The sequence below is a fragment of the Diadema antillarum genome, unplaced genomic scaffold (genome assembly GCF_040938485.1).
Source record: "Diadema antillarum isolate AM-2024a unplaced genomic scaffold, OU_Dant_1.0 scf00000114, whole genome shotgun sequence".
Classification (NCBI taxonomy): Eukaryota; Metazoa; Echinodermata; class Echinoidea; order Diadematoida; family Diadematidae; genus Diadema; species Diadema antillarum.
The window spans coordinates 1,410,848-1,684,616 of NW_027271003.1; the positions used below are offsets into that span (position 1 = coordinate 1,410,848).

Sequence of the window (273,769 nt, forward strand, 5' to 3'; positions counted from 1 at the left end):
TGTAACCAATGAGGATCTCGTATCTAGCACAAATCCCGCCCACTGCTCTGCGCGCTCGAGACTCCTGCTTCCCGTAATTATTGTGTACGCCGTATCTTTTTGTAAACAGATTTATAAATTCACTAAAGCGTATATAAAACTATACCAGCAGTAACTATAACCAGGGAGATGATATCCCTGTTATAACTGCGTTGTCTTTCAGAAAGTTTTATCAGCGAGATAATTACAAGATGTCGAAAAGTGTGGTTTAGAGTTAAAAGCAGGAAGTGAGACATATAAGTTATCATCTCATCCCTTTTTCTCACCTCCTCCTTACTTCTTTTTCATCATTTCCTTCGTCCTCTTCTTCCTTTATTTCCGACTCCATTACTATTTCAAATGAAGCATTTGCTTCGTATTGTTTGTCATTTCATTCTTCCTGATCACGTGACACGAAATTGATGGAAAGCACCCAGTGGGGTTATGTGTCGGTTTTCCATGTAACCGCAAGACGTCACAACGGCATTTCTCATGCGATAACCCCCCCCCCCACTCCCCCCCCCCCCCCCCCCCCCCCCCCCCCATCCTACTGTAATCATAAGAGGGGATGAGCACCCACCGAGATTCAAACATTATGCTGGAGCACGCTTGCCCCTAAGAACCACAAAAACCGCATGTTACGCCGGGCGTGCGTCCCATTCATTCAAGGCACCTCCCCTCTTGACCACAATCCAAAAGCGCTAGAGATATGTACTTCCGATGTTTGCTACTCCAGGGGCCATTCTCACCAGGTCCTGTTCTGTGCATGTGTGATGATGTGTCTCCATGACCCTTTTTGTGTCAGGGACTCGAATGCTGCTTACGATGGTTTTTCGTTACAAAAAGCACATCATCACCACCACATCTTTTAATTGTGTAAAGCAAGTGAAGTCGCCGATGGTAATTGAATAGATAATATAAAAACGGGGATGAATTACGAGGAAATAAGTATTTCATTGTTATTCAAAAGAAACGAACAGAGCATGAATGTTTTTTTATCTACATAAGCCGCACAGATTTAAGACGCTTTTTTTTCAAGTGGCATACAGCTGTCCTTTATTTTTTGAAGATCATAAAAGCATGTAACCATTGCAATTACCCTAGTTACTGCCTTGTATCATAATTATTAAAATGCATTTTTGTATTTGGAAGACCTTTTAACCATTCAAAAACACAACATGTCAAAGAAATTTTCCTCTCTTACTGCTCATCTAGTTTTCACCAGTCTGACCTGAACTGTGCCATTATACGAATTTTTCTAGTGACGTTAGTAAAAAAAAAAAACGACTGAAAACTAAAGGCCAAAGTTAACACAAATGAAAAAAGGAAAGAAATACAATATGAACTGATGAGTCATATTTATCTTGAACAAGCATAGCGAGATTTGATAAACGCTTCACGCTACTGTTGGAAAGGAATCTATAGTGTACAGTCCGTGTTGCTGGGCCCTCGGGACGACATAGAGTTTCAGAGCTTGTTACTAACTTTTTTTTTCCTCTGGTAGCCCGTTCAGATCACTAAAATCTTTAAATCTGAAATTTCGGTTGCCCGAAAAAGAAATCTACTGGCTTAAAAGGAGAATAAACATAACGATTCATCTTGAATCTTTGGTGCCTGATAGGGCCATCAAAAGATACCCTTCGATACTTTGGAAATTTGGTTGCCCAATATTAATTTTTAGTGGCCCCGGGCCACCAGGCCAACGCTATTGTCAAGCCCTGAGTTTGCTGCTAAGTCTTGCGTCTTTTGTAGGTTCGTTTGTTGTTTCATCGTCAATTTATTGATCATCTACGGCGTGTTGTCACTGCATCAATTTTCTGAACACAATGTATACATTCATTCATTCATTCATTCATTCATTCATTCACTCATTCATTCATTCATTCGCTCACTCACTCATTCATTCATTCATTCTTTCATTCATTCATTCATTCATTCATACATTCATTCTTTCTTTCATTCATTCATTCATTCATACATTCATTCTTTCTTTCATTAATTCATTCATTCATTCGCTTGGGTCATTTTAATACAATTATCCAAATCTACACGAAGGAAACTGTCTCCTTTATGATAGTAGAACGAGAAGACAACAAAGACAACATCTCGAACAAAATCAAATAGAAACTTGGCGTGTAGTTATAGCTAATATTGAAGTTTATGTAGGAGACTTAGGAAAAGCAATGTTCAAGTTATATTCTACTTACATGCGATCAAGTGTGACGTTTTGAGATAATCTTGAAACGCATACCCTTGTATTTACGAATCATCATGTTATATTCGCATGACATTTATTGCTGTTGAAAATTACCCCTAATATCCCTCTACAGAAAGTTCTTGTATCGTATTATTAACTTATAAAATAACACTTGTCAATGGTAATCGGGTATGTTTTATCATGAGATACTGACGCTGAATTAAAAAAAAAAATGTTAATAATAATAGAAGTTACTGCTGAAGTGGAAAAATTGACCTTAGCAAAAGAGGGCGCTATAGCAAAAGGAAAGCACTGTGACATGGAATACATTTTTGCACTGCACTCGTTATAAGCATTCGCAATTGCGAGGTCAACGTGGAACGCTTGGATTTTGCGTCAAGGACATTTTTATTAACATCGATTTCACTCTTTTAACAGCTGCTACTGATCCTAATTAAAACCAATACAACTTGTAGTACTATACTTCTACTAGTGTTATTGCTGCTGTTATCACTAATCCTAATACTATAATACTACAGCTATTACTTTCTACTACCACTACTACTATATTACACTACTACCTTCACTAATCCTAGATCTATACTACAACTACTAGTATTAATTTCACTCTTACTTTAATTTTTTTCTACTACTACTACTGATCCTTCAGTGACCGTACCGAAGAAAGGTGCAATGTCAGAATTGCTCTGTGATATTTCACAAAATGACCATACGAAGCAGCGCGCAATGTCAGAATTCCTTTGGGATGACATATAAATAATTGCTTTGTTAAATCATTTCACAAAATATCATGTAACAAAGCAATTGTGACATCACAAAGCAATTCTAACATCGCGCACTATGCTGCTTCAAGTTCTCACGGTCACTGTGAAATGTTATACAAATGATGCACAGGATAGAGTGCGTTAGTGGAGGCGTATAGTACACTCGAGGGTATTTACAATTGTGAAACATGCACGAGGCGAAGCCGAGTGCATGTTGCACTACATTGTAAATACCCGAGAGTGAGCTGTACGCCTCCACTAACGCACTCTATCCTGTGCATCATTTGTATAACCTCCACTAACGCCACGAAATAATCCTGTGCATCATTTGTTTTATAAAATGGGTCGAAAATTCGAAAACTAACAGCATTTTTCAGCGTTTTTCACGTACCTTTGTGTATAGGCGCCGGAAGTGGGGGGGGGGGGGGGGCAAAACGCATTTTTGCCCCCCCCCCCCCCAAAAAAAAAATAAGAATAAGAATAAATGAATAAACAAAGAAAACAAAATAAATATGTATATATATGAATAAAAGGGAAAAAATATGGCTACAAACGGCAGCTTTTTGACTGTAAAATGTCAAAATTTTCAAGCTCGCTCGCTTCGCTCGCTCGCATCCAGCAGTTGAGCCCGGTGCGCCTCCCCCTTAATTTCTAAAGCGAAAAACATAGCTACGACGGCAGTTGTTGGACTCTAGAATGTCAAAATTTTCAAGCTCGCTCGCATCGAATCGTTATGCCATTCTCCTAATGTTGCTGACAGTAATTGCCAGTAGTTGCGCCCGATGCTCCCATCCCTTAATTTCCAAAGCGAAAGATAAATATAGCTGCAAACGGGAGTTTTTGGACTGTAACATGTCAAAATTTTCAAGCTCGCTCGCTTCGCTCGCTCGCATTGAATCGTTATGCCACTCTCCTAACGTTGCTGCCAGTAATTGCCAGCAGTTGCGCCCGATGCCCCCCCCCCCCCTTAATTTCCAAAGCGAAAGATATAGCTACAAACGGGAGTTTTTGGGACTGCAAAATGTCAAAATTCTCAAGCTCGCTCGCTTTGCTCGCTCGCATTGAATCATTATGCCACTCTCCTAATGTTGCAGCCAGTAATTGCCAGCAGTTGCGCCCGATGCGCCGCCCCATTAATTTCCAAAGTGAAAGATATAGCTACAAACCCCAGTTTTGGGACTGTAGAATGTCAAAATTTTCAAGCTTGCTCGCTTCGCTCGCTCGCATTGAATCGTTATGCCATTCTCCTAATGTTGCTGCCAATAATTTCCAGCAGTTGCGCCCGATGCGCCCCCATTTATTTCCAAAGCGAAATGTATAGCTACAATTAAAACTCCAGTTTTGGAACTGTAGAATATCAAAATTATCAAGCTCGCTCGCTTCGCTCGCTCGCATTTTATTGCTATGCCATTCACCTTATGTTGCTGACAGTATATAATTTGTCGATCGTTTCACACCGTCATTCCATAATCTATGTAAGGAAAACTTACAATGTTCCTCAATGACTGCGTTGTTGAATGTATCACATTCCGTAATGTATTGTAGTCCCATTATTGCTCTCGCACACACGCACAAGCATACAGACCGTCAAAATTACTTTATGCCCCCCCCCCGTGTTTCGACCCACCGTACGCCACTTTATATATATATATATATATATATATATATATATATATATATATATAATAGATGTGTGTGCGTGTGTGTGTGTGTGTGTGTATGTGTATATTGTGTAACATATGCATGGTCTAATCTTGAGCCCCCTCCAATGTTTGCCCCCCCCCCCCCCCCCCAATCCAAAACTGCTTCCGGCGCGCCTGCCTTTGTGGGTCAAGACGTCCGAAGATGTTCGTCCCAAACATTTACGCACGTCGCACTCGGAAATCCCGCACATATAAATATGATGGGGGGTTGGGTTTCCGGACACTTAAGTTCCCGCATGAAAACTTACTTATTTTACATAGAATATGCACCCTTTACCTTAAAGACTTGATATAGACTCCTCATATAGGCCTACTAGACAACATACTCTGAAAACGGCGTGAGAATTAACCTGCTAAATCGTTGGATTTGCCCTTCAAAGTGACTCCATGTACGCGTCCGGTCCCACAACGCTTGGTCTACTGTACACTGTACGTATGATACGTACGCCACACATGTTATGCATGCACAAGGGGAGAAAGGCCGGCCGGCCGGCAGTCCGAACTAGCAGTTGTTTACAGGATTGACAGCGCGTATGCATGCAATTCAAAGGAGCCGCCGCGCGCACAGACGATCGGCAATAGGATTTAACACGCAGTGCAATGGGACTGAGTAACCAAAGCACACGTGACTCGTTTCAGCGCTTCCTATTGGCTACATTCTTGAACCCATTTTATAAAACAATCTAACAAATGCAGTTATGACATCATAATGCAATTATGACATACACCGGTGCTAAGTCGCACTCAATTATGACATCACAACCCAGTAATGACATTGCGCGCTGCCTCGAGCAGTCCTTGTGAAATGTATCGCTTTCAAGCATGCAATTATGACATCACAACGCGATTATGACATCGCGCGCTGCCTTGAACGGTCATTGTGAAATGTATTGATTTCAAATATGCAATTATGACATCACAACGCAATTATGACATTCGGTTGCGCGCTGCCTCTTGTGAAATGTATCGTTTTCAAAAATGCAATTATGACATCACAACACAACTATGACATCGTGTGCTACGTCGTATGTCACTCTTTCAAATTAATGTAACAATTGTTCTATTTCTATCGAAGCTATTGTGACGTCACAAAGCAATTCTGACATCGCGTGCTGCTTCGTACGATCACTTTGCAAAATGACACAAATAAAAACAAGTGTGACATCGAACCCTGCTTCGTACGGTCACTGCATGTAGGATCCCTCCACAACATCGCATCCACCACATGATTTCTCGCCTCACATGTCCCCTTCTTAATATTTTGATTCCAAATATAAAACAAAATAACTTTCAAGAATACTACTCACTTCGAATAGTACTATTTTGGAGTCACTTCTGCCCACAGTTTTAACCAGAAACCCTAAAGGCAAAGCATGTATACCAGTTTCATTACAACAACGTCTATTTTACCAATACAGCTTTACTTCTATTACTGTAACTATCGCTCGCAGAAGTGGTAATAATGATAATAACAACAGTAGTAGTAGTAGTAGTAGTAGTAGTAGTATAGTAGTAGTAGTAGTAGTAGTAGTAGTATAGTAGTAGTAGTAGTAGTAGTAGTAGTTGTTGTTGTTGTTGTTGTAGCAGCAGCAGTTAAATAAGCAGCAATAGCCACAGCAAACATGAAAAGTACATTATTGTTCTGTCTGCGTTTTCCGCATTCTTTTGCCCCCACCCCCCCCCCCCCCCCCCCCACCCCACCCCAGTTTCCAGGGTGAAAAATGCCACTGCAGTTGTCCAGCGCACCTGATTCAAAGTTTGCAGCACTACATCGGCAGATGGCGCTCTTTCCTGTACGGCCACGGAAGATCGCCTGCAGCTGCCACATGTCATGACTCTGAACGTCTGTTTGCGTCATGATCATGATGGTTCCGTCAGAATTGAAAAAAAAACACAAAAACTCACTGGTGCGTTAAATCGTACTTAGAAAGTTGAAAGTGAAAGAGGAAACTGTAAACCATTGCTGGCGAGAATCGTGCATTAAAATGTAAAAAAAAAACCAAAACCAAAACCTAAAGAACTAGATTATTATTTCATAATACTGATTCTGTATGCGCTACAAAAGTCCAACATCGTTTCTTTGCAACTTACCACGAACTGAATATTGCATCCTGTTGTACGATGCAGTATATTCACTCATGGAGATAAGGGGGGGGGGGGGACTACAGAAGGTGTTTTGATTTCTAAGACTGACGATGCAATTAAAAAAAAAAAGCATTATACATTCTTGAATCTTCATCGAAAGGAAAACCAGTCTGCTGAAATAAGCTTTTTTTCACACTTTTGTGTACATTTGTCAGTCTTTTAGCTTGATGCACTTGTTCAATAGTTTAATATCTAATATCACTTTATAATGAGTATACCTTTCTTTTACAAATTTAAACTGACATGAATGAACAAAAAAAAAAATCTCTGCGAACATTCTGTGCTTAAAAACAAAACAAAACAAAAACTATCACTATCCGACTAAGCAGAGGATGATGTTATAGGAAAACCCACCATCCTGCCACGTGTATTCACAAATGAAATTGTGCACCGATTTGTGATATCATGAACGTGAAAACATGTTTCGGACAAATCTGAACATACGACTAACATCGTAATAGAAGGAAACCTTTGAGCGCCGGTAAGGCCTCGCTTTAGCGCTGAAGATTTTTTTTTCCCCCTTGTCAGAAAACGTGGGGCCGGCCATGGTAAAAACAAAAAAGTATACATACCCCGAGTACTCTCGATTAGTTAGAGAATCATGTGTTTGGGTAAGGTTATTCTACTTGTTTGGGTAAGTTTATTATACTATTTCTTCTGGAGGAGCTAGATTATCTTTAAAACAGATATCCAAATAAAAAATTATTTTGTGATACATGTGTAGTGGTAAACACGTTCATATCTTAATTAATGGCACAGTTAAAATTATGAGGCAGACTTTGGAACAATTTTGATACAAAGCGAATAGGCCTACGAATTTCTCTTTCACGAATATAGCATGTTTTTGAGAGCTTTAAATTTACTGCGATTTGTAATATTGAGATATTCCAGAGCAAATGAGAACTGTTAAAGTACATAACACTGTGAGAAATATAGGTCTGAGATTGTACTATAGAGCAGTTCTTTTTGTCTTTCATCACTTCAATTAAAATTTGGATACGCCTACACCTGTTTTGGTACGTTATAACGATCGCTTCTTAAATGATGTTTCTTTTTTTACTTTCCTTGTAATGTTTATGATGTTCGATAAAGATGAATAAGATGTGAACATATGGGTCATTATCTATATCTTTGTGTTCCGGTTTAATATTCCTTCAGCTTTTTCGCAAGTTAATTTTATGGTTGACTGAACATTGGTGGGCGTGACCAGTGCATTTTGAGGGCGTTTGATGGGCTCTCCGTCCGAATGCGTTGGTTTGTGAGCGCAGCACTCATTTCCACGTGGAAATACGAACGTCACACACGATTTTACTAAACTATGGAGCTCCATGCTCACTCTTGCCTTTACCAGTACGTACTTCACGTAGTGTTATACGTACTATTGTATTTGTGCACCTGCGATGATGGTGACTTCCTGTGACAAACTGTCTTGCGGTGCAGCGGACGCCCCATCCCCTGTATAGCACAGAATATGTACATGTGGGACTACGTGCGTGCGTAAGACAACGAAGTACGGTGATTTGTCCATAAATCGTACACTACATATACAGTGTACTTGCGTGTACTGTAGTCTCTTGCGTGTCACCACAATCGACCCGGAATCGCGAATGTGCCGTACCGTATGTACATTCAACGCGGTACGTGGATTCCCTACCTACTACCTATTAAATACAGCACGTATCCTGTGTGTATACCACACTGGAGATTGAGAAATAATATGTTGGATATGTTCGGCTTGTAAGGGATCATTTGGAAGCTTCACAGTTCGAGTGACCAAAGTGGTCAATCAGATACCACAATGAACTCCAAAAGTCCAATATTGCCTCTTCATCAGAACCAGAGGTATGCCAATGGCGTACCTTTGGGATACAATCGCACTGGATTGCGAGCGTCGGAACGATACGTAGTTTACCTACTTTTCCTTGTGTTTATGAGCGTATGTTACAGTGCGGTGTTCCTTGTGCCAGAACTGCGAGGCCGTGTAAACTCGTTTGTGGACTCGCCTGAGCAGCTTTTCAAGCCGGGAGGCGATGAAACTTTCCCTGGCCATCACCATAGAGGTGGGGAAAATGGTGGCAATGATGTGCATGTAGAGCAAGACAGGAGGAGAATAGACTCCAAATCGCCCAGGATAGGGCACTGGAAGAAGCGAGACTAGCCTTACAACAGGGAAACAATGAGCCAAATGCTGGTAAAGACGATGATGGTGTCAATCCGGATGGACATCACGAAGACAGTGATAAGTTAAAAGATGAAATTAAACAAGATAAGATTAAATTTATCGAAGATCAGAAGAAACAAATGGAGGATGACCTACAAGCAGCAAGAAAGAGTGGCAAGGAAGCGATAGCAGCAAAAGGTTTTATTGATCGGACAGACGGCGAACCCACAGATAGCGATGTCAAAAGCAAAAGAGATCATATACGTGAGGTACAGTATGAAGATCTGGTGGTATCTAGTGGTACACATCCCAACTGTGTAAATAAAGCAGTGAAAAGTGCAAGAAATGTTTATGTATTTACTGTACAGTAGTTGAGGTACTAGAGTCTAGTGCTGGTAGCACCCCTCTCCTAGAGTAAAACACCCTGTTTGCGGTAGGCTTTGTACAGGGTACCTATTTAATATTTGCGGCAGGGGCTGTTTCATCCATCAATGAAAAGGCCCAATCAGGTGTCACTTCCTAATAAACACTTGCGAGTAACTCCAGACACTTGTGTTCTAAAGTGGGACTACAGTGTAAGCACACATGATTTTCATTTGCTGTTTTATTTTATTGATGAATGAAAGTGTCCCTGCCAGATAGGCACCCTGCCGCAAACTGGGTTATTTACATGCAGGTAGAACACTAGATCTATATATTCAATTTAAAGGGATGGTACAGTATTGGTGGAGATGAGAATTGTGCTTTGAACTTTTTGCGAGATACCAAGAAAACACTTATGAAATAGTACAGAGCATCAAAGTTTATTTGATGAAAATCAGGTTTGGAATGACTGAAACATCCAAAGACATTAAAGTAAAGCGATCGTAATAAAAGGTGGGTCTCACATTTTAATATTAGAATTGCTCTGTTTTGGATATCTCGACCATTTCAAAACCAATTTTCAACAAATAAATGCTGAATTCCTCATGGAATTACATGCTCTTTCATATTTCTTAAGAGGTTTCTCATTATCTTACCAAAAAATGTTAGAAACCTGAAATTAAGTCTCAACCAAAACTATACAATCCCTTTAATACCACAGACAGTTACTGACAGGAGTACAATTGTACATGTAGTTCTAGATAGAAAAATCTGTCTGTTCGGAAGAGTTAGTTGTTAGAATTGACAGTTCAACAATTGACAAAATTGCGTTCCAATCTTTGAAAGTTCTTGAAATGAACGAGTACTTGTAGTGCTCAGTTTTTGTTTGTTGCGATTAGGATAACGCTTGATGAAGTCGACCTCCAAAGAACTCTTTGGACTGGATGCAGGGCTTTTCGAACTGGGATGGATACAAGAGGTGACCCACAAGCGCCTCACTGAATGTGGTGATGCGTCCTACTCTGCGTCGGTGTTGCAGCAGTTCCCAGCCCAGCTCATGCATCATATCAGTGATGCTACTGTGCCTAGAATAATCCCCTTTGACAAATCGCACTGCTCTGTTTTGCACCTGATGGCTGTAGATTCCAATCTGTCCAGCAAAGTCTGAGTGTGAGTGTGGGGGGTCACAAACTGTTCAGCAGTACATACAATGTATTGATTACTGAAATACAGTTCGTGTACATCCTTAGTATGTACATTGTACCTTGCAGGATATGTTTATAAATGCATACTGTACAATAGATGTAGTACATGTAGGTGCTAGTGACATTTTTTTTTCTTTTTTTTTCTGAGTTTTTGAGATCATGACAGATTTATTGTACACAGTTTGCATTAAAGATGATTACAAGACAAAGACATGAGCTCATTGCGGGCCCATGGACAATCAAGTACTACTACTGAAATGTAGACACCAGGAATAAAGACCTTTAAGACTTGGTAGCATGAGAATACTGTTGAGTGGGAAGGCTATCCAGGCTGGGATACTTCTAGAATCTCTGTAATGAATAATGATCACTGATTTGTATGTTTGAATGTGGTATTTTCTTTGTATCTATTATGGTTATGATATTATTCCGTTTATTTTAATGTATAATCTTTGTATACTGTGTAATTCGACTTTTAGTCGCCCACTCAGATTTTTTTGAATAAAGACCTTTAATCAATCAATCAATCAATCAATTAATCAATCAATCAATCAATTAATCAATCAATCTCTATGTACAGTTTTGTATGTACACCGTTTACAGTGTACATGTACAGGTGAAGTATTTGGGCTGGAATGAACAACCGTAGTGTTACCCATGGGCATACGCTTCAATGCACATACAATTGTACGTTTTATGTAGAAGTTGTGAGGGTAGTAATAGCTGACTGGCACTATTTGTGGTTTTCAAATGTACAATGTATCTTAAGACATTTTGTACCCTGATGGGCAGTGAATGAAGGCCGATTCAATTGGACCACCCATGTCTCCTGTCTTGACCAGGCCTTTAAGGTCTTTTAGCTGGAGACATCCCCAGCTTCTTCTTTAGGTAAAGCATACACAGCTTGTCTCCAAGCCGAGAGTGTTTTCATTCCTGAGTGAGAATAAAGTGCAGTAGATGTACAGTAGTAGAATGCAGAAGTTACTTGAAGTTTATTCGGAGGCCTTATCCACTTATTTTCACAAAACCAATAATATTGGTTTCTTCCTGTGCTTCTAACCTCTTCAGTACTCGACAGGATCCAACACTATGAATGTACTTTGTACACTGTAGTGTTGAGGGGACTCATGAGTGTCCTGCACAGTGAAGGCAGGCTGTGCTTTCAACAACACTTGAAATTTACAGACAGATGAGGTCATAATACATATGATGTCAAGATCCTGCCATACTGGTGTTTAGATGCTTGCGTTACAACTGTATGTTTGTTGAAGAAGGGAACAAAACCAAAACCTGGCAGATTTGGTCTCCAAGTCAAAAAAGAAAAAAAAAAAGAAAAAAAAAAGAATGTCTGGGTATTTACAGTATTTGTAATTGAATAGGATGGACTTGAAGTGGCTTGTTTTTACAATAGTTGTACTATGGATGCATTGTTTGGATGTCAGTAAGCAAGTACATTGTACAAGACCAACCACTCAACAATAATACTTGTATAAAGTCCACTCCAAAAGAAGTAAGACATGTACAGCTGTAGGCAATGAGGGTAAAGTGCCTACTGTACTCTAAAGGGCAAACAGCTGCAGCCACGGTACTCGAATCAGAGTCTGAGGTCCTGTCCATTGAACTGGCTGGACTTGTCGTTTCTATGCAGCATTATAGGCAATTTTGTTGCTGTTGTGGTTCAGGGTAGAAGACAGTGGTCTCTCTATCATGAGGTACACTTGCACATGTACATTGTACCTGGTTCAAGTCCACTGACTACAGCATAAAAGTGCCAGGACAGGCAAGCCACTCTGCCCTCAAAAATGTACATTGATAGTGGCGGTGATCACAAACTGTTAAACTCATTGCTTATTAAATCAGTGATGATAATTTGTCAGTACACTCAGTGGTGAGAATTCAAAAGATTAGTGTGTACATGACTTGTGGTGACCCCACTTTTGACACCTGTGAAAGTGAGCTGACCGGAGTATTTGATTCAAGTCCAAGTGAGCGTTCAAATTAAAGTTTTTGGAGGGGGAAGTCCTGTGGCATGGGACTTTCTCATGACTTGGGGGCCTAATGTGAACGCGGGGCATACACTGCAGCATCATAGGCAGTATTAAAGAGAAAAGGAAAAAAGACCGTAGGCCTCCAATTGAAGATGATCTTATTGTTATGGTTTTAAATATTGCATGTGCTTGCTCATGGAAGAACCTCTGTACCTGTATTAGCTTGTACAATACAGCCATAGAATATTTATTATTTTGAAAAACAAGACAAAGATCTGAGAGGATTGGAAAAGGACAGAGACATGATAGGAGGGGTGTTCCAGAGTTACTCAAGCCACGTTAGAAATTACCATCTCCTCCATGTAATCTAAGCTCTCCGTCGTCACTAAACCTGATCAGGTCATGTTTATTCTGGAAAGAGAGTATGCTTTACTCATCAGACTTGGCTCTGATTCATGAAATTTTATCGCTCAGCGTTGCAGGTCGAAACTGTTGTTTTTGTTTTCTCTGTTCTTACTGTACCTCTTCTGCTCCTTGCACGGTCTGTGACACTTGCACCAACACATACACACAGCTGTAGTCTGTAAAAAAATGATATATTTTAATCTGGTAATGGTGCTACTGTTGGCTCACCTCTTAAACTCTACTATTTGTGGCACTTAATTTTGCGGGTTGCACGAAGAGGCGCTGCGTGGCAAGTGGTGAATTCTGTCGAGATGTGTGAGAGTGTGATTTGAGAATACAAATACGACTTGAGAGAGGGCAAAGCAGTCCAAACATATTAAGGAAGCTGAAATGCTTTTTTTTTTTGTTGTTGTTGCTAGCAGTCTTATAGGCCCTAGTCCCTTGCAGTAACTGTAAGCATATAGTTTGAGTGAAATCCATGTAGTATCATTTCAAGCACAGTGTTTCTTACTTGATCAAACCAGTTACAAATTGTTGAGATTTCGAAGGGAGATGCTGCTATTTAAAAGAAGTGACATCCACAGCAATGTCACCAGCTGTCAAAACCCACTACACTTTGTTGGTACATTGCCCAAACAATCAGAAGAGCTGAACATTACACGTTGTATGTTCTATCATAAATTTGTCCTACGTAATCCTTGACATACATTGTTCCTAGAATGAGCATGTTATACACTTGTATTTCAAAAAGTAATGCTGTAATTATTGCTGGGCAGCCTTGTGCTGAGGTATTTGTACAAAAGCTACAATGTACATGTACGTAGCTCTGTATGACTCTCGGTAGCTTGATGAAATTTGGACTCCAGTGGTCTTTCACCAGAAAATTTTATCCCAACATGATGAATCACGTCAGCGGCAAGTTGGTACCATTTCATACAACTGTAAATCAAAGTGGTAAGATGTTGATAATTGTAGGTACAAAGTACATTGCCAAAAGGATTGTTGCTGGTACCTGTGTTTAATGACCACCTCCCCACAACATCCACAACAGATATTCCTGTGGGTACAATGTATGATATCCTGCATATATAACCTACAGTGTACTATGTACAAACTGTATGTACTGCATTCTGTAGATCTCAGACTCCACATGGCCTCTTGAGAAAAATTCCTAAGTGGTCAGTTTCTGACTTGCAAACAGTGGTTCAAGTGGGAGTTGTGCATAATTTACTATGAGTGAAGTGGCTTCATTACGATTTATTGCTGTCATGCTAAGCTATTAAGTATTGTAGTTCAGTAGCATCTTTCTGTAATATTCACTCACCCTTACAACTTTACATGTATACAACAATATGAGTACAATGTACAGTTGACTGTGTACATGTGTAATATCAAATACAATGTATGAATGCACCAAATGGTTTTATTCTCTCAAAGCTAACTCTTTGCACAAACAATTGTAAAGCATATTAGTACATTTGTACATTATGTATATTTGCCTTTGCAGAGATGTCAGCTGTTACCTTTTTGTTGTGTGAAGTACTGTTTTGTTTTTTGAAAAATCTATTTTTCCAAATGTTACTACACTGTATACGTGTACGTACGATGTACACGTATGTCTATTGCAGGAAAAGTACAAATACTGTTTTTTCACCAAAAATATGCTGTTTTAGCCTTCAGAATTCTGCAATCCCTGTCTTTGTCATAAATTGTGGCATGACGTATAAAGGCAAAAAGTAATGATTATCAAACCATTATTATTGTTTAAATTATTAGTGTATTCATATTCTCATTGATATTTTTTATCATTCTCATAATTTATAATTACAATCATTGTTATTGTAATATCGTCATTATCATTATTCTGTTGTTCTGTCCTTTCTCCTAGATGATGCTACATGCATGGAATGGTTATGTAACCTATGCCTGGGGAGCCAATGAGCTGAAGCCGATCGCCAGGACAGGCCACTCTGCCAGCATCTTCGGCCGCTCGGCCATGGGCGCCACCATCATTGACGGCATCGACACGCTGTTCATGATGGGGCTGAGAGACGAGTACCAGAAGGCACGGGACTGGGTAGCCCACAACTTCAAATTTGATGCTGTAAGTATTCCAAGGGGAAACCGATTTACAGCTATGAGAATGAAAGGGGGCCTCTGCATCTATTGAACCACACTACAACTGTATCCCATGTGAATGTGTTTTTTATATTCCCGATGGTCAAAAGAGCAGAAATAACTTACAGCTCTGGAAACAGCTAGGGCTTTGAAAAACTATTGATGTGTACTTTGCCAGCCTTGGCTAGCAAATTATATGAGTACAAGTATCTGTGCACTCTACGGTAGTGTCAGTAATTGTCTTTTTTTTTTTTTTTTTAAATCATCAAGGTCATTAGTAATAGAAGAAATAGTAAAATTATTGAAAAAGCTGTAAAACCAATAATAATCTGATATACTATGTTTTGTTATTATCATGATGATGATGATGATTATGATGATGATTATTATTATCATTTTTATTGTTATTATCATTATTATTATTATTATTATTATTATCATTACTATTATTATTATTGTTATCATTATTATTATTATTATTATTATTATCATCATCATCATCATCATCATCATCATCATCATCATCATTATATTGATTGTTATTATTGTTGTCATTGTCGACATCATTACTGGTTTTATTTCTATTGTTACATGGCATCTTCTCCTGCATCATCTCCTGAGTAGAATCTTCATTGTCTTTGCACTGTTCTCCCAGAGTGCCCAGCTATGATCACTCTTCCAGTATTACCAGGTACACTTGTACCAATTTGTGCACTCCAGATCAAGAAGAGCGTACTGGATAATGAATGGTCTTGTCCAAGGATGAATGCACCGCACAGGATTTGAACCCACAATTTTTGTCGTAACAATTGTCCAGGATTCCATTTATAGATGGAAATCATCACATCAAAGTCTTTTACACAAATCTCAGAATGACTGAAGTCGCTCATGAATACATCTGTACATCTATGAGAGACTTTCAAAGAGAAGTAAAATCCATTTCATGAAGTCTCTCATAAAGTGTGTCTCATGAGCAAAAAGTCTCTCATAAGACTTTCTTGAAACGGACCCCAGGGGGGTGTTTCATGAAGGAACTTGTCGGATAAAATATCTGACAAGTCAATTATATCCGACAAGTTTTGAGAAACTCTTTAGTCTGGGGGGTGTTTCATCAAGGAGTTCGTCGGAGGTTTTCACCGACAAATTTGAAAAGCTACTGAAATCCTTGCGCCTGATTGGCTGATTGCAAATTTGTCGGTGAAAACCTCCGACGAACTCGTTGATGAAACGCCCCCCCTCGTTGCCTGATTTCTCTAAACTTGTCGGATATTATTGACTTGTCGGACATTTTATCCGACAAGTTCCTTCGTGAAATGCCCCCCAGAACTCTATCCATGGATGATACCACAGTGCTCTCAAGTATACAGTCATTTGTAGCTGGTCAGAAGTTACCGTAATCTACACGTATTGCATAGATCTCTCCTTTTTGAGATATGAAACACTTGAGAAAGCACCTGATAACAGCATATCATATATTCATACTTCATATTAAATGTACGGTCTGTATAACCTTGATAAAGGGGTATCAGATGTGTACATGTACTTTACTACTTGCAAATTGAGTACCGTAGCCCTCCATTCTTTATAAGTCCAAGATTTGTATCTTTTTTTTCTTCTGTTTAACTTGGTGTAGAAAAGTGGTCAAGGAGATTTTTGAGAGCAAGTAGCGTGTTCAAGGTCTTCACTACGCAAATGAAGGCACTGCTTGGGCTATTCTTTGTAGGTTGCCACCATCCCCATGGGTGGGGGGGGGGGGGGGAGTTAGCAGGTTACTGGTGCAGAGACTCCAACCCCAAGCACCTTCTGATCTGGAGATTCTCCCGCCCGAAACCCCTAGCAAACGGGAGACTCCAAGTTGATGTGTGCGAAGCACGAAGTTCCTAGGGTTCTAGATGTTCTCTGGTGCTATCTAAGGCTTATTTTTTCAACATACGATAGCAATAAGTAAGAAATCCTTTCCACCGGGAGACACAGAGCCAGGGCGGGAGAAATCAAATCTCCAGCGGGAGAACGGGAGATTTTGCAAAAATGGGTTTTCGGCGGGAGTTCTCCCGTCGAAAACGGGAGAGTTGGAGTCTCTGCTGGTGAGCCCTCCCTGAGCTGCATGTGGCCATTGGGTGCCCAGAATGAGAGTGCCACCGTAGTACAGTATCTTTCATACCACTTTTACAGTAGCAGTGGCAGGGCAATTACTAGCTGTGTATCAAAAGTTGATCAGGCACTTGAGTGTCTGTCTGTCTTTCGACTTGTAATTTGGCATACGTACTGTATACGCCAAATATTTCGCAAATTTCGCGAGTGGGGTGTTATTCGCGAATTAAAGACACATGAAAATATTGACTGTGATCCCGATGTGAATGTTATGTACGCGTTTACATTTCTCCGTTCAGTACAGGACTCCACGATCGCGAATTTAACCACTCGCGAAATCGTTGGGAATTCCCGATTCGCGAAAATCTAGACTCGCGAAATATATGGCGTATACAGTATTCTGTTGGTTTCAGTTTGAAACACTGTGCACCCATACAATGAAGAGGTCAGAAACAAAATATTTGAATTCAAGTACATGTACATGTAGTAAATGTGCCACATTTCCTAATTGCCACTTTGCTTTCAACTTCATCCAAGCCGGGGTGGGGGGGGGGGGGGGGGGGCATGTCCGACAAATATATTTCTCCTTGTCTCCCTCCCCCCCCCCCCCCCCCCCCCCATTAAAAGGATTGAAAAATATCATATTTTAAGTGCAGTATACATGCAGTGAATGGATGATTTTGCTCTGAGCTTTAAGATACTGTGTACAAGAGATGTACTGTACATGTATGCTATAATGTAGAGACCAAAATGCGCATTTCTGCTGCAGAGTGATTTCTCAACCCTTGCTGGTCTTTGTGTAGAGTACACATCACCATACAAATTATAGAGAAAGCAAACACTGCCACTCCTCTTCTGGTTGAGTATAACCTTTGGCCTTGGATGAGACTAAAGGTCATTAATCGAAACACAAATCTTGCAGCACGTACTTTACATACTAAAAGGTACAAATACAATTTTACAGTGATCACCCATTTATTGGGATTTACCTTAAAGGGACTGTGTAGTTTTGGTTGAGATGGGGCTTCAGGTTTCCAACTTTTTTGGAGGAGATGATAAGAAATCTCTTCTGAAGTATGAAAGAACAGATAATTCAAAGATGAATTCAAAGTCTATTTCATGAGCATTGATTTTGAAATGGCTGAGATATCCAAAACAAAGCGATCCTGATTAAGAGTGGGACCAACCTTTTATTAGGATCACTTTATTTTACTTTGTTTTTGGATATTAAAATCAGCCACTTCAAAACCGATTTTCATAAAATAAACTTTGAATTCCTCTTTATAGAATTGTATGCTCTTTTAACTTTTCATAAAGTGATTTCTATGTAGTATCTTGCAAAGAGTTAAAGGGATCGTATAGTTTTGGTTGGGACCTACATGTACATGTAACTTCAGGTTTGTAACATTTTTTGTTGAGATAATGAGAAACCTTGTATGAAGTTTGAAAGAGCATGTAATTCCAAGAGGAATTCAACGTTTATTTGATGAAAGTTGGTTTTGAAATGGCTGAGATATCCAAAACATGCTCAATATCATGTGGGTGGATTGAGAAGAAGAAGAACAAGGGGGGGGGGGGGGGGGGGAGGGGGAAGAGAGGAGTACACGTACACATGCAGTGTATGTTGTCTACCAAGGAGGTCATTTTAATATACGATGAACATTGTACAACCTCCTACTGTGGCAACTCCTTCGTTTCAATAATACTTTTAACTTGCAGGGGGAGCTGAAAATAATGTGATTATAGTAGCCACTGTGTTTATTCAGAAGAGCTTTAATTTCTTGTACTCACCAGTCTCTTGCGCGGGGATATTTTTCTCCCAGTGTCTATAGCTAGAGGGGTAGTGATATAATACAATACACATGTCCCACTTCGTGGAATTTTGTCATGGTGTACAGATTGGTTTTACATACTTCACGTTCACGTTCTCATTGAACCGGTTTTGTATTAACTTCTCAACCACCTGTGGATAACTGGTCAAACTCAAATGTTGCTTTCTGTGTGCTGTACAATATGGCAAGATCATCAGCTGCATTGATCTGTGCTCGATGAAAGCATGCAAACAACAACAACAACAGCAAAACACAATTTAAAAAATCAATTTCTCATGTTTCTGCATGCTTTTTAGCAGAAAATTCATGTGAAAAGTAATTTACAGTGTACTTTATACAATATGTACACATTATATACAAATTATAGTCATCCATGCATATTAAAGTCTACCTCGCATTCATTTTATATTTAAGTCAAATAATTGGCAAAGTCAGAGGTCTTATCAAGTCCTTTTCTCTCTATATTCTGTTGATTCTAATCCCTCATAAGTCAAATTTTCTTGAAGTCAAAGCTATTTCTTCCATCCAAACTGATTCGACTCAGGCAAGGTTGACTGTATGGTTTGCACTGTGCAATGTTATCTGGATTCACATTTTGACCTGTAGTACTGTATGTTGTACAGGAGGCACACAAGCTCTTGAGTTCTGATTTCTTCATGCAACACGTACAATGTCCAATGTACAAAATAACAGCTAATGTTCAGGCGAGACATGCCCTAAAAACTTTATGAGAAATCCATTATTCTACTCACTCCAAATTTCAGCGGTCATTTTTGCTTTGATTTCAGTAATGTCATAAAAAAAAGATCTTCCCTTGAGCTCTATTCCCTTGAAGGGTCGACTTGAGGTGGAAGATTAAACTTTATCAAAGCTTTCTATACCTCAAGTACGAGTGCATATAAATACATGTACAGCTACAAACAATGTGTGTGTTGTTTTTGTACATGAACTCAACAAACTACAGTGGCAGATCCAGGGAAGGGGCACATGGGGCGTGCCCCTCTTATTTTTTGGTATTAACAGAAAAACAACAAAAATAAAAAGAAAAAAAAATCAAGTGAACCTCGGAAGTAGCACTAGAAATATTTTTAGCGCCCCCCTTTACAGAACAGAATCCCTCAGTCCACCCCTATTGCAGTGTAATACACCAGATTTCCATTGATTTTCTTGTTCAGTTTTATGTGATTCACTATTGGTTTCTACCAAATATTATGCATTGAAGCGTAAAGTGGAATTCAAGTATAAAAATGATACAATGTACTTGTACAACGAGTAAGGTGAGGTGCACTACATGTATATATATGTATGAGCTGTAGCACTGAATGCCTGCTTTGAGGAGAAATTGTTGTTTTCGTAGTGATGACCACCTTAATGAAATATTAAATACATTTTGATTGATGAATGCCATCAACCATCAAACCCCAGACAACACATTACTGTGGTTTGGGGCTGGATTTCTTCATCATGATTTTGTTTACTATCTCAAAGATACAATTTTTCTATGCAAATCCCTCTCTCACTTGAACCTTGTATTGGTCATCATACCAGATTGTTAATTTTGGTTGATTATCAAATACCTCTCCAATCACTAAATTCGTTTCTGATCTTTGAATTGGCATTACATTTTGAATTTGATTTAGTATTATTTTCTCTTTTAGATTAGCACATTTTTGTATTTTCCCACGTCTTGATTTGGATAATGGCTTTGAATGGCATCTGGAATGAGCAGTAGGGGTCTCATTGACCACAGCGGATGACCACAAAAGGGCAATAGTTGGCTGTGTGGTTTGTCCACCTGACTCAACAGTGCAAGGTCCCGTGGTCAATTCCCTGTGGGATGTTCACATGTACTGTAGGCAAATGCGAGGTGTCAGCCCTGAGTGCCTTATCTGGATGTGCAGAGTTGAGTCATGCAGTCTTATCGGAGGAGTAAAGAATTCCCTACAACTTATACTGGTTGAGAACGAGAGGCATGCAGTTGGTTTTATTTCACTGTGCATGTTGATTGTGTGCATACATTTTAAATTCCTTTTGTATGATTATTTGCCTTTGTACATGAGGAAATATGATTTCATTCATGCAAGCCTCCATTCTTAATTGCATGAAGTGGTCATTACTATGTATCAGATTAAATGTACCTAGATTAAAGACTATTTTGAACATCATTAGAATTGTGTGTCACATGCAGTAATTGTGAAATTTAGTCATGAACACCCTTGGCTATACCTTTGTGTGTACAACTGTATGAATTCAAAAACATGCCAATATTTCCATGTGCACACAATTTAAACAGGGTGCACTCAAACTTTCGCATCCAGCACATCAGCATTGGCATTACTGCAAGTGGTCAAAGCTGAGTATAAAACCTAAACTGGAAGCAATCTCGCCCTGACTCCACAGGCTGAAGAAGTCCAGCAGAGTAGGGCTTTAAAGGACAAGTTCACCTTCATAGACATGAGGGTTGAGTGAATGCAGCAATATTTTAGAACACATCAATGAGAGTTTGAGGAAAATCGGACAATCCGTTCAAAAGTTATGAATTTTTGAAGTTTCTGCTCAGTCACGGCTGGATGAGAAGACTACTATAGCTTGTGATGTCATATGAGTACAACTATATAAAGAAAGTATAAAGAAAATTCAAGATATTCTCACTTTTCTCACATAATAAAAGAACCCTCGACTTTTCTCTTTCAGAAGTCAGGGGGAATAATATTACCCCTAACATAAGTCAGTTACGAGTCGAGGAAATGTGCACTTTATTCAAAAAGTCAAGTTTTGTGAAATTCTCTTTTTATTTTCCTTATATCGTTGTACGCATGTGACATCATACACTGTAGTAGTCTTCTCCTCCAGCAGTGATTGTACAGATATTTAGAAAATTCATAACTTTTGAACGGATTGTCGGATTTTCCCCAAACTTTCACTGATGTGTTCTACTAACATTGTTGCCTTCACTCAATCCACATGTATATGAAGGTGAACTTGTCCTTTAAACAGTACTGAAAGTCTCACACATGTGCAATTAATTTCTCAGTTGAGTGTGTGTTTGTAAAGACACACACAAAAAAAGGGGAAAAAAGAAAAATTAATCATGGTAAGAGTAGTCTATCAAACAGTTTACAAGTTTACACAAATGAAAGTGGGTTCAATGTTTTGTTGTAAATCACTGCATAAATCATTGTAGTTAAATTCAATTGTGGAATCATCTATTGGCGGTTTCTTGCTCAACTCTGTTCAGGGCATTTGAACTATTGTACCTTAGTATATTTATTGTTTTATCAATAATATTTACTCTGAACACTCAGAGAGTACATACAAGTCTGTTTCACACCAGTACGATAATATACATGTAGCCTGTATAAATTTGAAAGTAAATTGTACAAACATCAAGATGAGAATTTTATTGCTCAAGGAATCCATCAAAAGGTTATCAACATGAAGCTACATGTTTTTTTATGTTTTCATGGATCTGCAAATGTTAGCAAGGGGCTTTAAGCTCCTGAGGATGACTAGCATATACTGCTGTAGTCCAGTTGAAGTCTGATCAGTTCAATTTAATAATTGAAAGGAAAACAAAAAATCCCAGATTGAGGGAACAGGCAAGTCCCTCATTGTTTACATTTTGGTTGTAATGCAATACGGAGTCAGCACTGCGCCCATCCCGAGTGTTGTAATGAAAAGGCATGAGTCGACAGACGAACGGCATGGAGTAAACACGTCAGGCGATTGACACGGCCATTAGAAAATTGCAAGGATCTGGCAATAACGGGATGGGAAGTCTGCTGAAATCCAGTTTAACAGCCACAGTATGTCTCACTGCTAGCAGAGTCTCAGTGCCCTTCTTGTACAGACTTTTGAGTATAAAGGAAAAGGGAAATCCGCCTTACTATTAGACACGCACAGGCATGCTGTACCTCACATGAAAGCAGTAAAATACGCAGAAATGGCAGATAGCGAAAATACAAGCAATGAAGTTGGACAAACGTTTGCTATGTGTGTGCCTAGGTGTATGTCCGTAAAATTTTATTGCGTGTCATTCTCAGGGCTTTGAAGAAACACAAATTGTAAATCAAATCTTGGACTGAAGACTGCAACAGTACAAAGTAATCTGGTTAGAACTTGTCATTTTATATGGTCTCCACAAAGCACTCACAAAATATTTTGATATCATATGATTACCGAGCTCTCTTCCCCTAGCCTGAAAGATATGTAAGAATGCACGCATTATCATATGTCAGAATGCAATTTGCTGTACAGGTGTACAATCAATTACGTACTTGTACATTGTAGACCTGTACAATGTAGTGGCCTAAGGAAGGAGTAGTGAAAAGTTGTCTATTATTTTATCAGTTTACTGTTTATATTTTTGGTAACAAGATTTTTGTATGATTATTTGCTGAATTCATTTACTGATTCTTATGTGGCAAAACTGAAACGGCTTGATAGAAGAATAAACTTAAAATTGTATACATTGTAGTTCCAGACAACAATATCTGGACCCCCCCCCCCCCCCCCCCCCCGATTTTGCAGAGTTTAATGAATACATGTATTTACCAGTTTTGTCCAACCTGTCTCCAATATAGGATGGTACATGTACAGTGTATGCAGTGAAATCTAAAGACCTGTGTCAGTTAATGATGACAACATAATTTCCTTTAATAATAAAACACTACAGAACTTTGATGGGTTGATAATGAAAGTAGTGGAAACTGAGGAATAAATGAGCAAAATATGAGTGGAATATGGGATAGGAAGCAGTTTGCAGTGATAGCATAGATATCCATGGTCCCCTAGATCTAAACTGAGTGGTCTTCAGCTGTTCTATAGCCCTGCATTCTGCTCATTTGTTTCACACAGGATGTGCCTGTAAATTAACACTTCCTTCATCAGAATGTGCCCTTCTTGTCGCTGCTTTCACTATTGTATACCAGGGACTCTTTATTCTTTAGATACTGTGCAAGACATAGAGAGAAAGAAAAATAAAGACAACAAAATAAGTTAATGGAGGAGACCTTCTGTGCAAAGCAAATTAGCCTATGTTTAATTGACTGTTCTTTATGCTTGATTTTGCTGTTTCACATTACAGACAAATCAATTTTTAACCTTTTAAGTGCATATACCGAAGAAACTACAAAATATAGAGCTTAGGAAAAGTGATACAGTGTACTGTACACCTACCCCTACATTTGTACTTCAGTACCAGAGTCAATTATAAGACCAGGGTCCCATTTCATAAAAGATGTTAGGATAGCAACTCTTGCTGGGATGGCAACTTCCCATAGCAACAGCTAATTAGGAAGCTGGATTCTTGTCGTTACCATGACAATTGCCATTCCAGCAAGAGTTGCTATCATATCAACTTTTTATGAAATGGAGCCCGATGTCTGTGATAATATCGGATAACATTAATCTTATCCAAAATCATGATACAGTATGCTGACAATGATTACAGTGTATATACCAAGGAACAGTACTTTTTGGTGTCACTTCTACATAGAATTCTGTGGTTGTTATATTTGCAAAGATGTGAAATTCCACAATGCCCACCCCTGGGCAAGTCCAAGATAACGCGCACGTTACGTATGGGACATTTAGAGACTTTTATGACCTGAAAAATAGTGTTAATGGCCTTTGATCATATTGAACTTCATCATGGTGATTGATATCTAGAAGAAGTATAATCATGTAAAAAATGGAGAAAAATGACCTTTACAATTATATTCTAGAAGAGAAAATAAGTGCCGTTACGTATGGGACCAGAAAAATTTTGTTTTTTTGAACATTTTTTTCAACCTCAGAACTCTCTGAAAGTATATCATTCTACAACTTGTAACTCACTGTGATGAAAGTCACAACACTCAAGATTATCACAGGTAAGTTTCATGTCATGAGGCAAAAAGCTCTAATTACAGGTTCTTAAATTAAAGACAGACATGACGTGTTACGTATGGGACAGTTACGTATGGGACAGTTTGTCCCCCATTCATTTAACGTTAGTGTGTGAAGAACCATGTTTATGGGTATTTTGCATATTTATTGAAGTAAAATCAGTTGAAACTACTCAAATACTGATCCAGATTGTCAAGGAAACAATATTCCCCAAATATTCATCATCACAATCATATTCAATCATATTTTTATATTTTTATGACCAACCTGGGTATGCATGCCCTTTGTCCCCCATTCGTTTAGTGTGTGGAGAACCATGTTTATGGGTATTTTGCAAAATAATTTTGCAAAATACCCATAAACAAATTTTTGCATAATTATTGAGGTGGAATCAGTTGAAATTACTCAAATACTGATCCAGATTGACAAGGGAACAATATTCCCCAGATATTTACCATCATAATCACATTCAATCATATTCTATATTTTTTATGACCAACCTGAGTATGTATGCCCTATTTTTATCAGGATAGTTACTACTGAAAAATTGAATAGTTTAAAGTGTTTACTTCCATTGATGAAGGGCAGTTTGCCATTTAGTTTCAATAAAAAACAACTTGACGCAAGAAATATTAAGTTTGATAAATAAGCAATACCTGCTGCGTGGAACCCCAGCAGTGATCGAGTAGACATATGATGTCTGTCTATCAGTCATGTCATTGATTCGAGTCACACCTCAGTATGTATACCCATGAATTTTGTTGTGGCTACTACTGAAAACTGAATAAGGACAATTTGTGTATCACTTGCAATAAAAAAAAATCATTTTACTTCTTTTTTCTATTATATATATCACAACCATTTCAAATTGGATCTCCATCACATAAACTTTGAATTCCTCTAGTCTTAGGATTTTATGCTCTAATAAGTAATTCATATAATTGGTTTCCAATCATCTCTTTAAATGTTGAAGACTGAATCCCCATTTCTACAAAAAACTATACCATCCCTTTAATGATGATTTTTCATTGTGTATTTTGCCATTTTCCCCTCCCCCTTTCTGAAAATTGTTCAGTCACGTTCATGTATTGTTTCAAGTGTCTATAACTCAAAAAGTAGCTACAATGTTGGGATGCTTTCTTCAGGATGATTGACCATTTGTATACTGAGAGACCTTCCCAGCTAGCTACATGCATTCACATGCAATATGTATGAGGATGTCCCATACGTAACGCATTTGTCCCATACGTAACATTATTTCAGTGCCAAATAAAAGAAAATTCTTTTACTTTTTTTTCTTTTTTCTCTGGTATTTAATTTCTCTAAACAATAAATTAGAAGTTTCCAAAAGGGCATTAAAATAACCTTAGCAATTTCAGAAAAAACCTAAAAAAATGACCTCATTTTGTTACGTATGGGACATCTCATGATAGGACACGAGCTAATTTGCATAATCATTTGCATAATCCCTAAATTTTCATACCAAGTTAAACTATGTGATGAACTTCTTATGTCCACATATTAATCAAATATTATTTGCTTTCCTTTGAATTAATATGAATTTTTATAAATGTCCCATACGTAACGCTGCGTTTCACATTTATGCAAATGAAGCCCTTGAAATTTGCATAAATTTACATGATATCATTTTTTCCTCCACGGAAATCAAAACTTCAACTCATAAGCTTCAAAATGATACCAAACATATCAATATTGAGCAAAGATGAAATTTAGCCTTCTGAGGGGACCTTATCTTGGACTTGCCCCCCTCAACACATTCATGTACAACTGTACTGTAGTTGTTTGAAATAAATGGATAAATGTGGGATGTGGCAAATTCTTGTGTAAAATTATCTGTAAAGTGAACTTTATCTGTAAAGTGAACACTGTGAGTTGATGATTTAGTGCGATACTGTACCTGCAACAGTAAGGGGAGTGTGCACTTGCTAACAGGAACTACCAAGATGTGATAACATCTGGTTTCAGAAAATAAAATGTGAACCATTTTATATGTTATTACTATTTCAGCATTCAACTATTTGGAAGTACAGTAGCATACATTGTACATTGTACTTTCAATTAACAGTGTAAATTGTGCAGATTTGAGCTCAGGTATAAAAGCAAGGATCTGATTCAGATGTTGTGTGTGTAGTGTGTTCATTAAAGGACAAGTTCACCTTTATAGACATGTGAATTGAGTGAATGCAGCAATATTAGTAGAACATATCAGTGAGTGTTTGAGGAAAATTGGACAACCCGTTCGAAAGTTATGAATTTTTGAAGTTTCTACTCAGTCTCTGCTGGATGAGAAGATTACTACAGCTTGTGATGTCACATGTGTACAACCATAGACAAAGAATACATAAAGAAAATTCGACTTATTTTCACTTTTCTCGCATATTAAAAGAACGCTTGACTTGCCTCTTTCAGAAGGCAGGAGGAATAATATTACTCTTATACATCAGTGACAGGTTGAGGAAATGTGCACTTTTTTCAAAAAATTAAATTTTGTGAAATTCTCTTTATATTTTATCGTTGTACGCATGTGACATCATACACTGTAGTAGTCTTCACATCCAGCAGTGACCGCACAGATAATTTAAAAATTCACAACTTTTGAACGGATTGTCCGATTTTCCCCAAACTTTCGCTAATGTGTTCTAATGATATTGCTTCATTCACGTAATCCACATGTATATGAAGGTGAACTTGTCCTTTAAGCTCCACAATTTACTCCCTTACTTTTTTCTTTTCTTTTTAACTCAAGATCGTTTTTGTGATTTGATCTCAGTAAACTGAAAATAATCTCTTGCCAGTTTACTCTCTGTGTTGTATAAATTTGCTAATACTAGATGACTTGCTACTGCACGCAAGCCTGTCACTGTATCGGTTGTCCATTGATACAGCTGTCACCCTCTCTTTCTCTTACACCATCTGTACCGATACTGAGCAGTTTCCTCCTCTTTTTTTTTTTATACCAAGGGAAAAACAGAGACACTATATCCTGTATGTGACCTGATATGAACTCTTAAGACCCCAATGGAATCAGTCTTACCCCTGTACCCAGTGGTTTGGTCTCATGCAAAACCAGCACCATACCTGTAAAAGTGGATATTTTTGCATGACTAATTTTTTTGTGTTCGGCTGGGCAAGAAGAGTTTCACATGTTTTTAATTTCTCGGAATCAAGACGGCAACTACTGGAACATACATGTACGGGCAGCAAAAACGTTTGCAGGCTTTTATTTTTTGCGCTAGTTTCTGGTTGTGCAAAATTTGCACTTTTATAGTACAGCTGTATCTCAAAGCAGACAAGGAGTATGGACAGTTTTTAGGGTCAAACGTTACACTGCAAGTGCTGATATTTTCACATACGGGCAGATAATTGGACATTTTCCCATGGTGTTAAAACTTCCCACTCTGTGGTCTTGCATTATCATGAATGATAATTGCACAGTAGAAGGAAAAAGTCACAAACGTTTAGAACATATAGGACTCCATTCATACTATGTTGGTCAGGATGTTCAGATTGACGACGTCCACGTTCTTGCACATGCCCATTACACCATTTAAAAATAGAAGAGACAAAAAAGAAGGGATGAAATGATAAAAATCGTGCATGCCACAAGCTGAGGTTTTTTGTTGTTGCAAGCTTGTTTGATGCATCATGCTTTGTATATTTGCATTATATCGCTGGTAACATTTAGTATTGTCTTCCTCAATAGATGAGATAGCTGGGAAGTCTAGACAGGATTCTCCTGTGTCATACAAAGTGTGTACATAAATAGGTGATTCACATTTTATACCACAGTAATTTCTTGGCACCATTATCGTTGGCAAAATACCAACAGTATGACATTGTAGAAACCATCATGGCAATTCGCTACTTATACTGTTCTCATTCACAAAATACCGTAGTGTATTGCTGGTACAGAGCCTAGAGTAAATGTGTCAGGTCACATCAGAAATGCACCGCTGTGTGATTTGTGGTATTTTATGACACAATTCACACTGGAATCTTAAAAGGTTTACCTTTTGGAGCTGTGATTTCAAAAAATGTTCAAGATATCACCTTTGATGCATATACAGTATGTAAAGGTCAGTTGTATCTCAGAACATCCTACCATTTGATACAATTTTCGCAATAAAAGCCTAAAATACAAGGAGATATCACTTTTTTCTCAATAAACCAATAACTGTAGATGGTTTAGACTGGAAACATTTCTATTATAACTACTGTTCACATTTTGTATATTTAACAATACTAGACATCGATTATACAGACCGGGTCAAATTTGTACAGTGGTTTTTTCTATCCCTAACTCACATTTTATAACTATTTTGAAGCACAAATGCTGGGTTTTCGTTTCATCTGCAAATGGTAAATTATGCCTTTAGTGTATTTCATACATGTTTGAATTACCAAAGCTCTAAATACCACAGTATTTTATGATCAATTTCGTGGTGTATTTTATGGTTAAAACTTACAAGTTATGTCTTCTTTCATTCAGTTTTTCAATAACCACAAGTTGTGGAATGTTTAATCACAAGTTGGGGATGTTCTCACAAAGTCATTCAGCTGCAGTTGTATTCTCATTCTTCTGTTTTTCCTAGTATTGGCAACTTCACTTTCAGTGTCCCGGCAAAGTATTGGCAACTTCACATTCAGTGCATTGTTAAATCCTGATTTGTATTCATATCTGAGATACATGTATCTTTTAATTCTTGTCTGGCTTGGACTTACCATTTGAAGGAGAACAAATTTTCAAATCAAAGATGAAATCCCTGAAGCCAAATAAAAATGATTGAAATGCATGCAGAATATATATCATTGCACTCTGTTATCACATCACAAAGACATCTATTTTCTCTTATGGTTTGTTGATGTTATTGTCACTTTGTAAGACATGATGCCGGGATGCCTCTTTTCTGAGTGGTGTATTCCGCTTCCAAGTGGCATGCAGCAGATACCGTCAAGTCGCCTGCCTCTGCATTCTGAAGTTGTCTTCTAAAGCTCCCCTGCATCCTAATGGCTGTAGGGTATTCTCTTATATACTTTGAAGGAGCATCCTGAGCTTGGCATGTATAATTCAGAGGAGTGGAACCAAGGAAGTCTGGAAACGAGACTATCAAATTACATTAGTCTATGGAAGAGATTTTGGATTGCCTGCATGTTGCCTACAAATGTGCAAGCTATGACATATCTGTCCCATTTCTATAATTCTACATTTCTTTTTTTGTCTCCTATAGAAAACTTTGGAGTACGACATATTTGTATGCAGGAGGGTCAGAGAATTTTGTCTTTAACGAAAGTGATATCCCTTTTCCTGATAACTGCAGGGGTAGAGAAGGGAGTAAAACAGGTTTTCATTTCCCCCTTTTTTTAATGTCAGTGGTATCTTCTTCTTTCTGTGGCACGCTGTAATGCACTGTTATGATGTCGAGCCTGAATCAATAGTCCGGGGGGCGTAGGCAGGAAGGAGCGCGAGACACGACACGGGCAAAACACATCATCTGCGCGCTTCAGTGCTCATCCAGCTACGAGTGCGAGGTCGAGTCGAAACTCCTCCTTGTCTCCATCTCAATTACATTAATGGAGATGTCCTCCCGTGTTCTGGGAGGAGAGAGACACCGGTCGGTATCTGACTCCGCCCGGACAAGCCGACACCTTTGCCCAACCCCGGCAACGGTGATATGAGGAGGACTTAAAACCATCTGCCCATCTCTCTCCACCTCCTTACAACCTCATCCTCTTTCGTCTTCCTCTTCCGCTTGTTCTTGCCGTCCATCTGGTACAGCAGTGTATCCCTGTAAACTTCACAATTGCATCATGCCTGACAGGAGTTTTTCTCTCTCCTTGCCTGATTCATCTGGATGCTCACAAAAATAACTTTTTTCCTTCCAACGTGTCCAGCCATGTGAGCGGGTGAAAGAAATTGCTTTCCAAAAGATTTGGCCAAAAAGGACACTATATTTTCCCTCTCTATCTCAGCTTCTCCTCCCTTTTTCCCACTCCATCCCCATAAAGGCGGGGGGGGGGGGGGGGGGGGGGTGGGTGGGAGGGGAGTCGAGTTGTATACTAGTACACTGTCTTCAATGCTTTTGACACTGTACAGATATGGCGCTACACATTGTAGCTCCATGATGCACAGTTGAATCTGAAGTCAAATATACTTTCCTTTCATTTTCATGTCATGATAATTACATGAGGTTTAGTGGATTTTTCCCTCTGCATGTCAAGATAATCACAACGGGTTTAGGGGTTTTCCTCTTTATCATTTTTTCTTTCTTTGACTCTAAACTTGTGCAGTGTTTATACCGGTACTATCATGTTGTATGCACGGACTTGCAGAATAAGAGCATAAATAGGCTGAGCGACTTCCAGAAATATCACCATGTTGAAATGGAATTAAAATTGAGTGAAAAGAGGAATGACTTCTGTCTAGTCTCTGTTGCTGATTGAATTCCATGCTTGGTTGCTATAAAGTGGATAGAAAGTATGGGGCTCTAAGTGGCCATAAAACTTTCTTTGAAAATGATGTCTACAATTTGTAAATTTATCTAAAAAGTGTGGGAAATGCTCATTCCCATACATTACGAGATAGTCAGGTGATAACACAATCTAAAAAATGCAGGCCTTGATGTTCGAAGCAAACTTGATAGCAGATGCAATGATGAATGATTACAAAAAAATTTGGAAGGGGAATTGGAATATTTTTTAGTGTTTCCACACTAGATATGGGATGGCATTTTGTCCAAAAAAAAAAAAGAAGAAGAAAAGAAAAAGAAGTTGTTCCCCATTGTCGTTATCTTCTGCTCCTTTGAACAACATTTAATCAGAATTGTTCTTCATTTGACGGATTATTGTACATTGTGTATCTCTACCATGGAGAACACTCTGTAATCCTTTTCTTATGTAGAGTATTGTGAATGTATTGTGGAGTATGCAGTGTGTATTGACGGTGATGTGTCCATCAGCAAAGGCTCTCGAAATGCACACAGACATATCATATGATTATACAATATTTAGCGACAGCGTCTGCATCGTGGGTGATTGTATAAAAGTAATTCAAGTGAATTGTGATTGTGATGTCACAATCGTAATTTTTGTTCTCCTTTTCCTCCTCTCCTCCTCCTCTTCCTTTTTCTCCCCAGTCCAGTGATGTGTCAGTCTTTGAAACCAACATCCGGTTTGTTGGGGGACTCCTCTCCATTTACGCCCTCACCCACGATGAGGTAAGCATGCACCACACACATCGGAAAAAAAAACCCCAAACAATTAAGGAATGAACGAGTCACATGAGACTGCCATTATTACTTTCTACGCAGACCTCCATAACGTTCATATTACGATATGCAAATTTACAAAGTCAGATGCTGCAGAGCTGTATAATTGATATTTACTGGCCACGTTAGAAATAATCAAATTTTTGTGGCAGTGTATTTGATGTCATAATATGCTTGTTATAATAGTTTTTATATTTGGCCAAATGTTATCCAAATATATATGGTAATATGATGTATTATGACATATGTGTGGTAATTACAATTTTGATGATATTTTATTTCATGTTTTAAAGTCATCATCAGCCATCTCATTAGAATAGGCTATAGTCATGGCTCTTTCCCATAAATTTATTAGTTGATGATGTATTTAATCTGCCTCGGCTTAGGCGAATATCAGCCAGTCGCTACCTTGAAGCGTATGAAAATCCCTGAAAATATTGCAAGCGTGGAAGGGTTAGGAAATGGCAGTTATGTAGGCGCCAATACGCACATGTTGGAAAAGTTGAGCCCCTATCAGCCCTCCCTCGTCTATCTGAGAGGCAATTTCTTGATTAGAAATGTTGGGATGCCACTCATTTTCCATCAAGGCAGGATTCCTTTTTTTTTTTCTAGAAGTCGATTGTGCCAACTTGCAATTAATTGAAGGAATGTTTATTTGCTGAAGAGTGTAGGGGTGCAGTGCTGATGAGAAAATGGATGGGTGTATCGGACAATTGACAGATTAAGCAAGTGGGCATTTTTTTCCCCTCTTCCTGTCAGCTATTTCAGATGCTAACATAACAGCAGCCAAGGGAATACCAGAAATGCATACCAATGATAATGATGATGGTGATGATAATGATAATAATGATGATGACAATAATAATAATAATAATGATAATAATAATGATAATAATAATAATAATAATAATAATAATAATAACAATTGTTATTATTGTAATTTTGATAATGATAATGATAATGATAATGATAATAATAATAATAATGATAATAATAATAATAATAATAATTGCCTTCCTTATTCAGGGTTTTCTTTTCAGTGGTGTCACTGTTTTATTAAGTGCTCTGCCATCATCATTAATCTAGCGTTGCAGAGCACGTACACTGTATTGTACTGCAGACAAAAAGAATTATGTCTTTCCTGCTATCATCTGTTAGGTTAATCAAGGTTTTTGCATCCTAAAGGTCATTATCATAATTATGTTTTCACCATAACGGGACAGGTTGGATACCAGTACAATAAAAGTTTTAATCAAATATTCCATTGAAGGGAACATTGGTTGCTATGGTGTGGAAAGGTTATCTACTGTATATATTAGTAACCAGCCCATGGCCTGCCTTCCCAAAGCCTATTTTCTCATGGCCAAGCTGATAGTGTACATGTATGGACAATATGAAATTAGTGCAATGCAATATAGCAATGATGTGCAGGTTTCATATACAAATGTACATCAGGGATTAAACGTGGAATAGATGCCCCATAACAATTGAGTAGGGTTTTTATGAGAAGTGATCGATACAAGTGATTTTGCTCTGATTTTCAGATTTCACTGAGTTCAAAGGAAGCTACAGGACTCTCTGATTAAGTTTCATTTGATAAAAATGCCCAAATATTAGCTGAATATGGGGAATGATTTGAGCAGTTTAGGCTAATTTAATGCAGTGCTGTTACCTTAGAAATGTTAGCAAATTATCTTATTTATCATCCATTGCCAATAGGAAGATTGCTCGTTTGTGTGACTGATGTCATTGTGGAAGTGTTTCCTTGGTGGTAAAATTGTTTGAACAAAGAGTGTTTGTCGCATGATATTGCTTGAGCGTTTGAAGGGTAATAATAGATCGCTAAAGTCTGTATGTCCATACACTGCCTGTTAGACAACGGAGATGGCCTCTGCTGTATACACGGATGCCACTTCAAGTTGTAGATTGTGAGTTCTTTTACTTCAGTCTGCAAAGCAAGACAAATTTTTGGACTGAACCTGCTCTGCCACGTAATAACAGAGCAAAGAAAAAGAAAGAGAGAGAGAGAGAGAGAGAAATTATAGAGATGCAGATAGATACTAGATAGATAGATGGATATGTAGAGTTTGTTCGCAAAAACCGACAAGTCCATTTTTGAAGATTTTGAAGTACGGTCTCTGTCATAAAGTACAAATAATGCCTTTTAAATGATATATTGGTCACTACATATAAAGACACATTTTTGAAGTTATGGTCAAAAGAAGCAAAAATTTTCTTATTATTCTCTTTATTTTTCTTGACCTTTGATCCAAAATATCTCCATTTGGCAAATATGGACTTTTTGAGAACAAAATAGATGTATATATGTCTAAAGATATATAGAGAGATAGATAGATACATGTAGATATACATACATGTACATAATAGTATAAAAAGAAAAATAGATATAGATATATCCAGAGAGAGGTAGAGATGTGTTATAGAGGGATAGAGGGATAGAAAGGAAGAGATAGAAGGAGAGATGGAAAGATTGCTAGAGAGCTTTTCATATCTGTGCTGATAACGTACAGCACACATTGTGACGTGAAGAATGACATGTGCTTGACAAGATCTACACTTAACATGCCAAAACTCATGTAAGTACAAGGAGATTTCTGCAAATTCTAAAGGTTGGAACACGAGGCTTTCTAATTTTAGCACAAGCAATAGACGGTGACTTCTACATGACGCAAAGCGAACCGTCTCACCGTTGAGGTCATCTTCCAGAAATAGCCTTGCTGCGAGATAAAAATGTGATGGTTTTATTGATAATTTTGCGGCACAGATCATCCTGATGCAATCTTTCCTTTCCGTCCGACTCTTGATTTGCTTTGTTCTCTACCTTGCCAGGTTTTTAAACAAAAGGCTGTGGGGATAGCCGACAAGCTCCTCCCCGCTTTCAACACACCAACAGGAATACCCTTTGGTCTGGTGAACATAAAAACGTGAGTAACTCACTGGGACTCGAAGAGAAGTAATACCCTCAATAATAATAATGATAATAATACATTCTGCTTATATAGCTCATGTTACACTGAAGTCTCTATGCGCTTTACAACAATTCCTATGATAACAATACAATGGGAAAATACATATGTAATACAATACAACTGACAACAACAACAAAAAAGAATCATCAAAATATTGATTAAATAAATACAATCAATGATAATCATAGATTTATGCCTAAGTGCAGCTAATATCCCCCCCCCAAAAAAAAAAGAAACACAGAAAAAAAGACAAAGACATCAAAACACATGAACACTTTAAAATCTACAAAATTCAAATATGATGGCACAGTTTTTTTCTCTTATATTTGCTCAGGACACTAAAAAGAATATTTGCACAAAATATGTGTCCATTTTGAGCTTTATTTAGTGATTTATACCAAATTGTCTGATTTCATGCATCATTATGCATAAATTAGCATAATTTAGCATAAATGATCATTTTTAAAAAGTTTAACTTCGTAGTACTTTAGATTATGTCATAGGCAATGTGTGTGCCAATTTTTGTTGCGATCGCACGGTCAACGGCCGGCTCTATGATCTACCTAAATAGCCCTGCCTAGTTAGGGTTATGGGTAATATTGTTCCCCCTGCCTTCTGAAAGAGAGAAGTCAAGTGTTCTTTTGTTATGCGAGAAAAGTGAAAATATGTTGATTTTCAAAATCTTTCTTTATATTGTTCTATACATGTGACATCACAAGCTATAATAGTCTTCTCATCCAGCCTTGAGTGAGCAGAAACTCCAAAAATTCATAACTTTTGAACGGATTGCCCGACTTTCCTCAAACTCTCACTGATGTGATCTACTAATATTGCTGCATTCACTCAACCCACATGTCTATGAAGGTGAACTTGTCCTTTAAAGGCAAGTGGGTCAGATGATGGTTATTGGACTTACCTGAAAACAAGAAGACTTATTCAACACGAGTATTGCGCAAAGTGCTTTGTTTGTGGCTCCGGGTGTAAGATGAGTGTAATCTTTCATAGAGTGAAAAACTAGCTACCCTTGTCAGACAAGCTTTATAAACTTCAACTTGCTCAAACAGCCAAAAAAAAAAAAACCCAAAACAATCAAACAACAAAACAAAACAAAAAACAAAGCAAAACAAAACAAAAAGAATGTTTGGCCTTGGGTAGCAGTCATCAGCACCCTTGATATGTTCTTTTTGTGTTTGATTTGATAGAAAAAAAGCATCACAAATGTATTACATGTTATCATTATTACATAAAACACTCAATGTGCATGTCCCCCCCCCCAAAAAAAAAAGAAAAAAAAAAGAGAGAAAGATTACCCTTACTCTGTATGGAAATCCTTTCTCATTCCCTTCAAGAAATGTCTGTAGTATCTCATATTCCTGAAAGAAGCTTGCCTTGATATCTTTTGAGCTCTTCTTCCCCGAGATGATTTCAAGGACACTGAGTTTCAATGAATCACCCTCGTAGGAGGGAGTATCATGAATTCCTCAGGGCAGCTTCTGGGGGGAAAATTGGGGGGATATTTTATGAATGAAAACTGACACGTCCCCGGCCACATGGCGTCGCTTTCGTTCACTGACACAGGCAGGCAGTAGAAATGTGAACGTGATTGCCATTATTTAAATGATATATTTAAAGACAAAATTGTATGAGCAGTCCCTTTTTTAATTTTCTCCTCTTTTATCCCACATTCTTGCTGTTAACAAGATGTATGAATTGCACAGAATTCAATGATGATTGAAATCTATTTTTTTCAAATGCTGGTAATAAAAATATTATTTTTTGTAAATATATATTCATATATAATTATATATTTGATATAATTCTTCATGTTGAATCTGGGCCCCATTTTGTGAGAAGTTGATATGATAGCAACTCTTGCCTGAATGGCAGTTTTCATGGTAATGACAAGAATCCAGCTTCCTGTTTGGCTGTTGCTATGGGAATTTGCCAGTGTTGCAAGGGTTGCTACTCTACGTGTAACATCTTTTGTGAAATGGGGCTCTGAAGTGACTTCAAAAAAAAAAACAGATTTAAATGTTCTCTGTTGTGTAACATAGCCCCAGATATATATCCTATTGCTCTTTGAACCACCACATTGTTATGCCTGTGATAGGATTAGGAGAAAAAAACAGCAGCAGCAGCAACAGCAACAACAACAACAACAACAACAACAACAACAACAACAACAACAACAACAACAACAACAACAACAACAACAACAACAACAACAACAACAACAACAACAACAACAACAACAACAACAACAACAACAACAACAACAACAACAACAACAATGACGACGCACCTTTTAGTTCTATTTGAATTTATTTTGAAATGAAACCTACATTATCAAGGCTAAGTGCTAGCATGTATGCTGTGATGCAAACCATCTTAAAGACCCGGTATCATTGGGAAACGTGGCTGGACCATTTGGAGCAATCTTCGTTCGCTGCCCATCGAAGTGAAAGCGTACCGGTACGCTTATTGGTAACCTTCAACTCCAGTAGAGGTCCTTTGCCTGTGTTCGTACTTACACAGAAATCAGTGATACAATTGTAAAGGTGTTCACGATTCGTTGCGGGGGATTCTGTAATACTGTATAAGCTGTTATTTTCGCATATAGATATTTTCGCAAATTACGAGGTCATGACCATTTTTCGTGAGATGTTGTTTTTGCGAATTGAGACACAAAGCTGTCGTAAGTGCACTATTACACCAGCGCATAGGCGACATTTTCGAATGTTGTTAAATTCGCGGTCCTGTACAGTGATTCATGAAGTTTGTGAAAATTAAACCCTCACGAAAATAAGAGCTTATACAGTATCCGAGCCAGGCCAACCTTCCCACTCCTCCGTACAATGTATTTCCACTCTACCGGGTCTGCGATGGTGCCCATCAGCTCTTTCATTTAGTGGCCATTAAGAAGGGCGTTGTAATGCACACCATGTAGATGGCCAGCTTCATTTGCAAACGCTTGTGTCCTACTCACCTAGTCTGGCTACCAGACTTTTTATCCTCTTATTAAAAACAAAAACAAAAACAGAAACACTCTTCCCCCCAAAAAAAAAGAAAAAAGAAAAAAGAAGAAGCAACGACAACAATAACAACAACAAACAAAACACCTTTGTATTTCCCTCTAGCTGAATCTCAAAACATCAAAGCGCATGGTCTTGTGATAGTACAATGTAAATGTACAGTGTATCATCTCCAAACTGACTCCACAGCAAATATTTCTTCCTCCTACACCCAAAATGAGCGCTGTAAAAGTGGATATATTTTCATGCGAGTGATTTTATTTCATAATAACAGACCATTCATTCATTTATTGATATGTTTACTTGCCTTACTGGGAATTGCAGTTGCCCCTGGCCAGCTGGCAAGTTGGTTTGTAGCAGCCTTAAGTAGCAGAGCAGGGCATGTTGCTTATTTCAGAGAAGGATTTGCATCACACATGGGAGTTTACAGAAGAGCATCTAATAATACCTACAGAACGGCCATCAATGAAATTAACTGTCCATCCCCACAGAGTGGGGAAATGGACTTGAATTGCAATCATAATGGTACACTTATTTCACACTCAATTTTTAGAGTCTTTGGATTATTAAATGTAAACCATGGCTTTGACTTCACCTTTCTGAATACAGGCCAATGTGCCCAGAACCTAGACTACAGATTTTAAAGGGGAGGGGGGGGGGGGGGGGGGGGGGGGGGCAAAGCGAAGCCTGGAAATCAGCACTCCAGAACACGTGTTTGTAAACAGAGCTCATTGTGCATTCAAACGTGGTAATATTATTGTTCATGAGGGAGTGCATAGCTAGATTCCACCAGGAGATATTTTCCTGGGTAGGTCTCCACGCCGATGCGCCGCAGTCATTTGCGGAGATTCGGTGCCTGACGAAGGCACACGACACGTTTTTAATGCGATACAGTGCACAAGACTGTCGCAGACATCCATCCTCCTTCTGTTGGTGTCATTATCATCATCATAATATTATTTGCAAATACCTGAGCCTGTTAGGGTAGTGTTCCAGGCATTGGCTTTCACGTCGAGGCTTCCTGTGTTGAGGAGGAGAGAAAAAACATCAACAACAGTACTGTAAACTGAATCTGTTGTGTACAGTGTTGAGTCATATCGGGTTTGTTTTCTTCTCTGTTAGTATGATATGGGCATTTTAAATTCCAACATTTCAATATTTAGTAAATAAATGAATGGGAATTTTAGCTGGCATTATTACTCCATATCTAAAATCAAGTTGGGTTTCAAAATGACCTATATTATTGTGGTACATACCAATTAAAATGTCCATGTTGTTTGTTGTTTTATCATTCCATCAATTGTATGATTTTTTTTTTTTACATTGCTTGCCTTTGAACTTATAACATCATAACATTATGTAACAATAATTTTAAGTCTGGTGGCAAAAAACAGCTACAATAAAATCAAATAAAATCATGTTTTTCTACAAATCCACGTGGCTACCACATGCCTTGATCTTTTTCTTGTACACTTGTCATGGCTATTATTCTTCTCTTTTATGTTTTGTCATCGCATGTTATTATGTAGTGCTGTTTTTTAAATTTATACCATCATTAATGAATGCTATCATCATCAAATCTTTTAATTTTCTTCCAGGGGGAGTGCAAGAAATTGGGGATGGGCCTCTGGTGGCTCTTCCATCCTCTCTGAGTTTGGCTCCCTCCACCTGGAATTTGGCTACCTCTCAGAAATCACTGGGGATCCCAAGTATCAGCAAAAGGCAAGTACTACCCTGGTAATGGAAGACAATAACTACATATACGTAGATGCAAATTCCACAGCACTTTAGTGTCTAAGATTTGTTATACTTGTATGGGACGAGTTTTGATAGCAAGTTTTCCTGATAAAGGGACAGACAATGTAGCCAAGAAAACTGCAGATTAGGTTGATTTGCCTAAAAAAAATGTAAGAGGATATTTGTCTTCAGTATGATCTACATTTTTCCTATTTCAGCCACCTCTCAAGAGGAATTTCACAATCTCAGAATCTTTTAGAACATTGAACCTCTTGCCTCTTATGAAGAACAGTAATCTTCTATAAAATTGACCCTCTGTATTTACTTGCCTAATCTCTTGCACACCTGATTGTATACAAAACTGTATTTAAAGCTGATATTTCCAGTAGCCTTGTGGTTGGCTTTTCTTACTGTGTGTGGTAGGTTTATGGATAATTTGTTACCTGTCCCGCAGAAGGGCCCTAGCATGAAATTTGACAAAATTTGCAATCATCATTTCAGCCTTCAAGCCTTTGGGCCCTTCTGCCACGCAAGTGACAAATTTTTTGTCATTTTATTGTTTAGGATCTGAAAGAATTTTAAACTCCCAAAAGAGAATGTTTTGTTCACTCCAGCCTTTTGATACTTGATAACAATTATAATAGTAACATAGGTGCACTTTGTAGGACTTAAAAGAATGAACATGATGTAATAGTGATTATAGAAGTGGTTATGGAACATCAATTATGGCTACAAGAAATATCAATTTGCTGGAAGAAATTTTCTACAAAGCACAACTACAGTACACTGTGTACTAGGATTTATCATCGATGTGTGTGGTTTTGTTTCAAGCCTATCCTTTAGTATCAAAGTGGTACTGTGAATAGGGTAACTATAAATTCACGCTATTCTGCCACTCATTGCTATAGGTCAGTTCGTCCACGCATCTAAAGTTTTGTTGATAGCATTATAACAGAGACTGCTTCTGATAAACAGATAGCCTGCCTAAAGCTTGCCCAGTGTAACGGCAAATATATTCATGAATTATTGAAGTGCATTCAATAAAGAACAGCCGTGGAATTAGATTGGATAGCTTGTTGATGGGTCCTTTGAGGGAAAATATCCATAAATTTGAACTCATTTGCAAACCAGCCTGTTTGTACCACTTATTTTCGAGGCATGTTAGGCCACAGACAGAAGCAGAAAGATTCTCTAATGTAGTGCACTTGCCACAAATGGATATCCTTGCCAAAACTCCTGTCAGATCCCTTTCAGCTCCACTCAATTTTGTTTATAAGAATACAAAGTCCATTTCTTATATAGTTCCTCCCTCTGTTCTCAGACAAGCAATTTTGGTATTGCTACCCATTCAGAAATGAACATCAGGAGTGATTTGAGCTGTGGTATCAAAGTGTTGATTAAAGAATAAAAACTTCTGAACCATCTAATCAGTTCACATCACTTAAAGTTGTTTGAAAGCCACAAAATGTCATGGAAAATAAACTGATACAAGGATCATCATAGTCAATCATGTGGTAGAATTGTACCACATTTCAAAGGATGATATTTGATGCTGTATTACAAGATAAACTGACACCCACCTTAATAATTGTCAGTATCTCTTATGTGTGAGAGGGTTTTTTTTTTCATCCAAAATATTGTTCTTTTGGTTTCAAGTTTTTTTGAAAATCCATGATATCTTCTGCAAATCCATGAAGTCTTACAATAATACCTTTTGTGTGTGAGACTATCTTATGTGTGATGCTAGAAGAATCTGAAAGTGTTTAATTTTTTACCTTCTTCTTTTTGATTTTCAGGTGGATAGGATTCGTGAAGTATTGAAGGATGTCAAGAGACCCGATGGCCTTTATCCCAATTACCTGAACCCAAAGACGGGCAAATGGGGGCAAAGTATGTACTTTAATAATTACTTCTATCTCTTTGAGTAGTTACTGTAGAAGCTGAATATTTCTTGGGGGTTATGCTTGTGCAAATTTTGCGAGTCACAAAAATTCATTGATTTAAAACAGCCCGCCAAAATATCGCCATACAGTTGCATGAGTGCTATTCAAGCAGCATGGGTAGGAAGCAGCTGCGCACAGATGCTTAGCGTGGTACTGTATTAAAACGTCAATATTTTTGCGTGATTAATTTTTCCTGCTGAGCGGCTCCAAAACGTACTAGTCTTGAATATGCGCTATGCAATTGTACACCCATTCAAGATGTGCAGAGAAAATTGTGAAGAGATTGGCACGGGGTTTAGAATTCCTTCTAGCCAGAATTAGCACGAAATAGGACAAATGAATGTACCTCAAAAATGTCTGCGTTCACTTGCACACCTATAGTCCATGGGCCAAGACCCGAAAAATGGGTTGTTGGTACCACCTGAGGTGGCAGAACCTTTTTGGTGTCAATGTGTTTGTCGGGCATAGATATGCTTATCAAGCTATGATAGCATTTCCAAATGAGTAGCTTAGTCATAATAAATGATTGTTAAACCAATTTGGTCTCATTTTTATATCCCTATACTTCTGAATCGAAACTAACCGCTATACAAAGATGAGCACTGTCTTCCGTATGTCCACATGTGTTCTGTTGTAAACGCGGTGCGCTTAGTCTTTGTTCAAGGCAGCGAAGGGAATATCCGAAGGGTTATGATGTCCACAGATGTCACGCGGTGCGCTTAGTCTTTATCTAGACCAATGTACCGTTATCATATCTAAAGTTCCTCATAAAAGGGATTATCTATACTGTTTTTACACTACCCTCTCAACAAATACATCAGTTTTAAACGAAAATCACTCTGTTCATGTACAATATTATGCATTATAATGTTTTGTAGTGTACCGGTACATTGTTTTTGCATTGTCTTTTATTGTTGAATGGAAATAAAGTGACATTGGCGTGGTGTTAGCGTTTTCACCGTAGCGTTTTCGCCGGAAAATGATGAATAATTGAAAAATACGGTAAAATTCACGAGGAATTGCTTTTGTTGTTGTTGTTGTTTTCAGATAAAAGGATATACACTGTATCATAAGCTTTGGATGCTCCCTTCGCCGTCTAGAATAAAGACTAAGCGCTGTGGACATCATAACCTTTGGATATTCCCTTCGCTGCCTTGAATAAAGACTAAGCCCACCGCATTTAGAACAGAACACCTGTGAACATACCATAGAGCTGCATTTTACAGCTCTATGGAACATACAGAAGACAGTGCTCTTCTTTGTATAGCGGTTAGTTTCGATTCAGAAGTACAGGGATATAACAACGAGACCAAATTGGTTAAAAATTCATTTATTATGACTAAGCTACTCATTTGGAAATGCTATCATAGCTTGATAAGCATATCTATGCCTGACAAACAAAATGACACCAAAAAGGTTTTGCCACCTCAGGTGGTACCAATATCTGTCCTGGCCCATGGACTACTACTGATATGCTGAGGCAGAGCATACATTTTATGCAAGCAGTGTGATATTTGCATTCTGGATTGCAAACTCAATCAGCTGTGAAATTTGTTTTGCAACTCTAGATGGCAAAACATGCCCACAAAATATTTGACATCTTCTGTACAATACTGGCCATGCCATGCTTTAGAAAAAAAAAACAAAAACAACAACAAGCTTAGTAAAATGTACGGCATATGTATATTAACTGCGAGTCAAGTATTTTTTTTTTTGTGTGTGTGTGAATAGGGACTTCCCGATAGTTTTACAAGTGGTCAAATTCACAACTGGAGCACAGTAATTTGCGGGGAAATGTATGGAGGTTGCATTCATGTTGGGATCAAAATTAGTATTTTCGTGTGTTGTTAAATTCATCAGTAGTATGCGACTTATGAATTTGGTGAAAACAAAAGCCCCACAAAATGTGTGATGTACACAGTATACCTTGATGTGGTAATTACTGTGAGCTATCCCCTAAAAATGGGAGAGAGCGTGATGCCCAGTGTCAGACACCTACAGGGCATCATGTACTTGTAGTCAACGGTCTGAAGTGACCAATGCCTACTTAAGTGCTTTGTTATTATGGCCAAGTAGCCTCGGGAGAAACCAATTACTTTATAATGCAGGTTTAGTTCTGAGTGGCGAAACAGGTATTCTACTCTCATTCATTCGACTATAAACCCCTCACTTGTTTTTGTCTTGAGCAGTTAATGACCAGCTTGAGAATCTAGATCTTACTAACAATATATCATTCTCTGCTAGTAATCTTAAGTTTCTGTATCATTCAATTTCAATTCTACTAGATAAGTGAAAAATAAAGAACCACCCGTACATTTCCTCTTTTTTTTTGTCTTCTGTTTTGTGTGGTCTATTTTAATAATATTTTTATCAATCCAGATTGAATAATACACTCTCATTCAATACTTGAGGTAGAGCTACAGCAAAACAAAAACAAAATTAGCAAAAAATGATAATGATAATGATAATGAATAACATTTGTATAGCGCTTAATACTGACCCCCAACACAGCAGCTCTGTTCATATTTCACCTCTGTCTGTACAAATGATAATTTATTCAAGAAATAGGATGTTGCAGCATACATTTGTAGTTCTAAGCAAACCTTTTGCAATATGTTTTTCACTATTCAAAATGGACATTGCAGTCATTTATTGTTTGCGAGTGACTCGATATTCATTGAATAGTAAATATTGTAACTGTCTGCATGTGTTTGTGTAGTGTGAAAATTTAGCTCATCAATCAAAGGTAACAAAGTCTGTATATCATTCCCGTTTTGATATATTTCAACTCTTTGCGGATATCCAGTGATATAGCTGTAGCTAATGAAAGCAGATTACTGTAAAAGTGGAAATTTGCGTGGTGTTGAAATTTTCGCGTATTTCGCGCAACCAGAAACTACCGCGAAAATAAAAGCACGCGAATATTTTTGCTAGCCATATGTTCCTGTGCGTGATGTCTTGATTCCGCGGAATTAAAAACACGCGAAACTCTTCTTACCTGGCCAAGCGCGAAAGATTAGTCATGCGAAAATATCCACTTTTACAGTATTATGAAGAGACTTCCTTTGTGTTCTCAAGAAAATATCATCTGCGTAGTCTACGTAATGAGAGCATAAGCCATTACCAGGCCGTGGGCACTCAGAGAGCTAATTCCCACAGTGTGAAGCCTCATCATTCGCTAAATTTCAATTCTCGTACATTCATGAATGAGCACTGTAAAGCTGCTGCATGTCAGAGTAGTGCCCAGGGGCAAGCATTAAATGATCTGTAAACTTGAAGTCATTTGCGTTAACAGAGCAGATAATCAGTTTTGGTATACTGCCATTGACAAACAGTGCAGAGACTATTGGGCCGAAGTACATTAAATTTGAGTTTATGTATGTGCACATGATATACCTTAAATATCTCAATGAAGAATTGTAATCCTTTTCTCTCAAATGCCTTGAGACCTAATGACAATACAACATAATATACCTGATTGTGACTTTATTATTGACAAAGAACAAATCAAAATCAACTGGCAATAATGTACACCCCCCCCCCCATATCTTCGAGGTTTGTATAGCCAGCACTTTATATACACTTGTATCTCTGCATATTTCAGTTAGGCATATGATTTGGTATGAACAGCCAAGCTTTGGCCGCAAAATCACTTTCGACATGACAGGAAAAAGAAAATTTTATGGAAACATACAGATACAGGAGATAGTGACATTATTGACAATATATGAGAGCATATTAGATGACAATTCCTTGGGATAAATCTAGGTATTAATGTCATATGTTGTAGAGATAGTTAACACTAGCTGGGTTTTGAGATATATTCAAGAATAGATAGGTTTACATGGTGCAGTGTATTATTAAGTTTGGGAAGGTTCATTCAGTTTCAATCTATCATGCAGTAACATTAGTGGGACCTCCTAGAAATACCAATAATGAACCTAGGCAGCATGTGACTCTTCAAAATTTAAATTGCACTGTAAAGTGTAATGTTAGATTATCATAAATTGGATTGGGGAGCTGTAATCTACAGTTTTCACAGTGGAAGGATTGGTAGATCGGTCCACAGACCAACAAGAAGACTGCCGCCAGAAAGGTAAACATTACCAAAATTTCGCAGGCATCGATCAATTTTCTACGCAGAATGAATGAAACATGGCTAGGGTATGTTTACGTAGATTTCAGTGGATCGGGCTGTGCTGTGTTCACATGCTAACACCAGCGGCTTATCATGTTGCACCCTGGGTTATGTTACTTGGTATTACTACTTGTTGGAGACACCAGTGCAGGAAAATAGGAATGTGGAAAGCTATAGTATTTTTAATGTTAATGAATATATTCCTCTTTTAAGCATCTTGCCCTTTTCATGCAATTTATGCAGCATATATAAATTTCCATTATACTTCCCCTCAATATTAACATGCCCTTTAATTCATAATATGTGCAACAGCTGCAGTTAATATGAAATCATACTGTGTACTCTTCGGCAAACATTGAAAGGTACAGCAAACACATATATATTTTTTTTCCCTACCACATGTCCACGAGATGAAGAGAAAGTAGCTATAGAACTGCTTCTCACATTGCCCCATTCTCAGTGCTATGATTCCGTTGACAATAAAAACCCACAGCAACACACACACACACACACACACACACACACACACACACACACACACACACACACACACACACACACACACACACAAACAGACACACACACAAACAGACACACACACATTAGGATTTTCGTTTCCCTCAGCAGTGGATCAAATTTTTAGGGCACAGTCATACAGGGTTGCAGTTTGTACAACATAATTTATGGTGTGTGAGAACATGTTTACTTAGATTATATATAACTTGCACACCAGGCTTCTACATATTAACACAACTGCATCATCTTACACTTTATACATTTGGCCATATATTGGGGGTGTGGTATGTACATACAATGGCGTAATTTCTGAAAGAATCATCAATTGTATAAATTGGACTGTGTTTTGTTACAAAGATCATTTGTCAATTACCATCCTTATTATGTACATTAGATACAGAGAGGCCATATGTCTATATTGATCATTTTACTGTGGGTGAATTTCTTGTGTGGGGATGTGGGTATACCAGCATTCATCGATGCTGTGTAAACTTACAATCTTTACAGTATAGTGTATAGGACTTTGTGTCACAAGATTATATAGCAGTCATTTTATTAGATGCCAGTGTATCACAACCAAGACCGTTCAAACCATGTTTGAGAGATACATATGAATGCATTCATTTGTGGCACTCATGTGTGTTAATATCTGCAAATATGCCCATATATACACAGCTCAGTTAATTATGGTAAGAGTGAACTTCTGTATGCCAAATTTACGTCAGGCGTATGGAATTGCCAGGGTGTAGACAAATTAAAAAGAAAAGCAGGTCCAAATGACGGCAGTGGGTCCCCCACGGATGCCCCCGGTGGGGCATGCATTTTACCACTCACCATCTGCCCGTGTCCGGGGCTTATTTGCATGCAGTGCAGCGCAGATTAGATTCCACGCTTGATTGAGTCTATTGTTGAGGTGGAGAGTACTTATCATATGCATGGGTGGTTGAAAAATTGATTATCATATGCTGAAAAATAAATATTTCTACAGAGTATCGGTGAGGTCCAGTGCTTTCAACCCTGTGCATTTGATTAGTAATGGTGTAACAGTACCGTAAACATGGTGCTGTAAACATATTTCACGGTGCAGAAATTTTCATGCTGTCTGCTGTCTGTGAAACCAGCGGAAAATTAGAAACACGTTGGTATTTTGCCGATTTCCCCACAGAAATACACTTGTATAAAATGAAAAAAGAATAGGAAAAACTTGTCTACCTAATCATTACTTACCCGAAGGAGCACAAATTTGATAACATTAATATTTCCTTCTTTTTTATACATATGATATTCTTAAATGACTGAAGATAGCATATATGGTTGTCTGCTTAAATCTCTGTTCATGATAATTATTTTAATAGCAAAACTGACTCCTTTCTGACTACACTGTACAATGCTAAATAAATCATGCCAGTGCAATACTCATTGGCCTCAGCATTGAAGGTGAGTGCTGCCGTATGTACAGTATGTAAAGTATACTTGTACCAAGTTTTGAAGCTCATGTAGGATTTCATGGTAAACTTCAGAGCTTTAATGGCTTAGTCATCACTCCATTTTGTTCTACTGCACCCTCAACTGGATACAGATACTGGCAACATGTACTGTATGTTCATGTCTTCATTAGATAGCAAGTAGAGCTTTATCTTTTGTGCTAAACCAGTGGTAGTTGCTTTGATAGTCTAAAAGAGGGTAGGTATCTTTGTTTCATAAACTGATTAAGATGTAGTTGAGTACTGTATGTCTCCAATTAAAGATTGTATTAAGGATTAAAAGATTAAAAAGCACTAAAGGATTTCTTTTTCTTTTTCTTTCAAGAAATTCAAACTTGACTTTTCTGGCGATTTGCGGATTTAAGGTCACCAAAACGCTCTGATGCTTCTTCCACTTGCATCTCATGTATCTGGTATTCTGAAGATTGAATATTGATGTGCAGTGTATAAAACATCACATAATATTAAATGGGTTAGTCAAATACCGGTTAGCGATTGGCTAAACACAGTCACGTGATGGAGGCACATTGGTTATGTTCGCCCATGGGCAGAACATTTTTGTAATGTTCTCCCATGGGAAAAGATTTTCACGTAACAAATGACAAACGATACCAAACGATTGAACGATCATATGTTGCACGCATTTGATAGGATAAATTTGCCTATTCCATACAATGTGAAAAAGTGATGACCGATTATTGTAATGCGTATGAAAGTGTGATTTGACTAACCCATATAATATAACAGATGATGACTCTTGTTGTCGGGAACATGCCGAATGTTCCCTCCCCCGCCAATCATCATCTATATAATGTTTGATTATCAAGAATATTATGATTGATGTTCAATTCAAATATTACTTGTAAGTGTGGCATGGCAGTGATTTGTAAAGATTACTACATTACAAAAGCATCTCAGCATCATCATTTTTGTAGACTGTATGGACTTGTTCTTACTTTTGTTTGTTATTGTTTTATAATGATTGCTACAATGATGGATTGGTATGGTAACCCACTTTAATAGTGCATGTGCACCCGTCATGGAGAGCCCATAGGACACGAAACAGAAAAGTTTACAGCTAGCGATGTTGCACGAAGGTGTGTGTTTGGTGTTCATGTGTCATTGGTGGTCTCATTCCTCTCCCCGCAGTGCATGTCTCCCTGGGAGCCCTGGGGGATAGCTTCTACGAGTATCTCCTCAAGTCGTACATCATGACTGGGGGCAAGGACGAGGAGGGGAAACAGATGTACTTTGCTGCCGTCGAGGTAAGAACGGCAACAACAACAAAATGCTCCTGCCAATAATTTACGCATCATATTTTTTGCAAGAATGATATTTGTGGGGATTGGGATTTGGAAAGCGGTCGAATCGGCAATCAAGAGTCATAATGGATGGCATGAAAGATACATATTACCCTTTTTAAGAAGCAAAGCTTGTGCTTTGTGGAGATGATATATGCGTACAATGAACATTAGCCTTGTGTTACGGAAAAAAAAATATTTTAGAGCATTACCCTTGTGTTAGGGAAAAACATTTTTTTGAGCATTGTTAACTTTGCAAATTATATCATTGAGATTATGAAATTCATGAAAATAAAACCAACACGGGATTTGTACTGCATACAGTACTTCTCTCTCTTCATACAATCACTCCACCATTGTAAATTTGCTTGTGAATAATACCTTAACAATGTAGGTGCATTATGCAGAATGTGTGTGTCTGTTCGTCTGTTTGTCTGTTTGTTTTTCCAGACCTCTTGCTTTCTTCACCACAGTGTCTTATTTCTGAATAATCTGCAATATTCCCCCAATCACATGATTCATATGCTGCAAGGCATAGTGCTTCTTGTGTTGAAAGAGGCATTATCCCAGTAACATTACTGTGTTGAAAGAGACATTATCCCAGTAACATTACTGTGTTGAAAGAGACATTATCCCAGTAACAATGGGCGCAGTAGCAGACATACCATAAAATTTCGAAGATGAAGTGCCAATTACAAGCAGGAAGTTTAGGTTTGACCTTTCTGTTGTGTGGGTGTGCTGATTTCATTTAGCGAGAGGGAAGCCAGCCGATTCAATTGTGATCCGTCTCACCACAGTCTTGTGCGAGAAGGCTTCAACACACACTACCTGTTTGTCCATTATCAATCATATGTACGAGTAGGAGGAAAATAAAAAGGACAAAAAGAGTTTACCGGGTAAGCGCCGTGCCGACACGAGTTCAGGTAGAAAGGAGTCTCCAGCCCGATGAGTCGGGGGAGACCTATCAGTTATTCATGAGGGTGCCGCATGCAAAAATCATGCCTCCCGCGAGGTAAACTGTGAATAACTAATTGATTGTGACTGGCCCCGTCCTCCTGCCTCGCAGGACCCATTTGGAAAAACCAACTCCGAAGCAATCAGCCTCTTCTTCCGCTCTCCAAACAAGATTGCAATCTTATCCACTACATGTCTTTTATTTCACTTGTTTGTTTTTGTGTCTCTACTTATTGCGCTGATATACAGCAAGCAGCAAATAGCTGTTTAGTTATTGATGTTTTGAGCCTCGTTCTGGGCCAGTTCAAGCTCTAATGTGAAAGGGATTCATCACGTTTGGAGTAGATCTTGAATAAATTTTACGGCACACATCAAACTGCACCAAATCTATCTCTAATGACAGATTACATCAGCATGGTGATCCATTTGATTCACACAGTAAATTCTGCCTATAATTACCAAGTTTGATACCTTTCTGAAGCCATTATCCCTCCCCAATCTCAATTTAATTTGAAAAATTTACAAATCTCATGTTCCTTTTTTTTTAAAAGGAGGTAATAAGCCACGATAAAGTTGTATTCACCTTGACATATGCTGACCTCTTGTATACAGTGTGCTCCTACAAACATGGCAGTTGTGTTTTTGTGGGCGATTGTTGTTGATTAATAGTCAAGCACAGCAAAAAACTAGAGTATCTTCATAAAGTTAAGAATCAAAGTGCAGGACAGTATAATATTTCTGATTCTCCATCTCATTGCTTCATTTATTGATTCACTGCGTTCAGATAGGACAAACACAGATGTCTACACATCAAAAGATGTGAGTGCTATAGTTATACCCCAGTGCAGTATTGTCCCTTAATAGCAAGTTTTCTGCTTTCTTTTTGACTATCTCTGATATAATGTCCGAGTGACTATGATAAGCTTCGGCAGATTAATTTTTCATTTTCTTCCCGGGGATGGGGGTGCTGTTTCAAAGGTTATGAAAAAGGATGAAATCAGTTCTACGTTGTCTGATTAACTGTCAGATCAGGCATTAGTGCCTTTCTATCACAGCGTTGTCTGCATAAAATATTTAAGGACTACCACTTGTCACTTTTGTTTTAAATGTTTCTATGATCAGTACTCTCTTATTTTACTGTCCATTGAACACTCCTTCTGGATGTCGGCAGAAAATCAGAGCACAATTATCTGCAGTGTTCAGGAGAAGCAGGCTATGACAGTAGTACAAGATATTTGCTATAAATGTCTTTGCAGCAGTCACGGTATTTGAAATGAGTTTAAGTCCCACCGGTCCCGGGACGGGGACGTGCCGACAGCGATCATGAGATCAAGAAGCATGCGATGGTCTGTCCAGTTTCAATATGCCCAGAGTAGAGGACCTCTCCCTTCCTCGCTCTTGTCCGTTGTTTGTCGTGGTCATACGCTGGTGTGTGCCAGGCAGACCCCTCATGAGTGGTCGTGTTTGTTGTTCAATTACACTGCTAAGACCCAGGGGAAATACGGATTAGGTTGGGTAAATAGAAGTAGTTGGTAGTCACCTCGCTGGAAATGGGTCGCAATGTCTGGAGGAATCTGCGTTTATGAGAATTCTCATTATTTGCCCCAATTTTTTTTCCCCCTTTCCCCTCCAGCTGAGAAATAGCTGTGAATTCTCAGTCCCAGTCCTTGTCAGTTTTCTGTTTCAGAATATTTATAGAGTGTATTGCATTGGCAGAGGAGAGAAACTCTATCATACACAGATTTAGTTTTGTTTTAGTAGAGGAATTCAGATTAAATTGTGCTTGCAGAGGTACAGTACATGGAAATTAGAAATTTCATTTCCAATAACATTTTTTAGCAGCAATTGAAACTCAATGGGCAATGATGCCTTTTTCTTTTTGTATGTCTGAAGTATAAAACCTGTTTTGTCTGGAAATTGCATAAAAATCTCCTCTAATATCCATTACGTGGAATCACATTCTTAGTGGTGTAGATAAAGCAACAAAATGGTGTTTTGCCTCCAGTGGAAGTGCATCATTTCCAACAATCTCATAGCACTTAGAGCATTTTTGTCCCCGCTCCCTCTCTCCCTTGTCTATCGTGCTACGCTCACGTTTCTATCAATATTTGATTGGTCGTGACTCAATGAACCTGACTCGGCGGAAGTCCTTGGGTCGCAAGGCGATCGTGAACTCTGGATGTCTGCTTCTTTTGAGTTCTGCTAGTTGTGTGGTTACTCAGGTGACAAGAAGCCATGGAAACGGGCCAAACCATGCGGATCGGGATGCTGTCATGCTTTGTGTCATCTGCAAGATTTTGTGAAAATATTTGGTGTTCCGTATCCTGGTTGTATGCAAAAGCCAAATATATCGGTGATAATCCCCACTGCTGTTAGAAACATGTAATAAAGTACATGCTATGACTCGTATGAGCAATATGGAAAAACCAGCATATATACAGTATATTTTATATATTAATGTACTGTATATTGTGTATGTATATCATAAAGTAAAGAATGTGACAAAGTTCTCTTACTTTTTTATACCTATTCATGCAAAATGGGGAATTTTATACCATTCATAGCCAGTAGCATACTGTTCTATTATTAGTCAATTGGCTCGTACAGAAGGACTTTACACAGACACGTGGACACATCATTGCTCACAGACAGGGTGTTTGTCACTGCCAACTCTCATCTTATAAATGTCTCTTTATAAAATGGATATATATCGCTTCTAAAGCCAGGATCAATGTGTATGTTTGTGTGTATAGCGTGTGCGCTTTGTCTGTGTATGTGTTTGTGCATGTGTATAGTGTGTGCGCTTTGTGTGTGTGTATTTGTGTGTTTGTGTGTGTGTATGTGAGAGAAAGAAAGAGAGAGAGGGAGAGAGAAAGTGGTGGTAGGTATCTTTCACGGTAATATAAACTTTAATCCAGGGTGGTGGTACATGTGGGTATCTTTCACGGTAATATAAACTTTGATCCAGGGTGGTGGTACATGTAGGTATCTTTCACGGTAATATAAACTTTGATCCAGGTTGTGAAGGGTTCCTGATGAGACACCTCTCGAGAAAGAGGAAGCAGTTTTCAGTTGGTGTAAATGGATCCTCGTGTTTGATCTGAAGTGATCATTACAGTCATAATGATAATGATTAATGGAGAAGGGTTTGTATTAAACACCTGGATAGCTCTCGACAGTGAGATATCATATGCCAAACTTCCTTTTTCTCTGTAGCAACAGTGCCCGCTATGTGAAAAAAAAAATGACTACTTTTATAGAAATTTTCACAGTACATTTATTTTTGCATATTTAGCTAGCATGAATTCTAGAGCTCAAGAAAATATTGTCATCATTTTGGGGATACATATAGTAAAACAAGATTTTTTTTGATGGAAAGAAAGTTTAAACCAAAAATCTCACAACTTACTTGTTTAGCGGTGGTGGCCTGCGATGGATGTCGGTCGCAGGCCACCACCGCTAAACAAGTAAGTTGTGAGATTTTTGGTTTAAACTTTCTTTCCATCATGAACTCACCACAACGGTTAAACTTACACAAAGATTTTTTTTATTTGTGGAGATTTTCAAGAATTTCATGAGGAGCCGAGATTTGTGAAAGTACAATAAATGCAAAAGTATTTGTCTACACATTCCATTGAATGCCAGTGGCAATTCACAAAGGTTTCATGCCACGAAAACGGCCGTCAGCTGAAATCTGTTAAAGTTTGATGCCACAAATATTTCTGGTTTTGTAGTATAACTCTGTGAAGAATTAACAGTCACATCTCATACACACCAACAGACAGACAAGCACATCACGAATGTGCAGAAAGTAAATATTTATATTGCAGTGTCAAGTTTTCAGAAGGATTTGAATACATGAACATAAAGAAAAACACATGTCTATTGGAGCAAATTTTAAGAGAAAGAACAACAACATGGAGCAAATACCTTTCTAATGATTTGAATGTTTCTGTTATTAGAATGTTAGCTACTAGGTATACAGTACCTTGTGTACAAATTAAAAGAATATAACAGTAATTAGAATGATTACCTATATTTGAATTACTTTGCAGGAGTTTCCAAAGATGATAGCCAAATTTGAACTTTGGCCGTTCTAATATTCTGGTATTCCATTGCATTCAAATATTTTGAAGTGATGTACATGTTGTAGCTTCAAAGGCAGTTCATAACCTTTCTGTACAGTCATTCATTTTTTTTCCCCCTTCTCTCTTTTGTTCTATTTTTTTTTTCAGCATCATATGACATTCACATATGGTCTAGATACGTGTGTGACTTGCATTATATAAATAGAAATGCAGTCCAGTTTCATGCTGAATAGTGACAAAGTTCCTCAAATTACGTCAATTTTACCTTTAATAGGGATGTACAATGTACATATTGATGACTGCACATATTGTAAAGTTCTTTGAAATTTTTATTTGCATTCCCTCAGCCTTGAATAAATATTGTAGCATTTGGTATTTTGTCTAGATTGATTGTACTGCGTGGATTCTGATGTGAGTGCCATTAGTATGACAATGAAACAAAACATTTTGTCCATTGCCAGATATGAGTCATCAATTTGATTGAGAATCAAGTGGATTTTTGATCGAGATTATGTCCACTTTCCGTCCGTACTTATGTGCGCTCCCCCACCCACAAACAGTGCTTTACTACCGAATGCTGTAATAAATTGCACTCAACTTAAGCTTGTTTAACATGCATTTAGTTTAGTGAATCACAATCTTTATTGATTTTACCAATAAATCTTAACTATAGGACAGGGCGCTGGGCTACTTCCATTGCCTCGAAGCTCCAATGTATTTTTGAAGTAAAGAAAATGTTGGAAACTTTAAAAGTATGGTACACGTGGCAGAATACTTAAAAGTGTTTTATATGTTCTTAGAAAGAAAAAAGTAAATTGTACATTTGACAATCAGTAATCACAGTAAAATAATTGCAGTTGAAATGGTAGTAGTACAATATCAATTTTTGCTATTTAAATTGCTTTGAAAGAATCTTATTCTAACTTTCAACCAATACCATGCTAGGTTTTAATGGTTTCATATGTCATTTCAAGAGAAATTTCTGCCAGACATGCCATGTATTTGAAATAGTCTTCAGAACAAATTGAAATTGTTTGTGGTTTCTACCCATTACTAGCAGACACAAATAATTACACATGGGACTAATTCATTTGTTGTCTGCTTTGATGAGTAATTCAACATTAATGTGATTTTCATATTTTGGTCTTTGAGATATTCTGTTCCTAAAGTCAAACAATACATGAAGGTACTGTACACACTTTGATATCATGTTGTGCCTTTCACATAACAAGGAGAGAAAAGCAATGCTCACTGTACTCATACTGTTTTTCTTATTCTGTACCTAAACTATACACAGGCTTTAAATTGGAAAATTTGTGTGGCGACCACAGCAATGTGAATTAATTTCAACATGTTTACAAAGGTTTCCTCCAACCTCAAAGTAGCTGCTTTGTCACTGAGGCCTCTTATCCAAGGAATCATCAACCTGCGAAAGACCCAACACTCCCATCCCCCCCCCCCCTCTCTTTAATGCATACTGCATCAGGGCCAGTCCGCAACGATACTTGTCACTTACATGCAAAGGTGGCTGGTGTCATGTTCAGTTTCGGGGGAAGCCGTGAAATACGTTGTTCTCCGCCCACTGGAAAGTATCGAAATGGCGTGCAAACTTGAGAATGCACGAAGGCATTGTCGCAAGGGGGTAGTGATGACCCATATTCTGCCCTGTGGCGCCTTGACTGCAGTCGATGGATGGCAGAGCTCTTAAAGGCTCACTCTACTCTATGTTTGAGTGGATATTAAAGAGACACTCTCTTCCATGTACAAGTTGCCTTTATGATAGTATGATATCATAAAAGAAAAGAAAAAAATCTGAACAAAACATAAAAGTTTCATCAATATTAGACCAAAAGATTGTAACAGAATATTCAATTTCTGCAAGTTTTCCCATTACATTGACATCAGAAATCAGAAATGATTTACTTAGACTGCTAAAAGAATTACTAGTATTTGTGATGATTATTTAGCACCTGCAATTCCCCTGTTCAATAGGACAAAGCAATCCCTGCTAAGTAATTGCAACTACAGTATAGAGTCATTTAATGGAAAGGATGCAATTTCTTCTTTATGAACTTGTTTTATATAAAAGAAAATAAACTGAAGAAAAATTACAAAAATTGGATAAGAAATAAGGAAGATGACATTGTGAAATTTCACATTTTTTAAGGAAAACTTTTCCTGACAAGTCCTTATGAATATTCAAATCAGCAAGTTGACAATGTCATGCATTCACAATTTCTTATACATGTCATATACAGAAATGACAAAAAATCTCATATTTCGGCTGTACAGAAATAAGATTTGTCTTAAAACCACCCAAAATAAAAAGAACAAATATGAACTCTGATATATTTTGCTATGGGAACTTGTTTTTATTTGTATTAGCTAAAAATGTTTTTATTTTTTTTTCGAATTTCATGCGTAACATTCATGAAAAATTGTGAGGTATGACATCATCAATTTGTTCATTTGAATATTCGTAAGGATCGTTCAAGAAATGTTTTCAATTTTTTTTTCTCAAAATTTCAAAATGTCATATCTTCCTTATTATCAGATTTTTTTTTGGTCATATATGTATCATTTTGTGGAGACTATTTTTCTCTTTCTTTTGAAGTTTATTTATTTTTTGGGTGGATTTCTTCTTTAATGGAGGTCTAGCAGCCTGTGCCTCTTCAGTGGGCATCAGGTGAGAAATTATTTGATGTTTGATGCAATTTAAAGGTTTATCAGACTTTTAGGCCGGAATTCACGAAGGTGGTACAAATGAAACCATGGTTTTTTAAACCATGGACAAAAACCATGGAGCGCCAAATGTCGCATGGAATATTTCGTTACAAAATCAGTCATTTCGTCGATGAAACGATTATTTCATAACAAAATGACAACATTTTGTAACTAAATGAACAGTTCGTTGACGAAGCGGTCATTTTGTCGACAAAATTACCAATTTCGTAACGACATATTCCGTGCGACATTTGGCGCTCCATGTTTTTTTTGTCGATGGTTTAAACCATGGTTTCATTTGTACCACCTTCGTGAATTCGGGCCTTGGTAGAGAGTCTTTTATTGAATTGCCTTTTAACAGTTTGGAGTGTGTGTGGGGTGCAGAGCGGAGTTTCACGCAGGGTAGAGTGAAAGATTCCAAAGCAAAGAACTTCAAGAGCTACACCCTGGTGCACCTGTCAGATTGCTTGCTTTGATGGGGGTATTAGTCTACAAAAGGGTTTAAAATACTTTTTTTTTTCATTTGGATAATACTTGAAGTGTTTACGATCCCTATCATGCATGCACAGTGCAGCAAGTTACAGTGCTGATGATAAAACTGCCCATTGTCCACAAATACCCTTTAAAGGTATCGTATAGTTTTGGTTGAGATCTAATTTCAGGTTTCTAACATTTTCTTGGTGAGATAATGAGAAACCTCTTATGAAATATGAAAGAGCATGTATTTCCATGAGGAATTTAACATTTATTTGATGAAAATTGATTTTGAAATGGCTGAGATATCCAAAACAGAGCAATTCTAATAAAGTATGGGACCCACCTTTTATTACGCTCGCTTTGTTCTACTTTGTTTTTGGATGTTTCAGTAATTCTAAACCCGATTTTCATCAAATAAACTTTGAATTCCTCTTAAAATGATATGTTTTGTACTATTTCATAAATGTTTTCTTGGAATCTCGCAAAAAAGTGAAAAGCCCAATTCTCATCTCCGCCAATACTGTACTATCCCTTTAATCTCATCACGACCACTGTTGTAAGTTACTACAAGCGTCTTTTACAGGTGTGCAAGTGTAGGTGCCAGTAGTAATGGGAAGGTTTAATCAAAAAGTTTGGGTGATCAGAAATATGACACCTCTGTACTCAGGAGTAGAAAAACATTTCCAGTTAACCCGTTCCATACTGACTTCTGAAATGCCCATAGGTATTGTATGCAGGCTACCAGCTTCCCTTGTGGAATAGGTTAAACCTGTATTGTGGTGCTGGAAGTCAACAGGAAAATATTTATTTATATAGATGTATTTTTTATTTTCTTTATTTTTTTGCTGTTATGCATCCACAATATATCATGTTCTAGGTATGAACATGATGTGTGTACTCCATACAAGGAAATACTTTACCAGTCCGACATGTTCAAATGTGAGTCAGTACCTCTCACTGTACCTGAATCTGGGCAAATTGTTAGAATCATCTCCCATCTGGTTCTGCTTGTTTTACAAGTTTGAATGATAGGAATATTGTTGCATAACAGTTCAGGGCACAGGCTATATTTAAGCCTGAGCATCTCATTATCAGAATGATAGTGAGGCTTTAACCCCTAAGCCTAATTCTCTATCTTGTCATGGCTGGATTGGCTTGGGCAGTGAGTGTGAAATACCAACTGGATCTCTCTCAGTGACAGAGCTTGTGACCAGGATTGGATGTCAATGCATTGTATTAACCCGCTGTGGATGAGTCCCGAGTATGCTTGGGCAGGAGTCTATGGGCAGTGCTTTTGTAGCAAAATCAGTCGGTCTCTAATGGGTTAAAAAAAAGGCCATCAATCTCAAGCCATAAAACCAGTAAATAAGTTAGATTCACACAATGTTTGTGATCTTCAAAATTCCGTGCAAACTTTGTAGTTTTAAACAAGGATGCACAGCCACACGAAATCTTGTCTTTAAGATGAAGCTTTCGAGGAGAGCCACAATTGATGATTAAACCACAGAACTGGATAAAATTTATACACGCAGCACTAGCATTTTAATAACACAATAATGTGCAACGATATAGTAGTATACAGCATGAAATGCAGGTTGACCTGGATAAGGGGGAAAAGATTTCATGGAGAGGTCATACTAACTTTTGTGTTTGCTGATTATCATGTCCACATGATGCTCATCTACATTGTACAAGTGGGAACCCCCCATGGCTCATGGAAAGAGCATAACCACCAAGAAAGCTTGTGATTCCTAACAACCATCAACCAATCTTCACAATTGCTAGTTTTTGAATGCTTCTACGTGGGGCTATATCTGCCAGGAGCCAATCATTGGTGTTGAACAATTTGAGCAAATCTTACAGATTAAGAGCGGCGTGTGAACATAACTTTCTTCATCCTGCTTCCACATGACTTCAGATTGTGCACAACTCATGGGAATCCACACCTGCTGATGAGTTGCCAAATATGGTTGGACAGGTGTATGGTGGAGACAAGATAACCAATATAAACAAAACAAACTGGTTATTGTCTGTCTCAAAGATGGACAGTCATGGATGTTACATGTGAAGATGTATTTGTTTGCTTTATTGCACTTTAATAGTAGGACACAAGACTTAATATGTTTGTTGTGCTTGCGGGGAACAACAAATAATTTAGTATTTGTGTCAGATGCCTGAACCTGATGCAAAGTTTGCGCGGCTGAATTTTGAGCATCATTCTTGTTTGTGTGTAATTGCCCATAGCTCATAATCCCCATTATGAATTGTGTACAGCTTTATGATGTGCAGCACACACACAGCCAGTGAATCATGCACATCAGAAGTTGAACGTTTTTGATGAGTGTACTTCGGTGCACATGCACATGTATTTGCTGATGGGCATTCTATTCTAGCAGCCTTCATTAGTTGTCTTATCTGATATTTATACATTTTATGGTTGAAATATTTAAAGGTAATGTGAAAACCAGAAAAGATGCAGAGCTTTACAAATTTCCTTATAACTTTTTAGGTCTTATTCTGGTATACATAACTTCTCCCACTCTGTTTCTCTATGATGCTATTGTATCTAAAGTCGACTGGAATTTTGTGTATCGTTGTGCTTTAACTCTGTAGACAATGGACACTCCTGGCGCCCTTTAGATTCTCAAAACTTAGTATGTCCTTTGCTGCTATTTAGTGGTCATGTACAGATGAAACTTTTGTTGAATTGGGAGGGATTGCTCAAAGGAAAATATCGTAGAGTCTCGACTCCGTCTCCAGCGGCATGGATGCCAGCCTAATAGCGTGATTGATGAATGGGAACAGACCTCAAAAGGCATGTCACTGTTGTTTGGTACTCCCCATCTCACAGCTGATCTCTCTCATTTGGATTTCCCCCTCAAGGACTCCAGACACATGTTTTGTAGAGTGTTACTTCAAATCCGCACAGACACATAAGTTGTAAGTCCAATTAGTTGGAGAGAAGAAAGAGAGAAAAACAAAACAAAAGAGAAAAAAGAGTAAAAAAACAAAACAAAAGAGAAGAAAGAGTGAAAGAAAACACCAAAACAAAGTAGAACAACAACATGATCAATGGAATCAAAGTAGTCCTCTCACCAGTATTTATACTTCTCACTCTACAGTAATTCTAGTTTGCAGGATTGTTCTTTGAGTTGTATTCGTGTGACTTCTAGTGATAGTAGAAGTAGAAATAGTGTTTTGTCAGCAGTAGCAGTAAAAGTTGTGCAGATACATGTAGACACAATAGAGGCCTTGGAAGTATTGATAGTAATAATACTTATGTGAAAATTTTCTGAGGTATAATCCCCAGTCCAAATGTGTTTGAGGTATTTTCTGGCTGTAGATACATTGTAAACAAAACAATGTTTTAATTATAGGTTGAAACACCAATTTGAAATTTGTTTGAGCTACAAACTACTTCCAGTGAAGGAGAAATACCATTTAGAAATATTTGTATAGCATGCATATTTTGACCTTTATTTCCTGGGTTAAATGGCAGAAAGCAACTGCACAGTTACATCTTCCAAATTATGATTAGATTATTTTCAGGTAAATGCAGAATCAAAAGAGAAGAGATCACATCACTTTCATGTATGCCTTTTGAAACACATTTTGGAATGTGGTTCTCTCTGTCAAGCTAGATACATTGTAGATACAGCCATGATTTGTAAGAGCTGAGGTAGCAAATTTAAGTCTGAAGGAGTAAACCTGTGACCCAATATGTAGGCCAATGATGCACCGTAATTGCCAAGTGATAGTCTTTGGACAGAAGAGTAAACATACTGTCAATGGAGAGAAACCTAACTCTCCCTTTAACTGTAGAAGCAAGTGAGACCACAAAACAGCACAAAATCGCAGTCGCGCCCCCCTTGTAAGAGAAATAGGCAAACTATTGATTTTGTGCTGAATTTCACTGCCGCGCAAATACTGCTTCTCACTGTACAGATACTCTTGGGTATTAAAGGTGAGGCCGGCTGGGGCAAGGGAGTAGAGTGTATCATGTTAATTGCTTCTCTGTCTCCAAGTTGACTATAATACAAAGATTAAATGCCATAAGGTAGAGATTGATTTTTTTTTGATGTTTTTTTGTCAGAGTCAGACATAAAGTATGAAAATTGTGATCTGTTTCAAACATTAACATGTTTTTAATGAATAGTCATACTGGTCACGACCACATGACAGACTAGATCATGTGCTATAATTTGTACTCATATGGTTTCATGCTCTCTCAGTGACTTGCATACGTACAAGTCTTCAATGAATTTCCTCATTTTGTTTGTAGTAAAAGCTATTAAGAGTACTGCATCCTTTCCGTTAGAATAATGCTAAGTTGTAACAATTTTAGAATAGCATTTTCTCCTTTGAAAGGGATGGAGTTATACTCCATTGATCAAGGATCAATATCAGTTTCTGTTTTTATAGAAATATGTTCTTTTATTTCACAATTGTAAAAATTGTTTTGTACCTTAGTGAGTACATTTCTATGAAATTACCAATCAGATGAACCTCATTCAGGAGTTTCTGTTTTTGTTTTTGTAAAAACCAAGAGTAAAGTTGCAAGGCGATGAAATCAATTCCAAACTTGAGCTGCATCTTGCTTTATATGTGGTTGCATTTCTTGTCATTGTTATATGAAATGATAGAAAACAGTAAATCCTTCATAACTTTATTTGAATGTGTGGCCTAAAAACTGTAGGTTATTCAAAATGACACTTCAAATCCAGTACCACCCCTGTGACTCAGCTCACTAAAGAATTCTTTCCTAATGTAAGATAAGAAATATGGACTGTTTGTTGTCATTTCTTATAGATTGTCTAGTTCATGATTATTTTTAGTACTATAATCAAATGCTTTCCTATAGTTATTATGTGAATATATGTTATAAAGTCTGCCCCGTTCCCCAGAAAAAAAATTAGTTTTAATAAACTTAAGCTATATGTTTATTGATGTGCTGGTAATAACGATAATAATCATATGAATTCATATTGCGCTAAATCACTCTATACGAATGCTCAATATATACTGAACTGGCACTCATTGTGTTCATTGAATACATATTACAAGTATGTCATCATGTAAATTGATGATGAATGTGCTGCATAAGATGTTCTGGTCACTTGACCTTTCAGTGTTTTCTTTTTGTGTGTTTGTCTGTTTTTATGCCTCCATCCAGAAGAGTGCTAGAAATGTTATATTTTCATGATTTTCATCCATTTGTCCTATTGGTATGTGACTAAAACCCATTCAGCTCAACCAGCCTTCCCGTGGTGGATTGAAAATGTTATTGACATCATACGTACGTCATAGAGACGTTCCTATTCCACATCTAAACCAGGATGTGCTTTGGATAGAGAGAAATTTGATACATTGATGCACACACGATTTGAAGTGATATTTCATGGAAATTTACGTGGTCGCCAACAAAATCATGCATGGTGTTAGAAAGTACAACAGTTGGTGATATAGAGCAAGCAATTTTGATTAGCTATTTTAATGAGTATGGAGATAATCTACCTGGAGATAATTTACAGCAAGAAGTCAGTGAAAGCAAACGTCTGTACATTTCTGCACTGGAATTGCACTTACACCTTGTGATACTTTTGCTTTGACTTACAACTGTAATATTAAGAAAGAAATAGCCTCTGCTGCTAGAATTTACAAAAGCCTGATATGGGGTGTTTTTCCTTCTTTGTTTGCTTTTGTTTTGATGAATGGTTGGGGCTTCTACACCAGACAGAGAGCCATGTGTGTAAAAGCTTTTATTGGCATTCTGAATCCTCACACCCTAAGCTACTTTCACAGTTGGTTGTTTCAGCAGTGAGGATTACTGCCCCCAACTCTTAACTGCTCTGCCTACAAATTGGTCACAGCTGAGTTGGGATGGGTAAGACCCTGGGGAGAAAAGAAGAGAGTGATATTTCGATCTTCCAGAGGTCATTTACACCTGGTTGCTTCACTGCGCCAACCAGCCGTTCATCTCGTCCGTCCGACTGGGGGCGGAGTCCGTGTCTCCCAAAGTTTTCCCCGACAGCAGCGCCCAAGCTCGTCGAAAGATGAGGCCAAGAATCAGAACTTATTGCTTGCCAAGCCTTGGCTGAAACTATTAGGCAGTGTTGGGGTTCTAGCTGAAGTGACAGGAGTGTTGCCTCTACATTGTACATATCATAAAAATATGCCTTATTTGCTCTGTCATTTTCATCTATAAAATGTGTTCTCCAGATGGCTTAGATAGCCTTAGATAATAGCCCACTTTGTGGAGTTATGTTGCGTGACAACTGTATACAAATATAGTGAATGGTCACAAGTTCAGTTGTGCAAAATTTCACACGAGGTGAAAGATGAGGCGCTCTGCTGTATTTGACAAGGTGAGGCAAAGTTGAATAGTGCTCGTCATCTTTCACTGAGTGTGAAATCTTGTTCCACTGCATGAGTTAAGACAATCTGCTATTTGTTTTACACAACACCTCCATATCATCGAGTATGGGCCATGCCGATTACTGAGTATACTTGTAATCTAGAAATGGCAATGTTTTTTTCATGAAAGGCAAATGATTACATTATGGCTTTTTTATATGAGGAAGCAGTTGTTTTTGGGTGTAAATAAGTGATTGGGCGCCCTTGCATGCTGCAAAATTATATTGTGACTTCACAGGACAGGAGCACAGAGGTGCAAAACTACTAGTTTGTATAATTGAACTCATCATGGATGTACATTGTACATGGTTGGTGACATCAAAGTGCAAAACAAGTTGACAAAAATGTTACGCTCCACAGCGACAGCATGCAGTGACACCTTTTTACCGCATGTAACGTGATGAGGAGTCGACCAATTGGCAGCTTGAATCTTTGCAAAAGTTATAGAAAGTAGGGTGGAGTGATTGTATTGTGCTACATTCAGTAGTTGTTGCTCTTAGAAACCCTCTACATGTATCTTTCCCTCCCTCTATCTTCTTCTCTCACTTTTTCATTCGATCTATCTGTTTCCTATTAAAGCCATCAATATTCATATTTATCTATCTATCCATCCATCAAGTTGAAGAACTTACGAATGACTATTAAAAAATAAAAGGATCCATTGGAGACCAATTGGCATTTCAAGCACACCCACCTATTCACATTTTAATGCCTAAAAAAAAGAAGATAGATAAAAGAGACAAGAAAACTGTAATCTATCACTGCTGGTAATAAAAGCATGGCTGTTCTTTTAACATGGAGAAAAATTCATCCAAAGCTGGGCTCCTTTATTGTAACATTATTATTCAACAATTCCAGGGAAATAAGAATAAAATGCAAGAAAGATATATACCTGATTTTCTGAATGGGTGAACTGGTAGATGGTGGTGACTAATATACTCCATAATTTTTCCGTAGGTAGAAGGCTAGAGAGGCTGGACCTCGAAGCTTGGCAGATATTTTTACTCAAATTTCAGAGTGTGGCTTGAAAGCATAATTTTAGGCTAACACAGAGTGAAAAAAAGAAAACCCAGCCAGTCAATGTTTTAAGGATCATTCATACTGACAGTGAAAACAGGGCTCATCATTAGAAAAACTGTGACATTTTTTGTTGTTGTGATAATTGCTAGGCAGTTGTATCATAATTCCACCCAAAATATTGCCAGAAAAATTGCACACGGGAGTGCAATTTTTCACAACTTTGCATAAACTTTTGCTGCAATAAATTATAATTAGAAGCCGCATAGCAGAAACTTTTTTTTTTTGGTCATGTGACTATCCATTCTATGTCTAGATTTCTCCCGGCTGCAATGAAGGAAACGTGCAGTAATAGTGATCCAGGCCTTTGTTTACACTTGTCATTGCAGTTGGCTTGTGTACATCACAACAATTAAAAAATAATAATAATAAATAAATTAGTAAAAATTTTCTCTTGTGATACAACTTTAAAATTTTTCTTTCCGGTGTGAATAGAATGGATAACCACTCTCAGTGTTAGTGTTGCCTAGGTTTGCAGTATTATTTATAAACTTTCCCTTTGACAGAAAGTTTATAATGTGGTTGCACCATCTATTGTCATAAGGAGGATAATAGTCCCAGTTATTCTCTTTTGCCTATCATCATACATTGATTGTTATTAGATTAGAGAAATCTGTATTTAGACACAGAGATGTTAAAAACCAAAATGTTAACACCACTCAAAATAGTAAATACCAGATAGGCTCTGACATGTGCAAGTGAGTGCATGCATTTTCTCATTAGCTGGTGGGGGGGGGGGGGGGGGGGAGCTGATGTAGTGTACTGCACACATTGGTCACAATTTCACAAATGATCAGGCAAAATTAATTATAGATGTTGGCATGTAGACCTCTCTGCAGTAGGTAGATGTTCATTCATTTTTCATGACCCATGATTATGATGAATGTACATACCCGAGCGATGTTTTATCCATATTCATTCGACTTTGTTAAGGCAATTTCCTCACGATGCTCACGGGATAATTGCACCCCTTCCAGCCAGCGCACCAGCGATTCCACAGGGTTTAGAATTCATCAAGTGTGGCAGGTTGTTTAGCAGGGAATTTTTTCTTTTTAAAGGGAAATTCCGTTTGATGTTTACATCAAATTCAACGAAAGGAATTAAATGACATGTTTAGACCATGGAGTATCACCTTATCTCAGGATTTTTTCTGTAAATTTTGATAACAGTTTGGAGTGGATTCTGAAAACATTTAGATAAAACTAAAAAGAAACTCCAACGTTCCATAGTTTAAAGTCAATCGTAACTTCAAAGTTTGGCTTAGATTCTTTGTTAAACACCCCCCTGGGCATCTAAAGGGTTAAACTCTCATCTCATGGTAGTTACTCACTGCAAGTCTCGCTCCCCAGTTTCTCTACCAGCCATCTTCATTACGGCCCCCATGAATATTAAATGGTATCGGCCAGTTGCTGTGGGAGTGTTCCAGCCCATTAGATGGTCTCGGGATCTAGGCAGGTGTCAAGACTGTCGACATGCAGTCAAACTCAAACTCAGAGAAATGGAGGGAGCAAGAGAGAGAGATAGACAAGGAGAGAGAGATAGTGAGAGAGGGAGAGGGGAGGGAGAAACAAGGAGAAGAGATGGCAAGACAGAGAATGTGTGTGTGGGTGTGTATGTGTGGGTGGAGAGGGTCTTTTTTTGATAGTGCTAGTAAGTGCAGAGAAAGGTTAAAATGCAATGAATCTCTGTGGTATATCGTATACCAAGAATGCATGATCACATCATAAATAGATATGCCAGAAAAAGAACATAGGTACAAAATAAACTATAATTGTGTATATCTTCGGAAACCCTAACCTTTAAAATGAATTAGCAGAGCAGAAAATAATTCATATGGTGAAACAAAAGTTTCAGAAACAAGCTGATTATGTTGGCATGGCAGATGGATACTAGACTAACTGGACACTACATCAATAAATTTGAATACATTACTTTATACCATATTCACTGTTAACAAGGTTGCAATGCCATATAAGACGCCTCTCGACCTGAAGAACTAAACAAAATAAAACAAAACAAAACAAAATAAAACAAAGACAAAACTCTGTGGGGTTTTGTTCTCATCAAAACTTCATCACTTTTCCTCATTATTTTTGATAAGAAACTTTATTATTTCTACATGTTTTTTTTTGTGTGTTTCCTACGAATAATTTGTGTTTATTTTATTTTTTTCTCCCAAATAATGCAAGGTATGTATCATCATTTTGAATGATATTTCAGTGTATAGGGCCCTAATGTGAAAAATGAGTGAGCATTTGTGCAAAATAAACCTCCCATGTCGGTAAGAGAGGTAATTCTCTGAGTTGGACAGACAATTTGTATGTACTTGCATATAGGCCTCACCCCAAATTTACTGCTTTAGGTTTGTAGTAAGGGCAGCCTTATCTCCACTAAATATGATACCTTGCATATCATATTTAGTACCAGTTTGCATGCATCAGTTGCCTAAGTGTTGAGCGAGCCTTCAGGAAGCATTCTTGTTGTTAGAAGTATAAATCTTGGATATAAAGGCATCATAGAATCTTCAATATATTAAACCAGTCACACTAATGAGTTCTTTAACAAATTAAAAAGAAAGAAAGAAGAATGAACAACCAAAGACCTGTCATACCAATGGATTTGCTCACCAAGTTGAAGGTCAAATTTCCCCAAATTGCCATCGTTCACAGCTTCACACATTTGTAGTGTGATGCCTATATTCCAGTGGCAGATGAATTGTGACTCACCTCTTTGCACAGCTGTATCAAGAGTATGAGGTGTAGATTAGGATTAGAAAGGGATGTGCGTTGAGATGAAAAGGTGATAGTAACTTTTGTAATACAATAGGGGGTTGATGAATGTACTGTATATGGCATATTGAGTTGCATTATTATTTAGTGTAGCATGGCTCTTGGGACATAATGGCATATATCTCTTGTTGCCTGCGAGGTACAGACTGTATGTTTTAAGGCCAGCAACCTTTAATATCCACTTTCAGCTGTTAGAATTTAGTCATTCTTAATCATGTGCTAGAAACGTGTTTCCCATATAGGAGTCAGGAACTGTATAGACTCTTTTAAGAGTTTTTCCTTCCGTTCATAAACTACAATTGACATTCTATTCAATATTTGTGGTACAAAGTCTGTGGCCCTGTCAATCAAACACAAGTGCAAGAGCGTTCATTTTGTCATTGCAAGTGGAAAATGTGTTTTAGAGTTCAAATAGCTGCATACTTCAAACATGCGCCCGGAATTGAGCAAAACTAGATCAGAAAACTCCTTCGGACTGGCAAAACATGAATTTAGAATAATTGGCACATAAGGTTGCCTCTAGGCCATACAAATATGTTTTGATTGACTTGAAATGTGCTTCTAAACATATCTACAAGTGCACCAACAAATTCTTTTGTCAGTCTGAAAAGGACCTTTAGTTGACCTCTTTCAAACAGTAGAGAATTTTGTTCGTATTCAAACTGTTATTTGCATTAGTACATCACAAGGGATTCGTATAATTACAACCATAAAGTTTGTCTATGGTTATTCTGGGAGTCATTTTGTCATTGTCTGAACTGGTTGATGGAATCCTGTGTTTTAGCCATAGAATTGCCATTGTTCACTGCAAGGTCATTGATTTACATATCACCACAGGCTGGGAGAAGGAAAAAATCCATAAATTGGAATACATATCAGGGAATGACTATGTGTACACTCACGCTGTACATTGCATATTTCATCTGTTGCTATGGCAATATTGCCTCGGAGAAGCCTTTGGACAAGCCTACAGGTACTCATGGATATTCAAGAGAGACGCACGTACTGGGATGATACGTATGTTACATCAGAAAAAAACTGTCCTTCATGAAAAACAGATTGGTAATTTCAATTGGAGTATTATAATTGATATACAGTAGATTTTAACCACAGACTCATTGACATTTATGCTGCAGACACTGTCATGTTTTTCCTTTTCCTATTATAACCCACCGCTGCAATGTAGGCATCATCATTACAAAACAATCAATTTTTTTCAAGGATATTCAAAGTTATTTGCAAGTGGTATGATTGCATTGACTGTTGGCATCATCGCTATTAAAATCTTTCTTTTTCAAGGAGATTCAGAGTTATTTGCAAGTGGTATGATTGCATTGGCTGTTGGCATCATCACTATTAAAATAATCTATCTTTTTCAAGGAGATTCAGAGTTATTTGCAAGTGGTATGATTGCATTGGCTGTATCCATCATCTTATCAAATGTGTGGGACTGTTGACTGGAGAGTTACTCTACTCTACTGTTTATGTGAAAAACAAGTGGCCAAGTAAGGCGCACCTGGTAAACTAGGGACGGCGAGCGACGCGGTGCGACGCTTCTGCAAATTTCTTTCAATTTCCGACGTCAAAGGACACCCAGCGACGGTTAGCGACGGCATACAACCAGTAGTTTAGACTGCGTGTCGGCGGGCGCCGCCGAGCGTCGCAAAGCGTCGGCTAACTCCCAAGTATACTTGTAAAAGACGAGCCCTCACAAATGGACCGTTGCATGTACGAAAAGGAGCTTACCTGGTGGCCGTCTCGCTGCGTCCGCAAAATAAGCTCCTTCCCTCTACCCTCCCGATGCGTCCCGATGCGTCTCGAGGCGTCCCTCGTTGAATGGCGACTATTGTTTCGTAATGAATAGAAAGCTTATACTACTAGTGCTAAGCGGAGAAGCCATCGGCAATCCAGGATTTAGGGCCACGCACTATTTTGACATGAAAATTACACTTACTGATACATGTACAAATGTATTTTAGGTTACAGAAATGAATTGTGACATGATTCAACTCCTCAGCAATGCAACTGCGAACCAAATTCGGCAATTAGTATTAAGGAAGAAATGCCATAAATATACTATTGCTTGATGCTTAAAAAAAATCGCGAGTTTACCGTTTAATTCGCGCTACTCGCGCGCTCGCTACTCATGATCCGAATCCCCGATACGCGTGCGTGTACGTAGTGCAGCGTCCGAGTATACTTGGGCACACAATCTGCGCCCTGGGCTTGAGATGAAATTTTATGAAGCATAGCTGTGACTTGTGAGAGCTAAAACATCAAATGCAAGTCCCCGCACCGTACGTAAATTTTCATTTAAACGCAAGGAAGTTCATTGCTAAAAGGAAGCGTGATTCCGTAGGCAAATATCGAACGCAACCTTCACTAATCAAATGGAATAGAAAGTGCTACATATTACTAGCGGACAAAGCGAAGCCATCGGCAATAGTAGGGTTTGGGGCCAAGCACTGTTTTGACCTGAAAATTACACTTCACTGATTTTCTAGGTTACAGAAATGAATTCTGACATGATTCAGCTCCTCGGTAGTGCAGTTTCGAACCAAATTCGGCATTAAGTATGAAGGTAGAATTGCTGCCCGATGCTTACAAAAATCGCGAATTTACCATTTCGCGCTACTCGTTCGCTACAACTCCCGATATCGATCCGAAAATCCCCGATACGCGTAAAGTATTACGGTATGTGTTATAGCGTGTGGTATAAGTGCACATAATCTAAGCACCGAGCTTGGGAAATTTCAGTAGTTGCGAGAGGTAAAGCATCAACAAATGCAAGTTCGCGCCCGAGAGCGAGCCGTACGCAAATTTGCATTTTATTGCAAGCAAGTTCATTGCTATTTATAAGCGGACGCACGATTTCGTAGGGAAAATATCGAAGGCAACCTTGACTAATCCAATGCCAATTTGCGTTTGTTTCTAATTCAACGCAAAGTTTCAGGCAAAACTGTATTACTTTATTTGCAGTTGCAAGTCAAATCTCTCACAGGGCCAGCGAGCCCTGTCAGTCCTAACAACTTTTTAGGCACGACGGACATCCACTCGTTGGTATCTATTCCAGAATGCGTTCGGAATACTTAGTACCTTTTATCTCAGTGGCATGCACTCGAGAATGCGCGCATTCTATACCCATTCCGGCCGTCGCCTGGCCTAGAAATAAGCCGGGCATTCCGGAATGAAACTGAGAATGCATCAACAATGAGGGTGACTTTGTCTAATCTCTCTATTGTCTGTTAAAACCTAACGGTAACACTACCAACAGGATTAATTTGCCAGGGTTCACAGCCTTTGTCTTCTAGAATGCATTCGATCAGCCCCACGCTTTCACCAATGAGGTGCATTTTGTATACAAATTGTACGTACGTACATGCCGCTACTAGCTCACCATTTTGCTTCCTTCGCGAGCTCTCAACAACGATCGAACATGTGGCTCTGGCTGGCCTGGTACATATTGCGAAGGTACCAAGGTAGTCTTTATCCAGGCATGCTAGATTTCGAATTTTCTATCAAAGGACATTTAATTCAGTTTTCGCCTAGAAGGGATAAATCAATCCTTTTGCATGGCTACATGACCATTTGTGATATCAGGGAGGTGAGGTCTGTTCGCTATATGCTTTTTTTTAGGCGAAAAGAAAGACAAAACAGTATCATATGACGTTTACAGGAGCTCAAAAGGGGCTTTTACTCAAAACTAGTGCTAGAGACATGTCCCTGGCTCACTCCCACTCCCAGGCCAGACTGTCTAATTGATATCTACACGTGGTTTACAACACGGGTGGGGTGTGAAGGAATGCATACGCGCATTCCTTTGCTGGCAGGCAACACTAACTTATTGATTGATCCACTCTGCTTTCATGGAAATTTCCACAAGCTTGGCCTGGCTGGGGCATAGGTATCATTCCCATTTATTCTGCCAGCACATGTTCCTTGTTTTGTTTTAGTTTTAGTTTAGTTTTGTTTTTGTTTTTGTATTGTACCGAATTTCTTCTTTGTCGGGTGGGCTGGGGAGAGGAAAGATCAAAGTGAGCTGAGAGGGAATGAGACAGGGAGAGGGGAATCAAAAGGAGGAATCGTCCGCTAAGCATGTTGTCTCCTACTAGTATACTTTTGCACAGTTCCATTATTATTGTCATCAAACGCCGATCATGTGAAATTAACCGGATTTTGATCAAATAGAATTGAACTGATATGAATAATAATATGAAAATCAGTGCTGTTGCTACAATACAAACGCATTCTACGTCACTACGAATGATTACAAGTTACTGATCTTATACTGCAGGACCTATAATGTATTACAAAGCGTTTTTAAAGCGAAATTACAGACCAGCGTGGCTAAGAGCTACCCTCACAACCATGAAGCACACGGGCAAATTACAGATAGGAAAATTATTCGACATGTATTCTAGCATGTTCCGGAGCTGCATGTTATTGCTATTTACTTTCGAACGTAAAAGCAAACATGTGACATTTATTTTATCATCGTACGGAGTTGAATATTATCGTTATTCATTTCTGAACGTTAAAGCAAACATTCGACATTTGTTTAAGCATCTTCCGGAGCCGAATGTTATTGCTATTTACTTTCGAACATAAAAGCAAACATCAAACATCTTAATATCATCGTACGGAGTTGAATATTATCGTTATTAATTTCCGAAAGTTAAAGGAAACATTCCACATTTATTTTAGCATCTTCCGGGGCCGAATGTTATTGCTATTTACTTTCGAACATAAAAGCAAACATCCGGCATTTATTTTACCATCGTAAGGAGTTGAATATCATTATTATTCATTTCCCAACGTCAAAGCAAACGTGCGATATTTATTTTAGCATCTTACACAGCCGAATGATATCCTTATTCATTTCCCAATGCAAAATCAAATACTCGACATTAATTTTAGCACCGTACGGAGCTGAATCTTACCGTTCTTCTTTTCCTAAAGTATAAGAAAACATCTGACATTTATTTTAGTATCATACAAAGTCGAATATTACCGTTATTCATTTCCGAACGTTAAAGGAAACATTCGACATTTATTTTAGCATCTCCCGGGGCCGAATGTTATTGCTATTTACTTTCGAACATAAAAGCAAACATCCGGCATCTACTTTAGCCGAATGTTATCTTCATTCATTTCCGAACGCAAAATCAAATATCTGACATAAATTTTAGCACCTTACGAAGCTAAATCTTACTGTATTCATTTCCAAAAGTATAAGCAAACACCCGACATTAATTTTAGTATCATACAAAGCCGGATATTATACCGTTATTCATTTCTCGAAAATAAAAACAAATATCCGACATTTATTTTAGCATACGGAGTCGATTGTTAGCGCTGTTCATTTCCAAAAGTATAAAGGCAAACATCCGACTTTTCTTGGTGGCCCGATCGGTCCACCAAAATCTTCATAAAAATATATGAAATTTTGGTGCCCGACGTGCGTTTTTTGATGGCCCCGGGCCACCGCTAGTGTCGAGACCTGACGGTATACCTGGTAGGTACCTCTTAGCAACGGGGTTGGCGTCTCAATCTGGCAAGAAAAAATACGAATGTATCGAACTGCGGTACGAAACGCAACTTTAGGCGACGAGTATTATGTCGTAAAAAAACAAACTAACCAACATACAGAAAAATCGAACAAAAACAAAATCTCTGTGTTAGAAATCCGTTTCCAGAGACACTTTTACTCATTTTTTTTTTTTTTTATTTCACACTGAAACTGAAATACAACGTGTATAATATGGCGCGACTTTTCTTTCTCACAACGCAACAGGGCGGCGTGTCGTTCTTTTGAAGGTCAAAGACAATCGTAGAGGTGCACGAGGCCGCTATCATTCTTCGTGAATGAATGGTTTCAGTAATGCGTCTGCATTCTCGGACGCATTCCGGACGCCTTGAATAGAGGATTTTATAATCCCCATTCTGGGAATACGACGGAATGCCTCTATTCAGAAGGCTGAGGGGAGTAACAATAGGGCATTCTCAGTGCAGGCAGAATGCGTGGACCGGGAATGAAGTAGAGAATGCCTGCATGCCGGACGCATTCTGGATTACCAGCGACTGGATGTCCGTCGCCACAGCATATAGGCCTACAATTCATCACATTTTATTTTGCTTTCTGCAGAATGTGCGTCATCATGCGTCCCGAGGCGTCCCTCTCTGAATGGCGACTGCTGTTTTTTAATGAATAGAAAACGCTAAACTGTACTGGCAAACAAAGAAGAGAAGATTAATCATTATCTTATAATGTCTTAATGAAGTGTAAAGTTACTCTAAATACTACGGATTTGGAAGTAAAACGTGATTCGTTTTCTTCTCTTAAATGCGTTCTTTGAGACCTTCAGCAAATTGTGATAGTCCCTTACGTGCTACTAAGTAGGTTATAGCTCGTTATTCCGAAGGTTCGTTATTCCCGAATTTCATTTTCGGACTAACGAATCTCCGGAATAACGCCACAAAATGTTCGGATTAACGAACCTCTATAAGGTATAGGGAATTTGCGTGTTTCGGATCAACGAACCTTCGGAATAACGAACCTTCAGAATAGCGAACCTTCTGAATTTTGAATTGATTTGATTTGATTTATTTCATTCTCATTTTCATTTTCATTTTTTTCTTTCATTCCACAAAACATAACACAAAGTAAATCTCAAATTCAATCATAAGCATATATACATTGCAAAATATAACGATCAATGGTAATCAACAAACTTACAAAGATATGCACACATACTGGAATTACAAAGTTATGTTTGAAGGATTAAAAAAATGAGAACTGGGGGGTCCACTAAAAAGCATTGCTTGTAGATTGTGGACCACTCTAAAAAATCTTCAAAAATACTTATTATAATTACAAGTATATACATGTACATAATACATAATACAGAAAAAAAAGACAAAATGAAACAAAGAACAGAGACACAACAACATGACATGACTAAACTGAGGGGGATACGATTGAAAGGAATATGGCAAAAAAAAAAACAAATTTAAGGGAAGAAGGAAAAGAAAGAGATAAAGAGAGTGCCTATACACGCTGGACAGAGACACGGAAAAGGGGATTGTGGAAGTATTTCGGACAGCTGGTGACTGCACGCAGCTGTGGAAAAGTTAAGGATATAAACTGCCGAATTTCTTTACTTTATAATGCCATTCTTTACTTTATAATGAATAACGAACTGCACCCACTAAGAACAGTTGTATTTAGTGGCAAGTATAGATACGAGGCCGATTGTAGTCATCATCATGAAGCATACTAACGTAGTATTTAATCTTCCAGCGCGCGTTGGTGCGTTGTTTGTAATTCTTGGTAAAACCACATTGTTTTCAAAGAGAGAACATTATCTTGCTGATATAGATCTGCTCTACATAGCTGTCACATTCATGACAGCAGTTTTAAATTCTGTATAAACCTATGTCATTAAACTTTTCGTCTAAATTTCGTCTTTATATACCCACTGATTAAATACGAAAAGATTTTAAAAAGTGGTGTTCATCAAAGAAGGGGGTCTGGACATTCACATGTTGGCATCAGTGACTGTTCATTCATCACGATTTATTTTTCTCTGTCCATTCACGAATCAACAGTATCATCATTCATCTAGTATTAAGACAAAAAGGTAATGTATATAGATAGGGAACATAACTGCATCACCAATAAAATGTTATTATCGATGTGTATCACAACATACCTTGGTACCTGCTCACACTCGTGTTCATTCATTTGTTTTTGTTTTCATAAAATTCATTCTTTCCTATCTTGGTGGTACCTTATAAGCAGCCGTTGAGTTTGCAATTCCCTCGTCGATTGAACGTCGACGGACTCTTCGATGATTTTCAGCGTCGATTATAACTTACCTGAACACCCACAGACACGCACGACAGCTTTCAAAGTCCCTTGACGGTATAAACTTGGAGAGGTGCTCACATGGACTGTTATCTCGGTGTCGTATAACATGCCGAAACACACAAATTCCCTATGCCTAGAGGTTCGTTAATCCGAAAATGAAAAAGGGTCTGTTAATCCGAACATTTTGTGGCGTTATTCCAAAGGTTCGTTATTTCGAAGGTTCGTTAATTCGAAAATTAAATAGGGTTCGCTATTCCAAAGGCTCCTTTATCCGAAAATGAAATAGGGTTCGTTATTCGGAAGGATCGTTAATCCGAAATTAAATACGGTTCGTTATTCCGGAGGTTCGTTCATCCGAAATGAAAGAGGGTCCAGAACGAACCTTTGGAATAACGAGCCTTATTTTATTTTCGGATTAACGAACCTTCGGAATAACGAGCCTTTTTTCATTTTTGGAATAACGAACCTTCGGACTATTTAAAGATCCTTCGGAATGACGAACCTTCGGAATAATGAACTGTAACCCTGCCTTACGGGGGACGGGGAATGCTTTCATCTTCTCAAGAGACCTCTTTGTGTGAGAGAATGCAAAACTTTCTAAGGATGTTTTCAATTATTGTTTACTAGAAAACATAGACATGTGTTGTTTTCAGGCTTTTTCATTTTTCAATTTATTGGATTTTAAACATCATTTTCCGAAGTACGTGAATCCATTTTCTTTTCCTCTGTCATGACTGAAATCAGAAAGTCTGCGATAACAATAATTATCGCTAAATGCCACGCTGTGTTTGGACGTGCCAGTGTGCGAAACACATGGTTTTACTTTCAAGTTCAAAGGAAGGCTCTATGTGCTTCTGGCTTCTTTGAGGTTTGTATACTGCAAGTTCGGATCCATGGATCGAATGCGCCGTAGTAGCTGTGCTTAATAACGGTAAACAGTTTACGTTCGATACGAAGAAATATTTTTGAATCCAGTGATTAGCAAATCCCTTTTTATATTTCAGTGAAGATTTGAAATGCCTGATTTAATACGCTATACAGACAACTGTTCGATATTTCTGCTATGGGCCAAAAAGAAAGGCTATAGAACCATGGTGTGTAGCGTAGAATCATGAGATCACGAGCTAGTTCTTCCATCGATTTAACTTCCAGGCTATTTACACGTTGTTTACAACCAGAATTCCAGTGCGCGCATTCTTTCGTCTGGCCAGCACCTGGGGTCTGGTGCATGCTTCTTTGGAAATTTCCCACAACGGGGGCCGGGGGGGGGGGGGGGGGGGGGGGTGGTGTCGACCGCATACAATCCGTTCGTGTTTTTCCCCTTATTTTTTCCCCTTTGCTGGTAATGAACATTTAGTTTTAACTTAACGAAGGTGAGGTGTATGTATTTTTTCCATCATTCATGGGAAGAGAAGAAGAGTGAAAGAGGGAGAAATGAAATCAGACGGAGGACACGTAGCTCAACAAGCTGTCTTTTACACCAGCATCAGTAATTATCATTACCATCACTCAGATCATTTGGCCCTTTTCGTATCAAAATTAAGGAACACGACCACCATCATCACTCGAGATAACACATAAGCAAACTAATCACAAAGTACCAACAACCTCTCAGACAACAACACAAACACTATACAAAATATCACACAGCACACCGAAGAGGCTGGGAGCGAACTTCCTTCGAAATACTACACTACAGCAAATTGGAGAAATCGCCGTTACGAAAATGCATGTGCAGTAACCAGAGAGACACCTGAAAGAATTTTTACATACCGGTACTTCGAAACAAAGGGAACGAATAAAGTGACATTAAACGAAAGAAATCGTACCAAACGAGGTATGAGAAACAGCGGAAATAAAACAATGAGTAAAGGCCCTCGCCGAAGTTTGCAGCACCGAACACCACGCGAAAATTATACAAAGTCAACACGTGGCAACTCGCTATGACGAGATCTTTGAGACAGACATATTTTGTTCTTTGTAATCTTTATCAGTAGGCAATAAACAATACAAAACAGAAAATGAATTCGTTGGGACCGGAGAAATTAGTTTGTTATATCGGGTATTATTTTGTTACATCAGGATCTCCAATGCCTACATCGAGTTTCCACGGTACACTGGAATCAAAGTTCGAACGCTTTTTCACATGCACAAAATACATGCAAGAACAATTATCGCAGGAGCAAATGTGTCATCATCCAGTTCATTCTCAAAATTGTTGTTTTTGTTTTTTCAGTCACAAATTATCTTAAATTGTTGTGAAAATTGTCCCGAAACGGGAGAGTGCCATAGAACTTCTTTAGAGTTCTGTGGAGAGTGCCCGTCACCTTCTTCTGAGGGAATTGCTAGTAAGCCCGACCAGACGCAGTGCAATTCTATGCAGCGACAGGGCTGGGTAGTTAGTGAATGAGTTGCCTCCTAATCCGTCTTTTGTTCGCACGAGGCGTGGCGTGGACATTCTGTTTTGAAATCGACAAGCCTTAATTGTCTTTGATCAAAGTTACTCTGTACAATGTACTTGAAAGTCTGTGGTGTAGGGGTCATTGAGACACCTTCCTTGCAAGACACAGTGCGATGCGTGAAAAAAAAAAAAGAAGCTTAGTGCTTGTTCATTAATTTTCTATGCCACCACGCCAATGTGCTGAATACGCATTGTATCACGATGTGCACCATCTTGTTGATGAACCCTATGAATTTGTTTAATCAAATCGTTGCTGACCGTAAAAGAGAGGAGGAGATTATAAGTCACGAACTGCCAGCCGCATGACAGAAATGTACCAAGCAAGCAAACAAGCAAGCACCAGTGAATGCCGTTTACAAACGCAAAAACTTGAACTGTTGATAGCAAAATCGACTGAAATCGTGTTTAGACTAAGTAAGAAGCTAAAGGGCCTACTCGTACATTAATATTGCAGAGATCAGTTACATGATTTCTAACAGAAAGAAAACTCGCCTTTTAAAATGCAAGGTAAATCTCGCTCCACATCACAATAAGGCAGCGAGTAAGTTCAGATTGTCTTTATTCACTTACTGTTGTCAAATCACTACCCTGATTCAATTTTGGCTAGTCCGCAAAAAAATTGACTAAACAAACATTACGACATATTAGTATGCCTTAGTAATAGTATCGTCCAGCTTGTGTACCAGCAGCACGATTATAAAGATTCTCGAGTACTACGTGTTTATGTACTGAGCTACTGTACGCGATGTATACATGTTTGCGGATTTACAGATCAGCAGTTGCGATCTTAACAAATTTAATTTGTGAGGGAGACAAAGTGAAGAAACTCGCATCTGAACCTTCACCCCTCTGAATAATATCTTTCTTTCAATGCAAACTTTTTTTGGGTATATTCAGTTATTGTTTACTATAAAACATAGTCATGTGTTATTTTTCAGGCTTTTTAATGTTATTTATTGGATTCTAAACATCTTAACTATTCGAGTTTCTTTTCCCCTGACTGATATCTGAAAGTCTGCCATAACGATGTTCGCTAAACAGTTTACGTTCCATACGAAGAAATCATGTCTTTTAAACGAGGAAAAAAAAAACAAAAACAAGACAAAAAACAAAAACGAACGAATGTTGACAGCCAAATAACTTCACAGTTCGTAGGTGAAGTTCCTTCAAACTTTCCAAAGTAATACGTAGTTGTGAGCGTGAAATTGCCAGGATTTTGCTGTCTAACCGGTTAGTGGCTGCATCACATACTCGTAGTGAATTTGTGAATATTTGTGAATATTTCTGTGAGTAATCAATCCCTTCCTATACAATTTTTTAGTTCAGTAAACATTTGAAATACTCAAGTAAGTACACGATAATAAACTGTTCGATATTTCTACTAACGGTCAAAAGAAAGGCTATAATTAGAATCATGATCTTTGCGATGACAACTCATGAGCTATAGTTCTTCGATCGATATTTCCAGGCTATTTACACGCGGTTTATTCCCCAGTGCGCGCATTCTTTCGTCTGGCACCTTGGGTCTGGCACCTGGTTTTGTGGAAATTTTCCACAAGAGGGGAGAGGGGTGGGGTGTCAAGTTTCTCGTAATGCCAGAGAGTGCATACACAATCTCTTTGCTTCAGTTACTGTTGTGTTTTTTTCCCTTTGCTGGTAATGAACGTCTAGATTTAACTTTACGAAGGTTGCTAGCACGTGGTTCTTTTTGTTGTGAGGTGTATGTATTTTTTTTTTTCATCATTCATGGGCCGGAAGGGAAAGAAGTATGTTCAGCAAGCTGTCTTTTACACTCGCATTAGTAATAACTTATCATCACCATCACTCAGATCACTCAGCCTTTTTCTATAAACATTCAGAAACATGACCAACATCATCATCAATCAAAGATTACTGTAGTATTCCTCCCGTCTATATTTCTTTTCTGAATTATCCTCCACTGCTCGCTTTAATGATTAACAAAAGATCGTAACTGTTCGTTACTTTGAAAGTTTGCAATTTCCGAAGTCTCGTTATTCGAAAAAAAAAAATAAAAGCAACAACAAAATTGTGTTGCTGTTTTGAAGATTCGTCAATTCAAAAACGAAGGAAGGTTTGGTTTTCTAAATGCTGCTAATCCGAAAACAAAACAAATTTTTGACCACGTTATTCGTTTTCAGATTAACGAACCGTATTTCCCATTTTCAGATTAACGAACCTTCGGAATGTCACAAAATGTTCGGATTAACAAACCCTAGTACACTTTCAGATTACTATAGTAACAAACATGGAATTTGCGTTTTTCGGATACTGAAGAACGAACCATCGGAATATAAGTACACCTAGTATCATCATACCTGACTCTTTTTGGAATAATAACCACCACGCAAAGAAATTAACAATGTCAAACTGAGAAACTGATTTCATGCCTCAAAATTTTCCCTGATGCCGTCTATATATTTCTTTTCTGAATTACCCTTCCCCCTCCACTGCTCGACTGAAAAACAAACAAACAAAACAAAACATAAAGTTACAGTTCGTTACTTAAAGTTCGTTACGAAGGCTAAGATTCGGAGGAACGAACCAATGGAATAAGTACATGACTCTATCCAGAATACAAACATCACGCAAAAAAAAAAAATTAACGATATCAAACTGAGAATTTCACTTACTTGTATTTCTTGCCTCAAGAATTTCACTCCCTTCTATATTCATTTTCTGAATTACCCCCCCCCCCATCCCCTAATCGACAGAAAAAAAAAAAAAAAAACATAAGTTACAGTCATTCCGAAGGCTCGTAAATCCCAAATTGACGAAGGGGGAAAAAAAAGTTTCGTTTTTTGAAGAATCGTCGACTCGAAAACGAAACGGGGGTCGATATTCTCAACGTTGTTAAACTCAAAAGATAAATGAATAAATAAACAAATAGGTAGATAGATAGATAGATAAATAAATAAATAAATACATTTTCGTGCCGGATTAAGAGTTTTCAGACTAAGGCACCTTCGGAATAATCCCACACACTGTTAGTTAGTTAAAAGTTGATGCCTATTCAGGTGGTCACAACTTACGTTTGAAATGAGAAAGTGCATGGGAGCATTTGCAGACATTTAAAACATCCGACATTAACGTTTTAGCACTATAAAGAGCCGAAAGTTACCGTTATTCATTTTCGATTGTAAGAGCAATCATGCAACATTTACTAGTATTTTAGCACCTTACGGAGACGAATGTTACCGTTAATCATTTTCAAATGTAAAAGCAAACTACCGACATTCATTTTAGCATCTTAGGGAGCTGAATGTTATCCTTATTCATTTCCGAACGTGAAAGCAAACATCCGCTATCTATTTTAGCATCTTACTGAGCCGATTGATACCGTTAATCATTTCCAAATGTAAAAGCAACAATCTCTTATTATTTTAGCATCGTACGGAGCAGAATATTACTGGTATTCATTTCCAAATTTAAAAGCAAACATCCGACATTTATTTCATTATCATACGGAGCCGAATGCTGCTGTCCACTTCCGAAAGTGAAATGAATCATCTGACAATATTATTTTAGCATCGTACGGAGCCGAATAGTAGGGCCTACTGTTGTTAATTTTCAACGTCAATGCAGATATCAGACATTTACTTTCCCATCAAACGCAGCTGAATGTTACTGTTATTCATTTCGAAATGTAAAAGCAAATATCCAACATTTATTTTAGCATCGTATGGAGCAGAATGTTACTTCTATTCACTTCCGAACGTAAAATCAATCATCTGACATTTATATCAGCATCTTCCGGAGCCGAATGTCATTAATATTTACTTTCGAAAGTAAAAGCAAACATCCGACATTCATTTGATCATAGTACGGAATTGAATATTATTGTTATTCATTTCCGAACGTCAAAGGGATCATTCGACATTTATTTTAGCATCTTCCGGAGCTGAATGTTATTGATATTTACTTTCGAACATTAAAGCAAACATCCGGCATTTATTTCACCATCACACGGAGATGAATATTATTGGTATTCATTTCCAAACGTCAAAGGGATCATTCAACATTTACTTTAGCATCTTACAGAGCTAAATGTTATCGCTAATTTACTTTCGAACGTTAAAGTAAACATCCGGCATTTATAGCATCTTCCGGAGCTGAATGTTATTGCTATTTACTTTCAAACATAAAAGCAAACATCAGACAGTTATTTTATCATCGTATACGGAGTTGAATATGATTGTTATTCATTTCCGAACGTCAAAGCAAACATCAAACATCAATTTTAATGAATCAATGTTACTGTTATTCATTTCGAAATTTAAAAAGCAGACATCCGACAATATTTTAGCATCGTATGGAGCAGAATATTACTGCTATTCGCTTCCGAACGTAAAAGCAATCATGTGATAGTTATTTTAGCATCTTCTGGAGCCGAATGTTGCTATTTACTTTCGAAAGTAAAAGCAAACATGCGGCGTTTATTTTATCATCGTACGGAGTTGAATATTATTGTTAATCATTTCCGAAAGTCAAAGCAAACATTCGACATTTATTTCAGCATCTTCCGGAGCCAAATGTTATCCTTATGCATTTCCGATCGCAAAATCAAATATCTGACATCAATTTTAGCACCGTATGGAGCTGAATCTTACCGTTATTCATTTCCAAAAGTATAAACAAACATCCGACGTTTTAGTATCATACGAATATTACCATTATTCATTTCCAAAATTAAAATGAAACATCTGACATTAATTTTAGCATCTTGCGGAGCCGATTGTTGCCGCTGTTCATTTCCAAAAGTAACGACAAACATCTGACTTTTTCCTACGGGAGAAATAGGACGACTTCGTAATACACTGTATTTAGTTCTTGAGTCACTTGACAGATAAAAAAAGATCTAACCTCATGCATGCAAAATTTTACATGTATGGAGCTGCCTAATTAAGGCATACATTCGCGTATGAGTGTAGACCTACATGTGTTTTCATAAACCCTCTTCGATCGCTACTTTCAAAGTGTTCCCCGTTCAGTGAGATCACACCCCATAATTACGTTTTCTTGTCACCATCTTATAGCCAAACGAAACGCAAATTAACTCATAACCAATGTTGAGACAAAGGAAAGCGTCGGGACACGTCGTTCATCGTCGGGCTATCACAAGCATCATTTGTAATCAGGAGAGGTGCGTCTGGACACGTCGCTCGCTATTCAATTTAAGCACTGGCCGTGACCATTCAGAAATCTCGCTATATCTCAAGCGCCATGTCCCGAATCGTCGGCACTATCAAAACGAACGCTTTGCGTGAGCGGAGGTCACGCAACATAGAAATAATCAACAGCTTCTTTTGAGGGTGTCGGCAAGTGTCAGCAAGCGTCGGCAAGCGTCGCGGTATCATCAAAATGATGGCGCGTAGTGCTTTGACCGACGCTTAGCGACGGAGTAAAAACATACTGCGACGCACTTCATTGTTCTCGCAATATGTCCCCGTCGCTGAGTGTCGCTCTCCGTCGCTCGCAGTCCCTACTTTACCAGGTGCGCCTAATGCCTTTGTCTTCTCAATTTCCTTTGCCCTGAGGCAAGCAGTAAAGACAATGCCCAATCAGTGGGCGACCATATGTCCTCTCACTATCTAGAATACTTCAAACACACAATCTCCAGTTTATATTCCATCATCTCTTCTTTCGAACTTGCACCTGCTGTACTTTTCCTTTTTATTATCACTAACAGGCAGTGTTGAATTCTGAAGAAAAATAAAACAAAAGACAACAAACATTATCGATAGTCTTGGATTCAGTCATGGGTGTAGAAGTGAATCTGCATACTACACATTACTTTACATTGTACGTGTATCTTGGGCTGTGTTTTAATCTAAACTTGAGAGAGAGAGAATCATCTCTTTCATGAAAATATCTGAAAGTTTAAAATTCAATCACTTTATAGCACTTAGTCCAAATTTCATGACAATTTCATTGTCTTTTTGTTGTTGTTGTTGCATGATTTCACTCTTTCCATTAAAGGTCTTTTTAATATATAGACAATCATTTTTTAATTGTCATTTTATGATACAATACTTCACATAATTCAGTCCAGTAAAGGATCCCCCGCCGGTAATTGGGTAGATGCTATTAAATCTATCGGCACAAGAATAAAGTTATCTTACGATCTCATTACTGGAATCTCAGAAATGTATGATGATGTTCACATGCATTGTAGTAACTGATTTTATCCCCTATGGAGACTGAAACCCACTGCCTTTGCAAATACAGTATTTTATGTCATGCCTTCTGAGTGGTTGAGACTATGAAATTCATTCTCTTTTGTTTTGATTCCTGGAACTACTGAGATACTCATGTATATAATGAAAAACTATTTTAGTGCAATGCGCTGCACTACAATGCACTGTAACCAGGATAATATTGTTTAAAAAAAAAGGCTGCTGTAAATATAGTAGAATCTCAACTAACCCAGTTAGTAATACCATCTGTTCTCTTTGTCTTTCTCTCCCTCTCTTTCTATTTTTTCTTTCTTCTCTCTCTATGTCTCTCTCTCTCTCTCTCTCTCTCTGCCTCGCTAAAACAGGAAAGAACACATAAAACCATAAATAGTCACAGGATATTGAAAGAATTTTCGATCAGTTCCATAAACATTTGCGCAAGTCCCATTTTCTCAAACACAGTATATTGGTGAGGGATCAAATGTGATATATCTTCTCTGCAAGTAAGAGAGTATACAATGTCAATATTTCCTCATAATGACCAGAACAGCCGTATAGTACCTATTTTTGACACAGCATATCCATCAAAAACAGGACAGAGAATGTGAAAAAATGACATGGAAAAGCTTTTTTTTCACAAATGGTGTGCAAAGCAATGAAAATAGAGACAATTTTTCATTTTTGTTTTAGGTTTAAAAAGGAATGCCACTCTATTTTGTGCTCCTGCCATCTGAACCTGTTGAGGATTTTGCTGTAACACACATGGACAACCCTGATCCAGTTGCTGAAAGGCATATATATTGATCATGAGAATGTTTCCGATGTGAAAAATCTCAGCTTTATGTTCCTGCCGCCAGATTCTCTGATATTGTGTAAGTGTGAAGTTGTGAAAAAACAGAAAACAGAACAAGATCGACAGTAAATGCTGAATGCTAGAAAATGAAAATCTGAGCAACCAGATGTACCATACTCAATTTAGTCCCATAAGACAGTATTACAATAAACAGTTGATGAGCAAGGTGGTATTTGGTCATCTAATTTATTATGCAAATTTATTGATATAGGCAGGGTAATACACACAATATTTGTACATATGTACACTGATGTGTTCTCATGCATTCATCATTCAGTCCAGCCAGCACATTTCAACAATATTCAATTTCTGAAATTGAACCACTACAAGAAGCATGAACAATGCCTTGTAAAAGGGGTCATGTAATATGTGTATCAACTCATCTTCGATAGGGGGATGTGTTCATATGACATAAAACCTATCATGTATCAATTGATGATGCACTGTTCATAATGCCATTTACAATAGTTTACTTCCATGTGTGTGTGTGTGTTTTATTGATTTTGCATTTATAAACCAGTTTGCATATGCTATGTTGACGTGGCGCTACCGGCTAGTACCGTTGGGTTTAAATAGACGGGTAGTGAGCCAACCTGAAAACCGGCAGCAAAGCTGGTGTGTCAACACCAAGGTTCATGGCGTACAGTGAGATAGTCCGCACTTAACAACAAATTTATGAGACAGACCTTGGTCTGTGCATACTATACAGGTTCAAGGTCTAGCCAACTTTATTCATTTTTTGTTCCCTCCCCACTACCCATTGGCTGCCTACTCATTTTTTTTCTCCCCAGTATTTTGTACTGTTTTTGTTTGTTTGTTTGTTTCCTGGAGAATGTTTGTCTGTTTGTTTGTTTGTTTTGGTTTTTGTTTTGTTTTGCCAAAAGTACTGCAGGTTTCCTGAAGAATACTTTTCTCCTGAATTGAAGTGAATTGGTACACATACACATGTATCTGTTGCAGGAAACTGGTTTTGCACCAAAACTACCCTTTTCAGCCCCCAAAATAAATGATTTTTTTATAAAGAGGTTGGCATCCCTGCTTATACTGATCTTCAGATATAAGGACAAGAAATGAGAGAAAAATGAGGAATTAAAGGAGCTAATCACAAGTGAGTTTTGCATATGTTTCCACAAACCACAATATAGGTCATGTATTTGAACTATTTTGGAATCTGATGTTAGTATATTGTGATACAAAAAGGTTAACGAGCATTAACACGCCCAACTGGACCCCATGTAAGACCAGCTTGTGCAGCTGAATATGGTCTGTTCAACCATACTTCTCAGATGGAAAAAAAAAACAAGCATAAAAACAAACAAACTTGCATATTGTCAAAAGCTTCATGTGAAAATGATAATCCCAATGTATCTCAGGTTCCATCTGTCATCTTACATCTATCGTCTGATTGTCTGTTCCACCTTTGTACATACATGTAGGTGTAGTCATGCAGATGATATAAAAACGAATTATTTTCTGTTTAATACAGTTCACATCCCCCTAAAAATGTCAAAATTATCAGACAGTTACCATTTTGATAATGATGGTGTATTCATCGTCATCAAATTATAGTTCTGCCTGAGAGGGCAGTGTATTTTCTTTCTAGAATGGAATTTTTGAGATGGGTTGTCATGAGGAAAATTGTGTGGTATGGGGTGGGTGATACATAATGCATGCGTTGCCATAGTAATACCATATGGAGCTGGCGCTGTTTTGAGCATCCGGTTGCGTTGATGACATGATAACTGTCAGTTGAGGACTTGTATGCCGCCAAGATATGATTTTCTCAAAATTGATACAGTAAGCGAAAAAGCTAATTTCTGGCAATTACGCCAAGAAGTTTCGGGATTGATTTGTAATCATTTGGCTTGTCAGAAAGTAGGGGACTAGGACTGCAAGCCGCTGAGGAAATGAAATTGCTCAGGAGAATATTGTTGCCTTTCGCCAAGGAAATGCCTTCCTCGCCAGGTTGTATCGTAATTGCCGACCGCAATGCGAGCTGGCAATGTAATTGCATCCTAATCGGTTTCCAACTTGGGGTAATGAGCCGAAAGGAATATTGCTAAATGTTATGGGGGAGGTAATTTGATGGCTTCCCACTGCCACATATATTGGTTTAGGCATGTGGGTTTGTAGATGACCGCTGAAAGTGGACATCGGACAAGGCAAGATGGAATAAGAGGAAGTGGGAGGAATTTAACTAAAAAAGAATACATGGACTAACAAATCTGTCTGATGACATTTATGGGTGAAATCAAACCAAAAAGAGGATGTTATACAATGTAGGTCTAGAAGGAAATTAGGTGTATAGACATGGGTACTGTACTGTTCTGTACCGACTAATAAAGTGCTGTATGTAGAGCTTCAGATAAACATTTGACTCAATGTACATTTGTACCTGTCTATGGACTTTATGTGTGTGTGTGTGTGTGTGTGTGTCTGCTATGACAAATGCACTATTTGCACACACACACACACACACACACACACACATGTGTACATTGTATGCATATTATATAGTGTCAGCTATAGCAACTGTAATGTACATTGTACTTCAGAACAAAATGGAAACAAGTCAGTACTACTGTATTCATTGAAAAAGTGAACATTCAGTATCACAATTGTTGATATGTCGTCTATAATTTCTTATTTTGTAGTTTATACAAGGTTTCAAAAGCTTTTGATACAATTGTACCTTTGTATCCTATGCAAAATCATATACCCCCCCACCCAAAAAAAAAAAAACCAACACACACACACAAAATGAACAAACAAGACATTTAAAACAAACAAAAAGATAAGAGCAAAGTCTTCCATGGCAACACAAAATCATTACGCCAAAAATTTGTTATAAGATATGAACTCTATGGAAGATGAGAACATACAGGATAAAATGCACCGGACAGGTTAACAGACCAGTTCGAATGATGTCATGTGATTGTTTTTCAGGATGCTTCTGTGGGTAAGAAGAGTTTCGCGTGTTTTTATTTCCGTGGAATCCAGACATCAACTACTGGAACATATGGCAAGCAAAAATATTTGCGTGCTTTTATTTTCACGCTGATTTCGGATTGCGCGAAATGTGCGAAAATTTCAACTCCGCGAAAATTTCGGAACTTTTACAGTAAGAGATTTTGAGGCTAGAATGTGTATTGGTAAAGATGCTTTCAATGTAGTTTTTTGTTTTTTTTTTGTTTACATGATTTTTTTAATGAAATGAAAATCTCTCAAGAAAGATTTGAAAGGAAAAGACAAAAAAGCACACACAGTCATACACACAAGGAAATGACAGAGTGCCCGATCCATTTGCTATTGATGAATTCACCACGTTGATATAATTCCGTGTAGCATTCAATCAGAGTGCAAAATTCCATCCCCGCTGGATGGGAAGATACGACCGGCGCAAGGCTAAGTGGCGGTTTATGAATAATTGAGGATAACGCAAGTGTCGAGTGGATAATCTGGCCTCAGCCGGCAATTGAAAAAAAGTGGGAATATGATGCTGTTTGCTGCAGTTTTGGACTCATAGCTTGTATACCATGTTTTACATGTTATGAATCTTCAGCGAAGTTTGCCATAATCTGTGTGGTGCTGCCTCCAAAGTAGCATGTGATATGTTGTTGGAATTATTTAGTAAATTTCTATGATGAAGGTATGCTATTACACACCCATGGCTCTCTTAATCCAGCAATATGATGAAATATTATGTGTGTCTGGTTCTGTACAGCATAATGCCGTCAGCCAGATAATTTACTCCCGCTGCAGAATGAATAAATTCCAACATGATAAAGATTACATGGGATGGAATGCATGGTTTGCCTTGAAGCTCAGTTTCATTGAAAGTTTTTTTTTTAATGCCTTTTTATTCATACTGTAGAAGCTGTAACAGGGCTCTATCAACACCATAGGCGTAGCTGTCACATAGGATATTCTATGGTGACACGACATTTGCTCCTGTGACGATTGCTTCTGTTAGGGTTAGGGTTGTGATAGGGTTTTAGGTTTAGTTTGATGTGAGGATTAGGATTAGGGTTAGGGTTGTGTTTATGAGTCGAAATCATGTTTAGCTTAAAGGATAAGTCCACCCTCATAGACATGTGGATTGAGTGAATGCAGCAATATTAGTAGAACACATCAGTGAGAGTTTGAAGAGAATCGGACCATCCGTTCAAAAGTTATGAATTTTTAAAGTATCTGCATAGTCACTGCTGGATGAGAAGACTACTAGAGTGTATGATGTCACATGCGTACAACGATATACTTATTTCTGTAAGGAAAATATAAAGAGAATTTCACAAAATTTCACTTTTTGAGAAAAGTGCACATTTCCTCGACTCGTCACTGACGCATGTTAAGGGTAATATTATTCCCCCTTGCCTTCTGAAAGAGGGAAGTCAAGTGTTCTTTTATTATGCGAGAAAAGTGAAAAAATTTCAACTGATTGACAAATTGCCCTGCATCGACGTAAATAAGCACTGAATTGATCAGTGTTTTAGTAGTAGCCATGATAAAAAATCATGGGCGTACATACTCGAGTGGGATTCGAACCCACGACCTCCTGGTCACCGGACAGGCATCATCTCCACTAGACCACCGAGCTTTCGCCCGACAGTGAGTGTTGGTTCTAATCCTTATAGCATGCAGCGGGTACTGCGTATATCTTGAATTTTCCTTATACTTTCTTTATATCGTTGTACACATGTGACATCACAAGCTGGAGTAGTCTTTTCATCCAGCAGTGACTAAGCAGAAAGTTAGAAAATTCATAACTTTTAAATGGATCGTCCAATTTTCCTCAAACTCTTGCTGATGTGTTCTATTATTAGTGCTGCATTCACTCAATCCACATGTCTATGAAGGTGAACCTGTCCTTAAACGTGCAAATATTTCATGGAAGCAATTGTCGCAGGAGCAAATGCCATGGAACCATACTCTATAACCAATGTGTGGTTGTGATGTTGGAGGACCATATTACTCTACAAGTCTGTTTACACACACAACACCCACAAAAACACCACCCCCACTCCCTCCCCCCCCCCAAAAAAAAAGAGAAAAAGAAATGGTTTTCAAAGGTCAAATTTTGAAACATGTATAAAACAATAATTTTATGTCTAGACTCACATATATACACGTGTGCAAATGAAAAATGTTGTAGTCTGCATTGTGATACAAAATCTATCCATCCTGGGGCTTTTGCTAATGTGCTTTTAAAACCCTCGAGAAAAATTGCCCTGTTCAGTGTATGTGGCATGGACACGACTACAAAAATCTTTATTTTTTCCCAGCCTGTGGTTAAAAAATACTCTATCAATCCTTAGATGAGGGTGCTCCTGGGTCACACTCCAGTTTAATAGTGATCTGTTACTTGGTCTACTCCCACTTCGTCTAATAGCTACACGTATTTAGTCTCAACCCACATGGTCTAATCCCATTTTGTCTACAACCAGTTCATCTAATGACCATTTAGTCCATTTGCCACTTAGCCTCATTACCTGTTGGACTACTTCCAGATGGGCTATGCCCATTTCGTCTAATACCCATAGTTTATTATACCAAATGGACAAAAAAAAAAAAAAATCCATGGAGTCAAAATTGCAATTAGACCATCTGGTCATTAGACAAAATGATAATTAGCCAAACTGGACATTTATAGGCCAAGTGAGGATTAGACCAAACGGGCATTAGACAAAATTGATAGTAGACCAAATGAGTTTAGCCATAGTGGTGTTAGATGAACTGGGAAGTAGACCATCTGATAGGAGACAGAGTGGCAATAAACCCTCCTGTCACTATTCAAAAGCATGCACAGTTCTGAGATTTCAAGTACCGTATGCTCGCCATCAAGTGATGAAAGGCTGTGAGTAGGATCGATTTTTGCGGCGCAGTGGCGGATCCAGGGAGGACCGCAACCGGCGCACGCCCCCCTTTATTTTTTGTTGAAACAAAAGAAATGAAAAGCAAACAATGGGGGAGGGGTGCTGCGCCCCCCCCCCCCCTTTAATTTTGTAAACGCGCCCCCTCTTTACGGAATTCCTGGATCCGCCCCTGCAACGCGACCTAAAAACAGATGATTTAGATGCTGAGATGGTGTATACTATCAGATTAACTGCCGAACCTTCAGCGGCAGAGCATAGCCTGCTCAGCCCTACCCAGCCTGGCCATTGCTGGTGATTGTTTGGCTGTCACGACATGGCCGAGAGAAAATCACCAGCCGCATGTGACCGGCTGCTTGAGACACTCAACTGATTTCTGCGCAGACGACAGAATCTATTCCATGGAGGTGTCATTTCAGTATCATGTGACCAGTTAATGATGGGGCTGGGCGGTGGATGGAATAAAAAAAGCTGTGTATTGAGCTGCGATACTACTTATCTCAGTCACACAGATGTTTGTACAAATCACTGAGATTTACATTGTACATACATACAGGGCTCGACACAAACTTTTTTTTTCTCTCTTTCTGGTGGCCCCCATGGGCCACTAAAATCTGTAGATCTGAAATTTTGGTGACCCAAAATAGAAATGTAGTGGCCCAAAATATATGAAAACATATCAATCCTTTTTTAATTGTAAGTGTCCAATGGGGCCACCAAAAAATAGGCACTTTGGCAATTTAGTGGCCCATTATCAATTTTTAGTGGCCCCAGGCCACCGGGCCATTAGTAATGTGAGCCCTACTGTATGAAGAAACAATGCTGTATTAACCATGCACACACTGTTGCATGAGACAAATTCTAGTATTAAAATTGCAGGAATAACAAACACAATGTAAACACACTCATACATGCAGAATGTCTTGCTGAACTGCTGCAACTTCAAATATTAGGTACATTGCATGATGCCCTGGTCAGATGCATTGTGAAGTGATGTGATGATACAGTTGAAAAGTCTTATCTTCTCCACTACTTTCTGACAATATCCTTTGTCTAAACACCAACTTTGAATTCAAATTGCCACATTGGTGCAGAATTCCCAGTGCCTGTGTCTGCAGCTGGGGTAATAATGACAGAGTGTGGATGAACACTCGTGAACATCCACGATGTGCTTGAACAATTCATCTCCTCCCCCCTCCCCCTCTCCCCCCCCCCCCCTCGCCCATGTTTCAGGTGCCTTTGTAGCATTCAAAATACAAATAATTGTGTTTCAAAGACAAAATGACAAATGAGGTTTGCTTGTGCGTTGACAGGGAATCACAGGTGGCAGAATTGTTTCCCAATTTGTGTAATTTTGACTCCAGCAATCTAACATTTGTCAAGGGTAGATTCATCTCAAATTTTAGGGGTCTTGTTGGAGTGATTCTCTCTCTTCCTCACTCTTCCACTATGTGTTATCTCTCCCTATGTTTTCTTCATCTCTCTTCCTCCCTCTCTGTATCTTTCTATGTCTGTCTGTCATCTATCTCTTTCTCTCTCACACATTGTGTGTGTGTGTGTGTGTGATATATAGATATATTATCTCCCTTTGTTTTCTCTCCATCTATATATATAGGTATCTCTCTGTCTCTCTCTATTTGTATGTATCTCCCTTTGTTTTATCTCCATATCTCTGTCTCTCTCGTTTGTGTCAGTGTGTGTCTCTGTCTCTCTCTCTTTATATATATATATATATAATATACATACACGTATATATATCTCCCTTTGTTTACTCGCTGTATCTCTCTGTCTCTCTATATATATCCCTCTATCTCCTTTGCTGTCAGTTCGTATCTTTCTGTTTTGTCATTTCTTTGTCTTTCCCGTCTGCCCCCCTCACTCTGACTCTCCCCTGACTTTCCTCTTTTCTCTCCATCTGTCTTTGTGTCTCTTCTTCTCTGACTTTCTCCCTCTCCCTCCTCCGTCCATGTCTTTCTGTCTGTCTGTCTGTCTGTCTGTTCATCTCTAAAATGTCTCTGCGTCAATTGATTTTGCAGGCCATGGAGGGCCGGATGAAGCAGAAGTCTGGTGGCAGCCTGACATACTTTGGTGACATCCGGGCCAACCGCATCGACAAGAAGATGGATCACTTATCGTGCTTCTCCGGCGGGATGTTTGCGCTGGGAAGCAAGTACAGCGACGGAGCAAAGAGGGAGCACTACATGGACCTCGGGAAAGAAATCACAAAAACATGCCATCAGTCTTACGACAATACAGGTAAATATGGACACAGCCAGGAGTGGTAACCCATCACATCTAGGGAGAAGAGTTTACTACAGAAGTCTTCATCTCATCATTAAATTGGCAACTCTGAATATCACTTCACATGTATTATATTGCACTATCAAAGATTACAAGGAACTGGTTACAGTGGTTACAAGAATTGCCAATTAGAGAGAGAAACAAGGAGTTTAGTCCTCTGCAAACTGTTACCAATTTAAGAAGCAATTGTTGATTTAGCATTTTAGAAACTATTGAAGATTTTGCGATCAAAATGGTCAACATTGGGCTCAAATGAGTAGAATGAATCTGCCATATGAAAGGGACATGAACAATGAATGATGTAAATGAAAGATTCCAACCACAGCAATTTGGTTTCTTGGAATAGAAAGCTTAAGAGATGTAGGGGGAAATATCTGTTATGAATCTGTCTAGAAGGTGTCTATATAGTCAAAAGATGTGAGAGCAGCAGCATCTACCATGGAGCAGGGTTTACATGGCAGTGGTGGTAATGGAGATGTCAGCATAGCGGAGATGATTGCGATTCTTGTCGGTAATTGCATCCTGAGCTGGATCTCTTTCTTTGATACACATACTGTAAATGTGGAAATTTTCATGGGGTTGAAATTTTCATGCATTTTGCGCAACCAGAAACTAGTGCGAAAATACAAGCATGAGAATATTTTTGCCTCCCATATGTTCCATTAGTTGATATCTTGATTCAGTGGAATTAAAAACACATAGAACTCATCTTACCTGGCCGGGTGTAAACAATACTCATGCGAAAATATCAATTTTTACAGGAGAAACGAACAAGACCAAGAGAAGATCTCTTGCTGTCATAGAAAGCATTTTGATATGTCCAGCTTTAGCCAGCTTCTGTTTCTCTTCAGAACTTCAACACATCAGTATAGTTTATGTGTATTAAGAAAACAATTTTTAGAGTATTTGTCACTGTCTAATGCTAAGCATTTTTGTACGTTGATGCCCCCACAGCAACCAAGCTAGGACCCGAGGCGTTCCGATTTGAAGGCCGGGCAGAGGCAGTGGCGATGAGGCAAAATGAGAAATATTATATACTGAGACCGGAGACAATAGAGTCCTACTTTGTGCTGTTCCGAGCCACGGGGGATCCCATCTACCGACAGTGGGGATGGGAGGCAGCTCAGGTAAAGCTTGTCCATCCTGGCTTCAAGAAGAAGACTTATATTTTCTTCTTCCTCCTCTTCTCTTCCCCTCCCTTCTCCTCCTCTTCCTCTTCTGCCTCACCTTCCATTCCTCGTCTTCTTCTTCCTTGTCCTCCTCTTCTTCTTCTCTTCTTTTTCTAGCTCTTCTTCCATCCCTTCCTCCTCTCCTTCCTTCTCCTCTTCCTCCTACTCTTCCTCCTCCTCTTCCTCCTCTTTTTCCTCCTCCTCTTTCTCCTTTTCTTCCTGTTTCTCTTCCTCCTACTCTTCCTCCTCCTCTTTTATTTCTCCTCATCTGCCTCTTTTCACCCTCATTCTCTTCCTCCTCAACTTCAATTCCTCCTCTTCTAGCTTCTTCCTCCTCCTCCTCTTCCTCCTCCTTTTCCTCTTTTTTCTTCTTCTCCTCCTCCTATCCTCCTCATCCTCTTCCTTTTCCTCTTCCTTGTCTTCATCCACCTCTTTCTCCTCCTCTTCCTCGTCCTCTTTCTCTTCTTCCTCCTCCTACTCTTCCTCCTCCTATTCTTACTCCTCCTCTTTTGCTCCTCATCTGCATCTTTCTCATCCTCCTCTTCCTCCTCCTCCTCCTCTTCTTCCTCCTCCTCTTCCTCTTTTTCCTCCTCTTCTCCTTCTCATCCTCATCCTCTTCTTCATCCTCTGTTTCCTGTCCTTCCTCATCTGCTTCTGCCATCTCTTTCTTTTCCTCATCTTCCTACCCCCCTCCCCCTCTTCCTCCTCCTCCTCCTCCTTCTTGTCCTTTTTATCCTCCCATCCTTCCCTTCCATTTTAACTTTGTCTGCTCCTTTTCTCTTTCCTCAATCTCTTTTTGCCTTCTTTTGATATTTTTTTCAGTCATTGGCAATAATGATAAAAGATAATCCTGATAAAAGTATATTGTCTCTGGATGCATAAATAATGGATTGTCTGCCATTTAGCATGCCAAACAACTTTGAGTAAAAATGCATGTTTAAATAATCAGTGATACATTTGATTGATTTTTTTAAAAGTAATATTGAGGCCTTCCATATATTGCACATCTCCCTAAGCACACCCATGTCATGTTTAGAGGGGAAAAATTGTTAATAATTTGCACCATAAAAGCATTTTCTGATGAATACTTCATGAAGAGTAGAGTGTGTATCAAAAATTGATGGCCTATTTTTTTTTTTTCAAATAGGACTTTACTGTACAGTCTTTCTCACTTTTTAAAGACCCAAATTATTTGTACCGGAATCATGAAGAAATATGAATGTTTTAGTAGGTTATGAGATAAGTGGGAAAAATTGTAGATATGAAGCCAAATATTTAGAGGGAGTTAATTGAACTGTAAAGTCGCTGTTTGAAATTTATGGTATGCAGTTGCTCAGTGCAAAAGATTATCAGAATTTGCTGACTGAGCTGTATAATGATGTTCAAATTGTAAGTGTTGAAAAGTTTTGAATGGTACGAAGTCACTATGTAGATATAATAATAATAGTAGATATTTTTAGAGCGCCTTTTCCGCTGGATACAAAGTGCTATGAGATGTCATCCCTGGTCGCCATAGGAGATAAATACATACAAATTACAGGCACTGACAGTACAAGTCCAGTGCATATAGTAAAAGGGGTGTGAAAATGATATCCATTATTTATATTTATCTTTATTATATCCGTAAAGATACAACAATACTAATAAATTATCACCACAAAAAAAAAAATCAGTTTAAAATTTCATTGTAAAAAGTTATAGTTTGTTCTAGCAATGCTGTCTAATAGAAAAGTAGGTATGGTAAATTTTGTCACTCCATTTTTCACTTGAAAGCATGAGCAAAGGTCATTTTCAATTGCAGCTGTATTGAAAGTAAATTGGAAGTTTCTTCTTATTTTTTAAACTGTGCCTTCTGAAACACTAACAATGAATATGTAAAGATAAAAAATAAGTACAATGTAGATACCGTGCTGAACCGCAAAGTTATTGTTTCTGAGAGTTCATGGTTTAAATATCTCACATTCGCTGAACTTTGAAGCACTCTTTGTGTAGCCTATTAAATGTCACGTGGTGTACTGAGTTACATATCTTGCAGATCTCCTTAAGTGGTGAAGGGTAATGTAAAGTTAATCACTTTGAGTAGTACAGTGTATATTGAATGTCTGCTGAATGTGGCGACAATATTGATTCAAGCTTTTCCCACACGTTAGATGTGATCTTGTTTGATGTGTTATACATAGATAACTGTCTTGTCTGATGAGTGATTTAGAAATTCATGCTGTCCTCGGAAGATGTGAAAGTTGGGTGCTAGTCATGCTGAAGGGGCTAGGACTGTGTGGAGAAAGGCAGAGATGTATCTCACAGTGTCCTAAAAGTATTGGGTGTTACTCGGTGCTGTCAATTTCTTTTCTTTCTTTCTCTTCTTTAGTGGGGGGGGGGGGGGTGGAGATTATCAGGTGAAATAGAGAATAGAGAATGTAATAGTATACATGAAGCTATAATCAAACACTGTGCTTACATTATTTTGCATTAAGACAAAAAGACTAGCTGTTCTTCCTGTCATTCATTGTGATGCATTCATAACAGTATTTCTAATGTGTGCTTTCATCTATTGATGAAACTTGTTTAAGATCTGGGGGGTGTTTCATCAATTTAGTCAGTGCTGACAAGTTGTCAGTCTCTGACAATTTTAGCAAAATCCTTGGTTCTGATTGGCTGAGATGCTCTGGTCACTGACTGTTACTATGGTTATTGTTGGAGACTGACAACTTGTCAGTGCTTACTAACTTGATGAAACACCCCCAAGAGCTGTAGATTGTTGGAAAGGCATGCTTATTCAAATGATGAGCCTATATGTTTTCACCCTTTCATCCTGTCTCCCCTTCAGGCTATTGAAAATCACTGCAGGGTTGCCAACGGTTACTCCGGAATCAAAGACGTGTATGCCAGCACCGTTACTCACGACGACGTACAACAAAGTTTCTTCCTCGCCGAAACGCTCAAATACCTCTACCTACTCTTTTCTGACGAAGAGTTTTTCTCATTAGACGACTGGGTTTTGAATACCGAAGCGCATCCGCTGCCAGTGACCAAGTCATAGCGTCATGTGATAATTTTAGTTCTCGTTAAAGGACACTCTTCTCTTCGGCAAAGTTCGGCGCACACACAATGAATCAAAATGGAGGTGGGAGAAGACTCCACAGCTTCAAAGCAGCGAAAAACGACAGCTGGGCTGCGAGAGAACCATCAAATTTCTTAAGTGTACAGACAGAAGAAAGATATTTTTGTCGTTTTGTTTTTTTTTGTGCGAGCCGAAGGGCGACGAGTGAGCAATACGTGAGAAAAATATCCGTGCCAATAGGTGGCGCGCCTCGCCGTGACAGCGAGTGACCTCGTTGCACTCTGGTTCAGAGTTAATGGAAATTTTGCGTCACCAGCCGCCACCAGGTGTTGATGGAGATGATCCAGCGTGCTGTGAAGCCTCAGACACGATATCTTATTCACTGAAATGCGTTACACGCAGAGTGTCATCACGATGAAGCTTAATGGTAGCTGCAAAAGGCGTCATTGATCCCTGCATTTCTGTGCATTGACCCGACAGATGTCAACATATCGAACACAAAGGCGTCAAGTCTTACAAGAATGCTTGTTTTTCTTCTTCTTCCTTTTTTTTTCAAATGCTAATGAATTGAAATATAATGAAAGGAGAGATGCAAACAGAGTGTTTTGAAATGATCGTCTCCACTTGCCTGCCATGTTCAAGTTCTTGTTATGACTAGGTCCAAAACCTGGTACTCTTTGTGCAATGCCATTGTCTACTGGGGGAGGTTTAAAGAAGCCGTTTTCTGTTCAGTGAGTAGCCGTAAGCTTTAGCTAGCACACCAGATTTCAAAATGTAAAAGAAAAGGTGACCTGCGGGAAAGAAAAAGGCGGCCAACTTGATTGTGAGACTGGCCAGTGACCAATTCACTGGCAGATCTCGGGGTGTGTGTAGTTCCCAGCCTTGCTGCTCAGACCACATTTTTGACCCTCAGACAGGCTTCAGACAACCTGTCCCCTTTTCTCTGCACATCTCAAAAAAGAAAGAAAAAAAAAAAAGAGTAAGGGTGTAGAAAGTCATGATGACTTTGGTGCGTGATGTTTCAAACTTTGGGAAGAGATGTATGATGTAGACAGCTTTTGATAGTTATCAGTTTGTAGAGCAGTAAAGACCTCAGATATTGTGAGAAAAAAAAAATTCTGGTGGATTTACAATTCTGCACTAGCATTTATGTGAGTAATTTAGACAGGCGAATTTGTGCATTGCACCAAAACTTTGACGGGACAACGGTGTCAGCCATAAAGCCAAAAAATGAAGTCTGCCGCTATTTTATGATAATGGTATTTTTTTTTTTTTTAATCACCATACGTCTGTACTGTCCAAATCATTCTGAAAGTAGTCCCATCCATGCATATATATGTTGGGAGTAGGGATGGAAGTATGGTGTAAAATTATACACATAGGAAAACACCAAGGCCTTGAGATTTGGGCATATTAATCTAATTGACAAACTTAAAGTTTGCAGTGTACGGGAGTGAATCATTTGTAATTGAAACTTTGTGATCTCCAGTAATGCCAATGTCTTTGTTATTTGACCTGTGTTGCATAGAAGACATTATACCCCTTAATAGTGTTCATGTTATGGCCAGTTTAGGTTTGCTACTTTAGCTTTACACAGAGTTTTGAATCCACCAACTCAGGTCATCAGTGTTGGATAGCAAACTCCATACATCCCGTCATTAGGTGCCAAAAAACCCATGGAGTGAAGGTACCATAAGCTATAATTGTTTTCCAAATCAGTCAATGTTTTATTTTATAAGCACTGTGGATATGCACTGCCTGTTAGGCTTTGTATGTGACATTGTTTTTTGTTTGTTTTGATAGCTACTTTCTTCCATACATGCCATTTGTGTTCAGTTCATTTTTAAAGGAGAATATCCATGAAGGAAGTGGTGTAAAAGCCAAAAAGAATACGTAGTCATTATAATGCTTGAGTTCTTCCATCACTGATGATGTGTCGAAAAGCAGTGTTTGTGAGGTATTCTTTGGGAAAATCAGTTGAAAAAGTTGTATTTAGTAAAGACCTAGAAGTAGCAATTCATGTACAGAAAACATTAAACTACTGGTCACATGACCACTATTGGTCACATGACCATAGCTGCTGTGTTGTGGTCTCCGAGGGAGGCCATGTCATGTGACCATCATCATGCCCTGGTCACATTTTTTTTTTCTCATTTCTAATCTAACTCCATTCTAGCTGGCTTCTATTCCTTTATATAATACTCAAACCTTTGTGGCAAAACACTTTTCCCATGCACTGGTAACCGCAGGCCATTTTTCATCCGTCCATATCAATGGATATCCGAGAGGGTTTATGTTACAGTTATCTGTTCAACTATAATACATACGCTGTACAAAACAAAGTCTTTTTTTTTATTTTGGTCATATTTTGCAGTATTTCAATTTTACTATCATTTTTCAGGAATATATCATGTTTGTGTTCTTGTGTATTATCAAAAGTATATTTCTTTGATGGAATAGGCATTTGTGATCAATTAGCACCATAAAGCTGACACTGTCTCTCTGTAGCTGCAAAAAGATTTCAACAGAAGTTGCTCACAATATGTAATCTAGCTCACAAAGTGGACCAAGCCAAGGTGTAAGAGAGATTTTACCCAAGAAAATGGGAGAAGCTCACAATCATTGAATGCTTGCCGTGTTGTCTTCAAACACCAAGATATCCAAATCACGACCCACTTTGCCCTGTCCATGGACATTCAGAGTCCATTCACGTCATCTTAACCGCCATTTATATACTTTGTACCCCCGGATTCTCCACCTAAATGACTAAATATGTAGCAAGCTGTACAACTCTCCCACCAGCCCCAGAGAGAGATTCTGAATGCTATTTTTGAGCAGTGCCCATTTAAGTACCAAAATTTAGCACAGTTGTGTGACAGTGATTATGCTCAGATGTCAGTGCTTTCATGCATCTTTAAAGTTTCCTATCCAGTATCTGTTTGACCTGGGCCCTGTTTCATAAAGCTGTTCGTAAAGTTACGAACAACTTACGAGCGACTGGTGATCAGTTCTGATGTGCTATACTTATCAGAATTTCCATAATTCAGCACAAGAACTGATTACCAGTCGCTCGTAAGTTGTTCGTAACTTTACGAACAGCTTTATGAAACACCCCCCAGCTGTGTGTCATGTGGAGTAGCTTATCATTAACAAAAAATAATTGAGAGAAGAAAAACTGCTGAATTTTACATTCTTAGTAGGATTATGGTACAGTAGTTGGTTTTGTGATACCAGAGACATTAGGAATCTCAAATATACTTGCAGAACTGCAGATGACCTAATGAGTAATACTAACATGTCATTTTACACATCCCACTTTGCCAATGGAAAGTGGATATCTTTGGATACTCTGAAGAAGTGTCTAGTATACTTATGTTGGGGGATGATGGTAAAAGTAATGAATTTAGGCTTCAGAAGCACTTTTAGATATCAAAGCTAGGGTGTGAGTGCACCTGAATATCCTAGAATTGTCATTTATATCATTCGTAATGAGTGCACTGGGGCCTTGTCCTGTGTATTGTTCTAATGTTTTGATATATCAACTGCGTCACTCGTACAGAGACCATCTGAAAGTGATTAATATTTTGCTCTGTTCCAAGATGTATTATGTAGTGTTTGTAACTAGTGATGATTGAGAATTTTCTTACAGACACATCCAGAAATTTTCTAAAAATTGGTATTGCTCTTTCAATATATAGGCCTTTGTTATTTGTTTTAGTTTACAACACTCATGTTTGATATAAACATGGTCAATATTTTCTTTTGTATCGTTTGCATAGTGCAGTTCATTCTTCTTTTTTTGCCTCTTTCTCTGTTTTATACTCCGGCTCGATTCTTCCAGTCAGGACTTTTCTGTTTGTCTTTTGTAAAACCAGCTTTACACAGAAAATCAAACGGAATTATATCAATGCAGGGGAGAAGAGAACATACAGTATAGTGTTTAAAAAAAAATTTTCTGCACTAAGCAGTTTGTTGTAATTTGTATGTTCATCTCTTTTACTATCCTTGTAAGCATTAAACTTCACTTTGTCTAAAGATGAGCCAGGTTTTGAAGGACATAAAAAACAGCAACTACAGGTTCAAACATACTTTGTATAAATATGGATTCACTGTGAAGGTTTTGCAATGTACTTTCATCTCAAGAACAAATACATCATCATATGTCATTTATACAGGAAGCATCAAGAGGAAAAAAAACTTTAAAGGGATGGTATAGTTTTGGTTGAGATGGGGCTTCAGGTTTCCCACTTTTTAGCTCACCTGAGCCAAAGGCTCAAGTGAGCTATTGCGATCGCCCTTCGTCCGGCGTCCGTCGTCCGTCGTCCGTCGTCTGTCGTCCGTCGTCCGTCGTCCGTCGTCCGTCGTCCGTCGTGCGTCGTGCGTAAACTTTTTACATTTTCATCTTCTTCTTGAAAACCCCAAGACCGATTTTCATCAAACTTGGCAGGTAGCATCCCTAGGGGGTTAGGAACTCAATTTGTTAAAATGGGCACCATGCCCCACCCAGGGGGCCCCCAGGGGGGCCCAAACCCCCCAAAATTAAGGAATCTGTAAAAATCTTCTTCTCTAGAACCAGAAGTGATAGAGCTAAGTTAATACTATGAGTTAGTACATTGATGACTGTAGTTTCAAGTTTGTTCATGGCAAAATTAGGGGTGCCCCCCTTGGGACCCAGGGGAGGGGGGTGGGGAGGGGTTCTAATGGGGCCTAAATTGTACATTTTCATCTTCTTCTTGAGAACCCCATTACCCATTTTCACCAAACTTGGCAGGTAGCATCCCTAGGGGGTTAGGAACTCAATTTGTTAAAATGGGCACCATGCCCCACCCAGGGGGCCCCCAGGGGGCCCAAACGCCCCAAACTTAAGGAATCTGTAAAAATCTTCTTCTCCAGAACCAGAAGTGATAGAGCTAAGTTAATACTATGAGTTTGTACATTGATAACTGTAGTTTCAAGTTTGTTCATGGCAGAATCAGGGGTGCCCCCCTTGGGACCCAGGGGAGGGGGGTGAGGAGGGGTCCTAATGGGGCCTAAATTGTACATTTTTATCTTCTTCTTGAGAACCCCATGACCCATTTTCACCAAACTTGGCAGGTAGCATCCCTAGGGAGTTAGGATTTCAATTTCTTAAAATGGGCACCATTCCCCACCCAGGGGGCCCCCAGGGGGGCCCCCAAACCCCCAAAATGAAGGAATCTTTAAAAATCTTCTCTAGAATCAGAAGTTATAGAGGTAAGATAATACTATGAGTGAGTACATTAATGACTGTATTTTCAAGTTTGTTCATAGGAGATCAAGGGGTGCCCCTATTGGGGGCAGGGGGGGGGGGGGGTTGGTTGGGAAGGTCCAAATGGGGACCTGAATTGTACATTTTCATCTTCTTCCTGAAAACCTCATGATGTATTTTCATCAAACTTGGCAGGTAGCATCCCTAGGGGGTCAGGATCTCAATTTATAAAAATGGGCACCATGCCCCACCCAGAGGGCCCCAGGGGGCCCCAATCCCCCCCCCAAATTAAGGAATCTTAAAAAATTTGGGCCCTTATTGTACAGTTTCATCTTCTACTTGAGAATGCCTGGTCAAATTTTGGTAGAGCTGTGAATAATTTAGATTAGTGACTGCGTGAAAGGTGAACTTGCGATACTCAGGTGAGCGCTAGACCCGCGGGTCTCTTGTTTTTTTGTGAGATAGTGAAAAACCTCTTATGAAATATGAAAGAGCAAACAGTTCTATTAAGAGGAATTCAAAGTTTAGATGATGGATATTGGTTTTGAAATGGCTGAGATATCCAAAAACAAAGAGGTCCCAATAAAAGGTGGGACTTACCTTTTATTAGGACCACTTTGTTTTACTTTGTTTTTGGATATCTCAGCCATTTATAAACTGAATTATCAAATAAACTTTCAATTTCTCGTAGAGTTGTATGCTTTTTGATATTTTATAAGTGGTTTTAAATTATCTCACAAAAAGTTGAAATCTAAATCCTCCATCTCGACCCAAAGCTATACGACCCCCTTAAGCAGATCTTTCAAGTCTCCTCAATTTTTCTGGAGGCTCCCTGAAAAGTTAACTAACTTCTCTACGTCCCAACAGAAGATTATAGAACCCTCTTTGATTTGTGAATAAGGTTCACTCGTGAGATATGAACATGTAACACTCAACCTTCTCCCTGAATTTTGCTCTTCGGAATCTCCATGATGTAGACATATAAATGTAGTTTTTCTTGTAATCAAATTTTTTTACACTTCTTAACCTGCATTCAAAGTTGCCCCAGAGAGAGAGAGAGAGAGAGAGAGAGAGAGAGAGAGAGAGAGGGGGGGTGAGGGGGGACTCTTTGAATTGTTGGTCACATTTCAATATACAACTTTGTTGTTTTTGTTCTTTTTTTTTGGGGGGGGGGGGGAGTTGTACATAGAATAAAACCTATTCTTTAAAATTCTCACAATTTGCTGATTGCCCACACAATGTAGGATGTAAACTGTGTTGCTAAACCCACATGCCCAGGTAATAATTTCTATTTTCAGCAACATGACTCAAAAAAAATTTAAGTTTTTATCTAACTGCTTCTAAACATTTGGTGATCACATTATTACTCTATTTTGTCAGATTGATGCTTAGTTTGTAATCCTGTCTCCTTTTGCCACTGCCAGCAACTGTACATTTTCAATTTGAGTAGAGTAAGGTTTTGTATCTTGTCAACTGCCCTTGCTACATTCCCGAGTATATTCTTGTTCCTATACTGTCTTTGATTGGGCAATTCTTATCCGCTACAGAATAGCTCAGGTGAAAATACACCTTGATGAGTATACTTTCAACTCAATAAAATGGCTAAGAATACACCTGTATGAAGAGATTGACCGAAGTGAAACCTTGGCTACATGCCAAGAAAAACAGTGTTTGAAGAATACTATTTAGAGTTCATGTGAAATGCATTGCAGTTTTAATTCTAGGTGTGTGACGCATGGGTGGTATGGAATCCTGTTTTAAAGCGTAACCGCAAGAGTTTACAATGACATCTTAAGAATGAAGAGGGGGGGGGGGGGGAGACATAGTGAATCAAATACTTATAGCATGATGACTTTGATGACATTGATGCTTAATGACCACAATAAATTCCACAAATCTATACCCGGCACTGTCCATTGATATGTATTACATGATGTGAAATTATGGATATCGTCATGAAGCGTTTTATCAGATTTTTTTCTGACAAACTGTTACGAGCTACTGAAATCCTTGCATCTGATTGGCTGTGAGCAAATTTGTCTGACAAGTTTGTCAGACAAAACGCTTCATGAAATGCCCCCCCCCCCCCCCCAGGTAACTATCGCTGGTTTTGTCATTGCAAGCTCTAAGCCCTTTTACATTAAAGACTTGTTACAACAGTAACTGTCATAACAGTATTTACAATGACAACCAACATTCATTCTGAAATACAATTGGCTGTTGCCATTGTTATGACTATTGTAGTGGTCTTATTACAGTCTCATAATGTTTATGTTTGCTTATGCATGATGGCCCTAGTTGGTTGCTGAAATTACTGCTGTCAAAACAATATAAATATATAGTCATATATGGTGAGAAATCTGAAACTCAATGCATGTATTAAAACATGTGTTGCATCATTGAGCAAGATAGCATGTCTCTATAAAGAGAATTTTGATGGCACGTACATGGTTGCAGAACCTGTAGTGGCATATTAAGATAATGTCCGAATATTACCATGTGTCTGTAATTTAAGTGCAACATGCATCACAGGATTTTTGGAAAGAGTAAACAGTTGAGTGTGGGGAGTAAGTTCTTACTTCAACCTAACGGCAACTTAAATATTTTAGTGTATGTGCAAGTTTTGTACTTGTACACCTTCAAAGACTTCATTTCACTATATGCAATTCATCATTGCAAATGTGAGGAAAATCTCATTTTTTTAATCTGCTTCTCTCTCTTTTTTTTCCACTGAGCAGGGACAGAGAACTTGTACACACTTGTATGTATGATGTCCCAGTTATAAGACAAGGGTGTCATATTTTGAAGTGTTTGCAGAATACCATCATACATGATTTACTTACATTCAGAGAGTCACAAGTCCCCTTTTCCATGCCAGATTGTCCTCTGTCTTTTAACTTTCTATCCTCGTTATATTCACACGTAACGACACTGGCAAAGTCTGGTGTTTAGTGTATTTGCCTTCTTGTGGACAGTGTTACACCAGGCAGTGTACACCTGGGCCCCGTTGCAAGAAAGTTGCAATCAATTGCAAATAATTGCTAATTTTGAAACAACCATTCTGATTGGCTCAGGGTCTGCCCTATTAAGAAGACATGCATGCAACAATGATTTTCATTGGCCAGTGGCAATCAGTTGCAAGTTGCGTTTAAACGCAAAGTTTCTAGCAACGGGGCCCTGGTGTATGTTTGTTGTGTTTTTGCACATCTGGGAATTATACCACATAAGGGAAACAAAAGTTTTCTGTCGTATACACCTGATTGTAACCACTGGAAATGCAAGAAGTAAAGGAAATGATCTAAAATGTATGTATTGAAAATCATGTGAAAGTGAATTGGTTATTATGTAGCTGCCACCTTTAGGACTGTGTACTTGTTCTTCACAAAGAGGAGCCTATCGAATTGCGATTATTAAATCTCTCGAGGTGTGTGACACCACTGGTAGTGGTGTAACTCGCAGACAAAATCACTGTCTGAGAATCTGAGAGATGGTCGTTATGACCTTATTGCTTGTGAAACTCATGTACGTGTGAAGTTGTCATTAGAGAAACGAAACGGTGTGGGTGCCATCCCGACGTGATGGCGCTGACATAAAGCTGGTTCTCAAATGACATTCTTTAACCCGTTGAGGACAGACTGATTTTGTTACAACATTCATTTCCCATATAGGCACCTGCCCGAGTATACTCCAGAGTCGTCCTCAACGGGTTAAGCGGAATATGAAGCCATGTGCTGTCTTCCACTGTAAATTGTTCTTTTGATTTTAAGATGAATTTAGCATTTCAGTGATTGCTGTTTTTGTTGTTCAAAAATGATAAACTTAGCCTGACTTTTTAGGAAATTTATACAAAATGTATTTATCTACAGAATGGAAATTGATGAATGATATATATTCTGTATATTACTTGCTCTCAAATAGTTTGTTTCCTTTAGATAAATCAAGTGGGAAAGTGAAATTGTTTTCCTACCTTCCTATGGGGGGGGGGGGAAGGTATTGATTTTATCTGTATGTGTTTGAGAAAGAGTCACATGCATAAGTCCAAGATTCTCTTTTATGTACTTTTTTTTTTACATAAGATGTTGGAGACTTCTTGATGTAGCTTGTTGTTTATGTTTTATAGTATGTAGTCTCTCATCTTAATGTAGGTGAATATCTAAATTGAGTTGAGCTTTTTATATGATCATGACATCTTAATTGCTGTACTTTCAAGATGTTCTCTCCCGGATTATGTCCAGTTTTTGTCTTCTGTTTTAATGTTGTTGATGTCCAAATGTCAGTCTTTGTGTTATGACGAGTTTCAAGTGATTGTGAGTTTATTCAATACATCGATAGCTATTGAGTCACAAGGGAAACCAGTCTTATAAATCCTTTCCACCAGTCTGTTTTTCTGTGTAGTTAGATTTAGCATGTATGTATGTATGTGGGGGTTTCTTGCTCTTTTCATTTTTTTTTTTTTTTTGCAGTTCAAGTAGATTCAGAGATTTGGACTATATCAGTTAATTTGATATATGATTGGACATGAAAATGTTGTTCAAGATATAAATTGAAAGAAGAATAAAGATATTTTGTGTGAGAGATGGTTGAAAAAAAATGAAAACAAAAGTATTTGTGGGCAACTATTGTGTCCTTATTGAGTCTCAGTGCGTTAATTTGTGATTTTTTTTTTCTCTCTCTCTTATTGTCTATTGCTGTACACTGTTATTACATCATTGTGTAAACACACGTATACAGAATGGTGTGGTTGTATGTGGAAAGAGATCTATTGTAAAGTTCATATTCGTGTATGGCATATGATTGTACAATATTTTAGAATTAAAAGAGGATACATCAATTCATTTTGATAAATTGCACCAAGTTTTGTTGTGTATTCATTGATTGTTGCTGAAAACTGCTATATATACATTACTCTGTGGTACGTAATGCAATAATTAGATATCAAAGCAGAATTATATCTGCTTATACAAGTCAGACAAACACAAATAAGCAGAGAAATTCACACTTTACTTCTCCCTTCCAAGGAGGACCTAGGTTGAGTGAGTGATTTTCACCAGCAAGGAACGATATCGTGCAAGAAATTTGTTGACTTTGGTTCTCTTTAAGTTTGGTAACCATTTTGTTTATTTGTTTGCTATAATATATGTATGTGTATATATATATGGGCCGTGACGCGAGAAAAGGGCCCTTAGGGCATTAAATACCGAAAATGAGGTTTCACCTCCACATTGTAGAAGAAACTCTGACGCATTTAGATATGCAAACCTTTTTCTGAAATTCCAATCTTAAATGACCCCATTACGACATTCAAAAAAGCATGTTTTGCCCAAATCCTGTCACTTTTTGATACGTCTATGCGTGTGCGCGTAGTTATAGCCAGTTGATCTTTTTTGCGCGTATTGCTTTTTCAAACTTCCGCGCAGTTTTCTGGCGTTTGCGCGCAGTGGTGCTAAGGGCCCTTTTCTCGCGTCATGGCCCATATATATATATATATATATATATATATATTTATTTATTTATATTTATTTATTAATTTATTTTTATTTATTTATTAATTTATTTTTATTTATTTATTTATTGTTTTGAGATGTAAACTATGTCACTGTTTTATTTTCCCTGTGTGTCCAGTGGTGCATCTCAACTGCTTGATTTCAAGTCTGGGAAGATGTCCAGTATATTTTCTTTTCTGAACTTTTATGAAATTTAGTGGTATAATAATATTATAGATAGATAAATAGAAAATGTGCATACCAACGATACTTGGATTTATTATATGAGTGGGTTAGAGGGAGGGAATGAGGAGTAGTTCGATTTTCCTTTTTTTGTAATAATAATCTTTCAAGAATAGATATATTATATACAAATCTTATCCTATTGGCGCAAGAAATGCCACGTACATGTATACTGGGGAGGTGTTATGGCCACATCATAAATGGTTATGCCCACAAAATCAATAGGTATTTCCACAACTTTGTTCTATTCTGGTCTTTCAGTTTTCTCTCAAGTTTTCAGCCGGACTCTTGTGTGATTGCACTCTCTTCACTATAACATGTACAAAAAACATATGTATATGCATATGAAGCGTTTGTTCGCAAAAACCGATAAGTCCATATTTGCCAAATGGAGATATTTGCGATTAAAGGTCAAGAAAAAATAAAGAATAATAAGAATTTTTTTGCTTCTTTTGACCATAACTTCAAAAATATACCTTTATATGTAGTGACCAATATATCATTTAAAAGGTATTATTTTGTGCTTTATGACAGAGACCGTACTTCAAAATCTTCAAAAATGGACTTATCGGTTTTTGCAAACAAACTCTTCATATACAGGGGCATAGTGTATTGTTATCTACATGCAATTATCAGAATTGTGCAAACATTCTGATATATATCATGTATTACAAAATATGGGATAGACACAATATCTGAAATATCACAGAAGCAAATATATCACAGTTATACAGATATAACATAAGGTTTTGAGTTTCCTGTTTATGTTCAATGGTGTCTGTCATGTGAGTGGTGCATATAAATAGCATGGATGAGAGAATAATATATTGATATAACTGATTGTAATATGATTTCCCATTCCCTGACTACCTTTGACAATTTTATGTGAAGTTATCTATGTATCTTGAATGAGGAAGATTGAGTTTTTAATACAGGCACCTGAGAAAGTGGTGGCAAAATAGTTCATCATTGTCTATTGTTTGTATCAACACACACACACATGCACACACATGTATAGATATAAATAAACAGATAAATAGATAAATAAATAAATAAACAAATAAATGAATGAATAAATAAATAAATAAATATGTATAAGAGTTTGTTCGCAAAAAACGATAAGTCCATATTTGCCAAATGGAGATATTTGCGATTAAAGGTCAAGAAAAATAAAAAGAATAATAAGAAAAATTTTTCTTCTTTTGACCATAACTTCAAAAATGTACCTTCATATGTAATGACCAATATATCATTTAAAAGGTATTGTTTTGTACTTTATGACAGAGACCGTAATTGAAAATCTTCAAAAATGGACTTATCGGTTTTTGCAAACAAACTCTTCATATATATATGAAGAGTTTGTTTGCAAAAACCGATAAGTCCATTTTTTTTAAAGACTTTGAAATACAGTCTCTGTCAGAAATTACAAAATAATACCTTTTAAATTATATATTGGTCACTACATATAAAGGTATATTTTGAAGTTATGGTCAAAAGAAGCAAAAATTTTCTTATTATTCTCTGTATTTTTCTTGACCTTTAATCGCAAATATCTCCATTTGACAAGTATGGACTTATCGGTTTTTGCAAACAAACTCTTCATTATTATTATTATATATATATATATATATATATATATATATATATATATATATATTATATATATATATATATATATAATATGTATATACACGTCAACCTTGCATATATAAGTCCACCTGGCATAAGTCAATTGCCAAAGTCGAAAGTCTTTTCAAGTCCTCTTTATATTCTATTGATTTTAATCCCTCATAAGTCAAATTTTCTCTATGTCAAATCTATTTCTTCAGTCCAAATAGATTTGACTTAGGCAAGGTTAAATGTATATCTATTCATATATGCCTCCAACTAAAAGGGTTGTTTTTTTAATACGTTTTCAGTTACTTCATTTCAATACACTTTGTCAAATTCAAAGTAAGTATTAATTGCAAAGCAACATAAAAACAACACTATAATCTCAAATGATGATCGATGATGATGATGACCATAATAATGTTATATGATTATTGTGAATAATTTCATTCGAGGGCTAAAGGCGATAAAGTCATTGTATACCCTGAACAAGTATAAAGCAAGATATTTCTCATGCATTTGACGGAAAAGGAGGAGGAGGAGGAGGAGGAGGAGGAGGAGGAGAAGATGAAGAAGAAGAAGAAGAAGAAAAAAAAAAGAAGCAGAAGAAGAAGAAGAAAAGAGATTTATCTCATAGCAGTTTGAGTCAGAACACGTATGCACATAAGCTGACACTTATAGGAAATTTGAAGGATCAGGGGAAAAAATGGTAGTACCTTTTACTACACTGTATGTCAGACTCTATGCATACACACATATTACTTGTAGGCCTTCGTGATGAATACTGTACAATGATAATCAGACGTATTTCATTCCCTCTCTCCCGCCGTCTCATTTTCTCCAATTTCTGGAAAAAATCTGCAAAAGTACAGTATTGTACGTTTACAGCTACCATATTGTCACTGTGTGTCGCAACAACATTACTCACCGCTTTCTCTCCCGTATGAAAACTACTCCACTATTAACAACGCGTGAAGCCACGGCGCTATGTTATCTTCCGCTCTTCGTACTTTCGCACTGACGAGTGCGCATGCGGTCGTGATACTTGTAAAACATGTACGATTGACGATTTCACGTACATTTTGTACTCATACACATAATCAACATAACCTACGGGAACGTCTTGTGTCATGTTGTTGACAGGATGTGAAAGCTATAATACGCCGCTGCTGCACGTCACCAGTAGAAGCTAGTGGTCACCGTCATTCATACAGTCTACTTCGCCTGACAACAACATAATTTGACCCATAATTTCTTACCAAAATTATTCAAAGAAGATTACTATGGACTGGAGGAAATCTTGGAAACGTTGCTGTCTATGACGTGCAAACGTGACGATGCTGCCTCTGGTAAAACTAAATTTAGGCCTACACTTGTTAAATTACTCTAGCACGTCACTGCACTGTAGCAGAAACGATGCTAACGTTAAAACGCCACTGCACTGGTTAGAATAGATGATAGATTAGTAACGTTAGAAATCTAACCGTTAGAAATTGAATTAGAATGTTAATGCTACAGTAAATTTACTGTACAATGTACTGTATACGCTATATAATTTTCGCGTACATGAATTTTCGCGAATTGCCGCTGTCACACATTTTCGCGAGTGGTTAAATTCGCGATTGGGGGACCAGAGAAAATATGAAGTGGCAAAGAGAGTGTGAATTTTCAACTTACTAGCAATTAAATTAGAATGATAGTTAATTAATACACTGCATGAAAAAAACCTACCACACTCTGTGAACTAGTAAGTTAGAATTTAACATTTTTGATGTGGTTAAGTCCATTCAAAACTCAATTTAAATCGCGCTAACGTTAGATTTCTGTGAGTGGTACGAGGGGTGGCCTACGAGTAAATTCAGAGGCAACCAGCTGGAGCATACGAAGCCCCGGCCCCTAAATGGGACATAAATTACTTCAGTTCGGGAAACCCACTCACAAGGGGGGCCCCTCCTTATAAGTAACCCGTCCCCCTTATAAGTAACCCCGTCCCCCTTATAAGTAACCCCCGGGGCACCCCTTATAAGGAGTCTCCACGCTTTTTTGCAATGCAACGCGAAAATGAAAGGACTGCGGCAATTCGCTTGATTATGTCCATAAAGCTTCACAAGTTTCCTAGTTACGAAATTTGAGCAAAATCGGTTCGAGGCATCATATCTAAAATCATGGATTTAAATGCGATGTCAAACGACCCATGCGAATGCTGAAATGCGAGCGATTACTGGCGTGAGTGTCGCCAGGCGCGGCGGCACGGCAATGGTTGAGTGCAGACGTGGCGACTGAGTACGAAAGTCTCCGTACTCAGTCGCCACTTATAAGGGGGACGGGTTACTTATAAGGAGGGGCCCCCCTTGTGAGTGGGTTTCCCGAACCGACTTGTAAAGACGTAGCGGCATGCAAACGCAAGAGCTACAATTGTAGTAGGGTTGGGGGTACCACCTATCGTCACCCTAAGGATCTGTAGCTTGTTTATTCTAGAAATATAACACAAATTTGCCTAATTCCTACCTCAAACGTTGATTATGAATCTCCGTTTTAAAATAGCGCAATTTTAGTGCGTGCATTCCGTTTTCTTCGCGCAGCTACTTAAAACGGGTACCTTGCGATTGACACCCCTTCCCCTCCATGGGTAATACACGTGAATTTCACAGCATAGGTAATAACACGTGAATTTCACAGCATATAGGTAATACACGTGAATTTCACAGCATATAGGTAATACACGTGAATTTCACAGCCATGCGTCGTTACTGAGCGGATGTGTAATTTTTAGCTTGGTTTGTTTAGTTTGATTTTCGTTTCTTCGTTTTTATTGTCTTTATAGCTAATGACACTTAATCCCGCGCGTACCTTTTCGTTCTATACGCAAACAGCCATGATACGCAGGGTGCCGATGGGAAGGTACCCTGCCGATAGGTGGTACCCCTACCATACTTAGTACATGATACAGTACATAATCAGTAATGAAGAAATGCCCCCCCCCCCCCCCCCCGAAAGAAGAAGAAGAAAAAAAAAAACAACCCAATTTTAGCTTGCCAATAATCTTCTGTACCGTAGTTTATGGGTAAACTCGGCCTAGTGGGTAAAGTCGGCCCCCAGCGCGCGCAGTACCTAATTGTACTGTGCGCGCTGGGGGCCGACTTTACCCGCTACTACGGCAGTAGGCCGAGTTTACCCAACTACTGTAGGATGTCATGGAACACATAGCACTGTAGAAATTAGATAAAACAGCTGCTTCTTTTGTTGTTGCAATAGATTTAATCTTACCAGTGTTTAACATTCATGAGTAATACCAATTTTCCCTCTCTCTCTTGTGTATGCCCCATCACAGGGTACTAGTATGCAGTTTCACAAGATGAAGACACTTTTATTCTCAGGAAGAGCTTTATGATAGCAGCACCAAGGACGTGTGTTGCTCAGCTGGTGACGGGTATGAACAATCCGTACCTGGTTGTGATACATTGCACCTCAAGTCGTGGAAACTAGGTTGTAGAAGCATAATGAAACGCACGGCTACTGGTCTAGCTGCCAGTCAACAGCAAGCCAGTTCCCGGGGCAGTCGCACCTCGGCAAGTAGGAATCAAAATGTAGGGCCATCTGGCAGTAGACCAACCCCTCTGCACATGCGTGGCACAGTGAACAGATCACTCTCTTCTTTGTCATCAGACTTGGCCGAGTCTCCTGCGCAGGAGAACTCTTCACCAGTATTCCAAGAACAATCATGGAATGTTCCACAGTATGAGTTGCAGAGAACTAGACCGACGGGCCCTTCGGTTCCCTCAGTGCCCAATCTACAAGTGCTGGGGCCCTCGTCCCAGGGGAGGTCGTACCACCAGCACCATAACCGTCACCACTTGTCTATGCAAATGCTCGGTGGCGGCCAGGCAGAATTCGAAGCCTCATGGTCTGGTGGACAGCCGCGAGTGCCTGTAACACATGCCCGACAGCAGCAACATGGGACCGGAGCAAATGGAACAAACGGGAGTCTGCGCATTCCTCACCTGGCGAATGTCCCTGTGACAAATCAACGCACCATGCTGCGGGCGAGAAGGATGGAGCAGGTACAGCAGGCCCCGCAGGAGGACCCAACCCCTGGGCTCACATCCCTTGAACGGATGATGGCCGCAGGACCCGCTGTACTGACATCTCTTCAGCTTGGGATTCCCGGTTCCCCACCAACGTCTGGCTATCCATCTCCGACAGCGTCTTATCTTTCCCCCTTGACGAGTGATCCCTTCCCGTATGGCACACCAGGAACCCCGCCTTCCTCCCTGTCCCCCTCCTCCCAGCCCTCTGCATCCACCACTCAGCAATCTCAGCCTCAGACATCCGTTGCATCGGCATCAACCTCGCGATATGCGTCCTCATCATCTCAGACCGTCCCGATGAGTAGTGGACTTCATTCTGCCAAGGTTCCCACCTCCGGTTCAACCCTCAAGCGAGCAGGTCCCTATCTGCTTGGACCGAGGCTTGGGACTTCTCCAGTTAGAAGCATTGTGCAGTGTTTGGCTCGCAAGGATGGAACTGATGACTTTTACTCCTTGAAGGTTTGTAGTTTGTGGACTAATACAGTTTAGTGTTCAATCCTTAAAAGCATACTTATGTGACTGTTTGTCTTCTTTTCATTCCAACATTCCCTGCATGAAAAAATTAAATCAAGAAAATGAAATCATATTAAAAGTTGCTGTTTGAATTCTTTGTTGGATGCACTCGGAACTGCATATTAACATGTGAACACAATGGACAGAACTTGGAATGAAGGGATTCCTAACATGCTCTACAAAAATCCTCATTTCTCTTTGACCACTGAAGCAAATCTGACGGGGTTTTATAAGATGTGGGTAATAAATCATAGTTCCATATCCTGAAATTGTATTTGGATTGATTCACTATTTTTAAAGTTATCATTGTGGAGGTCCCCGTTGTAATTTTTTTTTTTTTTGACATACGGTATAGTGTATGTCCAAAAATGAAGCTTTCACACACTGTATTTGCTTCCTCTTTTTAGCTCTCCACTTGGTGATTCAACAGTATGTTTTGATATGAAAGACAGAAAGACATTTCAATAGCAAGACAAAGACTTATGGTGGAGAAGTGTTTGTGACCCTGCTAACCCTCTTCACTTTTAGATATTGACCCTGTCTGAGAACGGGCGAGAAAACCAGGATGAGAGGCAAGGGAAGATGCTGCTCCACACAGAGTATTCACTTCTCTCACTGCTGAGGGACCAGGAAGGAGTTGTTCACCATCATGGACTATTTCAGGTGGGGTTTTCAGGAGACTCCTCGAAAAATGTGTTATAATGTCTCCCAGCTGACCATCATGGACTAGTTCAGGTGGGGTTTTTCAGGAGACTCCTCAAAAAATGTGTTATAATGTCTCCCAGCTGACCATCATGGACTATTTCAGGTGGGGTTTTCAGGAGACTCCTCGAAAAATGTGTTATAATGTCTTCCAGCTGACCATCATGGACTATTTCAGGTGGGGTTTTTCAGGAGACTCCTCAAAAAATGTGTTATAATGTCTCCCAGCTGATCATCATGGACTATTTCAGGTGGGGGTTTTCAGGAGACTCCTAAAAAATGTGTTTAAATGTCTCCCAGCTGCCCATCATTGACCATTTCAAGTGGGGTTTTTCATGAGAGTCCTCAAAAATGTATTGAAAAGACTCCCAGCTGCCCATCATGGTCTCTTTTGGGTGGGGGTTTTCAGGAGACTCCTGAAAAATGTGTTATGTATCTCCCAGCAGCCTTGCACAGTAGCACTGTCCAAGTCAAATTGATTTATCTCTCATCCTGCTCCCTGTAGATATGAAAATGAAATCATTATTGTCTGTTTTGCGCCTTATTGTTAAGATGTGCAAAGGTGCCTTGTCTCTCCTTGCCTTTTGTCAAGGCCCTCTCGCTGTATGATGGCTATAACGGGCGAGTGAAGCTGTATGAAAGAAATCCATGCAACAAACCTTGCAGTAGGTGATTGAAATTTGGTGATCCCATTGTTAACCATGGCCCATGTGCTTCTCACTACAAACTGTTGTAACCAGTAAATGACTGATTAGTTCTTGAACGTGTTCAAATACAGGACCGAGCATATGAGATCCGACCGGATGTTATGACTGGAAAAGTTCCGTCTTCTTCATCATCATCGTCGTCATCATCGGTAGCATCCACGTCATCATCCTCGTCCTCCTCCAAGGTGCCATATAAGAAGCGGCTGTGCCTTGTGCTGGACTGTCTGGTGGCGCACGACTTCAGTAACCGGACGGCGGACCTTGTCAACCTCCAGCACCATGTTATCCAGGAGAAGAAACTCAGCGAGAAGGAGGCCGTCTACGTCTTCCATGACGTGGTCAGCATCGTTGACAGCTTGCACAGTGTGAGTCAGACTTCACCCCCTCTTGCCAATCAAATACTTTATGCCATCTATTAAGCCAGTCTAATTTTTTATGAATCAGGACTACCCAACAATTTTACAAGATCTTGCTAAATTTGTGACTGTATGGGGTACATTAGTGAATGGATACTTATGCATGTGCGTGCCTTGCATTCATGTCGAGATCAGAGTTTACAATTTCGCGTGTTGTTAAAATTCACGAATAACACTCAAATCCAAAATTTTGCGAAAAATAACTACTTTGCAAAATATAATATGGCATATTCAGTAAAGGCGCTTTCTAACTGAAGCACTTGGATAGTGCAATTTCATTTTTTTTTAAAGTTTTTCAGCAGAACATAGAGAATTCACAAATTTCTCATGAAGTTTCAGTCAAAAGTGAGAAAAATAGTGTAATGAAATACAAACTGCAGGGTTATCTTTTTTGTGTACAAAACACAGGAGTAATATGAATTATTCCTATCACTTTTTATGTGTCACATTCTTGTGTATTGAATAGAGGAAGCTGGTGTAATAGCCGTTTCTATCGGTTCATTTGTGACATAGGTTTGTGAAAATACCGCAAAAGTGAATGCCTGCATGCTGTTTCATCTCTTGCACAAAGATGAGAAATGAATTGATTTTTAGATTTAAGTGTATTCTTGGAAAGCATGTAGTGCTTCTGACAACAGCTTCATTTCAATCACTGCTCTTGTTTGCTTATCTCTCCAGAAAAACATCGTCCACCGAGACTTGAAACTTGGCAACATGGTTCTGAATCGGCACACCCGCCAGATCACTCTGACAAACTTCTGCCTGGGCAAACATCTCGTCAGCGAACAGGACCTTCTCAAGGACCAGCGAGGGAGCCCCGCTTATATAAGCCCTGATGTCCTCAGTGGTAACTAATTGTTCACTCTTTTTGAAAAGAATGTCACTTTTCGTTGTATTTGTTGTTATAGCAATCATATCTCATCACTAGGTAGACATATCAGTCTGAATTAAAGTCATCATTTGATACACATACTTTATGATGACTTCAATATGCACTTAAAGGGAACGCAAACCCAAAGAGCAATGTGGATTGAGTGAAAGCAGCAACATTAGTAGAACACATCAGTGAGAGTTTGGAGAAAATTGGAAAATCGATGCAAAAGTTATGAATTTTTAAAGTTTTGGTGTTGGACTCGCTAGATGAGGAGACTACTAGAGGTTATGACGTACATGAGTGGACAACAATATAAAGAAAATATAAAGAAAATTCCACAAAAATTCATTATACCCCCGCCAAACGAAGTTTGAAGGGGGTATATAGGAATCAGCGGACGGACGGGCGGTCGGGCGGTCGGGCGGTCGGTCGGGCGGTCGGGCGGTCGGTCGGGCGGTCGGGCGGTCGGGCGGTCGGGCGGTCGGTCCGTTGCAAATCTTGCGTCGCGAACTACTTCCTCAGTTTTCAACCGATTCCCATAAAACTTGGCACAGATGTGTGCCTTGGGTTGTAGATGTGCAAGACGTATTTTTTGACAGTACCCAAAAGTACGTTGCCATGGTAACGGCATATTATGGGCAAAAATGGGTACAAATCTTGCGTCGCGAACTCCTCCCACAGTTTTTGATCAATTTTTATGAAATTAGGTACAGATGTTCATCTGAATATGTTAATGTGCAAGACACATATTTCCGCAGTGGCAAAAAGTGCGTTGCCATGGTAACGGCATGTTATTGGTAAAATATAGGGCAAAATGCTTCATGGCAAAACTGCTTCATCAGTGTTCTTCCAATTCTCATGGAATCCATATTGAATGTTTGTCTTAGGATATAGGTCAGCATGACACATTTCTTGACAGTGACAAAAAGTATGTTGCCATGGTAACAGCTCACATATTATGAGCCAAAATGATGGAAAATTTTGTGTTGCAAACTACTTCCTCAGTTTTTGCCCAATTTCCATGAAACTTGGTACAGATGTGTGCCTTTGGTTGTAGATGTGCAAGACGCATTTTTCGACAGTACCCGAAAGTACGTTGCCATGGTAACGGCATATTAATGGCAGAAGATCAAGGAAAGATCTTGCGGATTTAACTACTTCCTCAGTTTTTTGACCAAAGCTTATGAAATGTGGCACACACCTTGATCTTGGTGGGAAGATTTGGAAGACATATTCTTCGGACGTGTCGGAAGCTGCGTTGCCATGGTAACGGCATATAAATGGCAGAAGATCAAGGAAAGATCTTGCGGATTGAACTACTTCCTCTGTATTCGACTGAAGCTCATGAAATGTGGCACACACATTGGTCTTGGTGGGAAGATGTGCAAGACATATTTATTGGACATGTCGGAAGCTGCGTTGCCATGGTAACGGCATATTAATGGTGGAAGATCAAGGAAAGATCTTGTGGATTGAACTACTTCCTCAGTTTTTGACAAAAGCTTATGAAATGTGGCACACACAATAGTCTTGGTGGGAAGATGTGCAAGACATATTTTTCGGACATGTCGGAAGCTGCGTTGCCATGGTAACGGCATTTAAATGGCAGAAGATCAAGGAAAGATCATTCCTTGGGTAAGACTGTCGTCACGGGGCGGGGGTATTAATCACCTTAAGTGATATTTCTAGTTTTTCATGAAAATTACAAATTCCATCAACTTGATACTGACATATGTTAAGGGTAGCAATTATTTCCCCTGCTTTCTGATAGCGGTTAGTCAAGGGCTCTTTCATAATGCTAGAAAAGTGAATTTTTGTTGAATTTCCTTTATATTTTCTTTGTATTGTCGTCCACTCATACGTCATAACCTCTAGTAGTCACCTCATCCAGCGGTTCCAACACCAAAACCTTTAAAGATTCATAACTTTTGCATCGATTGTCCGATTTTCCTCAAACTTTCACTGATGTGTTCTACTAATGCTGCTGCTTTCACTCAATCCACATTGCTCTTTGGGTTTGCGTTCCCTTTAAAGGGAAACTCGAACTGGTGTTTCAGAGAAACAAGTTGGAAAAAAAAAACAGAATTAGTGACAGTTTCATTTTATTTGGGCAAAAATGAAGAAGGTTACAGAATTTGAGTTCCTCATATGTTGATGTACTATAACAGTGATATCTGTGACAGTCACATGTTATATATTGCCTTGGTAAATATAGTGATGATGTCTGTGTGTGTTTTTTTTATTGTCACTAAACTAGCAAATGATGCAACAGTACCCTAAAACACAAACAAATCAAAATTGTCATTGTCAATTCGCCACCACAATGCAATGACTGTGTAAAATGATGTGATTTCTTCATATTTGAATTTCTAAAACAAGAAGCAAAACACAAAAACACAGGATGAATATAGGAAACATAGGTGTGTGAACAAATGGCAGACTTGTCATAATGATTGTTACTGGTATTTATTCGTTTGTCATTTTTCACCCACAAACACACACAAAGATTTTATTGCATCAAAGAATGAGAATTATCATTTCCATTCATGAATGCAACTAATATCAGGTTCTGTGAAATTGTCAGTGTATGATTACCCTTCTGTTTAGTTCAACAATTTTGCTGAAACTGTAAGTCAGATTTGATGATGAGTTCGTGTAATATTGCTCTATTTACTCAACGTTACATTGAACACGGAGTGTATGAAGTCGTACTGATCAATGTCTATTTGTGTCTCCATGAAGGCAAACCATACATGGGCAAACCCAGTGACATGTGGGCCCTAGGGGTGGTACTCTTCACCATGCTGTACGGTCAGTTCCCTTTCTATGACAGCGCCCCCCAGGAGCTCTTCAGGAAGATCAAGGCCGCAGAGTTCACCCTACCCCAGTGAGTATTCCAAGGTGTTCTTTCTGTGTAAACTTGAACCATCTCATACAGTGTGTAAAATATCAACCATTGCCGGGGCGACAAGACCTCGTATTATATAATAAAGATACAAAATGTCAAATGTTCAGGAGAGCAAAAAAACATGGCAGCCAAAGCACTATATCAAATGGGATAGCCTTTCCTTTACGTGCTGAAAAGAGGCAGAAGCTAATACTGAGTGATACAGACTATATCATTATTGCTGATGTAATAGTTATCATTTTTATTTTAATAGTCAGGATTTTATCATTTATATTCTTTATCACCATTACTACAACCCCTACTACTTATTATTGGTACTATATTGTAGTACAGTTGAACCTCTCGTATCCGGACAAGTCGGGACCGGGGCTCATTCGGATAAGGGATTTGGCCGGATACGGGAGACTCAATGCTTTATACATGTACACTTATATGTACTGATGTAGCCCATTGTAGTACCACACGTAGTAATGTGTATACTGCAACCTTTTCATTGTTACTCTCAGTAACAGACCCCAAAATAGAGGTTCGTGTTTGCAAGAATGAAATCATTTTCTTTTATAAATTCTTGGGATGATTTACCTAAATAATTATTAAGAAATGTATCAAATATATGTAATTCATGTGTGTTTGTTTAGGAGTTCTCAAGGAGTTGGGAATCCCCCTTTCCTCCCGTAATTATTTAAAAAAAAAGTCATGGCGAGATTGCGTCCGTATAATAGAGAGATCCGGATAAAGGGAGGCCGGATAAGAGAGGTTCAACTGTAGTAGTTTTGTTGTTATTATTATTATTATTATTATCATTATTATTATTATTATTATTATTATTATTATTATTATTATTATTATTATCATCATCATCATAATTACTGTTACCATTGCTGTCATCATTATTATCAAGTAAAGAGAAGACAAAATATGGCTTTCTGTCTCGAGTGTACCATGATGTTCTACAAATATTATCAAGCCTCATACCCTATGTGTTATTTGCACCATAAAAGCGCAATGCTATGTGGCCATTAATCCGTTGAGGACGAATCCTGAGTATACTTGTGCAGGGGTCTATGGAAAATGTGTGTTGTAGCAAAATCAGTCCGTCCTCAATGTGTTAATGATCTGATGAACAGGTAACGCCCAAGCTGGCTTAATAGAGATGAAGTGTGAAGTCACCTCTTGTTTCGTTCCATGCAGGGATGGCCGCGTATCTGAGAACACAAATGGTCTGATCCGTAGTTTGCTGGTCCTGGACCCCTCAACCAGACTTACAGCTTCCCAGGTCCTGGAATCGGTCAAGACCACACTGGCAATGTGGTGAGTAGTGGTGAACAGGCCCATTTCAGACTTAAATATTAAGATGATTTTTGTGAGCGTGAGTGCTGTGAGCAATCTACATTCTGCAGGCATTGCTTTTCTGTGGGGCCCTCAAATTTTCAGAGGATATAATTTGCCAGGGTAACATGAAGAATCGTCTGAAGTTCGATTTTGATAGACATGAAATATCAATTATTTTAATTTTATATACTGTATTGTTAAAATAAAGTAAAATGAAAAAAAGTTGAGCTGTAAACATGCCTATCAGAGTATGCATTGAAAAGTACCATAAGATTGTGAATTTAATGGGTGTATGCCATGTTCTACACTGTAGCGTCATAAAATGCTCTTGTTTAATTCATGCCATACTATGTAATGTTATGCGATAAAATATTTTGTCATGTCTCGTTGAGGTTTAATTCTGTTGGATGTTACAGTATCATGATAGAAAATTCAGATGCACTAAGCACTTGTGCAATTGCACTTATGAACATAGAAATAGATTATGTCATATGAACGTGTAGTAACCGTTTGTATTTGGTGCGTTTAATTGATTTGCTGTATTGTGCTGTATACCCCTCTTGGTATTATTCATTGTTTTGTTAATGTACACTTGTACTCTGTCATGATGTTAACAGTTATGCTTGATGATATCATCTTATGTTGTGTTATAAAGTGTTAATCGTGTAATTATACTACAGATGTATTGTATAATTGATGGAAATGATGAAAAGTGTTGAAAGTATACTACCGGTATTTTGTACTTTGTTAATGAAATTGCAGAAAGTTGATGTATTTGAAAAAAAGAAATGGCATACAGAGAATGAATAAATCAAATCAAATCAAATCAAATCAAAGTGAGAGTAAGCCATGGAGCTAAAGGCTATATACTATCCTGCTGAAAACATGCCAAGCCTAGGACTGCACTCAGCATTTGTTTTCATGTTTATTGCCAGTGTGAAATAATTATTTTTGATCCCCTATCTTTAATGTATTTGATCTCCCTATCTCTTTGTCCGAATAACCAGGAGATCCCTGGCCCTGCAGGGGGAACAACTCCAAGTAGTACCGGACATTGACAATGGGGATTGTGAGCCTCCACCGGCAAAGAAGCACTGTGAGCTGGCGGGACCGTGTGGAAACCTGGAACTGGACCTGAAACTTCACAGGGACAAGCCTTCGTCGACGACAGCGAATTCATCCGTTGTCGCCAGTAGCAACAGGACGCCTCGTTTGCCCCTCTCTGCCCACCAGCATCCCCCCGTGAGGCGGCTGAACCAAGACGCGCAGCCTCTCTCCGCTTCAGAGATCATCAACCTGTGCAACATGCTGTCATGATGACGTCCACGTCACTGCCGGGGGTAGGAGTTTGGGTCTTGTGGTTTTGTACTTGTTGGGCGATCAGAAGGTTCTGGGTTCAAGCCAGCATGTAATGTGCAGTGTACAAACACTGGTGAGGGCATTAATAAGAATTACCCGCACACTGTGCATTTGGAACAGTCTAACACATCAGAGGTGATAGCTGAAAGTGTTTGAACTGTTTGAAAGGTGTCGTGTGTGGGCAATTACGCTTTTGCCATACAAAATGATGTATATTATTTGTTTTTAAAATAATGAAGCAAATGTCCTTGCTCAAAGAATTTCAACTGTAGGCTTTTAAAATTCCACAGCAGCCATTTTTGCATTTTTACAATTTAAGTGCTAATGACTGGTCATTAAACTTTGATAATTATAGGTTATAAAGCAAAATTACATTCCCGTGCAACCGCTGCAACCGTGCCTGCCTGTCCCGCATTGGACTCATCAGTCACTTTTGAGCCTGCAGCAGACGTGGACTTCCTTAGATCTTTGTTTTCGAAGCAAAGCCATACATACACATACATACAAAATGTACATACATACATACTTTGTTAATTACCGGTACTGGTTATAAGCAAAATTACATGATGGGCAAAATGAATGCCTGGTCATGTGTACACTCTCGGCCAATCAGTTGATTAGGATCTGCTTCATAATTATAAAAAGAAGTATGTCTTTGAAGTAGCTTTGCAGTTAATTCATGGTGATGCTCTTTACCCTGTAACAAGGAGGAGCTTGAAGCATGGTATTTATCTGTAGGAAATTAAAGTTGTGGTTGGTATAGAAACTCATTCACACATGGGAGATGTTGCACATTTGATGTACAGAGACTAGATTATGTCAGGATTGGTGGTGTAGTTCTGAATTACATTTTAATCTTCATTGAGTAACACATGCCATGGAGTAGTGGTGTAACGTCAGAGGAGCTGGAATGATCTCATTTCCAGTTATTATTTAGGAAACCTTTAAATTTTCCCAGTAATGTCCCCCAAAGTATCCAGATTAATGCTATATTTCTTGACTTTGACATACGTACAGGTGTAGATTAACTAATGTTCATTGAGATACATATTGTGATCTCAAGAAAAGAAATGAAAGAAAAAAATTCTCTATTGTCTTGTCATTATTGTTCCCCTCCCCTCCCCTTTTATCCCTCATACCTGCATAGGACAAAGGTTCCAGGCTTAAGTGAACCATTGATTACAATCTATATGCTGTTCTAGACAGTGAAGAAAAGCTTGCCGTATCTGAGACACAATTTTAACTGCATACAAATGCAATACCAAGAACTCATAGTTTCACAGGCTCTATACAGCACTGTCTGTTGGATGGAAGCTTGTTGGTCTAGAGGATAAGATGCTTGTCTGCTGATCACAAGGTTGTAGGTTCAAATCCTGGCCAAGTTTGTATACCCATGATTTGTATTGAGGCTATTACTAAACACTGATTAATTTGGTGCTTGTTTATGTCGATATAGGGTAATTTGTCTATCAGTTGCAATAGAAAATAACTTGATGCAAGAATTTAATTAATTTGATTAAAGGCTATATACTGTTAAAATAAGTTTGCCCTGAATGATTTTTTGATTGATAAAGGGATTAATTTACATGACCATATATAACAGGGCAATGGAAGCCATATATTTGCAGCATCAATATGGACATGACAAATCTGATTTTTTTGTTCCATTTGCGCCCTGTAACTTACATGAGCTGATCAACATGCAGAAATTAATTGAGAACACTTTGTTTGAGTAAATGGAAATCAATTTGACAAATTGATGAATTTTCATGTCCTAGAGCAATCATGTATGAACAGGTTTGTCTTAATGTCATGTTCTGATGCCTTCTTTCACATGATTTCATGTTAAATATTTCAATTTGCAATAATTCAATACTTAGCTAAATTATTCCACTCTTATTTGAGATGCTATATTTCACCGACTCAGCTCAGCAGTAATGCCTGAAGTATTTTCATGATAATTATGAGTATGCAAATTTAGAAAATACAGACACTATTAATTGTCATATTATTTTTGGGAGTGCAATAATTGTGAGAATCTGGACTTGGAATACAATTTTGCTGAAGCACAGTACAGTCAACTCCCATTATAGCAAAGTCCTCGGGACCGGAAGTTTTGTTTCATTATATCGAAATTTTGTGATAGCCAAGCAAAGAGACAATAAAAAAATGTAGAGCGGATAATGTTTGGGGATGAATTTTTACTTTGTTGTAACCGGAATTTCATTATAACTGTGTTCTTTATAATGAGAGTCCATTGTAGTTAAATAGCAATGAAGAACTGCAGGAATGGAATGAGAAACAAATTACCACTCCTCAGCATGAAAAAAAGGTACCAATTTCACACCATGGGGACAATACAGTGGTATATTGCATTTCTGAATACCAGGGGCAGGATGATGGCAGGTTTGATGGCTTTGCTTGCAAAGAGTTGTACAAAACAAGAACACTGTGAAATAATTGGTGTTTACAATAAAATTATTTTGAAGTCTTGAGATCTGCTTGAGGCTTGTTTTTCGAATACCTCAACAGGAAAGACACCCCCCCCCCCCAAAAAAAAAGGGGGGGGGGGGGAGGGAGGGAAACCAACAACATAAGAAAAAGTTGGTTCTCAAAAAGATGAACCTGGCATGCTTGTGATGAGCAGACCCCCTACCAAGCTGACCTGAACAGAAAGATTTCCTTATTTTAGACCATATGTCAGTCCATGCTTGGGATCAATCAAAGTCATGCTCATGAACACGATGCAAATCATTTTTAGGCAAAGTGTCATCCTAATTTTGATATTCCAAAATTCATTTCTGAAGTTTTATAGGGATCTGCCCTTCCTCAGGAGAGAACATCTCGGCACTTTTATGTAGATTCTGATTAAAATTATGTTGCTGCAGCACAAAAATTCTTTGATATCTGCTATCATGTATCTTGAGTGTTTAATTAGTAAACCATGACTGATTACCCTTTTTTATGGGGGTGGGGTGGGTGGGCTGGTTTACTTTTTTTAAAATAATGAATGAGTAGCACACATAACTATCATGGTATGCATGCTCTTATCAAAATTTAACCTACTGTGGGAAATGAAATGAATGATGATCGCTGACAAATTTGTGATGTGTGAATATATCAAATATCAGGGTTTTTATTTCTCAATTACTTTTAGTACTTAAATATCAAGCACTTTGAGAAAAAAATAAGAATAATAGTAATCTGCATGACAGTTCATATTCAATTTCAGCATATTTCCTCATTGTGTACAGTATGTGTACAGTAATTATTTATTTTACTATGAAGTGATTCTCCACAAACAATTTACAACCTTGTACCTCACATGTATGCTTCACTGTGTTAAAGGCATACAAGCATGCATATACAGTTAAACTTGCGTATAAAGTCGATATGCACATGACAGAGAAAAATCTGTCGGCTTACGTGGAAGTCAAGAAACTAACCCCCCAAAAAGAGAGAAAAGTGTGGGACTTTTCATTTTATAGACTTAGGCAATATGTCGACTTCTGTGATGCTGTCTAAAAGTTAAAGGGTGTGTACAGTTCTGGTCGAGGTAAGGATTTAGCTTTTAACGTTTTGCAAGATATTCAGAAACCACTCTATGAGAGGTCAAAGAGCATGCAGTTCTAAGGGGTATCAAAAGTTTATTCGATGAAAATTGGTTTTGAAATGGCTGAGATATCCAAAAACAAGGTGAAACAAAGAGATCCTAATAAAGTTGTGGCATGTCGCCTTTTATTAGTAGTACTTTTTTGGATATCTCAGCCATTTGAAAACCAATTTTCATCAAATAAACGTTGAATCCTTCTTAAAATTACATGCTCTTTCATATTTCATAAGAGGCTTTTCATTATCTCACTTAGGAATGTTCAAAACATGAATCCCCACCTCAACCAGTATTGTACAGTCCCTTTAAAGTGAGGTTTACTGTATATTAAAGCTACATTAAGCTGATGTGAGAACAACCAAAGAATAGTAACACAGGTGAGAAATGTGTAGACTGAAATGCCACCTGGGTAGACAAGTCACATCTGTTAAAATACTGCCAGAGTTTTGGGCATGTCAAACGTGTCATCTGTTTAGATGTTGTATTCCAGTTGTTGGCAGATAAGCAAAGTATCTTCTTATTTGAAATGTTATTACTTGTAGTGATCACAGGGTCACTTGATTTTGTATTAGTATGAGCACTTTTCTGAAAACATAGATTTTTATTGTTGATATGTTATGTTTTATATACATGTATGTAGTACAAGACCTGAAAATTATGTCACTGAAGAGAGTTGTTGTGCTCTGATAAATATTTGATGAGAATGAAATATTAATGTTTTTGAGGCACATGCTGAATTAAAAGAATTAAATGATATCAATATTATATCCACCTGATTAAGACTGCAAATGAATTTATGTTTACTCATAAAAAGTGCAAGAACAGGAAATCCACAATTTTATTTGTTTGATTTCAGAATGATCTCGCATGTGCACAAAGGTATAACTGAACACACATTCCCACGCAAGCATATTGACAATGTTGCACATACAAATTTTGTAATTGTGTAAACCTATAAGCTGGAAACTAAGAGCCAAGGTCATAGAGTAGGTGGTAATAGAGGAGAATGATTCTACATGTAGAAACATCAAGTTTTAACAATTTACCCCCACTTCCTTGTTGACAAATATTATGTTGTTGAACAAATCAAAATATGTCTCATGAATCTTGTGAAATGTTTAAAAGTTGTGCATTATTCATGTAATGAATTGAAATTATAGAGCTGTTTCAGCCTTTTGACAGTCACTGAATACTAGTAATTTTATGAGAGCGTTTTGCAGTAGCTAGATATACAAATGTTTGTAGTGCTATGGCATGCCTTAACTCATTAAAGGGGAAATTCAGTCCAAATATAAGTTAGTCTGATAAGAAAGAGTAAAATATTATGAGTCAAACTGTATAATTTTGATCGAAATCGGGTGAAAAATAAGAAAGTTATGACATTTTGAAGTTTCGCTAATTTTTCAGGAAACAGTTCTTGAACAGTCAATATGAATATGCAAATGGAAAGTGAGCATGCGATCCCCTCACACCTCCCCATATAGTTTGTATATAAAATTTTGAAATTTCCAGTTTTTATTCAAACGCAGTTATGCTCGAGGTTCAAATCCTGGTATATCTAATTGATTACTATTCTGAAGTTATTCAACCGGGAATAACATCATGTTTCAGACTTCAATGACAGAAATATAGAACTTTTGTCATTTTTTGTATACAATCAATGGGAAATTGTGAGGTTATAACATTGTAAGCTCACTCATTTGTTATTCTTATCGACTGTGCAAGGACTGTTTTGCAGAAATTAGCAAAATTTCAAAATGTTATAACTGCCTTATTTTTCATCCGATTTCAGTCAAACTTTTTACCATTGAACTCGTAAGATTTTACTCTTTTTTTATCAGACTAACTTATATTTGGACTGGATTTCCCCTTTAAATGAAGTCAGAGAAGACAATGAAATGTTAAAAATAAATAGAATTACTATCCAGTATTGATATTTTCATGTGCTCTGTACATCAGGGTCCCATTTCATAAAAGATGTCACGATAGCAACTCTTGCTGGAATGACAACTTCCAATAGCAACAGCCAATCAGGAACCTGGATTCTTGTTATTACTATGGCAATTGCCATTCTAGCAAGAGTTGCCATCATATCAACTTTTTACGAAATGGGGACCAGAAGCTTTCTAAATTCTATCAAGGATTTTATTGTACATGCAAGGTAGATTTGCAGGAGCTGTCGAAGCACCAATGTCGTAAAAGTTTTTATCCAGGCTTAAAATCATGTCATGTAGATGTTGTAGATTGGTTTTAGAGACAAGATAATTAAATTTGAAGAATCGATATTATTGATACCTATTCGGAATTTCGACCCAGCTGCCTGAACAAAGGCCGGGTTAGTAATGGTGTGAGCAAGGTGTTAGGAGCTCTGTTTCAGATGTTTGAATATAATATCCTGTTCAGTCAATGTATTCATGTGCCTTTATAGACATGTTTTATATGAAAGAGAGAAAGACGAGTCAATTAAATAGTCATATTATGAATTCAGTAAAACCTGTTTCTCTTGGGAGTGATATTACTTGGACCAGTTCTGAAAATGCAGCGCACAGTGGAAATTCACTGTGAAGAGATCTGGGGTCATGCCACAAGCCTGACATAAGCCATATAGCTCATGAGCTCGACACTGGGAAATACAGAAAAGGCCCGTGAGTCTGACAGTAGGCAAACAAGGCCCCACCAGTCTGACACTTGGCAAAAAAAAAAAAGGCCCATGAGTCCAACACAAGGCAAACAAGGCACACAAGTCTGGCAATAGGCAAAAAGGGTCACAAGACTAACACTGCATATATCAAGCCCCCTGATTTAATGAGTGTCAGGCTCTTGGGTCTTGTTTGCCTATCTCGGACTCGTGGGCCTTATTTGCCCAGTGTTAGTTCATCTGTGTGATTCGTGGACTGTATGACTTGTGGACTGTATGAGTTGTGGCTTGCATGACGCGTGGGTGTCGGACTCATGACGGGCACCCATAGATCTGACCCGGAATATGAAATACTGAACACCATGGGGGCAAACGCATTATGTTTAGTCCCACTTGAATGAAGTCCTGGTGGATTGCCCTCAGCCGCTGATAATTCTGAAAAAAATGTTTGTAATAAACGTATCTCGCACGCCCAAAGGACAAAGAGTCGGCTTCATCAGTGACATTACGTAGAGAAGTTCGAAGAAAGAGAGATATACATTGTAGATACAGCATTTAATGTTTAATATGTCACTGATGATCTAGCGACCTATTCTGATTCGCAGACGGATATTATCTAGAACGAGTTAAGTTAATTCGAGTGAAATGAGAAAGAGAAATTTATGACCATGTACAGTGTAAATGAATTCATCCTTTTTACCTCAATTCCCCCCCCCCCCCGCAGATTTTTTGTTCAAGTCGGTACAAGTCCTGTACACGACAATGATGCAAATGAGCAATAAGTAGAAAGAATTAGGAAACTGACATTACGAGGCAAAAAAAAAAGTGTGTGTGTGTAGGGGGGGGGGGGGGGGTGAATCAATATCATTTCAGACGTTAGCACTCACACACAGGGAAAGTAAAAAGGCGCCCACGGTTGTATATGTTCCATCTACGTGTAAAAGAAAGCTTGTAAACGGAAATAAGGAAGCAGTACTCACAAATTGAGCACAAAATTTGTAATTATAAGTACTATTTCACTCAAGTTGAATTTTGGTTGGTAGTAAAGTAAAATCAAACAAAAGTTATTGAGGAAATGTTTGAGTTATATGTATACATAAACCGATTATAAATCTTTTACATATTAGGTGCAGAACACATACAATCTTTCCGTCATTGAAACAGTGCCTCTAAATCTCATTATACATATCTTGGCGGGGAGGGGGGGGGGGGGGGATAAAATGGTGATATTGAGATTCGTCAAATGTGGCCAAAATCAAAAAGACATTTACAAAATACATGTAGTTAAGATGGAAATAGGAACATTAATCTCCCAAGATTTGTTGCCGGTTTGAACCGAAACAATAAACAGCAAGAGGGTCAGATGAAAACAGGCCCACGAGATCATGGAACACTTTTAGGAAGTAACAAATAAATAGATTATAGGAAAAGTCTTAGTCACCAAATTTGGTTGAAATTGGGTAGAGGGCGTAGGAGTGGCAAATGAAGATAATATTATTATCTTACTATATCATAGTAAGGGGCACAATGTGCACCCCCCCCCCTCCCTTGGGCGTTATAGGGTGAAGACTCGACGGGTCAAGAGTATAGGCCTACTGGTAGCCGTGATAGTCACTGGCAACAGAAAATAAAAATATTTCCTGGTATGAACCCGAGTGTGTAAAGGCCCCGTCACATCCTCGGGCAAAGTCTGGTTTTCAGACGCTTCCTACAACGAATGATGAGCGTACTAGTATTCGAGCGTTCGCCCCCCAAAATGATGTACACTGGGCATACGCTATTTTATACGTCCTTGTGTGACGGGGCCTTAAATCTTTGACAAACATCTTTTCATTTTGCATGATTGCACCTAAAATCCGCCCCTCAATGGATAAGCTCCAGTGATTTTGACATATCTATACATTCAAAGTGAAAAGCCATAAACAGGCATCACGCCTCCAATGACTGTTGAAATAAAGTATAAGTATTCTTTCTTTCTTTTGAAACAAAAGTCCATTGAATTGCCCCTCTTCCCCTCCCACATCGTCCAGACAGCCTAAACCCGCATTAAAAAGCTCCCGAGTTCCCGCTTGGTACTTAGTAATTTTGTATTACGGTAGAACCCTAGGCCTACAAGATACATGATTGTATCATATTTCGATCATTCCGTATTCGCAGTCGATGAATAGGTAGCCTCGTGTCGGCGGCGCTGGCGCTGTTGGAGCTCGTAGAGTCGATATCGAGAGTCTCGAGACAGATATAATATGTCGAGCCAGATATACCGAGGTCAATAGGCAGCGTTAGATTTCCTACGACGCGAACGCTAAGACGACGCCGATTAGACTTCCCCCCCCCCAAAAAAAAAAGTTCTGCACATGCGCGAGACAGCTGTTTCCATTGTAACCCGGCAGGAGGGGTCGTCTTGGCGTTCGCGTCGCGCTACGACATGTTGTACGACGCGCCTAATAGGCAAATGGGTGTTGTTCTGCGCATGCGCGAGACACCTGTTTCCAATGGGGTTCATGATTGGTATGAGTAGCCTTAAGTCGGGAGGAAGCGCGACATGGCACTAGCGTCGCAGATCCAAAGCTGCCTATCCCAAGACGACAAACAAAACAAATCATGGCGTGCCATTGCTTGTGTTTCACCACTCATCAAGTCCTGATGTGCGTATTATATTTGTGTGTCTGATACTGTGTCTGTGTGTATGGTTCTGTATCACAATCCAAGTACTAGATCACGGGAGGTTAAAAGATTTCTTTCAATCTCCCTAAATTTAGATCGAGATACATTTATTTCCAACCGCGAATTGGAAGTTCTCTGAGTTCGGTTTCTTCTTTCAGGGAGTTTGCGACCCAATAAAACATTAACTGTCACATTTTAGCAGTAACAATATCACCTAATTTCATAACAAAAAGAAATGTTTACGAAAAATTGAAGCAAAACAGTTGAGTAAAATGTATTGCCAAACACTGCACCGGACAATCGGTACATGATTGTGATGTATTAAAGGGACATTCCAGACGATTTTCATAATTTCACATCATGTGGTATATAAATAGACAACCCCATGTACACGTTTGTGGAAGTTATTGTGTTTCTTGCGCAGAGAAACAATAATTTGAAAAACCTTAAACAAATTACACTGATCAAGGATGATGACATAGGAGGTTCACATATTTCAGAAATGTAGCAGTGTAATTCCATTACAATACCGCTTGCTTGGTTGCGAGTTCACCTGTGTATAATTATATGCATGCCTTCTTCTTTTGTTCTGCTTCCTTGAGCCCCAACTCATGCATTCTTATGGTGACTCTACCATGTCATCATCCTTGTTCATTGCAAGTTGCTCTAAATTTTGAAAATATTCTTACTCTTCATCCCAATTATCACAAATTCTGAAACTCTGTCCTCAGTATAACTAATTAATTGTTCAAATGTAAAAATCTGAAAATCATCCGGAGGTCTCCTTTAATGACGCCAATTGACAGACATTTGACTGTCACGTATCTAGTTCATGACACATTTTTTTAATCCAGCAAACACAATAAACAAGCCCCCAAAACACACGCAAAAACAAGTTGTGTGTGTGTGTGTGTGTGTGTGTGTGTGTGTGTGTGTGTGTGTGTGTGTGTGTGTTTGTGTGTGTTTGTGTTTATGCTGATCGAATAACTATGTGAGCTAACATGGGAAGTGCAAGATTTCCATTGTACGGTAGAATGATTTACTCTACGTGATGCTATGTTATCAATCAAAACATATTGTGCGCACTTGGATCTTCTTTTGTAAACGTGAGTACCACGACATAAGAATTTAATTCAATCTCTGTTAACCCCTACTAAACAAAATAATAATGACACAAAGGAAATCAAGAACTACAGAGTGGAGTGGGGGTATAATGCCAAGTACATGTATTTTCGGGCGCTGTGTTCCCGCCAGAGAGTATGATTATTTTGCCTTGGTGTTTCCGCCTCTCCCTCTCCCGCGTCCCCCCCCCCCCAAACACGCACACTTGTTACAAGAAATCGCCGCAACTGCTAACTGCAGATATGTCCAACAAAACCAATAAACATGTGGGTGTGATGGGTGGGTATACAATTAACTTGCTTGGTGAATAAGGTCAGAAAAAAAGACTACATTGTAAGTTGATCTGGTAAATCAAGTTTTGGCCAACTTCCATATTCGTATGGACATACTGTGTCAATTCTGGGACAGGGACAGGTGTGGCGTTACACTCAAGCAGGCGCCAGATTCTCCCGAAGTTGAGCCAAGATGGACGTGTACGCTAAAAGAAATGTTCAAATTCGCCTCTGATCGTATGATTATCGTGTGGTTATTCTTGAGGGCATCTTAAAATCCGTCGAATAACCACCGATTGCGTTCTGAGGCTACTAACTTAAGAACATAATTATATCACGATTAATTAGCTGCGCTCAAGATCGACATCGTCGCAATGGCGAAGTCCGTCAGGTGGGCGTTTGACACCTCGCCGGTGAAATCGGCGTCGATGGTGAGGGCTGCTTCCGAACGAACTTTCGCTCGGGAGAAGCGCGCTTACTCTCGCTGGGCGGAGAGCTTCGACGTCGACAGCCCGCCGGACAGCGATCTGTCCGATGGCAGCGATGATCTGGAAGGAGATGGTGCACCAAGTCTGGCAAGATCGCTCAAGAAGGGAAAGAAGACCAAGTCACGAAAATCGATCGTTCAGGTACGCAGTGAATATGATATGACCTTGAAATAATTTTGATCTCATGGGCAACAACACCTTGTATGATGTAGAAGTACATGCAGAAACAATGAAGAATGCATTGTGATTAACATTAAGGCGCATGATGAGAACAACAAGGAGCTAATGGTCCTTAGTTTCTATCCCGTTGCACCCTACCCTGGACCACACCCTGGTGCAGGGTTTCGATATGGCGCCAAAGCACGCGCGTTGCGCGATTTCGCGGACACGTAACCTTGGGTGTATTTCGTGGCAGGCATGAGACCATTAGCTCCTCTGTTCAGATTCATTGCTAAATAGATAGATAGATAGATAGATAGATAGGTAGATAGATAGATGAATGGATATATAGACGTATATTGATAGATACAAGATAGACGGATAGGCAGATTGACGGAGTGTGTGAAAGAGAGAGAGAGAGAGAGAGAGAGAGAGAGAGAGAGATACAATGTACCACATTACGAGGGATGGAGCATGAACCCTCATCTGCTTCGGGTTTTTTTTAATGCTCAGACCATCTCTACTTATTCACAAAGAAGAAAACATAGAACGTCTAGGGTTTTTGAATCCTTGTCACCCAGTACTGATTACAGGCGAAAATGACAACCGTTTCATTGCTATGTATACCTTCATATTGGACCCCACCCGTTCAGAGCGCGAGTGGAACATTGCACATGCAAATCAGCCACTCCCGTGTGCGTATGACAAGTTTATTATCACGGGTGAACCGCCTTGACCATCTGTATGACTACGGATAATGTCTGGGGTGATCGTTGGTCTCTCTAAGGCTTGACAGGTGTGTTCTAAAAAGTTGCCCAGGAGTAGAAATTTTCGTCACCGACTTGCATAATATCATGTGAAATGAGTGCCGCGACGTAAGGGAAGCGCTTTAGCACACCGCTGACAAAAACAAAACAAAACAAAACAAAAGCAAAAACGGATGTATGTCTTAAAACATAATGTGGTGAAACAGTAAGTAATGACCTCTCGAGTAGTTCTGTGTACCCTGCAACATCTTTCTTCATCTATAAGCCAGTTCGTAATTAGCTCATGTACACATTGGTACAAATGACCTATCTTTTTTTTCTCAGTTGGTTAGGTACTTCACTCGTTTTCAAAGCGGCATAATGCATAAGCTTGCCCGACGTAACAATTTATGGAATTCATGTTCAAACAAAGAATGTACTCGGGTTTAGATCAGGGGGGCATTTCATCAACGAGTTCGTCGGAGTTTTCACCGACAAATTTGCTATCAGCCAATCAGACGCAAGGATTTCATTAGCTTTTAACAGTTGTCAGTGTAAATCCTTGCGTCTGATTGGCTGATAGCAACTTTGTCGGTGAAAACCTCCGACGAACTCGATGAAACGCCCCCCAGGTGATTAAAATACTCCATCAGTTGGCAATTTAGCAGCAGGCAATGATTTCATTGTTTTGTGTAGAACGCAATAACAGCCTATTTCTTTTTATATTGCGAAATACCAGTCTTGCTGGCAGGTGGAGGTTCTGGCAAGCACCATTTAGATAAGGATCACATGAATAATCATCGCATCACAGATGCTTATCTCAGTGAATTTACAAACCAAAATGCCTGTTGGTACAATTGACCTTTTTCTGCTCATGCGAAAAGTGGAATTACGAACTGGTCTATTGCTCTATCTCTATCAATAACGTTATTTATGTATCAATATTGTAAATATTTCTCAATAAAAATAGTTTCCTAAATTCTAGAAACAAGGACGTGACATTTTGACCTTTGAAGTGTTATGGTAAAAGTTATGTTTATGTGCTTACTATGATGAAACTGTGCAAAGAATAGGCATACTAATAATACCAAGGAGACCCTTTGTAATTGTCATTAAAGGAAGATTTGCGCTCCTTTCAGCCTTTTTGTAAATTACCATCTGAACCGTTCGTCAACCTCTTTCGGAAAATGTTTTATTTTCACTACTTGTTTCGTCAGAATAAGAAATATCGATTTTGTTAAAAACTGGTAGTTTAATACATTTTTCAAAAGATAACGTTTTGCTTTCATGGGTCCCATAACAGTTCAGGGGTTGTCGTACAAAAAGAATTTGCAGAATGAATCCATTAAAATCATGCTTTGTCTATTACTAGTATATGATTGATTGTACATTAATTTATCTTTATAAGATGAAAATTTTAACTCACTCTATACACGTGAAAAGGTCATGAAATTGCTTTTTTTTTTTTGGAAGAAAGAAGTAGTCTATCATAAATACAGCTCTATATGTACCATCTGTCTTTCAAACTTTTTCTGTATTACCAACTATAGCTCCGACTATTCATCTTTCTCAATTTGTCTCGGGCCCCATAATCTGCACTACACAGTGTGAAACGAACCAATCAATGAGGGTCAAAATATATGATGTAGTGTGCATGGCTTCACCTCTAGTCCATGGGCCAGGCCAGATATTGGTACCATCTGAGGTGGCAAAACCTTTTTGGTGTCATTTTGTTTGTCGGGCATAGATATGCTTATCAAGCTATGATAGCATTTCCAAATGAGTAGCTTAGTCATAATAAATGAATTTTTAACCAATTTGGTCTCGTTGTTATATCCCTATACTTCTGAATCGAAACTAACCGCTATACAAAGAAGAGCACTGTCTTCTGTATGTTCCATAGAGCTGTAAAATGCAGCTCTATGGTATGTTCACAGGTGTTCTGTTGTAAACGTGGTGCGCTTAGTCTTTATTCAAGGCAGCGAAGGGAATATCCAAAGGTAATGATGTCCACAGCGCTTAGTCTTTCTTCTAGACGGCGAAGGGAATATCCAAAGCGTATAATGATACAGTGTATATCCTTTTATCTAAAAACAACAACAACAACAACAACAAAAAGCAATTCCTCGTGAATTTTACCGTATTTTTCAATTATTTATCATTTTCCGGCGAAAACGCTACGATGAAAACGCTAATACCACGCCAATGTCGCTTTATTTCCATCCAACTATATAACATAATGCAAAAACAATGTACCGGTACACTACGATACATTATAATGAATGATATTGTAAATGAACAGAGTGATTTTTGTTTAAAACTGATGTATTTGTTGATAGGGTAGTATAAAAACAGTATAGATAATCCCTTTTATGAGGAACTTTAGATATGATAACGGTACATTGGTCTAGATAAAGACTAAGCGCACCGCGTGACAGCTGTGGACATCATAACCCTTTGGATATTACATTCGCTGCCTTGAATAAAGACTAAGCGCACCGCGTTTACAACAGAACACCTGTGGACATACGGAAGATGCTATCATAGCTTGATAAGCAAATCTATGCCCGACAAACAAAATGACACCAAAAAGGTTGTGCCACCTCAGGTGGTACCAACAACCCATTTTTCGGGTCTTGGCCCATGGACTACTCGTACAATTGCAATGAAGTCTAAAGCCCCCTTAAGCATTTTACAACCTGTTGTTAAGGCCACAGAAAGAAAAGCTATTTTCCTCGGCAGTCATGAGAATGCTCTTTTGTAGGAAAACGGTCACACAAACATGATTTCAATTATTCCTGAAGAGAGGGCAGAGGTGAAGACTCAAATGCGCCTGTGCAGACAAAGAGAGATACCTGTACTTGCACATTATTATTATCTGCAGTGCAGACGCCATGAATACCTGAATATCAAGCATTGTGCATATACGCGTTTGTCAGCAAATTCCGAGACTTAACAATGGCGGGGATTTCCACCAGATATATCACCCTAGAGATCAAAGTATAAAAAACAACAACAACAACACACGATTAAGTCGTTGCCAGGACACAGTCTGCTAAGTTTTCATAATTAGTTGTCCGCCCCCGACTGTTCATTTTACCGTCAGCAAATTCAGAGGCTGAACAATGGCGGGGATTTCCACGAGAAGTGAGATGAAATTGCATCTGGAAGTCGCGGAGGCGTCGCCGCCACATCTTTGAAACATCTCCACTCGGTCGCCAATGATTCTCCTGTAAGTCGCGAATGATTTGTCGCAAGGTCGCCGAGACGTCTCGGAGACCTCGCGAACAAACTGATCTCCACTATTTGGTTGCGGCCTGGTCGCGACTAAGAAGACGTCACGGAGACGTCTCCGAGACCAGCACACCGGAGACCTGAAAGGTTGTCCGATAAAGCGAATACATGCTCGATTATCTCCCGAATCGTCGGAAACCAGGCTATCATCTCTGGGAGAAAATGTCTCAGCGACCACTCTGCAACCGGGTGAGACTCGAGTAGTCACCGGGTGGCCATCTTTTAGTCTCAAATTAAGGCAGTGAGATACCCACCGTAAGGGCCAATCTTGAGGAGGTCTCGCCGCGAATGATCCGTCACTGTGACTAGCGTGACTCGAAGGACCACCCCATCCCCACCCCTTCCCCACCCCCTCTCCCACCCACTCCCCCCCCCCCCAAAAAAAAGAAGAAGCTTGTGCTCTCACCGCGGAGGGGACTCCAGGGTGACTTCCGGAAGTCGATGATACGTCCCTGAGACCTTGCGGGTAAAAAATTAGTCTCCGCGATTAAGTCCCGACTATGGAGAGTCACCAAGACGTCGCGGAGACGTCTCCGAGACACAGAACTCTCTGTGTAGAGTTCTGTGCTCCGAGACCATCTGGACATTGAAAAAGTCTGAAAAATCAAACAATCGAACATAGAGTGATAATCCATTCATCTGGAAGTCGCCGCAGCCACGTCTCTGCGATGTCTCCAGTAGGTTGCCAATGATTTTCCAGTAAGTTGCCAATGATTCTTCGCAAGGTCACCGACATGTCTTGGAGACCTCATGGACAACATTAGTCTCGACGAGTTGGTCGCGACTAAGGAGACGTTGCGGAGACGTAAGGAAGACGTCTCCGAAAAAAAAAAGAAGAAGAAGAATCGCACATGTTTGATTCTCTCGTGACACCCTGGACAAGTCTTTCATAGCAATGACAACAGCCAATCTGATGATTGTAAACTGAACTAGATTTCTATATGTTCGTTTGTTTGTTTGTTTGTTCATTTTCCATCTGAGAAGATGGCTGGGTAGCCCATATTCAGCTACGTTAAGCTAGTCTTCCATGGGGTTCAGTTGGATGCGAGGTGCGGGACCACTTCACCGGGTTAAACACCCTGCTCTTTGCGATGAATGAATGAAGCGGGATCTTTTACGTGCATGAGTTGATACTCTCTCATACACGGTATCTCCATTTTATGTCCTGTCCGAGGGATAGAGTGTTTTGCCTCTTGCTAGAGGGGACGGTATGCTTACACACAACATTGCTCAGTCCAGACTCGGGTTCGAACCCGGGCCGCGTGATCGTGAGGCAGACGCGCTACCGACTGAGCCAACTCACCGTTATGATAGAAAAACAAAAACAAAGCATACAATGCACACAGCAAGACACCTTGACCATTCCAAACCTAGATTTACCATTGTAGACTCAATCCCGATCTTTTTTTGTCATAGCAATGACTAGACAAGAGGTGTGTATTCGTTGTGTCCTCGCGGAGGTTTTCAAAAGTGGGGGGGGGGGGGAGCTTTCGGGTTTCACGAGCTAACAAGCAAAACATAAAGGGGAGGACTTCAGTGCAACTTCTGGTGCCGCTTTCAGCTGACAAGCAAAAAAAAAAGGGGGGAAGGTTCTCAAGGGAATCATTCCATTGAGAACAGCGAGAACATGCTTGCCGAAACGTCGGGATTGGGTAGGCTCTTTTCAGGGCCACTCACATAGGCCTACCCTAGAAAGAATACGTGGTGCACCACCCAACAGATTACTAGTAGGCCCCTACGGCTAGCCAAACAATCACTTTCATCATGTTGATTCATACGGTCGTCTGCACGGCCGATCGAAGAGCGGTTAGAATGCAAAGTTTTACTAACTGATATCACAGTTCATACTTCAAAGACCAATGCAATTGATCGCCTTCTGCACAGGTCGCTCGCGCCGGACAACTTGCTGACCTTAAGGCCCTGCTCGATGGACTCGACGACGATGAAATCGAGAGCGAGATCAATGAACACGACGGGAAGAATTACAGCGCCCTCCATTACGCCGCTGACAAGGATGACGTGGAGATGGTTAGGCTTCTGGTCCACCGAGGAGCAGGTAATCCCACTCTCCTCTACCCGAACATCTATATTAGCTCCCAAGTTCCCATGTAAATGTTACGCTATACAGAGCAATAGAAAACTGAGAAAAGAAAAGGGATGAGTATTTCCCCAAATTGGAAGTTTTTCTTTTTCGTCACCATCTTTTTTTTTTTAAATTTCAGTGTTGACGACGAGCGCTTGTGGAATAGCGTACCGCATGTATCTCAAGCTTTCTTTTGGCTTTGCTTTCTTTGGAGATAAGAGAAGACTAGCTTGTGAGGATATAACAAATGGCTTATTAGGGCTACCTAACATAGTCACTTGAAAACGTGTCTAATCACGAACCCTATGTAAGGTAACAACGAGTCAAATTGACTTGAAAGCCCACGGTACATTATAAAAATGTATAACATGCATTAACTGTCTGGTAAATCAGAGTTAAGTTTTCGATTTCGCATATTAAATGATATCACCTTGCCGCTGCATTTATTCACTCGTTTGCCCCATTTGCCATTTTTACTTTCATAAATAGGGAGAGCATCTGATAGCTTCTTAGCAAAATTTCGCAATCATCCAAGAAAAAAAAAGAAGAAAGAAATCCTACAAATATACAATATGTAAAATATGCATACTCACAAAAAAAAAAGTTGGCAGTGATGATAGCCAGTGGGTATATTACTGGAACAGTGTACGTTGTATATATATTATACATTGTTATTAATTTTTATTAAATTATATATTTGTAATGAGAATTCTTGCTTATATTTTCATGACTTGTGAATACAAGTTTGATACAATTTGATATAATCTGACATTGTGACTGAAACTGTTTCTGAATAATTCAGTTAGGGGTGATGGTGGGTTGAACATTCTACTGTAACTGATTCATGAACCTCGAATTCGCAAATCTCAGGACGCCCTCTACTCGTATAGTGAACCACCTGACCACTCTCTTTGTCAGTGATAACAACCGCTCGGTGCCTTTGACAAGACTAGGCAACATGCCTCCCAGCATTGAACAATTATTATTATCATTGTTATTATTATTATCATTATTATTATTATTATTAATACTATTATCATTATAAATTGGGGGTGGTTTCCCATTCAAGACCATCCACTATGAAATGCAAATGTAAAAAGGATAACGCATTAGCATTTTGGATATAAATCGAACACTAGTACTGGTTTTAACAATAATTATCACATCGTAATTATTCCTTGTATTCCAATCTTCTGAACACGACCTTGACGGTAAAATCATTATGAAACGAAGACGTGAACGATATCGGTGAGGCTTCTCGACGACCGCTCCACTTCGCCGCTAGAGCTACTAGGAAGGAAAGAGATCTGGCAAAGGTATTTTTGTAACATTATAGTCTTCAGTGGGAAATCATTCATGTATCTGGACCCACATTATCACTTTTCGTGAAGGCTATTAAAAAAGATTAATAAATTATAGTCATAGTTACGCAGATAACGAGTCAGAGGGAAATAAAAATCACCCGAATTCAAGGTTTTATATGTAATCGGCCTTCAGATACCCCCTCAGTAGCCCCTGAAATAGATTGCAATCTAGCAAGTTAAAAAACAATCATTATGATAGAAAGTGAGATAATTGTAATGACAGCAATGATTATCCAGGTAAGGATGAATTACTCCCATTATTATCATCTTGATCTGGTGTCAGATAACCCCAAGAATATGTGCTTCTAAAGTTGTTAAACTAACAAACTCTATTTCTCTCCTAGTCCGAAGATGGGAGGAGTTTTTCGAAAAGGAGGAAACTTTCCGCGAAGAAACAGGTCGACAAGAAAGACAGCGTTGTGTGTATCCTCATGGCCAGCTCGGCTGACGTGAATGTTGAGGACTGTAGAGGGCGTACTCCACTTTTTGTCGCTGCCTGGCAAGGGAATGTTGAAGCGGCGAGCCATCTCCTGAGCAGCAAGGAAACTGACATTGAGGTATGTGTTAGTCAGTACTCCTTTCTATTGTACTAACATATTGCAATTTCGATTCATTTTCATATTTCTCGGTGAAAAGTCAATATAACAAAATTAAATAATACATGATATCCAGCTAGGCAAGCATAATAGAATATTACAAACATAATAATATTTGGTCAATTTATAAAAGTTGGAATCTGTGATGAGAATAAATGCTAAAAACAATATGATGGAACCTACCTTATATAGAAGCAAGCTTATTGAGTGTAAGTCCCGGATTTAAAATTGAGTATAAAGATTAAAACGAGTAGCAAGGGTACGACAAATGACCAAAACAAAGCAATAAATATAGCAAATTCAGTGTCGAGTCGATCGTTAACGGCCCGTTTGTTTGTTTGTTTTTTCTATTATTACCCCTATCTCACATTTTAGAACTTTTTTGATGCATGCACTAACGCTGGGTTTTGCCTCTTTGACGGTATCAAAAGTGTCACTTTACCTTGTAATCTACTTTACTGCAAATCACGTTTTGGCTCTTGGCATACCGTAATAGTCTGTGGACCACAGCGGCACAACGGCCCTCCTTGCCGCCTGCTTCTATGGGAAGACGGACGTCGCCATCATGCTTATCAACAAAGGCGCCAAACTGAACGTGTGGGACGACAACTTCGACACCCCTCTCCACATCGTCTTCAGGGAGGGCAACAAAAAGATCGCTCTTCGAATCATCGAGAAGGCTAAGCAAAATGGTAGCCTGTACGTGGTGAGATTGTTGATTTTTCACTATTTTATTTATCGGCAGTTATTACAAGCAATATCAATTAACGAAATAAAGAACATGAAGAAATCTTGACTTGTGAATATTGACTTTTGTAACGTATAGGCCTAGTATGGAAGGGTATTAATAGATAAGCCATAAAATTAAGGTCGGACTGTACGGAGAATAATTGTTAGAAATTGACTGGCCGTCTAAAATCTAGACTTATATTGCGACTTCTGAAGATATACATGGCGAAATTCTGATGATAATTTCTGTGATCAGCTAAAAAAAGAAGAAGAATGAAATGAAACTCCGAAAAAAATTCTACTTACCCAAAGTCCTGGACAATCATAGTGAATAGCGTGTATATTGCAGGTAGGTTGTAATGAATGGTAATATCGTATGGCTTGTTCTGTCGGGGTAGCCCTTTGAGTAAAGGCGCATTTTTCCGAAGTCTTGATACACGTAAATGACCCTGAAAGCACATAGTCACATTTACATCTGTTTAGTCCATATTGTGACATTGTCAAAACATAAATGACATACAGCACGAAAACTTGCGTTCACGTGCTTCTTTCTATTTGAATCCAGGATGGTACAACAATAACATAATAATTGTCAACAATTTGCGTTCGTCATCATCCCTTGTAGTTTCGTTGTAAATATGTGAGAAGATCTAAGTTAAAAATGGTAAGGCGAAATGTCAGAGGAAGACTTTGGTAATTTCTCAATTTGTGTTTCTTCTTAACTGGTTGGTGAGAATTAATAAGATCCTTGTTTCTATTTTTCGGTTTTACTCACAGCTGCTGACGAAAACGAACGGGAACAATAACCCGCCGATTCACGAGGCCGTGAGAAAAGGCCACAAGGACCTGGTCCAACTCGCTCTAGAACACGGTGAGGTCTCACCAGGCAAGGAAACCTGCCCCCATACTCTCTCCTTGTTCTTCATTTACCTTGATTTCTTTAGATATCTTCCTACTGTTGCCACTTTGCATGCACTGCATTCAAATTCCATCTTGAATCGAAACCCAAAACATCTTCACTTGCTTTAGAGATCCATTTTAACATCTTGACATGATTAAACACCAAAAGGATGCAATAAAAAGAATGCCCCTGTCTTCATCCCTACTTCTGACATTTTCAATATCGTTTCCGATCATCCTCCATAATTTCACTGCTACACTTCTACAATGAAAGTGATTTATCTCCTTATCTCATGAAAGTGCCAAATAGGCCTATTAACTTCGTTAGTGCTGTCTGTGTTTTCGTCAAATAGTTTATCTGTTCCTTTCATTGCGGATTTTCACGATTGCTCTGTAAACATAAAATGTGTTCTGTAGATTTCACCTTTTCGTTTTCATCGCATGCGTAGCAGGAAAACTTGTAAAAAAAGCAACAACTTTAGGACCTTGTATGCATAGGCGTACCCAGGATTTTTTAGAGGGGGGTGTTCAGTGGCGTACCGTGGGTCAAGACATTGGGGGGGGGGCGCACCTCATGGAAGCAACATCAGAATTGCATAACTGTACAATTAAATGCGAGCGAGCGGAGCGAGCGAGCTTGAAAATTTTGACATTTTTGACAGTCCCCAAACTGCCGTTTGTAGCTATATACAGCTGTATAATAATGTATGTATGTATATATTATATTTGCTTTGGAAATTAAGGTGGTTGCACCGGGTGCAACTGCTGGCAGTTGCTGGCAGTAACATCAGGAGAATGGCATGACGATTAAATGCGAGCGAGCGAAGCGAGCTAGCTTGAAAATTTTGACATTTTAAGTCCCCAAACTGCCGTTGGCAGCTATATTTTTTCGCTTTAGAAATTAAGGGGAGGGGGCGCACCGGGCGCAACTGCTGGTAATTACTGACAGCAACATCAGGAGAATTGCATAACGATTAAATGCGAGCGAGCGAAGCGAGCGAGCTTGAAAATTTTGACATTTTACAGTCCCAAAACTGCCATTTGTATTAGCTATATTTTTTCGCCTTAGAAATTAAGGGGAGGGGGCGCACCGGGCGCAACTGCTGGCAATTACTGACAGCAACATCAGGAGAATTGCATAACGATAAAATGTGAGCGAGCTTGAAAATGTTGACATTTTACAGTCCCCACACTGCCGTTTGTAGCTATATTTTTTCGCTTTAGAAATCAAGGGGAGGGGGCGCACCGGGCGCAACTGCTGGTAATTACTGACAGCAACATCAGGAGAATTGCATAACGATTAAATGCGAGCGAGCGAAGCGAGCGAGCTTGAAAATTTTGACATTTTAAGTCCCCAAACTGCCGTAATATATGTATATATTTGCTTTGGAAATTAAGGGGGTTGCACCGGGTGCAACTGCTGGCAGTTGCTGGCAGTAGCATCAGGAGAATGGCATAACGATTAAATGCGAGCGAGCGAAGCGAGCGAGGCTGAAAATTTTGACATTTTAAGTCCCCAAACTGCCGTTGGCAGCTATATTTTTTCGCTTCAGAAATTAAGGGGAGGGGGCGCACCGGGCGCAACTGCTGGTAATTACTGACAGCAACATCCGGAGAATTGCATAACGATTAAATGCGAGCGAGCGAAGCGAACGAGCTTGAAAATTTTGACATTTTACAGTCCCAAAACTGCCGTTTGTAGCTATATTTTTTCGCTTTGGAAATTAAGGGGAGGGGGCGCACCGGGCACAACTGCTGGCAATTACTGACAGCAACATCAGGAGAATTGCGTAACGATTAAATGCGAGCGAGCGAAGCGAGCGAGCTTGAAAATTTTGACATTTTACAGTCCCCAAACTGCCGTTTGTAGCTATATTTTTTCACTTTGGAAATTCGGGGGGGGGGGGGCGCACCGGGCGCAACTGCTGGCAATTACTGACAGCAACATCAGGAGAATTGCATAACGATAAAATGTGAGCGAGCTTGAAAATGTTGACATTTTACAGTCCCCAAACTGCCGTTTGTAGCTATATTTTTTCGCTTTAGAAATTAAGGGGAGGGGGCGCACCGGGCGCAACTGCTGGTAATTACTGACAGCAACATCAGGAGAATTGCATAACGATTAAATGCGAGCGAGCGAAGCGAGCGAGCTTGAAAATTTTGACATTTTAAGTCCCCAAACTGCCGTAATATATGTATATATATTTGCTTTGGAAATTAAGGGGGTTGCACCGGGTGCAAGTGCTGGCAGTTGCTGGCAGTAGCATCAGGAGAATGGCATAACGATTAAATGCGAGCGAGCGAAGCGAGCGAGGCTGAATATTTTGACATTTTAAGTCCCCAAACTGCCGTAATATATGTATATATATTTGCTTTGGAAATTAAGGGGGTTGCACCGGGTGCAACTGCTGGCAGTTGCTGGCAGTAGCATCAGGAGAATGGCATAACGATTAAATGCGAGCGAGCGAAGCGAGCGAGGCTGAAAATTTTGACATTTTAAGTCCCCAAACTGCCGTTGGCAGCTATATTTTTTCGCTTTAGAAATTAAGGGGAGGGGGCGCACCGGGCGCAACTGCTGGTAATTACTGACAGCAACATCAGGAGAATTGCATAACGATTAAATGCGAGCGAGCGAAGCGAACGAGCTTGAAAATTTTGACATTAATACAGTCCCAAAACTGCCGTTTGTAGCTATATTTTTTCGCCTTAGTAATTAAGGGGAGGGGGCGCACCGGGCGCAACTGCTGGTAATTACTGATAGCAACATCAGGAGAATGGCATAACGATTAAATGCAAGCGAGCGAAGCGAGCGAGCTTGAAAATTTTGACATTTTACAGTCCCAAAACTGCCGTTTGTAGCTATATTTTTTTCGCTTTGGAAATTAAGGGGAGGGGGCGCACCGGGCACAACTGCTGGCAATTACTGACAGCAACATCAGGAGAATTGCATAACGATTAAATGCGAGCGAGCGAAGCGAGCGAGCTTGAAAATTTTGACATTTTACAGTCCCAAAACTGCCGTTTGTAGCTATATTTTTTCACTTTGGAAATTCGGGGGGGGGGGGGGGGCGCACCGGGCGCAACTGCTGGCAATTACTGGCAGTAACATCAGGAGAATGGCATTACGATTAAATGCGAGCGAGCGAAGCGAGCGAGCTTGAAAATTTTGACATTATTTTTACAGTCCCCAAACTGCCGTTTGTAGCTATATTTTTTCGCTTTGGAAATTCGGGGGGGGGGGGCGCACCGGGCGCAACTGCTGGCAATTACTGGCAGTAACATGCAGGAGAATGGCATATAACGGTTAAATGCGAGCGAGCGAAGCGAGCGAGCTTAAAAATTTTGACATTTTACCGTCCAAAAACTGTCGTTTGTAGCTACATGTATATATTTTTCGCATTGGAGGGAGGGGGCGCCCGGTGCGCCCCCTGGATCCGCCACTGGTAGTCAAGGGTGTCGGTTTATGTTCATGATTGGGGGAGGTATGACCAGCGAGGGGGCGTCGAAGTGACCAAGCGGGAGAAGGATGTCCAAAATCTGCACTTTATATAGAGCATCCCCTAATTTGTTTGTGTTTGTGAGTGTGTGTGTTTCATATAGATGGAAAAGTTAGGAAATAGCAAGTCTTATTATTGGCAATGCAAGGCATTTTGATATAGACTAGTATGTAAAGCAACACTGCAAAATCAATGATCAAGCTTTGATAGCAATTTTTAATGCGTACAACCTATCAAACATTGCGCAACGTTGCAGCGACTCTTTTTGCCATTCCGATATTCTGAGTACACTGCGCACATCCTGCTTGTATTCAAAATGCCAACCAGGAATCACGCTGAATCACAATCTTTTGTCGTCTCCGGGCTTTTTGAACAATGTTATACCTCTTTAATTATATGGTTAGAAAATATATATATATCTTAGAAAAATATCTTTTTTTCTTGATCATCGTTTCATGTCGATTTCAAAAGCAGTTTACTAACCCTTGAATTACCATTTTCGTAGGTTTTTTTTTCTTTCTTTTTTCTTTTTTTTCTTTTTTTTAAAATCAGCGGATGGGGGGGGGGGCACGTGCCCCCCCCCCCATGCCCCCGTAGTTACGCCACTGTTCCTAGACCTAGATATCTAATGAATTTTAGGCGCAATAAAGTCATCCAACCACAATTTGTAGACTCACACTCAGTTATCTTTCAGTTTTAACTTTCAGTCATTGAAAAAATTCATATCTACAATTACTAAAGATTACCAAGTCCATGTGCTATTACTAATTACATTTAGTAGCAAGTAACTTGCTACTCCCAGAGCTTCCAGAGCTTGCTGCTTCCAGTAGGCTACTATACTGACTGTATCTTGGTAGTCAGTGGCGTATCTAGGGAAAACGGCGCCCGTGACAAGCGCGAAAATTGCGCCCCTAATTTCTGAAAAAGTGTTCAACCCCAACCCCATCCCGGTAAGGTCTGTAAAAAAGTCCTCATGATATGCTTTTTGAAGCACTTTAGAGGGGTCTTTTGAGGGTGATTTAAATGTATAAATAGGCAACCCTAAATTTTGATATATTTTGGCGAGCGAGCGCAGCAAGCGAGCCGAAAATCTTTATATTTCAGCTTTATACATAACATGGAATTCTTGTCATTTTTGGTTATTAAATCTTCGAATTACAATTCTAATCAGAGTGACGGCCTTATAGATAACGATTTGTACCAACAGTGTCCAACCCCATCCCGGTAGGGACTAAAAAAAAGTCCACATGATGTGCTTTTTAAAGCACTTATAGAAGGGGTCTTTTGAGGGTGTTTTAAATGTAATAGATATTGAAGAATTTTGGCGAGCGAGTGCAGCGAGCGAGCCGAAAATTTTTGTATTTCAGCTTACAAAACATGGAATTCTTGTCATTTTTGGTTATTAAATCTTCGAATGACAATTCTGATCAAGATATAGTGACGGTCTTATAGATAACGATTTATACCAACAGTGTTCAACCCCAATCCCATCCCGGTAGGGACTTTAAAAAAGTCCACTTGATATGCTTTTTCGAGCACTTAAAAGGTTTTTTTGAGGGTGATATAAAATCTGATAAATTTTGATAAATTTTGGCGAGCGAGCGCAGCGAGCGAGCCGACAATTTTTGTATTTCACCTTACAAAACATGGAATTCTTATCAATTTTTGGTTATTAAATCTTACAATTCTAATCAAGATATAGTGACGGCTTCATAGATAACGATTTATGCCAACAAACCAAGGACTTGGAAAAATACTCTGAATTACTACGAGTGAGTGAGCCGAAATTTTTATATTTCCACGTCATCATTACGTTTTGTTCTTCTTATTTTTTTTTTGATAAATTTTTAGTGAGCGGGCGCAGCGAGCGAGACGAAAATTTTTATATTTCAGCGTTACAAAACATGGAATTCATGGAATTCATGTTTTGTTTTTATCTTGTTTGATTTGGTTTTCTGTTTGCGCGTCAGCTTCGCGCGCGGTGCAGTAACGTAGTATTAACACGTACTGTACACGAGTTCTTTAGTGCGTATGATATTATGTAACTCCATAATGTATCATCATCCACACAAACATTAAAACAAGGAAGAGAGAGAGAGAGAGAGAGAGAAAATGAACGCAAAAGAAAGGAAAGGCGGAATTCAAAACGGAAATAAAAGCGGTAAAGACAGCTTTTGGTTTCATTTGTCAACATCTAAGCATTGCTGAAGAGGGGTGTTGAATAGCTCAAACACCTCCCTTTTGCCCAAGGGGGGTGTTTGAACACCTTAAACACCCCCCTTTTGGAAAAGGGGGGTGTTTGAACACCCAAAACACCCCCCCTCGGTACGCCCTTGCTTGTATGTTACAGTGAAACCTGGCAAACGTGATGAGATGGAGAGCGATGACGAGTTGAAGGATGATTCCGACGAAGATGGTAAGGACATGCTCAACTACGCCGGGGAGATTGAGAACACGCCGCTACATGAGGCCTGCACTACTGGCCATTTGGAAATGGTAAAGATGTTGTGTGTAAAAGGAGCGAAAATCAACGTCCAAAACTGGGACGGTTTCACCCCGCTGCACTTTGCATGCGCAACCAACCATCAAAGGGTAGCCGAATATCTAATTGAAAAGTAAGTGGTGTAATATACATAGGTAAAGAGGATGATAAACATTATCTAAGGTAATGCTACTATATACTAATAGATGATAACAGCAAGTAGGTCTACACCTTCAGGCATGATTGTTGCCGGTTTGAGTGAAAATTAGTATTCACGTGTCACTTAAAATTGTTCTTTTTACATAAAAAGATATAAACAATGTGTGACTCCTTAAAAATACTAACAGCCTTTATGAAAAGTTACCCAGGCTGGAAAATGGCGGACAATATCTACAAATCTATTATTGTTAGGCAATGATATGCAGTAGTAACATTCTAGTATCAAGATTAAAAGGCAGCATTAACTCGGATTCTGTTATACATTTTGTATTCTAATATAAAAAAGAAGGCGTGTGCTATCCCTTTTTACCCTAACATATTCAGTCACAAGGAGGAGACTATTGATAGATGTGAAATTTGTGCCTCTGCAATGTGTATCGTTTCAAATAGGTTCAGATAGAATATCCTTGGTCTGTACTTGGAAAACCCAATGTGTGTGTTTTAAGACAGCTAGAAAGCTTTGCTAAAATTTGTCCGAATGCAGCAGCAACTCTTGGTCCAAACTAGTTTCCGAACATATACATATTTCAATAGAGTTTGGAAAGACTTGTGAATAAGCCTTTGACAAGAACCTCATACATATTATTGATGCATTTGAACGCTTTCGCATAACTTGGTCTACTGCGCTACTTTCCAGGGGGGCAGACCACCACCTTCCCGACCACCAGGGCCTGACGCCTCTGCAGACGGCAGCCACCTCTAAGAGCTTCGATACCCTGGTCTCCCTGCTCGAGTACCTGCGCAACGCGGACATGAGCAGGAACGCAAGAGACAGTCTGGAGACGGCCGCTCGGCTGATCAGATGGGCGGCTGAAGAGAACAAGGCCGATACTTTGCAAGTAATGCGTGTTTTTCTTTTGTTTCCAAATTATTTTTTTCCAATTCTTATACTTTCTCTCAACTTCTTTCCCCTCTTGACTTTTCCCCTTGCATTTTTTATTTCTTTATTTGATATTTGTATGTTTTAGTCTAGCCATCAATTTTCCCTTTCCCTGTCAGCCTGTGCTTTCTTATTCCTCTCCTCAGTTATTCGTTTGATTGTCGGGGTTTTTTTGGTCCTTATTTTTCTTTCTCCTCCTCATTCTTTTTCAGTTCTTCTCCGTCTACTTTCCGTCCACTATTTCTCCCTTCTTATCAATCTTTCCTCCTTCTCTTTTTCCCGTTTCCTCCTTCTTTTCACTCCTCGTACCCCCCTTTTTTTCTTCTTCTTGGCAAGTACATGGTGTGTCTCTTCACTAATGATTAGGCCACCATTCTCCTTGTGCTATTTTTGCGCCCAAACAGATGCGTGAGACAGACTTTCTCTTCTATCAAAAAGAAAAAGGTAACTAAATGGCATACCTGACTAAGTTACCTGACGAAGTTATGAATACATAGAGTTATCAACTATCAAAGAGTGCGAAGATGAATCAGCTTAAAGTGCTACATACGAATTCTACATCTGAGAACATGAATTTCATCTTTTTTTTTTCAATTTTTAAAATATTATTATAATAATCTAGTTAACATATACAATAAGTGATTTCATCGTTTTTAAAAGTTATTCATTTTCAGGTTAAAGGGCAATATCTCTATCAATTTTTCAGGATTTCTCTGAACGTGTCAGAAACATCATTAGATCGAGATGTAAATCCGGGCCAAAAAGTTTATGTTTTAAGAATTTATCAATAACCATGAGCAAGTTACATTTCATGTTCTTATATCAATGACATAGTTGCTCCTCCACCACGGTCGCAAGGTTCATGGAATGAACGATGATGCCATTTCAGATTTGATCCACGGCGCTTCGAAAAAGGGATACACAGAGTGAGTGTTATTGAAACAAGAATGTATTAACATGCTGGCTAAATAATTATGCATGAAATTAAAATGCGTTTCAAAAATTTTACATGTTGAGTAGCATGGTCATCAGGATGAAATAATCTTTGATCCTGAGTATCTTTACTAAACTGGGCCCCGTTTTAACAAAAGATAAAATCTATTGTAGATTTCCTTACCACACAGACTGCCATAGACTGACGATAGGAATCAGTTTAACGATCAATTTTGACTCTTCATAAAAGAGGGCCTTTGTTTACCAAAATATCTGTATGATTACATACTTTAACTGTAACTGAAAAGCTACAAAAGGACTGTTCTTTCGTTCTGACAGGAAACTTTCTTCCCAGAAACCTTTAGTAACGAGCCATTGACTAGTTTCACTAAAAAACTACTAATCGATACATGAACATGGGATCCAGTTAATATGCTATTGTTATTCGCTTCTTGTAACAGGCAAGCGTCCAACAAGATTTCTGATTTTAGCAGCACATACTTTGAGATATCTAAAGGTCTGCATAGAATTTGATGAAACCCTCAAAGTACAAGCGAACAAAACGAAATAAAACGAACACATCCATAACTATTTAAAAGTTAATCTTGGGTACTAAAAAATAAATTAAAAAATCAGAAAACAATCGCTAAAATCAGAAAACAATCGCTTTTGACAGGCCTGCAAATTATCCAACAAGTTTCCTGTGAAACATAATTTCCATTTTCTTACGTGACTGACTTGACGTTTGAACAGAGAAGTACAAAATGTTGTTTTATTGCAATCTCCTTATTTCGTGTACATGTATTCGTCTTCATTCCTCTTTGTGAAATTCTCTCACTCCCTTGTCCTCCAATGGTATTGTATATTTCTCAAAAAAAAATCTCGTTTTACTCATCCTTTCTCCCCACTCCTCTTCATACTGACCTATCCTTCTCTCCTCTCTCTCTCTTCCTTTCCATTCTATCTTCCTCTCTGGCACTATTTTCTTCCTTTCATACCCCCCCCCCCCCTCTACTTCTCTCTGGGACCCTTCCTCCCTCCCCTCCACCTTCTCATACTCCTCAATCTTCCTCAAATTGTCATGATTGTCACTTGTTTTCATTCCCCACGATTCCCTCCGCAGAACTGTATTGGCTCTCATTCACTGGAAGCGGGAGGTGGTCGACCACCGCGATCCTGCCGGCAACACGCCGCTCCATCACGCCGCCGAAGCCGGGCACGACGCCACCGTCCAGGAGCTCATCAAGGCAAAGGCCATGGTCAACGTCCCGTGAGTGACCAACTGGTGGCAAGACCAAGTGAAAGGCTGACCAGTGTTGATTTGCAAAGCGCCACAAAAGTGGAGGATATTGTAGACCTATCTGTAGAACAAAACAGTAGAACAAAACTGAAGAATGTTGTAGGCCGATCTGGAGAGCAATACTGTAGAACAAAATTGGAGAATGTTATAGGCCTATATGGGATCGTATATCTGCGATTAAAAAGGACCATCTCCAGACTTATCACTCTGTTGAACTAGAGATACAAAATAAAGCCAAAAAAAAATCGAAGAAAAAAAGTAAACATTTGCACAAATTATACTATCTTTTGAAGTCCGCATCACAAAACTTTCTGTTGATTTAGAGGAAATAAATTAGTTTTTGAAAGTCTTTGAGTGGTCTTTGAGTAGGACATCCTCCCTATTTCTGGTTGGATAAACCTGGCTAAGCCTGTCGTAATATACTTGATTCGTTTCATTTCCAAGTAGACATTCAAATATCTATAATCACAAAAAATCAGAACAACGCAACATTATGAAAAATACCGTGAACAACAGTTGTACAAATAAGTGTTGAAACTATTATGGCAACATGAAAAAAAGTAATAACGCAAATAGCTGTTCACTGCTCGGATATGACATTCGTTACAAAGTCATTTGCGTGGCAAAGAGAATGTGGTAAGGAATATAAGGGACTCGATGAATTGAGAATTTCACATTTCACGATCTGATTGCTATTAAAAAAGAAGAAAAAAAGAGTGAAGGCGGCCTGACATACACAGTGAAACTTTACGTTATTAAATCATTCAAGACTTTAAAGAAAGTTGGGTAATTTCAGATATTTGAACAGTATCGAAAAAAAATTCTATAGTTCTTCGAAGAAAATTAGATGGCAAAACTTTGGATGTAGGAAATGGGGTACTTGTAGGGTTAATATCTAACGTATCCCTTGAATTTTGATAACTGTCTCATGGAAGCATGACTTTGATTATTGAATAACTTTTGGTGTAAAGGGGTGTATTTTGAAGAGAGATCGTCACAGAGGCCTTTTCTTGGTCGTACTGTTCCGCTCAGTTAATAAGATCGTATGCTTTGAGTTGTATTATCATGAGCTCTTCATTTCTCCTGCATTGTTCATAATAATTAAAATTATTGAAATAAATGAATTTCTAAATTTCTGTGTGTGTATTTTTTTGGTATGTGTATCATGTTATATTCATTTTGTGAAAAGTGCAGAAAAAAAATCAAATCAAACAAAACACCAGGTGACAGCAAAACAAAAAGATGAAAATCACCCCCTTAACCTTTGTGACTTTTTCTGTGTTTATTTCATGACAAAACCTTTATTGTTTTGTAGGTTTGATTATTGATTAATCTATTTATTATATTCCCTCTGGTATCAACATTTCTATGTACACAGTGTAGTAAAAAACTCCCTTTAAAATAAAAAAAGCCGTTTCCATAACTACTATCGATCTGTGCATTTGCTTTCGATTTTGTCATTGTTCGCAGGAATTGCGGAATTGTGAACAAGCGAACGCCTATTCACCATGCTGCCGCCAACGGTTGGATCCGAACAGTGAATCTGCTCATTAAGGCAGAAGCTGTCATCAACGTTGTTGACCTGTTAAAGGTATGAGAGTGTTTCTTTAGTAATTCTTTCCTTTTCTTTGGCTATATGGTTTAGGGCTAGGGTAAGATTTAGTATAAGAATTAGGGTAAGGGTTAGGGTTAGAGTTTGGGCTATAGGGTTAGGATTAGGAAAGGGGAGAGATTTAGATTCATAGATACATAGATGAGTTGGGTAAGATACATGTATCTTGTAGTTAAATTCGAGCAATGCTTGAAAGATATTATTACACATTTTAGTAGAGTCAGCTGTATGCGCCAGGGCTTCATTTTTATATTGTGAAGAAGAATTTAAACGGACTCGTCATATTGACTGCCTTTTAATTCGTGAGATAATAATACATGTTAGTACAAGCCTGGAAATGGGGGCTTAGTGTAGTAAGTTCATGTCTAAAGTAAAGTGCAAGTATATGACCGGATTGAATGCTACATAATACATCTGGTTAGTAAAACTCTAAAGCCTTACTTATTACATTATCGCACTTGTGAAAGCCGGAGGGTGTTGTTCTCTTGCACACTTTCACTGGTGATGGGTTTACCTTTCATACTTTAATCAAGATCTGAATTAAAGTATTTTTAGTGTCATTGCTTATAAATCCTATTATAGATTCTATTTTGAGTATACAATACATCAACAACTAACAAGGGGATGGGACAAGCATTATGCGAAGAGCTTGCTTCCAATAGGCACTACATCATCATTTGTCGATGGATTTAGCGTCTTTTGGAAGCAAGATTGCATAGATAATGATTATGAGTATGATTAACAACATTTTTACAATGATAATATCCTCACTTTGGTGTATATTTTACCTGTTTTTTCATCAAACATTTACTTTAAATCATACCACTTGATTTCATAACTAACCACTTAATATTATCTTTAAAGGGACTGTACAGTACTGGTTGAGGTGAGGACTCATCTTGTAACGTTTTGCGAGATATCTAGAACCACTATGAAATGTTAAAGAGCATACAATTCTAAGAGGAGTCATTTTTTAATGAAAATCGGTTTTGAAATGACTGAGATATCTAAAAACAAAGAAAAAGATTGTGATAAAAGTCGTGGCCTTTAAGTTTTAATAGGATCGCTTTTTTAGATGTCTCAGCCATTTCAATGCCAATTTTAATCAAATAAACATTGAGTCCTTCTTGAAATTACAAACTCTTTCATATTTCATAAGAGGTTTCTCAATATCTCATCAAACAATTTTATTAACCTTAATCCTCACCTCACCCATTAACTGTATACAGTCACTTTAAAGGACAAGTTCACCTTCATAAACATAAGGATTGAGAGAATGTAGCAATATTAGTAGAACACATCATTGAAAGTTTGAGGAAAATCAGACAATCCGTTCAAAAGTTATGAATTTTTGAAGTTTTTGTGCAGTAACCGCTGGATGAGAAGACTACTGCAGTGTGTGAAAAACTTAGATGTCACATGCGTACAACAATATAAGGAAAATATAAAGAGAATTTCACAAAATTTCATCTTATGAAAAAAGTACACATTCCCTCGACTCGTTACCGACAAATGTTATGGGTAATATTATTCCCCCTGCCTTTAGAAAGAGGCAAGTCAGGTGCTCTTTTATTATGCGAAAAAAGTGAAAATATGTTGAATTTTCTTTATATTTTCTTTATACTGTTGTACGCATATGACTCACAAGCTGTAGTAGTCTCCTCATCCAGCGGTTCCAAAACAAAAATTTTAAAAATTCATAACTTTTGCATCGATTGTCCAATTTTCCTCAAACTTTCACTGATGTGTTCTACTAATATTGTTGCATTCTCTCAATCCTTATGTTTATGAAGGTGAACTTGTCCTTTAATAATACCGCACATTTGTGTGTTAGAATGGACGTCACCAGCTGATCCAGAATACTTCTATGTTTTCTAATCGGTTTGCTGCTGGTTTTCATTCAAATTTTTGAACGCCTGTATAACGACGTCACTCGAGTTCATTAATGATGGAGAAAAAGAAATATGGCACAAGGTTGTCAGGCAATAAGAGAGTATTGCTAAAAGAAATCAAGAGGGAGACGGATAACTTCTATTCTGCCAGTCTCGGAGGAAAAATGGACATAACTGCCACATACCACGCCACAACATTGCTTAATTATTATTCTTCATTACAGACCCTTTTCAGGTGACAAAATGTCAGTCGTTTACATGAGTTCACGGAGTGGGATATTTGGTGCGTCTCTCAAGTGAGAAAAATATATTTTGTTCTTTTATACTTTGTAATTTAGCAAGATTAAACACAGAAGAAGAATTGGTGTTTATTTACCGTGATGATGGGTAACAAATTAATGAAAATATGTTGATGAAAGAATACGCAAAATTATGATAAATGATATAAAAGATTGTATTTGTCACACACACACACACACACACACACATACACATACACATACACACACACACAAAGATGATATATTATTGATAATAAAGAATATGTTTCTCTATAGATGACACCTCTGCATCTCGCATGTAAAAACGGTCACACCGACATGGTAAAGCTCCTCGTCTACAATGAGCAGGCCGACATTCTTCCTCGGGACAAAAATGGACTGAACTGCCTCGACCACGCCATCGACAACGGGCATGAGTACGTGATAGCTTCATCACAATCATTATCATAAGTAATTATTAAACGAGAAAGTCTGCTTATGGTTCTAATAGGGAGCTTTAGATTTGCTGCGCGGACGTTTGAGACGACGCTTCAGCTGGACGTTCTCCTGTTCCCTGCGTTGTGCTGAAAAGTGGCTTTAGATTACGTCGAGACGCAACGTAAAGATCAGTGCCGTATATTAAGAGAGTCTGGCCAACTCGGTTTTTGGCTTACGTGTTTTGAAGCCTGTGATTGGTCAAAAGCTAGTCCCGTGATCTACAGGCGCCATGTCGTTACTGAAGTGCGCTCATACGCAATGCCCATTGTTAACTGCCCCTTATTTGGCTTGGTTATTTTGTTACGTCTGAGCGTACACGCTAATCCTGTGACGCGTAATACGCGCGGTAACGACATGGCGTCCAAATTAGCTTGGCCAGACTCTCTCAATATACGGCACTGATAAAGATAATTAAAGGTGCATGGTTCCGGTGTTTTAGTCAAATGCGTACGCGGGCGCACGGCGCAAGTTTCCTATAGAGACCTATGCTATCGACTTCTCTTGGGCGCTTACGCTTTGGCCCACTTTCCCGAGTCCGAAGAAGTCCGATCCACTGTGTCAGTGGTCCGATCACAGTTCGGCTCATGATTCGGCTCAGGGGGATGACAGCTTTAGCAAATTTCTTTTGTGATGTCATAATAAGAAGCACATATGCACGCACCCTGGCATTACTACAGACTGAGTGGTGCGCAGAGAAGACAACGAAGGCAACGTTACTTAGCAACACCTACGCGCTTTACTCTTGATGACAGCTCAATTTCGGCAATCTTCGTATCAATGCTAACGGTGATCGGCAGTAGCATCAACAGCGCCATCTACACTACCGGGACTATGCCCCTTTAAACGGCGCCCCCATATATCGGTGCATCAAGTAGCTCTCTACGTCGTGAAGTGAGCGGACGTAAAAATAGCCCAGAACGCGTAGTGAAAACTCAAGCGCGCGAGCTATATAAATAGATCGCGTCTGATACGCGATTCTGCGCATGCTCAGACCAGGTTTTTTCCCCTCTGAACGTCCCCGTCGCGAAAATCTAAAGTTCCTTACTAACCAAGTTGCTAATAACTGAATATGTGAAAGGTCTCAGTTAACGCCGTATGTCAGATTGATGATGATGAGTCGTATTAGGGGGAGAACGAAAACCATGGCAGCACTTTTAAAGCCTTGTTAATAAAGACATGTCCTTACAGTTATGTGTCATATCGTACGGCTTTGGTATAAAAAAAAAAGAAAGAAAGAGAGAAAATAAAAAATGACGCGATTAAGATCCAGCTGCCTTCATATGCGTAAACACGAATGAAGAAAAATACCAAACCACAACCATCACCGGATCAGACGAATTTTTTAAAGCCCTTTACTTACAACAACTAAGCTCAAAAGTCATTCCATTACACATGTTCATGCCACATGTTGCTACCTTTGAAGTGAATCTCGCGACATCGCTCGCATTTACAGACACTCGCTTAAAGAGTATATGAAATGCACATTTTTTTTCTTTTTATTATATTACATAAATATGTTACCGGTGTATATATATTTCGAGTTGTTCGTAAGCTGGTTCTCACTGTAAAGCACGATATAACACGGAAGCATGTTAAAAGTGTCCATGATTTGAAAAAAAATGAATGAACTGCTATAATCGCACCCCTCTGAATGACTGCAAAATTATTATGCATGGATGAAATGTGTTCTTTGTGACCTAATATAAAAGCTAGTATCTCACCAACGGAGACGTCTCCGCGACGTCTCCAACTTATCAGTCGCAGCAGTCGCGGAGACGTCTCCAACATACAAATGTCTTGCGGTCTCACCAAGGAGACGTCTCTGAGACGAGTTATGGCAGGTGCCAAAAATTTCAAATACGAGGGAGCCGTTGCAGGATCACCTGACTTGATCTAGGCAGGATGTCAGCACGCAGATATAGGTCACGTGGTTTTTAAGTAGGTCAAACATCGTCAAATAGAGTCGCGGAGACGTCGCGGAGACGTCTCTGAGATCTCTGACCAGTTTTTCTGGTCTCCAGCAGGTCTCGGCGATGTCTCTGAGACGTCTCTGAGACGTCGCGGAGACGTCGCGGAGACGTCTCACCAATTGCGGACATGATAGTCTCCGCGACGTCTCCGCGACTGATGGAGACGTCTCGGAGACGTCGCGCAGACTACGCGAAAAATTGAGCATGTTCAAAATTTCTTGCGACTAACTGGCGACTAATCTGAGACTCTGTAATTTTCAGGAGACGTCTCGGAGACGTCGCGGAGACGTCTCTGCAACTAGCAAAATCTAGAGTCGCGAACTAGTCGCAAACTAGTTTCAAGCCCGGTGAGATACCCTCTTAAAGACGAAAATATAGTCAGTCTGTACGAGTTGTTTGCAGGTCAATGGAGAGCACGAACTTTGGGCAGGATGCATAAACGCTAGCAATTGCTTGTGCTAGCCTTTTACTCGAATCCGTATGCATAAAAACAAGCAATTGCTTGTGAGCAGAAGCTTTTGCTGGCAAGCACAAGCAATTGCTTACTGCCCGCAAGCAATATCACTATTGCTTAGAGACCAAACATTTGCTTAAAAACGTATGTATAAAACATACCTTTTTGCTAGTTCTTGCTAGCAATTGCTTAAGATTTTTCAAGCTCTGTAAAATACGCTTGAGCTTCTGCTTATCTGGAATGTTCCCTTTTAAGTATGATTTACATATTCATGAAAGAAAGACCACACTTGTGAAGGAGTGGTATAAATCTACAAGAAATTACTCATAAATAGAGTAAGAAATGTTTCATTTCAGCAACGGGAATGTCCAGTGGTTAGCATGCAAAATGTGATGAAAAACATGTACAATTGTAGGATGTCTGACTTCGGTGAAGAGCAAGGAGACCTATCTCCACGTGTGATCTGGCAGATCCGGGCAACTGCAAGCAGTGATGGGAATTAGCCAGTAATGCGTGTGTGTCTGTTGTCGTGTGTGTGCGTCTGTGTGTGCATTTATGAGTGTCATTTCATAGCTCTTCTGCTATGTCAGGAATCGTTTCCGCACACACATGCCCTTTCAAATACCTGCTGCCACACTCGCCTTTGTTCTTGTGTTCGCACAGGCGTGACGTCCCTTTTGTTGAAAACGCAAGCAATTGCTTGTGCGGGACAAGCAAAAGGTATAAGCACCAGCAAAAGGTTATGCATATGGATTTAAGCAATTGCTTGAGCTAGAACTTTTGCTAGACGAGCTTGTGCTTTTGCTCGAAGCAGTTGCTGACAAGCAATTGCTTGTTTTATGCATTCGGCCATTTGAGTGGTGAAGATATCCTCACCTCGACCTCCTTTCATTTCCAGTTTTGACCGATATCGTCCTTACGTAACAGTCATGAAATTATGAAAAGATACGATATATCTCCCAAATTAAAGCGCTTTTGCCCTTTTTTTGTTTATTCTTCATTGTCAGATTATTGCATGTCAACTTAAAAAAAAATCATGAATTTTCACATCAAATTATCAGATCAATGATAACAAACACCATGTAGAGTGCACTGGTTAATCGATTGAAATAACACCCCTCAAAGCTGTAGTATAGTAATCATGGTAATGATAAAAGACATCCAGAGAAATTTTAACACTGGAGAGATTAGGCTGGGTCCCTCAATCTATTTCAAAAACTCTATAAATTATCACCATAACTAGTGATATTACTGACATTGTTGTTTTTTCGAAATCAATTGTTTTGACATTATTATTATTTCCGCGGTCAGGGACATCGTCAACCTGCTAGTGAGCCATGAAAAATGGCGGGAAGTGATGTCGGTCTGCAGCTCAGACCAGGAGACGGGCGAGAGAACAACACCTATGAGAAAGCTCATCAAAACCATGCCAGGTGAGCTTTATTTTCTGCTCCAATCCTCATGAAATCCCCCCCCCCCCCCCACCGCCCCGGCCCTAGTCCGTCTCTGGGAAACCATCACAGGTTGAGGCCGGGGAACATTTCTAAACTAACATTTCGATTATTCTCTAGTTCAGTTTGCAATAACATTACGCTTCGCTTCCCCTTCCTTCCGTTATAACTTTGTCTTTCAAAATTTTGATCGCTGAACATAATGAAATGCCGAAATGACTGAATCACATATCTCATAATGATACAATGACGTTCATACAATGACAATAATGCAATTTGTATTTAGTGTTAAAATCTTCTTAAATACAATTAAAATTCAAGGACGCCTAGAATAAAGACATTAGTTTGAAGAATATATTATAATATGTGGAACACTGTCCCAAAGAGATTTTCTTGACGATAAACGTTGCTGCACGATCTCGACCTTGCACGAATATTCCCGTGTTTTATAGTTCCTGTCTGTGTGCGCTACCTCATCCGTCGTAGATTGATTCTTTACTGGTAGATGAATCAGTATGAAACATTAATATGATGACTATCTCAACTGTATGTAAACATGATATTATCCTGAAATGTTACAGACGTAGCCGAGCGAATTTTGGATCTCTGCGTTCAGCACAATTCCGAGGCGGGGCCGAACGATGCCAATTACTGGGTGGAGTTCTACTACGAGCTCCTGGAGGATTCGTTCTCCAAGTGGGAGAAATCGAAGGATTCTGACGGTAAGGATAGTGTTCTATTTTGTGTTAGTTTGTTTGTTTTTCTGCCAGTTTCCGCTGTTACGATATACGTTGTCACGTTATGTTCGGTAGGAGTGAAGGTTTTCACCGCTGTATTTTAATCTTTGACAAATACCAGTAACAAGCCCGCAAGCAGTTTTCAAGAATCTTCACCCTATTGAAGGAGGCAGACTTAACAAGAAGAAGAAGAAGAAGAAGAAACATTTGCTCCCTTTCTCTTTGCTGCCATGGCAGTATTGTGACTAAACCTGATTAAAATGATATCAAATGAAATGAAGCACGTTGGTACGTTGCATCCATAGAATGACCGAACATAGCAATACGTCAAACTTCAGATAGAAGATACATCCCAAGTTTCCCAACATGAAACAATACTCTAATAGAAACTTAGCAATTCTCCCGCAGTTCTTTTCCTTGATTTTAATGTTATTTCTTTCCTTATATTTTTCTATAATGGAGATACGTCCGAATACTAGAGACATCCTCCGATCTCGATAAGTTTTCACTGCATGACCTGGCGTTTCGGACTGAGTAGCTTCCCCATTATGGCATATCAAAAAACAAAACAAAACACTCTAGTCTTTCACGTGATCTTAATCATGTTTTTCCTCAAATATGATATCAATCATAGTAGGCCCTTCTCGAATCCACATGTAGATAGAATGGCGACTATTGAGTTAATGTATAGTGACATGCAAATGTACCACTTGCTGGCGATCTGGAGTCGATTATTTTTTGGAATAAGACTGATCAATTCCTATCAAAAGGGATATTTTGCAATCCAAGTAATGTTATAGTAATAATGATAATATTATGTGATAATTATTATGGTCTTCTTTATCTGAGGTAGCTTCTTCGGTGTTGGCACTGTTCTACAAGAGGGGGCAGCCATTATATTATTACCGGCTAGCGTTGCCAGGTATCCAAACAGCTGAGTCGAGAGGGACATTGTGGGTAAAAACATCTTGTCCAAGAACGTAAGCACCAGTCTTGGTCGGATTCGAAGTCGGGTCCTCCAATTCAGGGTTAGGAGCCTCAGCCACTATGCCATTTGATTATTAAGTGATTAACACCACCTGACATGTTCCTTTATACAGAATTAGTTGCAACAATTAGCAAAAAACAAACAAACAACAACAACAACACCAAAACAACCCCCCCAAAAAAAAAAAAATAAAAAAAGTAAAAATCCGACAACTTTTTGTTTTTCTACAAAAATGGCTTAATTTACTGAATCTGCTACTTCAATCCGCTAATCAATTACAATTGCCTCTGAGGAAAACGATTATCAAAATATTGTGTCTTCTTCGTTGTAAATATAAAGAAGGAGGAAAAGCCAATAGCATTAACAACAATGGGGACCGAAAGGACCAAATGGCGTCCAAGACGGATTTCGACATCAAAAGGTCGGTGTGGGCCTCGCTGAGAAATATCCTAGCTGATGCGAACCTGTCACCAGCGATGACCAACCCGTACGATGCTGGAGGCCACCTGAGGAAAGGTGCGACGCCGTACACGAAGAAGTCCGCGGAAATAGCTGCCAACCATCCCCTTAATATCATGGTGAGCTACTGCACTATATCATCTCTTTATCGCAGAGTGCAAACAGAGTACCACTTAATTATAGTATGTATACGTCTCACTCCAGTAAAAAAAAATCATTGACAGTGACGCGTCTTAAAAATTTGCGAATGAAATAGAATCCATAGACTATTCGAAAGATTCAATGCCTTAATTCCGTCTTTCACGGCTCCGTTGTTTTACTCTAGTTCTGGAATTTGTGGGAAAGAGTTCAGCTTAAACTATGCTCAAAGATCCTTAAAATACAAGATTATGGTTTCACGAGAATGCTGCACGTATTTTTTGAATCGTTCTCATTAATGTCCCCATTGATTAAAAAAAAAAAGAAGATTTTCAGCCTCCAAATAAAGGGAAGTGAGATTTGCCTTAACCAACGAGTTCCATGTTCCGTGCCGAGATGATAACAAGTAAAGATTGAAAGCGCTAATCCAAGACCAATTGATAGAGTTGTCGTCCTAAAACAACTTCGTCTCATCAAAGACTATTCAGAGGTACATATCCACCTGGTAAAGGTTGTGTATTAGAAATGAAAAGTTTCCACCCCTGTTTCCATCAAGGTCTCTGCTCAGCGCACCAGGCTCCTTGCCCACCCCTTGGTGTCCAACCTCCTCAGTAACAAGCTTAGGCGAGTGGGATGGCCCTTCTTCTTGGGCTCCCTGCTCTTCTACCTCATCTTCGTCTTCATGCTCACGGGATACATCATCGTCGTTCCGCCCACTTACTACTTTCCCAACGTCACCTCGAATGACACGTGGCTCCAGGACGGCACGGAGCGTTGGGTGGCGGCGTTCCCCGGGAAAACACTCCCCTTTTTCGGCAGAACCGGCTTCATTATCATAATTATACTTGTGATTCTCAACGTCATCCGCGAAGTAAGTTTCTGACAGAACGAGTTTCTGAAATGAGTTTTCTACCTACAAGACTTTTTTTTAGAGAGAGAGAGAGAGAGAGAGGTGCATTTTTCAATTGGTGAAGATGTCTTTGGGACTTTGGACATATTTTGCATTGTTTTCATTATGTATCTGAATTTACTGGTAAATTTTAAATAGTGTAATGACATGAACCCACATCAACAAAAGACAGTTGGCAACAGTCATATTCTGTCATTTCGTCGAGACAGAGTATATCAGAGTACATGAACTTTCCATATGAGTGTAAAAATATAAACATTGCTATATTAATATGTACTAATGTATGAATGTATTAATGAATGTGCCTTTAAGGTAGTGATATAGAATGTGGGTCTCAGCTCAGGTTCTTGATAGAGAGCCAATATGATGGCAAAAAAAAATTATCACTGTAGACTCCTCCAGAGGAATACATGAGGGACGTCGTAATAATTCCTCATTTTTTCCTTGATTTTGCTTTTTCTTTAAATCAAAATGAATTCGCTTGCTTCGTATAAATTATCTTGTGTTTTGTGTGTGTGTGTGTGTGTGTGTGTGTGTGTGTGTAAGAGAGAGAATTCATTCGTTGTTTCGTGAGGCTTTTGCTGCTTTTGAAAATCAAACTTTAGTAAATACCAAAACATTTCTCTCCTATCTGTTACCCTTTCTCCTTGAAAAGCTCATCCAGCTGTTCTTTCAACGCCTCTCGTACCTCAATCTTGGCAATGCCATGGAGTGGACCCTCTACCTTTAAGCCTTATTACTCGTTCTGCCGCTGAATAAGACTGATTTTCACAGCGGAATAACCGTACGACTGGTAAGCTCATCTAAAGCCCACCGGACACTCTGCACGCATGTATACGACTCGCGACTATACGACTGAGAGATTATGGATCTGAAATAAATCACAGTAGCCGTAGAATAAACACGCTTGTTTATTTCAGATCCTTAAGTTTGTCAGTCGTATATATTCGAGAGTCATATAGCGTGCGGCGGGCTTAAGATGAAAAAAAAACCCTACAGACGGTAAATCTGGATGGTGAGAATGTCATAGCCCTGATGCACGAAAAGAAAATCATAGCAAATGCACAATCACCGCTGACGTACAGTTCTATCTCAACAAGAAATAATTTCGAACGCAGTAATCGGTATTTGTAATGTTTTTTTCTTAACCCTTGAATGCTTTGAATGACGATTGGTACAGCAGACGACATGGCATTGCATAAAGTCCCCGACACAGAAAGGGTTTAATAAAACTTGACACTCATGATGCACGATATGAATAGTCCCAGAGGAGTAAGTAAACTGTACTCACCGTGACAGTCGAGCTGAAATAAAATCAAAAGTTACAGAGAAATTTTCTCAATTTTAAAGTTCTTTAAATAAAGAGATTGAAATAAAATCAACATATAAAATAACACTTAGGTTAACGAGAAATGTTGATAAAGAGACGCAAATGGAAAGCTTGCTTTCAAAAGGCGCTATCCATTGAAGATGATGGATTTAGCGCCTTTTGGAAACTAATTCTTCAAATATTGTTATCATGGTAATTGTCGTTCGGCGTCCTGAATTTAATGGTGAAAACATTATCACTTATCCGGTCTCTTTCAGCTATTAATTGGCAAACTTGACCTTTAATATGTGATTGTTGGTACAAACTAGCCTGTCTCGTTTAGAAGAAGACTCAACTTAACTTGTTCTGGTTCAGACCTCCCTCCCCTCTTTTTGCTATATCTGTGTACGATTGGTGTAGGCCTGGCAGTGGCAGTGTGGGGCGCTTGCCGCGTTCCTTGCTTGGATCAACCTCATTCTCTTCATACGGCGGGTTCCGATACTCGGGATCTACGTGATCATGTTCCTAGGTGAGAAAGGAACCATTAAATTAAACTGGATACGAGTTCTTGATTATTTCTTTCCGTAATTTTGTTTTGCTTATCATAGAGCTTTAACGGGTAACAAAAAACCCAAACAATTACAAGAGCTTTAATAAAACGACTTTACGAGGTGTATAAGAAGTCAGAATGTTTCAAAATGATTGAAGAATTAAAGAATTCACGTTGGTCCAATGATGAGTTGAGTATGTGCCTTAAGCTTTGAATTACATTCGGAGCATCTTGCAAACATGTTTCAATGATTCTATAAGTGTATGTATTAAATATTGAATTATATAGCTCTTATTGACAGAAATAATGTAAACAAGAACATGTGAATTGAACAGAGTAAACAACAATAATTGAAACCTGATAGTAACGATATATCAATATTTTAACTACTGCGTGACAAATGATGATATTTTTTTAACTTTTCAGACATTGTTCGCTCCTTCTTGAAGTTCCTCCCAATTCTTCTTCTCTTCCTCGCGGCTTTCACCCTCGCCTTCTACGCTCTCCTAATGAACCAGGTACAGTAACCATAACAATCAAAATGATTAACACTATAGGGGCAAAACGGGACACCACTCGTTCCCACCTCAACCCCAGTTAGATTTTATCAAAATTTGGAAACCGGGATTTGGAAAACATGCTAAACTTTGATACCAGCGACTGTTCTTTGTAAGTTCTCTTTGATAGGACCAACGGTAAAAATGCCTGATCCAAAATTCACTGTGTACTGGTGTATGTCACACAAAATATTTATTCAAGATAAAAGATTTCAATAATCAAGCGATTTTCACCAAAGCCTGCCTCATCATCAAATATAAACGGCGACATATATTCTAAAGATTGCCCGTGAATGAGAAAATTCGAACATTGGAGTCGCAAATGATTTGATGTCAGAAACAATGCTTATGGGTAAACACACCTCAGGAAGAAAATCATTCAAGATGGAGTTTCATGCACCTAACCACGAAGGCAAAGCAGCAGAACGACGGTAAGCGCCTGCCGTGAAAATTGACACAGTCAATGATAGTCTGCACATTATTGAATCGTGTAAACCATTGTAAACGGGACGTTCTCAAGCTACAGCGGAATAGCATTCTTGGTCGCAGCAACGTAACGTCACCTGTTGTCAAGATTGTGCATGCAAAGGAAAGAATATCTTACTAGAAAACTTGAAATAACGTGTCACTATAACAATAACTTTCCTGAGGATGGTAACATAACCTTTTGAGAATGGTGGTTAGAGACATTTACATTAAATTTGTCGTAACTCTCCTTTTAAGAATGTGTGCAGTCTTCCCTGAAAGAGATATCGATTCCTTTCTGTACATTCATGACATGACGTACCCTTGTCATCCGATGGGGACTTCTTTTATCAAGACAATATCTGTCTTTTGTACCGCTGCAGGAACCGTTCCATCGTGTTGAATATTCTTTGGCCAAGACCATTGTTATGATGGTCGGCGAGCTGGATTTCTCGGACATCTTCCACAGTCAGAACTACCTGAATACGGAAAACACTCTTGCGGATGGAAGGGAAGACTACTTCTTGACTTTCGTTTTCTACCGGAGAACTACCTACATCATGTTAACCGTCTTTCTCGTTGTCATGTCCATTCTCATGATGAATCTACTGGTAAGTTTCAAAGTGCTGACTTGCCTTCTTGGAAATCCATTAAAACACACAAATTTATTAAACTTGCTCCGTGGTAAAGGCATAGATGTCACTAGGAGGAAACCGCTAGCATAATGTAATTCAACCTTTAATGTTTACAGACAATATTGCTGAGGCCTTTGAAAGGAAATTGGCTTTTAGATTTATCCGAATCTTTTGATTGTGTTAGTCATCAAATATACTTATTCGAGAAATGTAACAGTATGGGATACGAGGTATCATTTTAGATCGGTTTGTGGTATATCTTCAAAACGGAAATTTGTGACTATTGTTTTTCTTAATATGTTATTGATTATCTCTGCTGATGATACAAATTTGTTTTTGTGAAGGAGAAATATAGATATTGAATGGAAGAACGTATCTATCTGGTTTGTAGTTAACAAATTGAACCTTCATCTTGCTAATGTTTCATGAATATCATTTTTTTTAATCAACTCAGGAATGAAAATATTGCTGTAAACAAAAACGTCAACACAGAACTTTTTCTAGTCGTGTACCAGAATTTGACACAATATGTAATATATATACATATATATATATATAATATATATATATATATATATATATATATATATATATATATATTTGAATCGTCTTTCAGGTCGGTCTTGCAGTTGATGATATTCACGCCATCCAAGAGAAGGCCAAGTTACATCGTCTTAAAATGCAGGTAACTTATTTCTCAACGAAAGGAAAAGTGCACCGAAATCAGTGAAACACTTAATAAAAGTTTGAAAAAAGTCATCCAAACCCTTCAAACGCATGGAGAATAAATGCCCTAAAATATCCCAGTACCAAATCAATGCGATTAAAAAAAAAATACATGAACACTTAAAAAAAACCCACAGCAATTAAACCCACAGTAGCCGTTTTTTTCTACAAGTTCAGGAAAAAATACATTCATTTTCATACAAATACCCATCAAAACTTTTATGGCGATAGATACTTAGATAATCATTTCATTTGGCTTGAACACAAACTTTGGTAATAAAAAAAAATCATCAAATGATGAAACCTCCTGACAACTATCACGGTCACCTAAAGGAACATATTATACGAACGAAATACAAATAAAGGTGCAAAAATAATTGTCAGTCGTTGGAACAATACTAAAACCATCGCTTATATCAATGATGACAACTACAATAGCGCTTCCAACAACGTTTCAAAGCGTATTGAACGATTGCAACAAATTTAAACACACATCACAGAAACAATTGCAATTTCTGGATCTAACTTTACTTTTTTTTCATAGAGAGCACTGCAAAACAACGAAACTTTCGAGTAAACAGGGTTAATAATCGATAGACCGACTTTTCGTAATCTGTCATTGTTTCACCAACAGGTGGAGATGGTACTGGAAGTACAGCAGACTCTCCCGATCTGCATGTGGAGGCGGGCAGTCATCCAGCGTCAACGTGTCTACATCAACAAGGGACGCCTGATGGCGAGGCTGCGAAAATGGCGTAGCGTCTTCAATTGGATCATGCGCGACTTGATGAATGCCTCCAGGATCTGTTGCAAGAATGACACAAGAGTGAGTCAAGCAGCAACACACGCACACACACACACACACACACACACACACGGTCATCCCACGAGACCCAGGACTCATACAACCCACAAATTCCACATTGAAAACAGGTCCATGAGTCATACAGCTCACGAGTCATACAGCCCATGAGTTCGACACTAGGTAAAAACAGCCTAAAGTTCGACAGATACAACACGGGGCTTAATAAGTCGGTCTCGAGGGCCTTGTTTGCTTAGTGTCGAACTCTTGGGCTGTGTGACTCGTGAGCTGTATAACTCGTGGGCTGTATAACTCATGGGCTCTATGCCTCGTGGGCTGTGTGACTCGTGAGTGTCGGTCTCGTGACGTGCACCCCCCCCCCCCCCACACACACATTAACCGCGATATATTACAACAAATTGGTAATTTTGTCGAGACATGCGTGTCGAAAATATGCCATCTACACCTCAATTTCAGTCCAAATTCAAATAAAAATTAAAAGTCATTTCGTTTTAGAGAAGAACAAAAGTTAACGAGGTTAACGAATGGGATGACAATATAGTGAGATCAATTGGCAATCTACTCTTTTCAAGCAAAAGCGCGTGACATAACAATGAGAATTGATTTTTAACACATATTTAGCAAGAAATGTGAGTGAAATCAGTTGACAATCTTAAATTCTTCACTGTTCTTTTAAAATCAATATTGCTGACGTAACAATGAATGGTAAATTTAAAAGATCTTTAGCAATAAATGAAGGAGGTCGAAAAAAAGATACAAGAGAGATCGACCTCCAATATGATAATCCTATATACATTGCTACCTCTTTGAAACTCAATAAAATATGCGAAGGACAAAGTTATTCTTTTAAAGTAATTTGAAAGAAGGGAGTCGCCTAAGAATTTTATTTGGTCTCATTTCCAACATGGTCCATCCGAAATCATTATTTTTTTGACAAAAAGAAAAAGAAATCATGGTGGATCTTCGAAAATTAAAAAAAAAAATGTGTTTTTTGTGTGACTTTATTGGTCACACTCCTATTAGTTTATTTATCTAAATACACATCATAAGTTGCCTAACACATAAAACTGAAATGGATAGATAATGACGATCAATTGTTTTAATGTGTACAGGACCATGTGTATAACCACATATTAACGTGAAATGCATACCTATAGCTCCCTGCTCTAATGTTTACTTTTGTAAATTACATTTTTAAAGATCAAAGACAAATCTCTTACTCACAAATTCTGTTCAAATACGAATGAAATGCATGTTAGCGGCCAATAGTCCAAATACAAACAAGCACTCATGTCCAGAAACATTATTTCCTATGTCTTCTTTTTTACATTTACAGCGGTACAATATACGTCTAGATATGTCATTAATTCTTTACGTTTCCAGTTTCTAGGAGAATATTCGAAATAATTTCTTTCTGATATTCAGGTAGGCCTATATCGACAATTTACCCTAACATTATCAGGACCACGTCTTTTCATTCAAGGGTGACTTCATGCAAGAAACAGTCACAGCCGATCAGCTTCTCACCAACATGAAATATCGTCTGAAAAAGATCGATAACAAAGTGGAGACCATCGTTGGGTGCGTGAACGGGACGATGGCCAACGAGCTATCGCAAGTGCGATCGGAGCAGAAGAAGCTGGAGAATCGGTTCGATCAAATGGAGAAGAAGATGGACTCACTGCTCGAACGCAGTGAGATGAAGTTGGTCGGAGGAGAAAGTCTAACATCGTTCTGAAATGGCTTCGATTACCATGTCCCTTAGGGAGTTTCCAAGGATTATAACACTTGGTGTTTATTAATTTTGTTATGTGCATGTGTATGTGTACAGCGTATGTGCTTATGTGCTTTCATTCGTGTTTGTTTTTATGTAGAATTTTATTACGCCTATCCAAGCATTTTAGAGTCTCCTGTAATGCGAACTAGCTTATCAAACTATTATTAATGAACACGTCAGTTCGAATGCGTACAATCTTCATGAGGAATTACGACCTTTACCATCCCTCATAAAGAACTTAGTGGGTACTCCTCAGATATAGGGGTAGTCTTCAAAGGTTCCATGTTGTAGCCATGTTTTTCTCTGTCCAATAATATACAAATAATAGTATAATACACAGGTGAGAGTGCGTTAGTGGAGATGTAGCGCACTCGAGGGTATTTACAATTGTGAAACATGTTGCACTACGTTGTATATACCCGAGAGTGAGCTAACGTCACGAACTCAAACCTGTGTATTATTTGATTTATAAAATGGGTCAAAAACTAACAGCATTTTTCATGTACCTTTGTGGGTCAATACCAGTCAGCTACATGTAGCACTCGCTCAAAAGTCAAGATGTCCGAAGATGTTCGTCCCAAACATTTACGCACGTCGCACTCGGAAATCCCGCACATTTAAGTACGTATAAGAGTATTGTACGCCACATGTTATGCACAAGAAAGGCCGGCTGCTGGCAGCCCGAACTAGAAGTTGTTTACAGGATTGACAGCGTGTATAGTAGCGCGCGACGCACTTGTAACAACTGATTGAGTGTGCACTGCTAGTGTAAACATTGTGACGTCAGTGACTTTACGCTTTTTTGCACGGCCGTGCATGTTAGTAAGAAATTAATGCACGCACACGTGACTCATTTCAGCGCTTCCAATTGGCTACATTCTTGAACCCATTTCATAAAATACAAATAGTGAATGGTCACGAGTGTGAAATCTTGTTCCATTGCATGAGTAAAGAAAATGCACTATTTGTTTCATACAACACCTAGAACGTTAACAGATGTGGTCTACACAGATTCTTGAATTCAGCAGAGAAATGGCAACCATTTTCCGTGAAAGACGTATTAGTAGCTGCACCGTCACTGTCACCATGTACGTATACTTACGCAAGTCCAATCAATTGAAGATCTTTAACAAAAAGAAATGACCAAGGTACAGCATTGTAAGCGCGCTTGTAATTGTTGAGTTCGCTCGGCAATAGTGAGTTTATTGTGACATCAGAGCCGTGCAATGGAACAAAAACTATGAGTCAATTGTGAGTTTAACATGGGAGTCAATAGAAATTGGCGACGCCAGCCATGCGCTATCCATCTTTGCTCAAGCAAAATTGCACGGCTGACAGCCACATCGTGAGATGGTACTTTTAGGAGCGTGATGGGCAATCGACCAATTGGATAGTTACATTCTTTTTAGGTGTTGTATAAAGAAGGAATATTGATGTTTATATTGTTGTTTTTTAATGGTATGTATTGATTTTCTTGTGTTAATCATCTTTAACATTATTTTGTTATCTTATTGTATGATCTCATGACATATCATGTACTGGACTTCATATGTAAATGTGCATGTATTGATATTAATTGATGATAATCAATAAGGGATTTTTGACGTGTACGTCCTTCCGTGCATCTTCAAACTTTTTGCTGGTACTCGCAATAGAATGGATTGAAGTGTGTGCTTGATATCAAAGTACTTTCTCAGTCTCAGTGTATCTCACTCTGTCTGTGATGCCAACCGATCGTACACATTTCTGGCACCCTTCATCCTATATGTCTTTCTATATTCTTATGTGTCATAATCGTGGAAATTCTAGGAAATAACTGGTGTATATAGTACCATAAAAAATTCATATATCATTATACATTATAATGTTAGGAGTTACTGCTGCAAAATAAGGCTTCCTGCAGACTGATGCATACAGAGAATAAATCAAATCAAATCAAATCAAATCAAATCAAATATCTCTCCATATCGGTGATAATGTCTTATGTAACTCTTAATTTTGAAATGGCTAGTATTAGCTGAACCACTGATCTCTAAACCTGTCTCTAGTCATAATGGTGATACGTGTCTGAACAGGGAGGTGACCTCTCACCTCCCTGGTCTGAACAGGGAGGTGTTTTTCCTCTGACGTCCCTGGTCTGAAGCACATCAGGAGCAAGTCGCATGCCGCAAACTGCCACTTCGCGCTTTATTCCCGTATGTTGCTTTACTCGTTGAAGTACTGTATTATCTCATTGTCATATTTCATTCTCACTGTCTTTTAATACATTGTATACATTCAGCGTTTAGTTTCGTACGTGGTGATATATTGCATCATGGACTTTTTATGTAAGTTGCTTGTGATGTGTTTGTTTGAAAAGGATTGTGATAGCACTATAATGTATTGTGTATGTATAAAGAAGAAACGTGCTTTAAAAACATTGAAGCGTTTACACTTTAAGAATGCAGCAATAACAATGTTCGAAATACTTGAATATACCGCTGAAGACAGTAGAGTATACTTGTATAAGACAGTGAAATACACATTTATGATTAAATGCTGCCAATTCTGTATCTCAAAGCAAGAGGTCTTCTGCGCTGTACCATACTATTTTCTGTTCATTGCTTTGATATTTCTCAGAGAAGACATGCACCAATGTGCTTCAGCTACAATAAATCTCAGTTCTGTCAACAACAAAAAATAGTCCTGAAGTCAAATCGTAATTTCCTGACGCAAGGACATACATTTATTACACTATAGATCAGATTGCAATCGGAGCAGAACAAATCAACTCCATCAAATTTTCATCCCCTGCAAGTCCATGACTACGTTTGAATGTGGGTAAGGTCATGTAAACAATCATTGGGCAACATGAAGCTAGTCTGCGTCACGTCATCGGACGTTGCCTCCTTTTGTGCATAGAAATTGAGCAGATTTTTTATACTGTATTTAGCATACACGTATTCTTTTTATGTGTAACTTTACAATATGTTTGTCAAACCATGTTTCTTTTTAAGCGATGAAACGAAAATAGTATGGTTTTGTTTTATATTTAGTAATGTTATATAATATTCTTTTCAATCATACTTGTATTAAAACTTCCTAAGGTAGCTGTAGCATGATAACGTTACTCGTTAAAATGGTAATGGGAATGTTAGAACTGAATGGATCAACTACTCAGTATAACAATGCTTTATATAATCAGAAGATTTACGGAAACCAATATAGCACATGTGGCAGGATTTTTTTTTTCATCTGTATAGATCGTAATGTTATCATGCAAATGATGTCCTTTGTCAATGTGAATTAATCCCGGTGTAGAGGGATAGAAAAGTATTTAGATGCTTCTTGAGGGATTGTAATGAACTTAAGAAAGATTGTCTATAACACAATTTGAGCTTTGTGTACACAGCTTTTGAGGATTCAAAGCTCTCAAAGATCTCTTCTCAAAGATACAGGTCTGTGCTTTTTGTAAACATATCTAACCAATGTCAATATAAAATTTCATAATTATTGTTTTACAGATTCTCTCTCTAGAATTTTGCTTAACTTGCACCAGAAAAAAAGTATACTTGAAACTTATTTTAGTATGCATGTTTGATATATTTTATGGTAAATCTATACTATACAAGGGTATGGCTTGGCGTAGTATGCATATAATATATAGTATCCAGATGTGGTATGGTATCGTATGGTATATGCTTGGAACATGGTACGTACCTCTCCCCGTGTGTCAAATAAACAATACAGAATGTTAAAGAAACAAATCAACACTGTATATTCAATTCAATTCAAACTTTATTTCATTTTTCGAAAAGAACATAAACGTTTCACTTTCTTTGGTAACAGATAATAAGGTTGCATATAATCAAAACAGAGTAAATTGAGAAAACATAATTGTGGGACCTTGGAGTAACAAATAATGTTGTAATGAAAATTGACTGAAGTGATATAAACGATATAACATTACCCAAAATATCAAAAAATGGAGAGACCCACTAAAAAGGCAATGCTTGTAGAATGTGGGCCCCTCAACGCACTTCAAAAAACGAATTAGATGTGTAATATTTCAGTGACAAACTTGGCCAAGACGTTAAAAAAAAGCTCATGGTCGGAAAAAAATCTTAAAAAGTTTATAAAACTGAATAAAGGAAATAAATAAACAACCAAGCATAACAATATAGGAAAAAAACCGATTTACGTCGAAAAGTCAAGGTAAACAAATTTCTATCCGCTATAGATTTGACTGATTGTTAATTTTCAATTTTGAAATTTCGATCGCTGGTTACACTTAAACTAATGTAGGTAAGTCTTTTCATCCTTTTACCGACTGAAATCTTGAGTTGTTGTTGTTGTTGTTGTTTTCAAAATTGTGTGCACATTGTTTTTGTGAAGTCATTATATGCAATGAGTTTTTACAATCCAAAGTCAAAGAACCTGATTTCAAAAGTTGTCCAATAAAGGCCCCTTGACATCCAGTTCCGGTCCTGTGTCTATGACCCCTGATGATATTATTTGGTGTTTAACATTCAAAATTTAGAAATAATTCTTAATTGAAATATTCTTTGAAGCATTTCAACTTTCGGTTTTCTGCACCAATAAACGTCATCCTTCAAAAGATGTTTCTTGCCTTTCGTGGCTTCATCACCGTGAAGTCGGCCGGAATGAATTATGGTCTGCATCTCAACATGATAAGGTGCACCCGTTCCAGGTTTACAAGATCAGTCACCGACAGCAAGAATTCGTTTTATTTTGTTTATAACGCATTTCTTCATTTCAATTTTTCACATGTCTCTCTCTCTCACACTCTCTAAAAAAAAAAAAAAAACTGGCAAAAAAAAAACCAGACCAACTATTCTATTAAATTTTTAAGGTTACTACTGTATAAACTTTTCATTTTTCATTAATAACATTTCTCAGCCATTTCAAAACCAATTTTCATCAAATAAACGTTGAATCCTTCTTGAAATTACATGCTCTTTCATATTTCATAAGAGGTTTCTCATTATCTCTCTTAGGAATGTTCAAAACACGAATCCCCACCTTAACCAGTACTGTACAGCCCCTTTAACCTTTACATGATTATATTCTGCAATAATAACAATTATAACAGTCACATTTAATATTATTTTGGCTAGTTACATAAATTGAACATAAAATCAACGACTTAGCATATCTTATCCTCTCCCAGAAAGGTGAATTTAGATGATATATCTCAGTGATCAGGTAATGAATGTAGATTGTAGTCCAAAATTACTCCGTTTTATCTGTAATAAAATTACAAGCACAAAACTTCCGTGGTTCACAAAACAAAGGAAGTCAACATAATAATAGACTCATTTGACCATAGCAGTTCTTTAACATCTAGCCAGGTATTGTCATATTAGATGACGTGTCACTGCATTGAAAATATGGTAATTTTCTTTCTCGAGATGAACTTGACTTTGCACCAGAAAATATTTTTCTTTGGTTGATCTGCTCCCACTTTACTGTTTTTCACAATCTTTACATTTGGCCATAAACGCTGGGAGATTTTTCTCGACAGAGCTGACAACTGGAACACTGTCATGTAAGCTCTGCTGTATTGGTTCAGCCGGAAGAAATGATCGTCTTCGCTTACGCTAATTCTCTTCCAATGTATGAGGAGAGATTTGAAATATCAATCAATAATTGAAAAGGATTTAACATGATGTAATCTCAAACATAACAATCATCATATGAGTCAAGACACATTGGTATACATCTTCTTGAACAAGTACCATAGGTATAAAGACAAAAAAAAATGGTTTGTCACAGTATACAGAAGATCAAGTTTTGAAAGAGAAGCTTTTCATGAAACTTTTCATGAAAGAGAAGCTTTTCATGAAACTATAGGTTAACCCGTTCCATTCAGGAACATGGAAGCCTGTGTATTAAGTCTATGGGGATTTCAGAACTCAGTATGGAACAGGTTAAAGACATAATTTACCATTTGCAGATGAAACAAAAACCCAGCATTAGTGCTTTAAAATAGTTCTTAAATGTGAGTTAGGGATAGAAACAACCACTCTAAAAATTTGAATCCGTATGATCGATGTTAAGTGTTGTTAAATTCACAAAATGTGAATGATAGTTATAATAAAAATGTTTCCAGACTAAACCGTCTACACAGTTACGGTTTATTGAGAAAAACACTGATATCTCCTTATATTTTAGGCTTAGTTGCGAAAATTATATATGGCAGGATGTCTTGTGATACAACAGACCTACACATATACATCACATGTGATATTTTGAACATTTTTTTAAATCACTGCTCCCAAAGGTAAACTGGACCTTTAAGTAAAACGAGGGGGAGAAGAATGAGACAGAAAGATGTACAGGTTAAACAATATGCAGTCTCCAGAATTCCAAACTGTATCGCTGCAATACTCTTAATGTGATATTATCATAACATTTCAAAGGAAAGTTTCCTAAATCTTATATCTAAAAACGAAAAATAATGATTTGAAGATTAATGCTTATAATGTTCAAAGATATCAAACTTCGGGGCATCTTGGTAGTAGGATAATAATTCGAACCGAAACCAAATCTAACACTGTCCTGAGGCAGTAAACATGGAATAATCCGAAATTTAAAATAATTTTAAAATTAAAATTAATTAATTACAATTAGGAAAAATAACGAGAATAGCAGCATGGGCTAAACGTGATTAACAATGATACAGGATATGCACACACGGCATCTATGAAATATAGAAATGAAAAAAAAAACAGCATTCGGACAGCAGAGGAAAAAGTTATGACAGAAAGAGGAAAAAAATGCATGTTCCCTCCAGAAAAACTTAATTTGATGACAACGAAGATATAGCAACAAACATTTCAATAACAAAATACTTTTTGTCAGAAGTTTTGAATTTCTAAGTACTCTACCGCACACCGATAACATTAAGTATACATAAAGTTGTGCACACAGTACATGCACAGTGAAACTTAAACACGAGACACGACTCATAAAAATTATGCTATCACTAAAAAGACTGACCCAGTTACATCGTACAGTGAATATTGCGTAGTGCGACTAATAATAATATCATTTCGCAACTCATATTAATTTGAACCAAAAGATCATGTAGGGCCTATTCGATATATCATGTCATTTATAATCAATCAAGCTATCACTCATAATTCATAAAGTGCATATTATGCATTTGATATGACGACCATAGTTACTGATAAAACTCTATACACTATTGTCTTACAAAAGTCTACAAACTTCGTGCATATAACTTATGCGTGCACGTAATTTATCACAAAACTATATAGAACTTATAGGCCTATTATCGACATTTGCTCTAAACATGTAACAATTCAAGTCTTATTTTTATCATCTTTATATCTGTGTACACTTCATTTTGTTCGACTCTAAAGAAGTTTCGATGCAACAAAAGCAAACTGCCTGTCCCGAGGACTTTGTTACAACGGAAGCATCCTAAATTTATTTTGATAAGTGGATTTTAATTACACGTGCCTTTCTATTAAGTAACTGTTGAATAATCGACTTTAAAAAAAAGACACACACACACACACACACACACATAAAGACGCAAAGCATGTACATAGTAATGGGAACTCACACAATGGGACGCAGTGATCGAGTCAATTCAGATCGATCTTACGATTCTTCGTCTAACTTTACCCCACCATGTTTAAGCAACGCGTCTATCTTCTTCTCCATCCGATCAAATCGATCCTTCAAACTCTTCTGTTCCGACCGCACGTGCGATATCTCTGCGTCTCTGCCGGCCTGCTTTGCTATCTCATCGTTCACAGTACCGCCAATGGTTTCTACTTTGGTATCGATTCGCTTCAGACGATATTTCAGATTAGTGAAGAGTTGATCAGTCGTAACCGTTTCATGCATGACGTCGCCCTGGGACAGAAATGTAATTTTGACAATGGGGTTCAGAATCCCACAATCATCTATATAATTCATTCTATATTCTGCGCTATTATTCAATGAAATGTAAAACTTCAAACATTCCTTGTATATTTTAATCTACTAATGCAAATGAAGATAAGGAATGAATGAGGAATTAAGACATACATAGGCCCTATATGTTTTTCCTACGTTATAATTTTGCTGTGTCACCTGTTTTAACATTTGAAACAATGGATTAATGTACTTGTCTGAGTGTCTCTTATACCCTTTTCATAAACTCATCCTCCAATTATCCGCCTAAGAATTATGCGGACATTTCAATAAAAAATGCGTTCACAAACTCTGAAAATTACCCGCACTTTTTTTTTTTTTTACGAGCGCCCGTCCTGAAAAAGGCGGATAATCGTCATAGTGACTGCACACGTCCCTCCTGTGACCGCACCCCGGCAATTATCCGCATAACTTTGGATTTGCGTTCACAAACTCCAAATCTGGTCCCGATGCTGCTATTATGCGGATAATAGAAGCGTCGAAAAAAAGCGGATAATTCTTGCCCCGCTCCGATTTTACGACCAAATTATGCGGATATTATCCGCATAATTGAGTTTATGAAAGAGGTATTAGGTATTTACAAAATGGACTTTAAAAAGCCAGTTCTACAATAATGGTATAAGACGCGTTATATCAGTCATTACACTCCCAAGAGCTGATTTTAACGAATAAATTGTGATCACTATAACTTCACAATACTAAAAATGAAAAAAAAAATCATAACTGAACAACAACAACAACAACAACAACAAATTCTGGAATGTTAAAACTTGACAGATTTCTAAAAAAAAAACCCGGGGGTGATATTGATAACAATTAAAACATGATTTAATGTTCATGCTAATGGAGTGTTGATATCAGTAAGCGCAGGATTCTTTTAGCCTACGCATTTTTCGTTTTCTCATCAAATAAATCTTTCACTTCAAATTACTATAAATATTTTTGGGATACTTTCTTTGCAATCTGGGATGACGGTTATGCTTTTAACATAGAGCCATCAAACCAATGACAGTGTTAACCGCCCAGCTCGACTCACCCGTGATTGGTTCTTGATGCAGATCTTGGAAGCCTGACGTAACACATGTTTGTCTCCGGTGAGGGCGCGGTACCACTTCTCTAACCAAGCCAGGCGCGCTCGATTCACGTAGAAACGTTGGCGCCGGATAACGGCCGACCGCCAAATAAAGATTGGGAGAGCTTGCTGGACTTCCATCACCAATTCCACCTGTTGATGAAACCATGAATGATTACAGAAGCTCTACCGTTACAGTCTCGAATCAACCTTTATTCATGCCACATATCTTGACATTTGCAAAAAAGGATATGCTATTAATGATCTTTAAAGCTCGGCTTTTACAATATATTGCTCTACAGCCATTATAGCAGAAATAGAAATCTGATGATGGCAGTCCGTTTCAGGTTTTGTATACTTCAGATATATTCTTCTTCTTCTTTAAATTACCACATTACTCATTACCACGATGAGGGTCATTCTACTAAATACTCCTTTCCGCCAAGAAAACCTGACAAGTGCCGCTTTTCTGGCAAAAGGGTGTATCTGTATTCTGTAGGTACACTACAAAATCCCTTTCTGTTGCCTGTCTTCTACAGAATGATTATGGCAGAAGAGTGTATTTTCATAAAGGAATCCTCTTGCCATCAAATTTGATCCCACAATCACGTGAAAATGGCTCAAGATGGCTCCTTTTATCTAAGAAACAACAGCAACAACAACAAAATACAGCACATTCGAAAGTTGACACTGGCCTTTGCCATGATGGTCAAGTTGTAGCACCCGGTTCAAGTTTGAAATTCACAATACGACTGTCTGAAAAATCAGTGACTGACGAGCAACTTTAGAAAGGAAAATGAGTATACATACCTGCATCGCAAGACGATGTAACTTGGCCTTCTCTTGGATGGCGTGAATATCATCTACCGCCAGACCGACCTGAAAGATCACGTGCGTACATAATGCTATACATGTTTTATCTGAAGCTAAAAAAAAAGTGTTTTAATGATATATATACTTCGAACTATATACCGCCATCAGTCATGTCAGTTGTCTTGAAAACGTGCCAGGGGAGAGTTGTGGAGCTTGAGACTAGGCTCGTTTTGCTCAAAACGCTTGAATTTACTCGCTCTTTCATATCATGTGTAATAGGGCATATTTCTTTGTCCATCTAACTATCTATCCATCTACAGACAGACCTATATGGTCCAGTGGATAAGGCTCTAGAGCCTAAGAAATGAGATCAGTGGTTAGAATCTTGCCAAGTGCTTACATCTTTGGACAAGACGTTTCACCCATGATTGCTTGTAGTAAAGTAGGTGCACAATGGTTATTACTTAACGTCGGGTATTATTAAATACAAGACTCCTTGGAAAAACTGTGCTATCACTGAAGAGGCAACATTCAAATCCATGAGGTGGTATAAACTAATAATCAATGGATTTATGTTTGAGCAGTCATTTCAGAAGTTGAACAGAAATGTATTATACGTGATATAGAAGCCGTCTCCATGTAGCAATATCATTTTTTCCTCCAAACTTACCAGAAGATTCATGATGAGGATTGACATGATAACTAGGAAGAGTGTAAAAATGACGTAGGTGATGCTCTGATAGAAGACAGAAGACAAGAAGTAGTCTTCCTCTCCATCCGCCAGAGTGTTTTCCGTGTTCAGGTAGTTCTGACTGTGGAAGATGTTCCCAAAATCCAGCTCGCCAATCATCATTACGAAAGTCTTGGCGAAAGAATATTCGATCCGATGGAATGGTTGCTACAGCGGGAGAAAAAAAAAAAAAACGTTTTTACGTAACATGTATATACAATTCTGTTCTGAGCAGATGAGTATACGGACCCTGTGGGGAAGATACTTTGATAAATCTAGTGAGCACAAACAAAAAATAGGTGAAGCAAAGTACATGTAATTGTTTTATTCTGAAAACGTAAAGGCCTACATGTCCCTGTATAGTGATATGGCAGGTGACACGGCATACGAGAAACATAATAAAAATAATTTCGAGCGTTATTTGTCGCTGGCATATTTCCTCTCATTGGTTACCTGGTTCATCAGAAGGGTGTAAAAGGCGAGAGCGAAAGCCACGACGAAGAGAATTAGCACCAGAACGAACTTCATGAAGGTACGGACAATGTCTGAAAAGAAAAAAAAAATATCGTCTGTCATTAACAATTATAAAACATTATGATAGACTGGAAATTGAAAATATAACGCTGGTCTGAGGCATGCATTATATAAGTGATGTACTCCAGGTTCATCTCTTCCTATTGTTATCCTTTTCAAACCAAACATATTGAAAAAAAAATAACTTCATAAATCACGTCACATATATTTCGAATTGAAAGATAAATTTCACACACACACACACACACACACACACACACATACACACATAAATAGAACTGTTTCGCACAGATATGAGGAATGTTCCTTGACGTAAGAGTTTGTCGTTTTCCATGATATTCATGATGCATGAAACTGTGTACAGAAAATGTATGGTTGATATGAATACTTATAAACACATAAAGAATTATATGTATATGTATATGTATGTATATATATATATATATATATATATATATAGTTAACGAATCAGTAGAAGAAGAACGCCGTAAAAAAAATAAAAAAATAATAATAATAATTAATCATAGATCTTGAAGATCTTACAAACGGAGCATAGCTCTCAAATACTGAAAGGCAAGGTCACACTCTTCATCAGTGCCCATGGTGTGACAAAAGATCTTAATCAAACCCGTTTCTGAAACATGAAAACACGTCTGATCATAACGTATTATCATCAAGATGCCGAGCAGAACAATTTTCTTATTACGTTTCTGTACTGTGTACATTTTCTGCTACTCTTCCGACTGTTGGCGATGAGGCCCTTTTCAGATTCACTGTTTTGGAGCCGGAGATTTGCCATGTCATCTTGCAGTCATGACTACGCGTCATTGGATGCGTCACTATGGACATTGTGTGCTACCTCCATCTGTTTAGCGCGGTGACTTCTTTGAAAGGTGAGTTTCAAAATCCGTCTGCCCATGATCAGACGTGTTTTCATGTCTGTTTCAGAAACGGGTTTGATTAAGATCTTTTGTCACACCATGGGCACTGATGAAGAGTGTGACCTTGCCTTTCAGTATTTGAGAGCTATGCTCCGTTTTTAAGATCTTCAAGATCTATGATTTATTATTATTATTATGATTATTATTTTTTTACGGCGTTCTTCTTCTACTGATTCGTTAACTTATTATCATCAAGATGCCGAGCAGACCAATTTTCTTTATATATATATATGTGTGTGTGTGTGTGTGTGTGTGTGTGCGAGCGATTATATTATAGACAAAATATATGTAAAGCTTTATTTATAGATAAGACCTGCTATACTTTTTGCACAAGACCTATTATGTGAGACTATTCTCTTGCCACAAAGATGCCTCTTCCGCTGAGGTCGATATTCATAGAATGATATCATGATGTAACTGCTGAGCTATCGCACTAGCACTACTACTACTTCTACTATTATAACCTTACAGAAGACGAGAGTGCCAACATACATCTTCAAAATGAATTAGAATTTGTACTCAATTGAGTTTCTCTTTCTCACCTATGAACATGATCACGTAGATTCCGAGCACCGAAAACCGCCGTATGAAGAGAATGAGGTTGATCCACGCAAGGAACACGGCTACCGCCCCACATTGCCACTGCCAGTCCTGTAACGTCAGAGTTGAAAATCAGAAATTATTATACAAGTAGGACAAAGTTATGGGTGATAGCAATCAACGTGGGGCTTTACTAGCACAGAAGAAGAGACACACTGTGAAATGCTTAGTTGTTCTTTTTTTTCAACGCCTACAATATGCGGTATTGGATATGTAACAGTTGTGTCCTCTCTTTAACACCACTCATATGCTCATTAACGTGAGCATAACTGTTAGCTATCTTACACTTTCCCGCAAGAACACATCCCCCTTTAAAGGGCCCCTGAAATCCAAATGCAAGTTGATTTGTATTGATTTATGATACCCTCAACATTACTTTTGCGATGAAACGAATATCTAGAAACATTCCATATATTTTAACGATTTTTTTCTTCTATTTTATTTAAATTATTTGGTAACTCTCACAAAAAATCCTTCCAAACCAATATTCCTCAGATGACCTCATCTGTCAATCATTGCTAAAGTACTGAAATGTTTAACAAAAGACACTGGAATGCACCTTCCCCTCGACTCAGCATAACTTGCATGTTTCTGTGATATTCATGTGACTAACAAAAGGCATGGCGAGGAAACATGCAAGTTATACTGAGTCGAGGGGAAGGTGCATTCCAATGTCTTTTGTTAAACATTTCAGTACTTTAGCAATGATTGACAGATGAGATCATCTGAGGAATATTGATTTGGAAGGCTTTTTCGTGGGCTTTCCCAAGTAATCTGAAGAAAAATAGAAGACAAAATCGTTAAAGATATATGGAATGTTTCTAGATATTCGTTTCACCGCAAAAGTGATGTTGAGGGTATCATAAACCAACACAAATCAGCATGCATTTGGACTTCAGGGGCCCTTTAATCTTTCGTCGCTTTAGGAACATAAAACCTTGTCGAAGTGGAAATGAATACAATCCAGATATCTGCTTCTTGATTAAAGAGCTGTTGTGACAGACAGGGTTTGTGCATGACGTTTTAAGATGTCGTCTGCCACTCTGAGTCGCCCCCGAAATCTGAAAAATAAAAACACGGTACGGATTGGGAAACCCCCCTACCAGTCGTATGCTTATTCCGTTGTAGTATTGAACCCGGCTCAGAGGAAGGACGAGTAGAATGGCAAGAATGTAGAGGGACCATTCTATCAGATTACCAAAGCCAAAGTACGATCTGCGTTGAAGGAACAACTGGAAAAGCTGTTTAAGGAAGGACAAGAGAGAAAGAAATAAACTATTTGATTTATCAATAACAAAAAAATAGGAAAAATCATTACAAGGGGAAATTACGACCGGAAACATTAATATTCTCCTGTACAGAATCAAAGATCCAAGTACATTTTGAAATGATCCGATATAAAGAAAAAGAACAGTACTAGAACTTGGCTTGTCTACGCCAATAAATGTCTGAAATGAGAGGATGTATGAACAGTCATACCATGTTCATATCTCGCAGAATGAAAACTATAAAAGTTATCGGTGCTGAGCACTCCAAACGTCATTGTATTCTGCGATAACCCTCTAAAGACTAAGACCTAAAAATATCAATATCATCTTACTGTAATATAGCTCTACTCAGACAGGATGAGTTAATCTTACAAGGTCAGCAATCAGTGATTAGTGTATGTTCTGTGCCAGTTGATTTATGTTAAAATGTTATTTCGTCAAAACACCGTCTTTCAAACAGATGCTACACACATTGCTGCGTTGTTTATGCAAGGAATCTGTATCACAATTATCCCCACAATTATGAATAACTGGTTACTGACCAGCGACTAACAATTCAACTGTTTTTAAACATTTTTCCTTTAATGCGAATCAATGTCTTTTCTTTAATATGGTACTACAGTAAAGTATAAAGGACGCTTCCACCGATGTAGCATCCAGTCATGTTTAATTCTTTGTTTTTGTAAGAGCATGGAAACGATACGATGAATCTTTTCACAAGCTTACTTCGCGAATGACATTGATGATGGCAAGTATAAGTATAATCCAGTCGCCAATACGGCCGAAAAAGAAGAGTGTGGCCTCGGAAAACTCTCCCACCCAGCGCTCCTCGCCGTTTGTGAACCACGTCACACCATCGGTGGCGTTGGCGAAGCGCACATAGTAACTTGGCGGAACGACGAGGACATAGCCCGTAAGCATGGCTACGAAGAGGAAGTAGAATACCAAAGAGGCCCAGAAGAAGAATCGTCCCACTTTACTCCACTTGTGATTGAGGAGGCTAGCCACCAATGGGTGAGATAGCAGATTAGTCCGCTGGGCGGAGACCTGTGACGAAACATCTAAAACTTTTGAGAAAATCGATTTCAATGGCTTGTGATTATTCAAATATGTCACAAACATACACTTTGCTATATACGTGATATAAGATGACACCGCTTTTAAAAGTGACTATGTGCTGACTTTCACTCTGTATTGATTTTGACTCTTCTTACCTATAGCTTCAAATAATAACATCAACATTCTTTCAATATTGTTTCGAATGGGTGTAGATCAGAGTTACCTCTAAGATAAATAACAAATAAGCTTACAAATGTAACTAGATTTATAATGAAATCCTGAACTTGCTTAATGTGAATCGAACTGAATAGGCTAAAACAAAGTGACATGAAATAAATCGAGCTTGGCTGCCTTAAACAAAATTGAACCAAACTGAACTGATCTTATAACTTGATTTGAAGTGTCCGAAATTGATATGACTGAACTGGAAGGAAACAAACTATCAAATTACATGGACAGACAGAAACTAATCAAGGCTGAGTTGACGCTTGACATTCTGTGTGACGATGAACACTCAAGTTACCCTATGTAAATTGGAACTTAGCCTGAATTTTCAGGAATTGACGATTGGACGAGTTTTCACCGCAAGCTCTATTGTCATTCTGAGCATGCTGACAGCAGCCTGACATGAATTGAGGCTATTTTTTATATCTCACCATAATATTGAGAGGATGACTGAGTGCAATGTCCTTGGAGATTGTCGTATACGGTGTCGCGTCGACCTTTAGATGTCCTCTGGAGTCATACTGGTCTGTCGTCGTCGTGGTCGTCTCCTCCTTTTCATCAGGGACCGAGGTGGTCTTCTTGACGTCGTCATCTGTATCGTTCGCAGTCGTTTTGTCGTTCGGTTCAGAGATAAAGGATGTCTCCGTTTGTTTAAGTTCGCCGCTGCCGATAGAATCTTCAGCGTCTACAACGAAAGCGCCGTTCTTGTGTTTCGCATCTTCCTTGTTTTCCTCGTCGTCCCTTTCTTCTTCCTCTTCATCATCATCATCATCATCATCATCGTCTTCGTCCTCTTCGTCTGTTGGAAGAGACATATTACTGTCAGTGTCGACTGTGTAATCATAAGACAGTATCATCCCCAATGGTTATTTCATACGACATGTAAGAAATAACAATGCTTTGTATCATTAGTCTGCAGTGTTGAATAGTTGTTTCTAGAACTTCTAGAATCTTCTAGAAGGTGGCTTATTGGAATTTATTGAAGTATCAAATGTCATATATCATTGATTTTCAGACAATTGACATATTTAATTTTGAGAACATAAGCAAGGAGCGTGATACTAAAGTAATAAATAATTACATTTGGAAAAAAAAACTCTCATGGCGAGGCGTGATTAAATTTCTGAGAAAAATGCATGATCGCGTTGTCCATTTGGGTTTTCTAAACTTATCTCCAGTTCGTGTCCACGTCTTTGCAAGAATCTTGCCTTCAAAATGAACTCATTTAAGTTGTTTTTGGCGTGTAATGATGTTATTCACGTCACAGCAGTCACATAATAGTCTGAACTTGTGAAACCTACTGAATATATCTTATGAAGATTTGAAGAATATCCATGTAGTTCATATACGGAAAGTTGATTTAAGCAAACAAAATTGAAGAAATACAGCGACTTTGTGAGCTTGAAAGTCTTTGTACAATGGGAAATAAACCTCTGGAATTCACGCATCAATAAGCGAGATGACATAATGTTCAACTCGACTACATTATTATGTTCCTCACCGTCAGAATCCTTCGGTCTCTCCCACTTGGAGAACGAATCCTCCAGGAGCTCGTAGTAGAACTCCACCCAGTAATCGGCATCGTTCGGCCGCACCTCGGGATTTCGCTGAACGCAACGGTCCATCACTCGCTCGGCTATTTCTGTTACATTTATTTTTTGAAAGAGATAGACAAACAAACAGATAAGAAAAGTGGCACTCTACTCTCAAAGAATAATAAACCTGTCTGTGGTTGAATGTCCTCAATAACTTCTACATTATAGTACTCAATCAACAAGGTAATCGATTGTGACTAAACATTATCATGTTCGGTGTTTGTGTGGGCGCGCGTGTGTGTGTGTGCGTAAATATGCGTGTGTATCTGTGCTGGAGTGAGGTATCCCTGGAGTATGCCTAGAGGGGGAAGTGTTGATGAGGTTATACGGGTGAGCGATGAAGGGGTAATGTTTTATAGGACTGGTATGGATTATGTACAGACATTGATCATGTAGATTTGTAAAGCTTTTGTATGTATGTGTGTACATAGGTATGTAGGTTTTTTGTTGACCCCTGGTACATAGGTGTGTAGGTCTTTTGTTGACCCCTTAACAATAATTTATTTCATTATTTAATAATTACTGCTGTGACGAGTATACGCACGCATGCAGTTAATGGGTATATTTTGTATTGTGTACTGTACATACATATTGGTTTTGCTGACCCATTATCAAAAAATGATTTTATAATTATTGCGGGGATGATTATATTTGTGAAGCAGTTACTGAGTGTTGTATAGTAGAATAACCAGAAATTGACACAATGACAGTCCTAAGAATTATTTTGTGATATTTTGACATATGTTTGGAATGTCACGCAGCAAGCAACAACAACTAGATGTTGAATTGTAATCAAGGATGGATGATGGAATCGAAATAAAATATTGTTTGAAAAAAATTATCATTGTTCATTCAGCAGCTCAGCTATTAAGCTAATTACTTTAATCGGACCTCAGCATGGTCAGTGTAAAATGTAGCAAGCAGAATCTAGATGTAACAGGAGCGACATTTTGTATGGAAAGTCGAGGGAAACCACGAGTCGCAAACTACGCCTGTCAGAATGAACATGCAACTATGAGGTAGTTTTCGATAAGGAAGAACGTATACCTGGCATGGTTTTAATGAGTTTTCTCATAGGCGTTGTCCTCTCGCCCGTCTCCTGGTCTGAGCTGCAGACGGACATCACCTCCTGCCATTTGTCGTGGCTAATCAGCAGGTTGGCAATGTCCCTGGTCCATGACAATAAGGGAGAAATTAAAAATACGATTTCAACGATGCTAATGATAATGGTGCCTTAAATAACAACGATCGTGATAGAAAGAATTACCACGATAATCATCTTAAAACTTTCACACATTCAATGGTTGATATACTCAAGGGAAAAAAAAAACAGCAATCACTGATACCAATTTCCTGTTATTATCCCCTCACATGTCCCTTTGTTCACCGTGGGTATGATGAACCTGTATGTTCTTAGTAGAGTCGGTCGGGGCGACCATTAGTATGACTGCTCTGAACTAGTCGAGGCCCTAGCATTACCAAAGTATCTATCTAAACCTTTGTTTGCTAACAAAACTATAGTTAGATCTACAAGACTATTATCAGGTATAATATCTTTCTTTCATCTAAGACTATTATCATACATAAGTATGATGAGTTATAGATAGCATAACACACTTTCCGAAAATCAAGAACAAGAATGTAATCTTATGAGCTGTTCAAATATTAAAACCAAATTGCTCAGCAAAGCTTGAGTAGATAAAATAATAATAATAGTGGCCTCTTATAAAGCGCTGAAGTCAATCAATAATGATTTTTGACAATCGAAATGGCTATATTAGTATGAGTCCAGGGCCCCGTTTAATCAAAAGATATAATCGATTGTAAATTCCCTCACAACACAGGCTGCCATAGACTTATGATAGAAATCAATAACTAATCATAACTCTTCATAAAACAGGGCCCAGGCAAGTCAGCCTACGTTTCATTACAAAGAGGATATGCCACATTAGACAGCGATTGCATGGTCCAAGTTAGATTGATATTTGTTACATTTGATCAAATATCATTGCTTTTCCTACACATACTCATGCCCGTTGTCGATGGCGTGGTCGAGGCAGTTCAGACCATGTTTGTCTCGGAGAAGAATGTCGGCATTTTCGCTGTAGACGAGGAGTTTGACCATGTCGGTGTGACCGTTTTTACACGCGAGATGAAGAGGTGTCATCTATGAAAAATATTGTAGTTCTTAGCACGTAATCATGTTCACATCAACAATTAACATATGATTTCAATTTCTTGATTATGATGATGACACTTTTGAATGTACATTTTTTCATAATATACATGATATAACACGACGATTTTACACCCTCAATTAAACAGAAAATGTAAATACAATCGCCTCAGGATACCATTAGCGAAACACGAACGATTTTTTTAAATCAATTTCCAAAATCTCTCCTTTGTCACAGTTTTGGTAAACTGAAGTTGACCTTTTCCCTGTTCCCTGAGTTCAAGGTATTCGTTAGTAAACGTCGTCAATTTTGTGCAAATTCTAATAATTCTAATTCATAATGAAATCTGAAATTATTTAATTGATAATATAGTCGAGTGTCCCCACTTCTCTCACCCCCCCCCCCCCAAAAAAAAGAGAGAAAAGAATAAGGAGGAGACAGGAAGAGTAAAATACCTTTAACATGTCGTCAGCGTTGATGTTAGCTTTTGACTTTAGGAGCAGAGTTACTGTACGGATCCAGCCGTTGGCGGCAGCATAGTGAAGAGGTGTTCGTTCGTTTCCACTCTCAAAATTCCTGCAGTGAAAGTTAGAATCGTGTGTAAAAACACCTGAAGCTGCAAAAGAAGTCGGATATCATCATGATATTGACTATTATTGGTAGAAGTTGCCTCCAATCCATTTTATCAGGCCGAACTTCGAGGTGGGTGTAATCGAGCATGTACGAAATGGTAAACAGTTAATGATGCAAATAGACTATGTCATAGATTCAGTGTGTAAGATCTTGAATCGCCACAACCCCATCTGTCAATTGAAGTTATAGTCATCTCATCTCACGATTAAAATAATGAAAAAAAAGATGACCTCATGTTCCATCAGATGCAAATCCTTGCTAAATTTAAGTTCCTCATGTTTTCTTGAAATCAGTAAATAACAATCCCGATTCGATCAAACTTGAAAGGTTAACTTTGACTACTCCCGAGGAAAATAGACATAAAATGAATCAGAACCCCGTTTCAATAACAAGGTACGGTAGTTGTTATAAGGTACTGAAATCATCGCATCTGATTGGCTGAAAGTGAATTTGTCAAACAAATGTGTCAGTTCTATAACTGACAACAACTTATATGAAACGGGAATGGCAGCGTTTTTTGTTCTGTTCCTTGTTTCGAGGCTTGTATGACATTGGCATCTTGCATCTTGTCACTCACTCGTCGTTCACTCTGGCCTTTGCCTTGATGAGCTCCTGGACCGTGATGTCGTGCCCGGCTTCTGCGGCGTGATGGAGCGGAGTGTTGCCGTCATCGTCGCATTCATCGACCACCTCCCGTTTCCATCGAATGAGAGCTGTCACGGTTCTGCAGCGGAGAACGGGGAAAGAAGAATGAGGGAGGAAAAAGTGGGAAATTAGGGGTGAAGGTGATAGGCGGAGTTAGAGACACAGGAGACAGAGGAAAGACATAGAAACGGAGAGTGATGTTTAGGAGAGGGGGAGAGATGGAGTGAGAGATGGGAATATATAATTTATGTAGGAGAATAAAAGGTGATGTCCCCATTAGATGATGTATAGGCGATTATACGTTAAAACTGTAACGCCTCCCTTAGGACGAGTAACGAGCATTTATTTATTTTTTCTTTTCATTTCATGTATTGGTTTCTGCAACTTTTTCATGGACGAAATCTCAGAAAGAAAATACATTTCCAAAATACGAAACTAAACATGCAAAATTTGATCTGTGTTTACTTTCTTAATACATGAGGCGTAGGTGCATGTACATGAGGGGCTAGAAACGGGGGAGGGGGAGGGCGGAAGGAGGTTGCTTGATAATAAAGTGAGTTTTAAAGCTTTTATACTATGCTTAGGGTAAAATGTATTCAATTCGTTACATATTGATTTTATTCATAGGCTAAAGTATGATATTTTTTATTTTATTTTAAAGAAGTTAGGAGGCTTAAATGCCTGAGGAAATTCTGCAAGGAGTTCAATTTGCCGGAACCGTGAAGTCTGAGGACTGTTGATGCGCTAGCAATATCCTGTGATGATTGAAGTGGATATTGTTGCATGTATGTGTTGGGTGTATATGCAAGTGATCTTTGAGTGACGAAAAATTGTAAAATGCTGAGGGAAGCATTTTTTAATGATAATAAACATAGCATAACTTCTGCTGTTTTAGTGAGTACTTATGATAATATACATTTGGTAGTAAATTTGATTCCAGTTGGACTCACTCAGTGTGTCCGTTCTTCGATGCGCCTTGGATGAACTTTGTGATGTCGTCATCGCTCATGCCATGTAGTTTGCGGCCTTGGTGAAGAAGTAGCTAAATCAAAGAGAGAAAAACGAATGCAAAGCATCTACGATTAAAGTTTTTGCCCTTTACTGCCAGAATTCGTGGAACTTTACGTATTCCAAGCGATCGAGGTAATAAAAGTATCCCAATGAAGGTCATATGCCTTATATATATATCTTTTGCTGATCAGATGGATATCCTATCAATTTCTCTTCGAAGTGGCACAGAATAAAATAATAAACAAATAAGAATCCCTAAAATTGTGCAATACTCATCTAGTAGAGGGCAAATCTAAATGAAGAAAACGGAAGGAGAGTGGACTGGTGGAAAAGAAAAGAGAAAAGGAAGGCGTGATAGCAAGAGAAAAGGAGGACGGGGACAAGGGAAAAGGAAGAAAACACGGGAAAGGAAAGAAAAGGAATGTAAACAAGAACAAAGAAAAAAAACTTGAAATGAAGAGGCATGAGAAGAAGAAGATGTGCACGATGAAACAGAGGCAACTGTAAAGATATAGGAAAAAGAATGGGTAGAGGGGAAGTATCAGGAAAGGCACCATTGATTTGGTGAGAAAAAGTAACGAAGAAATACAATTGAGGTATTACTAAGCTAGAAAAGCACGACAGATAACACGCGACCTACCTGCAAAGTATCGGCCTTGTTCTCTTCTGCCGCCCACTTGAGTAGCTCGGCGGCGGCGTCCTGGTTGTCTTTGGCGTTCGTGCTCGTGTCCAGGTTGCGCTGGTAATCGAGCAGGGCGATAATGGTGTCAAAGCTTTTGGAGTTGGCCGCCGTCTGGAGAGGTGTCAGACCCTCGTCGTCTGCTAGGCTCATGATTGCCCCCCTGAGAGAAAGAGAGAGAGAAGAAAAAAAATTCAAGTTATGTAATGTGTTCAAATTTTTCATAGTTCAAACGATTTTGCAATATTTGAAAGAATAAATGCAATACGTCCAAAAAAATACAATCGATTTTCGCATTGATAACTTTCAAAATGATTGATTCGTCTAAATGCTATTTCAGGGAAAGAAACTTCTTTCCAACATTTTGCAGTAAACCCCAGTCAATTCGGTTAAGTGGTAAAAGAGAATTATGGATTGTTGTAAAGCATGTCATGGGCCTGTTTCTTCCAAGTTCAGCACTCGGATGCTCTTGGAACTGTGAACACAATGGACAGAACTTGGAGGGAAGGGATTCCCGACTCGCTCTACAAAGATCCTCATTCCTCTTCGACCACTGAAGCAAATCGGATGGTGTTTTGTGTAGGATGTGGGTAATAAGTTACATTGTCATACCCTGAAATTGTATTTGGATTGACGCACTATTTTCATAGTTATTGTTACGGACGGTCTCGTTGTAATTTTTTTAGACTTACGGTAGAAGAAAGTAAGCTTTGTTTTGCTGAAGAATGATGGACAGCATAAATCTTTCACACCTTTGGGCGGATATTCGACACTTACTTTTCGATCAAATATTCAGCAACTTGTTGATGGTTGTTTGCGCATGCAAAATGCAGTGGGGATAGATAGTCCCAGTTTTGGACGTTAATTTTCGCGCCCTTTTCACATAACATCTTGACCATTTCCAGACGGCCGACAATACAGGCTTCGTGGAGGGGAGTGTTGTCGTTTTCGCCGCCGTAGTTGAGCACATCTTCGTCATCAGAATCGGAATCGTCATCGTCCTTTTCTTCATTGTCTATTTCGTCACGCTGCCCAGTTCCCACTGTACAAAAAAAAAGAGACCAACAGTTCTATTTTTTTTTTGCTTTAGCTTTAGGAAAACATACATCGAAGCACACTATACGCGCATGTGCACACGCACAGATATATATATATATATATATATATATATATATATATATATATAAACTAATATTATTTAACAGATATATACCTATTACATTTCATTTCTTAATTGAAATGATAGGAAAGCCTCTTTCGGTCATGTCTCCGCCTGCTCTATATAGCATTAGATCAATAAGATCACATATTATTCCTAAGCAATACCGGACGCACTGCATGAGTGAAGATGTCTGCACTGCCAGTATAAGGAGGAGAGAGGGAGATCAGATTTTTTTTTTATTTATTCTTTAGCATTTCATGTTTCACCAAATTAAATCGCTGTTTATTTTTTTTTTGTTCTGTTTTTTAAGCTATTTTTGTAACATTGATTCGCTTTGTGCATGTATTTCCCTTATTGGTTTATCATGCTTTTTTTTTCAAAGTATCCCTTTCGGTTATGCAACAGCCTTACAACGTAATCCACTGAACAACATTTACTACAAACAACATAACAACATGATAATTGCTGCAAAGATATGGAATGGCCTTCCACAGTCTATCCGCAGAGCTCTTACCACAGAATCTTTTAAAACAGCCCTCAAGACCCATCTCTTCAAATTGAAAAACTAGCCAATGTGTAAAAATGTATGTTTACACATTTGGAGACAATTACTTCCTGGAACTATTTCTTTTTATTTTAACTGTCATATCACAAGCGGTGCACCCATGAAATTTAAGCTGAATTATGTATTCATTTTGGAGCAAGCGCCATGAGCGACTGACTTGACGGATACCGGCGCTATACAAGACTTCATCATCATCATCATTAAAGACACATACACGTAATTAAAAAAAACCAAGATATGAAAAGATAAAAATAGGCCTCAATGCAATCATTATAATTTTTCCTGGTGGGGAGGCAATAATAATTACTCACAGAGATATCATTTTCTATTCATATTAAAAGAAATGGCAGCAGCAACCACTGCATTTCAATTCAGAAAGAAAGAAACGAAAAGAAGAAAAAGACCAAGGCCCTGTGCCTAGTCTGTCGACCTTACCGTGTTCCAGAGCGAGTTGGACCAGGTCTTTGTGGCCATATCTCACCGCCTCGTGAATCGGCGCCACAACGTTCTGGTTGGTTTCTACCAGCAGCTGGGGGTGAAAGATAGCATGACATTTTTCTGCTTGCAGTTATCCATGTAATACAACAGTAGTAACCATTCTGATAATATGTTTCGTACTTTAGATGTAATATACACAATGATAAATACATACATGCATAACATCTCATGAAAGAGATAGGGATGAATGGAGAGGAAGAGATGAAGAATTAATGACAATCTCACCTCAGACAAGCATTTCTCCTGCTTCCCCTTCTCGATGATTCTGCGGGCGACCTTTTTGTTGCCCTCCCTGAAGGCGAAATGGAGTGGGGTGTCGAAGTTGTCGTCCCACACGTTCAGATTGGCGCCTTTGTTGATGAGCATGAGTGCGACGTCCGTCTTCCCGTAGAAGCAGGCGGCAAGGAGGGCCGTAATGCCGCGTTGGTCCACGCACTATGATGGTGCACCATGAGCCAGGTCGTGTGTCGAACACGTTGCAAAGTAAAAGTAAAGCTTAAGTGATAACAGGATTACTGGACAGTTATTTTTCACGGCTTTAGCAGAGACAACGAGAGTGCTATATTTGTTGACACAAAAGCTGCTGTGGTGGTATTCGCAATGGCAGCATTTACACGGTCAAAACAACGTTTGACATTGATGGTGAACGCCTGAGCTTAAGAAAATTCTGAAGTAATGATGGCATTTCCGAACAGCTATTGTCTTTTCCTATATCAAGGGCAATGGGAATGTTAGCTATCGACACAAATGCTGGACATGTGGTTGCATTCTGATAGCAGCATTCAGTCAAATCAATGCTTATAATTGTTAGGTCCTACGTTGTACACATCAGAGCTAATGTTTTATTCCTTTTTGATGTTAGAGGAGAAAAAAAAAAGTTATTAGCAAGGTTAGGGCCTACATACCTCAATATCTATAGCTTCACTCTCTAGCAGATGACTCGCCGTTTCGGAGTTCCCGAGCGAAGCGGCTATATAAAGTGGAGTGCGCCCTCTGTTGTCTTGGGCATTTACTTCTGCCCCACCGTTCACGAGGATCCTCGTAACGCTGTCGCTTGGCGCTTTTGACATCCTCCGCTTTGCCCCTTCTGGAAGCTTCGAGAGCCTCTTCCCGACTTCAGACTGCGAAGAGGAATGATTTTGTTTGCATAATAGTTACAGATTCGAAGTATACTTCTAGATCATACGAATCATGGCTATCATCACTATCCTTATCATTAATACATCACTGGTTAGAAGCATTTTCGTTGCAATGATGATAGCAGAAGTCTCGTTTTCATCATCATCCCCCAAACAACAACAACAACAACAACAGCAAAACAACAACAACAAAAAAACAAAAAAAACCACATACGCACAAACACACACACACACACACACACACACACAAGAAACTGAATTTGGATATTTTTATTCCTGTTCGTTGTTCGTTTATTATGTTTTTCCTGTCGTGAAGAATATTAAAGGGAACGTAAACCCAAAGAGCAATGTGGATTGAGTGAAAGCAGTAACATTAGTAGAACAATCAGTGAAAGTTTGAGGAAAATCGGGCAATCGATGCAAAAGTTATGAATTTTTAAAGTTTTGGTGTTGGAACTGCTGGGTAAGGAGACTACTAGAGGTTATGACGTATGAGAGGACTACAACATGAAGAAAATATAAAGGGAATTCAATAGAAATTCATTTTTCATGAAAATTACACATTCCATCAACTTGATACTGACATATGTTAGGGGTAGCACTTATTCCCCCCGTTTTCTGAAAGCGGTTAGTCAAGTACTCTTTCATTTTGCTATAAAAGTGATTTTTTGTGAAATTCCTTTTATATTTTCTTCATATTGTTGTCCACTCATACGTCATAACCTCTAGTAGTCTCCTCATCCAGCGGTTCCAGCACCAAAACTTTAAAAATTCATAACTTCTGCATCGATTGTCCGATTTTCCTCAAACTTTCACTGATGTGTTCTATTAATATTAATGCTTTTACTCAATCCACATTGCTCTTTGGGTTTGCGTTCCCTTTAAGCATGTATCGATGGTCCATCACTAATACCTGTTTTTGTTCCCTTTTCGTTATTGTTCGTGAACAACTTCACTGCTCGCTTGCGAACAGTACAATAAGTCATTATGTGCCTTTTCGCGTCGTAATGGGAATGAAACCATGAGAGGAAATTCCTTAACGGACCAGAACGTCACACCCGTCAAAGACGTTGCGTGAGTCGTAAAAAGAAATTATGGTTATTCTATAATATGTTTATTATTATGATAACTATAATAATGTAATTCGATGAGCCACCTATTAGAATTTAGACATTCAAAATGAAAAGGTACAGACTCAAAATGATAACTATGTGATATGTTTCAAATAACCTAAAAACAAAATGATTAAACGAATATGTAGTTCGTATAGACCGATTCGGGTTCGTTGAGGGCAGCAGACAATTTGTGGCACTGGGCGCAGCCATGAGCTCATTTTGCGGTGTCCCAGCCGACCCCCCCTCCTCTCCCCCACCCCACGGGCAACATGTTTATCGCGCACTTGTAACAAAGGTTCGCGCACTAAGCAAACATTCGCGCACTCAGTACGAGACGCCTATTGGCTAAAGCAACCATGCATCGGTTTTTCATTCCGTGCGCGTGCTAATGTAGGGAGAGGGGTGGGGGAGTGGGAGGGGGGGGGGGGTCAGTGCCGTACGGCACTGGGGGGGGGGGGGGTCGGCTGAGATACCACAGTAATGGCGCTGCCCATGCCAAAAATACACATAGCGCGTCACAGAATCGGTCTATAGATCCCCCTTTAAGATTACCTTGGTTTGGTCTTTCTCCTTTCTGGCTGCTGCGGCGAAATGAAGCGGTCGTCTAGAAGCCTCGCCGATGTCATTCACGTCTAAATTTTACGAAATCATTGTTAGGATGAGTTTACTAGGTTGGCAAACAAAATCAATATTGTCATGACAAGTCAAGATATCATTGAGTAATGACCGTTGATTTATAAAGACATACAGAACACGGGATCGGAACGTACAGAGGTACAATGTACTAGTTATGCTGCTACTTTTATGACAACACAAAAGCAAAGTTGTTGAAATAGGAGAACTGCTGTAACAGAAGGACTAGTATTAGAATTGGGGCTTTGAATACAGAGGTATAAATCTATGTCTATGTCTAAATGTACTAATTTATAAAATGAATAAACTTTAATTAAAAAAAAATATTGCTAAAAGTATACGTATAAAAGTGTAAGATACATTTAAGAAAAAGTCCAGATATTGCTTTTGCTCATCATCGCCCCAGGAGAAAGGCTTATGTTAACTTTGACACATGCCAGACATCATTAGTTATCTACAGAATGTAATTTTAAGAAAATGACAAGTTAGTGTATGAAGAAATGCCAATAACCTCAAGTTAAAAGTTAAACGGTTCGCTCCACCTCTAAATTGGAATTGACAGACAGAATCGGGACAGAAGAAGAGTCAGCCTGATCATAGAGTGCTATTTCTTTTTAAACGCATCTCTGGACTCCACTTTATCTGTAGGCCCTTATTATGTATTCAAGACAAAGACTAGATGGACATTGTTAGATTCATTAAAGTTGCACAAAGTGAAATAAAAAGCACAATCATTGCACGCTAGTCAGAGAAATGTGTAACACATCTGAAAGTCAGAAATATTATTTGGTAACTATATATTATAAGAATTTCTAAAACTCTTTGACAGAGACAAACAACAACCTACAGACGAATAACAAAAAATCTAGAGAAAAAAGAATATACTACTCATTGTGAATTATTATTGTTATTATGATTATTATAATGATTATTATTATTATTATTACCATTGGAATACTAGCAATGAACGAGAGCATAGAAAGATGGGACAAAAAAAAAAATACCTGCTCCCCGGTTAACCAGAAGCCTGACCATCTCCACGTTATCACTTTGAGCGGCATAATGGAGGGCGCTATAGTTTTTTCCGTCGTGTTCATTGATCTCGTTGTTGACATCATCGTCGTCGAGTTCATTTAGCAGGGTCCGGAGGTTTTCTAGCTGTCCAGAGCGGGCAATCTGCGGGTAGGGCAATGATGGTGCAATCAGCGAGTGCTATAGGGTTTCAAGTGCAACTCTTTATGGAGTATAGACATGGTAGAAAGCCTATCTTATACTAGTCATGTACCATTAGTGACCGCGCATCACAAAACGAACAAAAAGTCACACACACTGATTTTCTGTGAGGACTGACAATAGGTGGAAAGGCTCAATTTCGTCAATCTTGACTCTTTTATATTTTCTGAAAGAGCAAGTCTTCTTCTACTATGCTAAAATTTGGTAGCATAAAATGAACAGAAAAGTGTGATTTTTAGAAGTTTATCTCGAACATTTTTTTTTAAGAATAGAGTGATTAGGTGTGTCTTTAGAGTCCCCCTTTCATTTCTTAATAAAACCCTGTACACACTCATCACCATCAACTCTAATAACTTTAGCATTTGTTTAGAAAGGATAATGCTCCTGATTTCAAAGTTGACATTTATCATGGACAGAATGTGTTAATAGAACATGCGCAATTAAAGCTTAATCTGATAATCCCTTCATTGTGGTTAAACCGGTAGTTTCATCCTGCTTTTTTGTCCCATTCATTGCACAGGTAGCACGGCTTGGTGAAGATTAAACGCTTGAATTGACACTGTGCTTCAGAGCCTCTTTTCTCAGTTCACACTTTTCTTGAATGTGTGCTTTCTTTCCAATATCAAGATAGGTTAGGAGAGTAGATATAATTCGAGTTATACATCATTTTAAAGCTTGAAGTCTGCTCTTTCTGAATAATGCTCTTAACTAGAAATCCATTTCTGGCGACTTTTTGTTTGTTTTGTGGTGCAGGGTCATAGGTTCCTTTTGATATATGCCTACCTCTCACCATTGGGATTACCATTCAATTCAGGGGGAGATGCAGGAATTCCATAGAGGGGGGAGGGGCGCCTTTACAAAATTAAAGGGGGTCGCAGCCCCCCCCCCCCCCCCATTTTATTTTTGTTTGTTGTTGTTTTAGCAAAAATAAAGGAGGCTCACGCCCGGTGAGCTCCCCGGGATCCGCCACTGCAATTACCATTATCATGATCACAGAACGGGTGGAGAGAATCCTGCAATATCATTGGTCGAGAGCAATGTATCAACTTTTATTGATTTGTTCTAGCTTTCAATACACAATTTTTCTGTTCACGTGGAAAAACCTATCATTGACCTGCCTTTCAAACTCCAGTTGCCAGTAGGATCATCATAAATATTTACCCTTCAATTACCATTAATATTTCGATGTCTTTCAATTTTATACACGTAAATTTCCTGTCTCGGCGATATTCGTACGAAACAAGCCTACCGTTGGCCCACCTTTCAATTACCATTATGTCTTTGGGACTAACACTGGACGTAACAAATTTTTACCAATTATATCATACTTTCAGCAATAAAATTTACTGATCCTAATACCCTTAACAATACTTAAGGAAGCAAACTTACCATTGACCTGAAATTTCACTTGCTAAAGTCTGGGAGGTGTACCCTCCCTGCTAAAGGCCATTAATTCCGACTACACCATGTGATTGTATCACTTATTTCCTTTTTGTTTTCTTAATACACAAGTCCTTTCCAGTTACCACTTTTGATATTTTGACCTCCCTACCAATCACCACTAGCCAATGGCATATACCATTCTATCATCATCAATTTACTGTAAATTTTGTTTATATGTTTTATTGCAAGGGTAAAGCTCGTGTCTCGTTTAGGGTAAGAAGGCAACAACGCACCTTGGCGAATTTTACGTCGACTTGTCATTGTGCGGTCCGTGTCACACAAAGCGCTGAATGTTCAGCAACTGCACCTTATCAAATCAATGAATTACATTTACATGTAGTTGAAGCGGTAAAGCAGAAGGCAGAAACAAATCGTCTGTAGTTTGTTTCCTTGTTTGTTTTTTGATTATGCAACAACTGGCAGAAATGGGATAAATTTGGACAAAATTATCTTGCCTCATTTCCATTATTGAGCTTCTCAATTGTTCACCCTTTGAGGGTTGCACTATGAATTGTTTTGAAAATTAAAAATGTTGTGCATAGGACTACATAACGAATGAGCTATCTAGATACTATTATAATATACAAGACAATAATCCCCTGGGTGCATGAGTGATAAATGTTGGTGGTGTATATATATTTTCCTCAGTATTGACATCGATCTAAAGATGCCTTTCAAAACATGCATCCTTTCTTTGTTTCATCACATGAATCATAGCATACTGTTCCGTTTGAGTGTTATTTTAAATGTTAATGTCTATCATGTCTATTTCAGCCTTTAAGGGGGGGGGGGGGTCGGTATGCCTAAAAATAGCTGATCTATGAATCGATATAGTTATACAACATAATTATTGCAAAAGCTATTGAATAGTCTTTTCTTCTTATTTTGAAAGCCACCCAGTTATGCTCGGCACAAGTTACAGTGTTTTAAACAGAACAGGTCTCGGCCCCTATAGATATAATAAACATGTAACTACGGTGGAGCACTGTTTCCAGTGCCGAGGATTTCTACACACGCAAAGTTTACACTAAAGTCTCTGTATATTGACTTTCACCAGTGGCCAAACTTAAGCCCTGTGTACAATGATTGTATCCGTCGCTGCATTGTGAATCAAGGGCGTCAAAAACTTTGTCCTTTCGTGTGCAACGAATAACAATACCAGGTATGCAACGGATGACACAGTTCCGTTTTCATTCTCTCTCATTCCCTCAAACCAAACGATATCCGATAGTGAGACACACGATTGTGTAGTGCGATAAACAAAAACTCTATTCGCGGTTGAATTATTGTATTCGGTTATGTACAGTATGTATATCAAGAGCCCCCCCCCCCCCCCCCCCCCCATCAACGCCTGTTCACGTGTAGGCTACATGCATGTACACACTTTTTTTTTTCAGTGATCTTTTTATTAATTCCATTTCCTTTGAGAATATAACAATTAAAAAAAAAATTACACACATTCTACATAACATCTGTCATAAATCATGTAGATATTCCTACAGTTATGAGACATAATCCATAATCCATAAAACCTTGTTTGTTTTTTATTATGCAACAACCGGCAGAAATGGGATAAATTTGGACAAAATTGTCTTGCCTCATCTCCATTATTGAGCTTTTCAAATGTTCACCCTTTGAGGGTTGCACTATGAATTGTTTTGAAAATTAAAAATGTTGTGCATAGGGACTACATAACGAATGAGCTATCTAAATACTATTATGATATACAGGACAATATCCCCTGGGTGCATGAGTGATAAATGTGGTGGTGTATATATATTTTCCTCAATATTGACATCGATCTAAAGATGCCTTTCAAAACATGCATCCTTTCTTTGTTTCATCTCATGAATCATAGCATACTGTTCCGTTTGAGTGTTATTTTAAATGTTAATGTCTATCATGTCTATTTCAGCCTTAAATTAAAGGGGGGGTTCGGTATGCCTAAAAATAGCTGATTTATGAATCGATATAGTTATACAACATGATTATTGCAAAAGCTATTGAATAGTCTTTTCTTCTTATTTTGAAAGCCACCCAGTTATGCTCGGCACAAGTTACAGTGTTTTAAACAGAACAGGTCTCGGCCCCTATAGATATAATAAACATGTAACTATACGGTGGAGCACTGTTTCCAGTGCCGAGGATTTCTACACACGCAAAGTTTACACTAAAGTGTATATTGACTTTCACCAGTGGCCAAACTTATGCCCTGTGTACAATGATTGTATCCGTCGCTGCATTGTGATCAAGGGCGTCAAAAACTTTGTCCTTTCGTGTGCAACGAATAACAATACCAGGTATGCAACGGATGACACAGTTCCGTTTTCATTCTCTCTCATTCCCTCAAACCAAACGATATCCGATAGTGAGACACACGATTGTTAGTGCGATAAACAAAAACTCTATTCGCGGTTGAATTATTGTATTCGGTTATGTACAGTATGTATATCAAGAGCCCCCCCCCCCCCCCCATCAACGCCTGTTCACGTGTAGGCTACATGCATGTACACACTTCTTTTTTTTGTTTTCAGTGATCTTTTTATTAATTCCATTTCCTTTGAGAATATAACAATTCAAAAAAATTACACACATTCTACATAACATCTGTCATAAATCATGTAGATATTCCTACAGTTATGAGACATAATCCATAATCCATAAAACAAGAATAATCATTCAATTCATTTTAAGGCAGATATCAAACAGAAGAGAGGAAATAGAATGAATTATCCGATCATTCCTTTTTAACTACAAAACAAACAAGCAGAATTCATATATGCATTTGTGAGCAATTTAGCCAAACACTAAAAAAACAGGAAATGAAATTTCTATTATATCAAAAGAACGATGACAACAACAACAACATAAATCACCCTCATTCCACCTTTCCACCATACCCAACCCTCAACTACTCATAACTTTAAACTTTAAACCCCCCCAAAAAAAACACAACAAACGTCCTTCTCATCTCTAAACCACCTCCCCACCCTCTACACTACATCCACCTCCTTACCCGAGACAGACACACTCCTCTCATCCACCTCTCATCTCATCCACCTTTCATCCACCCACCCATTTACACACCCACCACCTGCACACACATCCGCTTAACACACACACACACACACACACACACACACACACACACACACACACACACACACACACATCCACTTAACACACTTCCACACCCCTGCACACACATTCACTCACCACTACACACAGTTATTTCTGCTCGCATTCAGAACATAATAATTATGCTAATTATGCTTAGGATATATGCTGCATACACACAATACATGCATGCGCATACACATATCATACACACAATATACATATCCACATACCTGCATATATATTTTATATACACAATACTTATCTCTGAACTCAAAAATATCTAAAGAAAAGAAGTCAGTAATCAAACACACACAAAAGGGAGAAGTACGGGTGCATAAATAAACTAATCCTTTACAAATTTTTAAAACATTCCCATTTCAGCAAATGCAAACCCGGTTTATTTCTTCTTATGGCAATATCATTCTCTTCCTTTCGACATGTCATTAATGCCTTTTTAATTCTACCAATGTCGGTGTTATTAACTGTGACCTCGCTTTATATAACATATGTTTAACTATAAGAATAAGAGTGTTGTACAGTTTGATTCTGTGAGAAGTTCCTTCTAAACCAATATGTATATCCCGCCAAGCTAAATTACGTAACTCTTCTAACTGAAAGTACTCAATGAAATCCTGCCATAAAGATTTAACTTTTTCACAGCTCCAAAATAAATGCGAGTAAGTTTCAGAGCTTTTTCCACAAAAGGAACACACACACACACACACACACACACACGCACACACACACACACACACACACACACACACACGTGCACAACCACACAAAGGAGAACGCACATCAGCCGCATTGGCATCTGTCTTAAAACGTTGCATTTCCCCCAAATTATAGACATTCGGACATCAAATTATTGCATTTATTAATGAATGGTTGATTTAAACGGAAACTTGATTCTGCAGCTTTTTCTGTCTTTTACTTAGTTCAGAGAAGCAGCTTGTTTTTATGAGGATTTTCTATGAAGGGGTAAGGGTGTGATGTAGAAATGTAATTAGCCTTGCAATAAGCATCTGTACAATGTAGCCATAATGGGAGAACCATTCTCGACTAGCACTTTGTGCTAACTTTTGGTTTCCCCTTTAACAACATTATCTTTTGTTTGTTTTTTTTTCCCTGGGGCCCGTTGCATAAAAGTTACTATTATGGTAACTTTGCCATCCAATGGTAACTTCCATGGAATTCTTGATTTTGATTGGCCGTTCAGTATTATTGCCATGGTAGTTACCATTGGATGGCAAAGTTACCATAATAGTAACTTTTATGCAACGGGCCCCAGAACCTTTGTCTATGCATATATGTCTATATTACATACTTATTCATTCTCTTCGCCTTTTCATTGATAAATGAATCTCAATGAAACTAAATCAATTATACCACATGTATTCTTATGTAAGATAAATACAAGTATGCCAAATATATGCTTGCATAGCTGTAAGAACCTTGTATATCATTGTATTCTCATAAAAGTTTTTCATGTTATTGTATCTTACCCTATGTTATTATGTTATCATATTCACATGTATAGGCCTACATGTTGTAAATAAACTCAACGCACTCATAATGACTCGTTCTTTCATGACCTCTCGTAAAGGTTATGTATTGGCACTTGAAATTGAAGAATACAAGATATCAACAAATCACAACTATTGAGTAAGCATGCAGGTGATTTTAAAGTGCACTGGAATAGTCTTTTGTCAAGACGTTGTTGTTTACACATGCGCTCCCCAGTTGACGCGAGAATTATGGACAGAATTCCCCTTCATGCAGACTTGCTGCTAACAAGTGTCAAATTTATACTATTAGTGAAGAACATACTCAGAACACTTAGAAGTGCGAATGAAAGCGCCTTGATTGAAGGTCAGATTTCAAAAAAAAAATGAAGAAAGAGAAATTTAGACTAAAGTTTAAATCTGGGGCATGGAATATGTATTTCGAACGCCAAAATGCACCTTTATCCTCATTATGAAGTTGTTTAGAGTAGACTCAAAGTTACGTGTAGGAGAGCCATATCCTTTGCGCTTAGTCACTGTACATCTTGTAACGAATAATTATAATGGAGAAATCGTGATGACGTGCCCCGACACAGAAAATCTAATTTCATTGTTGTTGTTTTTTTTTTGTTTTTTTTTTTTTGCAGCGAGACGAACAGCTCAGAGCAACTAAGTTGATATTTGAGAGGCCCTGGTAGGGATAGGGGATTACTTAAAAATCATTGATAATGACAATAATGCAAAAAATGACAGTAGCAATATTGATAATGATGATGAAAATTGAACTAGAAAGATTTCAAAAAAACACTTCTTATTGCACAGAATCAACTTTCCTTTGGCCAACCAAAAACTTGGTTGAAAGACTCACAGCATCAAAACTTTCTGACATAAGCACTTTGGAGGTAGCAATTCTATACTGCAACGGGTTATCACCAGTGGCATTTTAAAAACCTGTCAACTATAGAAAGCAGAATTCAGTCTTATCCAACTCGTATCCCTCCAGATTTTACTCGACTAACCAAAGTTAATGATCGATATTATAGATCCATCCGACATTCAATTTACTGTCCTTAAACATTAGTTATTCCATTATATACGATGGGACAATCCTTTAATTCAGTCATGCACCACTATTCTTTCTTGCAAATTTGCCTTGAAAAGAAACCTAATATCAACATACAAATCATGAATTGATATTGAGTAAAAATAACGAAATCTATTATGATGAAAAACTGCTTGCTTTCGGTATTGTAATATTCATAAAATGTTATAAGACTGAAAGCGTAAACACATGTTAACAGAGTAATTATCAAGAGCATTGGCGCTTGTAATAATGTGCTTGGTAATACCTTGTCGTCTTCTTAGTCTTTTCAAAGACCGTCACACTTTTATTTCTGATATTATATTGAGGGGAAAGAGCCGCAGCCTGTCACTGGGATTCCCTATGTCATGCCCGTTTGACTGTGTGACGAACCTCTGCTCCCTTCACTTGCGATTACTCAGTATTACAGAGAAAGAGTCTTTGAAAAAGGCTACTCTCTCCTCTGCTGTTTATGGTTTAGCTAATGTTTAGATACCCATAACATCGCCGGTAAAATATGTACAAAAGTGAGCACGAAGCATATTCTACCTTCATTTTGTTTGAAAATATGCGAAATCGAATATAATTTACCTTTTAACCTTGTTTGCTTTAAAAATATGCAGAAATCAAATCACATCAAACCAACAAGTAGCGGGAGAAGAATTACAATTTTCTAAATCTTGTTTTTTATTCAATTTTAGATTATGTTATTGCTATCGTTGTTTAGTTTTTTCCTTTTTTCTGGGGGAGGGGGTGTGGTAAACCTAGTCTAGACATATTAAGAATTTATCATTCCGAACCTATTGTGCGTCCATGCCCGAAGTTCACCTGTGAGCTATGACGTTTCTGGAGACATTATTGGCCATAGGTATAGGGTGTTAAAATCGAAAGATACATCATACGGGGAAAGGGTGTTCAGTAATACACGCAGGAAAAAAGAGCATTGTGCGAGCTGTTGTCATTCTAACTGTGTAACGTGCCTACGCATATTATAGCACGGAAGTATACTGTGTATAAAAAGGACAGGAATTTCTCTTCTTCTCCGCTTGGACGCATTTCGGATTTCAGTGAGGCCACTTTGGGAACTTGTACCTAGCTGTGCTTGAGTGACCAGTGCCTAACAATATGGTGCTATCGTAAATAACGCCTCCACAACCATGACCTTCACTTCACAGGACGAAACGAACGTAAAGGAAGTTGCGGTATGAAAACCCTTATTATACGCCCTACGATACGCTGTTATTTTCGCATACATATATTTTCGCGAATGAGAAGGTCATAGGCATTTTCGCGAGATGTTTTCGCGAATTGACACCGACGCTAACGTAAAAATGCACTATATTATGTGTATAGCATACCCATCAGGCATTCTGTGTGACTGACATATGTGTAGAGTAGCATGGCTAGCTCAGTTCATATTGCATTAACACTTTGTATCCGCTATAGGAGAGAGAACTATTAAAATGTTAAAAAAGTGTATCTATAGACACATACAAATTGATTACAAACGCTGACAGACTGATAGAAAGATAGATGAAAATAATTGAATGAGAGAAAGACAGAGAGGAAGAAGGAAAATGATTATAAATCGATCGATAGATAGATAGACACGGTAGATAGATAGAGAGATTGAAAGAAACAGTGCGCGAGTTGATATTTTGATAGATGAATAATAGACAGACAGATAGACAGGAAGATTTGTAGATACGTATGGAAGCAGATAAATAAAAGAATAGATGGAAGATACTCCAAGCAGAAGGCAGTTTCTGGAGGTATGTCACTGCATGCAGAGAAGTGGATAGCTGTACTGTCACACTCTAGTCCCTATACTTCCTCATATCTTTTACAGACAAAATCTCCCTTTTTTCCGAACAAATTCCAGGGATTAATGTTCTCTATATAGGCCAGAAACGCAAAGCTGCTCAAAAATGTAAGCATCCTTCACTTCTGTTTGATTCTTTTCTTTTCTTTTCTTTTCTTTTTGTCCCACCTGACCGGGAGCTGACAATAAAGACATGCTGATTCTCTGTCGACCAAGAATTGGTTGTGTGCAAGCCATCCGCAGTTGCAGTGGCACACCCTTTTACATTATACCCATATCCCCCCCCCCCAAAAAAAAAAAAAGAAATACAACGGGACTCTCCGCAATGATATCTTTGAAACATTGAATCAATCTAAATACAAATTCAAGGTATGCAACAATAACTCATTGCCCACATCTTACAGAAAACCTAATTCAATTTGCTTCAGTGGTCAAAGTGAAATGATGAATTTTGTAGAGGATGTCGGGAATCTCTTCCATCCAAGTTCTTTCCATTGTATTCACACACAAGATCATCGAAGTGCTAAACTTGGAAGAATCAGACTCATGAAATGCTTTACAACCTCCACATTTCTCTGTGATCGCTTTACCAAATCGAATGGGGCCTTCTGTAGAATAGAGCTAAAATGTTATATTTTAAGACACTGAAGGAGCATTTAGACAGGTATCATATTGGGTGTTATCAGTGCGAAAATGTGATTGTTTTTTTTTTTGGGGGGGGCATACTGTAGAATGATCAGTAAGATTGGTGAATGTGCTGAAGAAAATACAGAAAAATGTAAAGAAACTAGCCTTAATACATTTTGTACATCGCTTTTAAAATAAGAAAAAAAATCTACAGCAAAATCCGGCGTATAATCATTCCAAAGAATAAAACGTGTGAAGATGTAATAATCTCTCAGTTTACCTGCACAATCGATTTTCGCGGTTTCGCCTTTTCTTTCTTCTTGACCGATTTCGCACGACTTGGCGTACTGTCTGCTTCCAAATCATCGCTCCAATCAGACAGATCGAAGTCAGAAAGATCGCTGTCCAGCCAGCTATCGTCCAAACTATCGTCCCAGCTATCGTAGTCGTCTGCACCCTGAGTCAGAGCAGATGTCGGTTGGGAAGCTACTTTCATTGACGCCGTCTTCCATTTCGTGGCGGCTGCCATTGCGATCTCGACGTTAAACCGATACTACTGTAGGCTTCGAAAGGAAATCAGCTGCGCATTTTATAGTGCAGGTCTAATAAAGAGAAGGGACCAAGTCCAGGTTAGCAGTTGTGTGTGTACCTGTCCGCCAGCGAGAGGAGCTTCTGCTCGAACAGGATTTGGAACACTTTCCGCATATCACCCAAGGCCTTTAATCGATACAGTCAGGCGAATTCAGCTGTGACGCACTTCCGAAATGCCGAATTCTCCACGTTTGGTGCACCACAAACGTGAGGCAAAGGGAGAATTGGAACTGTACTTGTTTGTTTTGTGCAGAGTACCAGAAACAATATGCTTGCTTGTCTGTTGTATAGTTTTTGTCTATCTAATTGTGAATTGCAAGTTTTATAGCCATCAGGCGTGTTTGTGGAGTTTGGGACGTGTTTGCTTTCCTGCGCCGAAAATTTTGTACTCTTTTAAGTTCGACATATCAATGTGGATTAGTGTGTGTCCAAGTTGTAAGATTGAATGCCAGTGTAATGAAGGACCTTTGCAAAAAGGTTCTTTAAAGTGACTGCAAGTGGCAAGTAAATGTTGTCTAACCTAGAAAGTAGAATTAAAACATTTTGTTTAAAAATCTCTCTGTGTGTGTGGTTGCTTGGATATCATCAAGGCATTTTTCCTTTTTTGTGTTTTCGTATTCATTGACTAATAAAACAGAAAATCCATATCAAGGTACGGTACATACAAAATATCTATTCTGAGAATCAACTCTTGCGAGGTTTATAAGGACATCCGTCGGCGTTGATAAGTATATCCTTTGATATAGGGGCTATGTTCAATGACGTCGTGATACGGATGCTATTAACGGCATGGTGTAGTTTCGTGTGAGATCTGGCCTCAGATTTCTAACTTTTTTGATGAGATAATTCTTCTTCTTCTCGAGTCACTACGCAGAATGGATTCTTCCAATCCAATTTTGGATGCACTGCCTGGTACAGGCGTTAGAGGTGCCAGATCTTCTTGTGTGTAATGCTCTGGTAGAAGCAGGGAGGTGGAAGAGAGAGGCTCTCTCTTCCACCTCCCTGGGTAGAAGTGGACAGACAAGGAGATGTTGCATAGTCTGCTCCTCTCCACACAGGCAGGTGGTGTCATCATTCTCACTATACCCCCACTTTGCGAGGTTAGATTTGCAGCGGCCGACAGCACTTCTTAGGCGATTGCAGCTGCGACCAGAAAGGCCATGCCTCACTGGCGCCTGGTGGTGTTAATAGTAGACACCGTATGCGGTGTATAATACATGGGTAAGGCGTTCAATCCACTCTAGGCGTTTTCACATCAGCCCGATGTTTCGAAATAGCGCGCTATTTTCTGACTTGGGAAATTAAAAAATATCTCGAGCTTGGATTTTTATCGGGCTGATGTGAAAACGCCTAATGATAGACGCTGCTTATCAGATAATGAGAAACCGACTTATAAAATGTGAAAGAGCACGTAATTTCAACAAAACAAAATAATGCTTTTATGATGCAATTCGGCTTTGAAATTACCAAGATATCCAAAACAAAGAGATTAGAATAAAAGGTGGGACCCTTCTTTTTTATGATTATTTCGTTTTACTCTGTTTTTAGATATGTCAGGCATCTCAAAACCGATTATCATAGAATAAGCATTTAATTCCTCTGAGAACCATAGCTCTGTAATCTCTCATAAACAGTTTCTCAGTATCTTTCAAAAAGTTATAGGCTAAATCATCATCATCATCATCATCATCATCTGCACCAATACTATACCATCACTTTAACAGCCTTTTCGATAATAGTCCCGCGAGTGTGTGTTTGGTCTATTATGACAGCCTACACTTCACTGTAGAATGATGTAGTCTGATTTTATACAGGTACTGCAAGAATACCAATGCAGTAGCGCAGTTAACGTAATAAGTCACCATGAATTTGAATTCACATAGTTGCATTTACATAACTGTTGATTACTGTAAGCAATATTTAAAATACCCCCACACCACTATAATCGTCGGCGTAATGGCTAAATCGCGATACAGCTCGTGGACGTATTTTACTAAAGTGTTGATGTCGAGCCTTGCCCGTGATGTCTATCTCATGAGCTGTATAACTCGTGAGCTGCATTACAGTGGTGTGGGGCTGTATGACTAATGAACAAGAATGACTCGTAGGTTGTATGAATCGTGGGCGTATGTCTAGTATATGTAAAGCTATTTTTTTTTGGGGGGGGGGGATGGGTGGGGTGGGTGGAGAAGTGACTTTTTTCTTTCGCTTTTATTTACATTCCTCGAGTTATTATTGTGATACATAACATTATCGCGATATCTCTCACCACCCCATTCTCTGCTCTTTGTTTGGTTTTTGCCAGAGAGCGCTATACACACTGATAAACTTAATCAACTATACACAGTAAAGCAACACACGCGGAACAAGACGTTACAGATAGCAGGGTTTAGTAGTCTAAATTTTCCCTCATTAGATACTTTTTAAAATTATTTTTTTTTTGTTTTATTTCACCGGAACTGTTCAGCATATCGTATAATTCTAATTCAAAAAATTCAAGAAAGCTCCCTCCTGTGAAAGGGCCCTCACCCTCCTTCCATCTCCATTTTGATACAGTGCACCTAGAAAGAAAACTATTTTGTGATTCAAAATGTCCTGAATATCAATTTGATATGCTCTATATTGATTGAGTATTTTCTTTATATTTCACCCCCCCCCCCAAAAAAAAAAAAGAAGAAAATAAATAAAGACAGTGTGCACAAGATCATTGATGTTCTGTTCTAAAAATGCGATCACAAATGAAATTGTGATTCCATTTCGTTTTCGGATTAACAAACACTCGAAATAAAGAAACTTTGGTAATGCTTCCTCCATTCTTCATTTCCTGAATTGCACCCTAAACCAAAGACACTGGATATAAATTTTGATAAACAGTAAATAAATAATTTAACTTGAAAAAATTCTTCTGTCGAGTTGTTTATAACAAACATAAAAAGGTCTCATCAATTCAATGCTTAATTAGGTGGTTTGCCGATTATGGGGTTTTCCGATTGCTTGCAGTAAATGAATGAACAAGGAAACAGATAAAACATTGGCTAAACAAGAAAGTTGTAAGAAAAACGAAAATGTTTAAGAAAGTTGTTTATAAGCTTTTATCAGTTGTATACCCTTGCTAGTGGTTATGCACTAATTCGTATATGTTTTCCATTTTTTATTTGCGAAAATAGTCACTTCAGTAAAATTGACAAAACGAAAAAAAGTCTACATGGAAAAAAAAGAAAAACGACAAAAAGCAGAACCTGACATGTTGTTTATGATCCCATGTTTGTTTCTTTTATACCCACAGCAAGAACCGTTTGAAAAAAATGAAGAATGAGAGGAGAAGGGGCTCCAAACCCCTCCCTCTTGTTTCGTCATAATGAGTAGATTTTTTGCAACTATATTTTTTCAAAGTCTCTTTAAAACATTCAAACAATAAGACTGCGTAGGTGGCTGTTAGCACAAGATTTAAGCTTTAAGCTCTGAATTGTAAAATTCATCCAATCTAGACCATTGTCAAATGTCAAATTGTCAAAAATGTCACTATGTCAAATTTCATGTGTATGTGTGTGTGTGTGTTTCAACCCTTTCTTCTGGAACTTTCGGAATGCTGATAATGTCCGTACATTGTACAATCATGATCATCAAGTATAATGTCATGTCAATGCAACAATCAACGTTCAAAATGTCTCCACAGATTTTGTTTTATGTATATTCTATACATATATATATATATGTTGCAAATTCACGTATTGGCTCCAATGTAACGAAGAATAAACCGGTAATGCAATATTTCGCCAATTATAAGAAAGGATGAGTTTATTGAGCAACTCAAATTTTCGGTGGCTTCCATCCACCTTCTTCAGGAGTCTCCGCATCTAGCATTACCGGTTTATTCTTCGTTTTATATATATATATATATATATATATATATTTATATATATACATATATATACGTGTGTGTGTGTTGTAGAACAGCCATCATAGACGATTTCATAATGTCTTTCATCTGGAGTTGAAGAATTTTCCCTATTAAAGGGGAAGGCTAGTAACTGATCAGTGGGAATCAGTGGAAATGCTGGGAGATTATTGTTCCACTCCTTATGGGATTCATTCAAGAGTTCATTGTATATCTACTGTTGTGTGAAAATGATATGCTTCAGAATGGTCTCATATTCAAGTAATGTGCAGTTTAATGCTTCCAGGTTAGCGTCCCTGGTCAGTGACGGAGCATTAATCTGCACATTACTTGAATATGAGACCGTTCTGAAGCAAATCATTTTCACACAACAATAGATATACAATGAACTCTTAAATGAATCCCATAAGGATTGGAACAATAATCTCCCAGCATTTCCACTGATTCCCACAGATCAGTCACTAGCCTTCCCCTTTAAATCTCTCGAAAACTACAACTGTAGAAATTTGGAGAAGATATGTTCGCGGGAAGGAAAATTCAAGTTGATTATATAACACACACATTTGTGTCATAATCATCAGCCGATAACGACACACACATTATTGTTGGAATGGGTCCAAGAAAATAGAGACCGTTGTATCGCGCATTTCACTTTTATTAGAACTTCTCGTTTAAAAATTTCTATCATATGTCACTTAGATAAAAAGATATTCAATTCGTAACATCACTTCATCGACTATTTCATTTCATGAAAAAAAAAATCTCTACAAAGCATATCATGAAAAAAAAAGAAAGCTTACGATATTTGCAAGCGTCTAAACAAAATCACCTGCAGTCACTTACAGACACACGGTCAAACAGGTAAAATACTTTGGGTTACTTTTTGATGTGTGTACGGCACTAGCTCATCAAAATCTGTAGCACATCGTCTGAATCCTCATCATGTTCAATCAGAGAGTTTTCTATCTAACCCCATACGGACAATATCGTAATGTAATATATTTCATGATATTAAAACAATAGAATTCCGATAAACTGAACCATAAACTCTTACACTTTTCCTTTTCCATGTTTTTTTTTTTAACCTGCAGTGCACAATATCTCACTGATGTAAAAGAATGAATTAGAAAATGATTTTTGTATTTTACTGAACTTCACATTACATCACGGCGTTAAATTACCCTCCATATAGGAATAACGTTTGAATGATAACTTTGAAGATTTTCTTTTACCAACTTATAATACAATGTGCTTCTCAAGTGAATTGACTAAAACCCTGTGATTTCAACCGAGTGAAATGTAATATTTCTTTCTTTTCTTACCACACATACTGCTTCATCTTTTACAAGTAAAGTTGTCTCATCCTGGAGTTTGCGTAGCAATGCTTCAAACTGTACAGAGTCTGAATCTACATAGACATTTCTTTACAATTTTGATAAGATTTCAGTAAAATGGGAATAACCACTTTTGTTATGTGTTCGGGAAAGTATATGTCATGAATGTATATTGGAATCCCAGGAATAACAATTTACTATCTTTCGTTTTTATTTGATGCTAATTTCTATTACTCAAGGACAGTACAAATGGTTCCTGTTTACTGTTTCACTAGCATTGCCCTGAATAATGGCAGGCTACTGGTATCCAACTTGCACACAGTCTGTTTATGTTAGTGAACGAATTTCGTGAGTTTAAAGGTACTGTTTTTCTCATATTTTTTTCAAAATGAAAAACAAAAAAGTCCTCCACTGCGTGAACGCGTCTGGATAATAGAGATTTCAGGATGAAAGGAGGCCGGATATAAATCGAGGTCGAACTGTATAATATACTAGTATACCGTATTATTAAGTTTTCCACATTGTACAACTTCTCTGCTCGTAGAAAGTTTACATATCAAAACAAACAAACAACAGACAAACACGTTTCATAATAGGTACAAAGAAATACACGGGCAGACCACCTTGATATTTGAGGATAATTAATTTTGAACAAAAACCACACTTTGCGCTCTGTATTGATACACAGCAAATTAAGTTACGTATCTAGAACATTTTGAAATTACACATTGTAGCACGGTGTAAACTTTGTTCCCATGTGCATGATTTAGCATGTGAGTGTCACAGGATATACTCACATTATCAAAATGCAAAATAAATTTGTCCGGACAATAGACGAGCAAAATGTAAAAAGAAAAAACAAACAAAAAGCAAAAAAAACAAACAAACAAACAAACAAACAAACAGCACTAGTAATCAACTGTCCTCTAAAATACATCAGTTTATGGTCTTTAAGGCACGGTAAATAACAGCACAATAAGATTTTAAAGTCCTTTTATGACAGATACGCTTTTTTCCCTTGGCATACAACAAGTTCTTAGGTACACACTTGTATCATTTCAGACATTTCAATTCAGTTCAGTTTATTCATATTTTTGTTCATATTTCCATTTTCTCTACGAAACTACATAGAACCATTTAAAGTATAGTAATACTGTTGTGAGAATAGAAAATGTATACAACTATGCTTCTTTATTACAGCAAAACACATGCACACACACACACACACACACACACACACACGCAACAGAACATACTGAATGCAAATGTTAATGGTCATATTATTGTGATAATAAAGGTGTGGCAAGGACATAACAAAAATGTGATGGGGCCTACAAGTAGTTGTGCACATGTGGAGTAAAATTCATAACATAAAACAAAAGTGTTAAGTAAGTATATTGAATCTGTTAATAGTCCAAGAGTATTAGTTTTAACCTGGACATTTTTGGTAACAAGCTGATTTTTTCAGGATAAGTCCAGAAAAATGTCTAGAATAACATACTAAAAGTCCTCATAAATCCTCCTTGAGCGTTTTCCGCAATCCAAGATGGCGTCCAAAATGGCCGCCATTTCCAGAAATTCTTGTAACTTTTCAACCAGAGAACCCAAATACAAAATTTAAATGTCTAAATATATGTTTTAAAGCATGAAGAACTCAATAAAATACATATCAAGAGATGTTGATGCACGCAAGTACCGAAATCCAAGATGGCATCCAAAATGGCCGCCATTTTCTGAAATTCTTATAGCTTTTCAGTCAGGTAACCCAAATACGAAATTTAAATGTCTAAATATATGTTTTGAAGCATGAAGAACTCATTGAAACACATATCAAGAGATTTTGATGCATGCACGCAAGTACCGTAATCCAAGATGGCGTCCAAAATGGCTGCCATTTTCTGAAATTCTTATAACTTTTCAGCCAGGTAGCCTAAATACAAAATTTAAATGTCTACATATATGTTCTGAAGGTAGAAGAACTCAATAAAGTACGTATTAAGAGTTGTTGAAGCTCACAAGTACCGTAATCCAAGATGGCGTCCAAAATGGCCGCCATTTCCTGATTTTATTTTGCAAGTAGATGTCAACTGTACACACTTGGAATGTCGAAATATACGTTTTGAGTCTCAAGGAACCAAATACTTATTCAGAGATTTTGAAACACAAATAAAGCGCTTGAGCACTTCCAGAAATCCAAAGTGGTGTCCAAAATGGCTGCCATTTCCTGTTTTTCTCATAACCCTGCAACTACGTAATTGCGATACGCACTTAAATGTATAAATATATATTTTAAGACATAAGGAACCCAACGAAATACTTATTTAGAGATCATGAAGCACATAAGTACAAATAAAATCACGTGAGTTCTTCCCGAAAACCAAATGTTGCCCAAAATGGCCGCCATTTGTTCATCAAAATTTACTGTTTTTAGCCTGTTTCAAGAGACAAAGAAATTCAACATAATGTTCGAGATTCAACAACTCAGAAGGTCCAGTGGAATCTTTCCTGTAAATGTGCACAAAACGGGTATAGGTTGGGTTGGATGCATCCCTCCCCCTCCTCCTTGGGGAAGGTGGTGGCCTGTACAATCATTATTTTCCAAATATTCAACCTGAAGTATTTGCACTTTGTCATTCAGTTGCAATCATAAAAATGCTAAATGTCCCTCGCTCGGCCCCTTTTTATAGACTTTGTACACTTTTGAGATTAACAAATTTCTGAATCTGTCATCAAAAAGTGTGCACCAGATCTTTCACTTACAAAATGCAAAAGTTAGTTCCCTCATATTGAAGGGTAATTTGCCCTAACTCTTCAACCGCTCACTTCCCCCAATATATATTAAATTTCCCTTTTGATTAACAATTCCCAAATATTCCATCAAATGTGTGTAAATGATATAATTATTTCATTTCTATTCAAGTGTAAAAGCTCTTTCTTTTCTATGGGGGATGGGGATAATGAGACTATTATTATCTACTCTTCGAGAATGGATAATTTTCTCCATATAACACCAAGGGTGCATTAGGCCGTTTAATGATGATCATCGAAATGCAAAACTCCCTCCAGTCGAAAGTGACCCCCCCCCCCCCATCATCTACTAGCTCATTGCCTTGAATATACTAGTCTTTATTCTACTTACACTTTTTATTAGAAACAAAAATCTAGTGTTTCATCAACAGAGCGCACCATAAAACTCGTAACCTGAAAAAAAAAAACCAACAAATCTCCATTTTGTGGGAAGGTGCATCACCTCATACGCCTCCCCCGCATATTTCCATAAGTATTAATTTCTTACTTTTAGGACAAAAGCAAATCTCAGATATTTCACCAAAGAGTCCGCTAAATCTCTGAATTTCAAATTGGAAAATACAAAAATTTCTGAGGTATGGGAAGGAGTATTCTCCTTTCACACTTCTTCCTCCCCGACACTTTCCTGAATATATATTTTTCCTCACGTTTTCAAATAGAAAACAAATATCGGGTATTTCATCAAATGGATGCAACAGCTCTGTGAAAATACGAAATTTTCCCTCGTGTGGGAGCAGGCAACCCTGTAACCGCGCACTTCCATGATTGTATATCTTTTTTTTTTCCTTTTTTGATGGAAACAAAAATCTAATATTTCACCAATAGGGTGCATCAGGATGTCTGAATATCAGGTCTGAAAATGCAAAATCTCCCTCATGTTGGGGGGGGGGGGGAGGGGGAGGGGGAGGGGACCCCCCCCCCCCCCCACACCCTTCCATGATCATATTGCCCATTTCCCTGAATACTACTTTATATCCAATTTCCTACTCTTTGATGGAAATAATTCAATATCTTACCAAACGCTTGCACTATGTATTTCACTTTCGAGTAAAAAAAAGATCCGAAAGAAAAAAGGTCCCTCGTATGGTGGAGGAGTATCCCCCCTCCATGCACAAATAACTTTACTTTTCAAAGAATTGTTTTTATTTCTCAAGTGATAACTGACAGTTTCAACTGGAACTCACCTCATGGTAGACATCAAATGCATTGGTAATAAAAAGGGGCTAGCACTAAATTTTCATCTCATGTGCTTAAGGTGACGAAAATAGACCATGTGGTAAACGGATATTGCCTTCTAGTATAGGCTTTATGTTTAGCAACAAATCTGTTGGTGAAATATTTCTCTCGTAACAAGGACACACTCCTTGACGTTAACATGCAAATGCTTTTATTTGTATACGTTACACATAAGAACTATATTTTAAATAAAAAGTTTCTTATAAAATATATTGACATTTATTTACATAATTGTGAGATAAAATTGGTTGCACCCAATTTTCCATATAAGGAAGAGCTCGAGCGTTAAAATCAGCACATTCGTGCTTCTAAATATCTTAATATGTATTTTATTGAGTTATTCATGTTTCGAAACGTGTAAAGACACTTAAACTGTGTATTGGGTTCTCTAGTTGAAAGGTTATAAAAATTTCAGGAAATGGCGGCCATTTTGGTTGCCATATTGGATTACGGTACTTGTGTGCGTCAACATCTCTTAAAATGTATTTTATTGAGTTCTTCATCCTTCAAAACATATATCTAGACACTTAAATTTTGTATTTAGGTTACCTGGCTGAAAAGCTATAACAATTTCAGAAAATGGCAGCCATTTTGGACGCCATCTTGGATTTCGGTACTTGCGTGCATCAAAATCTCTTGATATGTGTTTCAATGAGTTCTTCATGCTTCAAAACATATATTTAGACATATAAATTTCGTATTTGGGTTACCTGACTGAAAAGCTATAAGAATTTCAAAAAATGGCGGCCATTTTGGACGCCATCTTGGATTTCGGTACTTGCGTGCATCAACATCTCTTGATATGTGTTTTATTGAGTTCTTCATTCTTCAAAACATATATTTAGACATTTAAATTTTGTATTTGGGTTCTCTGGTTGAAAAGTTATAAGAAATTCTTGAAATGGCGGCCATTTTGGACGCCATCTTGGATTGCGGAAAACGCTCAAGGAGGATTCATGAGGACTTTTAGTATGTTATTCTAGACATTTTTCTGGACCTATCCTGAAAAAATCAGCTTGTTACCAAAAATGTCCAGGTTAAGGCCTTTTTTGACCTAATGCTCTTGGACTATAAGTAGTTTAGTCAATAGATGTATAGATAGATACTGAAATCAAGTTTCAAGTTTCAAGTATCAAGTAACTTAATACTTGAAGTGACACTTTAAAGATTGATGTATCTGTCATTTTGATGACTAGGAGAACAATAAGTCAATCAACATCAAAGTTTATACCAGTATATGCTGCATACACAAATGTCATACAAAACAAATGGACTTGCATAGGGTATATGCCAATAAGGCTTCTCAACAAAGGTCGTGTACATACCTTTACTTGCTATGAAGCTAGAACCTAGCTGTTAAAATTTCGCAATTATACAGTAATTCTCTTAAGTTCATTTACAATACCTGTGTTATACTTCAGCCTGAATAAAGGCACTTAAAAACAAACATGTACACTCATTGACACACATAGACACGGCCACCCACACCTCACACACACACACACACACACACACACACACACACACATACATACACACACACCCACACATAGTGCATGCATAGAAATTATCTTTAAATGGAAGCTAACTGATCGAGCCACTTTAATCAGTGCTTATATTTAACGATCATTCGTCCAACTCTACCCCACCATGTTTAAGCAATGCGTCTATCTTCTTCTCTATCCGATCAAATCGATCACTCAAAATCTTCTGTTCGCGGGATAGCTCTGCGTCTCTTTCAGCCTGCTTCACCAGTTCGTCAGCCTGCTTCGCTAGCTCGTCAGCCTGCTTTGTAAGTTCGTCGGACTGCTTTGCCAATTCGTCACCCTGCTTTGTCAGTTGGTCGGACTGTTTTGTCAATTCGCCGGACTGTTTTTCCTGCTTGTCGGCTTGCTTGGCCAGTTCGTCAGACTGCTTCGCCAGCTCGTCGTTCACAGTACCGCCAAAGGTTTCTACTTTGCTATCGATCTGCTTCAGACGATACTTCATGTCGGGGAGGAGCTGATCGGCGATACTAGTTTTATGCATGAAGTCTCCCTAAAAGAAAATGTTAGTTTTTCAAGTTACGGTTAAACATAGAGTCCCACAATCATAATGTATCACTGTTTGGTACTCATTCCTGTACTTTCATTAAAAAATCCATAAATAGGCCTACTCTTGGTATATCTCAATGTTATTGTATTGTTAATAAAGTATATGAGATATGTAAATGCAAGTTACTGCGTGAATATGACGTGTTGACATTTACATGCTCGTTCCTATTGTAAAATGTATATAACTGCCATGTACGTCATAATATCTGTTGGCAAATAAAGCACTTGTCCTTTGAAATTAGGAAATAAAACAATCAACGAAATTGGTTTCATAAGACGATTAGTTGAGTGTTTTTTTTTTAAGATTAGAATATGACCAGACGGCATAACATTTGAATTTTCATCAAATTAAGTCAAAATAATGTGACAGCTTTGGCAGACTAATGGGGTGTTGCAAGAAAGTTGCAATCAATTGCAACTTGCAACTGACTGTCACTGGCCAATCAAAATCATTGTTGCATGCATGTCTTCTTAATAGGGCAGACCCTGAGCCAATCAGAATGGTTGTTTCAAAATTAGCAATTATTTGCAATTGATCGCAACTTTCTTGCAACACCCCATTATAAGAGTGCACATTTGCAGAGTGGTTATGTCATGTTTAATAGCACACGACTCCAGGAACCTACGCACAGATTTGTTTGTTTTTGAATGTTTTACATCAAATGAGATAATGAATACTGGTAATGATTTCAATAGCAAAATGGGAGTTTATAGTGTCTAAATCCACAAAATTAGCCATTAAAAAGCAATAATATGGACAGTGTTTAGCGCAGTTCGACTCACTTGCGCCTGATTCTTGATGCAGATCCTTGATGCCTGACGTAATACTTCCTTCTCACCGGTGAGACCCACTCGATTCACATCGAAACGTTTGCGCCGGATGACAGCCGACTGCCAAATGTAGAACGGAAGAGCCTGGACTTCCATTACTGATTCAACCTGTTGATGGAACCATAACAGGTGTTTTGATTTTATAATTTCAGTTAATAGTTAACATAACAACTATATTTTCGACCTCAATGACCCTCAAATTGGACGATATTGTTTGATAAAAGCCACAAATTCAACCCAGATACACCCTTTTGCTCAGTTTTGTGAAATTCACAGTCCGGCTGCTTAACCTATTGAAGACGAGTCCCGGGAATACTCGGGCAGGTGTTTGAGCAATTAATGCATGTTGTAGCAGAACCAGTCCGCCCTCAACGGGCTGATTGTTATCCGTTACCGACGAGCAACTGAAGACAGAATATTAAGTACATACCTGCATCCCAAGACGATGTAACTTGGCCTTCTCCTGGATGGCATGAATATCATCTACCGCCAGACCGACCTGAAAGACCACAATATATTTTGAACTAAGTAGTGATGACTAGTTTAGCTTTATCGTCAACATCGTGTCAGTTTTCTTGAAACGTACGTGACAGTGGGCAGGTGGTGGAAAAATTGAAGCTGGAAACCAGACTTATTTTTGATCAGAACGTTTGGATCAAACCGCCAATCCATTTTGGCATTTATTTCACTGTCTATCAGTCTACCTGTTTATCTCTAGACAGACCAGTGGGAAAGTATATGCTCCAGTGCATCAGTTAAGAGATCAATGGTTGGAATCCCTGCCAAGCAGATCTACGTGTATTCTTGAACAAAACGTTTGACCCATGATTGCTTCTCTTAACGTAGGCGCATAAGATTGATACTACTGAGCATTGGGCAATATAAAATGAAGAGTTTATTTGCAAAAGGGTTTAGATCCACTTTTAGTACTTAAGAGAAAAGTAGGTTTATTTGTGAGAATTTGTACACAAGTGTATGGAAAATCTAAATCTAATTTTGCAATAATTTCTATTCAAATAGTTGTCTGCAGTCGAAATTTTCACTGTAGCTAACTCAACTGGAATTCTGTGCAGTGATGGTAATAACTCAATTTTCATCAAAAATGGATCTAGCCCCTTTTGCAAATGAGCTCTTCAAATGTAAGACACTTTGGAAAACAGTAATAACAACAACAAACCCTGCGCTATTGCTGAAGACCTTCGGTACATCCGACAACAAAAAGACAATGCCATTATTGTTCAAAGAGAAACAAATAAGCAAACACTGGCACCTCTGTTTAAATCGTCATTTTTTACAGTCGGACTTTACAGGGCCAAGTGAAAAAAATGTCTTTGTCATGGAACAAGTTCAGTCTTTCCAAACTTACCAGAAGATTCATGATGAGGATTGACATGACAACGAGGAAGAGAGTGAAAATGATGTAGGTAATGCTCTGGTAGAAAACCGCAGTCAAGAAGTAATCTTCTTCGCCATCCGCTAACGTGTTTTCTGTGTTTAGGTAGTTCTGACTGTGAAAGATGTTCCCGAAATCCAGCTCGCCAATCATCATGACAAAGGTCTTGACGAAAGAATACTCGATCCGGTGGAATGGTTGCTACACCGCGAGAAAAAATGATTATGTATTGTATGTTTTATTTTGTTCTGAGAAGGGGAGCATGCGGAGGCTGTGAGAAAGATATTTCGTGTAGTGAACTCAAACGAAAACTAAACTCAATGATTACGTGATGAACATGTAAGGTCATGCTGTTACGGTTATTATGACATTTGATCAGCACATAAAACCATTTTAAGACTTATTTGTAGCTGGCAATCAGCGATGTTTGCTTGGGTTTGTTTTGTTTTGTTCCAAAATCATATCCTGAGTACGCATCGAATAATATATATCATCATCGAATAATATCATATCAAGTCGCAGGACCAGGACGGCTACACAATGACATGTAAAAGATTCCGTAGTCATGGCAGCGACACTCAAACATGTGTCAAAATCACAATCCTATGGTCATGCACTTGTAGACGGGTTGGGCATTCGTCTTCAACTGATTTGTTTGCCCTGTCATCGATGACACCTCAATGTTTCTTGTCAAGAAATATTACTCAGTTATCACTACTAACTAAATGCCAGATGTCAGATGTCAGATTTCTAAGTCTACTACCTATCTGGAGTATTCACTTTTTTCCATTTTTCATTTAATCTGGCTGGTAGCTGCTGTGAATCTATTCGAGATGTTTTCTATTATTTTTCATTATATTTTGATTTCAATTCTAATTTGTGTTCAAATTTTTCACAAAAATTAGCACAGAACAGAAATACAATTACGTAATACCAAAATTATACAAAGCATAAATTAGCTGAAACTTCATCAGAATATCTAGTCTGTTAAGAGTTGGGCTATGGTCAGAGTATGAGAAATAATTATGATGGGGCCTACTAAAGGTAAGCTTGTTCAGCCGCAGGTCCCAGGATAAATCACATAGGGGGAATACGAAGTACGAATATCTGTTTATACCATACTATAATTGACAGGAACTTATCAAAACAACACAAAAAGTCAAATAAATGTTAGTAAACAAAACACAGAAAATGTGACGTACACGCCGAAAACTTCAGCACACATGAGCGCAAATAAAACCAATAATAGTTCTTATACATCCTTGAAATTTTAAACGCTACCGAATTCAAGTCTGCATCAGAAGTGCCCTCTATTTTTCTACTCATATCATTGTGCTGTGCCACGTGATTTGGCAATCGTTGCCATGGTTACTGTACCTGGTTCATGAGAAGGGTGTAAAAAGCAAGGGCGAAAGCAACGACGAAGAGAATTAGCACCACGACAAACTTCATGAAGGTCCGGAAAATGTCTGAAAAGGAATTATTTTTCTTCTGCTGTTATTTAAAAGCAAGGTACACTGAGGATTTAAAATAAAAACAGAGCGGCTTTGGCCGATGAATTCTATCATCAATGTTACTCTGAATTCCTCACTTCCTATTATAAGTCTATTGAAACCAGTGATTTTTAAGAATATAAAAAAAATAAAACACAGTAAATAATAATTATAATCTTCATAAATAAATCGTCAAAGAAGATCGCATAAAGTTACTTACTTCAGTGTGACTAATTTACTTTTTTTGCCCTTCCCCCACCAACAAAATGTTTCACCCAGAAGAGAAAAGTTAAACTCTTCATGTAGGTTTACACAGAAATCTTAAAACATGAAATGGACTTTTACCGTGCAATGTATGCGTGAAACATGTACTTATAGGCATAGATATTTTGCACTATGTTTATTGTATAATGTATATATTATGTGAAAATACATTTATGTAGATAGCTTTTGGCTCATACATAGGAGGAGCCTTTAGCCTACAACATTATTATGATATGTGAGACTACAGTTGAATCTTGATACACCTTTTCATCTTCATATGGCAGAAAGATAAGGTGTAACTATACTGTTTGATATACTAGTATCACACTCATAACACCACTATCCAGATGAGAACCCCAACATCTCTTATCATAATCATAAATCACGATTTCTCTCCCTTCGCCCAGAATTAGTATACTCAAGTTTTCTTTTCTCACCTATGAACATGATCACGTAGATTCCGAGTACCGAGAACCGCCGCATGAAGAGAATGAGGTTGATCCAAGCAAGGAACACGGCAACCGCCCCACACTGCCACTGCCAGGCCTGTAGCGTCAGGGGGAATTTGAGTCGAACTTAGAATTTAAGATTGACCACAAATTGTTGTATGCCACTGGTTTCACTGTTCAAGTTTATAAGCCTAGCACCACCCACTTCAAATTGTCAAAAGTCAAACACGTCAAAAATGTTTACAGAATTATTTCTTTGCTGTTGTGTTGTTTTGTATTATCAACGGCTACATGAAAAAGTCTCCAAAATCTTCATTTTCATTAGAAAGTTGAGCAACATTGAACACACGCACAGCATGCCATAATTTTTAGTTAATCTTAGATTAAAGGTCCGGTTTACCTTTGGGAACAGTGATTTAATAAAGTATTCAAGATATCACATTAGATGCATATGTTTAGGTGTGCTGTATCACAAAGCATCCTACCATATAACTTTTTTTTTTCAATAAAGTCTAAAATATAAGGAGATTTCAGTATTTTTCTTATTCAACCAAAACTGTACACGGTTTGGTCTGGCAACATTTTTCTTATAACTGTTGTTCAGATTTTGTCTATTTAACAAAACCTTATTTTGATTGTACGGATTCAAATTTTTACAGTAGTTTTTTCTATCCCAATCTCATATTTTAGAACTATTTTAAAGCACTAATGCTTGGTTTTTGTTTCATCTGCAAATGGTAAATGATGCCTATAAAAGTTCGACTTAAATTCTTCTTGAAACACTCCCAGGTTTGACAAACAGAAACAAAGTCAAATTTGAAAGTTAAACGCAGGACAAGAGAACAACTGCAGTTTCTCCAAGTGAAAATGTCATTTTGCATAAAAGAAGACACAATATCATATCGCTATGGGGTGAATGCAGCCAGTCACCCCATAGCTCAATCCCATAGCTCAACCCAATACCTAACCCTAGCAGCCGCTGAGCAAAGTGTGGAATTGGGCATGTTTTCAACGCTTGGTTGCCTTCCATACGCGGTGTTTGATAAGTAAATTGCAGCGTTTGCGTCGTGCCGTCGTCTAAACTCAGACATGACTTCTCAATTCTCTACCTCATAAGCACTTTCCTAATGACATATCAATAGGAACATGAAGCCCCGTCGAAAGCCAAAATGATTGCACTCCAAATGACTATGATATTCATAATTATAAGATCTGCCATGACAGGAAGGGTTGTTGTTGTTGTTGTTTTTTTTTTTTGCCTCACGGATACAAAGTTATCTGTCGCTATTTTGAAATAAAAATGATAATATTATGCATGTTTGATTGTGCATATGTACATATATCTTTGATAAATAGATGTGTAGCTTAAAACTTTCCTACCAGTCGTATGTTTATCCCGTTGTGATATTCAATCCCACTCAGAGGAAGAACGAGTAGAATGGCCAGAAGGTAGAGGACCCACTCTATCAGATTCCCAAAACAGAAATAAGATCTGCGTTGAAAGTACAACTGGACAACCTGTTCAATGATAGAGAAGAAAAATGTGAAACACGCTTCGATTTTAAACAAATTTAATTGTAAATAAAATGGCAAATGACGGTCGAAACATTTTTCCCATTATCGACATGATAGATAATCTAAGCTTCAATTGCATTTTAAAATCATTTGAAAAAGAAATGGGAGGCAGGCCTACTAAAATTTGTCTCAACAAATCCCCATAGATGACTTAAGACAATGTATTAAGCTAAGAAGATAACGAAAATTCATGATAACAGTTGTCGAAGCTGCATACAAAACCAAACTTTCATATTCTAATTCTGCAAGAAATCTCGGCATAATGTACAACTGATAAGTAGAAACATCATGCTCATTTGGTGTAGTACAGCTCTATATAGTGAGGCAAAAACAGCTTACAAGGCGAACGATCACGTCCAAAGCATAATATGATTTCTCAGTAGGCCTTCGCGCTTTGGCGATGAGTTTTTGTTTCCTCGGCAACCTGATACCACCGTGGATGCGTTCTTTTTTCTTTACGGCATTACAGTATCTCCACTTTCAATTGCAGGTTTCTGTGCAGCTGTGACGCCACAAATGAATTCTCCATTTCAAATAAGATACAATGTATTGAAATGTCGTAATACAGCTGTACCACACGGGAGCCTAAATATATGCACGGTAATTGCAGCATTAGGTAAAAGTATCCGTATCTGGGCAATTACCCTTAAGGGCTTTTTACACTTGTAAAATTTTGCTTAGCCCCGGACCAACGGTGGGGCTAAGGGGGGGGGGGGGGGGCCTTAGCCCCACCGTTGGTACGGGACTATCCTTAGCCCACTTTCTGTTTACACTCGTTTTTGCCAAAGTGGGCTAGCCCCACCGATAGTACGGTACTATCTGGCCCTGCAAAATAGCAGGGGTTAGCACCGCAATTGCGGTGCTAGCACCGCAATTGTGGTGCCAAGCAAGTGAGTGTAAACAGAACGAAAATATAATCCTGGGCTAAGCGACGGAGACGAAGTCCGACCCTCACTGACCAATCAGAAACGGGGTAATCAAGTGCTGCCGGTGCGCGCGTGTACGTGTACAGTACACAGCGTAATTATGAATATTCATGTGGTTTGGAAAGTCCGGGGCTAAGAAATACGAGTGTAAAAAGGTCAGTTTTCTCCTTAGCCCCGGACAAGAGATAGTACGGGACTAATTGGCGAGTGTAAAAAGCTGAAAAAATTTGTACGGGACTAACGATAGTCCTGGGTCAGAGAAAGTCCGGGGTTAAGAAACACAAGTGTAAAAAGCCCTTTAGAGGGCAATTACCCCTCGATTAAATACTGGTTAGTGGTAAGGTTGGAGGAAAGATTAGGGTTAGGGGTAGGTTTAGGGTTAGGATTAGGATTAGGGCCAGGGGAAGGGTCTGGGGTAATTGCCCACGGGGTAATTGCCCTAGACCCAAGTCTCATTTTTGTGTGAGTAAAAAAAAAAAATACAGGAGAATATTATGGTTCTTTTCACAAACTTACTTCACGAATGATATTGATGACAGCAAGTAGAAATATGATCCAGTTGCCAATACGACCGAAAAAGAAGAGCGTGGCCTCGCGGAATTCTCCAACCCAGCGATCCTCGCCGTTTGCAAACCACGTCACACCATCGGTGGCGTTTGCGAAGCGCACATAGTAGCTTGGCGGGATGACGAGGACGTAGGAGGTGAGCATGGCAACGAAGAGGAGGTAGGAGACCAGAGAGACCCAGAAAAAATATCGTCCCACTTTGTTCCACTTGTGATTGAGGAGGCTGGCCACCAGGGGGTGGGCAAGGAGATCGGTCCGCTGGGCGGAGACCTGCGACGGGATATCTTAAACTTCTTTAACCGACTTAACACGTTTATCATTAATACACAACCAAAGTCCTGAAACACTTTGTAAGCAGATTTGACATCGATTTTAGAATGAATCAAAATGTTTGCTTTGTGTTAGCCCGCTGAGGACGGGCTGATTTTGCTACAACACGCATTTCCCATATATAGACAAATGCTCGAGTATACTCAGGACTCGTCCTCAACGGGTTAAGATGACTATCGATTAGAATCTCCTTCAAAGACATAACAGAATACTACATAATATGGGGAAGATGTTAACCATTTCTATTAAATAAAATTTTTGTGTTAAGTGATTGGACTTAATTGAATGAGATGGGTATAGATAAATTGAACTGAACTAAATCGAGTAGAACTTCTGCACCGATCTCAAAAAACTGAAAGCTGATCTCAAGTAACGTAAGCGGGGGTGAATTGTACAGAACTAAACTGGATAAACATGCATGACATTCAGTTGAAGGTTCAATGTGTATTTTTACTCTGTGTATAATATGTGTGTGTCTGTCTGTGTGTATTTGCGTGTCTGTGAGTCACGCAATATAGATGTAGTTCATTATAATGGTTTGCATTCTAAGAGACTTGGCGTAGGTACTCCACTTGCCATGCTTGCTCTATTGTCATTCTGTTTGTATCATGACCCAAAACTTAGACTAGTTTGATATCTTACCATGATATTGAGAGGATGATTGAGTGCAATGTCCTTGGAGCTCATCTTTTTATCATAAGGATCCGCGTCTACCTTCAGATGCTCTTCGGAGTCATATTCCTCTGATTTTGGTGTCAACTCCTCGTCATTAAAGACAGAGTTGTCATCCGAATTGCAAGAAGTCACGTTGCCGTTTGATCTGGGTGTAAACGATGTCTCCGCTTGTTCACGTGCGTCGTCGCCGTCGTTGCCGTCGTCGCGTTGGCCTGCTCCCTCTTCTTCCTGCTGTTCTCTCTGTCCTCCATCAACTTCGCAAACTTCGTCCAGTGAAATAGAAATTCCATAGTTGATTTGATTTAGTTTGAGTTGCTTTGATTTGATTTAATATGATACCACTTTAAGATTACACAAATTGTAGTAATTTCATTATAATAATTATACACACACACTCAACAACTTCTGTTGCATTAAATTTTGGTATACGTCCGTACCGATGTGTTGGCTCAGTGAGTAGAGCGGCTGCCCTCACAATCGGGAGGTCGTGGGTTCAAACCCCGGCCGCGTCATACCAAAAGACGTTAAAAGATGGGAGTTGCTGCTGCCTTGTTTGCCGTTCAACAGTTGAAAAGGTTAGAGCAACGTCGATCTGGCGCTGCTCAGTGGCTGCCGGGCCCACGATCAATTGGGCAAAATGAATTTCCATTCTTGGACAATAAAATTTAGAGTTTATATCCAAAACAATTATTATTATTATTATTATTGTAGTAGGCCTATTTATTAACATGCGTTACATCTTGCTTTCCATACAGAACGATTGTCAAATCAAGCTGGACTGTTTGGAAACCGATAATGCTTAAAATCAATACTCATTTCATTTCACTCATTTCATATCATTTATTTCATTCCATTCTATTTCATTCCAACAAAAGTAAAAGTACGGTATGACACTTGCTTATACAAGCGAAATCAGTGCAGCTTTTTTTTACGATGAAACAAAACATAGTTTCAGGAAATGCATATAGATAAACTGAAACTGAATTGTATTGACGAAAAAACTTGTCGGAAATGTATGGAACTGCCATTTGATTGCTAAAAAGCCTACTTGGTAGAATACATTCCACTCTTGAGCAGTAATTGATAGGTAATGACAAACGAAACGATAAGAAAAAAAAAGAGGTCATAATAAAAGATGGGAGGCATCTTTTATTCGGACTATTTTGTTTTACTTTGTTTTTGTATATTTTAGAAAATGTAATTTCAAAACCGATTTTCATCAAATGAACTTTGAATTCCTCGTAGAACTATTATGCTCTTTAACATTATTTTCATAAGTGCTAACTAATCATCTCGCGAAAAGCTAAAATCTGAATCTCAAATTTAAAACAAAACTACAAGGTGTATATGATTCCTTTATGCAAAAAAAAAAGAAAATCATTAAGATTCGGAGAACCATCACTCTTTATTACACGCACACGATAAAAAAAAATAGCTTCGTTTGCAAATAGTGGATAAAAGGTGAATTTGTGGAATTTGAAAGTCTTTGCAAAATGGAAAGCCAACCTCAAATATCAAAGCATCCATTAGGTTAAAAGTGAAGCTTGACAACACTGGTATTTCTCACCGTCAGAATTGTTTTGCCCCTCCCACATGGAGAACGTGTCCTCCAGCAGCGCGTAGTAAAACTCTACCCAGTAAACGGGATCGATCGGTCGCACCTTGGGATCGTGCTGAACGCAACGGTCCATCACTTGCTCGGCTACTTCTGTTTCGTTTTTTAAAGAGATTTCCAAGCAAACAAATCACCAAAAAGTAAACAAACAAACAAACAAGCAAGGTATTTTGACATGTCTCATCTCAAAGCTCGACTAAGCTTTCTGTTATCACACACTTGGTTTGATGAATATTCCATTATCAATCGATCGTCAATGCGAAAGGTAGCGAGCAGAATCTTGACACTTAAAGGGGATGGCTAGTAACTGATCAGTGGGAATCAGTGGGAATGCTGGGGGATGATTGTTCCAGTTCTTATGGGATTCTATTGTTGTGTGGAATTTATTTGCTTCAGAACGGTCTCATATTTAAGTAATGTGCTGTTTTAATGCCCCATCACTGTGCAGGCATGCTAACCTGGAAACATTAAACTGCACATTATTTGAATATGAAACCATTCTGAAGCAAACAATTTTCACACAACAACAGATATAGTAATGTACTCTTAAATGAATCCCACAAGAATTGGAAAAATCATCCCCCACAGCATTCCCACTGATTCCCACTGATCAGTTACTAGCCATCCCCTTTAAGGTGATAGGAGCACCCTCTGGTAAGGCACTCCGAGGTAGAACACTACTCGCATACATGTATACCACATCTGCCAATTACCCAGAAGAAGCCGAGAAAGTTAGAGGTAAGAAGATGCTATACCTGGCATATTCTTGATGAGCTTTCTCATTGGCGTTGTCCTTTTTCCCGTCTCCTCGTCTAAACTCCAGACGGACATCACCCACAACCATTTCTTATGGCTAACGAGAAGTTCGGCGACGTCTCTGATACATGATCATAATAAAGAAATTAAGAATAAAGATTCAATGATGTTAATAATAACAAAATATAATGACAATGATAGTAATAATAGAAATCATTCTGATAATGATATTAACGATGCTGTGACAGCTTGAAGCCAGACAAGTCAATTGACATTTATTTTCTTCATACAGAGGAAGGATAACACGTGTAACAGAAACTGCTACTCATTGTTGAAGTTTTAAGGAACACGTTTTCTGCTTTTTGGAGGGCATCCACGTAATGAAAACATCTGACATAATCTTAAAGTTCCTTTCATAAGAAGAAGAAATGCCATTCCGTGTTTATATAACACAAATACCATTCCGGTATACTCTGTTCATTGCAATATGTGTCTCACCATTGAGAGATTGTTCGATGGCCTATAAGTAATACAAGCTGTGCTTTTGATTTAGGCTCGTCAACTTTGGTTCTTAAGGCTACAACCATTTGTTGCAAATGAATGATGTTACTAGTATAATTGTTTCGATTTTTTTGTTAGAAAAAAAATGGACAAAATATTATATATAGATTATAATTGAAGACCTGAATATAAGAACGACCCAAGTCCAATTTTTGGCCAAATTCAGTTTGACATGGGAAATTGTAGCTCATGCATGGACTCATCTTGGGTATAAATGATAAGTCCTAGGCTAATTACCCCCGGAAGTGCCAGAAATGAATGAATTAAATCTTATATGAATGTAAGAATGAAGGACTTGGGTTATTCTTACATTCATATTATAGCGCCCTCTCTCATCCTTCTCTCATCTCTATAGCAGAATATCATGTACACGTATATGATTCAAAGAACGACCCAAGACCATATCATTCAAAGAACAACCCAAGTCCATCACTCAAAATGGCTTCTCCACAATTAATGTAATTGTTAATTGTCATAACAAATTATATGTTCTAATTTGTATATACAATGTTGCCTTCCCATCACAGTTAAATAGAATATTATTGGACAAATAAAAAAGATATGAAGTTTTTTTAAGTTTACTCGAAATGGTTTTCCATGGACTTGGGTTGTTCTTATATTCAGATACTCAATTAACAGTCATTGCAACTCAGTTATGTTTGTTTCTTGTTTTGTGAACACAAATTGTGAATAAAATTCAAATCAAATCAAATCACAGCAAATCAAATGTTGGGACAAGACGTGTAACACGTACTTTGTAAACGCAAGATCGACTTAACTATTGACAAAATGGCACATAAGACTCTTATTTGATGGTCAGAGTGGGTTGATTGATATTTGAAATGTATTCCTTTTTTTTTTTTGCTTTCTACACGTACTCATGTCCGTTGTCGATGGCGTGGTCGAGGCAGTTTAGACCATGATCGTCTCGGAGAAGAATGTTGGCGTGCTTGTAGTAGACGAGGAGCTTTACCATGTCGGTTTGACCGTTTTGGCACGCGAGATGCAGAGGTGTCATCTATGGAAAATATTGTACTTCATATCACATCATTGCTTTGACGTCAGCACTTGATTTCATTTTCCTTTAAGGCATTATTTACCATTTGCAGATAAAACAAAAACCCAGCTTTAGTGCTTTAAGATAGTTAAAGACTTGTGACTTGTGATAGAAACATCCAACTATTTTTTTCCAATCAGAATAATCAATGCTAAGCATTGTTAAAATAAATATAGAAAATGTGAACAACAGCAATGATAAAGCTGTTCCTATAGAACTAACCGTCTACAGTTATGGTTTATTAAGAAAATAATGATACCTCTTATATCTCTTATATTTTAGGCTTTACTGCGATTTTTTTTCATGGTACAATATTTTGTGTTAAAAATTACCTACACATACTAAAAACCATCAGATGCAATATCTGGAACAGTTTTTACATCACCGTTTCAATGGTGAACAATATGGTGCTGAAAAATCTAACACAAATATTAAAAAAAGTGTGTAACGATACCCATTCATTCGTACCCTCGAACGAAAGAAAATTAAGCAAGACAATACAATCGTCTCACAAGACAATTAGCAAAGCCAATAGATTTTTTTATTAATCCTCCATACTCTTTTTTGAGACAATTTCTTTCCAAATTTAGTTGGTCTTTTCCCCTGTTCCCTGCCTTCTCAATGTAAGATAGTAAGCAGTAATTATGTTTTTCAGCAATTTACAAGGAATTCCATCCTCCATTCGAATGCTTCATCCTCCACCCCTAAAAAAAATGAAAAGAAAATTTCAAAATACCTGTAAGAAGTCGACAACGTTGATTTCAGCATTTTTCTTCAGGAGCAGATTTACTGTACGGATCCAGCCGTTGGCGGCAGCAAAGTGAAGAGGCACTCGTTCGTTTGCACTAGAATAATTCCTGCGATGCAAGTTTTATTCATGTCTTAGAGCAGCAGGAGTTGCTAAACAAATGAGATATTATCCTCATCATTTTTATGTACAGATTTTGGCACATTATTTTAATGGGATGTGGGGTAGAATACCTGCGGGTCATGGCTATTAGGTTAACCTTTTCTTGCCCCTAGCAGCCCTGTTTTCCATGTCACAATCTAGGTTGTGTTTTTTATTGTTTGTTTAGTTGTGTTTTTCTCATTTCCGTATTGTCTCTGTGTATTTGTTAAACTGAATCAAATGTGTTCTGTGTTTACCCATGTACACATGTATATTGTCTGAAATACCAAATAGATAGCAGTAATATGAATAATGATAATTAACAAATTTTGGAAAAAGTGAAGTGTCACCAAGTCCACGTTATTTGGCCCAACTTCGTGGTTGGCTGTTAAAAAGGAAATATGTAGCGTACAACAAATGATAAAAACTAGAAAAGCACTTTGAGTACGCAGACCTCCGCAACTTATTTCCATCCATACACGTATACAATGTCCTAATTCATATTTTATTAGCCTTTTGATTATGACATCAGCTACGCCTGAGCAAATCACGCGCTTTATAGGACTCGCAGATTAAAGGGTGTGTACAGTTCTGGTCGAGGTGAAGATTTAGCTTTTAACGTTTTGTGAGATATTCAGAAACCACTCTATGAGATGTCAAAGAGCATGTAGTTTTAAGGGGTATCAAAAGTTTATTCGATGAAAATCGGTTTGGAAGTGGCTGAGATATCCAAAAACAAAGTGAAACAAAGAGATACTAATAAAGTTGGGGCATGTCGCCTTTTATTATTAGCACTTTTTTGATATCTCAGCCATTTGAAAACCAATTTTTATCAAATAAACGTTGAATCCTTCTTAAAATTACATGCTCTTGCATATTTCATGAAAGGCTTTTCATTATCTCACTTAGGAATGTTCAAAACATGAATCCCTACCTCAACCAGTACTGTACAGTCCCTTTAAACTGCCAAGTTAATTGACCTTATATACCATAAGATCGAAAATCCTTTAAAAATACATAAACATTCCTGGAGCACATCCAAAATTTAGTCATTTGTTCCTCGTGTCATCACCAACTTTTCCTGCAGTATTCATTCAAATCTGTTCACAACTATTTGAGTTATTTTGCAGAAAGACAAACCACAATTGATTACACAATCTTCTTCCTTAAAGGACAAGTTCACCTTCATAAACATAAGGATTGAGAGAATGTAGCAATATTAGTAGAACACATCATTGAAAGTTTGAGGAAAATCGGACAATCCGTTCAAAAGTTATGAATTTTTGAAGTTTTTGTGCAGTAACCGCTGGATGAGAAGACTACTGCAGTGTGTGAATAACTTAGATGTCACAAGCGTACAACAATATAAGGAAAATATAAAGAGAATTTCACAAAATGTCATCTTTTGAAAAAAGTACACATTTCCCCGACTCGTTACCGACAAATGTTATGGGTAATATTATTCCCCCTGCCTTTAGAAAGAGGCAAGTCAAGTGCTCTTTTATTATGCGCAAAAAGTGAAAATATGTTGAATTTTCTTTACATTTTCTTTATACTGTTGTACGCATATGACTCACAAGCTGTAGTAGTCTCCTCATCCAGCGGTTCCAACACAAAAATTTTAAAAATTCATAACTTTTGCATCGATTGTCCAATTTCCCTCAAACTTTCCCCGATGTGTTCTACTAATATTGTTGCATTCTCTCAATCCTTATGTTTATGAAGGTGAACTTGTCCTTTAACGGGGGTAATTATATCATAGATTTAGTGTGTAAAAGTGAAGTACTACATACTCATCTTTTACTCTAATTCATAATCTGCATCTCATTATATTACCTTCGCCAAAAGATTGTTGAATCATAATTTGTTCGGTGTGTTCTGTTTGTAAGATAACTCAAAAAGCTACAAAACGAATTTGAATGAAACTCTCCGGAAAAGCTAATGATTCAATTCAATTTAATTCAATTCAATTCAATTCGATTCATTTATTTTCATTCTTTTTTTTCCAACAGAACACAACCCAAAATAAATCAGGAATAAACGCATACATTCGACTTGCTGTAAGGATAAATGATGCAAGCAATATATGCATGCATACTGGCAAAAAAAAAAAATCAAAGTTATGTTTCAGTTGAGAAAACAAAAAGAACCGAGAGGTCCACTAAAGCAAGCTTGTATATTGTGAACCACTCAAAGGAAAATCTTATGAAATACTTATTTGCGAATACTTAGCACATCATAATCTAAGACAAGACGGAACAAAATAGGAGACACACAACAACAGCATGGCATGACTTGACAGAATGGAAGGAAAGAAATTAAGGAAAGAAGGAAAACAGAAAGTGCCTATTACACACGCTGAACAAGGAAACGGAAGACGGAATTGAAAATGCCTCTGATAGCTGATGTCTGCACACAGCCGTACAAGGATTATGATGGTTATTTCATTATAGAATAATGAATTCAGAGATTAATTGATTGATGGATGAATGATGAACCCTGGGGTTGATATAAATGATGAAAAAATAAAGGTCCTAATAAGCTACCTTGTGGGACGCGACAGATAATGAATTTCGAGACTTGAAATGTTCTCGTTCAAAGGTACTCCAATGCCTTCACCCGTATTCCATAGTGAGACAATTTGTAAAGTAAAATTCCATGATCGAAGGCCTTGGAGAAGTCCAGGATATACCAACTAGATGAGAATGACTATCAATAGTATGTTTGGCGTGGTCAATAAACTTCAAAAGGGCATGAATAGTGCTGTGTTTCTGACGAAACCCAAATTGAGAATTTTTAAAAACATTATGAAAAGTAAAAAAAAAATGTTCTTTTAGATATCAATTTTATTATCATGGTTATGTTTTGCCAGCGTTAGTTTGTGTTTGTTTGATTGTTTGTTAGTCTGTGTGCAAAATAACTCAAAAAGTTGTGAATGGATTTGGATGAATTTTTGAATGATTTTGATTTTTTTTTTCTACAAATTAGCTTGGGAGTTCAAGCTACGCGAATATGAGGATTGAATAGGCTTAGTGCGTGCTCTGCTGGAGCGAGGCGCCGGCGATTTTCTGCATGAATGTAATATGAATGGAAATCAAAGAAAATGATTAATTGTTGATGTGATCAGCTCGGCTGAGATCTGCGCTCTCGAAGTGCTTTTCTATTTTTTAAATCTTATTTTAGGAAATTTACAAGCAATGCTCAAAGTATTGGTGTTGTTGCTCACGGTTGGTTGACGTGGGCAAAATGCCTTGATGAGCTCATGGGCGGTGGCATCGTGCCCGGCTTCAGCGGCGTGATGGAGCGCCGTGTTTCCGTCATCGTCTTCGTCGTGTACCACATCCTTCTTCCACCGAATGAGAACCAACACGGTTCTGCAGGGAAACGGTACAGGGAGAATGAGGTAGGGGGGAAATGCGAAAAGCCATCGAGGGAGGGTAAGAGAGGGACTGGGATGGTCATTGGAGAGACTGAGAGAGAGAGAGAGAGAGAGAGAGAGGGAGAGAGAGAGAGAGAGAGAGGAAGAACATAAAAGAGAGATGTTTTGGAGTGAGGGATAGAGACGAGGATATGTGAAAGAATAAATCGTAACCCAGTCAGGGAATGTACACGAAGAATATTTTGTGGAAAAAGAATTTCTAATGTAAGATACATAATGATTATATTTCAGTGGCCAAGTAATATACAAGTTACACAGTTTGTCTGTTCTGGAAATAATCATTAGACTGCTTGGAATTCAATTTTACAGACACTGTCTGTTGCCTAGTAGGGCAGGACTGTGGTAACGGTTCGGATTGTCAGGCACAACTTTTGAAAAATATTTTTTTCCCCAAAAATACTTACTCTATGTGTCCATTCTTCGATGCGTCATGGATGAATTTGGTAACTTTCTTGTCACTTACTCCATGTAGTTTGTTGCCTTCGCGAAGAAGTACCTCAGTTATGAAGGAAAAGAAATGAAAGTATTTTCATATTATGATTAAATTTTTCCATTGACTGTTCACTTTGACGTTCTCTACGCAAGCTACACCCAAAGAAAAACAAAACAGAAAAGAAAAAAAAAGTACGGAATAACCCCCCCCCCCCCGAAAAAGAAAATAGATAAGACCCAATGAATATATTAGCTTGCATGGAGACCAAAAAAAAAAAAATGAATACATAAAGCGATATTTACCTCCACAGTATCGGCCTTGTTCTCTTTAGCCGCCCATCTCAGTATCTGGGCGGCGGAGTTCTGGTTGTCTCTGTCCTTTATGCTCGCGTCAAGTTTGCGCTGGTAATCGAGCAGGGCGATGAGGGTTTTAAAGCTCTTCGAGTTGGCCGCCGTCTGTAGAGGCGTCAGGCCCTCGTAGTCTGTAAGAGTTATGTCTGCCCCCCTGAAAATGTAATGCAGTGTAAGCACAAGATACCAATGTGTCCAAAATCATGGACGCACGTCTTTCAGTGACTTGTGTAGCGTACGCATTCCTCTCATTACCAGTTACAATACCCTAAGTCTTAATTGCATGTTTGTTGTTACTTCTTCGGGAAATCTCAGCCAAGCTCAGCTGTAATGTATGGATTCCTTTCTATTATCGGTCTGTGTATTTTATATTTCTTCTAACACTTCTGATGGAAATAGAGAACTGTTTAATTGTGTAATTTTTATACAATTTAGATTTTTTACTGATTCTACACTGTATTTATGATCGTTGTGATAGTCTGTTCCATCTTATTTCACTTTCCATCAACTTAATTCATTTCACTTCAGTGATTGTATTCCTATGGAATTAAATCTTTGCTTTCACCTTTTAGTGTAGAAACTTGTCTATCATATCATATGTATCTACCTGTGGTCTGTATGCATTTATTCTTTGTATGACCCTTTGTATCGATGTGTTTGCATACAATTAAATAAGACAAATATCCCAAATTGAACAATAAAATCAAATTGAATTGAAATGAAATTATTTCATTTAATTTCACCAAATCTCACCTCTAACTTATCTTTCACAAATCGCATCGAAATTTGGCGCATTCCCGCATTACATCCCAAAATCGCGATATAAATTTTCTTTTCTTTTCAGCAGTAATCACGTATTTTACAAAGAACAGTCAACTGTACCAAACACTGAAACAAACGTTTTCGCTGAAAGGATAAGTTTTGAACGTTTGGCTTTAACGGCTTTCGTCGACACAATTTTTATGTGTTACTATAAACTCTAATGAACACACCATTGAAAGACCAAAATATTTCTGAAATGATTTTTGTTATCAAACTATTCTCCAATTACTGAATTCTTGAGCTGTCGCGATAATGAGTATCATGTACCAGTATTGTAATTTACGACGCTGCGACGGGTCGGCATTAATAGGCGTGGCCCAGCAGTTAGATAGAAAAAGTAATAAAATTTCATTTTGGCCGACATCGCGGCTACTTTCTCAGCCCACTGGTTTGGGAAACACGGTTCTACACCCATGATGGGGCTGACACGTGATACTTACTGTTCCATCAAATATTCGGCCACTTTTTGGTGGTCTTTGATACACGCAAAGTGCAGTGGGGATAACTTGTTCCAATTTTGGTTGTTGATTTTTGCGCCCCTTTCACACAGCATCTTGACCATTTCCAGATGACCTTTAATGCAGGCTTCGTGGAGGGGAGTGTTGTCGTCATCGCCGCCGTGGTTGATCACTTCTTCGTCGTTCTGCACTGTAAAAAAAAAGGTAATAACTCTAAGTGGCAATGCTGCGAGATGTTCGCTAGAAAGAAGAGAAAATAACGACATATTAATCACAGACATATACACGTCATGAACACAAGATATAACAAAGAGGCCTAAGTAAAAATGGTCCACAATGATTGTTTATTTTTCATGCTTCCGCCACGAAGTATCCCCGGAGGCATTCCAGAGCGTGGCCAAATGCGCGGCCAATTTTGGCCTCGCATTTGGCCTTTTGCGCGTTTACACTGAAATGAAGGTGGGCTCGGCCGCGGCCGAGACGCGGCCGAGCCTCGCACTGTAAACGGGGTCTAAAGGCCGTGTCACACCAGCCTTGCGTGCGACTTGCAAAGAACAATTTTGACTACCCGGAGGTCCCCGTAGATATCCGCACATGACAGTAACTAGCATGTATCTCAAAAGTAGTCGCCCGGAGGTGCGCACGCATATTTTTTTTACTCGCAACCGTGTTTAGGCCCTGTCACACCTTTCCGGGCAAGCTACTCGGGCTTGTTACGTGTAGGGATTTTCTAGCATACCGGACATTCCTGAGGGCGGAAAAGGATTTGTGCGAGTCAGCGCATGTGTCTTACTTGCATGGACGCGTTATACTTGCGAGTATACTGTGTGACCTTTGTACCAGTCGCGTGGGGGCTGACAACTTAGTGAAGGAATTCCTCTAATGGAATGGCTGAAATCTCACAGAATTTCATTATCTTGGCTGCATACGGGACTGCGAAGTACCTGCGTGGGAATTGCCTGGGAAGTACTGCCGCTAAGGGTCTCCTACTGGCGTTCTGCGTGGACCTCTACGGGCGTACCCGCGACTCACCCGGAAAAAGTTTTGGTCATGCTCAAAACTTGGCGGCGGTTAAATCGGACTTGCGTGAGCACCTCCGGGCAACTACGCGCTAGATACTGTCAGGTGCGGACCAACTGCGGAGAGCTCCTGGGAGTAAATTTGTTTCCCCGCAAGTCAAGCCCCAGAAGTTCCCCCGTACGGTATGACAAGGAATGAATGAAAATTGCAAACATTCTTGTTCGCCCGCTGAAAATCTTCTACGTGCTGGAAACTACCTCCTCGCCACAAGCCCGCGTTATGGTGTGACACGGCCTTAAGTTTTCGGGTTGTCCATCTGTCCGTCCGTCCGTCCGTCTTTCCGTTCGTAATTAATGTTGTGGACAGAGTATCTAAAAAACTGTTAGAGGTATCCTTATGAAACTTGGCATGTATATGTATGAGTGGGCGCAGTTGTGCCTATCAACTTTTGGGCGCACATGCTCAAGGTCAAAGGTCAAAAGGTCAAGGTCAAATGCTCAAAATTTCACTATTTTACCTCTTCTATGCAATGCCTGGAGGTATTTTCTTAAAACTTTGTGCATACATGAACTACCAAATAAAGATTCCCCAGAGAGAGCTTTGGGTCATGAAGTCAAAGGTCAATTGAAAATGTTAACATTTCACTTTTTCTCCATATCTCACAAATATTTCAAGGTATCTTCATGGAACTTAGAATTTATGCATGTAACTGACTGGCAGTGATCATGTATGGGATTTAGGGGTCATGGGTCAAAGGACATGGGGGTCAAAGGTCAAGGTCAACTCATCAAAATGTCATTATTTCTCTCTTATCTATGCAATGCCTGCAGGATTTTTTCTTGAAACTTAGTGTATGCATGTATTACCCAATACAGATTCTCTTGGAAGTTTCTTGCCAAATGGTCAAAGGTTAAATGAAAGTGCTAAATCTCACTTCTTCTTTAAACTTCTAAAAGGGTCAAAAGTTGGGTACAAATCCTCAAATCTCCCAATACCTGCACTCTTTTAATATAGACAGTGTAGCAATTCATCCAAATAAACCAATTTCAAGGAAACTAAACACTCAATGCATTTGTGACAAACCTGTCATTTGATATTTTGCCAGTTATGTGAAACTGTTATCATACATTGTCAAGATATTTGCTTTAGACCTATTCGGAGAACCATGCATTATGGCGGAGGCATACCAGTCGCCATAGCGACATTTCTAGTTGTGTTTATTTTCTTTTGGGGGGGGGTGCGGGTGGGGGAGGGGGAGTTCATATGAATACTTACAGAGACGTCATTCTTTATTAACACTTGAAAAGAGCAAGGGAAGTCAGGGACCAGATTTGATGACCTGGAGGAGGTAAGCTATTCCATAATTACGCTCTTATTAGCAAAGCATACGTTTTATTTTCACATCACAATAATGCCTTCGTGGTTTCTTCGTTGTAAGAGGCGGGGTGAACCTGTTACATATTTTGTTGGGTGTATAAAAATGTGGTTAATGAATGTCTGCCGAAAATTTGATGTGGCTACATTCCATCTCAGACAGAAAGACATGAATGAAGAACAAGAAAAGAGGAAGCGAGGACCTGTACCCAGTGGGCCTCACCTTGATCCAGGGCGAGTTGAAGCAGGTCTTGGTGCCCACATCTCACCGCCTCGTGAATCGGCGCTACAATGTTCCGATTTATTTCAGTCAGCAGCTGGAAGTGTAACAGAAAATGCAATTTTCATCGTGCTCCTCGTTCAAAATGTACTAATGGAAAGTTTACCCCTACATAAATTATCATATGGCATGCTTTCCTACTCTTGCTTTTACTCTCGGGTGGTCATTGGTGGTCCTGCAGTTATCAAGGTCAAAATCAATCATCCCAAAGATACTCTATGATTAGTACATACACATGAAGAGTTTTCTTTCAAAAGGCCAGTTCAGTTCAAGTTGTCTTATTCTCGCACAGGCAACTGGCAGGGACCTACTTCAGCGAATGGCTGTTCTTCACCTGGTCAGTGCCGATAAGAAGAAAAAACTTGCGGAGAACGCAGACCTCCGCCAAGCAGCTCATTTCAACCCATACAGGCATGCTAAAAAGCCCAATTTCCCCCAAAAGAAGTCTTCTGTTTATGTCACTGTATGTCATCAGATTCAACTTCGAGGCTCCTCTAACGAACAGAGCACACGCTTTGATAAGAGCGCGTATTCAAACCTTAAATAACCCCAAGTTCATTTGCTCTATATCTGCCAAATGATCAAAAATCTTTCAAAAAAAAAAAAAAAAATCCAAGATTATTTTAAGCATCATTATGTTCCTTGTGTCATTTATCAACTTTTCCTGCAAGTTTGTGTCAAATCCATGAAGAACTTGTTGAATTGTTTTGCAAACAGACAGACAGACACACACACACAAAAACAAACAAACAAACGCCGATGAAAAACAAAAACAAAAACAAACCTTCTTCCCAGGCGGAAGTAATAATGCAAGAACATTATGCACCAATAACTGCACTTTTAAATGCACGTTAGCTAATTAATTGTACATCAACGTTTTTATTTCACCCAATTCTATGTTTCCATCTAGGAAGTTAACGTAGCCAATATCCAAGAATCATCACCATTTGTTTAAAAAAAACTATTGAAAATCCGGCAGGTACTAGTATCTTGAATTTGATATGACTATAAAACTTGAGTTGCAGTGGATAAACATGCCTCAAATAGATCTTGTTTCTTGCAAGTATGTTATCATCGTTAACTCCGCTGTTTGTTTACCAGAGAACAGTCGTTGCAGCAAAATGACAAAATAAATGCATTTAGGCCCTTTTACATAATTATATAAGGTATAGCGATGAATATAATCTATATGTGCGGGTTCTTGTGCGTGCGTGTGCTTGTGTGTGTGTGTGGAGGGAGACAAGAGAGAGCGAGGAGGGAGGGGGGAGGAGGGAAAATTCAGGTACCATCTTACCCTGTCCAAGCGCCCTTCTTGTTTCCCTTTCTCCATGATTTTGCTGACGAGCATTTTGTTGCCTTCCCTGACTGCAAAGTGGAGTGGGGTGTCGAAGTTTTCGTCCCACACGTGTAGTTTGGCGCCCCTGTCAATGAGCATGAGGGCGATGTCGGTCTTCCCGTTGAAGCAGGCGGTAACGAGAGCTGTCATGTCTCTCTGGTCCTCGCACTATGAATGGTGTAAACCGAGCCCAAAACGTTGAAAAAGTAAAGGGAAAATTTAAGTGATAATAGCATTACTTAGAGAACGGCTTTACAGTGGCGTTACACTGTCCCGAGATTTAGCCAGGATGACCAATTTTGTTTTGTTTTGTTTTGTTTTTAATTTTTTTTTGTAGTTTGTCCATTTTCGCTCAATTTAGGGACAGTATGACTGCATTAGGATCTACATACCTCAATATTCACGTCTTCACTTTCAAGTAGATGAGCCGCCGTTTCGGAGTTCCCATGGGAAGCGGCTATATGAAGTGGAGTACGCCCTCTACTGTCTTGGGCATTTCCTTCTGCCCCAGCGTTCAAAAGGATCATCGTAACGCTTTCAGGCTTGCTGTCGCTCGGCGTTTCTGACATCCTCTCTGCCCCTTCGGACAGTTTCGAAAGCCTCGTTCCTACTTCGGTCTGCGAAGAAGAAAAGCTAGAGAATAGTTATGATGTTTACTTCCGGACCTCCAATCATTACTGCTAGCGCTTTCACCCATTACTAGTGTATAGTGACATAACATAATACTGATAATACATGTACTTGGTTTTTTTAGTAATCTTCATCACCATCATCATTAATAAAGTCACCGAATTCACAGAATGTTTCCTCAAGTCCTTCCCGACGTTATTTCTTTCTTGAAGGATCATCACAAATCAATGATCAATCGGTGCGTCACATTTTGTTCTCTTCTTGTGAACAACTTCTATGCCCATTTTCAAATAGCACAGTACCTCTTCCTTTTGTTCAAATGTTTTAGAATGTCAAGAGGGGAGGTGAAAAAACATGGGAAGCAATTAGTTGACGAGATACAACATCACACATGTCAAAAACGTTCCTGTACAGATTGTAAGAAGAAAATGTTAGCATTCGATGAACCACCGTTATACGGCATCCGATGTCAAGGTCAGCACACACACGAGCACACAAACATGCACACGCACCCTCACAAGCTCATACGCACACACATACAACACACATACATAGACGCAATAATGACTATGTCATAATTTGCGAAACGTCCCTGCAAACAGTTGAAATGGAACACTTGAGGAAAGGTGAAATAGAATTAATGATCCCCTTAATCTTTTTTCTACAGAAATTACCTTGGGCTGGACTTTTTCCTTTTTGACTGCGGCGGCAAGGTGAAGCGGTTGTCTTGAAGCCTTTCCGATGTTATTCACGTCTTTGTTTCAAATAAAGATGACGTTAGATGCATTTGAAAGGTTAGCAAACAAAGAGTATCATTATGGGAGAAGTATATTATTTGCGTCAGTGCATGATTTAGAAGGACAAAACCTTAAGTCTGCATCTATTAATGATTTTTTTTCAACTTTTTTTGTGGATAATGTCAGCTCATTTTTTTTTCGTAAAGTTGGAATTTGCTAAGTCAACTTTTTACACGGTCTCATGCAAAACGGTCAAAAAGCACTTGGAGAAAAATGATGTAAGCTTTGAGACGAGCCATTCTGATATTATGAACCTACAAAGCCGCCTACAAAGAAGTGTAAGGTCACAAGGGAAACTTTAATAGTAAAGAAGTAAGCTTGGTGTTAAACTGTCCGCTCCATCACATTACCAAATCGTCATGGGTGAATAGAATTAAGATAAATCGAATAGACAGAATGCCTATAATTGTTTTCACTTTTTCTATGTAGGAGATGTGTGTTTGTTTGTTTGGTCCTATTAATACGGTACATTTGGAACAGCAAGATAAACAACACAATTAAAAAAAAATGTACAGCCTAAACATCGGAAATAAGGGATCTTGGACTTTTTGTTCTTATTTTCTTAATGTTTTGTCGACATTAAACGCAGGTTTAGATTTAGAGTGGAATTCTGAGAGTATAGGAGAATGAGACGTGATTACCTGCTCCACGGTTAACCAGAAGCCTGACCATCTCCACGTTATCACTTTGAGCGGCATAATGGAGGGCGCTGTAACCTCCCTCGTCGTGTTCGTTAATTCTATTGATGACATCATCGGCATGGAGTTCAGCAAACAGGGCCTGGAGGTTGTCTATCTGTCCAGAGATGGCAATCTAAGGACAGGACAATCAGTGAATTGTATGATTGCAGCGTGTGTACATATTCAGAGAGTACCTGTATTCTTGACAATCATCCTTTCAAGGGGATAAGATAGAAATGAAATTTGCTGGTTGAGTGAATGATGCAGTAATATTGATAAAAATATCCAATGTTTGGAAATCGGACAATTTCTTCTAATGTTATGAATTTGTAAAGTTTCGGTACCTGGATGAGTAGACTGCTTGAGTTCGTGACGTCATGTTTGTACAACGATATCCTATCCTATATATCATATCATTACACATACAAGCCACTTTTTCTATACAATAAAACCATGTATCAATATTCCTGCAAGGGGTTTGCTTAATGACATACAATATTGTTAGCATAATACCTGTCCGATGCATTTTACATTACCCGTATCAATGGAGAAAAAGAGTACAATATTGTTTCCAATATTGTACTCTGCTGTCAATATCGCACTCAAATGTATCTTCATACGCATGCGCAGTATCGCTTGCAAAGAAAGCAAAGTGCAGTGGCATTGCGCGATGAGGTTGAGAAATGCGTGAAGAGGTTGAGAAATACCATAGGAGTATGTAAATCGTCTGTGCTGTCTGCGGCAGTCGCTCGCTGATATGCATGTACTGTACTGTACTGTGCGTAGATACACGTCCGTATACAAGTTGAAAGTTAGATTTTGTAAATAATAGTATTATGATGAGTGAAACCCTTTTTCTTTTCTTTTTTTTTTTGGAAATTGAATGTGGTGTTGTCGTGGAAAGTGGTTTGTATGTATGTATAATAATAATAATGGATTTCTTTCGTGGTATCAGATATATTGCATTCATCAACATGAATATTGCACTCGTCTTCGACTCGTGCAATATTCATGTTGATGAATGCAATATATCTGATATACCACTCAAGTGCATCCAATATTATATAAATGAATCGTCTTGTGTGGGACGAGAGGAGGCGCTATTATACCTACGAGTACGTACTGTACGTTTCATTTCAGCCTATTTCAAGCAGTAAATACTAGTAGTCAACCGTGCTGTCACTAGTCATTCTAAATTATTATGCAACGGCTTACCGTCAGATCATTGGTCCAGGGTTAAAGGCCCCCTTACACCTGAGCAAATTGCCTGAAATATGACTGCTATGGCTGGCGAAAGGCATGCATTTTTTGAAAAATCGTTTTCAATGGTAATTGATAATAAATCATCTTTACCCTTTGTGTTTGGGTTCGTAGACCTTCTGAACTAACAGTTGCGATTATTCAAATTCGCACGGGATTTTTGAACATTGAAAAATCGTCATGCAATTGCAGATCGAGTCAATTTAGGGGTACGTCAGATTTGTTATCACCTCACCTCCATTGTTACTGTTTCAATATTTATTTTTTGCTAAAATGATAGCAATTGGGGTAATTCACCTCAGTTTTTGCTTGATACCCTTTTTCTTCTTCAAAAACGTGCTTTATACTCCCCGAGGAGCGCACACACACGTACGAGAACGCCTGATCTATACTTCGTTTCCAATCGCACGCCATATCAAGCCATTGCTCATTGTTCGTTCGTCTTATCGGGTCATATCAACCCTTCGCTCGCCTTCGGCCGCAATTTACTCAAAGAAGTGAACCGAAAAATTGTTATCCTTCGCATGTCATATTTATCCTTCGCTTACCGTTCGTTAAGTCATATTTGACTTTAGTTTATAATCGGATGATTTGAAGGCAATTTTATTTGAAATCGTTGAATTCGCGCGCATTTCGTGCGTTTTTTCCATTCGTCCCCCTTCGTTCCCCTACATTCGCTCAGGTGTGAGGGGGCTTTTAGGGTACATACAAACGAGAGAAACACAGACACCAATAACCTCTGTAAGGTTGAAATTATAGTTGTAAACCAGGATGACCACAACAGTAGCCGGACTGACTGTACCGAAACAGCAATGATGGCATAGTTTCGGGTGAGATGGATTTCCAACGTTTTTTGATGATGAGATTTGTTTAAGAAAATTAGAAACCTATTATGAAATATAACAGAGGATAATAATTCTAGGAGAAATTCAAAGTGTAGTTGATGGAAATTGATTTTGTGTGCCATTGCTGAGGTATCCAAAACAAAAATTATAAAGAATGATACTTACCTTTTATTTTGAAGGTACCTCCATGCTTTTAATGACATTTTTGTTTTGGACATCACATCCATTTCAGAACTGATTTTCCTTAAATATATTTTGCATTCCTATTAGAAATGTACGCTCTTGAAAATTTAATGAATTGGTTTCTAAATATGTGGGAAAAAAGGGAAATTAAAGCTGAATCCTCACCTCATCCAATATACATTATACCATCCCTTAAATCGATCGCCGTCTCCCGTCTAGAATGTCTAGAGGGCTTTCACTCATGCAAAGTTTATTGCTTATAATACAGATAGACCTCCACCATGTCCACCTGCGTGGCAATAGGTGGGTCCTACGTACATTTTGTTTGCTTAATAGGTGTTGTTTTAATTCTATCAGTATACCGGTAGTCCTTTCGTGTGCAACGAATCACAGTACCAGGTATACAAGTGACCCTGTCCTGGTTTCTATATCCTTTCTCTCTTTCTCTCTCTCTCTCTCTCTCTCTCTCTTCCTCTTCCTCTTCCTCTTCCTGTCTCATTGCCAACCCCCCCCCCAAAAAAAAAAAAAACCGAAGTCGATGTCTGATGCAGGCGCATATTAGTAGCATTTCTTTGTACGTATATAGTGCGCTACCTGAAAACAATTCAGCATTTCCGGTTCACTTCCATACGTACTGTCACTAACTCTGCATCTTCACTCCCCATTAATATTTTCCCTATACTATTCACTTACTTCCACCCAAATAATAAATGAGTAAAATCAATGTGTAATGTGGTACAGTATTAACAAAAATAGCTCTTTTATATTACGTGTCATTTCTGCTCTTGGAATAAAAGATGAACGAGGTAATAAATGAAACACGCCTTTAATTTTTCATTGAAACAAATGAAATAAAGACAGTGAAACAAAAATGCTAATATCAAAACATGAAAGCATATAATAGTTACGTGTAAAACCTTTGCAATGTGCTGACTCACGTCTCCCACTTCCCATGTCAATCCGCCCATTCCCATACATTTATGCCAGACGTCTGTCATTGGGGGTTAGAAGGCTTAACACTGCACCACGTATTCTTTCGAGGGCATGTTTGTGGCCCTGGAAAAGCGGCTACCCACTCCCGACGTTACGGCAAGCATGTTCTTGAAGTTTTTAAGATAATCAAAACGGTAAGAACATGTAGGAGGCAGTCAGTCAGCCTCCTTTGGTGAACTGCTCGCAGGCAACAGTTTACTATCAGTCTGGAAACTAAAAAAAGAAACTTACAGCACTCACAGCAAAGTGCGACCGAAAGAGACTTGATTCAAGGCCATACTTGAAAAAGCAAATAAACAAGAAACTTTGCATAACATGAGAATGTACTTTGATTGAGGAGCATCACGCAATCTCTACATATATGTTTATCCAGTTAACCTGATCATTTCCTATAACTTCCCTGAACTGTAAAACTCACATCCCTTCTTTCTTATGAGTTTTTGTAGTTTACTTTACTTTTTTGTTTCAAACCTCTCCAAACTATCCCCTAAATGTATATTGAAGATTGAAAACAACGAGTAATCGGAGTTAATTTGCATTTAAAGCCCTGTTCCACTACGCCGTTCTCGCCATGTTTTGTCAATTTTCTCATATCGGGAAAGATCGGGTAAAACATGAGCCGATCTGGACACAGCATGACATTAGAACGCTTTAAAAACGCTCTATTTACAACAATGTGCTTGCTACGCTCTTACTACGATGATCGGGAGACATTAAAATTTCTACCGCTGCAGTTACGTCTTTAGAACGATGTAATTACGCTGTCAGTGCGATGTTCCCGATGTTATCCGATCTATGCACGCTGTATTTACGCTCTCAACGATCTATATGATCCTACCACGCTGTTTTCCCGTCCTGAGAGCTGAAATGTGCCCGATGTGCCCCGATGTATCCCGATTGCAGATCTTCAGTCAACTTATTAGTACGCATAACCAAATACTGTAGACCTCGGAGAAGCTCCTCAACTCACGATTCTTCTGTAGCAATTCGTTATTAATCAAAGACGTGCTAATCTTTCCTATCGTCTTGTCGGTAGCTACTTGGCTGCTTTCTTCTCTTCTTTGTCTTCATCTCTTCTTCTTCTTCTTCGAAAATTCGCGCTCCTTGTTTTTCATATTCTGCCTCGACAGGCAGCAGCGACAACGTCCTCCTCCTTTTCAACAGTTTCACCTCTCGATCTTTTTGATCTTCTGGCAGACATTTTGACTGCGAATTTTCCAGCGTATCGGCTGCGTCCCTTTTAAAGCGGCAAGAGCGGAAGACGTGTGCAGTTGAGACTGGGAAAGCGTGTAGCGTATAGCTAAAGCGTAAGCAGCATAATTATAAAGTGGGAATGAAGCATACTGAGTAGGAACAGGCCTTGATTCTATACGAGAGTAGAGGACGTAGCGATAGCGTCGATAAATCGAGAAGGTCGTGTATTGTTCGGGGAAGAGCGGCACAGCAGTGGGACCGCGTCGGTGTCGGTGCCCTATTGATTGTATGTCCCATATAACCTGCTATTATGTTATGTCCCAGATTTGTAGACTATCTATTGTTCGTGTTACATCTTCAAATTCCTAGATTTTATTCTTGATAACAATCTCACTTCGAAACTATACTTGAAATATTGATTCTGTGTCGCAATATCTGAAAAGATCATGTATTTGTCATAAGTAAAGTTAAATTTTGTCTTCTTCAAAATGTCCTGCATAATTGTGTTATACAAAATTGTATTCTACTTTTCATGCCTCCGCCACAAAGTGCCATCGAACTCAAAACATGTTCTGTGCATGCGCAAAATTGCTTATCACAATCGATTCATTTCTATTTTTCGTCGTCTCGGTTTCCACTACGCGTTCTGGGTTATTTTTGCAGCCACTCAATTCAGAGAGCTACTTGATGCACCAATCATATGGGGGCGCAATTATAGCTTGCGTCTTAGCGGAGACTTCCAAAGCTGCCTTCCAACACGAATCAGGGAGAGAGGAGAACGACCAACGCAATCGTCGTTCGCTTCGCAAATCTACAGCTCCATTCAGGTTGTCCATCCGGAGTCATCCCTCAAGACCGACACCCATGTGTCATACAGCCCACGAGTCCTACAGCCCACGAGTTCGACACTAGGCAAATAAAGCCCACGAGACCGACATTAGGTAAAAACAGCCCACAAGTTCGACAGATACAACACAGGGTTTTATGTGTCGGTCTCGTGGGCCTTCACTGCTTCGTGTCGAACTCATAAGCTGTATGACTTGTGGGTGTCGGTCTCGTGATGTGCACTCGTCCATCCGTATTCAATGTTTTTGACATCGTAACTTGTGAAACTTGGCATAATACGTATGTATAAGAGGATAAAATTATGCCTATCAAGTTTCGGGTGTACGTGATGACAGTTAACGGTCGAAGGTCAAGGTCAAATTCTAAAAAATTACCATTTATGTAATGCTTGAAGACATTTTTTTGAAACATAGTGTATACATGTTTTTCCAGATAAAGATTCTCTTGGAAAGTTTTGAGCCATGGGGTGGAACGTCGACAGTCAAAGGTTAAGTGAAAATGCTAAAATTCACTTTTTTCTACATAATATCTCGAAAAGGGCTCAGGGTATTATCATTAACTTTAGAAAGGGCTACATAGTTATGCATCTGTCTGACAGTGATTCTCCTGGGAATTCCTGAAACATCGGTCAAAGTTCAAGGGTCGAAGGAAGGGTTAAAATTAGAGGAAACATTATGCCCGTGGGTGGCAAAGGTCAAGGGGATATGTTCAAATGTCGCACATTTTCCCATATTTTGAAAATAGCTCAGAGTGTTGTCATGAACGTGGATGTTACAATGTACCACGTAGTGATTGTCTGAAATATTCAGAAGTCAGAGGGCAAGAGTCACGCGAAAATGCTAAAACACCCAAATACCTGCTCTCTTTAAAAGTTCATTCAAATGAAACCTAGTTCAAGGAAAATGGACCCTACGCATTCAACAACACATTTTCTTCTTTTTTTTCACTGCCCGTTATGCCGATCGGCATGTAGGGCAGCAACGAAGGTTCTCTATCTCTGTCTGTCTTGGGCCATCCTTGTCATCGTGTTCATCGCATTCAACATAACACATTTGTGATAAATATGTCATTATATATATATATATTTTTTTTTGCTTTGCCAATTATTATGTGGCACTGTCATCATTATTACTTGTAAGCCATGATGCAGATGCCATACACAACTGATGTTATCTTTCATGAAAATAGCATTCTAAAGATCAACCATATTTATTGTTTGCACTTAGGATACATTATGTAAAAAATCACCAACCATTCTCCTTCTCCTGTTCATTCAAAACAAAATTTTCCGCTCATATCCTACCATTAAAATGTAATCACTCATACACAATTTGATGAATATACTTGCTTCAAGAAATATTATGTTTGCCTTTATTATAAATTCTATTAATTTACGCTTTTGCAATGATTGCAAATATGTTATGCTCATACATTGTATATGATTTTCTGAGTTTATTTTATTGAAATGAAAATAAATTTCAACGTGAACTTAAATTCTCTTTCACTGGCCCTATAATCTTTTGAATTGCCTTAATAATGAAAGTAGAGTTTTTTTCCCAAAAAAAAATCTTTATGCAGCTATATGCTCTTGTAAGTCTTAATTTCAAGTCATTTCTGTTATATCGTTCATCGTTCTTTAGTACAATCTATTTACTACCATCCCGTGAATCCCGTGTCTTGGTTTTTGATCCTTCGAACCCTCTTCCTTCCTTTGTCCTTGTCCATGTCTTCTTTAGTCTCTTCCTGTCTTTTTCCTGAACGCTTATATTTTCCTTTTTTTTTTCAAAGGACATACTTTGTGCTTGTTTGGATTGTGTGTGTGTGTGTGTGCGTGTGTGTTACCTCTTGTTTGTCTTTCTCTCAAAAGCAGTTTTTTTTTTAAATTTAGCAGTTCAGTGTTGGTCTTCTTTTATGAGATTACAAAATATACCTTTTGCTGTTTAGCAGTTTCTTCCACTTACACTTACGTCTGATTATGTGCTATAATAAATCACTTGACAGTTAGATTGTATTGAATTGCAGTTTACACAGTATTTTCCTTGATGACAATGCCGTACTGCTTTGCAAAAACATGTGTATTCAAATGTCTATTTCAAATTACTGTTTTGTTGTAAAAAGTAGGAAATCACATAAAATAAAATAAAGTTTTATCATTACTCGAGAAACCTCAAACATCATAACCCACGGATAATGAAACACAGCCCATGAGGCATACAACCCGTGAATTAGTCACAAAGCGAATAAGGCACACGAGTCCAACACCTAGGCGAAAAAGGCCCACGAGACCGTTATTTTGAAGTCGAACTCCTAGGACCTTTTTTTAACCTAGTGTCGAAGTTGTTGGCTATTTTTGTTCATTGTCGAGGTTGTGTGCCTTGTTACTAGCTGGTGTCGGACTCTATGACCTGTGGGTAGTGTTAAGCTCATTCGCTGTAGACTCGCGGGTTGTATGACTCATGGACCTTTATTCAATGTCGATCGAACTCGTGGTCCGTATGACTCGTGGGTGATGACCCCTGAAAAGCAGGTCTTTGCGACTCTGGATTGGACTATTCCTATCCTGACAGAATAAATGGAATAGATAAATGAATAAATCTGAAGTTGCACACGATGTTGAATCGAATAAATTGAATCGAATCGAAGCGAATGGACGTATGTGATGTTAAGAGTCGTTTTCCAATGTGGTTTTGTGAGTTCACTGTCCGCGGCATGGGTACGTTGCAAAGGTCATTGGTACAAGCCGACATGTTAGTTTTGAAATTCTCTGAGATGAACATCCGTGATGTACTGATAATTTATGTCAATGCCTGATGGGTGCTTGCCAGGATATCCGCCTGACAGGAAGTCTGGTATTTGACAGTAAAAGAAAAGGCTGCTAATGCATTCAACACAAATCAATGAAATGAATGCCTGCCGGTTGTTTTGTCAATTGAAAGACCTTCTGATCACCTGGTCTACACACAAGTTTATTTCTTATTTGAAAAGGAATTCCATATTTTGTTAGTCCCACGAACTTATGCATTACTCATGACAGAATGCCTGCCGGTTGTTTTGTCAATTGAAAGACCTTCTGATCACCTGGTCTACACACAAGTTTATTTCTTATTTGAAAAGGAATTCCATATTTTGTTAGTCCCACGAACTTATGCATTACTCATGCATGACATATAAAGTGTACTAACAAAAGATAAGATCATTTTAACCAATCTACGCGTTTAAAGTAAACCAAACCCAGAGAAATGGGGATTGTGTGAAAAAAAAAAATCCACTTTTCTAGCATAAGGAATGAGGACTTGACTTACCGCTTTAAGCAGGGGGAATAATTGTTACCCTGAACAAATGTCAGTATCAAGTTTGTGAAATGTGTAATTTTCATGACAAAATGATTTTTGTGGAATTCACTTTATATTTTCTTTATATCTTTTTTGTCCACACATGACGCAATAGCCTCTAATAGTCTCCTCACCCAGTGGTTCCAACACAAAAACTTTAAAAATTCATAACTTTTGGCATTTGTGTATGTCACTGGTAGTTAACCCGCTTGAAGAACGTAAGTTACCTGTGGATCTGTGCCTATGCGCCGGGCACGCACGTCATCTGCGGGCATTCTATGGGCATTATATAATGGGTGTTTTACTGGGCAGAAACGGTGTCGACACTGCCAACATCCCTGTACCTGGTCAATTTTGCGGGTGTGGACCGAGCAAAGTTACATCCATACTGAGAGTCAGTTACTGTCTTTCTGCTGGTTTGTCGAGAGTCGGATGCGGGTAAGATAATGACATTCACTGGGACCTCTGCCAAAAAGAAAAAAAAAATGTCCTTGTCAGGGATTACTTCTCTGGGTTGTCAGCCCCCGCGTGTCTGACACGCATTTCACACAGAATACCTGCAATTAAACGTAAGTACCACGCGTCCAGCAGGTAAAACGCTTGCAAAACTCATCTAAATCCTTGCCCGCCCTTAGAAATAATCATTTTCCTGCAACTGTCCTGCATGGTTGAAAATCCCAACATGCCCGCGTAGCTTACCCTGAAATGTATGACAGGGCCTAAACATGGCTGCGAGATGCCTGGCAACTACAGGCAAGGTATGTGCTATAGATACTGTCATATGGGGGTCATCTGTGGGGATCTCCAGAAGTAAAAACTGTTCTCCGCAAGTCACACCCAAGGCCTGCCCGGAAAGGGTGTGACAGGGCCTTTAGGCACATAATTGTGGGTTGTGCATTCTCTTGTTACCGTAGGGCCTACTAAGCTATGCCAGGGAGGTATGCCTACTCCAGATGAGCGTTGGAACATAGAGTAGTGGCGAAGATGAGGGGGTCAAAGGACCAAATGTAGGCTATGTAGATGTAGGTATGTAGGCTAGCGATCAGCACAAGGAGAAAGTGGCGGGCCGAGGAGGATGCGGACGAGGCAGACGAGGAAGAAGATGCGGTGGCTGTTCAGGTGGGGCGAAGAGGGGTCGTGTTTCATCGAGGTGTGGGATGGTACAGCCAGGGAGCTGGAATCTTCCACCTCCCTGATACAACAAGGAAAGTAGGAAGGGTAGGAGGAATTTGGTGGTGGAGGCGGTAAAGAAGAGGAGGAGTACCGGTTTTAAAGAGCTGCGCACAGGGGGCGTGGACTCTGCGGGAAGGGGTGGAGCAGAGGAAGGTGTCCTGCAATAATCTCAGATTAATGTCTTCTGGAGCTGTGCGCTTCAGCTCCTACTTTGATGTTTGGCATCACCAGTGAATCTGAAGAGGGGTGGTGTTGTGGATAACGATTGATGTAGGGTTTGCATGGAAAGCAGAGGATTGCAGGAGTGCATTCTGGAAGCGTGTGGAGGGTTTTTGTACGCCTGCACTGTCTTGGAGGCATAATCAGGTGTTGAATGAGAAGGAGACATGGGCAAGGGCAGCAGTGGAGGCTAGAAAGAAAAATGGGTCCCCTAGGGTGAGGAGTTGCAGTGCCAGAAGGAAGGACCACGGGGTGATGTTGGAGGAATGTTAGCGGCTGCGGATGACTTGGAGATGCAGCGGATGAGGGAAATTGGACACTGCCGGAGGAGGTGGTGGTGACTGTCCAGCTGCCGGACGCGCGTTGGTACAATAAGTGGCAAGGTCTGTGGGTGGCGATGGTGAAACTGACTGTGCCATGGGAAACTAGGATGGATGACGCAAGGGAAAGAAACTTGGACAAGTATGCTGACTGAAGGAGAAAAATGGGTGGAGAGCAGAGGTGTATAGTGTGGAGGTTTGTTGCATATGGCTTTCTGGATGATTGGTGAGGAGATGAATCAGAGCGATGAGAGTGGGAGAGGTGGGTAAGTGGATTTGAGGGGCAGCGGAGACAGGATCTGCAAGGATTGTTGGGAAGGGGTTAACAGTAATGGAGGTGTGAAGAGGAAGGTTAGGCCATCTACACTGAAATAATAAGAGGGTATCAGAGGCTTTAACTATCGGCAGGAGGATTTGGTTTCCACCCCGGGATGAGTGATAGTGATCTGCTTGATTCTACCATTATATAGTGGAACTCCAAACACTGCACCGGCCAGCAAGCGGGAGGTATATATCCTGTCCTACAATGATGAAACAATGGCGATCTTTGGTGTGCTGCTGATGGCTCATTGGAACTGGAGGAATTTAACATCTTTACGTTATCTATCGTGCTTTGTGACGCTTGGGAGAGAACAGGACAGGTGACGACTGCGAATAGAACAGTGACACCCCTGATAAGTGGAACATCAGGGAAGGTTTTATCCTGATTGCTATGGTTACCAATGTATGAGGGGTGCGGGAGGAAGTTTAAGGGGAGGAGAGGAATGGCGGTTCACGGGGCAAGGACTAGATGTAGAGCACCGGGTGAAGCAGTGGCATAGGGCATGACTGCACCAGCGCTGATCTGGGGGAGACATTGGGAGATCCCTGTCAGGTTTCAGACCACAAAGCCGGAGATCCTGAGGGTGCTCCATGGTGGGTTGAAGCAAAAGAAGCCAGATGCATGGCCGCCAAGAGGTGTTAGATATTAAGCTTGCAGGAGTTTTGGAGGTTACATGGATGCGTGTGACAGATGGCAGAATGGCACGTACTTGGAGTGGAGGCATCAAAATAAATATAGGATAAAAGGGAAGAGCCTGAAATGGTGACTTCATCTCCTAAATCTTCTTAAATTCTTCTCAAATTAAAATTCCTGATAACATTCAATTGTAACTGCATGGTGCAATAGGCACATTTCCATATTACACACACATCACAACACATATGTTGAATATACCCTCACTCACACATTCATACTCGCAAAGGTCACGAACTCGCTTTCAGATGAGTTTACAATCACCTCTTCACTCCCATTCAATCACACCATCGCCAGCCGGTGACACTGGGGTTACAACGAAAGTAAGCCATGACTTCTTTCAAACTATCACTTGCAACACTTTTTTCTGTCTCTTCTCTCGTTAAACATGTTATTATAACAAGGTGAATGTTCCTCTCGTTATAATCACATGTTTAAGTGAAGTGCTTCATTGAATATGATAAAGTAAAAGCTGAGGTTATACATATCTTTTGACCAGTTGTTGCTCCTGTATTTCCAATTATATTCTTGAATTTCTTTACATATTACGTTGCTCTGGAGCTGTGATCCAAGTCAAATACTGTATACTACTGCTTATTGATGATGGTTTCCTACAGCATTTGTACCTTGAATGTGTATATGTTACCATGTAACCCTATTATATCTATTTTTTCATAATCCTATATCATATCTATATATTGTGTTATGAGTAAGATTAGATATCGAATAGTTGCTATTCTTTTACGTTTTTTTTCTATATTACAAGTGGATAAATAGAACAAACTAAAACAAAAGGAACTATAATAACATATTGTCAGTTCAAGGGTCACTTTCTCTAGCACTTCCCAACTAAAACTTTGACCTTCAGCTTGCAGTACACATTACAGTACTGAGGAAATTAGAGGCCCTTGTTATCAGTGACTTACTTTCTTACTTGCTTGTTTGATTTCTCTCATGACTTTGAGTTAGTTCTTCTCTGCAAGTCCATACAATCTCACAATTGAGCCGAGAGACGAAACATTTCGGATGACACTGATAAAATCAACACGTGGTCTGGCTTCTATTTGAAAAAGCCTCAGTTTCCTGAGGAAATAAGACGTTGGTTTTCTTTGGCCTGCATTTTTGTTGTCTACACCTACAACTTCACCTTGTCATCCAATACATTTTCAGAATACTACTAGATACTTCGACAATGGTATCTATACATAGAGGACGGTGACCTTCCGAATCACTTTTACGGAAATGAATAACATTTCCTGTGCTTTCTTGGTGTGTTATATGCCAATGGGAGTGTTCACTCAATCCTATTTACAAAATCTTCCATAGATGTCCCGTGGGAGTGTTCACTCAATCCTATTTACAAAATCTTCCATAGACATGATAGATGTCCCATAAACATTGTTTTCACCGTTATTATCAAACCTGTAATACATGTATTCTCATGAAGCGTATTCTATGATATGACAAGACATGGGAGATGGGGATTTCACACCACTCGTCAAGGTAGTAAACAGAACTGGAGACAAAGTGCAAAAGAAAATTTCTGTGTGACCAATGCTTCACAATAGAAACTATTCTAATTATTCTTCTCTACGTTATATTCCTTGTCGGAACACGAATCAGTAATTGCTAAGTCACTTCAACACAATTCGGTTATACTGTATGTTCATTCTACAAAAGATAGTACATTATCAAATATACAGTTAACAATTTGTTATGTCGAACAATTTAATGATGTGTAAGATATAAAAGTCATAAACTATTGGAGTATACAAATTCATGAAATTCTTCCGTCGAGATGTTTTCATTGCAACTGATTAACAAATTGCCCTGCATCGACGTAAATAAGCACTGCATTGATCAGTGTTTAGTAGTAGCCATAATAATAATAATAAAAAAACTTATTTACGTCGATGTAGGGCAATTTGTCAATCAGTTGCAATGAAAACATCTCAACGGAAGAATTTCATGAATTTGAATAATAATACGCAGTATACCCGCTGCATGCTTTAAGGATTAGAACCAACACTTGCTGCCGGGCGAAAGCTCGGTGGTCTAGTGGAGATGACGCCTGTCCGGTGATCAGGAGGTCGTAGGTTCGAATCCTGCTCGAGTATGTACGCCCATGATTTTTTATCATGGCTACTACTAAACACTGATCAATCCAGTGCTAATTTACGTCGATGTAGGGCAATTCGTCAATCAGTTGCTATAGCAGTATAGTACAAGATACATGAACGAACTATTTCATTTTGAGAAAAACAATAATTTCCATGCAGTCTTGATAAAATAATTAAAAAAAAGATATTACAGCGATGGATATGAGTTATGTCAATGAAAATGAATGTAATGAGACCTGTATCACGCGAAATACAATATGCATAAAAAATATGATTAATCCCAAATTCCGCACGCGCAGGTACAGTATTTGATAAATGTTACATTCTATATATATAAGCATACTCTAAGCAGTAATTGCTTTAAAGAACACTGTACACAGAATGTGCGAACTTGAAATAAGATATCAATGTTACAAAACACCCAAAATACATTAGCTGTGTGTTCCAGATAATATATGCTGACAGAATATATTGAAGCACATGTACACACAGTTGATGGCGCATATTAAAAGTGCACATTGGATGAACGTAAGATAATAAGGAAGTAATGGTATCAAAACCGAAACCCCCACATTACTGCCTAGATATTTGGGAACCTTTACTTTCCATTGGCTGGCTGATTCCATTTTAAACAAAAGTTACACCATAATGGCCTCGTATTGAAACCTTAAAGAAATGACAGGAAATACCCAAGTGGAATATCACTAAAGAAAAATAGTGCAATTCCTGTCACCGGGGAAACTATGAGTTTACTCAGAATAGACGTTCGAAATAGCACACCACTATATAAATATGTTCTCAAATACATCTTCAATTTCTTTTTAAAAAGTAGAATGTTTCCGTTTGCAATCAATGTCCCTCTATATACTCACACATACACACTTTTTCATGACATTTTTTATTTGAATTCAATTCAATACCCTGGCTCATATTTCACAATGCAAGCAGTATGAACAAAAGTAAGCACAAATACATACACACACACACACACACACACACTCACTCACACACACACACACACACACACACACACACGCACACACACACACGCACAAGCTAAGTCCAACAACTTTTAACACATTTTTCCTTTTCATGTTTAATAGACACACATGTTTAGTTATTTGACTTGATGAAAGCAAAGCGCTTCAAGCATGAAGCTGCTTGATAAATATCAAATTAACCCCTTGAATCTATCAATATTGAATATAATACTAATGATATGAATGTTGGGTAACAATCATAATTAGATTTCGTCTTAGACATCAAATACATCTATAATGACGCTTGAAGGATTTGTGACCCATTTATCATCACCTACTTTATCCACTACTTCTATATACGGCATCCCCCAATAATACTTGCCACAGCAAAGTGAATGGGTTTTAAAAAGTGTATACGGATGTACGCAAAAATATATCAAAATTTAAAATCAGAACTGACAAATTTACACTTAAAGCAAATCTTGCATTTGCTTTTAATAACCGTTTATGACTATAGATATTTCACATCTCATTATGAAAACCCGAAATACAGCATGTAATCATGAAGAAGAATGAAATGTGCAAAGATCATCAGGTCTATCCGTAGTTTCAAATTACCTTGACAATCGATTTTTGTGGTTTCGCTTGCTCTTCCTCCCCAGTACCGTCTCCTTCCGTATCTTCACTGCCATCGGAGGGCTCGCTGCGGGAAGGACCGGCATCGTTGTTGTCTGTTTGCTGCATCGGATCAGAAGTTTGTTCGGGAGCTGCTTCCACTGAGAACGTCTTCAATTCCGTGGCCTCCGCCATTGCGATCTCGACCCCCAAACTAACACGATTACTTTTAAAAGCAAATTAGTAACACCGTATACTACAGGCCCAATAGATAGACAGAAAGGTGTAAGTCTCACGTAGTCGGTGCGCACTGTCAGCCAGTGTTGCCAGTAAGAGCTGTATTTACCTTGAGCATGGTATATATGAAGCGGATATTTTGCAAGGTATATGAACTGGACTGAGGGATCCTTGCAATCTGATTGGTCAAACTCCATGTGTCCCTACTCACTTACTGCCTGTGAGATCAATACGATATCCGCAATATAGTCCAGTCAATCTAGCGCTTTTTAGGGGGTAACCCACCACTAATTGCAACAGTAGGAATTTCACTGCAGTGCAAGTCGTTGAGGCCTCCTGAACACCATACTAAAAGTCCCAAAAAATCCAGTGGGGCAAAATAGTAAAATTTGCATAATATGCAAATTAGCACCTGTAATGAGAGAAAATTGACAGATCTTAGCTTCCCGTTATCCAATTTTAAAGATTTAAATGTGTAAACTTATATTTTGTAGGTCAATGAACACGATGGATGCCTTTTCGAATTGGTCATACAAAAATAATTTACATAAAATGCAAATTAGCGGTAGCTGTAAGAGTACATTCATAACAACAGTACTCACGTTGGCATAACGCGCGTTTTGCATATGGGGACGCGGGGTTGAGGGGGTAACTTAGGGCGCCTCACAAGGGGCCGCTTTTAATGTGCACCCCTTTTTACTATGTAAGTATTGTAAAGCAATGTATCCTGCATTGATTACATTGCATTTCTTGGAAACAAAAGTACCCTTGCTATAAGGCACGATCGAATTTTGATAGCATGTACGTTTGGAACATATATATTTGCGCTATATGATATTATATGTTTTCTATATTGCCAAGTGAATAAAGGGCACTTTGGGGGCACACGCCACAGGATTGCCCTTCAATAAGCACCCTCTTTATTGCGTACATCTTATAAAGCAAATCTTCTTCTATCATTTTCGTGACTTTTCATTTATATAAGAGTGTATTTTCTGCATTGCCGGACCTACTTTTAAAACCGCTCACGCTAGAACAAATGTATTTGGGTTGCTAATATCTGTATTTCGTAATAAAGGGGTGTGCGTAGGCGTGCATTTAGACACCTCCCCAGAGATTACCTTTGATTGTTCACCTCTTTGACAATGTAGTTATTGTAGAGCAATTTTTCCTCTATTTATTAGTTGCATTTTTTGGAAACAAAAGTGCCTTTGCTATAAGGCATTTCGAATTTCGAAAACATGTACGTTTGGAACATATTATTCGCATTATTATGATATTATATGTTTTATATATTGCTGTGAGGGTGGGTTGTTTTTTGGCACATCCCACAGGGTTGCCGTTTAATGCGCACCCTCTTCACTGTATAGATCTTGTAAAGTTAAGTCTCTTCTATCATTTCCATTACTTGTCATCGATGAAAATTGTATTTGCTGTATTGCCGGGACTACTTTTACAACCATTCACGCTAGAACAACAGTATACGCGTTGCTAATATCTGTGTTTTGCACTAAGGGGACGTGAGCGTAGGTGTAAATTTGGACACTTCCCAATGGATTACTTTTGAATGTTCATCCTCTTGACAATAAAGTTATTGTAGAGTAATGTCTTCTCTATTAATTAGTTGCATTTCTTGGAAACAAAAGTGCCTTCGATATACGGCACGATGGAATTTTAGAAACATGTACGTTTGGAACATATATATATTCCCGTTGTTATGACAATAAGTTTTCTATATTGCCGTGATGGTGGAATATTATTTGACACATCCACAGGGTTGTCGTCTAATGTGCATCCTCTTCTCTCTATGGATCTTGTAAAGTTAAGCCTCTTCTATCATTTCCATGAATTTTCATTGATAAAAAGTGCATTTGCTGTATTGCCGGGACTACTTTTAAAACCATACATGCTTTATAGAACAATGGTGTTTGCGTTGCTAATATCTGTGTTTTGTCTTAAGGGGGCATGAGCGTAGATGTAACTTTGGACCATTCCCAAGGGATTGTCTTTTGATGTTCACCCTTTTAACAATATGGATATTGTAGAGCGATGTCTCCTCTATTAACTAAAACATATTTTTGAAAACAAAAGTGCCCTTAATGTACGGCGCGATCGAAATTTGAAAACATGTACGTTTGGTACACATAGTATTCGCGTTAATGATATTCAATGTTTTCTATATTGCCACGAGGGTGGTGTACTTTGGGGCACATCCCACAGGATTGACATTTAATGTGCATCCTCTCACTGCATAGATATTGTGAAGCAATGCTTTTTCTATCATTTCCACGACAGTCACTGACATAAAAGTGTGTAACTGTAACAGTATTGCCGGAACTACTTCATGCACGAAAGAACGTCAGTATTTGCGTTCATAGTATCCTTGCGTTGTAATTACGAGGCTTGAGCGGAGGTGCAATGTTGGAACACTTCTTAAGGGATTGCTTTGGATAATTGTTCACCCTTTTGACAATAATAGTTAATGTAGAGCAATTTTTCTTCTTGTAATTAAATTGCATTTCTTGAAAACAAAAGGGCAATTGCTGTACAACCGTAACGACTATATGAAGGCATGGTATATTGGAACATATTCGTGCTATGTGGTAGTGCATGTTTCCTATATTGCCCTGGGGGTTAAATGACTTTAAACACATCCCACTCTGTTGCCTTTGAATGTGCATCCCTTTGACTATATGATTATTGTAAAGCAGTGTCTCTACCATTCAAAAATCATGAAAAGTAAAGTGTCTTATTTACCACCCGGCAAAACGACTTTCTATATGCATGTTCAACTGAGTTTGATTTGGCATATAATGCATGTTTTGTTAACCTGTTTTGGGACCACGACGGTCAGGGTAGGAGTATCTGGGCACTTCCCAAGGGCTTGCGTTTGAATGTCCACCTTTTTGACAAAATATATATTGTACAGCAACGTCCCCTATTACCTTAATTGCATTTTAACGAAAATAAAAGCGTATGTGCTATACAGGCGGAAGAACTTTTCAGAGGCATGTACCCATGGAACATTTTTCGCGGTTGAATATTGTACCACGTTTTTCACTGCCTTTAGGATGCACGGGGTTACTTTGAGCACCTCCCACAAGGTGGTCTCTGCAAGTGAACCCTTTGTACTGTATAGATATTGTAGATCAATGTTGTTATTTTATCTTTACCCCGGCAATTTTTATAGAAATAAAAGTGTCTTGATATGGCAGGAATTAAATTCAATACAATAAATTATTCAATTCAATTTTTATTTCATTTTTCGACAATAGACATCACTTTTTTTGGAACAGAAAATGAGGTGCGTAAAACTATGTAGGATGAAAAGAATGTACAATGATTGTATAGCACCTTATAAATATTTATACATAGTCATAAAACTCAAGTGATAGTCATAAAACTTTTTGAGACATGCACTTTTTGAACGACTGTAATTGCGTTGGTATTTGCGTTATAAGGTCATGTATAGAGGCAATTAATGTGGGCACTTCCCATATAGGAGGCTCCCTTCGAATGATCACCACTTTAACTATGCCAGTGTAAGTCAAAATTGCAGAGCAATATATCTTCTGTTAACCTCATTGAATTTCATTAAATAAAAGTTTCTTTGCTAGAGGACCAGAAGGACTGTTGAAAGGCATGTACTTTTAGAACATAATTATGTATTTGCGTCGGTACATGATCATTGCATGTCTTAGACTGCCTTCGGAAGGGGTAACTTTGGGTACCCTCCACGTGGTTGCCCTCGTATGTGAACTATTTTTACCTTATAGATATTGTGAAACAATAATTCTTCTATAACTTTCACTGAATTTTAATGGATAAATGAAACAAAAAGGACGTTATAGAGTTTTTTTCGCTTCAAACAGCTGTATTCACGTGCGTATGATTATGTTTTGTACCGGGCCGTGAGGGTATAGGGATAAATTTGGGTACCTCCCTGCGAGTCGCTTTGACTGTGCACCACCTTTTATTCAAAAAGATATACACATTGTAGAAAAATATCTCCGCTGTCAGTGCCAATTCTATTTCATGGAAATAAAAGAGTCTTTGCTAGACGGCCGAACGACTTTAAAAAAAAATGTACGCTTATAACAACCGAAATCGCGTTGGTTGATGCATGTTCTGTAATTGGTCGTGTCGATAATTATCGATAGGGGTAACTTTGGGCACTACCCACAGGGTTTCCCAAAGTTGACTGGCCATCTTCAATATCTCAAAACCCTCAAGGATGCAAGAGCTGAATCATCAAGATTCGAATAAATCACCCTCCAAATAGAGTTCATTCATTACAAAATTGGAGTTATAGATGTTGACACTTGTTTAATTTCGTACTTTGATTCTACGTTATTGATGGATTAGCTATCATTATCTGTCTGATGACATATAATATTATTATAATATTATTCATGCTAGGTTACTAATGCTGTAGAGTTTATTTTTGGTGAAGAGAAACTGAAATATCACATTTGAACACTCTTAATATGCTCATATCGGGCGCTTTGAAGCATTTGAATAGTCCGTTGGCTCGGTACCCTTTCCATATCATGCAAACGAGGCCCAGATTATGTACATGGAAATATTTGCAGCGCACTAACTGACATTGTAAACATAGGTTTCAACACTTTCGGTGTTCCAATCTGAAACCTAGAAGCGTAGTTTTCATGAAAACACTGTATTTTTATCATTATGGGAGCTAATTTGCATATTATGCAAATGAGGTCCAGATTATGTACATGGAAATGTTTGCATCGCACTAACTGAGGTTTCGACACTTTTGGTGTTCCAATCTGAAACCTAGTAGCATAGTTTTCTTGGAAACACTATTTTAATCGTTATGGGAGCTAATTTGCATATTATGCAAATGAGGGTCTGATTGTGTACATGGAAATGTTTGCATCGCACTAACTGACATTGTAAACATAGGTTCCAACACTTTCGGTGTTCCAATCTGAAATCTAGAAGCATAGTTTTCATGGAAACACTGTATTTTTATCATTTTGGGAGCTAATTTGCATATTATGCAAATGAAGCCCAGACTATGTACATAGAAATGTTTGCATCGCACTAACTGACATTGTTAACATAGGTTTCAACACTTTCCGTGTTCCAATCTGAAACCTAGAAGCCTAATTTCCATGGAAACATTGTATTTTTTATCGTTATGGGAGCTAATTTGCATATTATGCAAATGAGGTCCAGACAATGTGCATGGAAATGTTTGCATCACACTAACTGACATTACAAACATAGGTTTCAACACTTTCGGTGTTCCAATCTGAATCCTAAAAGCCTAGTTTTCATGGAAACACTGCATCTTTATAACTATGTGAGCTAATTTGCATATTATGCAAATTTAGCCGATTTGCCCCACTGGATTTCTTGGGACTTTTAGTATGGTGTTTCGGAGCCCATAACAAGATGCACTGCAGTGGAATTCCTACTGTTGCAATTAGTGGTGGGTGAAACCCTATTTTGACTGGACTAATAACGCAATCGTTATCAACGATATCCCGTTTGTTGGTTGTCTGCTACATTCTTCTATACCAAAGGGGTATAGAAACTGTGAGATATTCTATAGTGCCTTATTTTTTTTCAATCTTTAATGATGATAAATGGTGTACGCTATTTAACAAACCGTGATCAATAGACTTAGATTCATAAAGAAAAAGAAGATAAAAGATGTCAAACATCACATAGTGCTTGCGTACTACGTGCATGTCTTTTGTGTATGTCTGCACATGTATGTGTGTCTATGTGTGCGTCCACGCGTGCGTGTTTTGTTTTTAAAGTGGATCATTCAAGCTAAAGTAATTTACACGTATGTTAAAGAGATCATATAGTTTTGGTTGAGACTTAACTTCAGGTTTTTAATATTTTTTGGTGAGATAACGAGAAACCTGTATATGAAATATGAAAAAGCATGTGATTCCCCAATAGAAATTCACGGTTTGTTTGACAAAAATTGGTTTTGTAATGGCTGAGATATCCAAAAGAGAGCTATCATAATAATAAAGAGTGGGACCCACCTTTTATTACAATCGCCTTGTTTTACTTTGATTTTGGATGTCTCAGCCATTCCAAAACCGATTTTCATCAACTAAACATGGAATTCCTCTTAGAATAGTATGCTCTGTATTACAGTTTGAGTGATTTCTTGGTAAAAGTTAAAAGCCCAAACTCATCTTCACCAACACTATACATGTACCATTGCTTAAGAGTACGTTATCAAACCCAGAAATCGGGCCACTTGGAATCTGTTGCAAGATTCTTGTTCTGATTTTGATCTGCTATCGTTAATTGCTTAACCCTATAAAGCCCAAGCTATTTTGACCCTTCCCAGGCCCAAGGGGGGGGGGGGGGGGGGGGGGGGGGGGGCACATTGTGCCCCCCCCCATGTAACTTTGTTATTGTTTGATATTTCATCGTCATATTTGGCACGTGGGTAGAGCAACTCATACTTTACATGACTGCATACTTGAATTTTTTCAAGGTCACCCATAGAGGGCACTATTTACCAAAATATAAAGAAATACATAGGAAATATGCTAAAACATGATTTTTCTGTATAATTTCTTCATTCCCAGTTATATATGTCTTATCATAGACCAATATTTTTCATATTTTCCACAAATGATCTGCAAGTCAAAGCTCATTATTTTTTATGGTTGAAATTTCTCAAGGTCACCACATGGGGGCGCTATTCATAACAAAATAAAGAATACATTATGAGACCTGAGATGTATTGTTTGGGATAGGTACATGCATAGTTATAATATTTCATATTCCCATAATATCGGAATTTTAACTTTGCAGATTGATAATGTGATAAACAAATGATATTAGAGGTATAACTTGGGTGAAGGAATCAAAATGACACAAAATAGAACGGCAATCTTTGGAAAATACTGTTATTTTCAAGTATCTCTATTATGTCTTTTGTTTTATGGCATTGTCACAGAAAAACAAAGGAAATAATAGGAAAAAAAATTCAGGGCCATAATTACTTCACATTTTGCTCCTTCAGCAAATTTCAGCCAAGAAACGCCCATTTCATACATTATCATATGGTAAATTGGAATTGGAACAGACAAATACGCAAAATCTGGTTGCCATGGCAACCAGCAATACCAAATATAGCTAAATTATATATCAAAATGTTCGGAATAAGATTTTAGGAAAAGTCACCAAATTTGGTTAAAATTGGATGAAGGGCGAAGGAGTGGCGAATGAAAATCTGGTAGGGTTTTGGGCTTTATAGGGTTAAGCGGTTCGTCTATTTTGTTCTACACTGTTGTATATGCAATCAAATCGGTCCTTCACCTTCATGCACGTAAAAAATCATGCTTCATTCATTCATCGCAAAGAGCAGGGTGTTTAACCCGGTGCAGTGGTCCGGCCTCACATCCAACTGGACCCCATGGAAGACCAGCTTAGCATATCTGAACATGTACCATCCAATAATCTTCTCAGATGGAAAACAAAAAAACATCGATCTGCTTCAGACGATATTTCATGTCGGGGAGGAGCTGATCGGTCGTAGCTAACAACCACAATTTCTTCTCGTATAGGCAATGATAGGCAAATAATAAGTCCAGGGAGGAAGAAGAAGAGGCAGACAGAAGAAGAAATGGGCTGACAACATCGCAGAGTGGACGGGAAAACCTTTTGCAGAGACCCAGGCATTGACCCATGATAGACAAAGATGGAGGAGACTGGTGTTCACGTCATTGCTGCGCCCCCACGACCACGCCCGGTCAAGGGACCGGTAAGACGGTAAGCAAGGCCTGTAATGGAAAGACCAAGCAGACAGTGGCCGACTCTCGACTTTTAAATGTAAACTTCTTTTCATTGATTCTTTCTTCGGGACCTCTCGGATTTCTGTATATGCGTAAGAATTGATAAATTATTATTACTGTATCAACGTAATGTCATGTCAATATGTGACCGTGCACCTCAAAACGAACATAAAGTCGCACACCCTGATTTTGCGTGAGGACTGAAAATAAGTGAAATGGGTCAACCTAGCCGAACTTGACTTTTTCATATTTTCTGAAAGAGCGGGTCTTCTTTTACATTATGCTAAAATTTGGTATCATAAAATGGCAGAAAAGTGTGTTTTTTAGCAGTTTATCTCGAACTTTTTTGGTACAATAGTGTGATTAGGTGTGTCTTTAGAATCCCTTTTTCATTTCTCAAAGACCTTGTCCACACTCTTCACTTTCAACTCTTATAACTTTTGAAAGGAGAAAGTTGGCATTGATTATGGACAGAATGTGTTAATGAGGCATATTTGATTTTAGTTTAATCTGATAATCCCTTCATTGTTGTTACTCTGGTGGTTTACTTCCTGTTTTTTGTCTCATTCATCACACAGCCAGCACGGTTTGGTAAAGATTAAGCGCTTGAATAGACACTGTACTTCAGAGCCTCTTTTCTCAGTTTCCTGAGTTTGTGCTTTCTTTCCAATATTTAGATAGGTTAGGAGAGACCATTTGATTTGAGTTATGCATCATTTTAAAGCTTAAAGTCTGCTCTTTTAGATTGTGGTCTTAACTAAAAATTCATGTCTGGCGACTTTTTGTTTGTTTTGAGGTGAAGGGTCACATATACAGAGCTCGTAAAAAAGTAATCCACATTTAGACTGCTACTATTTCATAATTGTCATTTATGCAGAGCACGTTGTTGGTTGTGAGGAAAGAAGAACTCTTCTTCTTTCAATTGGTATCTAATTGTTATGAAAAATATCACGCATGACTGAGCGCATGAATTTTCAAGACAACAATGACAAGTTGCACTTTTTCAAGATTGAGTGCCATCATGAAGAAACAATTAACGGATGGATGAGATCTGTCGATGAAAGTGGCCAAATAATAGGCCATCCTTTACGAATGCAAGTTTTGTTGTTGTTGTTCTTGTTGTTTCTTATACCATTTCACGATCCGTAACCATTAACATGGCCACCTGGACGATAACTTGGACACTCCAAGAAAGGCCAAGCAACATACAGTTGTTCAAATTCATGAATTTCTTCCGTCGAGATGTTTTCATTGCAACTGATTGACAAATTGCCCTACATCATGGCTATTATCATGGCTACTACTAAACACTGATCAATTCAGTGCTTATTTATTTACGTCGATGTAGGGCAATTTGTCAATCAGTTGCAATGGAAACATACAGTTGATTTTCCTCTGTTCATGTTCACGACGTATCCGCAGCAACAAACTATGTCGAATGTGAAGAGAAAAATGGATAATAGATAAGCATTTGTGGGAGTGACCAAATTATCGAGAACGTGGCCATATTGAAGAGTATGGACCATAAAGGGTTGGGAAAACAAAAACCTGCGGGCGTGCAGGCTGGATTGTTTTTATTTCACCACTTTCATTAACAGATCTCACCCATTCAGTGCGACATTGATTTTTCCTTCACGATAACACTCATACTTGGAAAAAGTGCAATTCGGAATTGTCTGTAAAATTCATGTGCTCAGTCATGCATGACTTTTTTAAACATTATTTGGTATCAATGAAAAGAGAATCAGTTCCCCTTTCTTCACAATGTACATTGTACTCTCCATAGCTGACAATTATGAAGTAGTACATGTATTTTTCCAAAGTCGTATTAGCTTCTTTTTTTAACGAAGGGTTAGTATGAACTTGATCTACGTTCACATATTCGCGTCCAAAGACTTATTCAGTGGTATCTTTATCGTCTTTGTTGTTTTTGTTGAAGATTCATTACGTCCCATTTGAAATGACTTTCATTCAAAGCTAATAACCCCATCTTTTATTTCTTGACAACGCAACTAAAAATCTAGGGGAAAAGTTGCCGCGGGACCTGAAATTCAAGTTTATTTTGTAACACAAGTCTGTTATATCAGTAACACACAAAGGAACACAAATTCAATCATTTGAGTCCAAGAAGCAGTGTTCAGTTTACTACGTATTACGTGTTTATTAGATCCTCTACTCTTTTTTTAACATCATATCACTGCAAAATATTTAATTCATCATATCACCACTGTGTTTACTCATTCTTTTACATGAAAGGCATTTCTACAAAGTTATGATAAAACACTGACATCAAAGCGTATACCTACAGCGTCTAAACGAAATCTACTGCCGAACAGGTCACGTATATGTCCATACACTAAAAAGGTATGACCAAACAGGTGAAATACACAAGAGTCTATGCATACACTACGCAAACATTTCAAAGTTGTCTAAATCGTCTAAATCTTTCCTCTTTACCTTACTTTCAATCTCAGTTAACCCTAAAGAGTATATAAAATCATAAATGTGTTACGTTTCATAATGTACTACTACACCGTTCAACAGAACAATGAACTCTTATTCTTTTTTATTCTCGTTATTCCCCGATGCAGGAAATCTCACTGAGGAAAATTAATTAAAAATTAAACTGTGTGTTTTACTTTTTATTTAAAGCACCACACCCAATTGATCCGTGAAGTGTTTGATTGGAAAATATGTTCAGCTGATGTTATTTAAATTTTTTTAACTTTGAGTTTGACATTAAAGCTGCTAGAGAAAAAAAGGAAGAATTTAAAAAAGGTAACATATCTTTAAATGGATGGCACAGTATTGGTGGAGATGAGAATTGGGCTTTTAATTTTTTTTTTGCGAGATACCAGGGAAACACGTATGATATAGTACAGAGCATACCATTTTAAGAGGAATTGAAAGTTTATTTGATGAAAATCGGGTTTGAAATGACTGAAACATCCAAAAACAAAGTAAAACAAAGCGATCGTAATAACGTGTTGGTCCCAAACTTTATTAGAATCGCTCTTTTGTGGATATCTCAGCCATTTCAAAAACAATTTTCATCAAATAAATGTTGAATATCTCATAGAATTACATGCTCTTTCATATTTCATAAGAGGTTTCTCATTATCACACCAAAAAAAAAATGTTAGAAACCTGAAATTAGGTTTCAACCAAAACTATACGATCCCTTTAACCAAAGCGCATTATTCGTTATCCTTTGACTAGAGAGGTATCTTTGAAAAGGTTTAATGTGCTCTATCTTATGATAGAATTCTTTTGAAATGATAAAAAAAAACGGCGCCTAACCGTTTTGCGATTAAACTCTTCCATATACCTACATAATTACGTCTTCGTTTACGTTCTCTTTCAAAGGAAGCGACAGAACTTTTTTTTTTTTTGCAATCTAGAGAAGGCTCTAAACATCAAATATTCCTGAACATAGTTAATGACCATAAAATCAGGTCACATTGCCATGATTCTTCCTGAAGAAGCATCACAGTAGGCAAAATGAAATAAAAAGCAAGTGACCACTATTTGAAAGATAGGTGTTATGTCATAAAATCAGGTTTAGTAAGCAACGGAAACAAGACGAGACAATAGCGTTACATACTTTCGTGTTAGTATTCTAAACTATTTTGTTGCTTTATCTTTGTACAAAATTTTATTGAATTAAAAGTTTTATGACGTCAAACATTTAAAAGAAAATCGATAAGTTGCATGTGGTGCACAAATATTTCGTTAAAGCACTAGGATATATCATGATGGTAGCTACATAATTTGAAGAAACTATAAATACAGACATTGCAATAATATCAAAATAACGCAGAATTCTCAGACTTTTAAAAAACATATTTCGAGTGAAATAAACAGAAACTATTCCAGCATGGGGAAATTGCAATTGTTCTCAAACACGGGATTAACGACGTTTATTCACAGCATGAGATTTCTTGCGATCTGATTGGCCAATCGCCATGTGTCCTTACTCACTGTCCGCTTGCGAGATCAATACGTCATCCGCAATCAGTCAAATTGTTATCGATATCCCGTTTGTTGGTTGTCTGCTATATTCTTCTATACCAAAGATATAAAGAAACTGTGACAAATTTTATAGTGCCTTATTTTTAAATCTTTCAAGATGATGAATGGTTTATGCTATCTAACAAACCGTGATCAATGGACTTGAAATCATAATGGAAAAAAAAAATGATACAAAGATGTCAAACTACGTGCATGTCTTATGTGTATGTCTGCACATGTATGTGTGTTCATGTGTGCGTCCTTGCGTGCGTGTTTTTGTTTTTAAAGTGTTATCATTCAAGCTGAAGTAATTCGTATGCATTTTAAAGGGATCATATAGATTTGGTTGAGACCTAACTTCAGGTTTTGAACACTGCGATTCCGATAGAAATACACCGTTCACCAGAATTTGACGAAAATTGGTTTAGAAATGGCAGAGATGTCCAAAACAGAGCGATCCTAATAATAAAAGGTGGGACCCACCTTTTATTACAATCGTCTTGTTTTACT

General features: G+C 38.5%; 4 protein-coding genes and 1 pseudogene across 4 annotated transcripts; 3 read left to right on the plus strand and 2 right to left on the minus strand.

Moving 5' to 3' along the window:
* Nucleotides 1-8,605: 8,605 nt before the first annotated feature.
* On the plus strand, nt 8,606-98,343 carry LOC139719778 (mannosyl-oligosaccharide 1,2-alpha-mannosidase IA-like). Its single transcript, XM_071631161.1, is given in 11 exon segments — nt 8,606-8,959; nt 8,962-9,278; nt 14,859-15,074; nt 32,055-32,135; nt 35,037-35,131; nt 39,807-39,930; nt 41,742-41,835; nt 49,176-49,291; nt 93,135-93,354; nt 94,354-94,526; nt 97,396-98,343. Coding segments are annotated over 11 exon segments (1,962 nt in total). The 5' UTR covers nt 8,606-8,646; the 3' UTR covers nt 97,609-98,343.
* Nucleotides 98,344-113,601: 15,258 nt separating this feature from the next.
* LOC139719721 (serine/threonine-protein kinase 40-like) lies at nt 113,602-123,050 on the plus strand. The gene is made up of 8 exons (XM_071631114.1): nt 113,602-114,740; nt 115,323-115,457; nt 116,275-116,302; nt 116,369-116,568; nt 117,298-117,466; nt 120,236-120,380; nt 121,593-121,712; nt 122,741-123,050. Exons 1-8 carry the CDS (start codon nt 113,694-113,696, stop codon nt 123,048-123,050), a joined length of 2,154 nt encoding a protein of 717 aa, XP_071487215.1. The 5' UTR covers nt 113,602-113,693.
* Nucleotides 123,051-133,772: 10,722 nt separating this feature from the next.
* Nucleotides 133,773-171,240, plus strand: LOC139719722 (uncharacterized; annotated as a pseudogene).
* A 7,608-nt stretch (nt 171,241-178,848) lies between these two features.
* On the minus strand, nt 178,849-209,786 carry LOC139719779 (uncharacterized). The gene is made up of 23 exons (XM_071631163.1): nt 209,435-209,786; nt 199,328-199,499; nt 198,243-198,322; nt 196,342-196,557; nt 195,662-195,871; nt 195,374-195,467; nt 193,989-194,253; nt 193,173-193,374; nt 192,472-192,563; nt 191,454-191,600; nt 190,699-190,819; nt 190,094-190,233; nt 189,114-189,235; nt 187,973-188,113; nt 186,903-187,270; nt 185,914-186,234; nt 185,023-185,160; nt 183,862-183,970; nt 182,298-182,389; nt 181,785-182,012; nt 181,112-181,180; nt 180,266-180,454; nt 178,849-179,169 (listed from the first exon to the last, which is right to left on the minus strand). Exons 1-23 carry the CDS (start codon nt 209,681-209,683, stop codon nt 178,912-178,914), a joined length of 4,023 nt encoding a protein of 1,340 aa, XP_071487264.1. The 5' UTR covers nt 209,684-209,786; the 3' UTR covers nt 178,849-178,911.
* Nucleotides 209,787-220,531: 10,745 nt separating this feature from the next.
* LOC139719723 (transient receptor potential cation channel subfamily A member 1 homolog) lies at nt 220,532-261,524 on the minus strand. Its single transcript, XM_071631115.1, has 24 exons — nt 261,213-261,524; nt 246,076-246,247; nt 245,312-245,391; nt 244,400-244,624; nt 243,966-244,175; nt 242,615-242,708; nt 239,980-240,187; nt 238,670-238,871; nt 238,339-238,430; nt 237,722-237,869; nt 234,870-234,880; nt 234,343-234,463; nt 233,428-233,567; nt 231,988-232,109; nt 231,185-231,325; nt 229,585-229,880; nt 228,562-228,882; nt 226,925-227,062; nt 225,533-225,641; nt 224,716-224,807; nt 223,312-223,539; nt 222,376-222,444; nt 221,898-222,053; nt 220,532-221,058 (listed from the first exon to the last, which is right to left on the minus strand). The coding sequence occupies exons 1-24, from the start codon at nt 261,402-261,404 to the stop codon at nt 220,648-220,650; spliced, it is 3,978 nt and encodes a 1,325-aa protein (XP_071487216.1). The 5' UTR covers nt 261,405-261,524; the 3' UTR covers nt 220,532-220,647.
* Between the last annotated feature and the right edge of the window lie 12,245 nt (nt 261,525-273,769).

What these genes read in the sequence shown, in the direction of transcription:
- LOC139719779 (XM_071631163.1), bottom strand. Translation starts at nt 209,683, where the DNA reads ATGGCAGCCGCCACGAAATGGAAGACGGCGTCAATGAAAGTAGCTTCC. An exon ending in ACTCATTAAAACCATGCCAG is followed by an intron (nt 188,114 to 189,113) that starts GTATACGTTCTT and finishes TAAATGTAACAG; the next exon opens with AAATAGCCGAGCGAGTGATG. An exon ending in TACATCGTCTTGCGATGCAG is followed by an intron (nt 180,455 to 181,111) that starts GTATGTATACTC and finishes TTTCATCAACAG; the next exon opens with GTGGAATTGGTGATGGAAGT.
- LOC139719721 (XM_071631114.1), top strand. Translation starts at nt 113,694, where the DNA reads ATGAAACGCACGGCTACTGGTCTAGCTGCCAGTCAACAGCAAGCCAGT. An exon ending in ATGACTTTTACTCCTTGAAG is followed by an intron (nt 114,741 to 115,322) that starts GTTTGTAGTTTG and finishes CTTCACTTTTAG; the next exon opens with ATATTGACCCTGTCTGAGAA. An exon ending in ACCATCATGGACTATTTCAG is followed by an intron (nt 115,458 to 116,274) that starts GTGGGGTTTTCA and finishes GTTCAAATACAG; the next exon opens with GACCGAGCATATGAGATCCG.
- LOC139719723 (XM_071631115.1), bottom strand. Translation starts at nt 261,404, where the DNA reads ATGGCGGAGGCCACGGAATTGAAGACGTTCTCAGTGGAAGCAGCTCCC. An exon ending in GTGAAGACGTGAATATTGAG is followed by an intron (nt 244,176 to 244,399) that starts GTATGTAGATCC and finishes CACCATTCATAG; the next exon opens with TGCGAGGACCAGAGAGACAT. An exon ending in AAGAAGGGCGCTTGGACAGG is followed by an intron (nt 242,709 to 243,965) that starts GTAAGATGGTAC and finishes TTACACTTCCAG; the next exon opens with CTGCTGACTGAAATAAATCG.